Source organism: Paramacrobiotus metropolitanus, unplaced genomic scaffold (assembly GCF_019649055.1).
Source record: "Paramacrobiotus metropolitanus isolate TYO unplaced genomic scaffold, Prichtersi_v1.0 Parri_scaffold0000107, whole genome shotgun sequence".
Taxonomy (NCBI): domain Eukaryota; kingdom Metazoa; phylum Tardigrada; class Eutardigrada; order Parachela; family Macrobiotidae; genus Paramacrobiotus; species Paramacrobiotus metropolitanus.
In genome coordinates, this window is record NW_026570327.1 from 158172 (window position 1) to 413164 (window position 254993).

At 41.9% G+C, this 254993-nt stretch overlaps 56 protein-coding genes, 1 long non-coding RNA gene and 1 other non-coding gene across 84 annotated transcripts in view; 28 read left to right on the forward strand and 30 right to left on the reverse strand.

Annotated features, from left to right (window-relative positions):
• The first annotated feature begins 1691 nt into the window (after positions 1-1691).
• On the forward strand, positions 1692-6625 carry LOC129597620 (uncharacterized). 3 transcript variants are annotated; one of them, XM_055495246.1, is made up of 10 exons: positions 1692-2395; positions 2454-2750; positions 2833-3081; positions 3298-3540; positions 3779-4125; positions 4283-4928; positions 5006-5314; positions 5394-5522; positions 5587-5841; positions 5934-6625. In XM_055495246.1, exons 1-10 carry the CDS (start codon positions 2272-2274, stop codon positions 6491-6493), a joined length of 3159 nt encoding a protein of 1052 aa, XP_055351221.1. In that variant the 5' UTR covers positions 1692-2271; the 3' UTR covers positions 6494-6625. The 3 variants fall into 3 exon arrangements, with proteins under 3 accessions (XP_055351221.1, XP_055351222.1, XP_055351223.1); XM_055495247.1 differs by having other exon boundaries at positions 1692-2750; XM_055495248.1 differs by lacking the exons at positions 1692-2395; positions 2454-2750; positions 2833-3081; positions 3298-3540 and having other exon boundaries at positions 3887-4012.
• A 222-nt stretch (positions 6626-6847) lies between these two features.
• LOC129597653 (uncharacterized) lies at positions 6848-13517 on the forward strand. 3 transcript variants are annotated; one of them, XM_055495291.1, is made up of 12 exons: positions 6848-7024; positions 8483-8539; positions 8853-8899; positions 9000-9275; positions 9361-9609; positions 9836-10078; positions 10162-10505; positions 10710-11355; positions 11418-11729; positions 11887-12015; positions 12111-12365; positions 12543-13517. In XM_055495291.1, exons 2-12 carry the CDS (start codon positions 8517-8519, stop codon positions 13100-13102), a joined length of 3084 nt encoding a protein of 1027 aa, XP_055351266.1. In that variant the 5' UTR covers positions 6848-7024; positions 8483-8516; the 3' UTR covers positions 13103-13517. The 3 variants fall into 3 exon arrangements, with proteins under 3 accessions (XP_055351266.1, XP_055351267.1, XP_055351265.1); XM_055495292.1 differs by lacking the exon at positions 6848-7024 and adding an exon at positions 8075-8278 and having other exon boundaries at positions 8459-8539; XM_055495290.1 differs by lacking the exon at positions 6848-7024 and adding an exon at positions 8075-8278.
• Positions 13518-13815: 298 nt separating this feature from the next.
• LOC129597655 (uncharacterized) lies at positions 13816-19880 on the forward strand. Its single transcript, XM_055495293.1, has 13 exons — positions 13816-13870; positions 14048-14262; positions 14494-14592; positions 14953-14999; positions 15066-15341; positions 15407-15655; positions 15882-16123; positions 16246-16589; positions 16767-17412; positions 17927-18241; positions 18399-18527; positions 18632-18886; positions 19073-19880. The coding sequence occupies exons 9-13, from the start codon at positions 16932-16934 to the stop codon at positions 19630-19632; spliced, it is 1740 nt and encodes a 579-aa protein (XP_055351268.1). The 5' UTR covers positions 13816-13870; positions 14048-14262; positions 14494-14592; positions 14953-14999; positions 15066-15341; positions 15407-15655; positions 15882-16123; positions 16246-16589; positions 16767-16931; the 3' UTR covers positions 19633-19880.
• LOC129597652 (nucleosome-remodeling factor subunit BPTF-like) lies at positions 19814-28801 on the reverse strand. 3 transcript variants are annotated; one of them, XM_055495288.1, is made up of 17 exons: positions 28383-28801; positions 27149-28254; positions 26678-26799; positions 26405-26616; positions 26187-26339; positions 25544-26113; positions 25264-25397; positions 24528-25202; positions 24259-24457; positions 24049-24195; positions 23474-23833; positions 23235-23405; positions 22885-23174; positions 21824-22800; positions 20897-21760; positions 20430-20713; positions 19814-20341 (listed from the first exon to the last, which is right to left on the reverse strand). In XM_055495288.1, exons 2-17 carry the CDS (start codon positions 28250-28252, stop codon positions 20133-20135), a joined length of 6471 nt encoding a protein of 2156 aa, XP_055351263.1. In that variant the 5' UTR covers positions 28253-28254; positions 28383-28801; the 3' UTR covers positions 19814-20132. The 3 variants fall into 3 exon arrangements, with proteins under 3 accessions (XP_055351263.1, XP_055351264.1, XP_055351262.1); XM_055495289.1 differs by having other exon boundaries at positions 24268-24457; positions 27149-28275; XM_055495287.1 differs by having other exon boundaries at positions 27149-28275.
• Positions 28802-29677: 876 nt separating this feature from the next.
• LOC129597627 (DNA-directed RNA polymerases I, II, and III subunit RPABC1-like) lies at positions 29678-31600 on the forward strand. The gene is made up of 6 exons (XM_055495259.1): positions 29678-30005; positions 30110-30260; positions 30328-30467; positions 30791-30871; positions 30960-31097; positions 31216-31600. The coding sequence occupies exons 1-6, from the start codon at positions 29943-29945 to the stop codon at positions 31279-31281; spliced, it is 639 nt and encodes a 212-aa protein (XP_055351234.1). The 5' UTR covers positions 29678-29942; the 3' UTR covers positions 31282-31600.
• Positions 31601-32047: 447 nt separating this feature from the next.
• Positions 32048-33713, reverse strand: LOC129597625 (chromobox protein homolog 5-like). Its single transcript, XM_055495255.1, has 2 exons — positions 33432-33713; positions 32048-33283 (listed from the first exon to the last, which is right to left on the reverse strand). Exon 2 carries the CDS (start codon positions 33273-33275, stop codon positions 32499-32501), a length of 777 nt encoding a protein of 258 aa, XP_055351230.1. The 5' UTR covers positions 33276-33283; positions 33432-33713; the 3' UTR covers positions 32048-32498.
• Positions 33714-33905: 192 nt separating this feature from the next.
• Positions 33906-38214, forward strand: LOC129597571 (lon protease homolog, mitochondrial-like). Its single transcript, XM_055495179.1, has 10 exons — positions 33906-34473; positions 34540-34643; positions 34905-35703; positions 35764-35936; positions 36028-36213; positions 36303-36561; positions 36698-36955; positions 37015-37183; positions 37471-37844; positions 37960-38214. Exons 1-10 carry the CDS (start codon positions 34021-34023, stop codon positions 38122-38124), a joined length of 2940 nt encoding a protein of 979 aa, XP_055351154.1. The 5' UTR covers positions 33906-34020; the 3' UTR covers positions 38125-38214.
• A 2509-nt stretch (positions 38215-40723) lies between these two features.
• Positions 40724-42138, forward strand: LOC129597659 (keratin, type II cytoskeletal 1-like). The gene is made up of 3 exons (XM_055495298.1): positions 40724-40905; positions 41170-41405; positions 41557-42138. Exons 1-3 carry the CDS (start codon positions 40848-40850, stop codon positions 41863-41865), a joined length of 603 nt encoding a protein of 200 aa, XP_055351273.1. The 5' UTR covers positions 40724-40847; the 3' UTR covers positions 41866-42138.
• Positions 42139-42651: 513 nt separating this feature from the next.
• Positions 42652-44466, forward strand: LOC129597657 (heterogeneous nuclear ribonucleoproteins A1 homolog). Its single transcript, XM_055495296.1, has 4 exons — positions 42652-42818; positions 42969-43330; positions 43622-43842; positions 44089-44466. Exons 2-4 carry the CDS (start codon positions 43270-43272, stop codon positions 44218-44220), a joined length of 414 nt encoding a protein of 137 aa, XP_055351271.1. The 5' UTR covers positions 42652-42818; positions 42969-43269; the 3' UTR covers positions 44221-44466.
• Positions 44467-45031: 565 nt separating this feature from the next.
• LOC129597679 (bifunctional 3'-phosphoadenosine 5'-phosphosulfate synthase-like) lies at positions 45032-49939 on the forward strand. Of its 2 annotated transcripts, XM_055495325.1 has the most exons (10): positions 45032-45222; positions 45290-45370; positions 46659-46761; positions 47077-47312; positions 47373-47511; positions 47585-48135; positions 48465-48596; positions 48674-48803; positions 48965-49233; positions 49425-49939. In XM_055495325.1, the coding sequence occupies exons 1-10, from the start codon at positions 45148-45150 to the stop codon at positions 49665-49667; spliced, it is 1959 nt and encodes a 652-aa protein (XP_055351300.1). In that variant the 5' UTR covers positions 45032-45147; the 3' UTR covers positions 49668-49939. The 2 variants fall into 2 exon arrangements, with proteins under 2 accessions (XP_055351300.1, XP_055351301.1); XM_055495326.1 differs by lacking the exons at positions 45032-45222; positions 45290-45370 and adding an exon at positions 46388-46547.
• Positions 49940-50229: 290 nt separating this feature from the next.
• LOC129597604 (uncharacterized) lies at positions 50230-54396 on the forward strand. 2 transcript variants are annotated; one of them, XM_055495229.1, is made up of 9 exons: positions 50230-50340; positions 50644-50734; positions 50875-51573; positions 51973-52660; positions 52754-52949; positions 53087-53225; positions 53321-53480; positions 53772-53919; positions 54073-54396. In XM_055495229.1, the coding sequence occupies exons 2-9, from the start codon at positions 50701-50703 to the stop codon at positions 54115-54117; spliced, it is 2109 nt and encodes a 702-aa protein (XP_055351204.1). In that variant the 5' UTR covers positions 50230-50340; positions 50644-50700; the 3' UTR covers positions 54118-54396. The 2 variants fall into 2 exon arrangements, with proteins under 2 accessions (XP_055351204.1, XP_055351202.1); XM_055495227.1 differs by having other exon boundaries at positions 50247-50734.
• A 3013-nt stretch (positions 54397-57409) lies between these two features.
• On the reverse strand, positions 57410-60599 carry LOC129597681 (ruvB-like 2). Its single transcript, XM_055495328.1, is given in 12 exon segments — positions 57410-57786; positions 57989-58118; positions 58204-58323; positions 58429-58547; positions 58658-58752; positions 58889-59118; positions 59409-59582; positions 59678-59807; positions 59878-59950; positions 60032-60156; positions 60223-60277; positions 60381-60599. Coding segments are annotated over 12 exon segments (1440 nt in total). The 5' UTR covers positions 60390-60599; the 3' UTR covers positions 57410-57606.
• Positions 60600-61176: 577 nt separating this feature from the next.
• Positions 61177-61249, forward strand: Trnaf-gaa (transfer RNA phenylalanine (anticodon GAA)). The gene has a single exon. It is a non-coding gene; the product is annotated as a tRNA-Phe (tRNA).
• A 333-nt stretch (positions 61250-61582) lies between these two features.
• LOC129597680 (BTB/POZ domain-containing protein 6-like) lies at positions 61583-64639 on the reverse strand. Its single transcript, XM_055495327.1, has 6 exons — positions 64312-64639; positions 64062-64181; positions 63643-63811; positions 62913-63091; positions 62518-62638; positions 61583-62421 (listed from the first exon to the last, which is right to left on the reverse strand). The coding sequence occupies exons 1-6, from the start codon at positions 64479-64481 to the stop codon at positions 61867-61869; spliced, it is 1314 nt and encodes a 437-aa protein (XP_055351302.1). The 5' UTR covers positions 64482-64639; the 3' UTR covers positions 61583-61866.
• A 232-nt stretch (positions 64640-64871) lies between these two features.
• On the forward strand, positions 64872-67522 carry LOC129597623 (ribosome biogenesis protein wdr12-like). The gene is given in 9 exon segments (XM_055495250.1): positions 64872-65049; positions 65161-65246; positions 65324-65427; positions 65621-65732; positions 65735-65991; positions 66080-66208; positions 66416-66662; positions 66855-66987; positions 67061-67522. Coding segments are annotated over 9 exon segments (1305 nt in total). The 5' UTR covers positions 64872-64942; the 3' UTR covers positions 67191-67522.
• LOC129597624 (uncharacterized) lies at positions 67414-71552 on the reverse strand. 3 transcript variants are annotated; one of them, XM_055495254.1, is made up of 6 exons: positions 71387-71552; positions 70688-71107; positions 70391-70617; positions 68673-69184; positions 68141-68209; positions 67414-67993 (listed from the first exon to the last, which is right to left on the reverse strand). In XM_055495254.1, the coding sequence occupies exons 2-6, from the start codon at positions 70797-70799 to the stop codon at positions 67885-67887; spliced, it is 1029 nt and encodes a 342-aa protein (XP_055351229.1). In that variant the 5' UTR covers positions 70800-71107; positions 71387-71552; the 3' UTR covers positions 67414-67884. The 3 variants fall into 3 exon arrangements, with proteins under 3 accessions (XP_055351229.1, XP_055351228.1, XP_055351227.1); XM_055495253.1 differs by having other exon boundaries at positions 71323-71464; XM_055495252.1 differs by lacking the exon at positions 71387-71552 and having other exon boundaries at positions 70688-71373.
• An 877-nt stretch (positions 71553-72429) lies between these two features.
• On the forward strand, positions 72430-76427 carry LOC129597596 (ubiquitin-conjugating enzyme E2 A-like). Its single transcript, XM_055495219.1, has 5 exons — positions 72430-73021; positions 73329-73386; positions 73465-73566; positions 73636-73738; positions 75880-76427. Exons 1-5 carry the CDS (start codon positions 72955-72957, stop codon positions 76042-76044), a joined length of 495 nt encoding a protein of 164 aa, XP_055351194.1. The 5' UTR covers positions 72430-72954; the 3' UTR covers positions 76045-76427.
• A 71-nt stretch (positions 76428-76498) lies between these two features.
• On the reverse strand, positions 76499-87504 carry LOC129597595 (atrial natriuretic peptide receptor 1-like). The gene is given in 28 exon segments (XM_055495218.1): positions 76499-76988; positions 77339-77388; positions 77464-77512; positions 77934-78039; positions 78041-78109; positions 78290-78335; positions 78414-78454; positions 78456-78503; positions 78611-78668; positions 78831-79480; positions 80112-80288; positions 80358-80480; positions 80556-80670; positions 80742-80826; positions 80902-81040; positions 81360-81587; positions 81919-82074; positions 82235-82312; positions 82421-82459; positions 82552-82595; positions 82959-83192; positions 83293-83376; positions 83546-83578; positions 84448-84690; positions 84786-84915; positions 86629-86749; positions 86838-86988; positions 87103-87504. Coding segments are annotated over 26 exon segments (3300 nt in total). The 5' UTR covers positions 86734-86749; positions 86838-86988; positions 87103-87504; the 3' UTR covers positions 76499-76818.
• A 136-nt stretch (positions 87505-87640) lies between these two features.
• Positions 87641-93379, reverse strand: LOC129597579 (uncharacterized). Of its 2 annotated transcripts, XM_055495193.1 has the most exons (17): positions 93345-93379; positions 92562-92916; positions 92351-92491; positions 92178-92289; positions 91836-91999; positions 91499-91762; positions 91294-91416; positions 91068-91214; positions 90197-90971; positions 89951-90123; positions 89814-89885; positions 89299-89532; positions 89032-89214; positions 88748-88864; positions 88478-88687; positions 88325-88400; positions 87641-88150 (listed from the first exon to the last, which is right to left on the reverse strand). In XM_055495193.1, exons 2-17 carry the CDS (start codon positions 92766-92768, stop codon positions 87987-87989), a joined length of 3162 nt encoding a protein of 1053 aa, XP_055351168.1. In that variant the 5' UTR covers positions 92769-92916; positions 93345-93379; the 3' UTR covers positions 87641-87986. The 2 variants fall into 2 exon arrangements, with proteins under 2 accessions (XP_055351168.1, XP_055351167.1); XM_055495192.1 differs by lacking the exon at positions 93345-93379 and having other exon boundaries at positions 92562-93014.
• LOC129597581 (tRNA-specific adenosine deaminase 2-like) lies at positions 93253-95162 on the forward strand. The gene is made up of 5 exons (XM_055495195.1): positions 93253-93596; positions 93900-94004; positions 94246-94393; positions 94648-94830; positions 94891-95162. Exons 1-5 carry the CDS (start codon positions 93513-93515, stop codon positions 94923-94925), a joined length of 555 nt encoding a protein of 184 aa, XP_055351170.1. The 5' UTR covers positions 93253-93512; the 3' UTR covers positions 94926-95162.
• On the reverse strand, positions 95075-97681 carry LOC129597580 (uncharacterized). Its single transcript, XM_055495194.1, has 5 exons — positions 97571-97681; positions 97133-97391; positions 96220-96771; positions 95498-95977; positions 95075-95402 (listed from the first exon to the last, which is right to left on the reverse strand). The coding sequence occupies exons 2-4, from the start codon at positions 97359-97361 to the stop codon at positions 95553-95555; spliced, it is 1206 nt and encodes a 401-aa protein (XP_055351169.1). The 5' UTR covers positions 97362-97391; positions 97571-97681; the 3' UTR covers positions 95075-95402; positions 95498-95552.
• Positions 97682-98993: 1312 nt separating this feature from the next.
• On the reverse strand, positions 98994-101645 carry LOC129597615 (uncharacterized). The gene is made up of 5 exons (XM_055495241.1): positions 101517-101645; positions 100802-101156; positions 100330-100458; positions 99981-100235; positions 98994-99870 (listed from the first exon to the last, which is right to left on the reverse strand). The coding sequence occupies exons 1-5, from the start codon at positions 101643-101645 to the stop codon at positions 99620-99622; spliced, it is 1119 nt and encodes a 372-aa protein (XP_055351216.1). The 3' UTR covers positions 98994-99619.
• Positions 101646-102506: 861 nt separating this feature from the next.
• On the reverse strand, positions 102507-104546 carry LOC129597642 (uncharacterized). Its single transcript, XR_008691595.1, has 3 exons — positions 104317-104546; positions 103510-103999; positions 102507-103395 (listed from the first exon to the last, which is right to left on the reverse strand). It is a non-coding gene; the product is annotated as an uncharacterized LOC129597642 (long non-coding RNA).
• Positions 104547-106428: 1882 nt separating this feature from the next.
• LOC129597616 (uncharacterized) lies at positions 106429-107644 on the reverse strand. Its single transcript, XM_055495242.1, has 5 exons — positions 107619-107644; positions 107223-107269; positions 106858-107133; positions 106646-106788; positions 106429-106434 (listed from the first exon to the last, which is right to left on the reverse strand). The coding sequence occupies exons 1-5, from the start codon at positions 107639-107641 to the stop codon at positions 106429-106431; spliced, it is 495 nt and encodes a 164-aa protein (XP_055351217.1). The 5' UTR covers positions 107642-107644.
• Positions 107645-108843: 1199 nt separating this feature from the next.
• Positions 108844-121430, reverse strand: LOC129597631 (uncharacterized). Its single transcript, XM_055495263.1, has 31 exons — positions 121230-121430; positions 120891-121075; positions 120684-120817; positions 120133-120299; positions 119947-120073; positions 119647-119877; positions 119410-119570; positions 119066-119305; positions 118787-118927; positions 118554-118664; positions 118218-118376; positions 118016-118113; positions 117760-117916; positions 117435-117632; positions 117141-117299; positions 116871-117041; positions 115705-116681; positions 115047-115494; positions 114413-114916; positions 113698-113990; positions 113412-113514; positions 112878-113330; positions 112340-112684; positions 112120-112263; positions 111489-111980; positions 111094-111383; positions 110879-110981; positions 110340-110789; positions 109719-110054; positions 109400-109615; positions 108844-109331 (listed from the first exon to the last, which is right to left on the reverse strand). The coding sequence occupies exons 1-31, from the start codon at positions 121282-121284 to the stop codon at positions 109006-109008; spliced, it is 7974 nt and encodes a 2657-aa protein (XP_055351238.1). The 5' UTR covers positions 121285-121430; the 3' UTR covers positions 108844-109005.
• A 1033-nt stretch (positions 121431-122463) lies between these two features.
• On the reverse strand, positions 122464-133688 carry LOC129597632 (macrophage mannose receptor 1-like). Its single transcript, XM_055495265.1, has 26 exons — positions 132628-133688; positions 132260-132441; positions 132044-132195; positions 131623-131795; positions 131439-131547; positions 131130-131345; positions 130939-131069; positions 130745-130880; positions 130577-130665; positions 130371-130499; positions 130175-130273; positions 129927-130100; positions 129756-129844; positions 129490-129664; positions 129091-129288; positions 128864-129025; positions 128610-128804; positions 127303-128279; positions 126466-126913; positions 125729-126220; positions 125195-125481; positions 125009-125111; positions 124431-124886; positions 123841-124188; positions 123537-123785; positions 122464-122984 (listed from the first exon to the last, which is right to left on the reverse strand). Exons 1-26 carry the CDS (start codon positions 132656-132658, stop codon positions 122659-122661), a joined length of 6126 nt encoding a protein of 2041 aa, XP_055351240.1. The 5' UTR covers positions 132659-133688; the 3' UTR covers positions 122464-122658.
• A 251-nt stretch (positions 133689-133939) lies between these two features.
• Positions 133940-136535, reverse strand: LOC129597622 (protein cereblon-like). Its single transcript, XM_055495249.1, has 4 exons — positions 136086-136535; positions 135772-135985; positions 135056-135511; positions 133940-134749 (listed from the first exon to the last, which is right to left on the reverse strand). The coding sequence occupies exons 1-4, from the start codon at positions 136344-136346 to the stop codon at positions 134352-134354; spliced, it is 1329 nt and encodes a 442-aa protein (XP_055351224.1). The 5' UTR covers positions 136347-136535; the 3' UTR covers positions 133940-134351.
• Positions 136536-136851: 316 nt separating this feature from the next.
• Positions 136852-138413, reverse strand: LOC129597645 (39S ribosomal protein L12, mitochondrial-like). The gene is made up of 5 exons (XM_055495279.1): positions 138275-138413; positions 137894-138206; positions 137725-137802; positions 137331-137462; positions 136852-137207 (listed from the first exon to the last, which is right to left on the reverse strand). Exons 1-5 carry the CDS (start codon positions 138328-138330, stop codon positions 137091-137093), a joined length of 696 nt encoding a protein of 231 aa, XP_055351254.1. The 5' UTR covers positions 138331-138413; the 3' UTR covers positions 136852-137090.
• A 651-nt stretch (positions 138414-139064) lies between these two features.
• LOC129597651 (uncharacterized) lies at positions 139065-141124 on the forward strand. The gene is made up of 3 exons (XM_055495285.1): positions 139065-139708; positions 140237-140398; positions 140534-141124. The coding sequence occupies exons 1-3, from the start codon at positions 139315-139317 to the stop codon at positions 140659-140661; spliced, it is 684 nt and encodes a 227-aa protein (XP_055351260.1). The 5' UTR covers positions 139065-139314; the 3' UTR covers positions 140662-141124.
• Positions 141125-141705: 581 nt separating this feature from the next.
• On the reverse strand, positions 141706-144330 carry LOC129597634 (solute carrier family 25 member 46-A-like). The gene is made up of 7 exons (XM_055495267.1): positions 144092-144330; positions 143864-143925; positions 143568-143703; positions 143250-143350; positions 142757-143135; positions 142454-142596; positions 141706-142283 (listed from the first exon to the last, which is right to left on the reverse strand). Exons 1-7 carry the CDS (start codon positions 144122-144124, stop codon positions 142025-142027), a joined length of 1113 nt encoding a protein of 370 aa, XP_055351242.1. The 5' UTR covers positions 144125-144330; the 3' UTR covers positions 141706-142024.
• A 454-nt stretch (positions 144331-144784) lies between these two features.
• Positions 144785-148724, forward strand: LOC129597594 (fragile X messenger ribonucleoprotein 1-like). Of its 4 annotated transcripts, none has more exons than XM_055495214.1 (9): positions 144785-145070; positions 145171-145235; positions 145343-145457; positions 145894-146205; positions 146276-146845; positions 147033-147311; positions 147600-147897; positions 147963-148015; positions 148276-148724. In XM_055495214.1, the coding sequence occupies exons 1-8, from the start codon at positions 145002-145004 to the stop codon at positions 148013-148015; spliced, it is 1761 nt and encodes a 586-aa protein (XP_055351189.1). In that variant the 5' UTR covers positions 144785-145001; the 3' UTR covers positions 148276-148724. The 4 variants fall into 4 exon arrangements, with proteins under 4 accessions (XP_055351189.1, XP_055351188.1, XP_055351192.1 ...); XM_055495213.1 differs by having other exon boundaries at positions 147963-148011; XM_055495217.1 differs by having other exon boundaries at positions 147966-148015.
• A 460-nt stretch (positions 148725-149184) lies between these two features.
• Positions 149185-153342, forward strand: LOC129597630 (R3H domain-containing protein 4-like). 2 transcript variants are annotated; one of them, XM_055495261.1, is made up of 7 exons: positions 149185-149443; positions 150774-151011; positions 151428-151630; positions 152151-152372; positions 152435-152520; positions 152747-152888; positions 153048-153342. In XM_055495261.1, exons 2-7 carry the CDS (start codon positions 150941-150943, stop codon positions 153155-153157), a joined length of 834 nt encoding a protein of 277 aa, XP_055351236.1. In that variant the 5' UTR covers positions 149185-149443; positions 150774-150940; the 3' UTR covers positions 153158-153342. The 2 variants fall into 2 exon arrangements, with proteins under 2 accessions (XP_055351236.1, XP_055351237.1); XM_055495262.1 differs by lacking the exon at positions 149185-149443 and adding an exon at positions 150532-150704.
• Positions 153343-153389: 47 nt separating this feature from the next.
• On the reverse strand, positions 153390-156364 carry LOC129597629 (general transcription factor IIH subunit 4-like). Its single transcript, XM_055495260.1, has 5 exons — positions 155689-156364; positions 155339-155470; positions 154712-154892; positions 154363-154628; positions 153390-154151 (listed from the first exon to the last, which is right to left on the reverse strand). The coding sequence occupies exons 1-5, from the start codon at positions 156102-156104 to the stop codon at positions 153776-153778; spliced, it is 1371 nt and encodes a 456-aa protein (XP_055351235.1). The 5' UTR covers positions 156105-156364; the 3' UTR covers positions 153390-153775.
• A 186-nt stretch (positions 156365-156550) lies between these two features.
• On the forward strand, positions 156551-159561 carry LOC129597574 (exonuclease mut-7 homolog). 3 transcript variants are annotated; one of them, XM_055495183.1, is made up of 6 exons: positions 156551-157521; positions 157897-158204; positions 158336-158512; positions 158586-158705; positions 158776-159092; positions 159251-159561. In XM_055495183.1, the coding sequence occupies exons 1-6, from the start codon at positions 156804-156806 to the stop codon at positions 159327-159329; spliced, it is 1719 nt and encodes a 572-aa protein (XP_055351158.1). In that variant the 5' UTR covers positions 156551-156803; the 3' UTR covers positions 159330-159561. The 3 variants fall into 3 exon arrangements, with proteins under 3 accessions (XP_055351158.1, XP_055351159.1, XP_055351160.1); XM_055495184.1 differs by having other exon boundaries at positions 158342-158512; XM_055495185.1 differs by having other exon boundaries at positions 157358-157492.
• LOC129597575 (uncharacterized) lies at positions 159562-161782 on the reverse strand. The gene is made up of 2 exons (XM_055495186.1): positions 161052-161782; positions 159562-160730 (listed from the first exon to the last, which is right to left on the reverse strand). Exons 1-2 carry the CDS (start codon positions 161431-161433, stop codon positions 160060-160062), a joined length of 1053 nt encoding a protein of 350 aa, XP_055351161.1. The 5' UTR covers positions 161434-161782; the 3' UTR covers positions 159562-160059.
• A 195-nt stretch (positions 161783-161977) lies between these two features.
• Positions 161978-164914, forward strand: LOC129597588 (phosphoribosyl pyrophosphate synthase-associated protein 2-like). The gene is made up of 10 exons (XM_055495205.1): positions 161978-162253; positions 162387-162439; positions 162534-162600; positions 163100-163272; positions 163338-163453; positions 163521-163608; positions 163666-163794; positions 164147-164217; positions 164280-164426; positions 164540-164914. Exons 1-10 carry the CDS (start codon positions 162183-162185, stop codon positions 164693-164695), a joined length of 1071 nt encoding a protein of 356 aa, XP_055351180.1. The 5' UTR covers positions 161978-162182; the 3' UTR covers positions 164696-164914.
• Positions 164915-165192: 278 nt separating this feature from the next.
• LOC129597597 (uncharacterized) lies at positions 165193-170674 on the reverse strand. The gene is made up of 13 exons (XM_055495220.1): positions 170214-170674; positions 169510-170074; positions 168920-169272; positions 167823-168476; positions 167546-167739; positions 167077-167479; positions 166792-166872; positions 166593-166708; positions 166439-166522; positions 166199-166274; positions 166049-166101; positions 165670-165846; positions 165193-165606 (listed from the first exon to the last, which is right to left on the reverse strand). Exons 1-13 carry the CDS (start codon positions 170346-170348, stop codon positions 165435-165437), a joined length of 3063 nt encoding a protein of 1020 aa, XP_055351195.1. The 5' UTR covers positions 170349-170674; the 3' UTR covers positions 165193-165434.
• A 2288-nt stretch (positions 170675-172962) lies between these two features.
• On the reverse strand, positions 172963-176886 carry LOC129597646 (uncharacterized). Its single transcript, XM_055495280.1, has 13 exons — positions 176716-176886; positions 176354-176522; positions 176006-176154; positions 175496-175747; positions 175264-175420; positions 175064-175179; positions 174835-174991; positions 174592-174735; positions 174295-174388; positions 174023-174206; positions 173796-173930; positions 173612-173734; positions 172963-173330 (listed from the first exon to the last, which is right to left on the reverse strand). The coding sequence occupies exons 1-13, from the start codon at positions 176869-176871 to the stop codon at positions 173199-173201; spliced, it is 1968 nt and encodes a 655-aa protein (XP_055351255.1). The 5' UTR covers positions 176872-176886; the 3' UTR covers positions 172963-173198.
• Positions 176887-177050: 164 nt separating this feature from the next.
• LOC129597586 (valine--tRNA ligase-like) lies at positions 177051-180729 on the forward strand. The gene is made up of 4 exons (XM_055495202.1): positions 177051-177295; positions 177357-178149; positions 178381-179032; positions 179232-180729. Exons 1-4 carry the CDS (start codon positions 177259-177261, stop codon positions 180579-180581), a joined length of 2832 nt encoding a protein of 943 aa, XP_055351177.1. The 5' UTR covers positions 177051-177258; the 3' UTR covers positions 180582-180729.
• A 45-nt stretch (positions 180730-180774) lies between these two features.
• On the reverse strand, positions 180775-182533 carry LOC129597587 (uncharacterized). The gene is made up of 3 exons (XM_055495204.1): positions 181882-182533; positions 181419-181532; positions 180775-181340 (listed from the first exon to the last, which is right to left on the reverse strand). The coding sequence occupies exons 1-3, from the start codon at positions 182308-182310 to the stop codon at positions 180987-180989; spliced, it is 897 nt and encodes a 298-aa protein (XP_055351179.1). The 5' UTR covers positions 182311-182533; the 3' UTR covers positions 180775-180986.
• Positions 182534-183484: 951 nt separating this feature from the next.
• Positions 183485-185635, reverse strand: LOC129597617 (uncharacterized). Its single transcript, XM_055495243.1, has 4 exons — positions 184595-185635; positions 184160-184234; positions 183821-183925; positions 183485-183667 (listed from the first exon to the last, which is right to left on the reverse strand). The coding sequence occupies exons 1-4, from the start codon at positions 185501-185503 to the stop codon at positions 183485-183487; spliced, it is 1272 nt and encodes a 423-aa protein (XP_055351218.1). The 5' UTR covers positions 185504-185635.
• Positions 185636-187075: 1440 nt separating this feature from the next.
• Positions 187076-191584, forward strand: LOC129597656 (double-strand-break repair protein rad21 homolog). The gene is made up of 15 exons (XM_055495294.1): positions 187076-187354; positions 187470-187541; positions 187752-187855; positions 188016-188100; positions 188195-188312; positions 188469-188522; positions 188611-188631; positions 188706-188891; positions 189240-189461; positions 189619-189685; positions 189799-189996; positions 190094-190276; positions 190477-190588; positions 190905-191008; positions 191129-191584. The coding sequence occupies exons 1-15, from the start codon at positions 187302-187304 to the stop codon at positions 191239-191241; spliced, it is 1692 nt and encodes a 563-aa protein (XP_055351269.1). The 5' UTR covers positions 187076-187301; the 3' UTR covers positions 191242-191584.
• Positions 191585-192042: 458 nt separating this feature from the next.
• On the forward strand, positions 192043-193986 carry LOC129597573 (charged multivesicular body protein 1b-like). Of its 2 annotated transcripts, none has more exons than XM_055495182.1 (3): positions 192043-192400; positions 192472-192790; positions 193348-193986. In XM_055495182.1, exons 2-3 carry the CDS (start codon positions 192505-192507, stop codon positions 193677-193679), a joined length of 618 nt encoding a protein of 205 aa, XP_055351157.1. In that variant the 5' UTR covers positions 192043-192400; positions 192472-192504; the 3' UTR covers positions 193680-193986. The 2 variants fall into 2 exon arrangements, with proteins under 2 accessions (XP_055351157.1, XP_055351156.1); XM_055495181.1 differs by having other exon boundaries at positions 192044-192407.
• Positions 193904-195852, reverse strand: LOC129597572 (proline-rich protein 12-like). The gene is made up of 2 exons (XM_055495180.1): positions 194946-195852; positions 193904-194646 (listed from the first exon to the last, which is right to left on the reverse strand). Exons 1-2 carry the CDS (start codon positions 195658-195660, stop codon positions 194015-194017), a joined length of 1347 nt encoding a protein of 448 aa, XP_055351155.1. The 5' UTR covers positions 195661-195852; the 3' UTR covers positions 193904-194014.
• A 1037-nt stretch (positions 195853-196889) lies between these two features.
• On the reverse strand, positions 196890-199491 carry LOC129597660 (uncharacterized). Its single transcript, XM_055495299.1, has 2 exons — positions 198103-199491; positions 196890-197629 (listed from the first exon to the last, which is right to left on the reverse strand). The coding sequence occupies exons 1-2, from the start codon at positions 198605-198607 to the stop codon at positions 196977-196979; spliced, it is 1158 nt and encodes a 385-aa protein (XP_055351274.1). The 5' UTR covers positions 198608-199491; the 3' UTR covers positions 196890-196976.
• A 792-nt stretch (positions 199492-200283) lies between these two features.
• On the forward strand, positions 200284-200850 carry LOC129597618 (uncharacterized). The gene has a single exon (XM_055495244.1). It carries the CDS (start codon positions 200284-200286, stop codon positions 200848-200850), a length of 567 nt encoding a protein of 188 aa, XP_055351219.1.
• Positions 200851-207747: 6897 nt separating this feature from the next.
• Positions 207748-211330, forward strand: LOC129597676 (monocarboxylate transporter 12-like). Its single transcript, XM_055495321.1, has 4 exons — positions 207748-208252; positions 208877-208933; positions 209018-210379; positions 210642-211330. The coding sequence occupies exons 1-4, from the start codon at positions 207910-207912 to the stop codon at positions 211052-211054; spliced, it is 2175 nt and encodes a 724-aa protein (XP_055351296.1). The 5' UTR covers positions 207748-207909; the 3' UTR covers positions 211055-211330.
• Positions 211331-211361: 31 nt separating this feature from the next.
• Positions 211362-214749, reverse strand: LOC129597677 (trimeric intracellular cation channel type 1B.1-like). Of its 2 annotated transcripts, XM_055495323.1 has the most exons (7): positions 214611-214749; positions 214165-214426; positions 213610-213766; positions 212812-212996; positions 212647-212734; positions 212402-212585; positions 211362-211850 (listed from the first exon to the last, which is right to left on the reverse strand). In XM_055495323.1, exons 2-7 carry the CDS (start codon positions 214283-214285, stop codon positions 211743-211745), a joined length of 843 nt encoding a protein of 280 aa, XP_055351298.1. In that variant the 5' UTR covers positions 214286-214426; positions 214611-214749; the 3' UTR covers positions 211362-211742. The 2 variants fall into 2 exon arrangements, with proteins under 2 accessions (XP_055351298.1, XP_055351297.1); XM_055495322.1 differs by lacking the exon at positions 214611-214749 and having other exon boundaries at positions 214165-214541.
• Positions 214750-214946: 197 nt separating this feature from the next.
• Positions 214947-216720, forward strand: LOC129597678 (40S ribosomal protein S4-like). Its single transcript, XM_055495324.1, has 6 exons — positions 214947-215106; positions 215242-215319; positions 215402-215582; positions 215646-215743; positions 216121-216422; positions 216532-216720. The coding sequence occupies exons 1-6, from the start codon at positions 215104-215106 to the stop codon at positions 216662-216664; spliced, it is 795 nt and encodes a 264-aa protein (XP_055351299.1). The 5' UTR covers positions 214947-215103; the 3' UTR covers positions 216665-216720.
• Positions 216721-217232: 512 nt separating this feature from the next.
• LOC129597608 (tubulin-specific chaperone C-like) lies at positions 217233-219369 on the reverse strand. The gene is made up of 2 exons (XM_055495233.1): positions 218503-219369; positions 217233-218008 (listed from the first exon to the last, which is right to left on the reverse strand). Exons 1-2 carry the CDS (start codon positions 219065-219067, stop codon positions 217449-217451), a joined length of 1125 nt encoding a protein of 374 aa, XP_055351208.1. The 5' UTR covers positions 219068-219369; the 3' UTR covers positions 217233-217448.
• Positions 219370-220397: 1028 nt separating this feature from the next.
• On the forward strand, positions 220398-224436 carry LOC129597611 (gamma-interferon-inducible lysosomal thiol reductase-like). The gene is made up of 8 exons (XM_055495236.1): positions 220398-220921; positions 221053-221190; positions 221261-221329; positions 222914-222988; positions 223115-223216; positions 223287-223433; positions 223578-223646; positions 223972-224436. Exons 1-8 carry the CDS (start codon positions 220694-220696, stop codon positions 224008-224010), a joined length of 867 nt encoding a protein of 288 aa, XP_055351211.1. The 5' UTR covers positions 220398-220693; the 3' UTR covers positions 224011-224436.
• A 259-nt stretch (positions 224437-224695) lies between these two features.
• LOC129597605 (fanconi-associated nuclease 1-like) lies at positions 224696-227626 on the forward strand. Its single transcript, XM_055495230.1, has 4 exons — positions 224696-224790; positions 224854-225563; positions 225886-226748; positions 226893-227626. Exons 2-4 carry the CDS (start codon positions 225004-225006, stop codon positions 227498-227500), a joined length of 2031 nt encoding a protein of 676 aa, XP_055351205.1. The 5' UTR covers positions 224696-224790; positions 224854-225003; the 3' UTR covers positions 227501-227626.
• Positions 227627-227800: 174 nt separating this feature from the next.
• Positions 227801-231244, reverse strand: LOC129597584 (uncharacterized). 4 transcript variants are annotated; one of them, XM_055495198.1, is made up of 8 exons: positions 230360-231244; positions 230039-230090; positions 229612-229804; positions 229113-229245; positions 228985-229025; positions 228692-228813; positions 228406-228559; positions 227801-228285 (listed from the first exon to the last, which is right to left on the reverse strand). In XM_055495198.1, exons 1-8 carry the CDS (start codon positions 230399-230401, stop codon positions 228030-228032), a joined length of 993 nt encoding a protein of 330 aa, XP_055351173.1. In that variant the 5' UTR covers positions 230402-231244; the 3' UTR covers positions 227801-228029. The 4 variants fall into 4 exon arrangements, with proteins under 4 accessions (XP_055351173.1, XP_055351175.1, XP_055351176.1 ...); XM_055495200.1 differs by having other exon boundaries at positions 230350-231237; XM_055495201.1 differs by lacking the exon at positions 230360-231244 and adding an exon at positions 230232-230301.
• On the forward strand, positions 230470-235614 carry LOC129597582 (beta-alanine transporter-like). Its single transcript, XM_055495196.1, has 3 exons — positions 230470-231082; positions 233528-234914; positions 235111-235614. The coding sequence occupies exons 1-3, from the start codon at positions 230849-230851 to the stop codon at positions 235197-235199; spliced, it is 1710 nt and encodes a 569-aa protein (XP_055351171.1). The 5' UTR covers positions 230470-230848; the 3' UTR covers positions 235200-235614.
• Positions 235615-235718: 104 nt separating this feature from the next.
• On the reverse strand, positions 235719-238753 carry LOC129597583 (uncharacterized). Its single transcript, XM_055495197.1, has 5 exons — positions 238329-238753; positions 237355-237684; positions 236890-237129; positions 236223-236316; positions 235719-236169 (listed from the first exon to the last, which is right to left on the reverse strand). The coding sequence occupies exons 1-5, from the start codon at positions 238621-238623 to the stop codon at positions 235929-235931; spliced, it is 1200 nt and encodes a 399-aa protein (XP_055351172.1). The 5' UTR covers positions 238624-238753; the 3' UTR covers positions 235719-235928.
• Positions 238754-239643: 890 nt separating this feature from the next.
• On the reverse strand, positions 239644-247283 carry LOC129597662 (uncharacterized). Of its 3 annotated transcripts, none has more exons than XM_055495301.1 (15): positions 247264-247283; positions 246943-247098; positions 246602-246805; positions 246116-246326; positions 245686-246035; positions 245309-245491; positions 244601-245047; positions 242506-242563; positions 242229-242289; positions 241980-242022; positions 241762-241920; positions 241500-241618; positions 241316-241421; positions 240684-241071; positions 239644-240372 (listed from the first exon to the last, which is right to left on the reverse strand). In XM_055495301.1, exons 2-15 carry the CDS (start codon positions 247045-247047, stop codon positions 239861-239863), a joined length of 2946 nt encoding a protein of 981 aa, XP_055351276.1. In that variant the 5' UTR covers positions 247048-247098; positions 247264-247283; the 3' UTR covers positions 239644-239860. The 3 variants fall into 3 exon arrangements, with proteins under 3 accessions (XP_055351276.1, XP_055351277.1, XP_055351278.1); XM_055495302.1 differs by lacking the exon at positions 247264-247283 and adding an exon at positions 247186-247202; XM_055495303.1 differs by lacking the exons at positions 246943-247098; positions 247264-247283 and having other exon boundaries at positions 246109-246326; positions 246602-246934.
• A 131-nt stretch (positions 247284-247414) lies between these two features.
• On the reverse strand, positions 247415-251191 carry LOC129597664 (probable glutamine--tRNA ligase). 2 transcript variants are annotated; one of them, XM_055495304.1, is made up of 12 exons: positions 250920-251191; positions 250687-250840; positions 250516-250628; positions 250264-250461; positions 249958-250152; positions 249708-249894; positions 249215-249402; positions 248731-249092; positions 248532-248619; positions 248218-248466; positions 247745-248152; positions 247415-247666 (listed from the first exon to the last, which is right to left on the reverse strand). In XM_055495304.1, the coding sequence occupies exons 1-12, from the start codon at positions 251034-251036 to the stop codon at positions 247601-247603; spliced, it is 2325 nt and encodes a 774-aa protein (XP_055351279.1). In that variant the 5' UTR covers positions 251037-251191; the 3' UTR covers positions 247415-247600. The 2 variants fall into 2 exon arrangements, with proteins under 2 accessions (XP_055351279.1, XP_055351280.1); XM_055495305.1 differs by having other exon boundaries at positions 247415-247677.
• Positions 251192-251437: 246 nt separating this feature from the next.
• The window catches only part of LOC129597665 (uncharacterized), a 4884-nt gene continuing 1328 nt past the window's right edge, over positions 251438-254993 (forward strand). Inside the window, exons 1-5 of one of the 2 annotated variants that reach the window (XM_055495308.1) lie at positions 251781-251903; positions 251987-252072; positions 252406-252564; positions 252650-252739; positions 254845-254993. The exon at positions 254845-254993 is cut by the window's right edge and continues 271 nt beyond it. In XM_055495308.1, coding sequence (XP_055351283.1) covers positions 251893-251903; positions 251987-252072; positions 252406-252564; positions 252650-252739; positions 254845-254993 — 495 coding nt within the window. In that variant the 5' untranslated portion in view covers positions 251781-251892. Of the gene's footprint in view, positions 252073-252405; positions 252565-252649; positions 252740-254844 lie in introns of both variants that reach the window. The other variant, XM_055495306.1, reaches the window with a different exon arrangement.

The window sequence follows — 254993 nt, forward strand, 5'->3', positions numbered from 1 at the left end:
CAGCGGGCGGGGGCCCACTGTCTAGCAAAGTGTAACCACAGCTTTCATGCAATTATTTTTCAATACGTAGTATATCGAGAATAAATTGTTAAAAAGTGCGGACTGCGTACACGTATGAACCGCTGAATCATACCACGTAATAACGCAATAAATAATTTTGAAGGAGTTTTGTTATTTTAAAGTATAAAAGTATAATTTCCAGGGTGTTTGCACAGTTTAAATTTCCATCGTACGTAACTGCAAGTGCAGACTTACCAGTACAGGTGATCTTTCTTAAATTTTTCACCCGGTGAAAAGTATATATCTATATTCTTTGTGTCAGCGGCTGAACTCCAATTTCATAAACACACATATAAAACATAATATTATGGCGTGTATTATAATTATATTAATGACATTATGCACTGAATGCAAATTTGGTTATGCAACAAAGAGCAAACGCACGATAGTGACGATATCATTTTAAAATGTGATAATAACGTTAAGTAGACTGTACACGTAAAAGTATGGCAGATGTCTGAAATGATAATTAAAAGCCAGATCAATCGCATCCTGGATCAAAACTCTGTTTAGGTCATTGCATAAGCATGGTGAAAGCATTTCAATAAGAAATGCTATGTATATCCGCGACAAATAGAACCTCGAGTGGTTCCTATTTGTCTTAACCATTGTGTTTACGGAACAAACGGAAAGGTACCTTTTGACAGGAAAGCACTGTTCACGCCGCACATTGCTATCTATCAATTATGAGCTAGGTAATTAACGTTAGCATAGGTGTACTGCGTGAACGCAATTTTGGGACCTAATGCAATTAGGTGGTTGTCCCCGGTTGAACTCAAATCTTGCTAAGCAATTAAGATAGATAGGTGTATGCCAGAACGGGGCCTAGCTATACTAATGTAGAGCGGCACTGATACAGTAGCTAGCGGCACTATAGCTATACTAATGTAGAGCGGCACTGGTACAGTATATCTACAGTATATAAACGCTGCGGGTTTCTCCTTCTACTCGAGTTGTTCCCAGAACGCTATTGGCAGCTCAAACGTTAACGCTGTGGAAGCTGTTCAAACGTGCAGCAGGTGGTCAATTTTAACTGAAATAAACAAACGGAAAAAGGGATCGATTTTGTAATCTTGTATTAAGTGTCTCTTTCGAAGTTGGTGCTAATATGAGATGCTCCTGAATGTAACGAAGCGGTACTTAATGGTTTCTCGCTTTCGTGCTCACGTTTCGTTTCGTCATTTTGTCCTGGTTACATGTACAGTTATGGGCTTGCCGATATCAGCAATCAAAATTTACAAGAATGTTAATACTTCTTACTTGGAATTTCTGGCTTGGCTCTATTTTCACTACTTACAGTTAATTCGAGGCCAGCATAATGTAATAGGTGAGACTAATATCGTATTCCGCAGTATCCATCTCGATCTGTGTGTTCACTATATGTAACAAATTGCAAATAATTTTGTGTTTGTTTGTCGAAACTCATATTGTAATAAATCTGCCATGGCATAATTTACAAAATGCGCAGTTCATGATTGAGTGATACTTTTATCACATCAGATTATCAAATTGCCGGCTTAACCCAGTTAACGTTTAGCCAGTGCCGCTCTACATTAGTATAGCTACGCCAGTATAGCTACATTACATATAGTGAACACACAGATCGAGATGGATACTGCGGAATACGATATTAGTCTCACCTATTACATTATGCTGGCCTCGAATTAACTGTAAGTAGTGAAAATAGAGCCAAGCCAGAAATTCCAAGTAAGAAGTATTAACATTCTAGTATAGCTACATTAGTATAGCTACGCCAGTAGCCTATACTGCTGTAGAGCGGCACTGGTTTAGCCCAAAGGGAAGTGTACCTTCACTGCCGCACCACCACAGTGCATCATACAGCGTTTGAAATTTTATTGATAAGCTTACGGGGGCACTTAATGCATATGAAACTGTTTTCGCAGGAATAGTTGAGCTCGAGCCGACTGGCCAGCAGCCACAAAAAAAGTAGAACAAGTGGCAGAAACGTTTTGCGAATTATGAAATTAAAAGTAGTACCTTCAACTTTAGTCGAATGACTAATAATTTTAGATATCTGTCACCTACCTATTTTACTTGTACAATATTAAACTCCAAAATCAGATGATCGTTTTGCTCATATTGTAAATAGTATCGACATGGATAGCGAGTACGTACTTTTCCTGAAATGGGGAAGCAATCTATCGTATCAAGGGTTGTATTAAACAAGTCAGCATAAACCTGTTGTGCATAATGACATTTTGTAGTATATTTTTCTTTGAATTCGAAATCTTTCGCTTTTCATACGATAAGCGGTTTATGATCCTGCTACTGATCTTGTTTGCATCTCCACACACTGGCTGCACATCGCACACAGGTAAATAAAGACGTTTCATATTTTGTGGGAAGCCTTCTTCGCCTGACGCTTTTTGCAGTGGCAGATGTTTCTTGCTTCGAAAGCCTTGTTTCCCCTATGCCTACACCAGCAAAAATCTGGCTCAAGCAATATTCATTGGAGGACTGCAAGATTTCGTGTCGTTTCGCCTTGGAAGTATACGATTTCCACTGCTGGTACACTGCCCACTATGCTGCCTCGCTGGACTGTGTTTTGCACGGAAATGAAAGCATGACGGTCATGCATGTACGACGATGGACATCTACGGCGTCTACATCTACGGCTACATCTCCCTCGGGATCCGCGGCGCTGTTCAGAAATTCCTGCGATCAGAAACGTAAACGTTTTTGATAACCCATCATCTTTAAATTGTAGAATTATTTTTAACAATGTCGCTCACGGGATTCTGGATTTTGAAGAACGGTATCAGTGTGTTGATCAAGCACAAAAATGTGCTTATCAGACGACCGCGCTGTGCCGAAACAAGGACATTATAACGGAGAAGTCCACAACACTTAGCGGCAAGGCATGCAAGTCTTGGAACACTACCCGGTATCCTAACGTGGGAAGCCATAATTTTTGCGCCAATCCCGATGGATCAGATGGTCCATGGTGCTATACGACGGATTTGAAGGAGAGGTGGGGTTACTGTTTTTCCAGCTGTTCCGGTGAGTGATGTATCTACGTAATATATTGGTAAAATACTACAAATAGACTGCAGTTTGGAGTTAACACTTACCCACTACAGTCCATTGTGGTGCATGAATACTCTTATTTCCCACTGTACAAATGGGTACTTGATGCCTAATTTATGAGACCAAAATCCCAATGCTTCATCCTCAATAAAAATTTGATACTATAACGGATTTTGTGCTGCTGTTCAGATGAGACACCTTGCGTAGATGAGAATAGACAGTGCGCAATGGACGGAAGTCCTGCGTGCCGACAGAACGATTACAAGGGAATTAAAAACATAACGTTCAGTGGATTACCATGTAAGAATTGGTCATTGAGCAACAGACCATTGGAAGGAGACCATAACTACTGTCGAAATCCCGGCGGAGAAGAGCCGGCGCCTTGGTGTTACACCGAAAAAGGCTGGGATTACTGCTTTGCGCGCTGCAATCGTAAGCGAGGTCATGATGAAGAATGTTCATACAGTAAATAATTTTAAACTGGCATGTACTTTTCAAGACTGCTACTTTAATTTACGTTAAAATGTGAGCTACTACTGCATGCAGAGCTGAAAATACACATTTCATATGGGGCCTCGGATTTGCAGCGAACGAAATCTTGCATTGATACATAAACAAGAACGTCCAATGGTAATCGTACTCATCGTTACTGATGACAGGTCGTTTTTAGGAGAAAAATGTCCGGAAGTTCCACCAAATCTAGCTCTCAAGACAATAAAAACAAAACAATGGATCGATGGTCATCTGCATTCCAATACGCATCTTGCGGATGATTACACGAGCCCTTTGAACGTGAATATTACTATACACAAGCAATCGGGGCGAAGCTTTATTCTAACGATAAACAACTGGTCACCGAGAGCATTGTCCGAACTACGATGTAGAATTACCTTTGAAGATGCCGGTAAAACGCCCATCGATGTAACTATCCCTGGCCCAGTTAATGACTGGACCGTATATCAGTATCACACCGAAATTTCCGGATTAAGTGAGGTTTCGGATATCAAGACGATTAAGGTCTAGGACTGCAATATTTGTAAACCCATTTAAAGGTCACTCATTGATAAGCAGAAAATCAAAATAGTTAAGGCCCTTTTAAGTGTCTGTTTGTTTTGGTTTGCGTAAAAAACGGCTGGAAACACGAACACTAAACGAGTTAACGTTAATATTGCAGGTGATCTTGCCCTTTCCATGGTATCCAATTATCTTTGTGGGCTACGGCAGGCTAGCAGCGCATGCCGAGAAATATGTGAACCTTACAGCGATGGATAAGCAGGCATTTTCTCGACTGCTCTCCGATCTCCGCATTATGTTTCATCTGCCTAAATACCGTCTATGGCTTCTTGGCTATCGTATGACCCAAAGCGACCCCATTCGGCATGGGCGAATGTCTGAGTTCGACCGCAAAGCCGACACGTACCTGGTGACACTACCGCTAAAGGTCAGCCAGACAGGCGGCGGTTTTGGTAACCTATTTTACGATGATTTGCGACCGGAGCGAAGATGGACCAGCTCGTATGTGTCAGTGGCCAGTTCCGAAATTAATGACTATCTCGCGGGCTGGGCAAAAGATCCGTTTTGGACGTTGGAACACGAACTGCAGCACAATCATGGCTGGAAAGATCGCGACTTCGAGATGCTGGCGACGCAGTATTTCATGTACGAACTAGCTGATGAACTGCATGATGCATGTGTGTTACGGTGGTTCAAAGCACCATTAGAACGCTACGAAGATACGGTTCTGCTCAGCGCGTTTCAGAATCCAGTTGACGGGCTGGTATATGTGTTATCCGCTTACACATACCGAACCTTAAATCTCCGTAAGCGACGGGAATACCGATACCGCTGAATCGAATCCATGCTAGAACTTTTATTTTGAAACAATGATAATTTTCAGAGGGGTTCATTACCACAGCTGGTCGCTCGTTTGACGTTACCCCAGCGCAGAGCGACAACTGCACAATACCGGAACTAGACTGCTACAGATTAAATCTGCCACGCTGTAGAACCGTGACCTCTTATAATGGGACCAAGAGTACGACTCTTTCCGGGAAAACTTGCCAACAATGGAATGTCAACACGCCGCATAAAAGTTATAATCACCGTATTGGTAGTCACAACTACTGCAGGAATCCCGGCAACAGCGATGGACCATGGTGCTACACGACCGACAAGAACGTCAACTGGGAGTACTGTTTCAACGACTGTGAGTAGAGAATTCCCAGTAAGATGTTACTCAGAAAGTTTACATGTTATCAAGATATCATGGTGATCATGGGTTACAGGTGGTTACCTTGCAAGCGATCCGGACGATCCTGTTTACTGTGTGAACACAAGGAAAAAATGCACATACAAAAATTTGCCTCTGTGCCAGGATCGCATACCTCTTTGGGCAGCACAATTTCCTGATTGTGGTTAGAATTTAGTTCATAAAGAGTGCACTTATCTTACAAAACTGCTGAGCTGGTTGATTTCCAGATGAGCAGAATCCGTGCTTGGATGAAGAAAACGGATGCTACTACGATCAAAAAGCGGAGTGTGCACAGGCGATTATCATGTACGGCGGACCAAGATTTACGACTGCTGAAGGATTGACCTGCGCGCGCAGCCCATCCAGTGATCCCCAAGTTCGTTGTTGGGGTGACCATGGACCGTCGTACTTCAATACGACACCGTACTGCTTCCCAAATCCAGATTCCAAATATGAAAGAGACCTCTGTTTTAAAACCTGCGGTAAGCAGTTGCAGAGTACATGAAATGCTTTATAGCATCAGAAGCCGCCGAAGAGGAGAGGTTAACGATTACGAGCAAGGACTCTTTTTCAGAATCGGAGATATTAAAGACGTTACGAGCCAAACCACGTGCATACATCCAGAGGAAATGGTTCATTCCGGCGCCGGCTAAATTCGCGTTCGTTGTCAATAGCAATCAGTTAGCGTTTGTTCCATACCGATACGGTGCAGATGTTAACGATGAGAAAATCCGCTTGTACGGTTTGAAAACGGGGTCATGGCTGGGAGACAACACAGTGAGCGGCCTTTTCGAAGCGCTGGGCAAAAAATATTATAACCCCCAATTTCTGCAAGGATACGGTGTTTTCGTGGGATCCCAGTACTGCCGACTGGATAACGTCACGATGAAGGCCGTTGACTGCGAAAACGTGTACACCAGCACGAAGTGGGCGGATCTGCGACGCTTCTCCAGCGGACCCGGCGATTTCGACCTGGTCTTCCGGGCGGACAGTTTAGCCTTCTTCTTCAAAGGCGCCGAATATCTGGTGTACGATCTGCAAGCAGGAAAGGCGTTGCCGTTCTATCCGCGCTCAACGAAAGAATTCCTTTACAAGGTCGGCATTCTCGGCACATCGTTTGCTGCACTGGTTTAGCTATTCATGTCTTGAAATTGGCAAGTTAGAAGTTAACAGTTAACCGAGGTATGGAAAGCAGGAAAGATGGGAATGTTTTTCAGATCGATATGTGTTTGCAGTTTTTTTACTTCCTCGCAACACAGATTTCTTTTACGCAGGAACAATAGATTTTCAGCTTGACTGCACTATCCACATTTGCCTGTAATTTATCTAGTCAGGTAAAAGTTCTACAGTACTTGCAGGCTTGCAGCTACTTTGTACCTGGAGGCTGCGCTCCTTCGCGCAAATCCTTCGACAACACCGTTTGCGTAATACGTACAGTACACTTATCTGGTTTTTTCCCTAGAAATTTAGTCCGTACAGCTTGATCTTTACCGTGGAAAATGTTACATTAATTGAAGTGTGCAGCTCGCATGTGTGCATTGTACAGATACACATGCGCCAAAAATTAGAAAAACGACTATTTAAACTCATTAGCTTATGATTAGCCGAATTGCAGCCAAATAATCACACTGCAGTTTCATCAAACATCGGCAAAACGTGAAGAAGGTAAGTACATACTCTGTATTTTGTGTAGAATAGAACAAGTTTGGCTGAATATCACTGCAGTAATATTTGTAAGCGATATGGTATATAACTATATATACATGTATAATGTCAAGGAAGCTGCTGGCTGCCGTAAAAATGTCCAGACCACGGCATTTGAATTGCTGATTAGTCAAAACGTCTACCTGGTACCATGTCTGGGCCACAAAAGCGCTTAGTGTCGATGAAACCTTAAATGCTATCCCGTATCCACTCACTGATAAAATTAACACTGGATTTTACGAGTAATAAATTCAATATGGTATGCAAGAAGTGACTACCGTTTCTGAAAAGCCCTTCTTTATTGCTCACACATGGCAGATTAATATTATGACATAAAACAGATACTGTAACTTGCTTCTGCGAAACAGAATTACCGGCTCCGAGTTAATATTGTATTTCGAAACGTGGTTATCGTAATTATTATTATCTTCCTGGAGTAGACAACCCTTTCAAGGGACTTCGACAATGACATTATAGGTGCTAAAATGAGATTATGCTGTACCTGCTAAAACCAACAATAAAGCAGGAACAAGAAACCTATCCAAATAGCATTTGGAAGTCCAACGCTTTTTAAGCAAACTGTAAAAATCCCAACGAACACTAACTGCACAGCGCTGCTACTGTTTCAACCTGATTTAATTTTGTCCATATGAATAGTATTTTTAACTGCAGTTTGGTGCCCACATACGTTGGATTGGGCGATTTGTACTATAATACAAACTACAAAGTGATAATATTAGAAACGAAAACCCGTTCGAATTCACGCAATTGCTACAAAGGCTCTCGATGGCCATGGGGTTAATACCAAAATTAGGGTTTAGAAGAACAATTACTTTAGTGTGAAAGTGCGGTGTTGTAATTTACATACGTGGCTGCAAATCGCTAAGTTTGTAAAACCACATTTTAGGCATCCGGCTTAACGCGTCAGTCATCAATATCGTGAGTACTTTCTTTTAATGTCCATCAGCGAAACTTATCAATCCAGGCACACAGAAGTAATTTATGAATAAAGTGCAAAAGTAGTGCCCTTAAATCTGCTCGTAACAAAAATCGTGGTATATAAGAGAGGAAAAACCTGCACGAGAAAACCCCAGATCAGTTGTTGGACTACGCGCAACAGCTGACCTTGTCGGCACGACACGTTGGGCCAGCCAACATATTTTTCCCATCCGTTATTTAATGCTATAACCCTAAACCAGTTCACAATTGTTGGAGGTAAGCAGATGTACTGTGTTTAAGTAATTACTGGAAATCGTAGAAAGTGATCCTGAATGCATGTCAGGTAGTGTGGCCCCAGTGTTTAAATTTCCTTGAGCCTGCTCTACCCTAGAGTACCTGAGATACGTTACCATTAGATCATTCTGGTAAATAATTATTGATGTCTGTGTACTGCAGGCCTAACAAAAGGTTGTCATGCAGTTTCAGGCTGCACTGTTGGCAGGCAAAACACCACATGGCTGTTGGAACTATTTGGAGGTAATTTTAATGTGATCTGCAGATTTTAAGCTGTATCAATCAAGTTCAAAATTGTTTATATTTTTCGGTATTATTAAAGACTGATAAATGCTACTAGCGCTCCAGTAACCACAAGCGAAGCCAACAGCCCAAAGCCTCTAAATTTGTCGCTAACACACAGTAATACTCGTACAATAATACTCGTACAGTATTACAATAATACTCGTACAGTATTACAATAATACTCGTACAGTATTACAATAATACTCGTACAATAATACTGTATAATTGTATAATGTATTAATACCTAGGCCTAACGCACTGTATTCTGTAGATTCTCTGCGGCCATACTGACACTTGTCACCGCCTGTATCGCTGCAGGTACAAAGTACCTACCAGAACAAAGGCATCATCGTCATTTCATATTGCTTGATTTATGATTATCAAATTTTTTAGAAATTGATCATTTTTGATATTGCAGCACCGGATGTGTCGTGTTTCGACCGTATGACATCAGTCAGTCCCTCTTCGGCGCAGATATGGCTGAAACAGTACTCGCAGGATGAATGCAAAATCGCTTGTCGCTATGCATTGGAACTGTACGATTTTCGCTGCTCGTCTATTGGACACTACGCCGACACACTGGACTGCGTCCTCTACGGAGACGAAAGTGTCACCGTCACTCATGCCAAACGATGGACCTCAACGACTGTGCCATCGGGAACCGCAACGCTCTTCAAGAATTCATGCGAAAAACGTAAGTGCAGACAGAAGAAGGCGTTCGAAACTGCAAAATGGCAATTATTTTAGCTAACGCACTCCTGGTTTATGTACTTATACAGCAACTTATCAGTGCGTCGATGAAATCAACAAGTGCGCTTACCAGAAAACTGGGCTGTGCCAAGATAAAAACCTTTTGACGAATAAAACAACCACTGTCAGCGGCAATACCTGTCAATCATGGAGCGGCACCAAATATCCCAACGTGGGCACACACAACTTTTGCGTCAATCCCGATAACTCTGATGGTCCATGGTGCTATACGACGAACCCGAAGGAAAGGTGGGGTTACTGTTATCCAGACTGCCCAAGTAGGTGTCAGGTGATACTGTGAGTGTTGCATTATATCAGATGGCTTTTGTATGGTATTGATGACCACTGGCTACTGCTTCATTTCTGCAAAAATGTCCTTCGACTATCATCCATCACGCCTTTAATAATTATTATGCTCACAATTAAAACTTACCACTGTGAAAAGCTTCAACAAAAATTCATCGATCGAGAAATGCGGAGCACAACGTACTTTCTTTTCATCAGCGGACACGTTGACCTGCGTCAATGAGGTTGATCAGTGTGCTGTGGCTGGTAGTCCTATATGTCAGCGGGATAAGTATACTGGCACGAAATCGACTACCTTTAGCGGATTTACTTGCAAAAACTGGCAACTAACCAGATTCGCTGCGGTGGGCAATCATAACTACTGCCGAAATCCCAGCGGAGACGATGCGCCTTGGTGTTATACGGAAACAAGTTGGGACTACTGCTTTGCTCGATGTGACGGTATGCAGCAACATTTAACACGTCGAACATGCTGTACGTATTTGTAACAGTCAGATAAACGCTGTACATGCTTGCATTTTCAGTTCAGCAATGCCCCACTGTGGCTTCGAATCCGGCTTTGACAATAGTTAAGATGAAACAATGGCAGGATGGTCAGTTAGACGTTAATAACTTTTTCCCGGACGATTTCACCAGTCCTCTCAACATCAGTGTCACCGTACAACAATCGGGACAGACCTTTACATTGACCATCAATAATTGGTCACCCCGGGCTTTAACCGAGCTGCGTTGCCGAATTCTCTTCAGGACAAGCGGAAAAGCGCCCATCGATGTTGTCGTGCCTGGCCCCATAAACGACTGGACCGTGTATCAATATCAGACAAATATTCCTGGATTGGTGGACGTTGCAGATATTGATACTGTAAAGGTCGGTCTTACGTTGCTGATGGAGGGCGCGTTCTGTTTTATGTCAGATGTGTAATTTAAAACCCAGTTAGAAATTATTGCTGAAATTTTCGTACTACCCAGCTTGATCCAGACGACCAAAGGTCCGTAGCTAAATGTATTTCGCCTAAAAAATAACTGTAAGCGGAATAAGCACTACCAAAACCATTTCTTTAATTTTTTGCAGGTTATCTTTCCTTTCCCATGGTATTCAATCGTTTTGGTCGGATATGGCAGGCTGGCGACGGACGATGCAAAATTCCTGAGCGCAACAGCAAAAGAAAAGCAAGTTTTCGCTCGACTTGTTTCTGACTTTCGGATTCTGTTTCATCTGCCAAAATATCGTTTATGGATGTTGGGCTATCGGATGATGCAGAGCGACCCTGTTCGACATGGGCGACTGTCCGACTACGACCGAAAAGCAGACACTTACCTTGTAACTCTGCCGCAGAAGCTGGACGCCGGTGGCGGTGGTCTGGCGAAATTGGGTTACGATGACCCGCGGCCGGAGCGGAAATGGACCGGATCCTGGGCTTCGATAGCCGCCGGACGTGTTACGAACTACTTATCCGGCTGGATGAAAGATCCTTACTGGACACTGGAGCATGAACTGCAGCACAATCATGGATGGAGTGATCGGGAATTTGAAATGCAAGCCACGCAATATTTCATGCAGGAACTGGCTAAGGAAGCATATGCCGGTTGCTTACTGCGTTGGTTCAAAGCACCGTTGGAACGCTACGAAGACACAGCATTGCTCAGCGCTTTCCAGAATCCCGAGGACGGACTAGTTTACGTATTTTCGGCTTACACGTACCGGACAATAGATCTAAGTGGGTACATCAAACTGAAGCGTACTTTAAGTTTGTATGTATATTTACCCTTTCGCTTTTAGACGGGTTTATTACGGATGCCGGTCGGCAGAGTACTTTCGGAGGTAATCCATTTGGTGGTGATTGCACTGTTCCTGGTTTGGACTGTTACCGTCTGCAGATTCCCAAGTGCAAGAACGTAACAGCCTATACTGGCACCAAGAGTACAACTCTGTCTGGGAGAACATGTCAACAGTGGAATCTTAACACTCCACAGTACAGCTACAATCACCAGCTGGGCAGCATTAATTACTGCCGCAATCCGGATAACGATGCTGGACCCTGGTGCTACACAACCGATAAAAATGTCCGATGGGAATACTGCTTCAAGGACTGTAAGTGCAATGCAACGGCAGTGGCATCCATTCCATCTACCATGGAGAGGTTTTGTAAAAATTTTGCATCGTTTAAACACTTGAAGCGATTTACTTTAAATAATTATAAAACTGTATGTCTGCCGTGTGAAACTACTGATCGTAACCTTTCTGGTAGGCGGATATGCGTCTACGGACCCAGATGACCCTCTTTACTGTGTGAAAAATGACAAGACCTGCACGTATAAAAATATGCCGTTGTGTAAGGATCGCATACCCGGCTGGGCAATGGATCTTCCAGACTGCGGTGTGTTCATTTCATAGCCGATCGCGATAATCTGAAATATCTGTTTACTCATTACGGAAACAGAAGGACTGGTTGCAACGCTTCGGCTCTTACAGATGATCGCGGTGCATGCATCAATGAAGCTGACGGATGCATTCGGGATCAAAGCCTAAGTTGTAAGCCAGAGATTTACGAGTATAAAGGACCGAGATTTACGAGTGCTGAAGGCATGCCATGTGCTGGAAGCCCATCTAGCGATCCATCGATTCGCTGTTGGGGAGATCACGGACCGACGTATTATAACACCACACCTTTCTGTTACGTCAACCCGGCCACTCAAGAGGAAAGAGACTTATGTTTCAAGATATGCGGTAAGCAAATAAAGTAATAAGCTGATTAAGAAAAACATGAAAAAACAGCGTGATTTTTTCCTCACGCATTAACTGTGATTGCCGTACCCAGCATTATGGATGGGTATACGTATGCCGTATACAGTTCGAGACTTCGAGTTATGACTACTTGATACGAGTAAGTATGGTTTTCTTCAGAGTCAGAGATATTGAAGACGTTACGAGCCAAACCTCGTGCGTACATTCAGAGCAAATGGTCCATCCCTGACCCGGCAAAATTCGTATTTGTTGTCAACAGCAATCAGCTCGCGTTTGTTCCATACCGATACGGCGCAGATATCAACGACGAGAAAATCCGCTTGTACGATTTGAAAACGGGGTCATGGCTGGGAGACAGAACAGTGAGCGGCCTGTTCGAAACGCTGAGCAACAAATACTACAACCCGCAGTTTCTGCAAGGATACGGTGTTTTCGTGGGATCCCAGTACTGCCGACTGGATGACGTCACGGTGAAGGCGGTTGACTGCGAAAACGTGTACACCAGCACGAAGTGGGCGGATCTGCGACGCTTCTCCAGCGGACCCGGCGATTTTGACCTGGTCTTCCGGGCGGACAGTTTAGCCTTTTTCTTCAAAGGCGCCGAATATCTGGTGTACGATTTGCAAGCAGGAAAGGCGTTGCCCTTTTATCCGCGCCCAACCAAGGAATTCCTTTACAAAGTCGGCATTCTCGGCACATCGTTTGCTGCACTGGTTTAGCTACACAAGTCCTCGAATTACCAATTTAAAAGTTGACTGCATAGCTTGCATTAATTCGTAACAATCAACTTTGACAATAAAGAAATTAAAGCGCGGAATTAACTTACTGATGTTTGAGGGGTTTTTTCCTTTAATATTGTATGTATGATGTTTGTGCTTCAAGGTAGGTGCAGTTCTATTTTGTCAGGCAATGTTTGAGGCTTTGAGCTAAAAAGCTTGTGGTCAGAAAACTGTAATAAAATCTGTTTTTTTTATCTAGCTTGAATCAGGTATAAAACGGTACGCACTCTACTTAGAAGTTTTTTCGAGTTTTTTTTTTAACTGGCGCTGTATATTTAAACGATAAGTTTTGTCAGAAAAGTTGTCGGTTGTTGCAATACAATTACCGGAGATTGAATTTGCTGATCAATCAAAAGTGTTCTGGCAAACCACAAAAGCGCTATCCAGTAGAGCATCCAGGCCACTACTTGCAAATTAAACGCTGCATTACAGTATTACTAGGAGTAATAAATTCAATTTAGCACCGGGAATTGGCCACCGACTACTGAAAACCACATCTTTATTGCTCACAGGTAGTAAACCAATATGACGTAGGGTGGGTTTTTTCTGAGAGAACATTAATCGGTCTCGAGATGACTGTTTTACAACGCGCACACTGTGGCACTAAAATTCGTACGCGTACTCCTATAGTAATACTGATGTGTATAATTATACTGTTTCAAACCTGGTCCATAACCCTGTTATTTAGATAAAAGAATCTACTTCGATGTAAGTAAATATTTTTAGTTATAAAATACATAAATATATATACTGTTTGTATACAGTACTCGTATTTCTTATATTTGTATATTGTATGTACTGTACCAGCGACATAACTTTTAGATGTCCTTTTAAAGTGTCATTCATCAATGCTATATGTACTTCTACCGCAATTGCTTTCTCCAGTGTCGATCAGTGAAAACCGGCAATCCAGGCCTGGGCAAAGAATTTATGAACGAAGTGCAAAAGTATAACACACTTATCATCAAATCCACTTCTTACGAGTAAGTCATGAAACATTACGGGATGTAACTGCTGTACGAAAAACCAGGGCCAGGTGAACCACAGATCGGTTGTTGGACCACGGACAACAACTGCCTTTGTAGGGTCGGGACGTTGAGGTCAGTAAATTTCCATCTGTGCTTTGGCACAACATCTTCATTTCACAGTTTGCCATAAAACTACTTAATAACCATACATAATAATATTGTTCGCGGTATGTTAGTGTAATGTATAACCACTGAAGTTACAAATGGGCTTGGATACATGCCAGTTGGTATACCGGTCGCCAATGTAGCTACTGGTAGTTTTCTTGGGTTTATGGCATATAAACGACTGTGCGTGCGCTGTAGGCGGCAATAATAGGCCTATAGTTGTAAGTATAAACTGGAACTGGATGCGCGCCTAACACCAAAACGGCAACACCAAATGGCTGTCGGGATTATCTGCAGGTATTTCTAAGACTATTAAGTTAGTCTACAGTTTTAAGTTTCATCAGGCAAGTACAAAATTAATCAGGTAATTAGGTGGTAGCAGTTTCCGTAAGAACACTGGCAGCATGAAAACTGTCTGTCATCGGTAAGACTATTGGCAGGATGATAAATACAGCGAATTAGGTAAACCTGTGCCTTTGAACACTCGTGTAAACTGAAGTACACTGCAGATGTACAACCCGAATAACCATAATAACTCCGTAACGGAGGCCCACCGTATTTTGGTCACCTTTGGCCTTAAGGCTGAAGGTGATCACTTACCAGTCACGTTTATCACTTACCAGAATAAATTATCTTCTGAACTCTCGTTTTTTTCAGATCTTTCGTTGCCGCACTGACGCTGGCCAGCGCCTATGTCGCTGCAAGTAATCACATATCCACTTCAGAGTTATCGCAATTTTATAAACATTTTATCCCTTCTGACATTGCAGCACCGGACGTATCATGCTTTGACAGTTTGACATCAGTCAGTCCCTCTCCGGCGCAGATATGGTTGAAGCAGTATTCGCAGGATGAATGCAAAGTCGCTTGTCGTTACGCACTGGAGCTGTATGATTTTCGCTGCTCGTTCATTGGATACTACGCCGGCACACTGGACTGTGTCCTCTATGGAAACGAAAGTGTCACCGTCACACATGCCAAACGATGGACGTCAACGGCTTTGCCATCGGGAACCGCAACGCTCTTCAGGAGTTCTTGCGAAAAACGTAAAAACGCCTTTTAAAACTGTGAACCGGCAACTCAGTGAACTGACATACAATTTTATTTACAGCAAACTATCAGTGCTTGGATCAGACCAATAATTGTGCATACCAGAAGACCGGTTTGTGCCAAAGTAAAGGCATTGTAACCAACAAATCGACCACCGTCAGCGGCAAGACTTGCCAATCGTGGAGCAACAGTCGATTTCCCGAAGTGGGTACCCATAATTTCTGCGCTAATCCAGATGGCTCAGATGGTCCGTGGTGTTACACCACAGACACGAGTGAAAGATGGGGCTACTGTTACCCAGATTGTCCAAGTAGGTAACAATGTGGGCATGGAAAAATTGGATGGCTTTTGTGTGGTGGCTTCTACATCCTTTTGGCTCGTTTTTGGTTACAGTAGACGCTCATCGAATATAATAATACTATGACTTTTTTTAATTCAAAACTGATACGATACCGCACTTACAGTACTGCAGCTGCATCAGTACATATCCGTTGATTAGTAAACTGACATTAAAATCTGCAATTTTATTTAATTAGCGGACAAGCTAACCTGTGTGAGTGAGGGCGACCAGTGCGCCAAAGCCGGTAGTCCTATTTGTCAATTGAATAAGTACACCGGTACGAAGACGACAACATTTAGCGGATTGCCCTGCAAGAACTGGTCGCTAACTAAATACTCTGCGGAGGGAATCATAACAACTGCCGAAATCCCAGCGGAGACGATGCGCCATGGTGTTATACCGAAACAAGTTGGGAGTACTGCTTTGCTCGATGTGACGGTACGCCGTTTACCTGTTATCTTTTTCATTTTCCTGTGACGTAGTCATATTATCCTACAATACAACCATACTGTATGAGACGCATTAAAAGTTCATGCACACTATAAATGTTGTATTTGTAGCTCAGCAGTGCCCCACGGCGCCTCCGAATCCGGCCCTGACTATAATTAAAACAAAAAAGTGGCAGGATGGTCAACTGGACGTTAATAACCTTTTCCCTGACGATTACACCAGCCCCCTCAACATTAGCGTTACTGTGCAACAGTCGGGACAGACCTTTACACTGACCATCAATAACTGGTCACCCCGGGCTTTAACCGAGCTGCGTTGCCGAATTCTCTTCAGGACAACCGAAAAAGCGCCCATCGACGTCATTGTTCCGGGTCCGATCAACGACTGGACCGTGTATCAGTATCAGACGGCTATTCCGGGTTTGACGAGCGTTGCGGATATCGATACCGTAAAGGTCAGTTTTTTATTGTCCATTGCGTACTCGTACGCGATGTTTATGAAAATCACTTAAATGCTCGTATTGTCAGGCTTGATTCAGATGAAAAGCCGTAGCGACATTAATTTGGTGCTTGAAAAATAGCTCTACTGTATAAGCAGAAAACATATTATTGAAGCAATTTCGTTTGCGCAGGTTATTTTTCCATTTCCATGGTATTCGATCGTACTGATCGGCTACGGTCGACAGGCTACCGATGACCCGAAATTTCTCAGTGTAACAGCAAAAGAAAAGCAAGTTTTCGCCCGACTCGTTTCGGACTTTCGGATACTGTTCCACCTGCCGAAATACCGTTTGTGGATGTTGGGCTATCGGATGACGCAAAGCGACCCCGTTCGGCATGGACGACTGTCCGATTACGACCGGAAAGCCGACACCTATCTGGTAACCTTTCCACAGAAGCTAAACGCCAGTGGTGGCGGTCTGGCGAAATTGGGTTACGATGACCCGCGGCCGGAGCGGAAATGGACCGGAGCCTGGGCATCGATAGCCGCCGGCCGTGTCAACGACTACTTATCCGGTTGGATGAAGGATCCTTACTGGACACTGGAACATGAATTGCAGCACAATCATGGATGGAGTGATCGGGAGTTCCAAATGCAGGCCACGCAGTATTTCATACAGGAGCTGGCTACGGAAGCGTACGCCTCCTGCTTACTGCGATGGTTCAAAGCGCCGTTGGAACGCTACGAAGACACAGCCCTCCTCAGTGCTTTCCAGAATCCCGTGGACGGACTAGTTTATGTGGTCTCGGCCTACACCTACCGGACGATAGATCTGAGTAAGTATAAAACATTTAAAACGTGCCTTGGATGAAGTACCAGGAGCAACTAGTACATGAGATGTACAGTTGCACTAAGGCAATCGCTGATTAAACCTACTTTACTTGTGGGAATCTCTCTGCTGTGGCCGCTAGTGAGGTGGCATGCTCACTGCGTCCATTAAGCGAATGCCTAAACTCGGGACTTCCGCTGGTACACACTTTATTGCTTTTTCTTCTGAGAAACGAAGATTACCGCCGTGTGGTGAAAATCTCGTGTACGTTTAATCATTATATGTGTATGCACATCTGCAGCTGATTTAAAGGTAACAGTTTGAAGACACAGACTCTTTCAAGACTCTCAATTTAGCGATGAAAACTACAAAAAATTGCAATTAATTTAGGGAAACACAAACCCCGGCATGCAGACACTGCGACGCACTATCTGTACTGTGGGCTTACTTCTACTGCGAATATAAATAATACCTGCTCGCGTAGAGATTGGCAGATGAATTTGACCTTTGATTTCCTTCAGGCGGGTTTATCACGGATGCCGGTCGGCAAAGCTCATTCGATGGTAATCCACTTGGAGGAGACAGCTGTACTGTTCCGGGTGTGGACTGTTATCGTCTGAAGATTCCCAAGTGCAAGAATTTGACAGCCTACAGCGGCACCAAGAGTACAACTCTGTCCGGGAGAACATGTCAACAGTGGGATGTTAACACTCCCCAGTACAGCTACAACCACCAATTGGGCAGTAATAATTACTGCCGCAATCCTGATAAGGATGATGGACCGTGGTGCTACACAATGGATAAAAGTGTCCGATGGGAGTACTGCTTCAAAGACTGTAAGTCCAGTGCACCGGCTATTAAATCCGTTCGGTCTCTGTGCTTCATATACTTACATGTATAGCTTAAAAATTTTTAAAAAAGTTAAATTTGCACGCCCGCATCACGCATGCACATCGCGCGTCTACATGCAGCTCACCGTGACCTTTCTTTTAGGTGGATATGCGACTACGGATCCAGATGATCCTGGTTACTGCGTGAAGAAAGACAAGAGTTGTACATATAAAAACATGCCCTTGTGCAAGGACCGCATACCTGGATGGGCAATTGATCTTCCAGACTGCGGTATGTTCCTTAAGTTGCTGATAATCTGAAAGTACATACATTCCACATGGCACACACATTCCTTATACGGAAACAGCTGAGTCGTTACGTTGCTGTTCTTACAGATGATCACGGTGCATGCTTTAATGAAGTTGATGGATGCCTTCGCGACCAGAGCCAGGGCTGTAAGCTGGAGATCTTCAATTATAAAGGACCGAGATTTACGAGTGCTGAAGGCATGCCATGTGCTGGAAGCCCATCCAGCGATCCATCGATTCGCTGTTGGGGAGATCACGGACCGACGTATTACAACACCACACCTTACTGTTATGTCAACCCGGCCACTCAAGATGAGAGAGACTTATGTTTCAAAATATGTGGTAAGTGAAAACAGATAAATTAACATTGCAGTATTATTACTAGTATACTGCAACTAAAGAAGAACACAAAAAATAGCGTGGCTTCCCCGTTACAAATAGGCTATACAGCGTAGTGCGTACCATGTAAAGCTCGACTTACTCGGTTGTCCTTTTTTAACATTCTGATACGAGTATGGCTTTCTTCAGAGTCAGAGATATTAAAGACGTTGCGAGCCAAGCCGCGTGCGTACATCCAGAGCAAATGGTCCATTCCGGAACCGGTGAAATTCGCGTTCGTTGTCAATAGCAATCAGTTAGCGTTTGTTCCATACCGATACGGTGCAGATGTCTACGATGAGAAAATCCGCTTGTACGATTTGAAAACGGGGTCATGGCTGGGAGACAAAACAGTGAGCGGCCTTTTCGAAGCGCTGGGCAACAAATATTATAACCCCCAATTTCTGCAAGGATACGGTGTTTTCGTGGGATCCCAGTACTGCCGACTGGATGACGTCACGGTGAAGGCGGTTGACTGCGAAAACGTGTACACCAGCACGAAGTGGGCGGATCTGCGACGCTTCTCCAGCGGACCCGGCGATTTCGACCTGGTCTTCCGGGCGGACAGTTTAGCCTTCTTCTTCAAAGGCGCCGAATATCTCGTGTACGATTTGCAAACAGGAAAGGCGCTGCCCTTCTATCCGCGTCCAACCAAGGAATTCCTTTATAAAGTCGGCATTCTCGGCACATCGTTTGCTGCACTAGTGTAGCGTGCTTCTCTCATAAAAGAAACATTTGTTCAGTAATCGAAAAGGTTCGTTTGCTTTCTTTGTGGTTTATTGTTAATTGCATTGCTGCAAAGGTTTATCAGGATTTAAGTACTGTACGTTGACTTCCAGTCTTCCAGACAGAAAACTCAAAATTTACTAGAATTATGAGCAAGACGGGTAGTTCATTCTTTAAGTTTATTGTAATCCCATGATCACGATTCTGAACGTCACAGCAAAAAAAGAGGGAAACCAACTGCCCAAACAATTTCCCGTTAAATCGGTAACAATCAAGCCGCGGATTTCAAACAAAAACATCTAAGGAACAATACCAAACAAAAAAATATCCGTTGAGATTATAAAACAAATATGGTACATGTTATGAATATCATCCCCATCAAAGCACTGTTTATGCAACAAAATACCGCTGACTGGGTTTCGAGAGAAAAGAGTGCACCCTTCCAAGATCCAGCAGCCCTGATAATAGAGATCGACTGACTGCTTCATTTGCCCTTCTGCGGCGCTTTACTCAGCCGAAACGGAGTGGTTTTGCGGATAAATTCATCCTCCATAATGTCAGCATACTGATAATAAATTGTATTCTCTCGATTGAAAGTGCGCGCATTATCAAAAATCAATCCACAGTCATAGAGAAATTCCTGGAGGAAGCGATACTGACGGTTCTGCAGCTTTTCCGAAACCGTTCCCAGATCTACCATACAAAAAACCCCAGTAAAAACATAACATTTTTATTTTCTTACGTTGTAGTACCTACTTATAAAAGTAGGTCAAACACTTACCCATTGGTTCACGAATGACCCGATAGTAATTAGGCGCCTCTTCCTCTTTAACCGGTGACAGAAAGAAACTGGCTTGGGGGAGACTCTTCAGTTGAGCAAGGATTTTTTCTAGTTTCTCAATATCCGCTTCCGTCAGTTCACGAAAGAGTGAATCTTTAAACTCGGTTTTCTTCAAACATCCATCACACACATAGCGCCGTAGAACCTGCTTCGATGTTCGACCAACACAACGCGGATGATACCATTCACGGCAGCGTTCGCACTTAATGAACTTCCGGTATCCCCTGTTAGCACAACAGAAATCATGCTAAACATAGACCAGTTTCGTGCAAAAGGTTAATGTCTAAATATTAATAGAATATGGCCTTGAGAAATGTATTTCTCTTTCCCTTTGTGTTATTAAAAAAATCAGCATCCACTAACTAATTTGCGTGACGGGCTCGTGCAGTTCCGAAAAATTAACTTACTTAGCGGGATCGTACAATTCCTGGCAGAAGCAGTACCGTTGTCCTTGCTCCTTTTTCCCTGGCTCTCGGATCATTTTCTGCCGTCCATTACGAATAGGTTCCTTCTCCTCAGGTGGCGGCGCAGTCATCACAGTATTAACAGGCGCAGGTTCTGGCTCAGCCACCGTTTCCGGCAGATCCAATACCGCGGTTTCAGTGTTCACTGCCACACATCCATCCACTTTATTCTGAATCTTAGGCACGCGTATTTTCTTGACAACACCATGAGATTTCTTTGATAACTTCTCCTTCGGAAGCGCTGTAGGCTCCTTTGGAGGCACTGAAGGCTCTTTTGGAGGCGCCGACGGCTCTTTCGGAATCGCTGGAGGTTCCTTTGCTCCAGCGGACTTCTTAGACACCTTATTTAACCGCAAAATAATCGGAGGCATGGGAAGAGCTGGTGGTAGATTGAAATCAATATTAGCATTCACGGGAGGAGCGGGCAACGGTGCTGGTGTAGGGGCTGACATCGATCGCTCCAAATCTTGGAAATTCACGGGCGATGGACTGCGAGGTAGTTTAACTGTCAGTTTCACGGCAGCCTTCTTGGACTTGGATTTCTTTTGAGTGGATTTAACGGGGGTGGGATTTTCCGCCACAACAACAGGAGTATCAGCCACAGGTTCTGTCTTCTGTTTCTTCTTCTTGGAGCTCTTCCCTTTCCGCTTCGTTTCCGCAGGAGGCTGCTGAGGAGTGGCGGGAGCAGTTTGCGCTCGGCAAGTAGGACAATACCAAGGATTCTCGTCCAGTTTAGGATCGCCCTGTTTTTCGCCGACGCAGTCTCCATGAAACCATTTATCACACCGATCACAGCAGACATAAAACCTGTAACAAAAATAACAGTATAATCTCATCACAACCTTCACGGCTGATTCCTAATCCACTCACTTCTTTTTATCATAGGGAGTCTGACAATAGCAATGCAATTCTTTCGAACTCCTGTTCGCCTTCCGCTTCTTGGGCGGTGGAGATGTGATTTCCGGAGGCGCCACCACCGGTGTCGCCGGAACGGCCGCATCACTGTCTCGCTTACGCTTCTTGCTTTTCTTCTTCTCAACCACAATCGGTTCAACCACCTCTTGGACCGGCTCCTCGGTAATCTCCACTTTCAACACCTCCTCCGTAGCAGGCTCTGTTGCCTCCTCTTCGGTCTTCTGCTTCTTTCGCTTTCGCTTCTTTTCTTTCTTATCCTTTTTGTCCTTCTTTTCTTTTTTATCTTTCTTCTCTTTCTTTTCACTTATAACTTCTTCGGCGTCATCACGTTCTTTATCCTTGCGCTTTTTCGCTTTCTTCTTCTTTTCCTTTTCCCGTTTTCTCTTCTTGTTCTTCTTCTTTTCGCCCTCTTCCACTGGGGTTTCTCCTTCCAAAAGCGAGGTCTCTCGTTTGACGGGAGATGCAGAACGAGATAGCGGAGGTACGGTTGGTTCGACAGCGGCGGTCGCAGCAGCCAGTGCCGCCGCTTCTTCAGCCGCTTTCTGCGCGGCTTCGGCTTGTAATCGCTCCTTCTCGGCTTCTTCCGCAGCCTTCTGCAGCTTCTCCGCTTTGGAAGGACGTCCACGTTTCTTGGGAATTTTGGGAATTACCTCTTTCTCTTCTATCTTTGGACCAGTTGAAATCATTTTCGCTCGGGGTACCTTCGCTTCGTCCGGACTGGAGAAGACCTTTTTGTCTTCTGGTGTCGACTCGTCCGTGATAATTAGACCAGTTTCGTCCGCAACGGGTGGTGTCGGTGTGGTCACCTTGACCTCGTCGCGCTGTTTTTTCTTATATCTTCCCCGACGTTTCTTAGGCGAACCAGTACCAGGTGTAGAAGACATGGCTCTCGGACGCACAGGCAAGTCCGGGAATAGGTGCGGATGCACTCTCTGTCAACATATTTAAATCAAAATAATATTAATGTGTTACTACTACAAAACTTAACATCCAACTTGTTCATGAGAAATCCTTACCACAAGTGCCTGCAGCGCGGTTGCGTGCATATTATTCTGCGATTTCCGGTAGACACTCTTAACGTGCATGATGCGGTTAGTCAACAGTTTCCGCAATTGCAGCGTTCGTTTATTTATCCGATCATTCGCAGCAATTACAACAGCATCCATCACCGTCTGAGCAGCATCCGCAGCCTGAGCGGCTTCCTTCGCTTTACCGCGAGACTTTGGCTGCACACCGTCCTTGTAAGAAATTTGCAGTTTGTTCAGCGCTTCTTGTGTTAGCGTTCCACTTTTAATTTGTTCCATAACTAAAAATCACAAGATGATAAGCAGAGGCAGCCAGAATTCGGAATTCTATATCATCATACTGTTCTGCAGATCCGCGGGTAAAGTTGACGTTTCTGATTTCTCTGATTCGCTTTCGTTACTGGCCGGTTCAACTGGCTCTGCAGGAGTAGAAGCAGATTCAGCCGCGGCTGGAGTAGCCGGAGTGATTTTCGCACCGGATTTAAACTGGTACACAATTTGCTGCATCCGACCTAAACAGAATATAAAGGCAACGCTCCATATAGTCCGCAAATTTTGAAACAGTCTGAATTAAACTAACCAACAAAGTTTGGTTGTATGAGATATGTTCGATTTCCCACAACAACCTGTACAGGTGTTGTTCCGACGTCCGTGGTGGATTTAAGCAAATTATGTTGACTTAGCTTCTGACCACTGGCGACCGGGGTAGCTGGCGGGCTGCGGTTGTTGCTCGAATACTTAATCGGCGCTATTTGTTTGATGACGGGTTTAGGCGGTTCGGGTGGAGGATGTTCGATGCGATCGTAAAAAGATCGAATTTCCCACAAATCCACTGCCTCTTCTCCGACCCATATTTCCTGCGTGAATGGTTCTCTGAACTTCGGTTGTTCCAGTTTACGTTCTCGTAGTCCCTCACGACCAGGCGTCGACTTCAACAAATCTATGAAAAAACAGTACAATTATCTTTTGAGCTCTTCCTAATCGGTCATTTTACCTAATGCTTATAACATTTCTTAAATTTTTTTCTTTTGCAGTAACACCATGCCAGGCAGGTGACTTACTTGCAACCACTGCAGCATATATATATTTCGCATAATAATAGTTGATTCGCTTGGTCATCAACACATGCTAACTTGAATACTTCCTACTACGTACTTTTCTGATTTCCCTCTCGAAAAGGCACAACTTCCCGCCTAACCAAATATTCACATCGCGGAAAATCCGAGAATCGAGCACTGGAGCGTTTTTGGATAATTTCGGACGTGCAGGTGCCAGAGTCATCTTTTAAGATCTTTTTCCCGCCTAAAACAATACAATTAAAGAATCCAAACTGTGATTAACTACAATCATTGATCATTAACCAACCGCTCATACCAGCCAGCCCCTTATTGTGCAAATCTTCCCAGCGCAAGGCGGCATGCAACATCTTCATCTGCAATGCCACACCTCCCCAGTTTTTGATGGCATATGTTCGAAATCGCCAGATGGTACGGGTGTTGGGGCGCGGGAAATGAGGATATTCCCAATACTGGGCCGTTTTGTAATCGTACTTGAAACCGGGTAGCTGCAATACATAAGGCAGTTTTAACATAAAAAGCGGCTCAAGCGGTCTGATCAACTACTTTACGTCATACCTCGCTCAGTCCGGCATTGAGAGCCAACACCATGAAGTCGGTATGCGAAACACGGAAGAAGTCAAGCAGGTTTTCTTCCTTCACCATACGCAACAGTGCCGGCAACATTGCTTTGTATGTGACGTTCTTCGGATTGTTCAGGTTGACAATTCCAGCCGTGTTTAACGCAACCGGCGCCACAGCTGCTTTTCCAGGAGTGTTGTCCTTCTTCTCCTCAGCGGCAACTGCGGCGGGACCGCCTTCCTTCATAATTCGCTTTTCTTCTTCGGTTGCTTGCCCATTAAGCAGAACCACATCTTTCTGTCCATTTGACTTCGAAGGCTCAACGTTTTCAAGAGCTTCCGTTTTCACGGGCCCATCGGTCGTGATGGTTAGACAACTCTCCTTTTTTTCATTCGCAGTCGATGGGGCAACGTATGGCTCCATATTTCTCAGACGATCCGTAGTCTGTAGAGTCTTCTTTAACTGATCTTTGAGAACATCGTCAACCGGATAAAATTTGGAGTCCGATGCAAAAGCCGCTGATATATCCAGTACATCCTCCTCCACGTTGTCGTCAGGTACGGCTTTGTTCGGGACACAGGGCGCTTCCGGTTCTTCCGTATACCGACTACTCCACCAGAAAACCCCACCCCGACCGGAAAGACGAAATTCTTCACCTTTATGTTTCCATATCTAAACAATTCAACGATGCAAATTATCTATGCTAAAGAAAAAAAATTTTAATATGTCGCACCTGATGTTGTACACCCTGAACGAAATTCACGTAGGCTTTTTTCGCAGACCGACTTATGATCTCTTCATCATCACGACGACGGGCTCTGGGTTCTTCTTTGTCAATATTGGCAAATTTTCCCCACTTAAGGCATCCTACAACGACAAATAACGGACTGCCAAATAATTTCAGTTTGTTTTCAATACAGTTTCCCTAATTTCCACAATACAGTTTCCCTAATTTCAGTACGTGGTCATGAATTCGGGTTCAGTCATGACTAATTTCAAACCAGATGCCTCACCTAGAGTTTCGTGCCAGGCCGGTACGAATACCACTGGTTTACAAGAGGTTTCGAACCTGGAGAGAGCCACGGCTAACTCCTCTGGTTTCTCTACCTTTTCCAGCGCTTTGACCCATTCCGCACGGTACGTTGCCCAATGAGGATGATAAAAGGATGGATGAATATTCTTCTCCATTTCCAACAATGTAGCGCGCAATGTCGGCACCATAGTTTTGCAGAGTCCCGTGGTCAGGCCATTCCACCGGAAATCCCACGGAGTCTGTTTTTCTCCCGGCAAGGAAAACTTCATAGCGAACAGCTTTTCCCGTGAGCGCTTATCTTCTGGCTTCTTGCCCTGGGCCGGCAGGCCGAGTGGACTGTTATGGTAATTTTTATAAATCCGGAATGTTCCTTCCACGCCCAGTTTGTATAAAACACCAACAACTTTTGACAGATCAAAGGTCAACTTGGGATCACTACTGCATGGCGGAGGAATTACGCTCGGTTCTTTTATTTTGTGATTGAGTGGTGTATCGGCGTAGGATCTCGGAACAATAGCACCTGTTCGAGTTCGAGTGGCAACACGAGGACCTGATGATATAAATAGTCTAAGATCAGCATTACAATCTCAACCAACACCTGAGGCAACAGAGGCGTTATATACCTTCTTCCTCTTTCACGCCTTCTGGTATGGGACCATTCGTCAGGGTTTCCTCCTCTTTTGGTTTCTCATCCACTTCGGCCATCTCGATATCCTTACTTTCCTCTTCCTTCCGGAGCTGCTCCTCTTTTTCTTCTTGTTTCTTTCGAATATCAGCTAGAATTTTGATATTCAAAAATTACTGAAGAAGATTCCCTACAGAAAATGAAAATCTTTTTTACCATCAGCTTTATCCAAATAAGTTGGACGACCTTTGGCAAAGGTTTTCGTTAGTTTAGATGTTATATCCATATGTTGACGTATTTCGCCATCCAGTTCTGCGAGGGATTCGCACAGTTCCTTTTCCAAATCAACAGGATCCAGTAGTGCCTTAACCTCATCGAACTGCTCAGCAGTCGTATAATACGAAACGAAGGATTCGTCTTCGGCATATCTAATATAGAAACACTTTCATCAGTGAAAGAAAATCATAACCTGAAAATTTCACAGCTCACATGAGTAAACGTCGGGCGATAAAGGCAAAGCGCCGCCCGTGCCGATCCAGTCCCAGGGGCTCGTAGCGCAGGCAAAAATTCTGCTTTTCCGTCTCGGTGACACATTCCAGCACTCCCGTAACCTAGAATGCATATTCAAATTTACATAAATTTTTTACGCAGCCCCTTAAAAATATTATTCCTAGCTTTACTGACAGGTTAAATGTTGTAGGCATGAAATGCAATATACAATCCGCAGAAAAGATGTGCAATATTTTGCGTCAGCAATATAATTTAAGAAATACAAAAACCAGTATGCTGGCGATTTCGCAAAAAAATAGGCAGTTCAAATTTTTTTAGGATCAGACAAAGCGGTTGCTATGATTGAGCATAATACTGGGAAATAACACTGGGATAAAGTGTGCAATATGGATGCAACAGGACACTGCTGACCATACCACAAAATGTTAAGGAAATTTTCTGTTGTCGTACCTGCTGGTTGTGTCTGCAAAGAGTACAAAACCAATCCCATTCCGGAGCCTCCTTTAAAGGCGGCGACAGGCAGAATAAATGATAAACTGCGGGGCATGCACTGCAGCAGACCATCGTGCCCGTCGTCCGGCAGCTGCGGCAGACATCTTCATGCTGCGAATCATCCAGGATCATGGCATCGGGATTGAGGGCGTTCCGTACTACGCCGGGCAGCCGCAACAGCACACTACACAACACCTCCAACACCACCAGTTTCTCCTTGGCGGGCACACAGGGAAACTGGCTCTGCTCGACCACTTTCAGGGCCGGGGCGTATTCGGGGGAGGTCTGTAAAAATGACCGTAGCAGCTCCGGCCAGGTCAGATTATCCATGCAGACAATGGCCAACTGCACGGAATCCTTCTCGTCATGCGGCGCCAACCACGAGCCGACATGCTCATTCTCGCGCACCAGTAAGCGAATCACAGAGGCAAAGATTTCACATAATAACTGCGAGCTTTCTTCCGCTAGCAGGGCACAGCAGAAATCCTCAATCCGGAAGACGGTCAGCTGCACGCAATTCGTCAGGCGTCGCAGGATTTCATACACCCCGAACGCCTGCAGGACGACATCGTTAGGGATCACCAGGTCTTCCGATGACGGAGGGAGGGTCAAGGGGTCAAAATCCCGCTCCTGAATGTACACGGGATCACGATCGCGCGGGATATATGTCCGTTTCTTCAGATTTTCTTCGCCCACCGACTCCGTTTCCTCGTAGTCATCGTCCTCATCCGCGTCGGCGGCCACGGTAAACTCCACGTCTTCCTCTTCGGAACTGGAGTTATCATCGCTGGAATCGTTCCCGTAGTCGGAGGCATGATCATCATCGTCCGAACTCTCCGAGGCATGGCGTTTACGCCGTTTCCGATGACTGGTGACGACAGGCACAGGTTTCGGGTTGGATTTCTTACTGCGACGGCTTTTCCGTTTGGATGTCACGGGGACAGGATTACTGTCCTCATCTGACTGATAATCCTGCTCATCCTCCACAACATCCTCTTTTGGCTTGGCGCGCTTGTCTTTACGAGAAGAACGGCTGTTCTTCCCCGAGCGCCGCGGAGGCATGGCTGAAAAAGTTTGATAATACCCTGTAGGAACATGACAAAAGTCGTCATTTTGAAGGAAAAACCTAAATTCACACTGTAAATCGTCAATCTAAAGTGAAAATCACTACTACCACTCCAGATAAACATACCGACTGATTTCACATCAGATCACGACAACAATAATCCAGAATTTTATGGTAAATTACATTAAAATAAAGTTACAATGACAGATGGATGAATAGGGCAAAAATAAATATTCGCTGTACCGAATGGGCTGTCAAAATTTCAAGATACACAAAAAGAACGGCATACGCCTTGAAAAGCAGCCGTATTTCGGAAATGACCAGCGACCAATCTGTTGGTGACCGGTGTGATCAAGTCAAAGCTTACTTTGCCTTCAAAATTAATTGCATAAAACCTTCCCAGATCGCATCGTTTTCTGCGGAGATCCACACAACTAGCTTATAACGCTTTCGCCTGAAAAGTCCTCACGTTAAACGCTATGGCTTTGGAGCTATCGCAGGCCGATAGGTGGCGCCAGCTCTGCAGTAATGTCCCTGACTTTAATGTTACTACGCGTTAGTCGCGCCATCTAGCGGCCCTAAATCGAGATGAACCATCTGAATCTTCAACATGCTGCCTTTGCACTGAATGGCGGCGAACGGAAACACGACGATTATCTATCTCATCGCCTCAAACATGCACTGCGCATTCCGAATTTCCGAGGTCTTTAAACCAGCAGTTTAAAATCGCTTACTAAAAGCAGAATCGAACAGATCAATATTGCACCAAAATATTCGAATCCCTGATTTTAAAATTATCAGAGCTTCGCTAAGCTACAATTTCAAATCAATGGAAGGTTTAACAATCAAATAACCATGACATTTTTAAACATACTGTAAGTTAAATTCGTTGACGTTATCCTTAATTTCTGTAAATGCGAAGACAACACGTGGTTCTGTACATGGAAACGGCCTCTAGAGCATCGTTTGTTTTAACTTTCAAGGCGTAACAAAAATTAAATGGAAATGTACAGTGCGAGTGCGAGTACAGTGTTTATGATGTCATTTTGCCAACACAGCTTTTACGACTGCCCAAGTTTCCGGTTATACGCGTACACAGATAGAAGAAAAGTTGATTTATGCATAGTAACTGGACGTTCTCTCTTGATAATTATAATTATTGAAATAAGAATCCATAAAGGAAGCAAAGTGAAATACCGCAGGCAGGCGCAGGGTCAGAGAAAAATTAAGGGAAAAGTAAGAAGGACTCCGAAACAAAAGTCGAAGGTTTTGAGCACTGTACGTAGTACTACGTACTCTAATTATTCTTGTATGTCTCGTACAATACCACTCAGGAATTCGGCTGTGGAATGCTTTTGCAATTCCATTGGAATTTGTATGAATTTCCACAGGAATCCGATTGACCGAATACTCGTACTTCAAAATTTCTGTAGTTGTGTAGTACTTCTAGGTATTTCAGTTTTTCTGGTCTTGACTTTTAGTTTTTAATTTGGTTTATCAATAATAATTGTTAGCACTCGCGATCAGCATTTTCCCCTTTGTGTTGACCTGCTATAGTTTTTAAAATTAATACAAGGTATTGCGCTTTACACAGTAGTGGTTTCTGAATCGTATTGTTCGGATCCCCCGCTGTAGTTGCGGATAGATGCACCCTTGTCGGCACAATCCTACACTGCACATCATAACATGGCCGCGGATGATGAGCAGGAGACTTACAGGCTATGGCGTGCTCGGAAAACTATCTTGCAGGTCCGTAGTTACTGCTAACACGGATACATCTTGTGTTTGTTTTTTTATGTGCCTATACAGGCTATACTGTAGGATGACTGTTTGCTTAAATTTCAATGTAACAGATGTGTCACGATCGCGGCTACTTAGTGGCGCAGCACGAACTTGATCAGACCATCGATGACTTCTCCGAGCACTTCGGCAACAAACCCAGCGAACGGAAACCCGCCAGAAACGATTTGCTCATTCTGGTTCAACATGCCAATGATCCGACAGGTAAATCATTTTATTTGAAATTTCTAGTACCGCTGTGCTCGATTTGATCGTTCTCCCTGTTGTGCAGAACAGCTTTTGGTGTTCTGGCCAGAGGAGCCCAAAGTGGGTATCAAACCGATCAAAACGTACTTCCAGCAGATGCAAGAGCAAAGCGTCTCCCGAGCCATAATCGTCATCAAGCAAGGGATGACACCAATCGCGAAATCGGTATGGACTTTTTGTGTGTTTCAGTATACCGTGTAGTTTTGTACATACAAGGTAACAAGCGCAGTTATCGCACGTAATCATTTTCTGCATAACTGATTTTTGGAAGAAAAATCTGATTTTTATGAATCTGTTTTGCAGAACTATTCCCAGAGTTTGATATTAAAATATTTGGTATATTCGATGTATATTTTCAGTTGTTTAAAATAATTTTCAATGACCTGGAACTGTATTTTCTTAAAAATAATTTGTGCTTGCTTACCTTTGGCTTTAATAATAAGATGCGTACGGTCCTGTATATCGTATTCTGTGATTTAAAATTTCAGGCATTGAACGATATGGCTCCAAAATACATCATGGAACATTTTACCGAAGCCGAGTTGATGTTCAATGTGACAGAGCATGAAGTACGTTCCGCGTCCAGAAAAGTTATTCCGATATGGTTCTTGTAAATTTGTATGACTTCCCTGAGGAACCTATTCCTCCATATTGTAGTTGGTTCCCAAACATGTGTTATTGAGCCCGGAAGAAAAGCAGGAACTTCTGACCAGATATAAACTCAAAGAGAATCAACTTCCCCGAATGCAGCTGGGAGATCCCGTCGCGAGGTATTTCGGGATGAAACGCGGCCAGGTAAGCCATTTATTCGAAATTCCTTTGCTTATTTGTAAATTACGGTGAACACATTTGCTGTGAACACTGGATGGTGGATACGAGTTTGTATAGACTTGACAGGTTTTCGAATCCGTAGGTTGTGAAGATCATTAGAGCCTCGGAAACGGCTGGACGTTACGTCACTTATCGGCTGGTGATCTGAAATTGTGAATCGTCTGACCGTCGCCATGGAAAGATTGAAATTGTTCCTTGGAAGATTTTGGTTTGCGGCACACGGTTTACGGTTTTCTAGTTGATCTACGCGGCTTCGATTTGGATTTTGTTTTCGATGCCGACTTTTTATGTACACTACCTAAGGGATACAATTGTTTGGACAGTACAGAATATGATTATGTGGTAAATTAAAACTGCGCATATTTCCTTTTGTCTTTCACATACGTATCTGCGTCGGTTGTTTTACAGCCGATATTTTCTTATGATTACGTATGCAGTTCCATTTATCCGATAAATCTCCATGGTTTTCCTCATCGGTTTTCTCTTTTTTATGATTAGCTCATCGACCGCTTCGACTTCAGCAACTTCTGCGATTGAGACTTGGAATAGGTTTTTGGAATTCTTACAGTAATTAATTTGTTAGACATCTGCAGTAAGTGGTAGGTCTTAGTGGCTGTTGCTTTCTAGAAGCTGTTCAAAGGGTACTCGTAACTTTTAAAATATAAACCGAGATAAGCTTTGTTCCAGAAAACAAAAGAACCTAAATTTTACTACTATGTACACAGTACACTGTAGTCTTTACTCTTTACTGTATGGCAGTATGCCCTTATTAAAATGAATGAAATATGGATATTTGTTTTACAGCGTTCTTATAATAATTATTATAGTGTTGTAAATGCATAACACTACTACGATTATCAGCAACTGACTCGAGCATAAGCCATAGAGTATACTGATGCGCAAATGACGATTACTTTAAAACAAAATCTCGATTTATTCCAAACTCTGAAAACTTTATGGACTTTAAAGTGCATCAAATTCCCAACTGACAAGAATTTCAACCGCAGACTGGACAAATGTCACAAACGTAAAAAGTGCAAAAGGGTGAAAAACCAGTTGACAACACTCAACAACGATTAACCCAAATAAGCAACTTCACCGCCATACTATTCACGAAATGAGCCCAGATATGTATCCGCAACGATCACGATAAATATGTGTGTGCTCCGCAAAACTTAACGCCAAGTGTACAAACAAAAAAAAACTATCCTGGAAAAAATTTTTACACGATCTGAAACTGTCTGATACTGTAACCTCTTCGCTGGGGGACGCACAGAAAAGAGAACTGAATCAAATGGACACAATAAGAACAACGGTAAACACCGAACGACCATGGCTCCATGAGAACGTCTATACTCTAACCCTTTACAACTCAGCCACCTCCACGGTATCCACAATTATCGCCACCCCATCCGCGCTCACCGTAGTACTGCGCTGATGCGTGATCATGTCCTGCGTCCCATCAGGTAAATCCACGAGATCCGAGCGCACCGTGGTGGTCTCCATCGGCGTTTCATCAACACCACGCACCACCGAAATCTCCGCGGCATCCTGACTTTTTGGCATCGGCTGGTCGTCTGGCTGGGGAGATGCCACTTCCGGCACCTTCTCCGGTGAAGACGCAACTTCCTCCGGCACCGAATGTTTACGCTCCTCCTTCTCATCGTCCTCATCGCCTTTAGCTGCGAATTTAATCACCGAATCTTTCCCGGAATCCTCCGACACCGACGATCCCGAGGGGCCATCTTTGGTATCGTCTGTGTCGCCTTCGACCTCCATCTTGTCCTCGGTGCCGTTTTTCACGTCCTCTGAGATTCCGCTGGCGTGGTTGGAATTGTCATCCTCCTCCGCTGAATGCTGTGCAGTGTCTTCCGATTCGTCGCCAGTGGAGCGCTTCTTGCGCCGTCCTCTGGAGGAGCGACGGTCTTTCTTCCGTTTCTCTTTGGCTTCGAACAGCTCAATGAGCAGCGGATCGAGAATATTCTCCTCCGGTTCCCAGGTATTCTGACTGCGCGGATAGCCCCGCCATTTGACGAAATATTCCACATGGCCTTTACGCACACGTTTTTTCATCAGTGCTTCGCATCGATACACATCCGTGGGCACTTCTTTGTCAGCCAGAGTTTTTTCAGGCTTCGGCATGGCGAAATCTAAAACAATTGTTTCGTATAAAAAATCGCTGGAATAATTAAACTGAAACCATTAGCTGATTAGCAAAATCTATGTCAAATGTCAATAGCTGGAAAACCACCATGTACTGTATGTGATCGCAATGTTGTCATAACTTAGTAAACTTACAGAGTAGTTCAGCTGAATAAGCCCCTGGATTCAAGAACCCAGGCCTAAGATCAGGAATTCCGCGTATTGCAGCAAAAGCCAAAGACAGCACGCAAATCAAGACAAGTTAAAATTGAAAAATCCAGTAATGTTTGCTGAAGTGAAAGTATTTTTTAAAATATTAAATATTAGTTAAAAATAACGGTTAAAATTAGGCCAACGGCTTCACAGCTATCAAAAACACAAAAATTCATGGTTAACCGTAAACAACCACAGGTTAGGTAATTTTTAATTGGGTCAATTTAACGCACGGAACGGAAATATGGTTGCCTTTCAGGTGCAAGGCTGCACCGCTCTTGTGCTGACACGCTCTTAGGTGCTGACACACTTCACGGTCGTAGATCGTCTCCCCACTGTGCTCCCTGAACCCGCTACGCCGCCAAAGCTAGTCAGCGGTTTTTCAAAAAAAGTGAAAGCTCATAAGTATAACTTAAAAATCGGAAATTCTATGTATTTTGTAAAAATTTCCATAAATAGCAAACGATGTGATTTCTTTTTTAGTTCCATTTTACAGTTTTATTTACTAAATTTGAATAAGTAACTTTTTAAAATGCAATGTATTACCCGCTTGATGCGGCATCGAATATCTCTTAACGGAGTGCAAACGGTGTTTCGCGCGAAACCGTCAGTGCCCGTATCGCAGCAGCGATGGTTGTCTTCGCACAGACCTCTCAACGGAATTTTGTTAAAATCATCTGGTGAATCTCCGGTGCTATTAGGTGTTTATTCTACGCGTCCTGGATCGCTGTATGTTTCGCGGCGAACTATCGCCGTCTCCGCTGTGTGGCTGAAGGACGCTGAAGATGGGAAACGGGACGACGGACCCGAAGACGAATCCCCAGAGCATGACGATGTCAATGTTGCTGGTCCCGTTATCCAAATCCAGCTTCCACCGGGAGCTGCCGCCTTGACTGCGCTAACCGTCCCCGAAAACTTCCCCGTTGTACCGATGATTCCCATAACGCGGTATCCTGTCTTTCCTAAATTTATAAAAATTGTTGAGGTTGGTGCTTTTTGAATTTTTAAACTTTTTACGGTTCCAAAGGCTGTATTTACTTTCGCGTTATAGGTGTCCAACCCCGCTTTAATGGAGATTCTTCGAAGAAAAGTGCGACTGAACGTGCCGTATGCAGGGTGTTTTGTGAGGAAAGAAGACACGTCGGATATTACAAAGTAAGACGGTTGACTCCGCAGTTGCATGATTAATCAGATATGAAATAAGTGAAATTGTATGATTTTTCATCTGAATTTTCATTTCATTAATTTGAGAATATTTCTTTTCGCTAGTTTATTTCTCCGTGAAATGAAAAATGACTGCGTAGAAATATAAGCATAAGTTGGGTTATACAGTCCCGCTGTTTTGTCTGAATATAAAAACATCGAGATTCAGATTAATTGTTTTTTATTACATAATTCATCAGCGACGTTTTGAAGGGTTGAAAAGTCTGACTTCGAAGTGGTCAAAAGTTTGGACGAGGTGTACTCGGTGGGAACGTTTGTTCAGATCCACGAAATGCAGGACATGGGCGATCGACTGCGGATGATCGTTTTAGCACACCGGCGCATCCGCGCCACCGGTGTCGTTCAGGATACCGAGCAAGAACCGGACAACGTTGTTGTGCGACGCGGACGATTAGTTAAGAAATCCAAGCGGAAATCCGTCGAGGAGTCACCTCCCGTCGACCTGTCGCAGGAAAAACTTCCAAATGAGAATAATACCAACGGCCCGACGACTCCCACCCCCGAAGAACTTAAAAACCAAGTTTTAATGGTGGATGTGGAAAATGTTCCCGCTCCGGTATTTCAGATGACCGATCAGATTAAGGCTTTGACGGCGGAAGTGGTCAAAACCATTCGCGACATTATCAGCATGAATCCCTTGTACCGCGAAAGCTTGATGCAGATGATCCAAGCAGGGCAGCGGGTGACGGACAATCCCGTTTATCTGGCGGATCTCGGAGCGGCTTTAACGGCCGGAGAAGCTGCGGAGTTGCAGGCTGTTCTAGAGGAGCCGGATATTGCTCGCAGACTGGAATTGGTGCTGGGACTGTTGAAAAAAGAGTACGAGCTGAGTAAATTGCAGCACAAGATTGGAAAAGATGTGGAGGAAAAGGTGAAACAGCAGCACCGAAAATATATGCTGCAAGAACAGATGAAAGTGATCAAGAAAGAGTTGGGATTGGAGAAGGACGATAAGGATGCTATTGCTGATAAATTCCGCGCGAGATTAAAAGTAATTTTCAGTATAACCAATCAAACCCGAATCCATACATCAAACAATTATTTTCACTAGGATTTAACATTATCCAAGGAAGTAGAAGATGTTATCAATGAAGAGCTGAACAAACTGGGAATGCTGGATAATCATTCGTCGGAATTTGCTGTGACTAGAAATTATTTGGACTGGTTGACGAGTATGCCATGGGGGAAATCGAGCGAAGAAAATCTGGAGTTAGACCGTGCCAAGTAAGTCTGTGTAGCTTAGTTAGCGACCGGTGAATTGATGAATGATGCAAAAGAAATTCATTTAAGAAACGTAGTTGTGTGTTTTTTGTAGAAAAATCCTGGAAGAGGATCATTACGGAATGAATGACGTTAAGCAGCGCATTTTGGAGTTTATTGCTGTCAGTCAACTGAAAAAAACCATTCAAGGAAAGATTTTGTGTTTCTATGGACCACCCGGTGTGGGCAAGACAAGTATAGCTCGATCCATTGCGAAGGCTCTTAATCGCGAATATTACAGGTACCGTTGTACGTTTGGGTTTACATTTGTACATCCTGTGGTTTTCGTATAAGTAATTCTTTCTAAAACCGCAATAATTTTGTCTTTAGATTTTCGGTTGGCGGTATGACTGATGTGGCAGAAATTAAGGGTCACCGCCGCACTTATGTTGGTGCCATGCCTGGGAAGATCATACAATGCTTGAAAAAGACCAAAACAGAGAATCCGTTGGTATTGATTGATGAAGTAGATAAGATTGGTAAAGGATACCAAGGCGATCCAGCCGCCGCTTTGCTGGAATTACTGGATCCTGAGCAGAATAAAAACTTTATGGACCATTATTTGGATGTGTCAGTGGATTTGTCCAAGGTAATTTAAAACAGTCTTGCACTATGGAGTACGGATACTGTTCTGTTTAACTCCTATTCGAAATTTTACACAGTTTACAAATGTTATTGTTAAATTTTTGCGAATCCACCGCACCGAATTCACTTACCTTTTTTAGGTTTTGTTTATATGCACGGCCAACGTTATCGACACGATACCCGATGCGTTGCGGGATCGTATGGAAATGATCGAAGTGGCCGGTTACGTACAAGAGGAGAAACTGGCAATCGCCCAGAAGTATCTCATCCCGCAAGCACAAGAAAAGAGTGGTATTAAGCCTGAACAGCTCCATACATCTGATGAGGCGATCTCGCGACTGATACGGCAGTATTGTCGGGAAAGTGGTGTCCGAGCGTTGCAGAAATACGTCGAAAAGGTGATTGCAGAAATACGTTTGTATAGCCGGACTGGTGATTGACATGAGTATGCTTGTAGATCCACCGGAAAGTGGCATATAAAATTGTAGAAGAAAAGAAGGAACAGGTTGAAGTTACTTTGGAAAATTTGGAAGAATTTGTGGGTAAACCCAAGTTTTTATCTGAGCGTCTATACGAAGCGGAGACACCGGCTGGTGTGGTTATGGGTCTAGCTTGGACCGCTATGGGTAAGCGCATAATTTATCTTTACTTTGGTTAAACTTATCAGTACCATTTTGTAGCTCTCTTCTGTTTTGCATGATTGTATCTGTAATCGATAAGAGCGTGTAGCTTTTTTTATAACTGAACTGGATTGGGTTGAGTCTGTAGAATGTTCCGTACTCAACGTCCAGTCATTAATTTTGGGGAGTTGAAATATTCGGTTTCGCCTTTTACTCTGTGCTGTTTTTTTCTGGTAGATACCGCTTTGAGTTTTCTTGTCTTATCATATTGTTTACTGTAAACATGTTTTCAGGTGGAGCATCTTTGTTTGTGGAAACGACTTTGCGACGGCCACTAGATCAAGAAAACAAAGAAGGTTCCATCGAAGTTACCGGCCACCTGGGTGATGTTATGAAGGAGTCTTGCAGGATATCGCACACAGTAGCCAAAAATTTGCTCATGCAGCATGAGCTGTCAAATCGTCTCCTGGAGAAAGGCCATTTGCACATCCATGTGCCGGAAGGCGCCACGCCAAAGGATGGACCAAGTGCTGGTGTGACCATCGTCACCGCGTTGTTGTCGTTGGCTTTGAATAAGCCCATACCCGCCAATGTGGCCATGACGGGAGAAATTTCGCTGACCGGGAAAGTTTTGCCTGTTGGTGGTATTAAAGAAAAAACAATCGCGGTAGGTTTTGTAAAAGCTAATGCATGGTTAGCTATTGTAAAAAGGTTTGATTTCTGTTACTACCAGCTTGCTGCATCAGTTTTTGCTAATAATTCATTACATTTTCCGTTTGTAGGCGAAGCGGTCAGGAGTTACAACTTTGATATTACCGGAGCAAAATCGGAAAGATTTTGCCGATCTACCCGATTTCATACGGAATGATATCAATGTACATTTTGTTGACCATTATTCAAAGTTGTTTCCTCTTGTTTTTCCTGATGCTGCCAAACACTCTTTGTAATTTTATGGGTTTAATGGGTTTCTGGGTTTGGGTATATTTGGTGAAGTTTTTTTTATTGGTTATAAGTCTTGAGTAAAGTTGTTAACTTGGGCTTGTGAATAGTGCAGGGATTAAATAACATCAACCTAAATGTTAATGCTACATGGTAAATTAATAATGAGTTGCGAACGTAGCAAAAAAAAAGACGAAGCCACACCAGTCAATTGCATATGTAAAGTATTTTTAATACTATGAAGGTGTTATGAAAACTTGGCAGCAAGTTGAGTAGGAAAGAAACAGAATTAGAAATGAAAAAAAAGGAGTGTGGATTGTCCAGTGCACAGTTAACAAATAAATGAATATCAATCCCGCAGTAGCGAAAGCAGTAGATAGTCCACAAATGGATAAGTATCCGATTTAAGACTGGGCATTGTCTTCTCAGAGAATCCTGAAAAGATTTGTAAGCAAAGATCAGATTTTTTTGGGATTTTCATTTTACTCGTAATCGCTGTACGTAGAAAATTTGGCTTAAAATACGTTTTTCGAGCTTTGAGCCGTTCACGGAACATTGCTCTTGACGCTCCATATGGTAAGTGTTAATTGTAAAACCAAAGCACTCAAGTGTGACGATGCAGCTACATATGAGTAGCATCCAGTAGTGGAACTTATATTTGCCGAAATCAGATACTGCACCATTGAACAGCGTTCGACTGTTAACTAATCTAAAACACTATACCGAGTTGCCTCGAATCTTTAAGTCTCAAGGAGATACAAAATCGTTGGTTTTAATGCATTATACCACATCACAGCGAGCGCACAGGTTGTTAGCTCTTGTTATCTTGGCTGTATTTATTTATTGTGGATTCCTTTTGAAAATCTCGAAATCCGAATTCAACCACACCCATAAATGTGATCAAGCGTTAGCAAATCTCAGATCTTGCGGCGCCATTTTCAGACTTGGACACAACCCACTTTTACTCCAGGACTTTCATAAATGCCGACTGCTTAATTACACCAGAAGGTGAGAGATTTGTATCCCATGTATCTGTACACAGTACACTTTATACGGTAAATTACTGTATTATATTTTAGTCGTATTTTACCACATGTTACTTTAAGTGCATCAACCATTAATCCGGTGCGCAATTTATTTTAAAGTCTATCATACAAATTTTTAAGCGCAGAGAAGCATCCTATTGCGCCCGAAACAACACTATCCGCATCATCCTGATTGGTGATTCTCGAATGCGCCAGATTTACACGGAAACGGTCAGAATATTTAATGCAGCGTATGCAGCGGAGATTACGGCAGGAAAGCATGAAGATTTACATTATGAGACGGAAGATCGCAAGCTGGGCATTCATTTCCGCTGGGCGGCGTATCTCGACAAACAGTTTACGGATATTGTCCATAAAGAGTACGAGTATAGAAGCTGTGGTCAGGAGAATGTAATTTTCTTAATGGGATCTGCTGTTTGGACGATACGATATCGAAATGGTGACCGGAAACAAGCGTATCATGAATATCACAGGTGCACAATAATTTATTTACGTTTATATGCTATGTACAATTATGCAAATATAAATGCAAAAATTATTACTACTCGTATTGCATGGGCGTGTTTTGAGAGAGTCAAATATTCACCAACGACGGGTAAAATTTACAGATTGCAGACGATGCGTTACGATCCCATTAAAAGTGCATACACAAATGTACGAGACATTGTAAGATACACCACAGCTGGGTAATTAAGTGACACTTAATTATATCGTTAGTAGGACAGAACAACCATGCGTATACGGCATACATAAAGAATCGGAATTAGAATGCATAAAAGAACAAAACTCTTTCTGCTTCAGGAATCTCACCGCCCTCATCCCGTTACTTAGCCGGATTGCCAAATACCATCCGGTCATCTGGATGCTGCAGGACCCTGTCATCGAGGAAAAGCTGGCAGAACGAAGGCGAATGATTACCAACGCAGCAATCAATACGTACAACAATCTGGCAAAAGAACTATTTCGCGCTACTGATGTCAGACTGTGGGAATCAGGAAGAGAAATCGCTTTGCAAATGCAATCGTCCGAAGATGGCCTACATGTTGATTCCCACGTTGGGCACGCCCAAGCGCAACTTCTGGTCAATTTTATTTGTAATAAGAATCTGCAGAATAATGTTAATGACAGATTGTGCTGCACTTCGGACGGGTAAACGTAATTTTGTACAGCATGTTGGGCACTTTTCAAGGATGTCTAAAAGTGTGGCAGAGAAGTGATTAAGAAATGCGCACAACATGCAGTTGCACATACACGATAGTCTACAGATCTACACAGCATACGTGTTTTTTACAATACATCTACTTAATTTTGGATTCTTTCTGGTGGTTGAACTTGAGTTATTGTTGGGCGATTAAACGCAAGTGATGAGTCTATTTATGCTCTTAATGTGAGGAGTTTGCAATTAAATTATTCAGCTGTGTGAATTGGTTCATCGGAGATTCACCGAACGGCTCATCTTCGAATAACCTTTAACCAAAATCCGGAACAAAGAACATATTTACCGTGTATCGCATCTATATAGCGGTCGCACTGCGCAAAATCACTTCGCTTAGATTGACAAGATACTTTTTAAATACATAATTTAACGTTTAAAATTTTTATGTTTACTGTTAATGTAATTTAACCTTTTTATGGTGTCAGATTGCAGCGAAACTTTATTTTCTGGTACTTTGGTTTTATAAATCATGGATGCATTAAATTATCTTTGTGGTATTACGTTAACGGCTTTAGCCGTCGTTACCGGTAAGCAAAACAATATACAGCATATAATTTTGCATATTTATGCCATACGCGAGCATACGAATTTATTGGAACCAGTTTTTGTAGATAAAATCGGGTCGGTGGAGTAAGTAGACGTTTTTCTAGATGTTCCATTACGTGACTATCTCATGTTGTTTGCGCCTGGCGCATGTTCGCGATCAGCTTCGGGATGTACAATAGTAGCAAAGAAACAAGTGCAAGCCTAAAAATAACATGAAGCAGCGCATTGTTACGAAAACTTTGCAGTGGCCGTCGCTCAGGGATACGGAGGATATGGAGGCGGAGGTGGAGGCTATGGAGGGTACGGGGGCGGCAGCAGTTATGGAGGCGGAAGTTACGGAGGGGGAAGTTACGGATCCATGCAGGGAGGTTACGGTGGATCGTATGGATCGAATACAACGATGAATCAGACCGGTGTATTGTACAATATTCCACCTGTGCCTTTGGCGTTCACGTTTCCAGGCCCGCTCCCTATTGTTGGGGTACGTAGTTAATCTTATCTATGTAATAAAAACCCTCAAAAGCAGTTGTATTATTTGCATCGAAGAATAGCTGTCAAAATGAGCGCAAATAGAATCGAATTAAATATAAATAACACGAATATTTCATCGTCTTATGTTTTCGTATTTATAGGTCAGCTGGCCGCCGTTGGGAGGCACGCCCTATATTGCGGAAGGACGCTTTCCGTATAACGGTTATGTGGGAGTGCGTTCTCCACAGATCGCCTATATCAACCGCATGCAGGCCGCACAGATAGCGTACGATGCCATGAGAGCTAACTACTCTTCAGGAGGTTATGGTTACGGAGGATCGGGGTACGGGAGTGGAGGATACGGAAGCAGTTATGGTGGTAGCGGTGGTTATGGCGGTGGCGGATACGGTGGCGGTGGTTACGGCGGTGGCGGTTATGGCGGAGGAGGTTACAGTGGATATGGGCGTTAATCAAGCGGCGGCATTGTAGAGCAGTGCAGCCGGATCTGATTGTGTCCGCTAACTGAAGGATCTCAAAAGGTCAAAACAGTTGTTTTGATTGTGCTTTTTGATTTGAATGCTTAACCAATTTAATGTTGATGGGAAGCTTTAAGAATTAGTGTGCAGCATTTACTGCGTAGACGTATACTTGAACAACACTGCGAATTACTTAACATCATTCTGTACTGGAATATTATGAATTTTTACCGATAAGAAGCATTCAAGCAGGGTCGTTGTGCTGGCAATAACGACCATTATAAAATAATATTATGTGTTGACTGTATACATTGATAATTCCATGTGCATGAAATGGCGGAATTTTCTTGTGCATTATTAACAGAATACGGCGCTACAAAGATCACCAAGCTTTATATATAAGTTTATTCAAGTAAATGGTAAACAATCAACTAACCGTAGCAGTTACACGGGAATTACAGATATAAGCAGTGGAAAGCGCAGCTATTTCCTGAAGATAACAAAAGAAATATGACCTTGAGCATGGAGCAATTAGTTATAACCAGCACATTTACCTGGTTTACGCAGATAACGATTTATTAATCGACATATAAGACGATTTACGATATCTATATTACACTACGCAGCACATGCGCACCAGCACTCAGACCATCATATCGCTTAAGGTACAAAGTTTTTAATAAATCACAGATATGTTAATGGCAATGTTACAAAATTATGCAAAAGATCACAAAAAATTTCAAAATTATTTCAGAATTACTTCATCTGTCAACATTATAGAATTGTTCAAAATATTTTCAGTTAGCAGTCTAAAGTGCATATTGTGTAACATTATTAACTGTATCAGTATGGTTGGTGTGCCCAGTCGGCGGATAATTTTAAAGGTCGTTGTGTATACTGCACCGCTTGCTTGCATGGTTTTCTATGCGCGGTTACAGTATTTGCAGGTACGGAGGCGCATTAATCGAGCAGATACTGCAAATTAAACCAATTAATTATGACAAAGTAATGGCAAGGATGGTCATTGCTTCCAGCTTTTATACTCATTGACATAATTTCCACCTGCCTTTACGCAGCACAATCGGTCAATTTTACAGTGCAAAGTGTTTTTGATAAATCATCTTCGGACACCAAAGAATCTCCGATGACCCTTGCGAGATGCGCGATGTGCCCAAATGAAAGCAATAACATAATATAGTCCGCTGATATTGCTCACAGACTTTCTCTTTCTTTTGGGGTTGCCTGATGAAAAGATCGCGTTTCAGTAGAGATTTCACTGATTTACCTTGTAGTTATCATTTATTCAAATACACTTCTTATAGTTAGTGAATCTCTTCGTTTTTACATAGTTTCGAACTTTCGCCCAATCTGCAGTTTATTGTACACCAACCGAAAACCATGATGTTCCGTTTATCCTCGCATTGGAATGCCTTTCTGCTTTATTTATTTGCCTTTTTAGGTAACTGTCCTTGACACAAATGTCAAATTTGACTGCATATGTTTAACTTTTATTGAAAGAAAAAGCTACATCTGCGGTTTTTTTAGGCATTGCAGCCATAGCATTTATATATATGTATATATATTTAGATTATTGAATTTTGTTTAACTCAACCAAAATGTTATAAGTAGTGCAAGCTTGTTAGTCTGCACTACGTAATCAACGAATTCATCCACCTTTAGGAATTAGTCAGTTTTAACTTTTAAGTAATTAATCGTTATTCCTATTTTGGTAAACCGTTTTTTTTTGTAGGAACGATACTAGCTTATGGAGAGGGGCCAATGGGGATGAACAGTTACGGTGGGGGTGGCAGTATGGGAGGTTACGGGGGCGGCGGCGCCATGGGAAGTTACAGTGGTGGCGGCAATGGTTATGGCGGTCCCTATAGCAATTACGGTGACGATGGCGGATGGATGGATGTGGGAAAATTGGACTGGGGCCCAGTATCACCAGTGCCGTATTGGCCGCTACCGGTGCGTATCTGCGTAGTTTGGGATTAAATGGTTTTTACTTTTTACCAGTACAAAATGAGGATGTAATGGTTTGCAGACAACACACAACGTATACAGTATTGTACTACTTAATTGCAATTGAATATGCAAGCGGGCAAGCCGATCATCGCCTGTCTGTTATCGCAGTTTCTATTGTCTCCAAGGTGCACCTAAGCATGTTTATTTAATTTTGGCTAATGTTTTTTATTCCTTTATTTCCTTTTCCAGTTTTTGCCACCTGCATGGCCGTTGTTCCCTAATCGCGATTTCGCCTATGGTTACTATCCATTTCCCTTCACATGGGGCTTTCCTGGGTACTCTCGTGGTTTCTATGGCGGTTTTGGAAGGAGCGGCTATTAACAAATTTAATTGAGCTTAATTAATAAGATCTCCACAGTATGCTTCAATGATGTTTGCACTGACAGTTATTTTCGTTGTTACCGTGATCTGAAACATAAATATATGCCTACCGGCTTTGCCTAAACGTCTAGTTGGTGCGTATGTAAAACCTTCTGTAGCGTGTTTAACGATGAGTTTTATGTAAATACCACAATACTTTTGCTGATTGCGGATTTGCGGTGATACTTTGCGTGAAATAAATTTCGCGGGCCGAAGTACATATGCTACACTGTACAAAACTATAGAGCACACCACCACCAGTATCTACAAAAAAGCCATCTACGTGCCGATTTATTATTGCAGTTCAAGTTATGTAAATAGTATTTATTAATTGACAATCTGCGTTTCCGGAATCCGGATTTTGTTATTGCAGGTTTGATTTTTCCCGTTTCTATGTACTTTCATTTGTTTATCAAAAATATGCGTTCAGCGTGCACTGGTATGAGACATTGCTCACATTTCCGGTTCGCTACCGGATTTTCACCCAAATCACGAACCTGACCTTTGGATTCACCGTAGCCTACGTAGGTAAACAATTTCTCATCACATCGAAGCATACGAATATCCTTTCGCTTGGCACAAACCGCAATGCAGCGTTATCAGTTAGTAACTGACTGTGCTCCAGTTGTAATTTCACAGGGCGGTCGTCAAGGAGGCATTAACTTTAGGTCGTTTCCGCCCCGTCTTGAAGACGCTCGCAACGCCAATCAGTGTTTTTGACGTAACATGTGAAAATTTCAGCAAGAATAAAAACCAGTTTTGATGTTGGTAACGAAACTTCATTTGATCATTCTAGCACGCGTTCTATCGCCAATTATGCATATGTTTGCATTAATTTCAAAAACCTTATTCACCTGGAGAACGTGAAACGGTGGTGGTCCAACGTGAATGCATAAGTTCATGAGTGCAACGGTGCTAGCAAATTTTTACGTACTCGTTCGCAACTTTTTGTTGCGACTGTTGGTGAGTGTTCACTCGTTCTGAGTCTCTGATTATTGTCTGATTGCCGCCGGATCCGGTATTGTTGCAGGCAGCAGTTGTTAATATGAATATGCCGTGGTGGGAGCGCGGAGATAATGGAAACAGTGATTTGGTGCATCCTGCGGGTCGGGTGAGTCCTAATGTTACTCAGGATCCCGTTTTCTGGGTTGGCATTTTTTTACGGATCGACAGGTGGTTTTCCCTTGCGAAGGCCTGCTTGTTTTGTACTACAGTAATCTAATAGCAGATGTGCATTTAAAATTTTATTTTCTGCGCTGTTGGATTGTAAGAATTTTCGAAAATGGCTTCTATATGCTCGCTCGTTAATGTTTGACTGATTGTGATGTGATTGTACTCGTACATGCATTTTTGTTGGATTTGTGGTGTTTGTTTACTTTAAATTTTAGATATCGATTTTGCCTCACATGTCGTGCAAAAAACAGAGAAAACAGTTAGCAAAAGTTTTTATATAGATTATTAAAATGAAATCAGATTGGAAAATGAATGTTAGGTTGTTTTGACGTTGTTAAGACAGTAAAGTCTATTTGCATAAGTAATTTGCAGTTATAACTAATTTTACGTTTTGTGGGTAGGCTTTTCATGTTGTAGGCTTTTGAAAAGCATACAAGCAAAACGGAAAATTAATTTTTTTATTTTCCGCTTTTATTAATTCTTTGCAAATGCGAATCAGGTTTGGCTATCACGTATTCCTGATCACAGTGTCCGTGAGATGTCACACACACTTAAACCACACTAATAACGAATCAAACACAAAATCTGATTAAGAGAGTCCGATCCCTGCTGATTAGGAAATCAGCATATTTTTTCAAAACTGTCTTCCTTCCATTAGACGTGCATTCATGGCGCTGAGCTTGGGCTGGGCATTTAATTAACAACAAGAGTCTACCGCGCGTGAATTGCTTATGGTTAAGAATCCAAGTAGACATTCAGCGGCGCTGAAGTAGCCGCTTATTAATTTCACCACAGAACACCGTTCGTCCGACTGTTCTTTTATATGCGAAATGGAGTTTTGATTTTTCATAGCCTGCAGCAGAAAGTGATAAATGGGTGCTAGCACGCGATACCAGTATGGAGCACGTCGTGTATGAAGCTGATTCATGCTGTTGTTCCTCGAGGGTAGCGAAATTTCGGTTGGGTTAAGTTGAAAAACCACCGACAATATGTGCGGATTAGTTTAGTCCATAATCAGTGCACTAGCTGATTTTTTTTCCTTTGGTTGGCGTGAATTTTTTGTCTCTTGCATCATGGGAACCGAAGCCAATACCGATCCATATGGAATGCGCAATGTATGCATTAAGCGTTGCAGACGTTTTTCCTTTTAATTAAATATTTATTTAGTTGCGTTTTTTGTGATGATTTTTAAAGCTTTTTGCCACATGTGTAGTTTATTTTTGCAGGATCGCAATATCACTCCCATGGAACACCATGTCTCGCGCTCGACCAGAGGAAAAATTATGGGACAACGAGCAGGATTCCGCGGCTGCACCATTTGGTTTACCGGTAAGACTGCGCCATTTGATTATGCATTGTGAATGTGCGCCAGATTATGGCATGTTGCGGTAAATTAGAGTGGCCGAGATAAATCGGTTTATAGTTTGGCTGCGAGTAGATTTGATAAGTTTGATTAACTGGTAAGTACATAATGTTCTGAATGGAGTAGCTACGCTTGATCGGAAAAATCAAAGAAGTCATAGGATTAAAATTATAAAAACGGAACTAATTTCGACGAATTTGCCATGCAAGAGAATTGGTGGTGGAACGAAAAAATGGATAAGATAAGTCAGATAATTAAATTATTATCTGAATATTTTATAGGTTATTCCGGCGCTGGTAAATCCACCCTGGCGTTCGAACTAGAGGAATATCTGTGCCTGAAAGGCATCCCTGCATATGTATTGGACGGTGATAATATCCGGCACGGATTGAACAACAATCTTGGCTTTTCGCCGGCCGACCGCGAAGAGAACATCCGCCGTGTGGCGGAAGTAGCGCGATTGTTTGCTGATAGCGGTGTCGTCTGCATTACGTCATTTATCAGTCCTTATCTCAAGGTGAAAATCTACTCTAATTTACCGAACCGAAATAGCAGCGAGGGTATTCGTTGATTGCAGGACCGTGAAAATGCTCGGGCCATCCATGAAAAAGACGGGTTAGTCTTTATGGAAATCTTCGTCGATGCACCTCTCCAAGTGTGCGAGGGACGAGATGTCAAAGGGTTGTATAAGAAAGCCCGTGCCGGTTTGATTAAAGGTACATCGAATGCAAAGAAAACACTGGATTTGGAAAAATACATACATAAATCTTACGTGTTTTTCCTTTTAAGGTTTCACCGGAATCGATCAAGCGTATGAACCACCGGTCAGCCCCGACCTGGACATTAAAACCGCGGAATTCTCGGTGAAGGATAGTATCCAACAGTTGGTGACATCTCTCCAGGCGCGCGGTATCGTCCCGTCCAACACCGCCGATTACGTGCGCGAACTCTTCGTTCCTCAGGGTTTCCTCCCCGCCGCCCTGGAAGAAGCCGGACGTCTTCGATCACTCGCCATCAATACTCTGGACCTGCAGTGGGTGCAGGTGCTCAGTGAAGGCTGGGCGTCGCCGCTGCATGGTTTCATGCGGGAGATGGAATATCTTCAGTCTCAGCATTTTGACTGCTTGGCCAATGGACGTCAGATTAATCAGTCGATCCCCATTGTCCTTACGGCTACCACCGAAGATTACGAAAAGCTGAAAAACGAAAAGGCCATTGTGCTGCGATATGAAAGCAAACCAGTGGCGATCCTACGCAATCCAGAGTTTTACGAGCATAGGAAAGAGGAACGCTGTGCCAGGACTTTCGGCACTACGAATCCGGAACATCCGTATATCAAGGTTGGTTGTGGTATTAACTATTAACCGTTTCGCGTTGAGTTTCACTTTAATTCACAAGTCACAGCGTGCAGGAAATAGACAATCTGAAAATCTGTGAATTTAATATTTTACCTAGTTTTGTTTATGGGATCTGCAAAATCCAGTCTTTTTCGAATTTTAGTAGATCGACTTATTTTTACAAAATACAAAAATTCGTTTTGTTTTTTTTAGCTATTATGTAACGTTAAATCACTTTTTAGAGCGAAATTTCCGTCTGGTCGATTATGACTAAGCTTAATTAAGCCGGTGGCTAGCTTGATTTTGGCTCAAAACCGATGTAAATACTCTAGATGATTATGGCAAGCGGTGACTGGCTGGTTGGAGGCGATTTGGAAGTGTTCGAGCGTATCCGGTGGAATGATGGGCTAGACGAATATCGACTAACGCCCAACGAACTCCGAAAAAAGTTTGCAGACTTAGGGGTAAGATTACATACCACTTATGCAGAGCATAAATCAGTGGTACTGGAGAGAATAAACCTTGTTTTGTTCGACTGTAGTCTGACGCGATCTTCGCTTTCCAACTGCGTAATCCTATCCACAACGGGCATGCCCTGCTAATGCAGGACACACGGAAAACACTGGAGCAACGCGGACATAAAAATCCCACACTTCTCCTGCATCCCTTAGGTCAAAATTTTGTCACAACAATGTCATGTTCTTTGTTGTACTTAATTGTGCAGTCATTCGTAATGTGGTTTGCTCCAAACCTTGCCTTTTGTTCATGTTATTGTTAGCCTTCGGGGTTTTCCGTACATTTTATAATACTTTTTATTTTTTTTTATTCTTAGGTGGATGGACAAAAGACGATGATGTACCACTTGATGTTCGCATGCGACAGCATCATGCTGTTCTCAAAGAGGGTATATTAGATCCAAAGTCAACAGTGTTGGCTATCTTTCCTTCGCCAATGTTATACGCCGGTCCCACCGAGGTACAGTGGCATGCTAAGGCACGAATGGCAGCTGGAGCTAATTTCTACATTGTTGGCCGTGATCCTGCTGGGATGCCGCATCCGGTGACAAAGAAAGATCTGTATAATCCAACACACGGAGCAAGGGTAAGCCATAATGGCTTAATTAATCAAAGTACGTATTTGCTAATAATTTTAGCTACATACTTTGCATGCTTATTTGTAAATTTCTCTTGTTGGATTTTGTAATTATTCTTTGCACATGCCCGGTTTGTTTTCTCATTTCTGTGTACCATAATTTCGTTGGTGCACATGCGAATCGTTCCATCTTCCTACAGGTCCTAACAATGGCACCGGGTTTGAGCCAGCTTGAAATCATTCCCTTCCGGGAAGCATCGTACAATACCAAACTGCAGCGCATGGATTTCTTTGATCCCCTGCGGAAGGACGACTTCCAGACTATCTCCGGGACAAAGATGCGCGGAATGGCGCGCAGTGGTGAGGAGCCTCCGTCAGGCTTCATGGGGCAGGAGGCGTGGAAAGTATTGTCGGAATACTATCAATCACTTACAAAAAAATAATGCTGAAAATGACACCCGTTTAGTTCAGTTTTATTGTAGTCCATGACAGAGGATAAACTTAATATATATTGCGCTGTTGTAGAATGCTTTCCATGAGGTGTTCGGGTATCTCTTGAAATTTGTTAACGTGCTATTGCATTCCGCTGTTGCTGTTTTATGCGGTACGTTTTATTTTTTTGAATAGTTTGAAAACTTTTATCATTTTGCTTGTTAATGGGACCAAGCGCCGGTGAATTGTCGCTCAACAGCATGAATTAAAGCGGTTTTTGTGTCGTCGTGAAAAACTCGTTATTTTTATTCAGTATTCAAATATTCGCATTATTTAACTATTAGTTCCGGTGTTGCTTAATACTGCGCCGTACAAACAATTATAATTCGTGGTCAACTTTGTACAAGACGTAACTGCGCGCAGCGTAGAATTATCGGGGAACAATCTTCGTTAAGCATGGCTGTGGAGAAAGGTGTGAATTCTGAGCAGTCAGCTTATCGCAGAAATTAAATCTGTGATTAATGAGATTAATTAGTGTGACTTGGACTCCATAGTCCATGCCTCCCGTTTTCCTGAAAAGACCACCACAAATCGCTTAGGTGGTTTTCGTGTGCATAATTATTTCGGAAATCTTTATTAAAACATTAAATAACTGCAACTTACAAACTTTTCTGTGTGCTGAATGTGAGTGCGACCCATGCTTTTGAGATTTAAAATATTTTTAGTGCTCGACACTCGTACAGCAATAACGTAGCAGCATATTGTAGAGAAAAATTTCATGGAGTACAGTACAGATCAATATAGTGTACAACTGGTGTGAGCAGGTGTCGCGCACGCAGAGTAATTTATCTGTAAGATAAATTATAACAGATATACGGTAGATAACTGGAAACAGTAAATTAATTTTACCCTCTGGGCTGTGGTCAACGAGCGGTCCTTTAAATTGTTTATTATCAGCAGTTGTCTCATTTTGACTTCATTCGCTAGTAATTTATAACCGAGGCCACTATATTATTGCTGAAGCGAAATAGTGAATTCTCCAGGATGATGTTGTGTCTTCGACAATTTTTGACTCTCGGTAAGAAACGCTTGTGCCAAAACCGATTATACTACGTTTGGTTTGATGAAGTTATTATTACATTTTAAGCAGCATGCAGCATAGCTTTGTTAAATAAGCCTTATATCCGAGATTAACGTGACTTATTATTTCCATTTCAGTTCTACTTATAATATGCACTCTGCACTTGGATAGTATACAGGCTCGCCGAGCTGCAGCGCATTCCTCAACCTCCGACGCCAGTTCAGACGATGAATATACCTACAGTTCGCGATGGATGACCACAACGCACCGTCCCCGGCAAACTACCCGTTACCACGCATCATCCAGTAGATACGGGTCATCGCGATCAGTCTCAGACACTGGCTATTCTTCCCGTTATGGTTCTGGATCCAGTTACGATTCCGACCACTATCGAACGAGCAGCCGTACCGCATCCACCGGAAATGCCCGGCACAGCTCTGACTCCTATTACTCATCAGGCAGTGGCAGCCGCACTACAACCGCACCGCGATGGAAAACCACCAGCAGTCGTTATAGCAGCAGCTCCGGAGATTATTTCGGATACACAGGACGACCTAGCTCTTATCGACGAACGGAGAGCACTGACGGGTACTACAGCAGTCGCACGGGATCGGGATTAAGTTCATCGCGTTCATATACTGGTGGTGCAAGTGATTATGCCAGCGGGACAAGCCGCTACTTGGACGGTTATCGCACACGCGAAACGTCCCGGTTAAGTCGTATATCCCCTGGTGGAAACGATTACAGTTATAACTCGGCAAGCTGGCGATCCGAAACCTATTCTGCAACAACAAAAAAACCATCAAGCTTGGGAAAGGTCATGAGCTCTATTACAGGTATTTATTTTCAGTCATCCGGTACAAATATCTTGTAAGCGGTCTTGTAAGATATTTGTAATAACCGATTCTGATCGGTTATTAGCTGATCGCTATAGTAAATCAGTGTTCTTTCAGCTTAATATCAAGTATTTTTATGTGATTAAAAAATTAACGAGACGTAACGGAACGATTCGAATTAGTCTGTATCGGGTAATTTAATTACTGGTATACAATACTGCGATATTTCATGAACATTTCGTTGTAAAGTCTGTACGTATGTTATAGCGATTTATAACTGGGGAAAGCAAAGAAAAAAATTATTTTAGTAACTTGCATCAGCAGCATTGGTGAACAGATCAAATGCGTACATTCTTTTAATTAAGTAATACATTACTACCTTATTTATATTATTTGCAGGAATGCTGGGATCCTCGTCATCGCATTCTGGTGGCCATAAGACCGGCTCCTCGTCATCCGGTGCCCTTTCCTCTATCACATCTCTGCTGGGTGGTGGTTCCAGCAAAAGCGGATTGTCGGGCGGCTCGGGCAGTTCATCCTCCGGTATGAGCAAATACCTGATGCCAGCATTAACATTCGGTGGAAAGCACTTGGCCAAGATGGTCGCCAAAAAATTCGGTTCCGGTGGATCCAAGAGTGGCGGCCATTCCACTGGAGCGTTGGCCGCATCCGGTGCCGGTATCGGTAGCGTTGCTGGTCTGTTAGGATTCGGCCGTGGCAGCTCACATTCACGTCAGTCCGGCGGTTATGTGGCGCCGATTGGTCCAATCCCGGATACAAGCGGTTACGCGGATCCGCATGCGCGAGTACAGCCACCAAATCGCGCGGTTCCTATTGGTCAACCGATTACGACGACCGAGTCCGTCCCGATTATGACACCGGCCATGAACGATCGAAAAGTGGTTCCATTCATGTCTTTCACCAGTACAACACATGCACCAGAATCACAGCAGGAAAATCACAACATTGACCCGTGTTTACTGGTGCAGTGGAATTACGAGTTTAAGTTTACCGAATTACCCAATTTGCTCGTGGGATTGATTGCGAATGACAGCGCTTCTGGAGAAAGTGTCCAGGACAAATTTAAGTAAGCGTGCGAACTGCAGTAGTTTTTTAAGGTACAGTACATCATGTACATGTGTATACGCACAGCTAAAAAAAGCTCTTGGTTGTGATGCAGTTTTCTTCAAGTTTTCGTGGCGATGATAGCGGAAATGTCGGAGACTGTGGACATCGACCATTCGGAAGCGGTTTTCCGTATTCCAGAAGGCTATTCGTCGGAAAGGTGCCGGCCGAACGGAGAACGCGTTGCCAGATCGACCGCGGATGGTTCTTTAGCGACACGATGCGACATTGCTCGTCGCATGCGCATGACGGTATTTCTTGACCCCAGTTTGATTACAGCACTAGCGCTCATCTATTGTTAGACTGATCGCAAAAATTTATTTTTGCAAACTTATTTTCGAAAACTGATCTAGCGAGTTGATAAAAAAAATTCATGTGCTCATTTTAGCTTCCGGAATGCCATATCGAGGAGAATCCAACCGAACGTCCACTAGAATGGACGTTTACCACCAGACCTGTGCACACCGCAATAGAAGGCCTGCATTCAGTTTACCTCAACCCCAACCGCAGCACCAACGATTTCAAAGGTATTATTTATGTACTTTCAAAGTTTTTGGAGTAGTTTGAGTTGTTAAGCGGGTGAAACCAATAACCGTAAAATTAATTGTTTTTATGATGCTAGAACTGGTTCGGTCGGTGAAGAATTGTTATGCACATACCGGAAGGCCCAGATACGAGCAGCAACATTCGTGCCTGGACTTTCACATTAATCCGGAAACGATATTATCAAATTTGCCTCCAGACCACCATAATTCCCTATTTGGAAATAAAGACGTGTGTCGGTAAGTTAACTCTGCTAAAAATTGTAGAAGATTAATTGCTTGATGAACCTTAATCTAACAGCATTACTTTATAGTACTAACCGGTGGGTTCAGAACGCGCTTTGTACAATACTTATAGCTGGGTATACGTATTTCTGTTGATAATAAACATTTTGCTGAGGACAAAATCAATCTAAAATTAATAATTCGCAGCACATTGCTTATTATTTTCACAATAATATTAGCCTTCATATTATCATTCGTACTGTTGATGTACAATTCAATTACTTAATAAGTAATAGCGTTTTGCAGTCAATTCCTGAACTTTGATTTGCTTTCTTGTGCAAACCCAAATCCAGTGGAGGGTGATGACGCAGATTGTTCCATTGATGACCTCTTAGTGATCAACGCATTTTCAAGGAATATTTATTTGTGTTCCCATGAAATTGAGCCAGAAATGGTAAGCGACTATTACTGCATTGATACAGGGAGTAATATCAAAGAGTTCGCAGAAATACTCGCACTTGTCACTCGTAGTGTGTAATTTTAGAACTGCAAAGTGCTCCATAGAGCATCCATGGCATCCATGTTGACTGTTTTCGTTTTTTTACAGATCGAAGCCATACAGAGACGATTTCCACCGAGTGACGAACAGTGATCCCAGAAAACCTCAAACTGAAAAAGAGAATTGCGAGTACTTTTCTGAGAAAGAAACGTTTTAAATCTTGATTACATTACAAATAACAATTAGGCTGTATAATGTATATACAGGGCATAAACTATTCGTTAAAGGTACGTAGCCGATCAAGTTGTACGTTCGCACAAATACATAACTGCTTCACATTTGATCGCGTTCACAATACGTACGTACGAGTACTGAATTGAATTTCACACATCCTGACCTGTCCTCAGTGTCCTGCATCACTTATATCTTGTTGTTACGATATGATTAACGTTAAAATGTTAAAATAAAAATTATTATAAAAATAAGATTTATTAATGTTAAAATAAAAAATTAGATGTTAAAATATCAGATAAATAATAAATTAATAATGCAATTAGACGTCGCCATATGATCATATCTATGGAATATACCTCATAGTCAGTAGCAAGAACTATTAGGCATCGGAATTTACTCGTGTAACACGTACAGGAATTTGTTCGCTTGCTAATTTTAAATTACTTTATTCGTACATATGCCGAATGCACAACCGTATGGAGTCGCAACCGGTAAATCTACAAATTTGCATATTTATATTTATACTGAAATATATATAGATATACGTAGTTACATAACTTACACTCAACAAGAAAAATAAACACACCTAAACTGCTTAAATTTTAAAGAACTTTTTCGACAGTTTTCCGTGTATCCTGCAGTTCAACGATCCGACATCTGGCAGCGGTATATATCAAACATTTATTCATAACAAATTAACATTTATTCCGTTCTTTTCATAAATATAGATATACTGTATAGTACACGAGATCACCGAAAAATGATCCACCCCTCATTACAAATCGAAAACATTTTTACCGTTAAATTCGGACACACATCATATTCACAGATATCGGCAGACAACAGTTACGGAACAAGGAGTGCTGAAGGTACAATACAAAGTTAATAAAGGCCATAAATTATTAACATGTGCTGTACACTGTACAGACAGTACAGTTCCCACTATTCAAAGATAGTTACTCCGCCTGGATCATCGTCTTCCGGATTGAAACCCTCGTCGAGAATTTCTATGCCGCCTTTGGAACGAGTAAACAAATGCCATCGATACCGGTTGTTGAGCAAGCAGGCCAGGCCGATGATTATCGACAAGAAAACCGCAACGCCACCGATAACCACGTACAAATATGCTGCAAAACAGTAAAGCATAAGTGACGAAGATACTGTAACTAAGTACAGTAACCCACCGTGTGCATTACGAGCAGGTAACCACAATTTTTGTATCGCTCCTTTCAATATATCAAAAAAATAATGATTATATTTATATAACTTCGCACTGATTTCGACCACTTATCGTTTATGAAACGATCTTTGTAATAATTATACGGCTCCAAGTGACCAAGTCTCGACACTACGCAATACGAGACCGGAAACTGAAAATAATGACAGGAGAACCAAAACAGATAAAATTATGAATTCATGATAGAATATGAAATTATGAATCTACCATAAATATTTGAATCTACCCTAAATATGCAGGTACTGCTCAAAATCAACAGTTAAATTACACAGTTCACACCTGTCATGTTCAAGTCATTTAAGCCAATGCACTATGCTACCATACTGTAGTCTTTGAGAGAAGTACTGTAATCGAGAGTTTTTAGAAATAAACCATACCATTTTGAACTGTCCGCAAAACTTCGATGCGTGGATCTGTGTCATTCATGACTTTTCCACTCCTGTGGAATCTTCAACATAGCTGGCAGCTCGGCGTCACAAATCAGGCTGCCGTCGCGTCGAGCAGAATACTCTATTGGTTGGACCGATACGCAGCTTTGGAATACGCAGCTTTGGTAGGACCGATACGGTAGTAAGGCAAAATTGGCTTTGGCTTGGGCTTGGGTAAGGCTTTGGTTGGTAGCTAGGAATACGCAGCTTTGGTTGGACCGATACGGTAGTAAGGCAAAATTTGGAATGCTGTCAAAGCATGCTGAATGTCCCTTCAAAATAGAAGCTAAGAAGCTGCACAAAGAGTCCACCAGCTTTCCCAATTCCCGCCGGTTCCTGTCAACAACGATCGCAACTCGATAACAGAGCTAGGAAATAGGAACTCCAAAATCGCACACAGCAACCTGCTAAAAAAATAGCATACGCAAAGAAGACAGCAGAAGAGCAAAAGGCGAAAAATCTAAGCAGGAGTCAGTAATACTGCAAAAATAGCATACGCGAAGAAGACAGCAGAAGAGCAAAAAGGCGAAAAATCTAAGCAGGAGTCAGTAATACTGCAAATTTTAAAATTCCGTAATCTGCGCTGCTTCCGATCGGCATGCTTTTGCTGGTATGTCATTCCGTCTCACAGCGGATTCTTCGAGGCGGTTCACTCGGCTACTGGCCTAATACTGAGGCAACCGCCTCGAGTCGTCAATTAACGCTTGTACGCATTTCGAGTGCGTATGGCGTATCAGTAAGTACTTATGGTAAAGTGCCGATTTCCAACAATCGTTCTTTATAGTTTATGGTGTACTTTTGTTATTTGAGGTAAAACTTCGGTAAACCTCAGCGTATTTGTTGTTTAGTGGAATTACTTTTAATCCAGTTTCATCAGACGAACCCAGAATGCAACTAGAACACTTTCATGTTTCATCTTGCTTAGAAATAATTTCCACGGGTTTAGTTTAGACAGAGGCGATGGAAAACGGCCCGACGGTGTGACAGCATTCCCTTGGAAAAATGGAAAGCCGCTAGTGTGGGATGTAACCGTGGCGGACACATTTGCCCAAACGTACATCGCCCAGACGTCCAGGGTTCCGGGAAGTGCAGCGGAAATACGCGAAAACCGGAAGTTAGGAAAGTACAGCGGGCTGGCAGACCGTTATACCGTTCAACCGCTGGCGTTCGAAACTACAGGCACATTCGGACCACTGACCAAGAAATTCTTCAAAGAGCTGTCGAGAAAGATTATTGACAGTACAGGCAATCCCCGCTCAGGAGAGTTTTTACGCCAAAAAATTGGTATTGAAATTCAGCGAGGAAATGCGGTGTCTGTTCTCGGTACATTCGGCGACACGGTGGAGAGGGAAGATGTGTACTTTGCATTTCATTTAGCGGAACGAAAATGATGTTATGGTTTTTGTTAACTGATATTCTTGTATTACATTGTCCAATACGAACCTCATTAAATAGTGGGACGCACTGTAAAAAAAAAAAAGGTACAGAACTTTTGCATACATGCAAATCGACATTTTAGTGATATAAAACTGGCTCTGCTGTTCACCATCTGACGTAACGTTGTTCTTGTTGTCGGAAAAGGATTATAACCATAGAAGGGTACCTTATTAACTGATCAGTGATTAGATATCAGACCTGCATAAAGCAAGGAACTGGCAAAAACAACAATAGTTGTCAGTGTAACAATAAACAACAACAAGGATAAAGCAGACCGCAGTGAAAAGTGCAGTCAACAGACAGAAATTATTCAACCGACATTGGTTCGCCACGGTTCACAGCCGCGTTATCTCCTCCTGCCATACTCTGATCTTGACGGTGAAATAAATACTCCTCGGAATGTTTCTGCAAATAATCCGCCGATCTGATTTCATCAATGAATAAGTGATATGCCTTCATGATGTCGTCCTTGTTGATCTCCATGGCCTACGAGCGAAATACAATCAATTAGTTAATGTTGCTTAGGGTCAGCGCGCATCCACGCCGAACTAAGATAAAAACGAGCCGTAACCCGTACTAAAAGTAAAGAAGTCAAGCTCCACATGAGCGTACAAGCGACGCTTATTCTCATTAGGCGAGAAGTGTTACAGTGCACATCCACACAATCAAATGACCCAAGCGAACTCACCTTTCTTCTCCTGCACAGTACTTTGGCTACCATGATCAGTTGCATGGAATAGCGTAGCGACGCTGTGCTGGCTGTTTCTGCTAGCATCTTCAACGCGTCTTCTTCGATGTTGGCGTCCTCTTCCTCGCAACTACAGGATAAACAAATTGCAATGAATGTCTGTCTATAATATCGTATGCACGTTCGTCTCTCAAAAATCTAACATCGCCACTAACCGAATTTTTAAGATTTCATGTATCTCTTTTTCCGTGTAGGGTTCGGTTGAGATTATCAACGAGCGATCAAGCAGATCCACGGGAATGCCATGGGGACTTTGTTCCTTGGTGCCGCGAATTCTAAACCGCACAAAATACCGCACCGTAAATTGCAGAACTCTCAGAAACGTAAACACTTCGTTCTTCATAATAAATCACTTCAAAAACTGATGCTGCTATACGCACCGAGTAATGCCTCGATTTGTAGCCATTATGACAATGGGTGCGTTATCTGCTTCCAGCGCACGGTTCAAAAACGCGAAACACTCAATGGTCAGCATATGCACTTCGTCAATAAACAGAATCTATGAAACAGATAACACAAAAATATCAATTCTGTGCCTCATTCATGTATCCTCAGTATCCTCAGAAACCAGAACAAACGTAGTCATCCACATCGCAAGCGTTTACTCACCCCAGGAACAATTTCGGCTTTGCCTTCTTCTTTCCATTCTGCTACTTTTTGGTTGATCTGGTCTCGAACTTCCTGTTTAATTTCGCCGGTGTCACCTATAATATCATTGAAAGGTGTGATATGCATAAACAGATTAGCACGTGATTAAATAGAATTACAGACTTACAGTTAACCAAGAAGTATTTCTAACTGCCAGAAAAATCACGTTTGTAAAAACGAATGTAAAGAAACATGATTCTTACCAGAAAAAAAGGGCAAGAAATCCTTGTTGCCGACTGTTAATAACATCAATATCGTGAAGTGTCACCATGTGCGTGACTTCCTTGCGTTTCTGCAATTCACCATCGGGCGTCTGGAGGAATCGTGTTTGTGCACCTTGGGCATCATAGTCCCTTGCTCGGACGAACGAACGTCCCAGTTTGGCAATGCGTCCGGTGGCCTTGTCGATGGTGATGATGTCCCTACATATATTGTTAATAATTATGTAACGACGCATAATTTAACGTAAGAATACCGGCATCCTGCACGTGTTGCGTCTTGACGAAACAGATTCAAGCGTACTACAGGGAAATTTTGATATGACTAATTTTAAAAAAATTTCGTTCTGAAATTCACCGCAAACAGTACGGTACTTTGGCTTCTTTGAATAAAATTCCGATTTATTAATTTGCAGCGAAGCTTGGCATACTAACCCGATACAATGCATTACTCAGTGGTTCCATCTGCAACCACCACAACCAGATACACTTACCCGGCAATGATATTTTCTTTGATGATAGATTCGATCATTTTTCCTCCGAGATCATAAACAGTCTCCATTTCCGTGGTCTTCAGCGTCAGACGGCCAGCTTTCGCTCCCATTCCGGTGGCTGGGCGTTCTGTGACCACTTCTACCACTTCGCCCTCAATAATTTCGGTTTCCTCTCTGTTTGCAGAGAAAGAAAATTTTTTGGGTATTATCGTATGTTGACAATATAAAATGTAAAGAGTCAGTAAAGAATTAATTCCAAAATTATTTACTTTATCCTAATGCCCACAGAACGACGTAATGACTGCGTCAGAGCCTCTGCGATGCTGATTTCAGGGGAGAAAATTTCACTGGCCGACATAAGCGTGACTGGCGTACCTTCGCCCATTTCCTTGGCCATGGCTGCGCAAAAATTGATAAATTTCCAATTTATTAACGATAAAGATAAACTAACAGTTTCACTTCGCATTACCCATGGCAAGAGCAGTCTTTCCCGTTCCTGGCTGGCCCGCAATAAGAACGGCGCGTCCTGTGACTTTTCCATCCTGCAGAATGTTCTCAACTCAAAATACAAGTGAAAAAGTTTCCTTTCGCCATAATGCAAGCATGGCAGTTCAGCGACGTACTTTAACCATGCGCACGATAAAGCCAGCGGCTTTTCTGGCTTTCAGCTGCCCCACAAGACCACCGGAGGTGGGACGAGGTTCCAAGTCATTGGTTAAACCGAGATTGCGGATATGCGAATGCACACCTACACAAATACAGATGATCGAACCACTCAGAGACCCAAGAACCAAAACACAGTATGTTGAAGTACCAGTGCGCTCTGTTCGAATTAACTCGCTTGACTTCGCCAGCTGATCATGCCCGGACTGCAAACACAGAAATGATATATTGATGCAACAGCTTCTAATTACTGCGTTTGCTCAGCGTAACAAACGGATCAGTAGGATCAGCGAAAGATCAAAAACTCACCAAATCCATCGCTCACTGCGTAATCTTCCCGAGTGTAAAATACGTCTGGGTCTATGATCACAGGGAGATGGAATTCACAAGCAGAGCTAAACGAGGATGCTAATTGAGAATGATAAAATTATTTCCCAATTTCCACATCACGTAAGAATCGCCACTAAGAAAAATCAGAACAATTTACGAAGTTAATTTTCACTTATCAAAAAAATATGAAAAAATCGTTCAGGCTCACCGTCACGAGTCAAGCTGCCGGGTACACACACGGATTTGAAGCGGTTCTGAACGTACTGGCAGACCTCAGCGGGTGCCGTTGCGACAGCCATTTAATACGCTCCGGTTACACCGGAAATTCGAACACCATATCTTCATGGCTCCTTGTGGTCATTTTCAGATCAAAATTCTGTTGATTCCAAGCCAAAGCGTGTAAAATAAGCGCTAATGGTAAGTGATAAATAGTAGCCAGTGTACTAGCCACTGGGCCGTTCGCTTTCATTCATCCCTTAAAATGAGCAAGCAGTTTTTATCTAGTTCAAACAAATTTATGTGCAGTTTTGACTGTGAAATTTGGTGCACTTCCAACCATTTCATCAAAATGTGAAAGTGCTCTAATAAAAATTAAAAAGTTATTTCTTACTACAAACCGTTTCGGTGAAACAAAAAGATTTAAAAACTGATTCTTTTAAGTAGATATATAAGTTGTAGAACTGTTTTGGGACAATAAGTCGAAAAAAAGAAAAAATGTCATATTTGTAGAAACAATTTTCCCTTATTGCACAAATTTTTTAACAATGTTGTCAGCGCCGAAATAGCTCAGTTGGGAGAGCGTTAGACTGAAGATCTAAAGGTCCCGTGTTCAATCCACGGTTTCGGCAATTTTTTTTTCCACTAGAAGTATAAATGTAGTGAATTATTTTTTGAGCACATATCCAGATTCTTGTCGGATTTAGTAACAGCTGCTGTCCAGTTTTTAATGGTAATGGTTTTTAACTCGACATTTTATTGTAAATAAAAGAAATTTTTCATGCAGTTGGTGTGCAGGCACAAAACAGTCGCATCTTTAGAATTCCAGTTTTGCATACGACAGCATGCCAAATAAAAGACATAAAAATATCTATAAAGTAGACAACCACCAATACCTCCACAATACGATACCAAAACAACTTCAGAAGGTCAAATATAAGAACTTCTCTATTATGCCAAACATATCCACCGTCACACTTTTAAATACAGACTATAATAAAAAGTTAAAAACTGTGCATTCACTTGTCAGTATCAAAAAACCGGCTAAATGCAATTACGAGAGCATGCGAAACACATCACATTTTCACAATCAGGGTTCACCGTAGAATTCACAAAACTTATAATACTAGCACCGAATAGCACGTATAACTTATAATACTAGCACCGTCAAACGAAAGTTTACACGTCACTTTGAGAGAGTACTGTACCATACGCAATCAGCATTACTGAGATATTTCAATGAGAGTGATTACATTCGAATACTGATGCGCCCAGTTCCTTTGAACGTAGTTGTAAACTGCTGAAAATCTTCGCATGATCCATGGACACGTCCGAACACCGCACTACAGTCGGCCGACGGCTTTTTCCAAGCGACTATCCGTACATTTCGCGTCAGTGTCCCCTCCATAAGATCCCATTCAAACCACACCGCTCCGGTGGCAGAATGCGACAGTACACTGCGTTCCTGCACAAGTTTCTGACTGAGCCCGAAGCGACCCATTCCCATGTGCTTCTTTGAGAATTCATTCTCGAAATCACCGAAGCGGATGTGATAATTTCCTTGGATTAACTCCTTCAACATGGCACAGCACTCGGGTGCCAAATCCGGTCGCATTTCAATGGTGAAGAAACCACATTTCTTTTTCCGTGTAACATCCCGACTACTGTAAAAATAATCAACGTGGCAAAACCAAAACGTCGGTGGTGGCACACGTGGTATTTTGATGAAAGCGGTGTCCGGTTTTTCTGTCGCGCAAAGATAGCGGAAGAGGTCTCTTTCCTCATTTCCAACAAATACTTCCTCCTACAAAGATGGCATAAATTATCGCAATGCAGCTACAAAAACACGTTAGAGGAATTTTGCACCAAACAGATTTATAATACTGTATGTATTATGTACTTTTGCATGAGCATCTGCTAGCTCCTTTATAGTGAACACTGGGAACCGAATTGAATCAAACAATGATCCCATGGATTCCCGCAAAGAAGCACCAGATTTTAAAGTGTTGTGTCTTGCCCAACTGAAAGAAAATCAGAATTCATGAGATATCAAAAATAATGCCAACATTGAGTACGCTAAACAACAATAATAACACTAAACTATGATTATTTCTACGCTTTTTCTACGTTAAATTTTTTTGAACATGAAAAGTTACTGAACACAAAATATCAGGCCCGTTTCAGAATTTTCTGCTCCATTTATTGTACAGCGTTTTATGTGTCATGTAAGTAAAACAAAACGCTATTCAACAACAGCATTCACGACACCACGTGAATCAAGATTCACTGATTTACCGGCAAACTTGTTTGTAAATTGTGGGTTCTGTTGAAGAAAGATGATCATGATCCAAAATCGTCCTCACGCATGATAGGGACAGTGTCAAAAATGCGTCACTTTCCATTACGTCGTCAGTATACTGCGCGATTTCCGCCAAAGCCAATATGGCAAGCTCGTCTTCTTCGATGCGCCTTGCCTATTAAGCACAGAATACAGTAGATCAGCTCGATCCACATGGCTTATAATCTATCACGATACACAGATAAAAATAGCACTTCGCGAAATATTTGAACGATAAATAGCAATGAAATATGCAGGATTAGTTGAGAAAATTCAAAACTATGATATACCGTAGTCATACAACACATAGACTGTGTACAGTCTCGTTTGTGGATGCTCAGCAATGACAAGAACGATCTTGTAAGTAAATTCTCTGCTGCCTTTTTGTCCACGATTTTCGATTAACTACGGTACCTACCAACCGGCAACCAGTAATTTTTTTCAAAACAATGTTGAATATTTTTGCAATTAACACGATCAAGGAATAATGGAGTCAAAGTACAAGACATCACCCTAACGAGAGGGAATCTCAGGTTACTACTATTAAAAAGCGATTTCTTGTGTACCAATACAGTACGTAAGCCACTGTGTCAGTACAGTATGTAAATACAGTAGTTGCCTATCAAATATCAACATAAGAGATGCCATTTAAGTACTGTACTCTACTCGAAGAAATTAATTTATTACCTGTTCAAGAATAAAACAGACGCGCTCAGTAGAACCACCAATTTCCAGCTGAACAAAATCCCGACATCGGCGGGCCAGTTTGTCGATCAAATACTTTTTGGCGCAATAAAGAGTGTCCATAACATTGTCCATCGTCAGATTGTCCGCTACATTATCACCGTAAGCGTAACTGCAAACGACACGCACAACGATTATAACTTTGACAGATGAGAACATTTCCCAAAGCAGAAATCACGTACCTAATTTAAAAAACAGAAAGCCTGACATAACAAGCAAATGTGAAAGTATTAAGTCTGCGACTTAGGTTTTTGCGGCACAATCTTTGCTCGATATTTCAGTTACAAGCGACGCATGCGAGGTATAACATTCTCAAACAAATTCATACATTTTTATATCAGTCAGAAGTAACAAGAACTTACTGCAACATTATTCTAAAAGCCGTTGGAGAAATGTCAGGAATTAAAATAATTTCGTCTGTCTGCGGAAAAGCGCCGTAAAACATTTGCTGGAACATGGAGCTGACCAAACCCAGAATGAATCTGCAAGTCCAAGCATACAGAGTACAGACTAAACGTTAAACTGTAAACAGTTATGTATAAATGGATAAATCATCTATACTGTCCAAAGTTATCGCAAACATTTTTATTCAAAGCACTGGTTCCAACCTACTTGTGGCAATTGAAGGTTTCCTTCGGTTCTCCGATGCCATTACCCACCAGAAACGTAACATCACTGGGAATTTCTGCATCAGGATGGTCGAAAAGGTAGCGTGTACGTTTTCGTATCTGCTTGCTGGAATGCCAATCGTCCTTTTTTCTCTTCCTGGACTCCGTAGACATGATGCGCGCAGCAAACTGAAATGGAGCTCTGCTATAAAAGAAGATGCACTTAAAAAAACAACTACCCTAGTTTAAATGAAGCGTTCAAAAGTGAAGAAACAAAATAGATCAAAAGGGTTTAAACCGACTTCAAAGATGTGGAGGATGCGAAAATGCCATTTCGCAATTGCCAGCTGAATTCTCACGACTCCCAGGCATGCGAAAAGCAGCGAACAACCTCGGTCAGACACGTAACCCGCTCGTGCTGGGGGTAGCTGTAAGTACTGTATACCAAGGAATAATACATACGAGTAAGTAGTTGGTAATTTATTTTTATTCGTCTTTGGATGTGGTTGGTGAATCTTTGTGAGCTTTTTTGTATTTTCTCAGTTCATTTTCTCGAAATAGTTATTTAATATCATAGCTTACCTTGAGTGTGGTTATTGAGGCTGGTGGCGGATTTATCCATTTGCGGTTTGGCTATGGATATGGACGTCGACAATCGGACTTACGCGGCTGGCGATGGCACAGCAACACCAAATTCCGCTGATGCGTTCTTCCAGATCCGTTTGATCACGAAATCCCCAAAGTAAGTTTGCATCCCGCACATACTAAAAGCAATTTATATTTCTACAAGCCGCACGCATTTAGACAGCTGCTGCATGTGCGACGCAGGATTATCGTGAATTTGCTGTTATAGATTCGCCGTTCCTGATGTCGCGTACTCTGTGCCGAGTTCCACGAGGTCGCCAGACTTGAATTCTCTTTTAAATCAGCTATTGTCTGGTAAGCATTCTCGAACTTCTGAGCGTCATGCTTTGTGAACATGCAGCCGGAGAAGTGATTGCCGAATGTTTGTGTAGATAATGCCGCAGAATGGACTGAAGTCCAGTTTGATTTTCTCATTGACGGAGAAGTTCTTTCGGAATCCATCGGAGAATATGCTGCCAAAAAAGCAGTTTCATCGGTAAGACTGGAAAACAGTAGATTTATTATGGGAATATTTTTGTAATTTTTATCTGTCCAAATATTATTCCGTTAGTGCTGTGGAAGCGCTTTCTGTCGGATTAGGTTTTAAATCCGAAATACTTGCGAACAGTTTACTGTGCAATGACAATATGTCTTTAGCTCTGAAAGTTTAATTCGGTATTTTTTTATAGGAAAGTGTTATATCGGTGGAATACATTGAGCATCTCCCCGCGCCAAAGCCCGACCAAAGTATCGAACATTCCGACTGGGTGTCCGCACTGCACATGTTAAACGATGTGATTCTGACGGAAGTTACGATAAAACCGTTTCTCTGTGGTCACGTTCCGGTTCACTTCTTTGCCGCAACGAATCCCATCTCTCACCTATTCGGGCCGTGACTTTTGTGGATGAATCCAATTTCCTGTCGTCCTCACATGATCAGACCGCTGCGTTGTGGTATTTGGAGAAGCAGGGAAAGAAGTTGTCCTGCCGACCGCAGGCGTTCTATCGTGGACATGCTGGTAGTGTGGACGGGCTGTCGGTGAGCCCCGATAAACAACGGGTAAGATTTTATAGGAGGGACTGGAACTATTGGTGATCAGGTATACTGTCCGCATATTTAGTAATTAACGGTCTCTTTCCGCTTACAGTTTTGCTCAGTATCGTGGGATAAAATGCTGAAGATTTGGTCTTTGACGGAGGAAGCAGACGAGGGAGTTGGTTCGGACGGCGAACCAGCCGACAAAAAGCAGAAGATTGATGGGAAAAAACTGACTCGGGTAAGCAAGATGCGCGCAATAATTATTCGCAGTAATTTCGCGCAAACGTAATCTGCGATGTTGTTTTTTCTGCTGTAATCAGTATCCCAAAATGGTAATAAATATACTTGTATCTGTATGAATTACCCAGTATTTCTAGTACTGCTTGCGTTCGCTTCCGGTTTATTTTGTTCTTTTGTAAAAATAATATTATCGTATTCCTCGCAGGTTCCGTTGATGACTTTATCCGGTCATAAGGAAGCTGTCAGTACGTGTGTGTGGACGAACCCTACCGAAATTATCACTGCAAGCTGGGATCATACGATTAAATTGTGGGATGTTGAGCTGGGAGGATTGAGTCGACAGATAGACGGATCGAAAGCCTACCTGTCCATTGCGTATTCACATCTCAATCGCTTACTTGTCACCGGCGCGACTGATAGGCTAATTCGCTTGTTCGATCCTCGATCTACGGGTACAAATTGCATAGTACATACCTATTGTTTCTCACGATGCATACAGTATTTTCTGAGGTCACGGTTGTACAAGAGTACGTATTTTGGAAGTCGGTTCGGAGTACATCTGCATATTGTTGACGTTGGTGGCTCTTAGATGACCATAAAGCGTATTTAAATTTGCTAAATCATAAGTGCGTTTTAATTTTCAGAGGGCTCTATTGTAAAAACTGGATTTTCCTCGCACATGGGTTGGGTGTCCAGTGTATCGTGGAGTCCTTTAAACGAAAACCTGTTCATCAGTGGATCTTACGATATGGTTTTGAAAATGTGGGATATACGCAGGTAATGTTGGTATTTTTTTACTGTATTTTCATTGTCCGACTTATTAGTCGTAACCACGACATTTTCTTTGCAGTCCAAAGAGCCCAGTATATGATATGGCAGGACACGCCGATAAGATCCTCTGCGCCTTTTGGTCGCAGAATAATCTGCTTCTGAGCGGTGGAGCGGATAATGCCGTTAAAGTATTTAATGCAGCTGTTTAGTTTGGTGTGCGCTGATTTTACAGTTTTAAATGTGAACACACCGCAACCTTTACATCTGGGCGCTGAACAAACTTGCTGTTTTTGTTGAACGGGGTTGCAGTAACGCAAATCTCGGTGAATTAAGATAGTGTGATTACTCTCACTGTTGTAATACGGGTTCATGGTTAGTTCTGTGAGCTGAATTCGATCCAAAGATTCCTTTTACCACCAAACTTAAAACATATCAGGCTGTAAAAACGTCTCCTTATTACAATTCAGCTGTAGCATGCCGGCCATGGCCAGCTATCGCTTTTTAGCATGAATACGCAACCGGCAAAGCAGGGTGTGCGGAAAATGAAAGTAAAAAAGACAACAGACGTTAGGATATCAAAGCAAAATTCATGTTATCCTTCGTATAAATGTTTTCTGCTTCCAAAAATTTGCATTTTCTCGAAAAAATCAAGATCCTGCGCAACTCAAGAAATTCACCGGTACATGAAGGTGTTATGAACCATGAAGACATGAACCTTCGAGCACAGTTAAACTGGTCCACTTGGCGCAATATCACATTTCTGTTGTAAGACACAATAGGGCATCAACATCAGGTTCAGGGGTATCTTTCGATGTTGACTAGCCGACAACTCAGCTGGTCCGCTATGGTAAACAACCGGCGAAGCCACCCAGTCGTTGAAAACGGTCAACAATTTTGCAGTTGTCATAAATCCTGATAATTTTTCAGAGTTGGTAGACAACTTGGCTCGGATCCGGCAAAATTGTCAGTCAGGTGTGGCATATGCATTCTTTGTTGCGCCTCGTCGTGAGCCCTGGAGTGCAATCAATTATTTATTTGAACATAAGCATGTTATTGTTAAATAATGGATCATAATAGATCATATGAGGTGTTTTCATTCTAGAATTTGCGGTAACTAGGAAAATTGCTAATCCGGTATACGTAGGAGTAAGGCACTTACGAGCTTTGGAGATAGGTGACGCAAAGCCGGTAGAACGCCGTAACGGCTGTGACAATCAAGAATGCGGCCCTGTAACATCAATCACCGTCAGTTAATGCCGTACAAGATATCGATGTGACACGATAAAAAAATAATAAATAACACTATTAAGCACAATAATCACTATTTACTTCGCACTAAAATTTACAAGGGCTGTTCGTCATGATCCTCACCAGTAAAAATACTCGCCTGTTTTAATCAAACCATAGTGCATAACTGCGAATACAGAAATTTTACAGTCTATAATTTGATACTGCATAGTGCATACTAAATTTTATAACTATAACTACAAATTTGCTCTTACATATATTTTTGCTACAAATATACCATCTATAATATGATATACCATCATCTATGATATACCATCTATAATACACTTACTTATTTGTAAGATCTCCGCATATGCCGTATTAGCAATTTGGCAGTACGACAAAGCTTAGAATTGATTAAGTAATGAAAAAGATTTGCTCAAGTACATTCACATTTCACGTACACTAAGGTCATGACTTGAATGATCCGTTTCCCGATGGCCGTCTCGGTTACCACACACGGCGACTGCGGAGGCGCCAGGTTGTTATACGACACACTAGCGCTGGTGTCGCTCGCCTGACTAACGGACCGCGAGTACGACGACGGCACGAAGCGCGTCGTGGACCGACTGGCCAGGGAATCCACTTCATTGGGATCCACTTCGGCGCAGCTGCACGCACTCTCCGGTACCACCGACAGCATCCGCTGCAGATTGCGGTTGAAACTGCTGGTGCGGGGCCGACTCTCATCCGGACTGGAGGAGCTGGATCCGGAGGAGGAGATACTGTGCAATGTCTCATCGTGGTCACCATGGAACAACGGTCCTTCGTCGGCATGATCGTAGTACTCACAATCGCCTTCGATTGTATAATGCGGATCCTGGACGGAAACGCGCCGGGAATCCGAGGAAATACCGCACAGTGAGCAGATGGTCTTGTAGACGGCGTTGCGCGAGAACAACTGACTGAAGACATACTGCCAAAGAGGAAATCAAGAGGTCATTAAGAGCCGGTGTGAGTGGTCGCTGCGGGTGACGGATGCCTGTAGTGTATGTACTCTATGTCATTCTACAGACTGCAAAGTGGTAATGTGATGAAAATTTGTTTAATGAGTTAATTCGACTCTTTCTGGAAGAGGAGTATTTAGGATGTCGATTAGAGTGCTCAAGTGATGTAATTGTATAGTTGATTTCCAGTTTCAAATGCACATGCCGGATTTTAAAAATAAATCTGTCGTAATCACTCGGACGCACAGTCACTGCGCCGCGGCAGTGCCGCAGTTGTATATAATAATAAAATTGTCCTCCTGAGAGGTGTGTTAATTTTAACACAATTCATTCGCTCGTTAATCTTATTGGATTATCGAACCATTTTATCATCTGGCTTACGCGGCTAAAATCTATTCACAAGGTGCCGCTTGACTGCGAATTGTGTGGTCAGCCTGATCGGGAATTTCCCCTATATATAGGCAATGCGTTTGTGGACAACAAAAATGTGACCGGCAGGATTAAATGTTATATTGTCATGTGTCAACTGTTAGCATCTGTTTGTAGATGCTTAATCTAATAGAACACTTACTAATGAACTGCAGAATAAAATTAAAGTGCGCGATAAGCAAACGCAAACAACGTGTACTGTAATTCACCGCCAAACGTTGGAGAACAACGGTCCGTATAAACCTCCACAGTTCAAGCCGGACTCTGTTCATATAAAGTGAATAACCCTAAATAACGAATGGCCAAAAACACCTTCGACATTTTATACAAAATAACTTTCACAAGAAATTTTAGAACTCCTAGCTATCCGTAACAGGCAAAAAACTGCAGCCTGTCAGCTGTATCATAATTCAAACCCATAAGTCTTAAACACTTAATTATGTCATAAGCATCGACATCTGCAGAGTGCAGACTGGACATCTTGTACAGTTTGTACTGCACCAGTTGCTATTAAATACTATCCCACTCTTTTGAACACTAATAATATTAATTTTTTCACTAAAAATACAATTGTATTTTTTCAATGTGGAATGTTACTAGTACTTACGAATCAGGATCAGTAACTTGTTAGGCTCAAGTTTTATATGCACGGAAAAGGTTAAGTGTAAAAATACGATGTACTACAGTGAACAGTGTACAATATTATTGCACACTCAGTAAAAAAACTGTTAGTTATGCTTATGTACCTTTTTGGATCCAACCGCCTCAATGAGAATACTATCCGGGAAAATGCTGAGTGACCGGATCTTGGCAACGCGCACAACACTCAGTACGTCGATGAGAATTTTTCTCTCACTTTCAGATCGCTTTCTTTTCCTGCGACTGGCACAATAAAATCCGATATGATTATCCGTTAAGTATAATCCACCATGTAGTGATTTCCTAGCGCTCTTCCGCCAGTTGCATGGAATATCTGTAAACAAAATTACCCAGCGCTTGTAAGATTTTCCCAAGAATTACTGCGCCCGCGTATATATACGCACATCTGACCAGATTCTCGTTCTTCACTTCGGGAAATCGGCTGCGGAATTTCAGTATCCGATTACTGCCATCCGTCGGTAGTTGACTGGCTGGGGGATTAACGAACCAAGCCATCGGTGCTGTTGTTGCTGGTTAATCTCTGTAACGAGTCCAATTAGCCTTTTTTAGGACGAGTTGAGGTTTTTATGGCTGTATTGTGGTTGCGTGCGCCACAGCAGCAACTAGACCATCACTGGTCTTCTGAGCGTTTAACGATGGCTCAAAATGGTCGTATATTCTGAGCACGACAGTGATGAAATACGGCATTATTGCACAGCAACGTTTTTCGGTTCCGGTTTAAATTCGTCCATTCGATTTCAGCGCCGGATCGTGCTGCGCGCTGGTGCAACATTTTGGCCGGCAGGTGTAAACGTTCTTGAGACCTGTAGAATTCTGTCAGTTCAGGGACACGCCATCATATTGAATAGTAATTTTTAAATTTGTATAAATATGAATAGAAAAACGCCCGGGGAATTTTCATTCGGTAAAATGGCGGAACAAAATGTCAGCAGCCATATATAAGCAACGTCTATCGTTAAATAAAGGTTTACACAACCAGGCTGTTATTTTTACTCCGGTTAATTCCGGCCGCACATACATGTAAAATCACTGGAAAAGCTAACTGCAAAAGCGTGCTACTAACAGCAAGTTTAGTACTGTACCATATGGCCATGTGAATAGTTAAAAATATTTTGCGGGAGATTGAGATATATTGTGCAAGTCAGAGTGGATCAAGATTACAAGACGCTATTTCCGTCAGCTGCTCGTCCAATGCCGGTCGCACGCGCACAAAGCAGCACATCGGCAAACCGGTTCTGAAGATGTCCTGTTCCTTTTAAATGCAAGTTTAATGTTACCATCGTGGGTGCAACTAATTTTTTTGTCGCATTAGAAAGTCCGCTAACGTAACTAAAGTCTGTCCGTTTGCACACGAGATCATGGGATTTAATAGTGCAACGAATTTGTCAAGAAACTGACGAAGCGCAGCATACTGAAAGATGTAAATCACAGTCATACGAATATAGTCAATATACGTACTCCTGTATGCGAATAGAAGTGTACTTTCTGCGTCAGTTTTTTATCTTCGAACTTGAAAAGGTGCCGAAAAATGATGTCTACACTGGTACAAACTGTAGGTTTGCGACACTCAGCGACAGTAGGTAAAAAAAAATTTATTGTACATAATTTCGAATATTCAAAACTATATATGCTAACAGAAAAACGATAATAACGTTTACAAGCTTGCAAAAAACCAAACGATAAAACGGAAACATAAACAACTCCAGTACAAAACTTTCAAAAATTTAAACAGAACCTGCTAAAAAAGACAGTACAGTACAGGTAGCTCGTAAATTTAAAATACGGTTGTTATTAATTTTGTTAATGTATGTTCCTGTAATTTTAGTTTTATTTTACAAAGACTGCCTGTGCCAATTACTTCATGGTTGGATAATAGATAGTGGCAAAATCTTACTAAACAAAACATTCTGTTTAGTAATATTATGAAAGTGGATACATTATCGGTAAAAACAAAGGTACGTGTATGAGAAGAAAGTATTATTGCTGGTGCCACTGCACTACCGAACTTAATCCCACCCTGTACATGTTTGGACCAATAGCCGTCAGCCGATTGACAGCGATTTCGCTATGTTTCTCTCAGCAGTGCGCAGGCCTTTTTTTAAATCTGTTTCTTTCTCACGTGATTTCCGTCGATTTACAGCGTAGACTTTCCTCTATGAGTGATAAATCGGATTAGTTTTTGATCTACAGTTCTCTGCGAAACTTTGGACTTTGCTTTATGGAGTAGTGTTTGTTCAAACTTCAAGAGTAAAGTAAACGCAAAGTAGATAACTTTCCACGACGCGTACTCTTCGATTCTCGTGATAGTAATTCTCTTCCAAACCAAAACAGTCTGCAGCGCTGTGAACTTGTCTTTTTGTGGTATACTACGCAAAATTACGTCATCGATCCTTGAAGCAGTTTCTGTCAGTTCATTGTGGAGCAGTCAACGAGTACATTTTGCTGCTATCGCGTATTTCACGGGCGTCACTTTATTTTTATTGATCCTTCCGCATCCGCTTTGTCCTTAATGCATCTTTTTTATCGCCACACTATTCCCTGTTGACATATTCGTTGCTCCACTCCATTAGTCGACGGCATTTTCCTGGACAGGACAGTGGGAGTTTATTTCTGGGAATAATTTCTTGCTCTTCTCGTATCTATCAGCAAGATGTCTACCGCTGCACGACGAAGACTTTTAACAGATTTTAAGAAACTCCAGGAAGATTCTCCTCCAGGTATTTTGTATTTTCCCTGCGAGATTTTTTGTAACTATGCCATAATTTTTATATTTTTCGTCTTTTTATTTTTACGAATCTGATACCACTTTTTTTGGAAATACCTGTTCTACTTAGAATTAGAATCACTAGCATTTTTTTTTTAAATTCAAGTTAATTTAACATCCATTATTGCCGCTGCTTGGAGCTGGATTTCTGCAGTTTTCCTCAAACTTGTGCAGTTTTTACCGAACATTGCTGTTCACATACATTGTCAGATCAATCATCAGCTTGTGATGCTATTCCTTATAAATAAAAATTTCTCCAGGGGTGAGTGCTGCACCTACGGAGAACAATATAATGATCTGGAATGCTGTGATATTTGGGTAAGCTTGTCTAATAAAGGGATTTCCACGGTGAATCATAATTATATTAATTAATTAATTAGAAAAATTTTATTACAGGCCTGCTGATACTCCGTTTGAAGATGGAACGTTCAAGTTGGTCCTACAGTTTACGGAAGAATATCCAAATAAACCGCCTTTAGTGCGATTTGTTTCCAAAATGTTCGTTATAATTTAGCTGTTGATGTCCGGTTGTAATTTATTCAGTTTTGTTGTATGACTTGATTTCAGGTTTCATCCAAATGTTTATGCGGATGGAGGAATTTGCCTTGATATTTTACAAAACCGATGGAGTCCTACCTACGATGTGGCTGCAATTTTGACTTCTATACAGGTAATTTCTGCTGCAGAATTACTCATTTTCAGTAGTAATTGGATAGCAACGTACTCCTTTGGATTAATAATGAAAACACGTACTTACATCGCTGAGGTGGTTGGTTTTATGCAATCAGTCTGTAAAAAAAGGGGTTTGGGACTTTTCTTTTTATTATTCATTCCAGTGTTTAAAGTAATTTAAATGGCTGCAGAGTACTTAATTTACTAGTCACAGATGTGAGAATTATTTTTTAGACAGCGTTTGGTATTCCGATTGAACAGTTATTAGTTATGCTGGAGCCGTTCTATGCGTTTTACAACGTTTTATCCCTCTCACGTTTTAATGCGAAAAATTTTGTTTGAAAATATTCCAACCTCTGGATAATTTTGGAAAACCAAATAAAATAATTCGGTTGCTGTAGAAATGGTGATACGTTGTAGCTGCAAGCGTTTAGCAGCCTCTTGTGAAATAGCAGGCTCGATGTAGTGCCACAGATCGACGTGGTACTATGTCAGCTTAATCCTCTGTGTTAGTTCGGAAAAATCGATTCCGTTTGACATTAGTCTCGTTGTTTGAGACTGCGAGCAGAGCTACATACTGGATCATGCGGAAAAAGGAGACCAACGCGCTGGGGTTTTTAATTTGAGCATAGAAGAAGTGATGGAATGGTTTGTCGCATCGATTGCATTTCTTTTCATAATTGGATGCGAGTCGACTGCGGCTCCATAACGACTAACCTTGAACAGGGACATTGCTGTCAGATGTTTCAAGTGGTGTACCTTGTGCTGTCGAACAGTTCTCCATATGTATAAGGTTATATTTTAAGATTTCGGATTCGCTCAATGAGGCGATGACACTTCTTTCCTTTGATATATTTTTATGTTGAATATTACACAGTTACTTAGTTTTTGAGGAAAATTTTCGGATTTTTTAAATTTAACAGTCGGACTTCATTTTCGTTTGCAGTTTCTCAAACCACAGTACTTATCGATGACGTTCTTTTCTGGTTTGTGCAGCGCAGGTTATTCTTTAGGTTTTTGCTTCCGGTAATTTGATCGCTTTTTTGGTCTTACGAATAGCATTTGCAAATGTTATCATAGTCTAAGTGCTTGCCCACGGCGAATCAAGGTTGTGTGGGCAAGCATTTCTTGTAAGCTATGAGTTCATCGGGGATCGTAAAAATATCGGAAACTTGCTGGGCATAGTGCATTTTCTTCGCCGAATCAGCTCTTATGGTTCGTAAATAACTGTCCATTTGATGCAAGTTTGATGCCTATTCCGCATTACTTTGACTTACGTTGACGCAGAAGTACAACTGGGATAAAACACGGCACGTGAAAAAGTTCCGTTGCCAAAAAGTTGGTTTAACTGCTACTGTTTTACTTTTGACTGCGTGCTAAATGCTAACTTCTGTAAACTATATGTGCACTGCTCGGCTCACTATTAAATTTTTGAAATATTTGTATACATGATGACATGGTCCATCAGTCGCACTTTACTATCTGAATTTTTGTTAAATTTTTTTAAGAGACTGAAAACCGGATAAAGAGCAGTGAGTCCAGTGGATCTGGAGTGTTCAAAATATATTAGAAGCGCCACGACAATCAGTACGATTTAATATGAAATTTGTCTGTAACTGGATTATTGAAATTTCGTATTTTGCTTGTCACCATTGTTATTAAAATCCAATTCGTTTAGCAATCTTATCAGGCATGGTTCTATACGGCATGAACACTGACTGCATTTTATGATGCCGTTATGCTACTATACGAAGGTTACGTATTAAACAATAGGTCGTTATCTTCTGTAGTTTCGTCTCTGTGGTGCAGGTATCTTTCCCTACCGAATAGAGGTAGTTGAATTACACAGTTATTCTGGGTTATTGGTGCTTTATGTATGTATGGCGTAATCTTGTGATACTGAATATTTACTTATTGACGAGTCAGCGATGTCGTTCTAAAGTAGTGAATTTTTTAAAAACTTTACAGTGGAACATCCAGCAGCCTTTACTTCGCATGTATTTAAATCAAGTGGATTTGTCTCCTTGTAAAAGTGGTCGTGTAATAAAGCATGTTTTAAAGAATTAATGACGAAAGAATAGTGCTATGCTGCAAAGTGTTTGTTGTTTTCTCGGTGCTAACGTATGTTTGCTTTTGCAGTCCTTGCTGGATGAACCAAATCCGAACAGTCCAGCTAACAGCCTTGCCGCGCAATTATACCAAGAAAACCGTCGGGAGTATGAGAAAAGGGTCATGGCCATCGTAGAACAGTCCTGGGTGGGGTTCGGTGAGGAGGAGGAAGGAAAAGAGCAAACGAAAGCATGAATTCGGCATTTGCATGGGACGGTGCGATGGACTTCTTTTTTCTACGATGTTATGGTAACGGTTTCACATAGTTGTCGGCACAGTTTTTCTCTCTTGAAACTGAATTATCTCTTGGATGCGTTCTGACCTTTTTGATACCGGCTGCGAGTATTGATATTGTGATGCTGATCGGACAACTCTCTGGATGTAGATGATGCTGAACTGTATATAGCCTTTGTGATTGTGGAGTTCTGCTGGCGTATTGTATAACAGTATCTACGAGTTTCCTGTTCACTTTTTGACAACTGGGATGAAAATTCCGCGTATGTTACGTCATAGCGAGTTGTAGAAGAATTCGTCTCAGCTGCATCGGATAATGATATAAAACGTGATTATGTTTAAAAGCGTGACCGTTTATCTGACTGAATATTGCTGTATGCGCTTAGTTTTAATTGTCATCAGAGTTGACTTGATCGAGGTAAGTATTTTATTACAAGCCCTTCATCCGATTAAAAGAGCAAAACCGATGGATCGAACAAGGAGCGCACAACATTGAATTATTGTCTTTCGCGGGAAATGAAAGTTTTTGCTTGTGTCTAAGTAAATCAAAATATAGATATGATACTCGTACAATAAACTGTAGAAAGACGAAAGCTTTTTCTCCCAGTAATTTTAAATCTCAGGTTTCAACAGCACATACTAGCAACATAATCACATCAACATTTACAGCATGAGGCACTTTTATGAAAAATCTGGAAGTAGGAAAATGGCAGGAATGCCTTCGGCCTCAAAATTTTAAGACTCGGTCACTCGTATGGAGACTCGATTCTTTTCTCCGAGCAGCCAGTAAGTGTTGATGGACGGCTTATTGGGCATTTCCAGAGAATGTCGGAATTCTACATCAAAGGTATCCGGAAATTCATCCAAAATCTTTTTCATAGTCTCACTTATTTGAATTTTGGAAGCTGTGCAAAATGACAAACTGACTTCAACATCATGAAAATTAAACATGCTTTCAATTAAGCGAATACCTACGTTTATGCTTTTTTGGGCGCGAAGAATGAAATAGTAATCTCAAAAATTATTTAAGAAAAATAATATGGTACCAGCTTTTAAGTCTTATTATTGTCAGTTTCCTGTTTTGTGATGATAAATGCAAACAACATTCAAAAATTTATTATTGCAGACAGCTATAGTCGGTTCGGTTTAATAATGCAGTAGGTGTATCGTACTCGTAGTCCTGCAAGACTACGTACTTGATATATCAACAATTGTTGATATATCAAGTAGCAGCTGTTGAAAAATCTGAACTTACGCTGGCCAGTGGATTCCATTTTGTTCGCCATTTGAACAGTTTCTCCAAACCTACCATGATTACACATTTGATTGTTTTCTTCACACCGACATACATTATTAAGTAAATTGCCGGTTTCCGCTTACAAGCAGTAGCGCGGCATTTTGACCCCGACCACTCCTGCTGCACAGTATCCTGAAATTTACAACGATTCAGTTTACAAGTAATTTGGGATAAGTATTTATTAAAAATTAGAAGGTGCGGTGAGTCCATAAGTGAGTTGCGGTACATACAGTATACCCATAAAACACATATGCCGCGATATTACATGTTTTGTGATATGCACAACGCAGTACGTAGTACATACTACGTACACACCGGCGTTCGTATACTCGCCACTGGAGCTGTTTAGAACTAAACATAGCTTTCTAAAAAATTACTTATGTCGGCCAGTAGTAAACTTTCGTTTCATAACTAAAGAGCGTTGCAATGGATCACACCAATGTTCAACAAATATTAATTTTGCATCTTGCGTAAAAATTACACGTATTTATTATCTTGAGTTCGAAGTTGTTTCTACAAATCACCGGCTTAATAGTCATTACTGTATATGGACCTGAATGCAGGCCAATACGTAATTTCAGTTCATCATTGGGCAAGTGGCGGATTTTGAATTCCGCTGTGGAGTGACGAAAATTCAGTGCTAGTCTGGCAATTTCCGGGAGCATGACGATTGTCGTTGCGCTTGGGAACGCCGCTGGCAACGACGTATGCGTCACCAATTGTTTCTACCTGTAAATGACAAATACTGTATCGTCGGATTTTGTAATCATAAATTTTGACATCTCTAAAATCCAAATCGACGTCATAACAAACCTTGGGAAAGTTGTTTGACTTCCTCAGTAAAGAATTATATTTTTCCCAATTTTTCTTTGTTGACTACGTATATCTACGATTTCGAATGGTGCGTACCTTGTATGCATCGTAACCGGCAACGATCCCATCAAACACCACATATCTACGAAGAATAACAATATTGTACTGTTGGGTGGCACGTCCTCAAAAACTAAACGTAGGATTCTTAGTTTAAACTTACAGATCATTCAGGAGATCGACAACCTGGAATGCTGTGCTTTTTTGCAGAAATTGTGGTAAATCCTACTATATCGCTGAAGTATATGGTGACCTTTAAGAACCCGGCACCGCTTTAATAAAATTCGTATGCGTAGTTCATATAATATTACCTATATATTACACTTCGATTTAATGCGAACGCCGAACTTAGTTATTTACCATTTCGAAGGCTTCAGGAGGAACCTGTTGGCCAGCCTTTAGTGCATCAGCAACGGCCCTGTAAGATAATGTAAAACCGTTTTTGACCTTCTTTAACAACGGAAAGTTTTTAAAAATCCTTTACTGGAAAATTCACTTACACTTTTTATGAAACAGAAGTTCATTTTCCTTCATTTTAATTTTATTTGTTCTTGTGCAAAACTAATGCAACCTAATTTACCGTGGCAGTATCTCGTATAGCAGCTCTTCCACTTTCTTCTTTTCCTCCATGAGCGCCTTTGTCCGATCGCCCACTGTAGCCTCCAGATTGGCAGCATACTGCTCCATCCGCCGAATGATGTTATCCATCACCGAGCCCTTGGCGACGCCATTATCCTTCAGCAGCGTCTGGGCTTCGTGTACCGGCGGGCGATCTTTGGGATTCTCTTCCCAACAGCGTTTAATAATATCAGCCACAGCCGGCGGACATTCCGTCGGCGCAATTACCGGTCGAAAGGGCGGATCCTGGACGTTGACCACTTGATGGATGATCTCGGATGCCGTGAAGTCCGGGATAAGGGGATCGGCGATGGTGTAGGGTTCCCGGCGGGTAACGATTTCTGAGAGAATAACAGCCGTACTGTACACGTCACCTTTCGGAGTACCGTTGGGATGGGGCATGCCGTCGCGCAGGAGTTCCGGTGAGCGCCATAATAAGGCGCCGTATTCAATATCCTGTCCGGCGGTGGTGACCGGCAAGAGAAAGACATTGCGGAACTGCGGAAAGGCATAATCGGTGATCTTTAACGTGAACCGGCTGTCGATCACGCAATTGCCGCTGTTAAGGTCACCGTGGGAAGACACGAAGGAGTTGTGCAGGAAGTTCAGACCCTATATGATCAAATCAAATCAGATTTGGTAACAATCATATTTCTCGAAATTCTAATTCATTAATCTCTTAAGAAACTAGATTTAATGGCGTTTCTTATACTGCGTTCTTACTGTTGTAAGTGCGGAAGTGCCTAGATGAAAAATTAAGCGACAGACTAACATAGACATGAACAGTTTAATATTTACGTACATCGGAAAACATCAATTTTCATTCTGTTTAAAATTACTTTACGTATACGCCTATCTGTACCGGCCCTGTGCTACCTACCTGTGCTAACTGCATAAATTTGTATCATGCATAACTATGTGTCATGTAATTAGGGAAACGACCCCAATGTTTACAAGATGCCCTCCGCGCGGCGTCATATTGCTCGCTCAGTTTAGATCGGTTGAGTTGTACTTGTACTTCAAAAATCTATGGTGAAAGAATTGCTTAATCACCGGCAACAACACCATCAAGAGCGTGGCGCGTCATTTTAACAAAACTTATCTCCCATATTCCGTGACCTTTAAATATTGACACTCGTGTGTCTCTCAGCTGGTCGATTTATTGGTTGATTGGTCAAATATTTTTATCCGTTAGACTATTTTCCACCCACCGGTCGGAACTTCATCCAGCACATGATCTTACCGATACAAGATCCGTAATTAGCGATGACTGGAATCCCCAGTCCAGGTTCATATCCTCGTTGCCCAATAAGTCATTCAAACTGCCTTTTGAGCAGAACTCTGTCAATATTGCTTCACGATTCGGCTCCACACAGATTCCCACCACTCTGGCCAGGTTTTCATGGGTGAGCGTATGCAGCTATAGGGAAACGACGCGTTGCTAATTAATCAAACAAGGAAGACATAAAAAGTATGTGGTAGACAGTACTTTGCTCAAATAGACGAGAAAGTCCCGGCTGACGTCAATTTTCTGGGACAATTTCAAACTGCGCACCATCACCGGACGATCTTTATACGTCGCCACCGCCATCATGGCTTCTTCGTCGGCATCCTGTTATTAAGTTTCCGCAAGGTCATGGCTGTTGTTTTAACAATACACTCGTATAAATACACAGACAGTACACACTTCGGTATATTTTAACGAACGTCGACTAGATGTGTTGGCTCGAACATGGAATTTCACTTCGTCAAAATTAATCCGCCACCATGTATTTTTCAACGCTTGTTCCATTTTAATTTTTCTAAAAGATAGCGTCAATTTCAGGTTAGTTTATTTCCAAGAATTACTCGCTCACCTTATAGTATCACACACCTGTAAATAAGAAATCCGATAACGGAAACCAGAATCATCACAGCCGCGGCTGCACCAACTGCGGCGCCGATGACCTTTGTGGGATCTGTCCAAATCACACACTTCACACTTTTGTTGGCAAATATTACTGTTGTTGGCAAAAATTTTGTTTAAAAATTACCATTTCTTAATAAGCATATCAGCTTTGTGTTGGTATAACCACATTCCGGTTCGTTTGGCGGTGGACGATCGCGAAGGTACCATTTTATAGGACGTACAAATTCCAAATCGTGACCACTGCCGACGTAATATATGACCGGCTGGAAAAAATACGTTGTATTTACAAACAGCGGTTAGAAATAAATGATAATTACTGCTTCTTCAGGTACAGTTAGTGAATGAATCAGTTTGGGTTCTAGGTAATTTTGGATACTCATAAATTACACAGAAAACAGTAGTACACAATGTCTACCGCTACAAATTATTTAGAGCAATTTGCCCTAAGTAATTTTGTAGCGATACACCCCGCATTCGGTAACATAATTGGTCTGTTATAATCTGCAATTTACCTTGTACGCAGAAGTATTGTAGTGCTAGTTTCTCATGTATAAAGTGGGAACACTTTAAAAATCATCTTACTATAAATAATCCGGTGTTGTAGTCCATTTGGTGGATAAAATAACTGCAATCCCTGTCACCATTTTGATCAATATATATGGTTCCGTTGATGCCTTTTATCTTTCGGTTCCACATCTGCTTAGTGAGCCGTATCCCGTCTTTCGGGTCTTCCCTTTGGTACAGGGTTTCGTTTAATGCAGTTGCCCACAAAATTATTCCATCGTGCATTTCCGCTACTGCCGGTGAAATCTATCAAGAAAGATCGATCAACTATTCTTTCAGTTTAAATTTTACGTGCACGGTTAATGCCTGCAAAGACAATACCTTTATATTAAAGCTATAAAGTGTTCGTGCGAAGAACATGCTCTAAATGTATTTATTAGAGATCAAATCAATGACACGCTCATACAAGCCGCTCGATACTGTCCTTTCTAATTTGCTTTATATTGAAGATCAATAGCTATACGAGATATTAAGCATTACCAATGCGTGAACGAGCAATCGAAGGTCATATTTGTTATATTTGTTTTTCCATCATGAAATTCTCAGTCTGCACCGGGGTAATTACGTGTTACGGTACCTCTTCCTGTTGATCGAAAGAAAATCCATATCGACTCCAGGCAATTTCTTTAGCTTTTTCGTCGAATTCTTGATAAGCTTTATAGTTATCAGTAGGTGTTACTGGTGGAGGGGCTTCCTTGATGACAAACAGTGACTTGTATGCTGTTTTTGCATCCTGCAAAGACAGTGAGATCCTCAAAAGCTACTCTAAAGCATAGAGCATTTGCTTGTACGAGTAATACTTGTACTTCGTAATACTCTGTAGATGATATTACATATTTCGTAATGAGGTATAATTCTAGACTATAATTGTAGCGGTAGATGGACGTACGTACTTCATCGCGGCCATCGTTTCTTTTCCAAGTAAACTTTCCCCAATAATTATCGTAATACCAGTTGCATGTAATGAATACCTAAAACATAATTGCCAAATATGAATAAGCACAGAAAACTGAACGACATTATCTGCCGGATTTTGAATACAGAAACACCACTAATTTGTAGCGCAATGCAGAACTTACGTATTCGCCGTTGGTCATTTGCAAGTCGTAGGCCTGCAGCTGTTAAATTTGTAAACGTGGATTAGTTCACATTTTTTGCCTCGGTTTAAGAATACTAATTGAAATTTGTAAATCTGCCATGCGCCACGTACCATAATCTGCCTTACAGTAGCACCTGTCCCGAAGACAAATATCACTGCAAACACAAAAATATCTGGATCCTTCTCATGTAATCCAACACCTTATATTACTTTGTATAACAGTTTCTGCACAGCATGGAATCAAATGGTACCAATATGTTATTTACGACTGCAGTACTTATTACGGCAGCATGTACGCACAAAACAAAGACATTTAGGTATACTAAAATCTAATACACATTGTTTTTAAATTTGGTGTTTGCTTGATATCCATAATTATCATGATTATTGCATCAATAGAATATTTCGACGAAAAACCAACAAGTACACTGCAATCATTGTGCAGTACTAGTATTACTATTATATATTTTATAAATACGCATGCATATGCAGTAAATGTCATGCATATTTGGATGTACCGCGAGAGCCGTTGGATGCTTGGTAGAGCAAATTGGTAAAATCCGTTACGCCACGAAACGATAAGGTTATGGGATTCATGAGAATTTTTGTACGGAAATAAAATGAGCGGTAGAGATCCGAACCCACCACGGAGGAGTAGCGCATCACATCATCATAAATAAGCGACACACTCGTAAAATTGTACTGGTCCAAAAACAAATGGACAAAACGAGACAGTGTTTTCATCGTAATGCCTGCGAAACGGCAATTCACGAGATTATTAATCAACAAAAAATTATTGTTGAAAACGACACAGGGTATAAATAATTTATCTATAGTTTTGATAACTGATACCTGTTCTTGTTGTTGTTCTGAAGATGTTTTTAGCGTCAAAAATAGAACTGTATGCCTGCGACGAAACATGAGGCAGCTTCATATCTGCGAAAAAACAACAAAAAGCAAATGTACTAAAAGGTACAGCCTAAGAAGTACCGATAACTGTTGCGCATACGAAAACGGTAGCGAATATATAGCGAAATGTGCCTTACGATTTTTTAACAAATCTAACTGGTGTTTTAACATTTATCACTGTGCAAACAACGCTTACCTGCTGTGAGACGACCCAAACTCTCCATTGCTTCTGCAAAAAATTATGGAAGCCTTTCGATTATGTCACTAATAAATTCCCAGTCACAAAAGTTAATTTTCATGCAAACAGTACTAGGTTAATAACCAACTGGAAATGCCATTTATATTTAATTAATTATAATATTAATAGGCAAAAACCGGCTGCTTATTCTTTCCTATACGAAACTTTTCTAGTGTTATAAAATATTTACACGTAGTCGTGACGTAGGTGTTCTATTTTCCAAACTCTCAATACCAGATCCTTGCTAGTAACGTTGATGCCGTGCATTCTCGCAATAATTATATGATTATTGAGATAACGCTCAAATCATTCTGCTTATGGGAGACACTTTTACAGTTAATAAACCAATATCAATCTCTATCGATCTGTTACATAACACCTGCATTATACACTTGTTGTCACTAAAAAACAGCTTTCATTTGAAATACAACTTTTATTCATGCAAAACCGGTCTGAAAGATAATAAAATCATTGAAAATTATATAAATTTATGCATATACTGAAATTGACGTACAAAATAGTTTAGCTTGCTTAACAGAAAGTTTTTAAATGCGACGATGACCTTCACTTTTAGAAACACACAACGGTTAAAAACATCAGTCAACAAACTTTTTCTTTCTATTTAAAAAACAAGTTATGACAGAAAGCGAACTTTTCGATTTAAAGTCTGGAAAAGATCAAAAACTAAATCTTTATTACCTCTAAATTGACCAGGATCAAAGAGTATGGTTTACAGTGTTTTTTTACGACGTTGAACGTTTTTCACTTGCATATTATGTATGCTCTCATCTGTTTCCATCTGTTTCCGTATAAATTAGTACCGGTATCAGCATTATAAACCAAAAAATTACATGACCCACTTGTGCAGCCCGGTCCGACAAATAGTCCAACCGGCGGATATCCCATCAGTTTCGCATCACGCATGGCGAATTTCGTCAGCATATGACCGCCGTGATTCTCTTCTTCATAGCAATCACCAAATCTCGGCCGGGAAGCCATATAATACCTGACATAAACTTCCGGTAAGATGGTCTGCCGCACAGTGCGCACGGCTAATTCAATGGCCCCGCCTGTCTTCCACAAATCGGACGGCAGTTCACCGCCTAAACACACGCAACGCAAATTATCCGACGCCGGTGCGCGTATACTACGCGGCAGTGTAATTATTTTACATCAACTTATTAGCCAATATTATTACCGTAAGTGAGGAGGATGAGGATGGTCACATTGTACACGTAATTGCGGGAGTATGGAGAATATTCCGGCATAAAATCCGAAGCCGGTAAGGTGACATCCGCGTTGACTGACATATTGTGGCCAATTCGCAGCTACGGGATGAAAAATGTCATTCGCTCAGCTGTGACAATTTGAAATTTTAGAAGAGAATGTTGCGTTGAGCGACGAGAAGCCCTAGGAAGTTGCGTGGCTGATGTCATGGTAAAGTTCGACTTTTCTGTGTTTACATCCTCCGAAGGGCAGGTGACACAGTTATCAATAATCTGTTCCCATCAGCCAATCGCTGCGTGAGAAATCCGCAAAAATTTTCTCCTGGATCAGAAGTTAGCGGTACACTGTGCCACCTTTCCCAGTCATTGTTTATGGGCAAACATCCTCGATCAGAGAATAATCCATAGTTAAGTAGACTGTTACCATATGCAGGAGTATACGTATAATTGGTTCGGTTGTGATCTTTATTGCAAAACTTAAGCAAAATATTTATGCGCATGTATGTGTAACCTACAATAGTCCAATTCAGAACGTATGGCGAAGTATAAAAAAAGCCAAACGGAACGAGCAAAAACGTTAATGGGCATGAAGTAACATGTTAAAAGGTATTAGTAAGGTAGTAACTGTAATTGAATGCTTGAAGGGATGGAAGTTAAATAAAAATTGTGCCGTCTCATTCTGCATTTAAAATAACTTAAACTGGAAAATTCCAAAGGTTCCGTCTTTTTGTACGAGTACTCGTGTTCGCAAGTAGCACAAGAGAGAAAAGAATTGACCACTTAAGGGCGCACTTTCACTATGTTTTTTTATGCACTCAGGTTTCAGGCTGCGTATTCCTGTCGGAAGGATGTGTGTATTGTAAACTTGTAAAGTACACATTCCCTACGGTATTACAATGCAGTACCAAGTATAAAATTAAACATCGAAACTGCAATAATTTTTCATGAGATGGGTACGATTGAACAATTACATGCAAAACGCATAAGGGTAAACTACTTACTCATAATGAATCGCCAAACCAAATATACTGAACAATACGAGTATATTTAAATGTCATCCGGCATTTATTAAATTACAAGCATATTGCACAGCTATACAGACGGTTATCGCGCTACGAAATAGTAATAAAGATTTTGCTGGCCTTAAAATTGTTAACAATCTATAGTCCATTTGATATTTACCTTGATATTGACCTGTCTAGCAATTTTGTAATTTTTGTCTGCTACCTACCGTAGTACACGTTAGTGCATACACCATGATACCGAAGTACGTATATACCATACCTGTCTGGCTATTTTCGGTTAACAAAGGACGAACGCAAACCACATTATCTATAATTAATAGGAATACGTTGCTCGTGGAAAAGACCCAAAACATGAACACCAGCACGCTGCAACAACTCATGATCAGACCCTGCATCAGCAGCAAAGTGAAATTAATAACAAGTACAACACATGCTACAACATTACTCATGTAAACCAAATGCAGTTTCCGTTGCCACAAAAATTAGGTAATGTGTATATGAAATAAATGACATATATGGCCGTAACCTTTAAAATACAACCGGCCATATTAATGTTTTACTCCAGACACGTCGCTGTACTTTGCAGCTGTAATTTAATTATCAGTGTTATGTTTCCCAAGCAGGTACTCCAAACGGATAGATACTGCGTAAAAGGCTCCTGTTTGAGTAATGTGATTGCCATTCGTCGTCCTTCATTTTCTCACTCGATTAAGTTTTCATTTTGCTTACGCGAGTCTACCAATACGTAGCGTAAAACAAAAATGGACCGAGATTATTTAAATTAACTTACTGTACTTGCGGCAGACACGGGGACCGTCCCAGCTGCAGTAAACACAATATTGTCCGTTATCTCCCCGCAACGCATGGTTTCCATAATTGATGTAAGCTCCTCCATACATGCCACCGATTAACTTTGTGTAATTAAGAGCAACAATGAGTAGTAATAATTAATCAGATAGTCAATAATTAGTTTGTCTGTTTCCCTTAAATTACACGAACTTGACTTTAGCGGGACAAGACAGGTCCATATTGACATGGCTACTCAGTCCGACGACCTTCGCTTTTACTGTGACATCGTCCCCGCGAAAAGATGAATACACAAAAACCGCTGGCAACCAAATTACCGGCACGCCCTCACAGGACCGAATACCTGCAATTATGCATACAGGAACGATAGCTAGCGTGTGTCAGCTATAGAAATTTACAATTCTCCCCCAAACCGATTTTCCAAAAACGGCAAACCATAAGGTGAAATTAGGCTTACCATGGCGTTGAATACAAAGAACATATAAATAGGTCAACAATTCGTCGTCTCCTAATACACCGATAGAACCATTGGCAAACTACTCCCGAATAAAAGAAATTTTAGGGAGCAGTTATCACGAGTTCATGACCGACGTTGACCGCACAAAAAGCCTTTGACTATTCGCGCTGCTATAACATTTTTTGGTTATTCGATGCTATTTACATTTAACGACATCTCCGGAGACTTCTTTTAATACATCCGGCCTTTACCGGTGGGAAATATTGTTCACCTAGAGTAGTCTCCCGCGTGCAAAACACGCGCCATACAGAAGTGCCGCACGTAAGTGAAACCATTTCGCCGGCATTCTTCGTGGATCAACGAGAAAGTAATGAAATGATCCACATTCGTGCATAGAGACACGCAAATGTTGATTACAAATCATGAATCCATCAACAACAGATCATCCGTTAGACTGTTAACACATTACTATTCACTTGCAAACTTCGTCATTGCGCATCAAAGTGAACCTCGTTTTTCCGACTTAAATGTTCCGGATTTTAATCTGTTTCTAACACAAAAAGAGTATATTCAAACGCGTATATTCTTTTTTCCAACAGATTCTCTTGACAAACAAACTGAAAGTAAGGTATCAATCAAAAAGAAAACCAGATTGAAAACAAACAGGTTTAGTTGACCCCAACAAGAATTATTCCGACCTGAGAAAAGCTTATGATACGAGGAAATAAATAATCATGGGTGGGTGGCACAGGCCAAAACCAACGAAATTAAAGAATCGATCGAACCACACTTGTGGAAGTCATAATTAGAGCTCAAGCCTCAATTGTAAAAGCAAGGAAGATAAACAATGTGATAATATACCCATAAGGAAAAACAAATTTCACCTATTTCTTTCCACGCTTGGGCCTGAGACTGCGCGTCGAAGATTCAGAACTGACAGGGCGGACGGTACGTCTGGGCGGAGCGGCTGAAGTGGGTGTCAAATTACCACCGGCAGTAGACGGAGTCACTAAGGTCACCTGATGGGGAGCGCCGCCGGGAGCATAACCTGCATAGAAACATTTAACAATTCGACGATGTATACAAAAAAACTTTAACTGTGGGTGCTTAATTCCTTAGACGATGTGATTTGTACCCTTTTTTCAAAACAATGAATTGCGCAACAATATTTCTTATCTTTGGTTGTAAGAAATCCATTTCGCATAATTTCTGATCGACTTACCATGCAGTAAAATATGCATCTCCGGATCTTCTGTGCTAATGAGATCACCAAACTGCTTCAGCACTTCCTGTAGAGTCTGGAACAAAGAATTCGTTCATTTAATTAAGCACCACTACGCCCACGCAATATCACAAGTGCACAAGACTCCCTTACAAACATAATACGATCCGCAATCTGGACGGTTTCATGGTGGCCAGGAAACAGCGGTTTGTGAGCGAGAATGTTTTTCCCTTCATTCTTGTAGGCTTCGATGGTGGGAACAAGGTTGGCAGAATTGGGCAATTCCAGTCGTTTGCACACGTGCTCCTTCACCACCATCAGCACTTCCAAGAAATGTTTGCGCAAAAATGTCTGATCTTTTTTCTGCAAACAGTGTAAATGAGGGAGTACGAGAAACAAACAGAGCGTACAAAACACACTCACGTAGCGAACTCCCTGGAGCCACACCAAACTCATTAACTGGATGACATTGTTGTAGAACGAATCGCGAAAGGGATGATGTGCGATACGATTCGTGAACAAGCGCTGAGGAAGGAAGTCCTACAAAAAACAGGGGGCATTTATCAAGTTCTTACAACGTAATAATTAAGGATGTAAAAAAAATGCAACATTTAAACCGGCAAAGCAACTATACATTAACAAATACAGGCACTATATTTCACAATAAACGAATAACCGGGCAAACTTCAGTAAGAATTTCAACTTACTTTGAAAGCTTTCGCAGCGGTATCCACAACCTCGTTAACCTGCGCTTCCAGTTCTTCAAAAGTGCCGGAAATATCCGTATCGGACAGCAGCATACCAAGAAACAGAATGCCCAGATGAGCACGCTGCACATTATTACCGCCGTTTTCCGCATGTTTGTTCGCGCGACCCTTCTTCGTCGGCAACTGTAAAAAGGTTGCTATCATCCAGCAAAGTTGCAAATCCATTGAAACATACTGAAAGTTACAGTATCTCACAGTCTGACTTACAGCTCTCTGCTGCTCGGTTAAAATCCAGTTGTTAATGATTCCCAAGAATTCTTCGCTTAGTCCCCATGTATGAAGGAATGTCATCAAAGTAATGCCATGCTCAATCCATTTTGCGTCATCCTCTTGGCCTTGCTCACCGATACTCTCAAACTCCGCCAAACACCAGTCACAATACTGTAGCTGTTCTTTAGGTACCCGACAGGCGATGCGATATAGATGAGTTGTCTCAACAACCTAAATCAATACATACCGCTTTTTAATACCTACAGCTAACCATAAGTATCAACTTCAATAACTGCTTGTTATACTGAAGTACTGCATATAAATATAAGTAGTGGTATATAAAGAATTCATTCGTTCATAAAGCCATTAAAATTTTTTTAATCTACACGCTGTTCAAATTATCTTACCCAGAATAACATCTGTCTAACTAATACTCTAGGATCCTAACCAAAGTACGTGCAGTCACAGTACCACATAAAACAGAACGGAAATATGATAAAAACAATTCTTACATCGGTAAAAGGGATGGCAACCTTGAGCATGCTGGTGGCTTTCAGTTGGATTTCTTCATTGTACTCCGTATTCTAAAGACAACACCATTTGGAAACTGGGAAGCAAATAAAAACTACAAAATCTCCAAGGCTCTCACTTGGTTCAAAATGAGGACAGAGGCTGCCATAATCGTCCCGCCTAATTCTAATCCAATGTTCAGATGCTCCTTATTATCGCTAAGGAAAATTGCACCCTCTGGATCAGGTAATTTCTTGCTCCGACAATTAAAGGCAATAAAAAGTTGACTAAAAATGGCATCCAGAACGGCACCTATCAATGCTCAGTTTATTAAACTGTCACAAAGCTCACAAAGAACTATTAGCAACAAAACAGAAGTACTCACGGATATCTTTGGGATCCTTTTTCTTGGGCACATTATGGAAGAACTTCACCGCTACGGCAGCATTATTATGGAACAGTTTAATCGCATTCTTCAAAAATTGTCGCATGTTATTGGTATTCCACACCATGTAATCCAGAATCTTCGCGATATCCGCCTCATACGGATGCTTCTTCTCCGTATAATGCACTAGCAGCTTCTCGGCATCGACAATTTGGTTGCCATTCTCCAGTGCCAGCATATCGCTCTGCACCGCCTGCCACAAAATCCGATAGTACTCGGTCCGCACGGCCAAGGCTTCATCCGTGGCTACTTCTTTCATCTGCATCAGCAGTGGGACCAGCGTTACACGGGCCAGCGGATTATCGATGATGCGTCCAACCGCTTTAACCGCGTTAGCACGAACGGCTACGGTGGTGGCATCGAAAAAGTTATCACTTAAACAACGCAGGAGAGTTGTGCGTTCAGCGAGCGGAACGGCATTCCATCCACGGTTAAGAATTTCCCCGGTGGCTTCCGATGCGGCGCTGCGGAAGGCGGGGAAAATGCTCTTCATGTCCGCAATGGCGATGTCCACCTGGTCACGGAGCATAATGTCCCGTGAAACCCTCAATTCATCTGGTGATATTAGTGGAAAGCAGAGTCCAAGAAGGCGTAACGCATTTGTACGTGTTATGCGATTTTCTGATTTACATCCTTCCAAAACCATCAAATCCAAGTTCGAATGGAACATACGTCGAATGGCAGCATCGTTGTCGTTATACATGTATGCCACCATCTAATACGAACAGCAAAAGCGTTTAGAAACAAATACAGGATACAAGATCATTCATATTTTGCAAAGCATATTCATATTCATTTCAGCTTTTTTTACCAATTGGTATTTGGAAAGATAGCCGTTTTTATACTTTGGATCCGTAACGATAGCCCGTTTCATCAAATCAGTGATAACCAGTGCCTCCAAATCGAGCTTCAGTGGATTGTCCTCCTTGTTTAGGATACTCCATGCTTTCAGCACGATCTGAATTGATAAATTTTTAATCAAGTACAGCCATCAATAAATCTCAACTGTCATAAAGATAACTACGGCTTAATCATACATCCATAAGGATCTCCAGCGTCTTCTGATTTCGGTCGTTCATCATAACATCATCAATGCCCAAACGAGCAATATTCATGAAATCCTGATGCAGCGTGACCAGCATAGTTAGAAATTTGCGCCCCTGCGACAAACGCCGTAGTAAGTACATCAAGTTCACATTAGTGTAACAAATAATGAAGAACAATTTCAAAACTGATACTTACGTCAGGTAAACTAGTTGCTTCTTGTCGATTGAACAATTTATACAACGCATCGCACAGGTACTCGACCTTTTCCACGGCTAGTAAGGCTTCAGTAGCAACAGGTTCGGAAACAGCCTCCGAACTCTGGTCACTTTCCTCCCATTCATTCGGCTCTAAATCGGAGAAATGCTTCTTAGCGACCGGCGTAGCAGCCCGCTTTGTCCACGGGCGCCTGAAGCAATCGAAATATCCTCGCCACGAAAGCAACCGCTGGAAAACGCTGCCCTAAAATGAAAAACTTCATGAAAGCAGTCAAAACATGTAATTCGCATAAAACAAGCCTAAAAATCAAAGTTACCGTGTATTTTGGCTTGCAGAGGACATAAACGACACAGTTAGCCATCAGTTTGTATCCATCCGGACGACCGTTCAGAAACCATAATTCCAACACATCCACGATGGTATTGAGGAGAATACCCACTTTAGCTTCGGAACCATACTGGTAAATGCGGAATATATTTCCTGAAAAATTTCAAGTGATTTCGTGAATTGAAAATCCACTTTCACTTTGAGCCGCAAAAGCCAATGTTTTCATACTTCGAGAATCAATGAAATCCCTGGACGTCAACGTTTTTATATAACACCAATATTCCGAAATTATCTAAGCAGCTGAATCAAAATTACCGATAATCAGACTTACGATGGAAGCCTTCCAAGCGGCGATATATCGATGCTGGTGGCTCTTCGAAGATTTGAATAATAGGCTTGTATAACTCCAGAACAGCAGTTATCTTGATCGCAGTTTCTGCTACCTAAACAGAAGTATCAAGTGCCAATTCTTCTAATTTTAAAAAGGGTGTATAAAAGGCATACATTCTCCTTCGACCAGGACGCATCCTTGCTGATAAAAGCAACCAGATATTTGTCCAATCTGCCACACAATTCACCAGCGACGCCAGCCTTTGATTGGCTCCAGAATGCTCCATATTCTTCCAAATGCAGGAATTCCTTACCCTAAGCACACAACTGTTCTATTTCACGGTGAAGCTGGATCCTAAGGACCATCTCAAATTGAAATATTTACGGTGTTTTTGATCCAGCCTTCAAATTCGGCTGGTTGAATCGTGCAATGCAAATCCGCTTCCAGATCATTCAGCAGGGCAACTGGGGCTGGTGGAACGACCAGCAATGAGGGCTTAATTGTTGAATGCGTAGTACTTTTGTTCTTGGCCGACGCCGCTTTTGAACGGGTGGAAATGTTGGACACGGAAGAAGCTTTTGACGATGGCATGTCGAACTTAAAGTGAAATAATCATAAAAATGCGAGGAATCAAAACTGACAGATAAGTATCTCTCAACTCATCCACGCTCGCAGTCAACGACCCAGTACAGCATTTCCCGGGCTGATTCTGATGCTGATATAGATGAAACGATAAATGCTGGAAATATCAAATCTTTTACTTCAGATGTTCTCAGAACGAATTTTTCATTTCAAACTGGCAGAATTAACTTCAAAGTAAATAATTCTCATCACACACTACACGCAGTCTTCTATGAGTAAGTTATTACTGTAAGTATGTTTTGGGTCCAGTGCGCGGGCAGAAAACAACGGCGCGGAAGCGGTTGATGCACAAAGAGCCAATGGCACTCACACTAAATAACAAGCAGGTATACGCAGCAAATAACCTAATACTGCGCAAAATATTTGAACCCAGTAAACAAAATTTTTCATTTTTCTCGGGGATTTTATTTTTAGTAGTAGTGGAGCAGACGGTTATTATAAAATATTAAAATAAATCTTCAGTTTTTATTATTTTAGACTTAGCGATTTTTAAATTCTACAGTTGGCTTGTAAGTTGTAATTTACTTGTTTATGGTTTCCGTTTTCGCTGTTCGTTGGGGAAACTGCAAATACAGAGCACTGGTCCAGTGGCTTGAAAATTGACGAAGCGAAATTGACGAAGCGACAACAACTGGCGCCGCGAATCCCGGAGGTTTTCCCCTTTTGGAAATCCCGAAGTGAATTTACGATTTCATGATCATGGCATCCGTGCCTTGTGATCAGACTACCGCACTGTTAACGGAGGACCGACAGTGGCTGGAAAGTGCGCATGTTTTGGTAAGCTAAGCTGAAACATGCAGGCTAAAACGTTGACGACATAATTTTGAAAAAAAAATATTCTTGACCGAACTGTTGAAACCTACGCTTCGTTTGGGAATCCGAATTGCAGATTAAGACGTATTAATAAATATCCTATGAAATGCAAATGTGGAAACTGTAATCTGAATTAAGTATACGGCGCGACCATAATAATGTTTACTGTATTCTGTTACAGTTACTGTTTGAAGCCTGGGCTTCAATTTCCATGCGTTTTGCACTTAAATTCAGTTAAATTCTTGCAATTTGGTTTCTTGTATGTAGGCAGAAAAGGCGTTAAAAATTGGGGAAGTTCCCGTGGGATGCGTCGTGGTGCACGATGGGAGGATTATCGCTGAAGGAAGCAATGAAACCAACATCTCCTGCAATGTACGCACTGCGATTGCTGTTCTGAAACTGAAAGCGTAAGCCCAAGATGATTATGATTTATTCTTCTTTTCTGTAGAAGTATTGCAGCACTTGCATAACTATTGTTATTATGAATGGGAATTAGTATTCGTGTGGTCGATCTTCAGTTTGCATTTGTTTGATAGCAGGACTGTACCTATTTCACTTTTGGCTTTTATGTCTGTAGATAATTTTGCTTGACTGGAAATTTTGTTTTTTTTAGCCAACACGTCACGCCGAAATGGTTGCTTTTGAAAAGCTTTTCGCTTCGGAAGGAGGATATGATGCAGTGAAGACAGTTTTAGAGAATTCCGCGCTGTATGTCACATGCGAACCGTGCATAATGTGCGCTGGAGCTATCCGAAATCTCGGTAAGATTTTTTTTAAAAAATGTATTGAAGTGATTCTAAACTCGCCGTCAGTTTCACCGGAGTGGTTTTCATGAATTTTTGAGGCTCTCTGTAAGCCGATTGTGCGGGTTTTGACGTCCCACTTTTTTTATTGTATTTTCAGTAGAAGTACTAAAGTTCATGTTGCGCTTGCTGTTTAAAAATTTCTTACTTTAATTGAGTGTGTTAAATTTTCATCTAAAGTCCTGATAACATTTTTGATCTGGCTGTCATAGGTATTCCGAAAGTTGTGTACGGATGTCGGAATGACAGATTCGGTGGATGCGGGTCTGTTTTGTCGCTTCACCAAGACGAGAAGCTCCAAAGCGGAAAACCATTCCGTGTTGTGTCTTGTCCTGTTGCTTCCGAAAGGGCTATTCTGATACTAAAAGATTTTTATAAGCAAGAAAACCCCAACGGTTGGTCTTTTTCGTTTGGTTTTCCTGCTTGGTTTTATTAGTGATAAGTGCTCTTTACAGCCCCACCCGAGAAGAAACGAAAGAAAAAAGACTAATTGACAGTGAAGGCTATTTCCTATTCCGGTTAATCTGTGAAATTCCTGTTAATTAAAAACTTTTTGGGAATGTTACTGTATTTTTATGCTCAGTACATGGACTTGAGTTTTATTGCAATGCTTCAACTGAAACCATATAACCGGTGTTTTGTGATGAATTTAGGAATATACTAGTAACATGCTCATCAGAAATGTAGTACAAAACATTTCCGTCTTCCTTTGCCTGTGATAGTCTAACAGGTCAAAAACAAGTTGAACTTCTGTAACAAATCGTGTTCAATACAAATTGAATTATGACATTCTCAGTATCAGAGAACGATACCGAAATCAAGAAGGCCCACAAGCTGTGCGAGCTCGTATAACATTAAACAAAAGCAGTAACGCTGACCGGTACGATTCTCACTCGCTGTCCTGAAAATTAATGAGGCATTTCATATCCGACTCCTCAATTCCATTCCTCCTTGATTCCATGCCTGCCTTTAAAAAAAATAAAACTTCTAAAAGTTTGGAAAACACAAGGGATACGCTAGCATATCCATTTTTTCTGGATCAGCTCATGGTCAGTTACTTACCTCGGATCCAAAATCCGTAGCCCACTGTTCCGGCTATCGCACAATTTTCGTGCACTCAGTATTCAAACAACGTCCGGTGGACAACTTCCCCATTCACACCGCGCCAGGTGTAATCCTGCGCGATCAACCGCATAGCTGCCTTCAACACCGGCAGCTCATACAGTCGTATGCTATTGCGCCAATAACAAAATTCATCCCAGTCATTCCTTTTCGCCGTCCCCAACACATGCTGGACCAAATAAATCTCGATCTTACGCAGCAGGATCTCACTGATCTGCTGCTCATGGGCGATCTTGTACACTTCCAGAATGTCGAACTCTGCGTCTGCCTCCAAGTCGGCGGATGTCGATGCATACGAAAAGGTCAGCTTTCGAATGTTGTATCCGACATCGAAGTTCTCCTTAAACTTGCACAGGAGTAACAGCTGCAGCACATGCGTCTCATCATGGTCGCGGAAACTCGTGATTTCATTGCTGGTTTCTGGAAACCAAAAAGCAACTTCTGTTGCTTACTCTCGTCGTAAGTGTACCAGTTCCGTTGCAGTTGAATACCAATAAAAGTGAAACACCATAAAATGAGTTAAAAAAACTCAAAAGAATAAGTTTTTCAAAATTTACGAAATTCTTTAAATAAAATTTCAAGCAAAAGAATTTCTATTATTGAGGCTAAATGTCAGCCGCAAAAAAAGATGGAGATTTTTTATTAGGCGGATAATCACTGACCTCCGAAAAAAGAATGATTTGTACCAAGCCCGCACGCCAGTTCCAGCGACTGCAGTTCCTCTCGCTGCAGAGTGAGCGTTCGCTGTTTTCCGCTCGCCGACTTTAGATACACACTAACGGTATCTTCTCCACCTGGCTGATCCAGTGAGTTCAACCAGTCTTCGCAACAAGCGACCATTTCCGGCGACATATGCCAGGAAGCAATGGTCTGCTGCACCATCCGGACCAGGTGGTTAATAACCGGCATCCCGCCCGGTCGGTTCAGCCATTTTGCGGATCCGAAAACGCGCTCGCTACCGAAGGCCTTTTCAAACAGCGAGTATCCCACAAAAGGGCGGGTAGAGTTCCGTTCAAACACGTACTCCGTCTCAAATGTGGCGGCGGTGAAATACGTCCGCATGTCACTGCAGCGGGCGTGATGGGCGTCACTGCAGCCCAGATGAATGGTGTCAAACACCAGGACCGGCTGAGCAGAGCCGGGTGTGTCGCGATCCGCAGCAGGAAGGGATACTTTGATCCCGTTGATCCACCATGGCTCGCTCCAGGCTCTCTCTGAAAATTATGCAGAAATACTGTAGCGGAATTAAAATCAACGCAAAAAAAATTTACATTGCTATTCAGTTTTCGATTACGGGGGAAATACTCATACTTCAGTATGCATACTGCTTATTTACAATTTAAACAAGTAAACGAGCAAAAACTGGCACGATGCTGCTTCAAAGGGCATGAGTGACCTAATGGAAAGACGGATACAAAAACATGCTCTGTCACAAAAAAAGCGCTAACAAATTTTGAATTTCAAATTTGATTTACAGTATTTCACATATTTTCTAAACTGTGAAATTTTATGGCGGTATTTCTGTACAACTGCGCATCCGCGCATGCTTTGTTTTTTTTAGTTTTCACTTATTACCTCGCCAGTGAACTGTCAATCGGAGGTCGTTTCCGCCTAACCACTTGCGCGTTTCCTCATCCTGAACGGTAAATGACTGGGTGTATTTCACATCACCTTCAACTTCCATTCGTTGCCAGCCGTTTTTATCGGCAATCCACTCGATTTTTCGGGATGGAGCGGCTGTCAGGCGATCCCGTAGGAATTCTTCCAGATCTTTCCATTTCTGCGTGACACTATTATCCGCCATACTGTTGCAAGGAGCTCCTTGCTGGTCAATCTTAAAACAGTAAAAAAATCTCCCAGTAGGTAAAAAATGAAACGGTCGCAGATCACAATTCACAGTAAACCATATCTGGTTGTTAGGAAAGCAAAGTTGAAATCACGGTGATGTGATGCTGTAACTTTTTACACCACTGCAGAGTGCAGACACAATATCCTGCTCGTCAGTTATCTTACAAAGAAAGCTGATCATGATAAAAAATCAACTGGCTTTAATTGTAAGTTGTAACTTGTACGCAATCCAGGGATTTTAAGACACCGCTCCCAGTAAAAAAATTTGATCATGAGACACTGACCAGGAAATTAAAGTACTGCAGTTCATACAAGTATGTACTGAACGTGCTGACTGTGCTGAAATCCGGTTCGTTTTTATCCGTTGGCAGCATCTCATAACGATTTTATCTAATTTGCCATAATTACACTATAATCTATAATTACTAGCGGTGGTTGCGAACCACATTATTGCACGAGCGCGAGCGCCAATACCACTGGGAAATGGTATTGGGGTTGTGGAATTGGAAAAGCGTGACGTACGCTCTTCGTGGCGTCAGACAAATTTTATGCTCTTGACGAAGACTTATTGCAGCACCTCGCGCTTCGCGCTCGGTGCAAATAAGTCGTGTTCGGCTTCTGTCAGATGATTCGAGAAGAGTATCGTGTGATCTCAATTCTGAAAATTATAAGCGAAAAGGATCGTTTTTATCAGTTTCTTAATATTTTATTAGAATGCAGCAATACGCAGGTAATGCAAGATCATTTACGAAATGAAATTCCATAATTTTCGTTTCTTCAGTGTGAGAAGTATCAGTTTTTTGTGTGTTTTTGTTGGAAGATTCCCTGGCGTTGAGATGAGTCTGAAATAGGTGCATTTTTCAGCCACGGTTTTCCATAATATCAGTACCGACGGTACGAGAACGATCACGTACGTTCTGCGTTGGAAATCCTTAAAGCACCGGCCAGATTGACCTTGACCACCACCTTGACCACTGGCCAGATTATGAATCAACCTTGATAACGCACATTTTATAGCAGCCAGTAAGTACTTACTAGTAGCAGTGGCACCACTACAAATGTACTAACGAATGTCACACTGTACGCGCTGTAAAACAGTTAACTCGGAACCAGTAATGTTTTTCCTCAGAAAAAACCCCCGCTATGCCATATTGGTTTAACAACTCCGAGGAATAAAGTTGTGCTTTTCAGCAGTCGGTGACCAACTCGCGCTACTAATTGTAAATGAAATTTGTTACTCTAATGCAGTGCTTAATTTACAAATTACAAGTTATCTGTACAACCACTGGCTAATTTCTGGAAAAAACGTTCGCTTAAACATAATCGCACAAACTTCTTGTAAGTAGCGTGTTTTCCGTTTTGCAGGATCTTATCCGTGCCAGATAAACATAGTTATTCTATAGTTTGCTGACCACAGGCTAATTATGCAATGCTTGGCAAATGTTTGCTTCTATCTTTGAAGTTTGAAGCATACAAGAGATTAAACAAAGCATACAAGAGATTAACTTTGTAGTTGGTATAAAAATAATAATTATTCATTTGAAGTAACGAATACTTCCAGACAGACCAAGCTAGGACCTGACGATAACATTTTATTAGGCAATAGCCATCAAAATACCATAAGGTACAAACGCACACCAATCATTACATTTCAATAAAATTTTAAACATTGAAAAAAACCACAATCTCTACCTCTACCCTCTCTTGAGTTAACATGCTTAGAAACTGATTTGCTTGCAGGCGAATCTGAATTTCAGGCGACCGAAAAAGCACTTTAAATTCAAACTGTATGCCCATTTCCGGAGAAAAATAAGTACAAAAGAGGGGAGCGTAAAAGACAACCACATTAACAAGATTTCTGCATCGTGGAGTTGATTGTTAATTCGTAGGGTTCCGTATTTAAACCAGTGCAGCAAACGATGTGCCGAGAATGCCGACTTTATAAAGGAATTCCTTGGTTGGACGCGGATAGAACGGCAGCGCCTTTCCTGTTTGCAAATCGTACACGAGATATTCGGCGCCTTTGAAGAAGAAGGCTAAACTGTCCGCTCGGAAGACCAGGTCGAAATCGCCGGGTCCGCTGGAGAAGCGTCGCAGATCCGCCCACTTCGTGCTGGTGTACACGTTTTCGCAGTCAACCGCCTTCACGTGACGTCATCCAGTCGGCAGTACTGGGATCCCACGAAAACACCGTATCCTTGCAGAAATTGGGGGTTATAATATTTGTTGCCCACTGCCCAGCGCTTCGAACAGGCCGCTTACTGCATTGTCCTTCAGCCATGACCGCGTTTTCAAATCGTACAAACGGATTTTCTCATCGTTGACATCTGCACCGTATCGGTATGGAACAAACGCCAGCTGATTGTTGTTGACAACGAAGACGAATTTCGCCGGCTCGGGAATGGACCATTTGCCCCGGATATACGCCCGTGGTTTCGCGCGCAGCGTCTTGAGTATCTCTGACTCTGAAAACGCCACAGTCGTACTAGCACTTGAAAATTGAGAAGCCAACTTTACTTATCTAATACTGTTCATGTTAATACAGCAAATATCTAATGCACTTAAAACTACTTACCACATATCTTGAAACAGAATTCTCGTTCGTCTTGAGTGACCGGGTTGACATAACAGTAAGGTGTGGTATTGTAGTATGTCGGTCCATGTTCTCCCCAACAACGAATCGATGGATCGTTGGACGGGCTTCCAGCACATGGTATGCCTTCAGCACTCGTAAATCTCGGCCCTTTATAATTGTAGATCTCCGCTTCACAGCTCTTGCTCTGATCGCGAATGCATCCACCAGCTTCGTTGACGCATGCCCCGTGGTCATCTGGAAGTACAGCAACGTTATAACTCCAGCTCTTTTCGACGAGTCAAATGGACAGTCTGTGCTTTATATCAATCCTATTATACAACGAGCGTACCGCAGTCCGGAAGGTTGATTGCCCATCCAGGTATGCGATCCTTACACAATGGCATATTTTTGTATGTGCAGCTCTTATCTTTCTTCACACAATAACCAGGATCATCAGGATCCGTAGTCGCATATCCGCCTAACAGAAAGATTAAAAGGAGCTCTTTTTAAGTGCAGACATACCGTTTAAAAATTTTGGCAAGTAGCTACATAACCTCAAATGTACGAGGACATTTGGGTGCTGTGAACATACCCTGCACGATTAGGCTGCGATGAACAGCTGGTTAGCCGTAGCTCGCAACGCTACTGATATCACAGTCGGAATGCAAACGGCTATAAATTTAGCCGGCTGTTCATCGCAGCCTAATCGTGCAGGGTATGTTCACAGCACCCAAATGTCCTCGTACAGTCTATTCGGTTCAGATTTTTTCAAAACTTTTCATGCAACAACTTCGAGCGAAAGGCGGCGGCACTGTACTCACAGTCTTTAAAGCAGTATTCCCATCGGACACTTTTATCCATTGTGTAGCACCACGGCCCATCATCCCTATCGGGATTGCGGCAGTAATTATGGCTACCCAACTGGTGATTGTAGCTGTACTGGGGAGTGTTAACATCCCACCGTTGACATGTTCTTCCAGACAGAGTGGTATTCTTGGTGCCGGTATACGCTGTCAAGTTCTTGCACCTGGGAATCTGCAGACGGTAACAGTCCACACCCGGTACAGTACACCCACCACCGAATGGATTGCCATCGAATGAGCTTTTGCGACCAGCGTCCGTGATAAAGCCTGACGTGGGAAGGAGGATGTACCCACATCGTACGTCCAGATGCCTCTAAGATGTCCGCCTTTCACCTGTAAATACGAGCCGCCATGTTATTATCTAGTCATCTCTCTACCTGTGATTGGTCGTACGATAAATCCCTAGCGATGTATGCCGTGTACTTCTATTAGTCTATATAAGCTCGAGTGATGCCTAATATCGGGAGCGGTCAGGAATCAGTCTTTCGATTTCTGACATTCTTACTTCTCTGACTACTATGTGTCGAGGAAATACTTGTGAATTAGATTAAAGGGCAGTATGTTCTAAAGGCTACGACTGGCGTTCATAATCGACCTTTCGGATTATAGCGTAGTCAGCCGCAGTATACTCGCGTCACAATTGACTTTCACCTTGATCTGATCCTTGAATTACCCGAGACCAGAAGTGAGAAGTAAGGTATTCGTTTGTCTGTTCGTGTGGTTCGCAGGGCTCCTGATAGGGATTCCTGGTTCCTGTGTTCCGGTTCGTATCTTCATCGTTCCTCCAAGTTGTTTTCGCCATACCAGTTTGAGAGAGAAGAGTGCTCATACCGCTTAGCGTGGCTGGGAAGTGGTTACTCGACGTACCGATCTTGTAATACGACATGGCGCCCACCGATGGTTCGTAATTTTCTCGATGGTACAGCGAAAATTGAGGATGGAATTTTGATGGAGGTTTATGCGTGAAATTGCGCAGAAGTGGTTTGTAAAAAGGCGTTGAACCGAAAGGTGCGCCGAAGGGGGCAGAGCTTCCTCACCCAGGGTTATTATTTTGATTGCGAGCTTCCTCGCTGTAAGTTGGTGAGCTTCCTCACCGGGCAGAGCTTCCTCGCCCATTTTCAGTAAAATTTAATTTGAATTGATCGGACCGTAGAAAAAACAGTCAAAACCTTAAAGGTTGGCTGAGTGTGAATAAAAGTGCCATTTTTTGGGTAATTTCCGGGTTGCCTGCGCAAAGCAGTAACCGCGGTAAATAAAGCGTAATTTGCAGTGTCAGTGTGCCTGGCCTGCAGATTGATCAGATAGCTAGCACCGAGTTATTGTCAGTGGCTTGGTGAGATAACAATCTTTGGTAGCTGAATAAAGGCAAGCCGCAAGCGGTAGCCAAAATCAGCAGCCAGAGATAGTTGTTAGTGGAAAAGGTAAACACCGGCAAACGGTGATTGACCTGTGAGTTAAATTACTGCAGCACGCAAAGTGCAGCAGAGTAATTTTTACGTAACGATCTGCAGCAGCTCGATAAAGGCAAGCCGCAAGCGGTAGCCAAAATCAGCAGCCAGAGATAGTTGTTTGTGGAAAAGGTAAACACCGGCAAACGGTGATTGACCTGTGAGTTAAATTACGGCAGCACGCAAAGTGCAGCAGAGTAATTTTTACGTAACGATCTCCAGCAGCTCGATAAAGGCAAGCCGCAAGCGGTAGCCAAAATCAGTAGCCAGAGATAGTTGACCGGATAAACGTAAACACAGACAGTCGGTGACTGACCTGTGTGGAAAATAGAAAATAAAATCACTGCAGCACGCAAAGTGCAGCGGGGTGATTTTAATAAATTAATTACTACAGTTGAAACCTTAAAGGTCGACAGTAGTAATTAGTTAGTACGGTACTGTGACACTGCATGTGTATAGTCATTCAAACCGCAAAGGTGAATCAGCTGTACATTCTGGCAGTAAAGCTTTGCAGTAACAGGAAGTTGCTGCAGTGATCAAAGAAGCATTCAAACCGCAAAGGTAAAATGCTTGCTTTGTGGAAATGAAGTTGTAATTAGTACTGTTGAAACCTTAAAGGTCGGCAGTAGTAATTAGAGAAATTTATACAGTGCTATGGCATTGTATGTGTATACTGTATAGCCATTCAAGCAAAGGGAATGAGCTGTACAATCTGGCAGTAAAGCCCTGCAGTAACGCAAAGTTGCTGCAGTGCAGTTTAAATTATCTTATCAATCCTTGATCGAAGCCTCAAAGGTTGGTCAATGATTTGGTAAGATGCGTGCTACTGTAGATCGCACAAACGGTTGTGTCTTCGGGATCAGCACCGGTAACCAGTCAAGTTCGTGGGGGAGGCGGTGAAATAATTATAAATAATATGCAGTCAAGTTCGCGGGGGAGAGAACAGGCGTCTTCCCATCCGCCAATTAAAAAGGAAAGAATTCGTCAGCCGTCACCGGCAAGTAGTTCAAGTACCTCGTCTTCGGCATCGGTTAGTCCTGTGCCCAACTCCGGCTCCAGTCAAGTTCGTGGGGGTGGCGTCGGTTTGATGAAGACCGTCTTCACCTGTACCCACAGAAAGTCTCCACTTCTCAGCAAATTATCTCAGTAATGATGATAATTTTAATAAAACGAGATCTGGTTTAATTTTTAAAGTTTAGAGTTTAAACGCAGTCATACGTTGTTCGAAAAAGGAAAATTCAGTGCTTTGATAGCGTGCAGTTTTCGCAACCGGAAATGCAGTGTGTAGTGTGACTGCCGTGCTGTGCGGTTGCACTGCGATTTTCGACTGTGTTGCATAGCACACTGAAATTTCGCATTTGTCTGTTTGTTGTGGTTTTGCGTTTCCTCTCGATTTTCTCCAAGTCTCCTGAATCCTGGATCTCACATCGCCACTTCACCATGGACCTCCGGATGCCAGCGCTTGACGATCACATACATTTACCGGATCAGGCGTATATCTCTTTGGCATCGGACGGACATGCGTGGATTGCGCGATGGAGATGGATGGATCAGGATGGCAGGGTGGTGCACGCATCGCACAATCACGGGATGGTACAGGATGGATGGCTTATATTGGCACGGCCAAGACTCGTTCGTGGGGGTGACGTGGGAAGGAGGATGTACCCACATCGTACGTCCAGATGCCTCTAAGATGTCCGCCTTTCACCTGTAAATACGAGCCGCCATGTTATTATCTAGTCATCTCTCTACCTGTGATTGGTCGTACGATAAATCCCTAGCGATGTATGCCGTGTACTTCTACTAGTCTATATAAGCTCGAGTGATGCCTAATATCGGGAGCGGTCAGGAATCAGTCTTCGATTTCTGACATTCTTACTTCTCTGACTACTATGTGTCGAGGAAATACTTGTGAATTAGATTAAAGGGCAGTATGTTCTAAAGGCTACGACTGGCGTTCATAATCGACCTTTCGGATTATAGCGTAGTCAGCCGCAGTATACTCGCGTCACAATTGACTTTCACCTTGATCTGATCCTTGAATTACCCGAGACCAGAAGTGAGAAGTAAGGTATTCGTTTGTCTGTTCGTGTGGTTCGCAGGGCTCCTGATAGGGATTCCTGGTTCCTGTGTTCCGGTTCGTATCTTCATCGTTCCTCCAAGTTGTTTTCGCCATACCAGTTTGAGAGAGAAGAGTGCTCATACCGCTTAGCGTGGCTAGGAAGTGGTTACTCGACGTACCGATCTTGTAATACGACAAGCCGGCTGAAGCAATTCAACCAAAGGCAACGTCAAATGAGAGTATACAAACTATACACTAATGCAGTATGACCATTCCCACCTCAGCATAGGCTCGAGAGCACAGATTCCCACGTTACCGGCGAAGTAGGTTTGATTACAGATTGCGAGAGTTTCACTAGGCAAACAATGGTCTACCCTGCACCTACTCGTACAGATAGTGTGACTTACGTATATACGCAATGCCAGTACCGTATAAAACAATTAATTCATATTACAGGAAGGCACGCTTCCACTTTTCACCTACTCAGATTTAACGTCCGGTACGTGTAGGCCGAGACCACATAAACTAGTCCGTCCACGGGATTCTGGAAAGCGCTGAGTAGGGCTGTGTCTTCGTAGCGTTCCAAGGGCGCTTTAAACCAACGCAGTAAGCAAGATGCGTAGGCTTCCGGAGCCAGCTCCCGCATGAAATACTGTGTGGCTTGCATTTGAAAGTCCCAATCACTATATCCATGATTGTGCTGCAGTTCATGCTCCAGTGTCCAGTAAGGATATTTTATCCAACCAGATAAGTAATCACTGAAGCGTGGGGTGGCAATCGACGCCCAGGCTCCGGTCCATTTTCGCTCCGGCCGTGGATCATCGTAACCCAACTGTGCCAGACCACCGCCACTGGCGTCGAGCTTTTTCGGAAAGGTTACCAGATAGGTATCAGCTTTGCGGTCGTAATCGGCGTGTCGTCCATGTCGAACCGGGTCGCTCTGCATTATCCGATACCCCAACAACCACAAGCGGTATTTCGGCAGGTGGAACAGTATCCGAAAGTCAGAAACAAGTCGAGCTAAAACCTGCTTCTCTTTTGCTGTTACGGTCAGATATTTCGGATCATCCGTAGCATGTCTGCCATAACCGATCAATACGATCGAATACCATGGAAATGGGAAGATAACCTGCACGAACGAAACTGCGTGATAATATGTTTCCATTATAAAACAATATTTTCAACCAACCAAATTGCGTTACGCGCCTTCATTTGGATCAGACTTGGTATATAGATAGTATGAGCATTAAGTAATTTTTACCAACAACGCATAAGCCATGCACAACACAAAACTGACCTTTACGGTATCAATATCCGCAGTGCTCGTTAAACCAGGAATAGCCGTTTGATACTGATACACGGTCCAGTCGTTGATGGGGCCGGGGACGATAACGTCGATGGGCGCTTTTCCGCTTGTCTTGAAGAGAATTCGGCAACGCAGCTCGGTTAAAGCCCGGGGTGACCAGTTATTGATGGTCAGTGTAAAGGTCTGTCCCGACTGCTGTACGGTGACACTGATGTTGAGAGGACTGGTGAAATCATCGGGAAAAAGGGTGTTAACGTCCAACTGACCATCCTGCCACTTTTTAGCTTTAATTATTGTCAGAGCCGGATTCGGAGCCACCGTGGGGCATTGCTGAACTATAAATGCAACATAGCATGCATAGTCTACATCCACTGTTACTGCGTACATTTGTATGATTACATTGCACACGAAAATGAAAAATACGGTAAACGGCTTACCGTCACACCGAGCAAAGCAGTACTCCCAACTTGTTTCCGTATAACACCAAGGCGCATCGTCTCCGCTGGGATTTCGACAGTAGTTATGATTGCCCTCCGTGACGAATTTGGTTAGTGACCAGTTCTTGCAGGGCAATCCACTAAAGGTTGTTGATTTCGTAACGGTGTACTTATTCAGCTGGCAAATAGGACTACCCGCTTCAGCGCACTCGTCGCCCTCACTGACGCAGGTCAACGTGTTCGCTACCGAAAGGAAATGGTAAATTTTGCGATCGACAAATCTTACTGAATTGTTTTGTCTGCAATAATTTTGACTTTTAATTAATAGAGGCCTAATACTACGATATTCAATAAGCGTTTACTCAACGCAAAATTAATACTGTATTGAACTACAATCACCAAGCAAAAGCCTAGACTAGTGCCTCGCATACAGTGTCACCTACTTGGACAATCTGGATAACAGTAGTTCCATCGTTCATTAGGATCCGTTGTGTAACACCATGGACCATCTGAGCCATCTGGATTGGCGCAAAAATTATGGGTACCCACTTCGGGAAATCGACTGTTGCTCCATGATTGGCAAGTCTTGCCGCTGACGGTGGTCGATTTGTTGGTTACAATGCCTTTACTTTGACACAAACCGGTCTTCTGGTAGGCGCACTTGTTGGTCTGATCCACGCACTGATACTTTGCTATAAATAAGGATATGCATGTTCATTAAGTTGCCGGTTTGCAGTTTTCGGACGCATTTTTTTACTTACGTTTTTCGCATGAATTCTTGAACAATGTAGCGGTTCCCGATGGCAAAGCCGTTGACGTCCATCGTTTGGCATGCGTGACGGTGGCACTCTCGTTTCCGTAGAGGACACAGTCCAGTGTTTTGGCGTAGTGTCCAATAGACGAGCAGCGAAAATCGTATACTTCGAGTGCATAACGACAAGCGACTTTACATTCATCCAGCGAATACTGCTTCAGCCATATCAGCGCCGGAAAGGGACCGACAGATGTCAGACTGTCGAAGCATGATACGTCCGGTGCTGCACAATCAGAACTGGTTAGTTTTTTTCTAAATTGTAACAATTATCAATAGGTAACTGTAGTAACGATGCTGCTTCTGCGTATGTACCTGCAGCGACATAGGCGCTGGCCAGCGTCAGTGCGACCGCGAATAATCTGGAAGAAAACAATAATACAGAAACCGACCTTACTGTGGTAATGGAAAGGTTAAAGGTCACCACGTAATTAGGGATGGCTTCCCTTTTGATTATCCAAGTAGGCTAATAAATTAACTGTACACTGTTTAATTTATGCAGGTATTCAAAGTCGCAGCCTTGGTCATAGGTTTAGTTTGCAGTATTTATCATCTTTTCAATACCGTTTTCGACCATTTTCATGCTTTAATACAGCTTATGGAAAACTTGCTAATACCACGGCAATAACTTACCTCAATAATTTTGTACTTGACTATTCAAACTTAAAACGGTAAGTTACAGTCATTAAAATTTTAAGAATTTAGAAGTACCTGCAGATAATCCCGACAGCCATTTGGCGTTGGTATGAGGCTTCAGCTTGCAATTGCATCCAGTTGCAGTCTGTACAGTACTTTACAACTCCAGGTCTGTAGTGCGCAGACGTTCGTTTAAATTCCAGAACGATCAAACGTCAGGTACCTCATGGTCAGGAGCCGTAGACCCAAGAAAACAACATTATTCCAAATAGTTATCAAGTAATTTTATGGACAATCCAGAAAGGTGAACTGCAACACGAAGACGTCGTGCCCAAACATGGACGAAAATTTATTGTGTCTGAAGTCTTGAGCCAATAACCCAAGTTATTGTACGTGGTCCAACAACTGGCCTGTGGTTCACCAGAGCAGTTGCATTATACGAACTTAAACGACGGGTTTAAAATTTTTACGGTACGTAATATTGCACTTCATTCATACTCGTACTTAAACTCTTTGTCCGTGCCTGGATTGCCAGATCTCGATGATCGGCATTTTGAAAAGAACACTTTACTTCCGACAGAAATATAGATATAAGTACTGATGAATCAGTGGTGGAACAACTGCGAGTAGGCACCAAGCAAACTTTTTGACTTTTCGAAAAAATGTCATTTTTTTGTACCTTTTTTCAAGTATTTTGAATACAATTTTTTTTCATGACAGGGTGCAACAAAAGGTTCATCTGGAACTTGTAGCTATAATCTTTGCCCTTTCACAAACGGGTTTGAATCAAGCCTACTTCCAAAGCGATGGTATGCAAATTGTGTTAAAAAAATCTGCTACCGGATTTTACTAGAATTAAATGTGCAAAGTGTCCATTCTTTGGCTTCTTACAATTAGCCAGACACGACCATTGGAATGTGTCACCGTAAAACAACTACTCTAGAAAGAATCCCTCTACCCGAAATATCAATTTGATGTACAATACATGTACAAGTACAACAGTTTACTTATGTTACGAGTTGGTTTAATATCTGCAATTACAGTTTTGAAACTGGGGAAATTGGAATCGTGGTTTCCAGAACATCATTCAACTCCTCCATTTTTTAAAAATAACTCAGAAGAAAACTGTTCTATGACGTTGTTGGACTTCACTTTTGTATATTAAAGCCATTGTTGTTTCAAATAAAATTAACACGATGTCACATTTGTCTCTCAAGACCAACTCAAACTTTCTGTTAGAAATTGTTATTATAAAAATGTTAATGTTTTGCATTACATTATATTTTGAATATTTTAGATCATTGCTCTACACAACAGGGGTTCTTTTATCAAGCTTTCTGAATCAAGCTTTTGTTTACAGAACATGGTAAAAATGTAGCAATTCAATAAATCAAGAATATGCACAACATCCAAATTAAGAAATCCACGGTAGTTTACAATCTTAAATGGCACGCGTCAAAGGTCACGTATAGCTTTCATGTTCTTCGTGCTGAATCACCGACTGGTGTTCCGAATCGGCGAGTCTTTTTGCGCCGCCAAACATTGGTTGTCCGGTTGTTTTCCTCCTCCATGCAAGATAACCAAGTACGGTTATAAGGGGTACAATTAAGGCGATAGCGACACCAATTCCCACCAGACCACCCGCAGATATGCCCTGGGACGGCGTGGCCGGAGTGGTTTCCACTCCGCCAATCGGGTCTTTTGATGGTGTGCTACCCGGCAATGTTATTGGTGGTGTTCGTCCGGTGGTCATTGTGGAAGATCGCATCGACGTCACCGTGGACGAACCTATAAACAGAAATTAAATATTCCGTATGAAAACTTGCTATCATTAGATCCAGTTTCTTACTACTCACCAGTGGGGCCTGGAGGCAGAGTTTGTGCCGAAGAGCGTGATGTTGTCGATGCGACGGTCGTTGTAGGGTCACTTGTGCCCGTTGTGGGGATTTTCCTCGTTTCGCAGATGTAGCCTCTGGGATGTTGGGCATTTACCTCACAAGCCATGTTCACCCATTTCCCGTCGTTACGCATTTCCGCGCAGGTCTCACGAGGCCAACTGGCACCAGGTTTGCCTGGAAAAATTTGCAATATTTTAGCACTACGCCACCGAAAAAATTTTCCGTGCAATGGACTGAGTGAAGTAAACATTTTTGAAAGCATCCCTTTTTTACTGACCTTCTGCCCAGTTAGCCACGCTACCAAACGGCACATCCGAATCCATCCACTTCCATTCATACCGGGATCCCCACATGTCCATTTGTTCTTCCACCAAACCGATCCAAGCTCCCGTTGAATGCTCCACATACTGCTGCAGACAGGCATTATCCTCCATGCTCCTTATCGATGCCAAACTACCATTTATAGCCGTACATGCATCTCTTGCTTCGGACCATGTATAATTTTTCGATTCGGTAGGCAATTCCACTTTGTAGCAGAAGGTACCACGGCAGTCAACTGAAAATCCCTCCGGACAAACACCGTTTACTGGTTCCGGATGCTTCGAACATTCCGCTAAAATTAGTCAGTAGTGATATTAACTTCGATGTATTTTTACTACAGACTGTACATAGTCTTAAGCTGTTAAGCACATATAAAAAATCTAACGTTTGCTTGCTTCTCGAATATTGCAGCACTTTTCACTTTTCTAAATTTAATTTGTTTTACAGTAACATACTACTCATCTGTGAATTTTCCTTATTTTTTGGCAATGCAAATTGGAAAATAACAAAATAATTGCAAGCTTGTTAACTACGATAGAAATCTTGCTGCTGGGTGTTTGTAATCTTTTTCGCTCACGATTTCTGATTTCGCAGACCGCGTAATTTTTCGCTGCCGCCGAGCAATGACCCGTTTGCCACACTCCATCATACGTCATGAAAACGCACGATGGCACACCGGTATCGGGTAGGGAATAAAACCCGGGGATGTTGTTGTATGTAGGCAGACATTCGCTGACCGTCCACCCGAGACTTCGTGATGTCACTTTCGATCCTATCCACGCCTCCGCGGAGGAAGTGTTAGCAAACTTGACCTTTTCAGCCAAAAGAACGTGGATTTGTGCGTTCTCGTAAACATTAGTAACCGAAGCAATACGGGATCCAGAATTTCCATCTCCACACAGGGCTACTCCATCATCCCAGGTACGCCTGCCAGCCGGCAGTTCGATCACTTTGAGGCAACCGCTGGGGAAATCGGTAAATCCAGCGGGGCAGTTCTGGGTTGGCGCAACCGCAGGAAACTGAGGATCTAAGCGACGATAAAAAATAATTCAACTATACTTTGCAGATATTTATTTTCAGCATTTCTCCCGACTCCAGAGTTACAAAAATACGAACCTTTTTTTACTTTGCAGATGTACGGGAGCCTTGTACGACAAAAATGATCATTCCATCGTCCCGCTCTTCCAGCTTCGCCAAGGATGTATACGCAAAGTGGTTCCTAAAAGTTAGTTTGTGATTAGCATTGTGTTACAGCCATTTAGCAACGGACGCCGTAAATTCAGAGTTACATCCAGAAATCTACTTCGTTATAATTATGGCAAAGGTCACACCTGTGGATAGGGAATAGGTTCATTAAAATCCCAGTTAGTATAGTCCAGAGGAGTGTCGTCGGTGTAGAAAAACGACTGCTTTTGTGAGTCTTCGAATAATCCCATCCACCTATCGACTCTATCTTTTCCCATTTGTGCCACTACAAATGACTCCTCCAGTATGTCGTGGATGGACAGCAGATGCGACTGCTTGGAGAAATCATCGTTTGGATAAATGAATTTGCAGTTGGTGTGGGCTGTGTTCCAACCTGCTTGAGTAAGGGCCGCAGAAAAATAATAACAGCTTTCTCCTGTTATAAAAAATTAAAGAGTTAATTAAAATTAAAATCTTAAAATCTTGGAAGTACTGTTTAGTAGTGTTTACCATCAGGTACGCGAAAAACTGTATTGCTTACTGAATGGTACACAGTTCGGACATGGACAGCCCCAGGTTTCATAACTCGCCGGTGGTGTCGGGGTCACAGTCGGCACAATAGGTGTTCGGCGCTTTTTACAAACATACGGAAAATCCACTCCGCACACTTCATCCTTCCATTTGCCAGTGCGACTGTCCATAGTCACACAAGCCTCCACACCAAAAGGATGGGGCTCACCGGGCGCCCATGCGCGGAAGTACGAAGTGGACCCGTCGACCCATGCATGCTGATTCGTGGCGACGTCACGCAGCCGCAATCCAATCCAAAATTGAGTAGCGTTGCCTGCTTGCTTGCCTAGCACGGTCGTAAGAAAGTCCTGCTGGTCTGCTTCGACGGTTGCTAAATGTGCTTGAGCACTATTGCACAGTGTTTCCGCATTGCCCCAGTTTACGTCGAAACGGGAAACAAGGAAACACGAATCAGACTGGGGGTGATAAAACCAATCGCCATGTGAACTTTCTCCGCAAGTTTCTAAAAGGGTGATACAAATTTCACCAACAATGGACAACAGATCCGCATAAGTAACTTTTTTTTGTAAATGCGTGCCACTTTAAATAGTCTGTGAAAAATTATTTTTAAAAAAGTGGCTTAAAATTTTCAGTAAACTTACCGTTTTTTTCTATTGTTTTCTCCGTTTCACAAATGTATCCCCTGGGATGCTGATGCCTTCCATCGCAACCGTAATTGTACCACTTTCCATCGCTTCCCATCTCCGCGCATGGCTCGCGAGCAAATCCACTCCCGCTTGGTTTACCTGATTAACAAAACAAGCGCATGTTGCTGTGTCAGGGATGTGACCATTTCGCTAAACACTTTTCTCGACGGTGTACCCGGTCCCCAGTTGTTGAAGCTTCCAAACTGCGCGGCCGGATCCATCCACGACCATTCGTACCTGCCGGGCCAGCTGCTGTCCACCTGCTTCTCAACCAGGCCTATCCATGCACCGGTCGAGTGCTCCACCCATCGCTGTAAACAAATATTCTCTTCTTCGCTGCGTATTGACGCCAGGCTTCCGTTCAGAGCAACGCAGGCTGCTTTGGCTTCGTTCCACGTGTACGAGACATTTTTGGTTGGTGTAGGAACTTCCACTCGGTAACAGAACTGACCACCGCAGTCAATGCTGGCTCCATCGGGACATGTTCCGTTGACTGGCTCCGGAGCTTTTGGACATTCGGCTAAAAAACTCAGTATTTGGTTCAGGTACTTAATTAAATCTTGCGTAATTATATGTTACATAGGCACAGTTGGTTTAAAATATGGTTCCAATCAAATATGAACTGTACTAATGCGTATATATAATCGTGTAAGATATATTTGTATATGAATATAGCTATACAGCATAAAATTAAACTTTGATCTGGGACTTACGTTCACGAACTTCACAAACAGCATAATAAATTAGATCGGCGGTACAAGGAGCCGTATGCCAAACTCCATCGTATGTAAAGACTCCGCAGGTTGTCATATCGACTGTCGGTACGGAGTAGAATTCACGAATGTTGTTGTATGTCGGCAGACATCCGCTCGTCGGCCACGACAGCTTCCTCTGTCGTTCTTGCAATCCAATCCATGCTTTAGCATAGGAATCGTTTTTGAACCCAAGCCTTTCCGCCAGCAGTACGTGAATCTGGGCGTTCTCGTAAACATTCGTTATACTGGCAATACGCGATCCAGTGGTTTGACTACGGCACGTGGCTACTGCGCTGTCCCAATCATGCAGTCCAGATAATTCTATAACTTTGAAACAAGCGTCTCCTACACCGCTGAATCCAGTAGGACACTTTGTAGTTGGTGGCGCAGTTGGTGGGCTGAATTTAGCGTCTGGATATGAAAAATTATTATTGTTTTTTTCAATATAAATTTTCTTTTTGGATACAATATTAATCATGAAGCACATCTGACCTTTTTTCATTTTGCAGATGTACGGATATCTGTCGCGACAAAAGTGGTCATTCCATGTTCCGGCTCGTCCCGCTTCTCCCAGAATGTATACGCAGAGAGACTCCTAAGATTTGAACGAGATATATATGAACGGCTAACGAGCAAACATCATGGAAAATAAATAAACAGCTACATATATGAATGCGAACCGTGGTAAGTAAGCAACTGCCATAAGAGTATTGCCACAGCCCAATAATACTACTAATATTAATGTTACTGGGCTGTGGTATTGCTCACTAGTGCTAACCTGTGGATACGGTACGGGCTCACTGAAATCCCAGTTTGTATAATCAAACGGTGTGTCATCACTGTAAAACCATCCTTTCTTTTGTCTGTCCTCGAAAAGACCCATCCATCTATTCACCCGGTCTCTTCCCATCTGAGCTACTACGAATGACTGCTCCAAAGCGTCATGAATAGATAAAAGTTGCGAACTTTTAGTATGGTCCTCTTCGTTCATGTACAGATATCCGCAACTAGCGTGCGCATTATTCCAGTCCGCTTGAGAAAGTGGTGAAGAGAAGAAATAACAACTATCCCCTGATAAAAATTAAAAATGATTACATATACCAATGCCTAACAATTGTTGTTAATTGAAATAAAAATGTTATCGTTTACTCGTGAAAACTGAGCGTGACCAGTCATGTTATACCGATCACATTGCGATTATTATTCTTATTATTATTATTATTAATGTTTATTGTCCTATGCACGGAGCAGTTGCTCCCTCTAGGCTACAGACAGCAGAAGTAAGAAAGAAAAAGAAAATACGATAAGAAAGAAAATACGATAAGAAATTACGATAAGAAAGGCGACCCTTACTGAATGGTCAACATCCTGTTAAAAAATACTTGTTTATACTTATGTAGGCTTGACAATATTTCTCGTTAAAATAAAATGACGTCGTTGTGATAATGAATATGACCATATTATCGATGCAATTTAGGAAAGGTCACCCTTACTGAATGATAAACATCCTGGGCATTGTGTAGGACAGCCCCAGGTATTCCAAGCCGATGACGGTGGGGGTGTCGCCGTCGCTATCGATATTGGGTTCGGACTCCTCCGGCAGATAAACTCGAAAGCCACACCGCATACTTCGTCTCTCCATTTTCCAATGCGATTGTCCATTGAGACGCAGGCTTCCACTCCGAAAGGATGTGGCTCATCAGCGGCCCAGGCGCGGAAATGCGAATTGGACCCATCCACCCACGCGTGCTGATTGGTGGCAACATCGCGTAAACGTAAGCCAATCCAAAACTGTGTGTTAGTTGTCGTTTGCTTCGATATGACCATGGCCAGGAAATCGTGTTGTCCAGCATCGATGCTGGCGAGGTTTGATTCAATGCCGTTACAGAAGCTCTGAGCGCTCATCCACGATTCTTGGAAACGGGAGACAAAAAAGCAAGTATCAGATTGTGCATGGTAGAACCAATCTCCTCTGGCCGAATATGGTCCACACGTTTCTGAAATAATATTTAAAATTGCATGAATAATAAATAACTTGAAAGTAGTAATAAAGCGTCCGTTTTTGATAAAAAGACACTTGACAAATTACAAATTCTACATAAATACACAGCGACTACAGTTTCTCACGATTGGTTTCGATAGTTGGCGGCAAGGTTGGTAATTCTTCTCCTTCTGTGTAAAATCCCTTCGGGACTTCACAAACCCATCCCCATGATAGTTGGCAGTTCTGCTTAATCCATGATCCAGTGTACGCTTCCATTGCCACACAATCGACAACATCTGTTGTGCTGTGATCCAACATGGAATTGAAGAAAGTGTTCGTGCCGTAGACGCTTCCGTCGGACCACGCCCAGGACTGATCTTTCTCTTTCAACCCAATCCAAAAGTTTTCCCTTTGCTGGTTCGCCTGCCAAGAGGTATATGGCAGCATAAAGCTGATAACATTCTGTTCGTTGAGAGAGTCAATGGATGCCAGATGACCTCGATAACCGATGCAGAAATCTTCCGCTTCCTGCCATGTGAGCTTCCTTAAAGCTGGACCGCTAGCAGTTGCCGCGGCCGAAGGATCAAACAACTATCAATTGAAACAATATAATAACTATGAGGAAAGCAAATGGCGATGTATAAAAATTTATGTATACGGTATAAGTAGCATGAATATATACTGCGGTAGTAGTAATCGTAATCTGTTGTAGTCTTACGTCATAGTAAATGCATGTTACCGGTACGATTTTATTTTTTGATTATTACTGCACACAAAATGAGACATGATTTCGATACTCACTTTGTAGCAACTCCTTGATACTGTATCGGGTGTCCTCCAATCTTTTGGGCATCCACTGACGAATGCCGTCGGAGCCGGAGTGGGCGGTGTCCAGCCTTCGCGTCTCCCTTCACAAAGTGCAAACTTGTACGACGAACAGGGGTTCACATACCACTCCCCGGGATTGTGCAGATCCCCTCTGGCCGCCACCAGCGCCACACATCCTCGGTTTCCTTGAGAGACATGCGGCTCACTGTGCGCCCAGTTGGTGTACGCCACATTCTCCCCGGTCACCCATTTCTTGAAGGCATCCCACGGCATCTCTTCTTCTTTCAGTCCAATCCAGTAATCCGAACTCCACTGTCCAATTAAGTGTGCAATAAATTCCTGCTTATCTGCATTGTTAATGATCACCAGATCGGCATCAAAATGTTTGCGGCACATAGCCCGCGCGTCCTCAAAGGTCAACGGCTCCCGCTGTCCGCTGGGATTGCTGGCGTCGTTGCCCATGTACAGACAGGATTCTTTGTACCCGTAACCCCAGCGGCGACAACCGGTATCGTGGGGTGGAGTGATACATTCCGGTGGGAGGAGCTCCGTTTTCACTTCCGGTAGCATACAGACAAATGGACGTTGTGTACCGCAGGAGTAGGAGTCAATCGTTGTTCCTGTTACAGCCACGCAGTCGACATCCGTCGGATTGGGTTTACCCGGTCTGGCGATCTGGTCATTCCAGGGAGTGTACAGCACCGGACTACCGTCGTCGTTGCGGTAGATACGAGGGTCAACTGGCTGCGCTCTGCTGTTCAGACCAATCCATGCATCTCGCAGCATTTCTTTCATTTGCTGCAGCTGTGTTTGGGATGCGATGGCGGCGAGATGGGCTTGCTCTTTCCGACAAGTCTCACTTGCAACCGTCCAGGACACCGCCGTCACATTGCGTCGAAAACAGCTCGTACCTTGATGATGCCAACCTTTTGGACAGCCGTACGTAAAATCTGCAAAAAAGTTCATTTCATTTTTACTAATAATATTTACGATTATTAGGATCTATAAAATTAACCTGACTGATATGATTAAAAGCGTGTACCCATGACAAATTTACATAAACTCGTGCAGACTGAGTGAACATCACTAAATCTTCACAGATTATTTAATAGAGGTTACACGAATACAGAATGAAGTACCAAATGGCAGTGCTGTGGTAGTCGAAGTAATTGTCTGCGTAATGTTGGCTGGTTTTTTGCATACGGAAAATCGTAGTTGATTATTGCAAGATTCTGGCAACCAACCCCCTCCGCTTGCTTTCAAGGTGACACAGGCCGGATTTCTCGTTGAGGCAGAGTCAAATTTTGCGTCTGCAGCACAATATGCGTGTTTTTAACTAATTGTAACTGTTTAGGAATATTTGCATCTTTTTCAGAGAAAACTGATCCACGTTGCGCAGCAAGCCTTACTTGACGCGAAATTGGTGTAAGCAACCGGTAGTTCCCAAATTTGTCCACTACGACCTTTCCAGTACCACTGGTCGGGCTTTTCAATCTGCAAGGCAGTCCAGTACGAAGCATCGGTTGTCATCAGTGATGATGTCAAATTTCGCCGCCCATTCAGCATTTCTGCTCAAAATTATGCTTGTTAAGCATTGGAAGCTTTATAATATAAGCGAGGCAGACGATTTGATCTTAAGAAAATATTAGACACAATTTTACTAGAATTGCTTTTGGAACACGTGCGTGTTTACGTTTACGAACCAACGACATCCCGTTCTTCTTCCGGCGAAGTGAGGTATAGTAGTTGACTATCTGGACCTTCACTGTGGCACACTTGTAAAGCCAAACCAAAATTCAGCGTTTCCAAGTTAAGTTTATAGCAGTTACTGCCGATTAAAACCCAATTCTCTCCACACTCAGGGTAAAAGAAGGTTGGTTCGGGTTTTGGAGGAGCTGGTTCTAGAATATTCATGTAATTATAAGATATCAGAGCGTAATTTATTCCTTGTAATGCGTTCAAGCAGCATTTAATTTTTTCGTTATGAAGCCTGTAATTGCTAAAACCTAATTAAAATTCAGCATTTACCTCCCCGATGAGTGCATATGAATGGTTTCTTATCACTGCACGGACGAGAAAACCATTTTCCTCGATAATAATCGTACGTCGATATATCCATTATAAAGCAGTAGGCATTATCGTCTATTGTTACTTGTCCAAGATTCTTGTAGTCCGCCTCGCTCACCTGCAACACCGGCGACCAGTAACATCAGCAAGCTGGGATTACCACATGTGATAAGCAGACTTTTTAAGTAATTAAGATACATTTAATTACGGCACTTGCATTTCTTCCGTCGGCATACTGTAGGAAGCTGTCTAAATCAGAGTTCATATTTGGTCTAATCACGCGAAATCCAATCCAGGTATCCGTAGAGAGCTGATCTACATCAAACAGTCATGCAGTGCACCCCAAATTTTATTTGCACACAATTACAGGCATATGAATGACAATAAGAACATAGATTTTGATACGTAATGTGTCTGACCTTTAATGTAGTTGTTCTCCGCCATACTGTCAATTTGAACCAGGAGAGAATTTATTTGGTAGCATGCTGCACGCGCTGCATCCCAGGTGACGAGATCAGATGAAAACCAGTAGCATCGATCGTGATACAGAACAAATGGAGGATCACACTTTAAAGGCTCTGAAAATGTACATTATTGATGGCGTACAATTTTTATTACGTATATCTATTACGAAGTTCTTCAACATTTTCTTACTAGCGTTTAACTTCTGTTCTCACAAAGCCACAATGCCAGCTGAACATGTGGTGCGAAAATGAGTAACGTTTTTTTATGGTGTTTTGGAAATTCAAACTCACCATGTACAGCATCAGCTTGCACTGCATCCTGTGGACCAGCTTGACAAATGAAGTTGGACGGACTACCACAGTGAGTCGTCTCCCATGGTAAGGGTATGACACTTGTCGCACCTAAAATCGTCGGCATTTGTGTTTACAAATACTTGCGTTAACAGTACAGTACTTACGACAAAAAATGGCTTTACAAAAAGCTTTTAGGGCGTTTCACTTTTATTCTTTTATTATACAGCTACCTGAAGCTACCGCGCCCATTCGAGCACAGAACTGTTTCCCTTGCACCGCTGGCAGAGGTTGTGCAAATCCCCAGTTGAAATATCCTCCACTGCTTAAATCGTCGGGAGTGGTCAACCAAGAATACGATCCCGATCCAAAACCTAAAAAAGGGCTGTTCCGTATAATACAAAAATAATTACGCTTTAAAAAGGTCATCAACTACATCGGATGACACAAATTATGATTTGAATTGATTTTGTCAGTTAGTAGCTAGCCGAGAGTCTCCATACAGTACTTACTGCTGAGACCAATCCAGAATTGTTTGCTCCAAACTCCCGGTGCAGTTTCCCATTCCAGTCCCAGAGCCGATATTCGTGCTTCCAAGAACTGCTGAACGGAGGGGTTTTGTACGACAACTAAATGGCCGCCTTGATTTTGACACTCCGTCGATGCGTCGTTCCACGTCTTCTTATCGCTATCAGATCCGTGGATTTGGTAACAGTGATTGCCGTAATGATTCCAACCGTATGGGCAAATCTCTGGAGATCGGATGACAACAAAACTTACAAAAACATTTTTTACCTTGTGTGTCGACATAAAAAAATCACGCTCCGGTGAAACAATTCGAGTACCCAGAACTTACCCATATCGGTTTCACACGCAAAGGCTTTTTGCGCTCTGTCGCATTCGTCCACTTCCGTGCCGATGCGCCATTTCGGCACAATTTGGTAACTACCGGCAATAAACTCTTCTGTTTTTATATCCTGTGTTGCACAGTGTTGTCTTCCTGCAGGCAAATTATTCCTATAACAAGGCCATGTGAAATGTTAATAAAACCATTTAAAAGCGGCATATAATACGGGTGCACAATTGTACGTACAATATAACGGTAATATTGGAACTTCCGATAGCAATCCACGGATCAGTATCTCCCGGCCTTATAACCGAAGTGTCGTCTTCCCACGCAACCAGCTGAGCATTAAACCCGGTTTGTGGTTTGGTGACCGTTAAACCAATCCACATCTCTTTGACATTGAATTTCACCAAAAGATTCGTTAGGTAATCTGTTTCGCTGGGATCACTCGGCACGGCAATATGAGATCCTTCAGCACTATTTTATTACAATCAAAATCACATAAGAGCAAAAAAGAAAATGGCGGGATAGCAAAACCACACGTACAGGCATATTCTTGCCGCTTCGTTCCACGTGGTCAACATGGCTGATGTATCGGACGTTGTATACATTTTCAAGCAGCGGCCATTGAAGTACGCCCATCCATCTTCTGTTTTGCACAGTGGTCGACTAGCTATTCAAAGACATATTTTCATTAGATAAGTCAAGCTGCAAAATAATTCCAATGTTTACAATATTTGGCTTTGCAGATGTAATTCATATCACTTTGAGCATCCGGAAAGGTCATAGCCACTTTGGGAACCCATTTAGCTTGAGACGAGTCGGCTTCCATGTACACCCGTGCTTTAAGTTTGCTAGATTCCATAGAAGTTTGGAACGAGAAATCCAGTGCCGGATTACTGAAACAGAGCGACTAAAGCTTTTGCCAAAAAAATTTAAATGATACATACATCAGAGATGTTGCGTAAAAATTCACTAACTAGCGGCACATTAGAAATTATTGCTGTGTACTCGTATGATACGTACGTAAGTATTCAGATATCTCTAATTGCAGAAGTACAGATCTATGTACATAATAATTACGAGTATTATATGCATAGAAATATAAATATTCCTCACCGGGGATTTTTGCTGTAATTGCCATTAATGTATTCCATTTGTTACAAACTTAAATTAATTTCACATTATACCGTAGGTACAGCGTCGATTGTTTTTTTGTGGAAGACGGGTATATTCAATTAAACAGAGTAATTAATTAGCGGTATGCTACTAAGATAACCTACAAATCTCCAAGATCTCCCAGTGAGAACACGCGGTCTACACCGGTCCATTTCCACACACCGGTCTCGAACGATAGACCAATCCAGTAACGGTGATCATAAAAGTCTCGGGACCGCATATTCAATTCCAGAAATTCCTGTAAATATTTTCGAACGATACTGTCTGTAAAATCCATTGTACGTCTGTAATTATGTTCTTGACCGACGTACCCGCTCGGGAGCATTTTGGACATCGACCAGCTGTCCACCTTGGACCATGCAGTCTGACTGTGCTTCGCTAAAAGTTCGCCTTTCCCGGCCGTTTTCGCTTCGATGCACAAATAAGTAACAGAAAGTGCTGTTTCGGCGGGGTGTCCATTCTGGTCCGGGACAACGGTATCCGTATGCATTTGTCACTGCAAATTACCAGAAGATTACTTATTAAATTTTTCCTCTATGCTGAATACAGAGTATCAAGCTTAATTTTAATCGACATTCGCGTCTGTCATCGATGCAAGACTAACAATTATAAACACATTTTGGGTTTGGTTTCTCTACAACCTCACTTACCTAGTACAGCACTTATAACAATTAATCCAAGTGTCAGTATTTCGGGCCTCAACATTTTTTAGGATAGAAAATATACAGCAAATCTAAATTGTAAACCTCTATACGAGAAATTTGTAAGGAAACTGTCAAGCGGAAGCCATGATGTTCGGCAGTTTTGTCACACATATGCATGAGTTCTGCTGCAGTACTACAGCGCTCAAGTAAGCTGGGTATACGCTATACGTTTTACTCGCTGCAGTTGAATTTTCGTTTTCCATTTTTATGATAAAGTTGAATTTACAAGATTACAATTAACCCCAGCCCCGAATCGCTATTCAACTGTTTGTTGTCTGAACCGATAGTTTCATTTACCACTAAAGAAAAGAAACAATAATAATATTGTTACTCAGCGTAAGACCTTATCGACAGCGGGTTATCGCCGTTTGCTACTACAGTGTATGTGTACGACAAAATTGCGTTGTGCATATAGATAGATTGAGCAATTTAGTTATGCATAATGCATAATTAATCATATGCAGTTCTTATTGCCCACTTTTGGAGACTTACCTAAAAGTAACGAAACATCTAGAGTAATACAATACAAACCACAAAGGTGCTGAATTAATAATGAATTCCCAAAGTCCGTTACTTGCCGACTACAGTTCCTTCATATGCCTAGAATAAGACAGTATTTAACCTAATCCTAATTTCACGTTCTCTGTAGCTAAGTACTGTAATTAGTTGTGTATCTGTATGTGGTATAGCAAATAAACTGAACAAAACTTAAAAAACAAATAAATCTAATAACAGCGGTTTTACGTATGAACAGTTTTACGCTTACTGTTTTCTATCCCACTCGTGCGGCATGCTCTTCTGGGCATGAAATATTCTGGATATAGTTCCCTCTACGTCGATATATACTTAAAATTTAAATTAAATTGGAAATGGAAGTTGTTCTAATTTAGAGCTTGTGTCACATGACAGCAAGTACCGATAAAATAGTGAAGTGGTACCGAATGATGATTGGAACGTCGGCATTATATAGGTCACATGCAATACCGCGTCCATGTCGACCTGTCGCCGACAGCTTCGTGAAGGTCACGATAAATCCTTTTGTTCCGTATGGAGTACATATTTTGATGGGCACTGAAACACGCATGTGTTGCTGGTAGCAATCTGGTACTATCGCCGCAGTGGTACCGTTGTATGCCATCGTATGCATACTTGTATGCCATTCGTATTACGTGAAAGGAAATTCATAGATCGATGTTTATTAGCAAGCTTGCAAACAATAATATTGTGTAATTATTATATAAACATATCCAACACGCTACGCAATAATTGCCGTCAAACGGTACAAAATAACCGAACCACGCCATCACCCATCAGATCACATCTTAACAACAAATTCCTCAAACACTCATGTACAGTTCCAGCCAGTAATTTCTCTCTACGTATAGCTATCATACGCTTGCTCCGGATCAATTACCGGCTCCTCGTCCACGGCCATTCCTCGCTTAAAGGACGACTGAGACTTATCGACGTGGCCCACATTTCTCCGTTTCCAGAAGATGTATCCCGCAACGGTCAGCGCCGGTACGAGAATGGCAATGGTCACACCGATACCCGCTAAACCTCCTGCACCGATGCCGCCGGTGTATGTCTCAGGCAAAATCGTGGGAGGCGGGGTACCTTCTTCCCGTCGGGTGGACCCTGTGGACGAGCCACCTGCAGGAGTCTGGTGGGTAGGACCTGTCGGCGCCGAGGTCGACGATCCTGTGAAAAAGATTCAACAATGCACTGGCGACCTTTGTTTAACTTTGTTCAGACTGCTGGTGAATAATATTTGTTAACTTAAACTATAGATCAGATATATATATAGAATAGAATAGTGATATAGAATAGACTATTTATATAGTAGTTTTTTTGCACGTGTTGGTTCTTATGCTCATGAGTCTGATAAAATGTTTACTCCTGAAAACTGGCCTCCTAATATTGGGATGCGAGAGTGGTTGTTCGCCCCCAAGGATGCTCAGTGATCCCTAATCCCTAATTACGCATTTTTCCCTCAGTAATTTTAGTTCAGTTTGACCAATAAAAATACGGTCCGTAACCAACTACATACAAATACATTTCTTGTCCCAGCATAGTAAAACTATCTCTGTCCGCACAAGCCGTTTTATCGTAATTAATAATTAGCAACTGCTTTGGATTAACGCCGTTATTGCAACTACAGTATATTGTCTGAAATTCAAGAATATATGCTACAACGCAGGCATTTTTTTGCTACACACATTTATGGTTTTTTTCGCTTTATCGTTGCTTTACCTGGTTGTGGAGGCGGTGTTTGTCTAGTCGTCGGGGTTGGGATTGTTTGAACCGAAGGTGCTGTTGGCACAGTCGGCTGCGTCCGCGTCGTTTGCGGAGGTTGAGTGCTCACACCATCGCCGATCTTTCGTGCCTCACATACGTATCCACGTCGCGTGTTGTACCAGTCGTTACAAGGAACATTGTTCCACAATCCATTCGGCAAAATCTCCACACAATCTTCTCGTGGATTAAAATACGTTGGTTCGCCTGTAAGAAAAAATTACTGACGCGTGTCAATCACTCCCCTAGACGTTTTACTTACCGGTGTTCCAGTTAGCAAAGTTTCCAAGTGCAACGGTATCGTCAATCCACTTCCAGGTGTACGAATTGGTTGCAACATCGTACTGCTCGTACAGACCAATCCAGAGGCTTTCAAAAGCGTCTTTCATATAGCGCATCAGGCATTCCTGATCCTGTTGGCTGCGAATAGATACCAAACTTCCGCCTCGGCTCTGGCAGTCCACTCGGGCTTCCTGGAAACTCTTCTTGGCGATTGAATTGGGAGCTTGGACGGTGTTATACTGCAGTGCTAAACAGTAGTCATTGCATTCATTCGGGAAACCGGTTGGACAGTGTCCAGTGAACTGCGGTGGGACGGTTTGACAAGGAGCTGTAAAAAGGTAATAAATTTTAATCACCCTATATCACCGTTTCTGTAAAGCAGCCTTTCTTTGTATAACTACTGCTATATAAAACAGCGGATGTATAGCTGCTATGTAAAAGTAGTACAATCATTGTTAATCACCTTTATCACCGTTTCCATTTAATTACTGTACTTCAGTAAAGCACAACTATTGCTATTATAAAACAGCGGATCCATATTGCTGCAGGTTATTTAGCAAGCTTGCTTACTTAATCGTCTTTCGCAAATCGTGTATTTCAGCGTGGCATTGACACCGGTACAATCCTCCAGTTTCCACTTTCCATTCCACTCCATATACACACATTTCTTATCTCGGCCCGAATACGAATAGAAGTCCTGGATGTTGTTAAAGGACGTGTAACAGCTAGATTCTCTGTACTGCAGCTTCCCGTTTTCATAGGTCAAACCGAGCCAGGCCTTAGCGGGACCGGTGGCGCTGGGGTAGTTCTCCTTTTCACCTAGCAGCAAATGTGCTTGCATGCTTTCCATGGCATCCAACACTGACGCAATACGGCTGGACGGGTCGCTCTGCGTGCAGACGCTCTGCGCCCGGTCGCGGTCTCCGTTGACTTCTCGTACGACAAAACAGGCGTCACCGACTTGGACATAACCAATCGGGCAACTGCCCTGTAAAGATGCCGGGCTGGGTTTCCATGCTCCAGACTCTGCAGTAAATAATCGTCAACGGGCGCTCTTCATGTCAGATTTAGCACCCTTTTTTGATCTTTTCAAGACCCCCTTAATTAAATTTTAAAAAGGTACGAGTATAATTGTGAGAAGGGCTCACCTCGTCGTCCTTTACAAATGTAGCCTTTTTCAACCGTACACAAGTCATCGTTCCATTTGCCGGCCTGCGCTTTCGGGCCTTTGATTTCACCGCAGACAGCCCCCTACGCATATCAGTGAAAGCGTCAAGAATCAGGGCGCAAATGCAGAAAATTTCTGGCACATTAGTCACGATTAGTGTACGTACCTCAGGATGGTAATTTGGCTCGCCCGGAACCCAGTTGGTATAGTCAATGGGCGTCTGATCTGACCAATAGAACTGGAACGCACGGCTTGGATCTTGATACAATCCACCCCATCGGTCAATTTCATCCTTCATGAGATACGTGGATAAGAAATCCTGTTCGAACTGGTTGTGGACCGATGTCAGTCGGTATCCTCTCTCATCGGCGAAGTATTTATCGTGGCATGCCTGTTCGGCAGCTTTCCAGCTTTTTCGTTCAGCAGTCGGTGAAATAAAGTAGCAATGGTCGCCTGCATATGAGCGAAAGTTCGTATGGTGTTGCAAAAAGTAACGTTTCTTTCCATTCTTATAGGGAGGTCAAACTAAATCGCTATTGTACTTCTACTTATAGTGTTAGTTTTACAAAGCGTCTGTAGTATGCACGTTAAATAATCAGAGGACGATACTGAAATGTTCATGAAATCAATTTTTTCAGTTTTCCATTTATAATTCACATGAACGGTTCTTGCTGAGAAGAGCAAACCGGTTCCAACTTACGGAAAATGATACAGTCGGGACAGTTAGGGCAACCCCATTCTTCCTGTACCGGGGGAAGTGTCGGCGGATTAACGACACTGAATCCCTGCATGCAGATATAGTGCAACTGTCGCTGGCAATTGGCATCGCGCCATTTTCCATTGACATTACTGATAGCGCCACACCCTTCGATGCCCTCGAGGTGGGGCTCGTCCTTGCCCCAGTTGCGGTACACGTCCTGGTTGTTGTCCACCCAACTGTACTGTCTCTTGGTAGGGTGGGTCAGTCGCAAGCCCAGCCAGAAGAGATTATCATGCGCGGCATACCGGGTCAGTATCGTCATGAGGAAGGGCTGTTGCGTCGAGGAAACACTAGCGAGATTGGTGCCTTTCAGGTTGCAAGCCATATGGGCGTTCTCCCATGAATCTTTTACACGGGACACAAAGAAGCACTTGTCTGACTGCGCGTGATAGAACCAGTCTCCGTCATCGGTGGACCCGGAAGGACATCGAGCTGGAAAGTAATAACTATTTCTCAACACAGATCTTTAAGAAAATTTCACTTTAAAAATATTTTGTTTCTCTAATACTAGAAAAAGCATAATACAAACTGAACGAAACGATTCTGTATGTGAAAGTACAAAAATTACTGGACCAGTGAAATTTCTACTGTTGTATAATTAAACTGAATTTTTAAAGCCCAAGGCAGAACGATGATTCTATATATGCTAAAACTGATTCGCATACAAAATAATTTACCGTTGGTAATTGTTGGAGCCGGCACGGTGACCTGCATGATGTCATCGGTCTCGTTGTACCATCCTCGAGGAATCTCGCACACCCATCCCCATGCCAAATTACAGCTCTGAACAAACCATTTCCCTTCGTTGCCATCCATGGCCACACAGTCCGCGCTTATGATCTCGTTATTCTGATTGTAGTTGGGATGCCAGAAGGCAAAGGTACCATACGGTGTCCCGTCTGACCATTCGAAATCTCCGTAAATGTTCTCTTGCAATCCAATCCAGTAGCTGTAACTGCTGTTGCGATTAGGTAGCACATTATCCAGAATGTGCCGGTATTCGAATTCTGTTGCGATTGATGCCAGATGTCCACCAAAAGCATTGCAGGATGTTTCCGCTTCCTGCCATGTTAACTTGGTTGGATCAACAGGTTGATTGGGCAGCTGATCCGGGGGAGCAAACGCCTAAACAACAAACTGTAAGCAATCTCATGGAAAAAATCTACAGTTAATAATGACAGGTAACACGTAACCGAAACTTTTGAAAGAAGTACACACGTTTATAATAACCAAGATAAGCCGTTTTATAAACTGATGAATTTCCAATAGTTGAGCGACGGCGTCACAACATTTACGTTAAAAATAAATAAACAAATAAATAAATAGGTAGTACAAACTGAAACATGAATACTTAAGTAGAAGCATCTATAAATAAATTTTCGTATAAATAAACAAAAACAAATAATATAAATAATTACGAAAATAAGTATAAATTAAATTAGTAAACAAAAAATACAAATGTTACGATCAAACGTATAAATACGAGTACTCGTATCATTAGCAAATAGACTTACATAGTAACAATGCAGTGCCGATGGATCACTCGGCGCTTTCCATCCTCTCGGGCAACCACCAACAAAATGCGCCGTCGGTCGCGGGGTTGGTGGTGACCATCCATTGCGCGGTGCCTCACACAGAGCGAACTTGGCCACATCGCACTGCCCAACATACCAGTCACCCGTCTCGGCCGTATCCGTGCGTTGTGAGTGCATCGCCACACACCCGGTGGTCTGCTGATGGAAATGCGGTTCATTGTGCGCCCAGTTGGTATACGCGACATCCTCGCCGTTAATCCACTTCTTAAAGGAATTCCACGGGTTAGCATCCTCTCGCAGGCCAATCCAGTAATCCGAACCCCAGCTGCCGATTAAAAAGGTCATAAACTGCTGCACCTCATCGGAGTTGACCACCGCCAAATCACCACCAAAATTCTGTTGGCAGAACGCTCGCGCCTGTTGAAAGTTGACTAATTCCCGTGTCCCAAAGTGACTGGCATCGTTGCCCATGTAATAACACTTGTGCCCGCGACCGTAACCCCAGCGCCGACAGCCATGATCCTGTACCGGCTTCAGGCATTCATTGGGGTCCAGTTCCACCGGGGTCACTTCCGTCATACACGTATAGGATTTGATTTCCCCGCAGTTATACGCCACCAGGCCTTTACCCGACATGGCGACACAGTTTTCACCATATGCTGGACGTGATAACTGCGATTCCCACGGTGTATAATTGGGGACCTGTCGGTTGTGGAGATAGATGAACTGGCGTGGTGACTGAGGTTTTTCCACACTGTCCATCCCGATCCAGCCACCGTTAAGGAACGCTCCGACTTCGTCAAAGTTTGCCTGGTTATGCAGTTCAGCGAGACGGAATTTATTTCCAAAGGTGCGGCAATGCTGGAAAGCGGTAAACCAGTCGGTCTGGTTGCGGTAATGATGGTAGCAGTGATCACCACTTCGCTGCCAGCCCGGCTTGCAACCCATTGTAAAGTCTAAAACAAGTTTAACTCTATTAGAGCATTTACGGCGGTATTCCAAGAGCCAATATTAATTTCATAATATAAAATACAAAATATACTTGAAGCAGAACAAAAGTTTATAACGGACAGAATGTATTACAAGTTTGCGATGGTAAACTTGAAATACTATACAATATAGTAATTACTGAAACAGAGGTATACTGCAATATTGTAGTATGCACTAACTCGAAATTCCTGCGTTTTAATATTAATGGCTGCACAAGTCAAGTATTTTTTATCCTAGTATGGAGCAGCACTCACGGTCCTAGTTTTTACATAACCAAATTTTCTTAACTGACTTACTCATGCCCAGTGGAGGGGAAGCGGTGGTCGTTCCCGTTTGTTCTGTAGCGTTTTGCGGACGGACAGCATGCTTCTTACAAATGAACGGCCTGTAAAGGTCACATTCACTCGCTTCCCATTCAGCGGAAGCATCGCGTCGAAGGAAACCGCATTTTGGCGTGACCGTTGAGTACGAAAGGGAAGGATTCGGCTGATCTAAGAGCACCAAAATGATTTGAGGGATGCGAGTGTCACTTCCAACATAACGTCCTTACTAGGTGCCCAGTTGGTGAAGGCCATCGGTTTGCTCCACATATGTTCATTACGGTAGGCCCAGTGCCACTGGTTCTTATTGGTTATCCGCAGGCCTGTCCAAAACGTCTCCGCATTCGACAAACCCGGTATGGAGATGTTGTTAAACTTTTCGTTGATGAGATCTGGTATATAAAAAATGGTTGCAGCAAGACACCCGTAAGTTAATGGACCATGTTAAAGCCGGTACCTTTCAGAACGTTATTCTCATTGTCATCACGAATGTACACTAGATTGGATGTTGGATCCAAGCCACGGCACATTTGGGAGGCGTAATCATAGGGTGCTCTCTCCAGGTTAATCTTGTAACAATGACCTCCAACGTATGCCCAATCGGCACCGCATTCTGGTGTGTAAAGGTCAGTAGCAGGGCGTGTCGGTAAAAATGCTGAAAAACGAATATGCTACAGTACGTACGACGTGCTTCTGCAGGAAAGTTAGATAACCCTTAAGTTAAATAATATAAATGGTACAGAGATACATCTAACTGAAGAAGATATCGATAATGCGCGTAACAAATCGTATAGAAATCCTATCCTACCGGTAATAGTTAATACAACAATAATTCGTACTGTACAAAGGCACTTACTCATTGGTCCACGATGAGTACACACAAAAAAATTTTCGTCATCACACGATTCTATATCCCATTTGCCCCATGCGGGAATAAGAGCCAGGGGACCATCGGGCGGTAACATAGCGTAGCAGTATTTGTTTTCGAATACAAAAGTTGAGCGGTAATTAGTGAAGGCCGTTCCGGGAACCTAAGGGTAACAATTTCGATTGTGCAAAATGCATATGCACTATGTATAACAAACTCAGATTAATCAGGACAAAGATGTCTAAAAGGCGTACAATGCGGTCATCGGAGTATCGAATAATATCGCTGCCGGATTCACTAGGCTGTCTCTTATACCCGATCCAAGCACGGGCACTGAGATATTCTGCAAGAATTATAATTAATTACGATAATTTGTTACCAAGCACTCTCTTTAATTAATTATCATCTCCGTCTGTCCGACTTACCTCGAATGAAATTATTTTCACCAGCACTGGTAATCTCCGCCAATGTCGAATTTAGCGACCGACAATGCATGACAGCATCCTGCCAGTTCTTCTTTATGGGATTATCGGGTTTGCCAGAATAGTAGAAACATGTGCCATGATACTTCTCAAACGGTGGGTCACACTTGGCTTCCGCTATTTAAACCATATATCAGCGCAGTATCGCAATTGTTTCCTCTTGCACGGCGCATATTTCACCATTAACTTACGTTTCACATATTCGGTAATGTTTGCATTGCCCACCCTGGCTTGACACACATAACCCAACGGATCCAGACAGTTCGTGGTGGCTGCCCACTGGCCGTTTGCTGAGCACAAGTCAAAATTTAATATGAAAACGGCTTTGACAGTTCATGAGCATGCGTATTCGGGGAAGCTGTCAAAGTTGATTTTAAAAGCGCTTACTTTCCGTCATCTGCATATACGCACACCGGCGTGTGTTGGTAACGGGCGGCTGACCGGTTGCCCAGTTCAGATAACTGCTGCTCAGAGCGTCGTTGTTGTTCACCCACGTGAATCCAGCGTTGGGGTTCGCTAAAAACCGGAAACATACATTTCTTAAACAGCTGTAAAAAAAATCCGACATCAATAATTATTCTGCAGCAATGTACCACTAAGTCCCAGGTAGAAGTATTGGATCGACGAAGCTGACCAACCCATACGCCGGATATGTTGCACCAAAAACGATTGCACATTGGAGCTAAATATGACAATGAGGTGAATACCAGATCAAGGGATGCACAATGATCTGTAAATTTTGAATTTAATAATTTATGTACTCTGTTATAATCGCCAGGTGACCACCCATTCCGATACAGCGCAACGATGCCTCGCCCCAATTAGCCAAGTTATCATCGCCGCCTTCGATGCTGTAGCACTGTCCGCTGTAGTGTTCCCATCCATACGGACATTTTTCTGAAAACAGTTATCATTAATCAGTTGCATCCTCAAAACTGGCATGCATCTGTTGTACCAGTATCAGTTTCGCATGCGTAGGCTCGAGTTGTATCACAACTGGCGGACAGTTCCCATTTGGATTGCTGCGATGAGGTGAGCGATCTCTTGTGGACACCGCAGTACCGTGTACCATCGGATAACTGATTTCTACATTAATTACAATAAGAGTTTATTCGACATTACAATATTTTTCCAAGAACTTCTTACAGATAACCACTGATATCTGTTGTAGGCCATTGATTATAGGCGTGCGCCAGCATGGACGTTCCATCCAACCATATGACATTTGAGGGAAAGGTGTTCACATCTTTCGTGACCTTTAGCCCCAACCACGCATCACTGACACTGATGGAGCGTTCCCAGACTGTAATGCGGGTGTTCTCTTCGTCGCTGTTCGGTACACCTATATAACCACCTTCAGCGCTGCAATCAAGAGAAAAGCGGTAGATTTCGGCGTTTCCTGAACATCATTCGCAGGTGCACAATAACCAATGTGCAAATAATGCTAGGACATACAAACAGATTTTCTGAGCGGCATCCCAAGTAGCCATCTGACGATGGAACATCCAACAGCGTCCATTGATATAACTCCATCCTTGCTCAGTTTTACATAGTGGACGAGAAGCTGTAACATAATGGAAAATTACATGAATTAAAAACGTTATTAACGCTTAGTTATTTATAGATAAAATAAACGTACAGTGTGCGGCTTTGCAGATAAAATTGCCTTTACGAGGTGTTGTTCCAAAAAGTCCACCTGGCTGTGGAATGGCAACGTCAACGTAGCCGTCTTCTCGATGTCTGATGGTTACACGCATTTTGGCACGTTCGCTCGCTGTCGAAGAAGTGAAGTAGGAATCTCGGTTGGGATTGCTAGGTAAAGATACACAGATTTCGTTACTACTGAACACTCACTGATCATCGACTAAGAACGATATTACAAACAACATAATTTTACCGCTGTCGGTTCTGTAAATTTCGTCAGAATTGGAAAACTATTAGCTTATTTTAATAACTCTTTTGGCGTTCAGTTTTAATGCCATATGATTGACAGCAATAAGTCCATGACATGGAAGTATACATTCATATTGTTCTAAATCCACAAAATTCTGGTCTCTTACTATGACCCTAAGTCGCCTTCAGTGAACACGCGGCCACTTGTCTGCCATTTCCATTCTCCAGAGGCATAGGATAAATCGATCCAGTAATAATTATAAGCATAATCAAGCAGGCCTATTCCAGGAGCATTGTGCAACCTTGTCTTCAGATAATCCTAGAAGTGCATTAAATTAATTGCAAGAACTGAAATAATCTGAATGCCTTTATTAACCGTATACCAGATCAGCTTGGCTGTAGGAATCCGCTAAGTTTCCACCCCGAATCTGGCACTCCTGACTAGCTTCCTCCCATGATTTTCCTGTCGAATCGAAATCAGGACGATCCACATAATAACAATCGTCGGTGTTTTCCCGCGCATGCCAGTCTGGACCCGGACACCGGTATGCACTTATACCGGCCACTGCAATTATTTAATATTGCAAGGATTAATAATGATCAAATTAGCACTGCAAGATTTAACTGTCTTAAGTAATTTATGCAATGCGTATATTAATTCTTGCAATGAAATATTACCCTTCATAACACCCGAAACACTGTGATACTGTTTGATGACTTGGAAATTGTAAAATTAAATTGCCCCGCTTACCAAATAGGCAAAACAGCCATAAACGCATCATGATTAATGGTGATGAGCGAGATCCATGCAGAAGTTTGCAGAGAATGTACAAATGAGATCCAAGCAAAAATATACAGCAACAACAGCGCAGAATAGCGATTAATTACAACAAATTTTCAGTGTAAAATATGTGCATGAAGCTAAGGCAAACGAGCCTATGGGATTACTAGATTACGGTAAATATCCGACACCGATATCTACCTTAGGAAAACTACGCTATGGCCAAAAGGTCATAAGTGTTGCCATAAAGAATGATATTGGGAACATGGCGTGATTACCGCATCGACTTTCTTTCATTTGTCATGATCGGTCCGTTTATCAGTTTAGGTCTTCTTAAATTGGTGAAGAAGCCCACAGATAAACTGTATTGTCTTAATGAGAATCTGCCATATTTGATAACGCAAACGTTATCCTTGCGATATCCTGTCACAATTCTGATGGCCTTGAAAGCTGATAGTGCTTTAATTGACGGAAAAATGACAGATAAATAACAATAATTTTTACAAAAATCCAGACCATACCAGTCATTTGACATGGCACCAGGCTACCAGCCACTCGCAAAAAGCGCCACGACAATTACGATAACAGGATGCCGACACATATTGCTACACGATATTGTATAGGTAGATTTTGCGTCTGAGTTGTAAAATCAACTTTACAAGTTAATTTTTGCGTTTGAAAATTACTATCGCCGGTGTGTTCAATAAACAAACATACATTATATCGAAATAAAAAATCAGTAGGTCTACAAACATGTGAGTAGGTAAATGGGTGCTTTGCAATTTGCATATTGTGTTATAAAATCATAAGAGTAATTTAACAATGCATATTAATTATGCATATCACGTTAATAACTTCAAACTGAAATGTATAATACAACCTGAAGAGTCTGCCTCCAACCAGCACAAAAAACACAAAACTGATTTTGGAGCACATAAAGAGTAATACAAAATCTCCACTGTGCCGATTTTAAAACTTGCTGCAGATGGGCAGCAAAGTTTTAGAGGCACTGCCCCCAGTGCATTTAAAAGAGCTAATGTCTACGATCTGAAAATACAGCATTTTTAAAATTTCTGCTGCCAATCATTGTTGACGATAAACAAAGCATTAAAATATAATTCGTGCCATTGCGCTCATTGTAGTGCAATAAAACTATCGTGTGGTCCACTAATCGTAAGCTGATAACCTTTCCAGTTTATATGAAGCGTAAAAATCGAGATATCAAAACTGCGAGCATCAATAAATTTCGTAATTAGATTTATACAGATCTGTGGTGCAAAAATCTGCCTCCTGCAGCTTTATTAAACTAACAAACGTTTGACACAACGTAGTCAAGACGTATTGCAAACGGAACAACGGTATCACATCCACAGTTCTTTCAAGTTTCCAACCAAGTTTTCACTCCGTCATTAAAAATACATATGGATCGATAACAAAGAAAACCATATTAATACATATTTATTTACAGAAGAAACCTTTCAACATATTCACATAATTAAATTGTATGTACAGGTGTGTCATGCTGGATCTTAAAATGAACAACTCTAAAGTCACGATGCAAGGTTCTCGCAACTTCTGTTTCCATACAATACTTTCTGGTAGTTTATACTTTTTGCTAGTTACAAGAACTTAAGCACTTACATGTAATAGAAACGAAAGAACTATTGTCACCAGATCGCCGCTACTCTAATCCTTCAGAGCTCGCGATATGTGATTGGCATCATTTCCATCATTTGCTCTTCGATATAGCGCAGCCGTTCTTCCGGGTTCATCTGCGTTGTCGGATTGATACTAGGTAAGACTTCTTCACGCTGCAGACCAAAGAACTGCTGTGGATGCATATCTTTACGCACTGCGTCATACCGCCATCCCAGGTGGCTATGGCATGTTCCACATGCAGCATGCCTCCATGTGTATCCGGGAAACCAGGTAAACTCCAACGTGGGCTTGCCATGAAAATAAATATTCGGAGAGACTTTCTTTACTGTAAAGATTTCCTGAGTCAGACCGCCCGGATTCATGTAAGCCGTGGTCAGACCTTCGCGGGTCATGCAGATGCCGTCCTCTTTCGCAGCCACCATGGTGTGACAATCTGGAAAGACGCACTCATATCCGTTAGTACTAATTCGTAGCAATAGCCAATAAGTATGAGAAGGGTTCGAAGATCGAAAGAGCCAGCAATGCTATCATAATAATTATTCGCTTTCGGTGGAAACAAAAATATTACGAACGTACGAGTATGTACTGTACCTGTATTTCTTAACACATATCGACAAAAATTGCAGTGCGCCAGGAAATTAGAAAATTAATATTATATCGCTTCAAATTGCAATCAAGAATACTCACATTTCCACTGGATACTATCAATACCGATCTATGGTAAAAACAGAAAGCTTACCAAAACAGTCCAGCTGGTTGTAGGCTCGAAGCATTTTCAGACACGCTCGCAAACGGTGAGCAGTGCTCACGGCGCCCAATAACTGCAACCGGGTCTGGGCCGATACCGGCAAATTAGACGCCACAAAGTACGAGAAATCAAGGGGATCTTGAGGATAACCATCGGTCATCTGCCACGTTTTGATCTCTGCAGTTATGGCTTCGACCAAAGAGTTGACTTCCAGTGTGGAGAATACGGGAGGCATCAAGGAAGTACAGTAGGCTCCGAAACTGCGACAGTTAACGGATGCAAGCGCTGTTTTCCACTCGTTCGGCGTTGCCTGCGCCAGAGGGTTCGGCATGGTACATACTGGTAAGATGCGGAACCATCCGTAGTGTTTCTGGTAGATCGCGCCACCTTCAACGACTGATTTCTTCAAATAACACCGCTGACATCCCTTGACAATCATGCGGATTCCTGTAACACACGAAAACGCTAAAACGGTAAGCAAAAGCGCTTGTTCAAAACGTTCAAGAAAAGTAGAATATAAAACTCCATTAATTTTAGTACTTCTACAAAACTAAAGGCTTTCAAAATGCCTGTAATTATACCGCTCCGATGCAGCAATGCGCCAATGTTTGCCTGCATTATGACATTAAGCCGATTTTGACTGACCAAAATAGGCAAATTAAATTTTACCTTTATAATCAAGTTCAAGCGGAGAATAATCACATTACCTTCGTCTTCGCCGTGCTGAACATCAGAGTTCTCGATGCGAACAACCGAGGCGATGGTTCCAAAATAGTAATATGGATGCATGGACAAAAAATGCTCATCGTGTCCCGTTTGTGCAGCCATGCACACGAATCCTTTACGCTGATGTTCCACATCCAGCAGATCGTTGAGAATGGGATTGAGATCCAGTTCGTAAGGCTCCACATTGATCGGAATCTACGTAGCATACAAAATCTAGTATTCTGCAACAGCAGCGCCTATTTACTGCACGGTAATAGCATGGCATGATGTATGTTATACATTATCCTAACGGTACCTGCTGATGTGGCATCAGAACTACATCGGGAATATGGACTACAGGGAGCAGAACTAAATCGCCTTCGGGATAATACGGGGTGCTCGACACTTCGCGCAAATCCCCAAGATAGGTATGTCGACTGGGGAGCGTCAGATCGAAGTTGCGTGAGCTGGATGCAGAGGTATCTTCGCGATGTTGACTATCCCCCGAGCCATTGTTATGGGATTCGCCATTCTCAGCCATGGATAGTCTCCGAACGATTCGGCGCAGTCTGTTCATCTGCTGACCGGGATTCTCCAGATAAAAGTTTTAATCGTCGTTCAGCATAGCATTTTAATCAACGAAGATGGCAAAACAAACAAAATATCGCAACTAATACACTATTACTTATGGTAACCTATCCTGTGAAAAGTAAGGTAAAGTACTTACTCGTCCTCATCGAGAACCAAAAACACTACTTGAGTCTACTTCTTTCAGTGTTGAAGCAGGACCATAATAATGGCAGGACGTATCATCATGTGTCTACAACCTGTCCGCCAACGATAGGCGGTTATATAAGAAATTTATTTATGACATTAATTTACTCATAATTATTATTTAAAGTTAGGCACGGTACTTATTATAAGGAACCTGCTGTTTAATTACAGTACGTTTTCTTAGCCGTAATATAATAACATCAATGCAGCCGCGGGACATTCATCCTTGCCGGTGGGACACTAATAACGGCTCGCCGTTCAGTTACTCTTACGTCATAAATTACATGTAAGCTCTTCTTCAAAGTCTCTACCATGAAAGGATTCTTATTCAAGCTAACGAAAACGGATCGAGCAATGTGGTTGGAACTTTCTGATATGCAGCAGCTTCGTCGTAACACTAAAAGTCAACCACGTTATCAAACATTTCAAAGCTAACAGAACCATGGGAAAGTAAGATACTCTGGTACAACCACACCACAGTGTACAGATTAATTACAAAAAAACAACATTCTGGTTTAACAATCCAACACCACAATACAACTCAGTCTCAATCCATTTCCACGACTCCACCGACGGCTTCGAGGGCAGCTTTAAGCTTTTCGGCTTCATCTTTTGCAATATCTTGCCGGACAGTTTGAGGAAGCGACTCTACATATTTCTTAGCCTGGAATGTGACAGAATTGTGTGAGCGAATTTTATCCGAACGTTTAAGAAATACTTCGGACGATAGCATTATATTGTCCATAATTTATGAAAGGGCGCGACCAACCAGGATCACATAACGTACCTGTACAAGATTCATGCCTTCGATCAAACCCTTGATCTCTTTGATCAACTGAACCTTTTTGCCTTCGTCGAATTTAAGCAATCTTATAGTGAACGACGATTTTTCTTTCTTCTTTACAGCTTCTTCTTCTTCCTGTAATAGCAGAACATAGTTACATGCATGTGCCACATAAAGTTCAAAACCAGTCAACATTCATTACGTCAAGAAATTTAATTTTTAGCAAGATAAATTGAACTGGTCGTGCAGTATAATTAATAATTATAATCATTATTACGATCGTACAACTGGGTTTGATTATTAACTATGATGGTGAAACGGACAAGAGTAAATCGACTGAAAAGCGAAAAAATGAAAGTATTACAAACTGTGTTAAAATTTATAATGCGCCACTTACGGCGGCTGGTGCTGCAGCCTGAGCAGGAGCAAATCCGCCAGCAGACATGAAGGCTTGATCGGGAATTTTCAAGGTTTTCTAGAAAAAATATTTCGCTCAGAATAGTTCCAGATTCGCTGGTTGACGGTATGAGGCACTCCAGCATGCATCCGGCACACTGGGAACAAACCTTCAACAATTCATTGAGATCGGCGACTTCCAGAATGGATAATGCCGCAATATCATCCACGATCTTCCTGATTTTCGGTGCATAGTCCCTTTCTGTGCCTGGCGCTTGTGGAGCAGCCAATGGTTCTTCCGCAGCGATCTTAGCGACTGGAGCGGGTTTGGGTTTCTCTTCTTGCTTCAATTTGGCATCGGGATCAACAGGCTTAAGCTGTGCCTGACTCTGGTGCCTTACAATGGTGAAGGCGCATGGAACACCGTTTGACCGCAAAGGACTGAATGAACTGCATCGTGGAACTCCAGCATTGCTGTTGCAGCTGTGAAATGACAAAATGCTACAACAACGCTAAAGCTCTAAAAACATCAGTCCAGGCACGCAACATACCTTGACATAAGCCGAAACAACTGACATCTGAGCTGGAAAACTGCTCTTGCAGACATTTTGCAAAAGTAGTAATCTGGAGGTAAGAAAACTATGAGATTAGACAAATTTATAAAAGATTAAAAAAATCTGTTTGGCTTTTTGCGCGACCCCGGGATTTGACAAATCAAACTTGTGCCTGCCGTAGCCGGGCGGTACCGCAGGTAAAAAGTTTGTAGTGCGGCACAGTATGGTACTGTAACTAATTTAATTCATTGTTAACAAAATCACAGCAAAGCTGCCAAGAGAAACAACATCGGGCACTGATTATTCCCGACCAGCCAATCTAAATGCTAAAAAAACATCCTCGTTGTCTCTCATTTCATTAAAAGTTCCGAGGACAGACACTGCACTTCCTCGTTGAATCTCAATACTGAATCTCTGGCGTAAAAACTCCCCCGACCGTGGGTTACCGCTACATTACCGCTACTGTAACTATGGTTTGATTACCGGCTTTTGAAGAGCAATTAAAAGTTTCTGTCACTTCTTTAAAATACAATAAAAATAACTAAATACTTATATATATATATAATTATGATATGTGCTGTTCGAAAATTCGTTTTTGTTCCAAACATTCGCCTGTTTCTGTTTGACAAGTACAAACGGAGCTTTAACAATCAGCAGTCAGCGTGGGAACTGTGACGCTCCAGGACGTACTTACTACGCATATCGTACCGTACCGCGCACGCTTTCCACGATTTTAAGCGGGTTTATGATAATCGTTCTCGGTCTGTCCTATTTTAGAAAGACAAAGTCACAAAGATTACGCTTTTTCACGTGGACGTGGAGGATTTTTTACTCTTGCAGTCTTGCTGCCTTGAAATTTTAGTTTTCAGTGCCGCACTGACGACTTGTTGGCTTGCAGTAACCAGCAACTTTTGAGCGATTTGAGTTTTCAGAATCCAGATCATCATAATAATTATTTTGTACGTACGCCTCTAGAGGAAAGTTTCAACAGCAGTTTCCGTAGACGACGCTCGTGCTAAAGTTTTGCTGCCTTCAAAATGTCTGAAAAAAGCGCACCAAGCAGTTCGGATGGCCAGAAGCGTACATTGTCGGAAGCCAATCTTGCATCCACTTCACTACCGATACCGGGGAAATCGGCGACGAAAACCCCACCGGCTAAGAAAGCCAAGGTCAAGACGCCCAAGGGCTCGAAGCGCAATCCCTTGAACGTCGACCAGCTCATGGAAAAACTGAAGAATGCTGGTGTTGACAATCTGGAGAAGGTTAGTGGATGCGTGAAAGCAGGGATTGCCAAAGGTTTGATTAAGCTGGATAGCCCCGCCGATTTGGACAAAGTGATTGCAACTGCAGTGTGTTCGGAAATCCTGCCATCGGACTGCAATCACTTGATCAAGGCTACCTTGAAAATGGCCATGCATCAAAAAGATTGGGGTGAGCCGTAACTGTAAGCGTTACTTTTAGCCATGATTGATCATGGATGTACCTTGCAAGCAGCAAGCCTGTATTAATAATATTAAGGTATACACTGTGTACCGGTGTTACCCAGAACACTGATAACACTAACAGTAAATTTTGTAAGTACATTGTATTGTAAATAACAAAATTATGTTTGTTTCCTGAATTTTTGTGGGTTTTGAACTGCTAAAAGCTTCGTTCAGTATGAGAATTTACAGAGAACACTGTTACGACGTTTACGTACTGTCACTACTGTGTTACATGGTTTATTTTGTGTTGGTCCATTTTAAACTTCAAAGGGACATTTTTTGAACAATCTACTATTTGATTTCAAATTTTTGTGGTTTAAAATTAAATTACGCTTCACCGTTTCAGACTCTTGTGTTACCGGTGCAATCGAAATTTCATTTTCTTTATATGAGAACATCGTCATTAAATTGTTTTTCCTGTTTTCTGGCTTGATTGGACAGTTTTCATAAATTATTAACTTTCCTACAATTTTAGGTGGCGACGAATACAATTTCGTATCATACGAACATCCTGTGACTTGCGGCGGATGTGGAGAGGGATATTTCGTTTCGTGGGTGTGCAGTGGAAAACCGGACATCTGCTATTCGAAATACATGAGCCATTGCAACAAATGTCCCAATTTCGGAGTTTGCATCGGTCAGTCGTTAGTTTAACAGTAACTGGATTATGAAAATGGCATTTATTTGTTACGATAGTTCTTATCAATTGGTCGTTATGTTTACATGTTGGTATTGGTTAATCATGGTCTTCTTCTTATGTTCTTAATTGCAGGAGAATGCCGGGAGATCCATTGCGATAATTGTGGACAGCATTATTATGCTGGTTCACAGAAACAGATGCCGTGTTCGTGTGATCCACGCTTGGACGAGATGATGTTCGGTCGCGGTCCTCGCCGATAAACTGGATCACCGGCACATACGAGCGTGTATAACCGTCGCACTACACTGATCGCGGATAATTGCACCATCGTCGTCACAATTTAGCTGGAATACAATCCGGCTCTGCGAACAATAATCAAATTCTTCTCATTTTCAAGTTTACTGCTGAATCTTTATTACTTAGCCACACTGATTATGAACTATGAAGTATGCATTCTTGAGAGATGGTTTTGTTTAGTTATTAATACAATCGTTGGTTGGGTTGTACAGTACCTATACGTAAGTACGTGTGTGCTCACCATTAGGTTGCTAACCATAAGCATCCCTGAAACGGTCAGGTTGCAGACATCTTTGTTATCATCACTTTATACTGTTATTATGATCTACTATATACGAGAAGTTACTGGCAGGCTTTCGATTTGTTGGTGGTCTGTATCCGATTTTATTGTTGTTGCCAGTTGGATAAGCGAAAATTTTCGAATTATGCAGGATCTGTTTTTTAGTAAGCATTTCGTTTGTTACTTTAATAAAATTTACTGATCTACCTACAGTACGTATGGAGCGAGTCAATGACGTCTTCTTCAACAAAATATTTATCATATACATGATATACTTCAAAAGCGATGCCGAAATACGCGTAATAATTACAAAAAATCTGTTCACCAATCAGTAAATTTGTGACTACTTGTACGAGCAAAATATAAACGCCATCATGCATAATAAGTGATGGCTCCAAATAATATTGGAAATGAACGGTGGACATGAAAATGAACGGTGGACAAAATGAATAGACACGGGCAAAATGATATTGCCAATATACCCGTGTAGATTGGCTGCTGCCTGTTGGCATAAGGAAAATAGATAATTGTATATCGGGTAACTGTCGGTTAAGAAGAACAAGGTTTTCTAATTTTTTTATCTCACTGGTTGCGCCTTATGCGCAGATATTGGTGACATGCAGTACGAGTACGCAGCAGAAGTTCATAACCTCTGTTAAATAATACTGCGCCAGACAGTAGAGTCTGAGTAGACACTACAAACCAGATAATTCAAAACACACTGTCCCCAAAACAACACTCGTCTTCTCAATTTGTTTTGAATCAAACAACAGGATCAAACAGGAAATTTATCAACGGCAACATAACTATTTAAAGCATTGTCCGAATGCAACTGGTAATAAATAAAATGAACTTTGAAACCACATCATCACAACTCTGCCGACTTGTCGGTGAAACATCAAGTTTTCCGAAAGTTATATCAACAGCACGTTTCCATTGGCGAACTGTATCATCACATCCTGGACACCGAAGCAGTAAGTCGTGATAATTTATAATTATTATCAAACAGACCTCGTTTCACTTGTCTGCTCAGTAATTCGGTTATTCTACTCCTCCTTTTCCGCAATTTTTTTGTTTTCGGCATCGAAGTACGTAATCAGGAAATTAGCTCCTCCAAACAGTACCGCGTACAAGGTGGCCTGCAAGAAGAGTACCCCGATTCCTTTGTAAAATCCAGTCATTCCCGATGTTCGTAGGATGTTGGTAGCACACTGTAGGGGACTGCGATACGAAAAGACAGTGGGGATGGCATCAATACCGGTATCGAGATTGTCAACCGCCACTTTCGTGCCCTGTATGCACAACCTGCAGTACAATAAACATAAATTTTGATTGCGCCACAATAGCTAAGATAAAATTAAATCGGAACCGCATCAGACATACACCCAAAAATAAAGCGTCCCACAGTCTTTCTCGAAATACAGAGTTTCAAACTACACGTTTTTCGCACCCAAACAATCACGCAATGTACCCACCTATTTAGCACGGTTTCCACTGGGTAAAGAAGAACATCCGCAAATATTAAAGCTACCGCTCGAGCTTCATAACGCTGCAGCAGATTTCCAAGGGTTCCTTTAGTGGAGGGATTCTTCGATTTGCTAGGCAGATACATGCTAATCTACAAGATACAGTTGCATTAAACGTTAATTTGTCTAATTAAAACTATTCACTGACGGTGCGCTTCAAGCTACGAGTCTGTCTTTACCAAGTACCGAAACACCGGAAAACATTCATAAACAAACGCACTTATCTAAGCAGCAATGAGCAATCCTTAATACCTCATTTCGCTGGTGATCGGCAATATCAGGCAGATGCCGCCGGGGATCTTTGCGATGCTTCAGCCAGATAAACAATCTCCATTGACATGTTGAGGCAATTAGCAATTTGGCCATGAAATAACAGCCATACAGCGGACCAACAATCCAAACGGGCATCACTCTGCGCAAAGGATGTCCACTTCCGGGAATATGCCAAACTGAATAACGCATTCCCACCAGCTTGAGAAAATCCAGTGCATTGCGATGAGCCGTATTTTGTGTCGCCTGAACCGTTGCTTGCACCACGGCCGCGTAAGCCGGCCCCACAAGGCAAGCCCCCAGAAATTTCGCTGCATAATACTGTATCTTGATGTTCCACTCTTGATGGTGAAATGCAAAACTGCAAAAGAACTTTTCAGTTTTTCGCATTGTCTTTAATTCGACACTCAGGAGAGCCAGCAGATTCAGAACATCAACAAAATAAATTAAATAAATAATGGAAAATTTACGATACCTGGGAAGGCCGGAATAAACCGAGATTAACCCATCACAAACGAAAACACCCAGATCGAAGATCAGCACTCCATGGATACCTTTGATCAGAGCTTCGATTTTCTGCAATGCAGTAATCGTAAAGTAAAGTATTAATTTAATAGTGCAGCGACCACCGAACTAGCAAACCAACCACAGACATTTATCGATGACAAACAGACATCAATGAAGAAAGAAATAACAAAAATTTAAAACTGTGTTTAAACGTCTGATTCATCGTGGTGTATAATTTGTAAACGACAGCGAGAGCTCAACCTCACAAATTCTCGTAGAGACTTACATGCTTGTCTACAAGACGGTAAACAACAGGAACCAGGGACAGCGGCAAAATGTGTGTCTTCCTACTCCACGCGTTTACTTGACACTGGCGGCGCAGTATGACGAAAGGATGCGCAACAATGCGATGTAGAGTGAAACTGCAAAGATCAATTTATCGTTAATTTCTAGTACATTATAATATGAAAAATTAATATCGTACTTATTCTTATACCTATTTAGTATCAACGGACAAGATAATTCAAAATTAATAATATATAATGCAACAATACAAAGCATCAACTCATTCAACTGGCTTACTCAATAAGGCCACTTGATGTCGTTATTTCCGAAGTTTCCTCGTCGAACAAATCGGGATCATCCTACGGAAGGAAGGACAAATATGGTATAAGATTATCATCAACCTTGAATTCTTCTGATTATGAAACACGTAGCCGGATTATATCTAATAAGTTCAGGAACAAAATATACTAGTAAATGTCACGCTCGGTAACAATTTACTATCAGCTGATCCCGTGAATTTCCTACCTCGCAAAGTTTTATGCTGCGATAATTCCCCATATTAGCAAAGCAGCAAATTTCTGCACAGCAACTCCGCGGATTTCAAGGACTCTTTAACCAGGAAAAGTTGAAAAATGTTATGATACATAAATCAACACGGACTGCAAGCTTCCAGTTCCATCACACGAAAACACTTCCTACTTTCTAAACCCCTAAAACAAAATCTGTGTGCATCTCAGCATCTGACAACAAAACAGATTTCTGCCTGCAACGGGAGCTCGGTGACTCAGCCCACTGAGCCCAGTCTGGCATGAACAAAATCACTGATCGATCATACTATTGTAGTCACCTAGGGATGGCAGTTACTCACGTAAGTGCTTCACGGTTTACGAATGCGATACGCTGAGGTGTGCAGTTGCGGGTTGCCGGTTCAGGTCGTCGCCGGCTAAATTAACTGCGGGAAAACCCACTCGAAAATTTTGTAAAAGGTTACGCTTTCGGTTTATTGAAACACAGTAAAAACCAATTCATTGTTTGTTGTGGCACTAGGAAAAAAGGTTACAGTTTTGTCCTTTTTGGAAGAAAGCAACAAGAGAGCTTTGAGATGTTGAGCGCAACAGTTACGTAAACACACCCCTGCGTAAACGCTTCGTGCTGTGCCGTACCAATTAACATAACCATACTCGCACCAGTTTTGCGGCTGCGTCGTTTCCGTCAAATGAGATGTTTCAACTTGCATGTCAGTCCGCTCCCGGTTCGTTGCCTCTTGGAAGTCAGCTTCCTCCATTTTTATGGTTTTGTAACAGTACGTCGACCCACATCTCATTTCTAGTGATTATCCCTGGTTTTTTATCCTTTATTTATTCTCTCCTGTTCATGATTATTAAAGTGTTCGTGTTTGTATAGTTTTTCCTTAAAACACACTTACAGCTGAAAAATGCTCAACGCACTGAATTGTGAAGCAGTCCGCTCGGAGGACACTGGAATGCTGCCAGGATTGTATCCTGTAAGATTTTGCCTGGATTCGCGCTGAGCCCCCATTAATTGCGTTGAATGTATGATGTATCGGTGTGATAATCTTTATCCTTGTGCTTGTGTTTTATTAGGTCAGTATTCTGGATATCAACCTGACGAACGATCCACCACGCGTCTACCTGAAATCCGAAGAGGGGTGAGTAGTCCACGCGCGCACCATTCTACTAACGGGCACTAATAAGTTATTACCACAAAAATTTGAAATGAAGATGATGGAGAGTTTTAAGCGGTCTATTTCTACAGCTGGCTTACTGAAGGCTGGTATCCTCTCGAGGGAAGCCAGTTGTTTGAGCCCCCACCGCAGCGAAATCTCGAAGAACTCAAAGAGCGCCTGAAGACTCCTGGCTGCCTTGTGGAGGTAGTTCCCAGTTTAATGTGGCCTCTACGTTTTTGTTCAGCATGTAGTAATATGGCCTTTCATCGCTATAAATTTTCAGTGCAATTCGGAGTTTTATGTAGCTATGATTTTTATTCACAGTAATGTTAAAGTTCATCGTAATATTCAAGACTTTCCTTTGCGTGCGGTACTCAACAGTTTTCTGGCTATTCCGTACTGCAACAGTTGAAATTTATGGTTGATTTATTGATAGAATTAGAGTTTTTACAACTTTGTTTTGGAAGTTTTAAGTCAAAACTCAAAAGTAATTTGATATAAACTTATCGTAAAAACTGGCCTCTCGCTGGTTAAATGAACTTCCGATAAGTAGCTTTTTTGTAGGGCCATCCACAAAATTACCTGGTGTTTTATAATACTAGTACTCACTGTTATTAGTATTCACTATAATGTGTTACAGGCGCTGTATAAAGTGAGACACGGCGTGCCCGCTGCCTGGTACCGCGGGGTGCTGGTTTCGGAGGCCAAGGGTCTCTACACCATTGATCTGCAAATAAATCCTCCTCGCCGCATCAATCAGTCCATTGAGCAGCTTCGCGTTATTCACGATCCGGTCCCTTTAACCCGCGATTCCATTGAACGCCTGGTGCTCGAAGTACCGCAGGGTGCTGTGGAAGAAGCGACCAACGATCGCCAGCTGCAGACCTTCGCCCAGCATGGACAACTGGATTACGTTCGCTACGAACCGGAAAACAGAGCCATCATTGTTCTGGTATATTCATTCATTCAAATTCTGAAACCATGCTGAAATCATTTTCATGTATGGTTTGTATACTTCTTAGGTCTACGGTAAATCGGCTGCCCATCGAGCTTTCATCCTTTACCAGTTTCATACCATGCACGCACTACAGCGTCAGAAACTGAAGGATGAGATAGCCGATATGCGTAAAGAGCTCTGTACGTTGAGAACATCGGAAAACGGCTTATTCCGCTGTGAATTTACGGTCCCACAAGATCGCTTGGCTGAAACAGTCGGTGGTTTTGATGATTTTCCTAATTTGAAGCGCGCTCGTCAACTGGATGGGATTGTAAAAATTATGGCTAACAACAACCATTTCGTCATCACTGCGAAGAGCGAGAGCGCAATGAATGAAGCTCGGGATATGTTAGACGTGGTCACGGAAATCATGTATGTTGACCAGCCGTTTGTTGGCCAGATCATCGGCAAGCAGGGCATTAATGTGCAGACCATGATTAAGACCACGAATATTTTCGGACTGTTTATTCATGATACGGCTGAGTCGGCGCGAAATGCTGGAGTTGATGTGGAGTGGAAAGATGGGCATGTTGTTTTCGTAATAACTGGTTCTCGCGCTGCCACGGAAGCGGCTAAAATGTTGATCGAATATCAGGTACTGGGCATGCGGAATTAGTAGGGAATAAAATAGGATTCATGCTCTGTACTAATACGAGAAGTAATTGCATACATGGAAGTATTCATAACTGGTTTTTTTCCGTTAACATATCAGGTTTTGGGAATTGATTAGTCAGCTTATGCGTTTTACGAAAACGCTTATGAATTGGCTTTCCATGTTGTAGCTGGACCATAATCGTCAACTGGAGCAAGCACTTGGTCCACGACGAGTGCGACGTGGGGATCTGAGCCGCCAAGCTACGGAAGACCGTATGAGCAGCAGCCGAGCATCAATTGATGAGGGTAAGCCGAGCCAGAATCAGCAGGAACAACGCGCTGGAGAACGAAAGCCCAGCCAAGTTGATCATCGTCAAGGAAACAACGCTGGTAACCCACGCGTTCCTCCGCCTCAACCCGAGCCTTCGGGGCAGGGCCGACCTGCTGCGGAGAATCAAAATTATCAGGTACACAATGGCAGCATATCTTGTGAACTGGTAATGCGAATACGCATTACTTTACTCTAGTTGTTTACCGAGATTTCAAGAAATGGTTTGAATGTTTAAATTGGCATTCAAAGTCTGCTTTTGGGTATTAACGTTCTTCCGGTGTAAGAGTCGAAGACAGCCTTGTATAGAAACTGTTCGGAAAGGTAGTAGTAGTTCATTGTTGCTTCTTTTAGGTTAGCGACAGAGTTGTGTTTAGCGTACTTGCTAATAAATACTTTATTATTACGAACCTGCTCTTCTACATAGGAGAACGATAATCGCCGTCGAAGTATCCCCAACGGCCGACCTGAGGAGCCTTCACTGCCGCCTCGCGGAGGTGGGGGCGGTGGATATCGGGGTCGCGGACGTGGTCGAGGCGGCAAGGCTCCCTTCGGTTCCCGGGATGATCGTCAGGATTCAAAAGAATCGAATAACACCGAGCCGCTCCACGCTAACGCAGCCCCACAAGTTAATGGCCATTCTGATGTTGACTCCGAAGGATTTCGGCCTGCCAACCGGCGAAACCGCAGTGGACGTGGTAATCGTCGTGGCGGTGCTCCATCTGGTATGCGTGGCATATTTTTTGAAGTAAAATTACGTTTACATATTTACAAGGGGCAATCTGTTTAGCAGCCCAACCGGTTTCCGGAGGACCATCTGGTGCAAACCCCCAGAGCGCGTAGGTACGTATAGGATTTCTCAACCTTCCTTTTGCTCTCAAGCGGCTGTTGCTTTTCTAACTTAGAAATTCTAGATATTTTTGGTTTACTGTTAATGACATTTTTTTGTATGCTATGATAAACTTCGAATTTGGATACAGAGAAAAGCAGCCTGTGATTTTATTGTTTTGGCTTTTGTATCCTGCATGAATTGGGAGAGAACATAATTGTACTTGCTGTAATAACGAGTTCGATCGCTTTATTAATGGATGGTTATTTTTCAGCGAATGAGCGGTGTGTTTTGGCTTCGTTTTTTATGGATTATTGTAACCACAGCTCTACTTCCCTTAATCCAGTTTTGTTGGCAAAGGAACTTGCGGACCGGATATTTTCCTCTTGTGGTTTGTTATTTCTTTGACGGACATTAGGAGTGTTCATTCTAACTCTTTGGATGGCGTTAATTCTTTTATTCTGTATTAGTTGATGCTTTAATTCTGTACCATGCAGCCTGTTCCAGTACTTACATGGAGAGAGGATTCTGCTGAACAGTGTAGTCACTTTGAAAGTGCCTTTCTTCGCAATACTTTCATCTGTTTAGCTACTAAGTCAGAATTGCTGCCGCACTGATTAATACCAAACAGTCTATGTGATAAGCTTAGACCGGGGAAAGCGATGATTATTTTTCCTTTTGTACGTACAGTTTACGAGAAGTGAATAAAGGTTTTGTTTTGAAGTTCTCTTTATGGTTTGCGAGTAAGGTCTGCATTCGTCGGCCTGGAATTTAACTAAAATCTGTATGCAGCGGTAATGGACCTGGACTTGAAATCCTACAAATGCCGTAATCAATCAACGAAGATTCTACTTCAGTAAACAAGGGATATGGGCCATATGGCGTAGACACTAGAAAGGTCATAACATTATTTTTATATGATAATAAAATTATAACTATATTTTTGGTTTCAGATGATATGTCCTGGGCTCAATGCCTACTCAGATTACGTTTGGTTACTTATACTTGGCAGTAGTTTTCGTTAATTATCAAAAGAAAGTCCTGACTTAAATTAAATTAATAGGTCTCAACACTAAATAGGCGAGGCTAGCCATAGAACAGGTCTGTAAGAGTATGGGCCGTTTCCGATACACTACTGTGAAAGTGGAAAAAGCCTGCTGTACTTTCAAGTGTCAGATTTCCATTATAGTTTTGACGCTTTGGATATCTCGTACTACTCAAACATATGACATATCCAAATAATCCAATATCAAGAAGTTCCTCGAACTCTTAACTCGTTCTGCTGTGTTTTAATTTCTGGATCCAGTAATAAGGCATAACTGCAGTGAGTTTGTCCCGTTATTGATAAGCGAGTGCGTTTGGGAACACTGCCAGTCGTGTGTTTTAGCAACTACCAACCAGTGGCAACCACAGTGTGCATCACTGCATCTCACAAGTTACAAGTAAGCTGTAAAAATTAAAATGCAGGGCTGTAAGGGAAAGGGGTGAAAGATTTTTGGACTCTGTTGTATTCTTCATAACAATTATGTGGAAAAACGAAAGCTAAAACCAATTGATAATAATTATAAACGGGAAATTTATACAAATGCTCAAAATGGTCTGGTTTTTGGTACGTGAAATCGTATTCACGGTGCATCCACACTATGATTCCACAGCCTGCTGAAACTTTTGCTTACTTCATACGCACTCGGATCACTAATCGTGGCTTTTTTGAGTTTTTCCCCATTGTTTTATTGCATTATGCAGCCAGATGATTTAAAAATACAGATACAATAATATGGACAAAAACTGATGCGACGACAGTCTTGTGAAAACAGTTTGGGCGCGCAGTATCCAGTTGCTGTCAGTATCCAGTTGCAGCAACTGGATATGGTACGAGTACAGTCGTACTAATTTTTACATTTTTACGTCTTATTTTCATATATAGATATGTAATAATATGTTATTTTAAATGCGTCAAACGCGGCTTATTAGTAGGGTAAAGTGTAAACTGTGAAGTAGTAAAACGGTGAAAGTGCCAAAATTCTAATTCAAATTTATCGGAGAAAACCTCTTTTAATTTGCGGTTTTATTATACTTACCGTCCTTACGTTTAGCAGTTTTCGCTGCTTGAGACTTTTCGCTGCTGCTGCTTGAAACTAGTTGGTAGTTGCCACTGTCAGCAACATATACGGTATTTTATTTGTGATCGAAAATAACTCTTACAATTAGTTCTCGCGGTTTGGTTATTGCTGACTGGTCAGGAATCAGGATAATTACGATAAACTCTAGTGACGATATTTTATCAGAAATTTCCATTTACTTTGCGCTACCGCAGTGCACGCGTGTAATTCCAAAGAGACGGAAATCAAAATGTATGTCTGTGGAGCGAACGTTTTCTAGACGTGCTACATACGTTGGTTTGGCATTCGTTGGTTGATACCGCAGTTTGAACGCATCAAATTTGTCGTTTCTTGCTTGCACTGTAATCGTCACGTGCTATTGTTCGCGTGGCCGATCGCACTGATTATCATTATTAATATCACCCAACAATTCTGCAGTAATATTAATGCCAGCGAGCAACGACTGCGTGTGTAACAGAATATCGTAGAACTGTGATCTAGTACATAATTCGTAGTGTGTTTTTACTTGTTAAAGTTTGGTACTTTTTACTGTAATGTTTATATAACTTGTGAATATCTGTATTTCCGTTTCATTAAAGTGGTATGTGTCTCGATTTAATTAGCTGGTTTGCTTGTCGATTTACGTTTGATATTTTCATTTTGTTTGTAGTTTCTGACTCAGCGACAGTTCGGAAGTCCGATTTACGGAAGCAACTGCAAGTGCTCTTCGGAACCATAAATATATTCCCGATAAACGTGCTTTTCCGGATTATCAGTTTCCGCTCACACAGATTTCAAAATTATTATTCGGGAAAGTCGCAAGTTATTTGGACAATCATGGTCGTGATTGGCAAGCCCCGCATTGATTCCGTGGAGGATTTTTTGCAGCAGAATGCACTGGAGCCAAAGTGAGCCTTATAATAACTCTCATTTTGCGTTTCTAGTTTCTACATGGAATTATTCTGCACTTGCAGCCTTTTTGCTTAAATAGCAAATGTTGACAGCTGTTTTACCAGCTGACGTAATGAGTCTGACAGGTGTATTTTTATCTTCTGGAGATCGGAAATACTTTTGTGCGTTTTGCTGCAGTGTAATACCGAATGGTTTTAATGTAAGCTTTCGTTATAACTTATTATTGTAGTTATTATTCGTTTATTCTTTTAATTACCTAAATAAATATTTAGGAATGTTTTTCCGTTTAGCAATTGTTCGGGTGCAGTTGTTTCAATTCTTTGCTTCCGCTGTTATTACATTTGCGGCATATTGTTCAGTATTACTTCTCGTAATTACGTAAATAAGTATTTACTAATGTTTTTCCATTTAGCAATGTTATTGACCTCGGAGACACGACAGACACGGCGTCTATCGCCAGCACTCTGCAGACGCAGAGTTCCGTGCCAGGAGTGGTGATCACCATTCGCGGAGGGCAGCGTCGCCAGGAACGCCCGCCCCGCTATCCCCGTCCGAGCGATAGTCCCTCTTCGCGGAAGAGCATGGGCGTCCGGAAATGGCGACGCTACCAGAATAGTGAGTGTGGCTGATGGGGGCAAATCCCCGTGGCTGACCTGGAGATACGTGGTGTGATCACTTGTGATGTACCCCTGAATCATGCATGAGGCAACATCGGTCGTCAAGAACCACGGTGAATACCGCCGCTGTTCCCGTGCGCTGGCGATACGGATGTCGGCTGTTTAAGCCGGTTCAAATGCCTGTGAATGCGGTTTCTGTAGTGTGTTAAAGTAGCACATTTGCAGCGAAAATTAACCCATTTCCGGTATGTTATCGTATTTCAGGATAAGTGAAACTTTTGTTGTTTGTATGTAGTTTTAGTAAAAGAACGCTGTAACTTTTTCACGACGTTTACACAATACAAAACTATTGTGGTTGAAAGTGAAACTTTTAAAAAGTTTGCGTTTCCTTTTTTATTGTCAGAATTTTGCGAATTCTAAATGCTTGCTTGTAAAAATTTGGAACATTCCAGTTCGTGCTGGTCCGAAAAAGGGTAAGCGGTGTGTTGCGTCTTTATTTGAATTTCGTATGACTTCAGATTTGGGACTGCTTTCGGGAATCGAGGAGGAAGACAGTGTTGAGACAAGTTTTGCAGAAGACATTGCCGAGGAAACGTCGGGTGGATTCAGTGATCTTTTTGAAGATCCGGAAAAGATGCAAGCATGGGATAATTTTACAAAGATGTCCGAAGGCGCTCAGCGAAAGTTTTTGATGAAGATGGCTGAAGATTTCGAGCATCAGCATGAAAATTCGTTAAGCGGTAAGGTGCATTGCCGAAAGTATCAGTTCCGTCAGCTGTATGATTGCCTTTTTTTTTATTAGACGAACTGCCGCGGACGGCAGAAGAATGCTTTCGACGCATTGATCGTAATCTGCGCCGATTGGTTGCCCGCCGATCCCCACCAGTTGTAAGTTATAGTTTCGTTCAGTTTTATGACTGATAACTGCAATTTGTTTTTGAAATGCTAAAATTGGTAGGCGTGCTGCCGATTTAGGCCAAAGAATCGTTTCCTGCAGTATGTAAAAAATACAGGAAACGAATAACAAGAGACTCAGTCGCTTGTTTTCTTTTCATGTGATTTGGTTTGATTGATTTCAAACGGACAATTGTACTAATAATCTGTACGTTTGTAGGATTTGATTGAACCGATGGAAGAGGAATTGTTAGAGTTTTTTGGCGAACGACCTCAGGATATTTTGGATGTTATCAAGCCCGATGTGTACCATCGCATGGTCTTCCATGCGATCTGTCAGTACTTTGGCCTTAATTCGAAAAGTATGTTGCACTTGCTGTGATGTACCATAGCTATTTTGTTGAAGCTCACGCGTGTCATGAATACTGGAAACTTGCTTAATTCTATGATATATTGATTCCCCTTCCCATATGAGTGCATTTAGTCGTAAGTATATCTTTATCTGCATTTCTTGATTTTAGGTGTGAAAACTCGTGAAACCTGCCACACAAGAGTTCGGAATCGCTCACGGAATTTTTTACGTCCACCTCAACGCCTCTCAGTGTATTTAACGGAAAGATATTGTGGATGAGGCACCATTACTAAAACATTGATTGCTTAACCTCACCATTTTGTAGGGGAAGAATGCCGGGTTTCTCGGTGTTGAAAATGAAAACTTATAACGGGCTTTGTTAATTAACTTAATTTTAACTCCTGTTGTTAACTTGGATGTTCATAACTCTTTACTAAAGTAAGGTGCATGAACAAACCAGCAGATCTTGTGTGCATGTGTACATTGACTTTGAATTTTACGAGCTTGCATAAATATAAATATGCGTGTAAACTGTAAAGTAATGGTATGCAAGTTGTGTTACTTCCATCGCATTAACTTCTGTAGAAAGCGAGGAATCGTTGCGGTTACAAAGGCGTGTTGTGACCGCAACGGTTAATTTATGCAGGTTGACACTGGGATCTCGTACGGGATCGGGAAATCAGAACTGCCTGGTGCATTGAACCAAGGCAGCAACAACACCTGGTAGCGAAGCAATACTCTTTTTGCCAAATTCTGCAAAAACTTTCCCGTCCAAAATCGAATTATTTTTAAAAAATAGCTTATTGAAGATGGTCGAAGTGATTGTAAAAAACCAAACAAGTGTATCACAGCATCAAAATAGAGATAAGCTCAGATAACATCACCCGAACACACTCATTAGGCATTTTTTTGCCGCTTCCAGAAAGCTTTCACCTGTTCGTGCCCTTCAGGCGACACAATAATCACGCGTTTTTCATTATTGGTGAACATCACTACGCCTAGGTCTTTAGCGTAATCCCGCAGGCGCTCGAAATCGTTTAGACTGTTGAACTGGCTGTACATTGTTCCTTCCGAGAACTCCACGCGTTCACGTTCCATTTCCCACAGTTTGATCTGGTCTGTGAGCGTGGCCGGCAGGATGGGATTATTCTCACGCATCTGCGGGTGGGCGTGCATGCGAAGAAACTTTATAATTTCATCCGCGGAAATTCCTTTCGCCAGGGCCGCTCGAATACTTTCTCGAGTTATCATTCCCATTGAAAGATTCGGGAATCTGAAAGAAAATACTGTCAATGGCGTCAACTAGCGTTACACAACCTGCGATAGCAGAAGCGGCAAATGCATTGTCACTCAAGAAAAACTCAGTATCATGCAACATGTTGGGCCAACGTTGCCTTGTCAAATATTGTAATCAATAATTCAATATTACAGCTAAATTATCAAACAATTATTGAGGAAATGCTTCTGGCAGGGCTTCTAATTACCTGTACATCATTTCTGAAAAATAGCTCACAACCGCGATCTTTAGAGGTGAATCCGTATAAGCATAAACCCGATAATTTGTTTCCACAACCAAATAGCCTTCACTAAAAGCACCGGTGCTGCGCGCTGCTCCCACGCTCAGATTCACAACTAGATTTGTAGGATAAAATCTCGCAGATTTTTTACTGCGCATATAAACCAATCCATACTCTCGGAAATGTTGCAATGTACGCAACTGGTTTTGCGAAAGACCATTAGAGGAATAATGCTAAAAAGAAAAACCAAGTGCACTTAGACAGCGCATCCACGTTCCGATTATGTGCTAAATTAGTAATAATTCAGATAGCCCACCTTCCCAATTTGTGAGAAACTCAGCTGGAAGATAAATGCAATACACTCCACTAGATTCATGTTCCATTTCTGAACCGACTGAAGGTAAGCCAGGATAAAATTCCAAATCTGTGTTGGAGTGTCCATTAATAAGAAACGGAAGCCGTCGTGCGTAATGTCTCCTTCCCGTGACGAGTCCGGCCTGTCAACAAAAATACGAGCTTTGTAAGCGCACTTAAAAATTAAGATATCAGATTTTTACGTAACCGTCATTTCTTCAGCATTTAGCCATATCCAATCTACGCTTTAAAAATTAGTACGTATGCGGCATTGTATGCCCTAATGATTTTCAAAATATTCTGCTTTATCAGTCTTTAGCGTAATCCCGCAGGCGGAAGAAACTTCAAGAAAGCAAAAAGTCGTTTTGCAACGATTAATGATGGGTTGGTGATCTTTAAAACCTTTATTCTTTAAAATCGTTCACCAAAAACAGTGCCAAAAATTAACAACTTTTGAAAAATTAAAATTTCTAAACAACTATCATAATTGATATTTCACCTCCACATACGAAAAATAGGCATTACTGCAGTAAAAGCAGAAATCACGGCAGGCGATTAAGTATTAGCCGTACGAGTCGGTACGACTTACTTCTTTAACAATCCCGCATTTGTGAGCACTTCGCAAGTGTCAAGGGAAACTTTGCTGGATCCCAGTCCAGCAAGGAAATGTAGAACGGTCTCCCATCTCTCCTGTGCGTATGCTTCCAAAAACTTGGCATCCCTACATGCATTTAAGAAAACCAAATCAAAATGCATTTTTCATTAAATACATTTTTCGTATTTTTTTGTATTTATAAGTTACTTTTAACAATTTTTTCCATTTATTTATGTTTAAGTAGATGACGCGCTTTACCGCTCGCTGACTGCTCTTAAATCATTTGTGCGGAAAAACAACACAGACAATCCAAAGTATGCAATTTCTCGAAAACGCTGGTTTACCGTGGCACGGCTTCTTCTTCCGTGGGTTTATCGTCTCCGCTCCACGACGTTCGTCCACCAACGACAACAGCCTGAATACCTTCGCGAAAATCATCGCTCAGCTTCCATCCCATAGAGCCCGATGGTAAAGGGGCTTCTGTCCAGATTTTCAATTCCGTCAAGACTTTCAGTGCATCATCGTGGTCCTTCTTTCCTTCGGGAGTCACCCAGGACAACACGGTGGATTTCGGCAGAACATGTTCGATAAAGAGCTGCCGCAGCACAAACTTCTGCGCCATCGGCGGCAAATCCCGAAATACCGCCATGCACGGACAGGGATGCTTGTACAAGCTATCCAATAAGCTGCCCGGGAGGGATTTGAGATAGGCATACAAGTTCTTACACTTATCGCTGGCAGTCTCAGCTGGGCTAGCCATTTTTCTGCGGTAATGCAGTCTGTAAAAACACGCTAACAATTTCTACCGCAAGACAGCCAGCCCAGGAATACGGAGAGCCAGAACGCTTGACTCTCCTCTCTGTCAAGTCTTCAACAGCTGCCAAAACTGCAATTGTAAACTAAAATAATACCAATTCAAGCTACAACATCGGGATTTAGGAAGGGTGGTCCAGAGTCCAGAATATAAAAGAGATTAGAGTTATTTTAAACTTCAAAATGTATTCGCATGGACAAAACAGAATGACAGATGCAACAGACGGCTTGTGCAGGAATGCAGGGCCTTTCCGGATTTATAATTGGCAAATTTACGTGACGTTCTCCTCCGGGTGGATGGCACCGATCAAAGGGACCGGAAGTGTTCTCAGCGGCCCAACATCAGCGGCTTTCCTTTTTAAGCTAGTTTGATGATGTCATGTAGACATAGTCACACAGCGAAAATGCAAGTGACGAAATTTTTTACCAAATTGAATATTTTCAAAATTGAATATATTCGGACTTCCAGCTTAAAATTTTATGATGATATTAATTGCTAGCTGCGGCCTCTGCATACTTGCATATTGCAGTCGGATCTTATTTTGATCGTTAAAATTGGAACGACTTTTGTGATCTTATCAAGAGCAGTAATTCGTTTGCCATACATTCGTTTGCTGTATGGTTTGTTTCAGTCTTCCCCGAAGATATGTTGCAGAGTGTCGATTCCAATGTTCGGTTGGAAAATGCTGTACGGTCGTTCAACAGGAAGCGTTTCGTAACCAACGAGATCAGCCATGAAGCGTGGATCGAGGCGGTTATCGACGATTTAGCCTGTCGAAATCCCGCGCATCTTCGAGTATTTATTTACCAAGACCTGTCTGCTCGTTATGACGTTGAATCCGAGTTCTTGTTGAATATTTCCAAATGGAAAGACTACTCGAATACGTACGACTTGGCTTATTCCGCCAGCAGTGCCAAGACTCAGAATGCGGATGCATTCTTTCCACTAAACCTTAGTGAAGACAAAATTTCCATCATCAGTACTAAAGATGCCTTCGCGGACATGTTGAAAACCGTCGCATCCGTCGAAATATTTAGTTTCGATGGAGAATGGAAACCTGATCTAACCGGCACCGATTTCCTCGAGAGGAAAAACATGATAGCGACGCTGCAGATTGCGACAGCAGATCAATGTTTTGTTTTGGATGTTTTGGCTTTGCGACCGATACTGTCTGATGGTGATTGGTGCGCGCTGGCGGAATGTTTTCGTTCCGCAGCGATTTGGAAATTGGGATTCGCTGTGCATGGCGATCTGGAAAAACTGGAAGAATTTAGTGGATTTGAGAAGCGTGGAGATTTTCCGAACTTGTTGGATTTAAAAGTTGTTTGTGGCAGGTTGGCTACCGCGCGTCCTGAGGTTTTTGGTAAATTAAAATTTATTACAAAACATTGAACTAAAAAGAACTGATTAACTATTATTAAAGTACAATTTAACAGCAGGATTACAGCCAGTGCTCTTAGTGATAACCATGAAAAATCTGAAAAATCTGCTTCAAGATTCCACGCGAATAAATGTTAAAAGGTGCAATTTCATTTTAACCTTGAACTGGAACTTGGTAAACGTAGGATTGATTTGTATCGAGATACCGTACTAATTTGTTATTCGTATTATACATAATACAGGTATAAAATTTTGGTAAATGCGTAGTGTATATCTATATTAGTACATTAAAAATGAAATTATTGCATCGCACGTGTGGTGCAAATACAGTACGATAATACCGGCATCTCGTCTTCAGGAAAACGAGTTATCAACGACATCCCACAAAATCTGTCAGGTTTGATTGATGTTTTGTTTGGGATGCCTTTGGACAAACGTGAGCAAATGTCCAACTGGGAAAAGCGTCCACTCCGGCCCTCTCAAATTCGCTACGCTGCACTGGACGCTATTTGTCTGATTGAGCTGTATCAAACGCTAAAGCAGCGCTGTGAAGCCTTAAACATAACTTTTCCACCGGAAGCCTTACCGATTGACGAAGAACGTGTCGAAATGGAGTTGGCTTCTTTCCCGTTGGTCAACCGCGATGAAGCTGTTTCTGCACGAAAGGTGAGTATATTTGTACAACACGATAATGGACATACAAGCCTATGCGAGTTCACCGCTCTGGGAGAATTCAATTTTCGCCATATATTTTCGCTCGGAAAAGGTCAGATGTGCTTCCCCTTTTTTGCTTGTAGGTGAAGCTTGCATGCGACAATCATTTGAAAGGTTTGGGCCGGCGCCTTCGCAACGTCGGAATTGATACGATGATTGTGGAAGATGGCCAGTCACAGCAGAGTTGCTACCGTGCTGTTGTTTCGGATGAACGGTTTTTTCTCACTAGTCCTTCGAAGCATAAACAAGCTAAGCGGCATGTATGTTTGCTTTCCTGTTTACGGGATTAACAGTTTATCCAGAACCGAGCAGCAAGTAACGTGCTTCTTGCAGCTTCCACAAGGCCGATGTTTCGCCATATCTAACAGCGTTACATCTGTGCGGCAGTTGGAATATGCCATAAAAATGTTCAATATTTGCGTGGGCGCCGCCGACGTTTTCAGTCGATGTTCGGTAATACCGAATTTTTGTTTTTTATATTGTTCGTACTTCCGAAAGCGTTTGAGTTTGTCTGTCTTTACAGGCATGCAACGCCGATCGTTTTATCCATACCGATGTGAAAGAAATCCGAAAACTGATGATGAGTGGTTTAGGTGGTGAAAAGCAGTATAATTCTGTGCCGGATGGGAATGAGCTCCGAGAAGAAACATCAGAATCAGAAATGCTATTCAAGGAATCGGAGCGGTTTACAGAACTGGTTGACATCAATTCCGCGGTGGATTTTCGAACTGGTATCATTAAGGAAACCCAAAAGCAGGTTGATTTGGGATCGCTTGCTGATCACAAACTGGATCGCGCAAAAGATTACTATATTTGTATCAACTGCGGGAAAATATATTGGTAAGACGACGGCGTTTGAATTCCATTGCAAAGTGCCCTGTAAAGTGGGTTTGCAGTTTGCACTTGTTTTACATCGTTGTGATACATTTTGATGAAATTGTAAGTAGGTGAATTCGCAGATCATGTGATAGGTAGCTATTTATGTGTTTTGGTTTTAGGCATGGAATTCACTTCAAACGAACACTGGCATCGTTGGAAGCCAATAATATTATCCGGAGCACATTAACCGTCAGTTGAAGGTATTGCATGAATTGTTCCTTTGCTGTTTGCAGATTTGTGGGTCGTTAGCCATAACTCACTAACAGTTTTTAATTTTTTATGTTTGAAAAACTTGTTGTTGTGATGAAACGTTCCGCTCAAATTGATGTGATTTTTAAATATCTTTTTTGAGTTTTATTTCTGTGACTAGTTTGTTACAAAGTATAAGGAAAGCAGCAAGACTGCGATAAACAGCTCAGACGCCTTGGAACACAGACAGGTCTTTATTTCGATATTCTGCAAAAATGGCTCATGTGTCACTGTGCGAAACTAAAATCAAGCAAATTAAGGAACTAAAAATACTGAAACCCGGCTAAAAGAACTTAAAATAAAGTCTAATGCCACAACGAATGGGATGAGCATAGTTCAAGCGTACACCGTGAAGCCAGAATTACTTATTATCGGGTACCGCAACACAAAACTCAAAGCAAATCATTGCTACTAGGGTACGTTAAAGACTCAAAGTTAACTCTCTGAAAATGCAGCTCCAGAACAGGTCAGAGCAGATATAATAAACTGAGTAAAAGATCCAAATTAGCACAAAAACTAATTATTAATGTTATATAGACTATACAATAAAAGCGTTAAAACCTTATATCAGCAGTCCGACAAACGCCTCACTTTGTCAGCGGAAAACAGTGGCATCCATATGATCTACTCCCGCGCATCTGCGCTATCCAGGAAATTGTTCCACCCACCACCGGCAAAATTACCGATCAGGAGCCGTGCGTATAATACTCCGACACCGCTTGGCAAGTTCATCCATACAGAACCGATCAGCCCACGGCTCCAAATTCCATGCACTTTCCAGGTTTAATTTATGCTGAGGCAGATCATACGCCGCCATCACAATGGACCGCATCACCTCGGCCGTGGCCGACGGCATGTCGATCTCACTCACCGGCCCGCCTTCATCCTGCAGACAGTCCTCAATCTTCCGATAGCCCAACAGCTGGCGGAAAACTTGATTCTTCACCACAATGAACTTATGCACCCAGATAACGGTGGGGTTAGTTGTGTCAGAGGGCTGTTTGGGCTGCACCAGGATCTTAGCATCGCAGCCGCCGGCTTGGCCGCGCAGCGTGCGCTTGAACAGTCCGAAGGCGATGCGGTGCCAATAATGAGGTTTTCGCTCGCGCAGCACCAGGATCCGCTTTTTTAGCATGCGCATAGAAGCGATATGCTGCGGGGTGCCCTGGTTGAGGTTTCCGTGGAATAATGCCGCCAGGTCTTCCGGCAAGAAACCCATGTGTAAATGGGGAACGGCGGCTAAGGCATCGATATCCAGATCGATGTTCAGATTATTCAACAGCGCTGCACCCAGGCCCGGTGCATGGTGATGGCCGAATGCAGCCGGGATTAATAACTGATTCGCCAGATCTAAGAAACGCCCGCATTAGTTTGTAACCACTTACTTGCTGCTTAGTGTAAAATGCTCGATAAAAACAGTTTAAAAAAATATCATCAACCGAAAACAATTTTTAAAACACCACTCAGTCACAAGTCATAAATAAGCTGACTACAGCACTGGGAAATCGAGAATCTCAACTTTTAAAGCTTCACTAATACAAATAAACAAGGATAAAACAAGTTTAAAATACAAAGTTAACTATTTTTATGGAAAGCTACTTATCGAAAATACGCGACATTCCGTCTTTTTTTTTGCAAACGTATTTTACTATCGACCACCATGCCCCTCACCTCCAAACCCTCCTAGAAGAAAATTCTGCACAGCGCCAACAGGGGCTTCCAGCACGATCTGCTGCAGTGGCGCTGGATCCATCGCAGCTGCCTGTGGCTGCGGCGGCGCATTGGCAGCTGCTTCTGGTTCGGGTGGCAATAAATCGGGAAGCTCCACGTCTTCGTTGCCTTCGTCGATAACCACAGCAAACCCAGGGAGGCCCACGACCGCATTAGCTGGCCCCTCGGCGTTCGGTGCATTATTGTTGTCCGCTGCTGCTAGCATTTCTGCCAGCGCAAGAGGCGGATCATTAGCCAACTGATCCTGATTAAAGAAGAACTCCGCCAGGATGTTATGTGGCCCGATGGCGGCCCCAGTGGAGCCTCCCGCGAATACAGGCATAATAAATTACTATCGTAAAAGGTCCGTGCAGCAAACAAACGGAATGGGAAGAAAGTGTCAAAATGAACGCTAAAACATTTAATAAAAATATTTGCCTTAAAATACAAATTTTAAAAACTGAATAAATTAAAAACTTAAGAGCTGCCACGAGTCACTTGACTAGCGTCGCGAGGAATGCTTAATACAGTGTTCAGATAAATATTTTCATCTAATTTCGCTGCTAAGAAAGTAAGAAAGCATAAACTCCAAATAAAAGTAGGCTAACAAACTAAAAACTTCCAGTTTTGCAAAATTCAAAAACTGCGAAAACCAGAAAATCTAAAAGCCCTACGACTGTACAGTACGCGAAACACTGAGGGCATTTTTGTGCGTGTAAATGATTACTTACGATTAAATCCATTCAGTGCTCGAAGGGCTGTCTTTTCTATTGCCACAAATCTCTGATTGGCCAGCTTGTAACTCGAGCGTTATCTATTTGCCAACACACCTTGTGGGGGCGGTTCAGAGCCTCCTGTTTAAATTGTAGGCTCGTAAACGAAAACCATTAACGAGGGAGACTCATTTCCAGGCTCCTTTGTGGATTGACTTGATTTCATCTGTGAGGTGCAGAAGGACCATGTGACAATTGTTTGACAAATTCTCATTCTCCCAGTTTTTAAAATTTTTACGTTTATGAACGGCAAAGTCATCGATATTAAACGGAGATTTCGTGTTATTGTGCGTAATGATTTGATGCGGTTGCAAATACAATGCAGGCTCCAAGGGATATAATTCTGTTTTCGGGCACTTCTCATCCAGAACTTGCCCAGTTGCTGTCACGGTATGTACAGCAATAATAACAATCGAGTTATGTCAAAAGATTAATCTTTTGTGGACAAAACTGGTTTACTGTTACATATTATGTAATTGATGTGACCTGTGCATATTACTTTCTCACGTTTTTCTTATTTCAGACGCCTCGGTACGAGCTTGGCACCATGCACGGTGTACACAAAGTCAAATCGAGGTAAACCGTATAAGTTTGAATAATCGGTCGTACGGATTTTGCTCTTTACTGCTTAAGCATTCGCATTCTGCATGGCAGTTTTTTCTCTTTGTAGAAACGGTGGCTGACATCGGTGCATCTGTTCGAATGCGAGATGTTTATATCTTGCAGACTGGATCAAAGTGAGTGCTTTGTAGTTTTCTTTTCAGTTAAAAAATATTAAATTAAATTTGTTTTTTTGATTCATTTTTTAAAATTTGTTTGAAATTAGTGAATTATTTTTTTTACCTTTTGTGATATGCATTCACAGTAATGTGGCACTGGCAGATGAATGAATGTTTACGCTTTATACAGAATTATTATGCTCAAAATACCTACAGTACTAAATTACAAATAACTGCACAGCCAAATTTTTCTTATTTGAAGGAATGAATGAATGTTGACGATATGACATCGTGAGTTAAAGTAGTTTCATTTTACTGTGTGCTACCTTCGCTCTGGTGTTGCTTGCGATAAACTATGTAAGTAAAACAGTGATTAGCAACTTTTGGGATGGATTTTGTAATTTTATGTCTTTCCGAGCTTGAGTGTTTTCCCCGATTGATACCATAAGTTCTGAACTTATTTTCTTTGAAAGCAGTGTGTTATGTGTGGTGTTATTTTTGTCTGGCGCATTTTCAGGGATGTTAACAACACTATAATGGAATTACTGATCATTGCTTATGCATGCAAGACATCATCCGCCCGCAACATTGTCGGCGTAATCCCGTACTTGCCATACAGCAAACACAGCAAGATGCGAAAACGTGGCTGCATTGTGGCTAAACTACTGGCTAAAATGATGTGTAAAGCAGGTGTGTATAGGTACTATTGTTTGAATTGCACTGGTGATTTTGTTACTGTTTTCTGTTTTTCTTAGGCTTGACACATGTGCTGACAATTGACTTGCATTCCAAGGAAATCCAGGGTTTTTTCGATGTGCCTGTTGACAACCTGCGAGCGTCGCCGTTCTTGCTGGAATACATTCGTAAACAGGCAAGAAAACGCCGGATGCGTAATCGAATTACTCGATTGAGGTTATACGCGTTCTTTTTCTCGCCAGATTCCTGATTATCGCAATGCGGTTATCGTCGCCAAAGATCCCGGTTCGGCTAAAAAAGCCACATCCTTTGCGGAACGATTGCACCTTGGTATTGATTTTGCTTGGAAATGGGTTGTTTTTGCGAATTATCTCGAATGTTGTGTAGGAATTGCTGTGATTCACGGAACTCCTCGCGATGATGATACTCAACATGATGGTGAGAGTTCACCGCCGCCGCCCAGTTCTCCTACACAAGTGTCTCCAGTAGTCGCGCCCGGACTGGATTTTCTTCCTAGTAAGTTACCGTCAAGAAAATTGCAAGAGGACACATAATGTTTGATATATAATTATAAACAATCCCTTAAATTCTAGGTTAAATTATTACTTTTTTATTTCAATGGTTCAGTTGTTACATTTAAGCGTGCGGGTAATGTTTAAATGCAGATGGGGATCTGGTAGAATTTTTTTTGCTGTGCGGTTTGACGAGAGCGTCCAGCGCGCAGACATTTGTGTAAGTCGTGGCGCATTATCAACCCATGTGTTCAATACAGTCGTTGCGTTTTGATTACTGCATTTCGTTCTTTTTTTGGTATTTAAATACTGCATGTGTATACGTTTTATTTATTGCTATCTTCTACTTCTTGCAGTTTTGACGGCGAAAGAAAAGCCACCGATGAGTGTTGTGGGTGATGTCGGTGGACGCATCGCCATTATTGTGGTAATATTAAAACTTTCGGTGATATTATTTTGCCAACGTTAATCCAGTTTTGCTGTGATCAGGATGATATTGTTGACGATGTGAAATCCTTCATTGCGGCCGCTGATTTATTGAAGGCACGGGGTGCTTACAAGGTGTATGTGATGGTTACCCATGGGATCTTATCGCAGGATGCTCCTCTGCAGTTGGAAGAATCAGAAATCGATGAGGTAACTTGGCTATGTTCTGCTTATTTTTTTGGGATATGATGGGCATGAAATTTTGTTTCTAATTAAGTAACAGTAAATAAATTTCATGCCGCTTCATTTGACATTGTTTTTAGGTTATTGTGACGAACACCGTCCCGCATGATGTGCAGAAGATGCAGTGCCATAAGATTAAAACAGTGGACATTAGTGTTCTGCTCTGCGAGGCAATCCGTCGAATCCATTTTAACGAATCGATGAGTTTTCTGTTTAGAGATGCTCCAGCGGAATAGCTTGCATAATGTGCTGCATTTCGGAAAATTACTCGCTTTCAGACAGAAATGTTAGATTTATTGTTTGTGCATTGCTGATCCCTCTGTTTTGCATGTGCAGAAAGTAATCCTAATTTTTATTGTTTTATTAAGCGTGTTCCCTGTGCTACATTTATTATTGGATTCATTGCCGGTACGTTGTGGCTAGATCACACAATTTTGGAGTAAAATAAAAAATGTTAGCAACTTCATATTTTTTTGCAGCTTAGTCAGTGACTCACTGCAATCTTGTGACCTTTTCGAAAACAGTGAATTAGTTACCAAACTGGTCACTTTCATCGTCGAATCATAAATAATTTTAAGCGCATTAGGTACGGAGTCTGCAGAAAAAAATGCACTGTTGAAACTAAACTCAGAATTAATGGAACACTAACCTGGGCAGGTAAAAACTAGTAAACTGTGTAAGCTATTTGTTTCACTTCGCGAAGGAAGAATGGGAAGATGTGTCTCAAGGTGACTGCGTCTCGAACGTCTTCGCGTAACAAATTCTTATCATTTAAACATCTCGTAAATTAATAGATATCTGTACAAAAAAATGGGCGGCGGTCAAAAATCAATCAATCTAAATTCAGCAAACGTACAATACGCAGTTCAATATGAAATACAAGACGTAACCCCAATTTAGAATTTCAGCACTGCACAAATCACACGCGGTCAAAGACAAAAGCAGACCGCCAAATCTGTCCAAAAACCAGCAGGGCTACTCCGAGTCCAAATCAATATCTTCACGATTTTCCTCATTTGCCTCTTCTGTTTCTGACCATCCAAATAGGTCGTGCATTACGCTGACTGGCTTCGTCTGTTCAAGCACAGCCCGTGCACGGTCACTTAGCGGCGGCTCATAATCCACATTGCGGAAGTCACAATCATAGCTGAAAAGTTGACAAATCTAAACATTTATTTTCGTTGATTACGGCGCAATACCACACACTCACATTAATTCCTCTCCGGCAGCAATATCTCGCAATGCAAAGAAGGCGACTGCAGGAAATGATAACGAAGGTGGCAGGCCAGTATGCAGCATCGTAAGACACTCCATAACCATCATCGGCACAATGTTTGGCTGCGCGTCTGGATTCAGTCGCCGTACTTGTTGCAACTGACGGAAACACCTACAGTAGAAAGAATATAAGAAACATTACATATGGACATTTAAACCAGGGCCTTGTTACAAAGTTGTTGCAACTGCTGACTGGGCAAACACTTATAAAAGTCAGATAAATAATTAATTTTTATAAGAAAAGAATCCTCAAACTGTTTATCAGAGAAGTATTCTCAAACTCTATTCTGATGATCCAGATCCCGTTCACTCACATGGAATCCACATCCAATCCCACACGATAGTCGACTTTCTTACGCTTCGGCCACTGGAAACATAGACAAGCGAATGCAATCGAAGCACATTTTTTTATGATTTTTATAAACCGAATGCAGTTCCCCTAACAATCTGGGTGCAGCCCTTACTATGCCGAATTTAGGATAAATGAAGACCCCTTTACGAGGAAGTGGTGGACTGAATTCCTGAAGAGTCCCTGAAAGCCTGCAAAGCACAGAAATTACACCAGCACATTCAAGTATAAAGTACGCGTATCAAAAGAGTTATGGGATAGCTAATGCCAGAGAATGATAGTGAATGCAAGCAGGACCACTGATTACCAAACAAATTTTATAAAGTGTCATATGAAGTGTCAATTATTACTGAACCTGCACAGAAATGTTCCTTCACGAATAGGATGCGGTGTAATCACATAGCGGCCCTTCTCACCCGACCGTTGAATGAGTTCCACTCTAAAAAAAGGAATCCGTCACCAGATGTCCAAGATGTGCATTTGTTTTTGCTGAAGTAAATTATTTTTACTTGGGTGGCTGCTGTGTGCGGCGATTAAAACAGTAACGCACGTCACATCGACAAGTTTCACCACATTCCTTGATCCACAAATGAGGATTACTGCGATTAAGAATCAATCTTCCGTCCTGCAAATACAACAGTGGACGATCTATCTCTAAAAATAAGAAGGACTGTTAATTAAGGCTTGAAGAATAAATATTGAACCGACCTCCGTGAAATAGCAATCACTATTCATCCAGTTTTCACACCGACAGGTCCCGCTTACGCAAACCGGTCTACACAGACATTCCTAAACGATCGTCATGGAAGTGAGTGAAGTATGGTGAAAGAATGTTTCAGGACATTGGCAAAGGACGCGGAAAACAATGCATACTCCTTTTAGTACAAAGTACTACAGGCAGTGCTTATGCTGTCGCTGAATATTGAAAGACTCAGCAGATTTTACAAACACCTTTCTCAAACCGCATTACCAATTTCTGCGAACAAATTTTACCTCATTCTGCTCTGATATAGCCAACAGGGCTGAGTGGTATTTTTCGTGCAGAGTACAATTATACTTTTGGTGTAGCTCAAATTTTTGGGTCACTCTTTTAAAACTCCCTCTTGTCAGCGCTTCAGTAAAACCGTTTTTGCGGCAAAAAAACCTGAACAATGGATATGACTTGAAACGTCTCTGATATACGATACGATGTCCTCTGCGTCGCTGCCATCCGCGTCCTTTTTCAATCACTTCCACCGTCTCCTGCATGTCCTTCTTCGGGTAAATGCGTGGTGATTCACGGGGCTGCCATACTAGTTCAGCGGCGTCCATATCAAGCAAATTAGAGGTCAATTCAAAGCGCTCCTGCGCTATCAACGTCGCAGCATCGTTGGTTGAAAACTGACCGCCGATAATTCTATACAATTTTACCGGTAATTATTTACAACAAATCGTACCTTCTGTAATCGCAATACAAACATACTTCAAATTCGTCCAATTCACATCACCCGCAACTGTATCTAGCGTCGTAAATTCGGTATTGCCGCAATGAGGACAGATTTTGTCGTCGAAGCATGTTTCGTGGAATACATGAAACGACCCACTGTTATCTCTGCCGCAGCAAATAATAACTGAATGTTCATAGGCTTCCTCCGCCGTATCAGAGTGCGAATATTCCTAAAGAACCAGAAGCGATTTAGAAAAAGGGCTAAGGCAGAAACATTTTCAAGGAACGTCGGATCCAGAGCAACCAGGCATACCTCGGTACTGTAACAACCAGGACAAAGCTTACACCCAACAAAGTCCGCAAGATGAGCCTGACAAAAACGGATAGGTTCATCACAATTGTCCATCCAAATTCTGCGCATAACCGACGGTATCCGCATAACCGACGCCATCATCATGTCACTACACGAATAGGAATCCTTTCTGGTACCCTCTGCCCAGCATCGCATAATGTCTTTATGCTTTTTTACGAGTGCGCTGATCGGGGTCGCGGTATCGGTATCGATTCTGCCCAATCCATGCAATACACGATTCGTTGTTCGTGGCGGACAAACCAAGAAGCGTGCATCATCGCTCATGGGAAATAAGACAAATGTTAGTTCGTTCTGTCGCAGCACTTCCGTGTAATACTTATTAATCGGGTGCCGTTCACTGGCGATTCCCTGACGTAAACAAGCTACTCGGAGAAACAACGTCCGCAAATCCTCACAATCATACAACAGCTCTTTGCAGTGAGTAAACTGTTCCACAGAAGCGGGAAGCGCGTTCTCAGACTGAAGGAACTGTCCGAATCGTCCCAGACTGACGATCAATGTGCCGTATCGCGCTATGGTTTCCGCAACGCTTGGGAACGACTTCAAAAGAGTGGAAAGAAATCGGCGATTCAACGCCAAAGGTAGCAGTGTCGCCTAAAATTGCAAAGAACAAGCGTTATAGTGACCCAGGACAATAAAGTCAAAGACGGATTTCCTGTAGATGAAGTAGACAACAGTTATTATCAACGAATCAAAATAACGAAAAACAAAACAGGTTAATCATAAAAAAATCCACTAGGTATTCCTCAACTCTTCGAAATTCAACGTCGGGTGTAAATGTGTGACTGATGAATGTCGTACATCGTGAAAAGTATCAATGTAAGAAACCTTTAAATTTCTGATTGACCGTCACCTCAGTCCGCTAACATTTTGTATTTCAACTGGTATTTAAAGGTTTCAAAATCACACGAGAAAACTTAAACGACCATTAATTCCACATACACGGAAAATAATGCGAGCGCATTAATCTCAGATGCGCGAAAAATAAGACGCACATTTCTACATTCGCAAAACAAACAATGCTTGGTAAGTCTTACTTTAGATAAATCTGTCAAGGATTCATATTCTTCCACTGCTCGTTGTTTAGTTGTCGGTACATCCACTGCCGGTACTGGCAACTCCTCAACAGCCGGCACCACCGGCGCTGCTACCGAGGCAGGCGTGAGAGTGGGTGCGACTGGTGGAGGAACGGACACTGCGATGGTCTCTTTCCGCCGGCGTTGCAGCATGTGTTCAACGAGCGGCTTCTTCTCAGCCTGCCGCTTAATAATCTCGTTTCGAGTCGGGACTTCTTCAACTGTGTTCCGCGTTGCCAAAATGCTAGGACAAGGCTGACGGAAAGGTTTCGGCGCCGGAGCCGGTTTGGACGAGGTTGGCACGTTTTCTGTATCTGAAATAAATTGGCGTGAACTATAAGAGGAGCTTTTTTTCACAACAAAACCACATTAAATAACCGAAAAAGAAAAAACATACTACCAATTCAGCCAATACTTTAAAAAGGCACGAATGTTATTACGCTATAAACATGACTGCAGTTGCACTATAAACATGACGGAATATTTGGATAATAATAATAACAATAATAAGTATATAAAAATAATTTTTCTACAGAAAATCACGCAAATACCGGGCACTCCCAAACCCCACGCTTCTTCCACAAAATCGACTGGTTCCGGCGGCATACGGGCGGCTACATCAGGACCTCTGCCTGTGTTTTGCGGGGGATTGACGGGGTTCATCGGCAGTGCTTCCGGGAATGGCTGACTCCAGTCGAAATTGGACTGGCGCGATCGCGCAATCTCCGACAGACGAATCTCTTCCGCCGAACGCACACTGGAATCGAAGGCACTGCGACGGTAGGAGCGCGGATCCCCGAGGATGGCCGCTCTGGAGGGCATGTGGCTGTCGCCCCATCCCGACGCCTGTTCCTGCGACCACCCTCTGGACTGACCGTGTCCCCAGCCCGCTGCCGCCCGGGGGGCGGGGTCAATGTTCAACAGCTGCTCCGTGAATGCCCTTTGCTCTTCATGGCGACGGCGGTCCGCGTATTGGCCCAGACCGTCGTCCGGCGGCCGATGGTAACGCGGGTTCTCCGTAGGCCGATTGGAGCGCTCATGGTACGGATGGTAACGCTGGTTGGAGCCGCGGTGCTGGCCACCGCGGGGAAAGTGCCCACGCGAACGCTGATTGTGCTACGAACGAGTGATACCGTCAGCAACACCACAACACAACCAGTTCGCTTCAGAACATGACTCCTGATGTGGTAGCAAGATTCCTAGAGCCTGAGCGAACTACTACTGGCTAAAAACGCACTGCTTCGCTATTTCATACCTGTGGTGCATTGTGTCGATGCTGGTGAGTAGAGTTCGATGCAGATTGGTTCCATGAATGTCGTGGTTCACGGCGATCATCTGAGCGTGATGGATGAGTATTCTGCGATCTCTGAGGCGCTCTGCTGAAGTACATTTCTTTCCCGACCAAATAATACACTCGGCAATATAGGAACGAATCGCCGCAGATTAATTTCTGATGAACCCGAATACACCAGTACCACAATTCACTGCTGTACCCGAGAGGCCCATGTGGAACGCGCCATACTGTCTACAGTCCCAAAAGTTCAAAACAGCTTAACAATGTATAAATTATACCGATACGATTTCGGATATTCATAATAATAATTACTGTACTACCACTGACAAAAACCCTTTCGCAGAAACACACAAATTAGAAAGACATAAGAAATCCATCAAATCATGTCACAATAGTGACAAAACTGACAAAAACATACTTCGATTTTTCTCATACGCTGTATTTTGCTCACCGCCGTCACCGGCACCAACTCACATGTGGCGCCCTGTATGAGCAGCTTGTGAATAATAGCCTTTGCTTTTGATTTGCTTTTCACTGCTCCCTAATTATCAGAACAAGTTGAAATTAAAAATTATTTGCTAAAAACTGGTAGAGTTAAAATTTGTATACGCGGGAGAGAAGTTCTTCTGCAGTGCACCCTGTCCACCGTCCAGTTCCTTTCGTTTTTTCATGAAAGTGATAGCCGTTTACTCCTCAAGGCTGATAAGTGAAATTTGTATAAAATTTATTTTGTAATATGAAAAGTGCGAGTTTTGTATCGTTTATGAAAAGTTGGAAGCTTATTTCGTTAGAAAAGTTCAATGCCTGGTGAGCCAAATACGAAAACCAATACCTACTGTACGTGATAAAGAATATGTCGAAGTGAGCTTTCGTTTTTTTTGCGGATCGTTTCAAACAATTTCCATTACCATTAGTGCCAAACGAAATATATATCGATATTTTATTGACGTCTTCGGTTGCGGTACAGAAACAAAACAGAAATATGTAAATGCATTTAAACACGTGAAAATCTTGCAACCAAAACTGGCCTACAAATAACAGCCTCCACTAGTTAGAGGCATCATGCATGGATGCTTCAGTCTCGGACAATTCGTTTCGCAGTAGCTCCTTTCACGCCGCGTTCCATATCCTGCCATCGCTTCTTATCCTGGCGGAACTTGGCCTTGCGACGTTGTCGAGCTTCCAAGAGACGTTGCCGATCCGACTCTCGATCCCGCCTGATGAATTCGTTACACAGTTCCAAGACCCTCACTGCCTCAGCCACCGATTTGGCACGTTCTTCTGCTAATTTACGGATTTCGGACTTGAACTACGAAAAAGATACCGATCACAACCAACGATGCAGATGATGCACTCAGATCCAGTGCGGGCTACTATTGTGAAGTGCAAAAACAAACCTCTTACAGTCTTACTGTCAGAGTCTTACATAAACAGTTCAACACAAACCTTTTCCCGTGCCTGCTGCCTCATCAATCTTCGAGCCTGAACGTCCGCATCTATAGAAGTCATTTTCATGTCCACCATCCACCAATAACTAATACCACAACTCAAATCAGGCTAGGGACACTTGCGGGAAAATGGAAAACAGATAAAATACAAGATCAAATCCTCCAATGGTTGGTTGAACTGATCAACGTTCAAAATTCAATTGCTCGACGTCTGACGGAATAACAAAGACGAAGCGCGTAAAAAAGGTTACAACTTGCAAGTGTCCACATGTCACCTAGACACCTACTACTTGGATTTTTCATTCAAATAATTTTATCATTCAGCAGAAAGTTAGTTTACCGATACATTCATTATTCATACTTAAGTACATACAGTTTAACTACTTACTCAAACTATTGTTTCCATATCTGTGTTGATCTGAAATCCACTGTTAATTGTAATCAAATAATAATAGGAGCTTGTATTATTTGTTCAGTATAAACTAGTGTTCTGTGTGATTAGGCCGCCTATTTCCGTAGTCGGCTGAGGCTGTGCATTCAGTACAAATCTTTCACTTTTATAGGAAACTTGTGACTGTATCGTTTACCAATAATACTAGTGTTTACTGTTGAGTGTTTTCAGCTCTTTCATTACAGTAGTTTCTGCTGCATAAGTCCCCGGAAAAGGGAAACGGTGCCATTTAAATATTAAATATAGCTATACCTGAGAATACCACATTCAGCATGACCCATACCATACCTCTACTGATAGTGATACACAGAGTACAATACATTGCATTTCAACTATACTATCCATAAATTGTAAACTGTACTGATAGTGATAACAACAAAAAATGTCACTTCTTTTCACATCATACTTGTACTGCGTGAACCAGTTTCAACAAGCCAGTATTCCACAAAAACTTTTGTTCTCGCGTTTATGGAGATATCATCACACATTTTCCATGTTTGTAACTGGAGACAGAGTGAGCTGGAAGAGTAGATCTGACAGCAGTCACAAGGAATCCGAAGATTTCCCGGACACAAAACTCTGTCAAAGCCAGCCTTCCAACTCACGCTGAACCCCATCATTCATCTTCTGCTTTCAAAACGGTGTCCAACATCCTCTTCCTGGCTGAGTGCACACGGTCCAGTTGATGCAGACAGCAGCTGTCAAAACTGAATACCGGAGGACAGCGGGCTCGCTAACCCGAAAAACATGACCCCGAAACTTTAAAAAAGTCAGTTACCACTCCAAGAATACTGACCAGTATCTGGCTGGCGAATTTAATCAGCAGGAAGCGAGAATCAAACTTTACCAAAAACGACAACGCCTGACAAAGCAGCTATAAACAAAACTAAAGTGAACAAAAAACGCTGATGCGAATCATTACATGTTACAACTACTGATTAGGTAGCTATATGCCGTAACAGAACAGCTATAAAATCTTTAAACTCAGCATAACGCGCAAAGTTATATTTCAAACATTAAAGATTTATCGCTCAGTTTCAAAAATATTTAAAACACCTGCGAAATGCCTTCACGCTCCGTAAAGTTCATTCGAAGATTCAACATGGTCAGTCCGGAACCTTTGGCGGTGATTCCCGTCCCGATAAGAGCTAGGAGTAAGTTCGCCAAACTGTTAAGATCCTAAGAAAAAGACACAACTCATCAAACTCTGGAGGCCCTTTTGGAAATTGCCGGTTTGTTCGAAACTACTGTTAAATTTCTTATTTTTATACCACACTACACTTGGAACATTCTTATGCTATTATTCCAAATTATTACAGATACATCGCAGTGATCGCACCGAACTATTAACTCACATTTTCCCAACTTATTTTAAACTTCACAGAAAACCAATAAGTGCTCAACAAGAAGTAATTATATTACCGCCATATATATCATTATATGTATTATTATTGTATTACCGCCATTTCAGCATGCACAATCGCCAGATTGATTTCCTCATCTGCCGGCTTCGCAAATTGGACATCCAATTCCACACAGACATTAAGACAGGATTTCGCAATGGAGATAACACATTTGTAAAACTGAAAGCAATATATTCACGAACATTCACGAACTGGATGCAAACGTGATGAATGAAATTACCTGATCATTTTCAATGAATGACGAAGCAAAGATGTTGTTCAAAAAAGCTTCATGCGCTTCCACAAGCTTGATAAAATCACTTAAGTCGCGCATTCTTCGTTGGAAATCCGTCCATGCGATATGGATTACATCGTCCTGCATCATAACAGAAAAATATCGGTAATTCTGGAAACAATGAGAAATTCAGATTCGTATGAATTATTAAAATACTGCTACTAACAACAGACCTGGATATAACCCTGAACTGCGCAAATCACACCGGAAAATCGACGGTGCCACTGGAATATTTCCATATAATCCCCATACTCAATTCGTCCTGACGAATGAGCCAAACGGAGATTTTCCAGTGTGCGTTTGAATGCTATATTCAAACGTTTCAAACGGAAAAGGAACCGGAATATACGCTTGTATCTGGAAAGTTTGTTTCCACTAGTAGAGCTCGTCAGTGCCGCGTCAAACATATCCTCATTTTACGTGTCAAATATATCCTCGTATTTACCTATCGATAGCTTTGCGATGAAAAAACCAATCCAAAGGCGGTTGCACCAGAAATTCCATGGTGATGCAGTCCCATGCCACGGAAGAAACACCCTCTGCAACAGAAACTGTGCAGGCTTTTCCGTTTTGTACTGCATAAGTCATCAAGCTAGAAGTAGTAAATTCACTAGTAATCAACTGCTTAAGTAGCAAATACGAGGTGCTTTCCAATATTGTTGGTTCTTCAATCAATATTAATAACCACCATCGAAAGCTACAATTGTTAGAGCTAAAGCCGTTTAAGCTGAGTATCACTTACGAGTGAACGACAAACAAAAACAGTCAAATCCTTTATCGGCCGTTTTCTCAACGGGAAAGGCATTTCGCTGATCAAACAACGACGGATTGTACGCCCTTTTAAATTTCGTGCCCTCGAAGCAGCGGTCAAATACGGCGTTAAGATCTGCAAACGAAAACAAAGCGCTTTGCCTTTTCAAGTAAATAGGTGAGTAAATACTCTATAAAAACGTCATAAAATTAGCAATACTGTAGTCCGTCATACCGTGCTTATTCTGTAGTGAACATTGTTTCTGTAGATAAGGATCGGCTTGAACAATGAAATCATCGAAAACGTCGATCAATGCCATTAAATAGACGAGATGAAACTGCTTCAGAATCCGATGAACTTGGCATTCTTCGAATATCTTAACGTAAAGCGCCTGCCAAAAAAACCGCATATAACGGATTGTTTCGGAAATCACAATCATGACTACCGGCGCATTCAATCGCACCCTAGAATATAAATTTCCAAAGTTAGCGACGATAGTTTCAAGTGATGAGGGAGTATATTCCACTGGAGACATCTTTTTCAAAGCATCAGCTTCCGCAATAATAAGAGAATGAAAATCTGTAAATTAATATGACAGTATTATTACATAAGCATGGAACTCTTTAAAATTACAAAAGAAAAAAGTAAGAATTGTGTGCTGACCAGAATCTTCAAAGTTTTCGGACTTGTAGCCGAGAAACTTTCTGATATAACCATACTGAGCGATCTTTTCCACCAGATCAGCAGAGAAGTCCCGAGGAGCTTTCACCGGTTCACAAATTACCGGGAATATTTCGCGAAAATACGTAATGCAGTCAACCTAGAATCAAATAGACGTGTCAAACCCCTATCAAATTAAATTTTGGTATCCAGTGCACAAGTACGTAACACATACCGGCTCTTTCACAAAAAATGTGTTGACTCGAAGGTCAAGCAGTCCAAATGCCAACCATCCGATCAAAATTCGCTTAAATGCAGTAAACATCCTGATAAAAATGGTATCGAGAGCAGTCCTGGCTTGACCGTGCGAACACTGCCTGCGATTCGTGCATTCATCCAGCAGCTGGCCCACTGAGAAACCATGCAACGATTCATCTTCATCGATCCATTTCAGGAATGACAAACAGGCAGACAGCGACGGCTTAAACTACAAAAATAACCACAAAATTAGTACTTTTATTTTGCGCAGCTATATCAGCAGTAGACAAAACTTTCATGAGCACGAAAAATCATTCCATCCAGCTCTACCAGTAATCTTAATTAAATACTGCACCTGATTAAAAACGTCTTCAAATTAATTAAGTCTTAATTAAATACGTCTTTAAATTAAATACGTCTTCATTCACTTATAGCGAATACTACGTTATCCTACAAAAAGACGGTGTAGTTCTGAAGTTGCACAAACCTGAATCAGTGCCGCATAGATGGACTGCAAGGAGCTTGTTCCAGAGCTCTGCATGGCATCATTCTGCTGAATTATCTTCCCATCAAAAGCAGCAGAGATGTCCCGGACTGCCAGCGTCGCTGCTGCCACCAGATAGTGCCCGGCGCGGCCTGGAAAAAACTGGATTTACCCACCGCAATGCACAACCCGCCTCCATAGAAAAGTATTATGCAACCTGCTTTTAATGAATCCACATGAAGACTACGTAATCATGCTACAATACACTGCAACGCAGCAATAGGACAAATTGGTGTATTTCAAAACTCCGAAATATATTTCGTCGGTTACTGTTGTGATCGTATGGATTACCTATAGCTTCACAATTCGCCTGGTATTTCTTCAGCTCTTTCCGCACTTGGCCGAGATTAAGCAGCTCTTGGATGATGGCTTGTTCGGCTGGGGCGCCAAATTTCACCCATGCAGGTTCGCCGTCGGATCCATACCCCGAAATACACAGCATAAGGTCCAACACTGGAAACTACAAAGTAGGCTAGCTTAAAAATTTGGACTAGTGTCGTTTAGCGTTCAGTAGTTTAACCCTTTACTGTTTCCTGACGATATAGGAGGCCCAACAATGGCTAAAAATATCGGATTATCCAGCCACATCGGTTTACCGTATAGCTCTTTATCACTTTATGGTAGAACTTTAGCGGTCAATCCTTGCTACTTACCGATTTGATATTCATATTCATGCCTTTTAAAACGCAGATTAATCTGCCAAATAAAAATTCGAAGAAACGAAAGGCAGGGCACGGCGCACAATAACAACAATACGAGTATGCAGCGTGAATTTCGAAGTTCCTGGAAAGATTTGCAGTCTGCTTCATTTGAAACTTTTTTAATCTGGGACAGATTTCGAAAGCAGAGCTGAGGCCAAAGCTCGAAAGCGGATGGCTCGAGACAAGGCATGAGCCGGGTTCATGCAGATAACGGCATCGCCGGCTCTGGCGGATGTCGTGCGACTTTGTTTTGCACTAAAAATTTCGAAATCTTTTGGTGGCTTTACTTTAGCCTCTTTAGGCACTTTGCAACAATTTTTGTTTGTTGTGGACTTCTTCCTGTCCCAGATTCTTTCAATCAGTAATCAGAAATTTTGGTTGTCAGTTTCAGCAGCGTTATTCAGCCTTCATTTTTAGAAAAGATGATCCGTTTGTCGTGATCGTTGTTGTTCTGTAGTGGAAGGCTGATTCGTAAAGCCCATACAAACTTCGGAGATGTTCCTACGGTTTCTGGCGTCGCGAAACTACTCGAGTGAGTCAAGGAACTGGTTCGGATGTGGTCGTTGTATTGCTTACAATTACGTCCTTCACAGGTAAACCTGCGCTTACCGCGTTACCGAAGAAGTACGATGCCAAATTTGTGGAATCGCGTTGGTACGATTGGTGGCTGGCCAATGGTTACTTTACTCCCGAATCCACCACGAACGTTACAACTTCCACAGAGAAGCCTTTTAGTATTATAATCCCTCCGCCCAATGTCACTGGCTCCCTGCATCTGGGCCACGCGCTAACGATCGCCATCGAGGATGCCTTGGTGCGCTGGCATCGCATGCGCGGACAGCGCGTTCTGTGGGTGCCTGGTTTGGATCACTCTGGCATCGCCACCCAGGTGCAGGTGGAAAAGAAACTGTGGAATGATAGGAAAATGACCCGACAACAGGTCGGACGGGAAGAGTTTCTCAAACTGGCGGATGCGTGGAAGGAGGAGAAATCGGCCGCCATCAAGAAGCAGATTCGTCGGATGGGCGCCGTGGTGGATTGGCGGCGTTTAGTGTTTACGCTGGATGAATCTGTGCAGTATGGAGTGCGGGAAGCATTTATCCGTTTGTTCGAGAAAGGAAAGATCTACCGACAGGAGAAAATGATTAATTGGTGCAGCTATTTAAATTCAACTATCTCGGATATTGAGATAAACCATTTGGATGTCCCGCAGCCGACCAGTATTGCCGTTCCCGGTGAGAGACAGCGTGTGGATGTTGGATGGTTGAATTGTTTTGCTTATCCCTTGGCGGATTCTGCGACCGGTGAGGAAATTGTTGTCGGAACAACGCGACTGGAGACGATGCTGGGAGACGTGGCAGTGGCCGTGCATCCAGCTGATATGCGGTAAGTTGAATTTAATTTCTACTTGCGTTTTTCCTTTTTTCTGTTTTATTCTCGGATTTAAGTAAATACTAAACACCTGTGTGTTACTTGAAGATAGCAAATTCTGAATGTAAGTAATTTTGCAGGCTGCAGAATTTGTGTTGCCCTAAATTCTGCACGAGTACGTTTTTTGTTGATTTGCTGTGGTGTTCGAACGGTCAAAGCAACTGTTGCTTCGGTATTCGGTTTCAGCTACCTTCGATACCGCGGGTGTGAAGTAATTCATCCTCTAACAGGAGAGCGCCTTCCGATAATACGCGATGAAGCGGTCGATCCTACGATAGGAACGGGAGCATTAAAAGTCACCCCCGCTCATGATCCCAAAGACTTTGAATTCACCAAGAGACATTTCTTGATGTTTTTGCGAGTGATTGATGATCAGGGGAGAATAATCAGTCCTATGCCGGAATTGAATGGATTGAGTCGTTTCGAAGCTCGAAGAAAAATTGAGCAGATGTTAATAGAGCGCAGCCTGTGGCGTGGCCAACATCCCTTTCCGACCACATTACCTTTATGCAGTAGATCTGGCGACATTATCGAACCGCAGTTGAAGAAGCAGTGGTTTCTGAATTGTAAAGAATATGCTACGAAAGCCGCGGAGGCAGTTAACATAAAAAGTCTCAAGCTGATTCCCGATCGATTTGATAAAATCTGGCATCAGTGGTTAGCTGGAGAGCAGGATTGGTGCCTGTCGAGACAGTTGTGGTGGGGTCAGCAGATTCCGGCATATAAAGTGGTCATAAAGGGACAGGAACATTGGACAGCCGCACACACGCCGAGCGAAGCTGCAAAAAAACTTGCGCTGAAATTAAAGGTTTCTGTGGACACCATAAAACCTGAACAGGTAAACAGTAATCAGCTTTGTTTAATTATTTTGTAAGATAGCTTTTATCGTTGAAAAATTTAGCGTTGCATACAATTATAGCATAATAACACTGTAGAGGTTTTGTACCTGCGCATAACCTGCGGTGAGGTATAGAATTCACAGTTTCCGTAAATATCAGAAACATGAATCATGTTTTTTACTTTTGCTGTAATTCCAGGATCCAGATGTGTTGGACACCTGGTTCACTTCTTCCGCGTTGCCCTTTTTAACATTTGGCTGGCCCAGTAAAACTTCCGATTTGGAGAAGTTTTATCCTCTTTCCATGATGGAAACCGGACATGACATTCTGTTCTTCTGGGTGGCTCGGATGGTCTTCATGGGCATTGCTTTAACCGAACAAATTCCTTTCGACACCGTTCTTCTTCATGGACTGGTCTGTGATAAACATGGGAAGAAAATGAGCAAATCCACAGGGAATGTTATTGATCCCATGACAATCGTCTGTGATTTCGATACACCTGATGCCAAAGATCGAATTAATATTGGATCGGATGCGCTGAAATTTGCGCTTTGTAGGGAGGAAACGCAGCAGCATGTGCTCAACGTCGATGTGGAACGAATAGAAGAGTGCAACAAATACTGCAACAAAATTTGGCAGGCATTCCGCTTTTGCAGCGAAGTATGGGAAAAATATCCCGTTGTAGACGCAGCCCGTCATTCACCTGATTCCGATCTGAATCAGTGGATTCTAAATTCTCTTCATGAACTTATTGCCGTTTGTGGAAAGGCTATGGAAAATTACACTTTGGATGTTGCCGCAAACAGTTTATACAGTTTTTGGTTTGATAAATTTTGTGATGTGTATTTAGAGTGTGTGAAATCCGTCGTGAAAAGCGAGGATGATCCTGTCGCTGCTCAACGTGTATCCAGAATATTGTTCACGGTGTTCGATGTTTACCTCAGACTGATCAGTTTATTCATGCCAAATCTGGCGGAAGAATTATACCAACGCCTTCCTGTTCAGCAGTTCGAAAGTGTTTGTGTAGCTGCTTTTCCGAGTCCTGAAGAAATCTCTGTTTCTAATATGGAAATCCAAGATGCAATGGGTTTAGTGAATGATATTGCTCGCACTGTGAGAAACGTCCGGCATTTGTATAATTTGCGGAAGGAAAGGGTTCCTATTATCGTGCTTTGCGATGACAGTATTCAGTCACAATTAGAGCCGTTTCAATCCACATTGGCCACTATATCACAGTCCTCGGATGTGAGCTTTGTTCGTTCAGAAGTCGAAGCACCAAAAGGTTGTGCGGTGCAAATTCTGGAAAATGGTGTTAAAGTTTTTGTGCATCTGGATCAGTTTATTGATATTGAAAAAGAGATACAGCGATATGAGAATCAGAAAAGAAAACTGGAAGGAAGTCTCGCAGAGGAAGAAGAAGTGAAGGAGAAGAGGTACAATCGATTACCGGAGAAGAAAAGGACTGAACTGGATGGACGAATTAATAATTTAAAAACTAAAATAGATGAGATTGTTCAAATACAGGAAAAGGTGCGTGCTTTGAAATGATGTCTGCCGACAAAGTCTGTTTTGTAAATTTGTAAATCTTAAGCACAACAGCAAATTTTGCTCACAGTGTTTTTGACCCGGTACAACGCATTTATGTGATTGCTTTGTTTGCCAATCGGCACAGCAAAATTAGTGGTTAATAAATTAGTTCAGAAAAGAAGAAACTACGTTGTACTCAGAATTACGAACTTGATTAGTAAAACAAAATTGATCTTTAATAGGCAGTAGCCATCGAATAACAAAAAGTGCAAGCGCGGACACGCTGCTTCAGATAAAATTTTTAATATAAAAGAAGAATTAAAATCTCTATTCTCCCGTGCGTTACTTAGCACAGCCGTAAGACAACAAATGGATAAAAAATCTTTAATCTTCAGTGCTATGATGTAATTGTAATTTTAAAATTAATCAAAGATCATTATTCGGTATAATTCGCTTTCCCGTGCCCGGACCTGATTTGGACGCATACGCCGCAGGTGGCACATAAAATGGCGGTGGATCCATAGTACTTAATTTAGCGTAGCCTCCATTTTGACTGGAATAACGTTGGGCGAAACGGACAAGGAAACGCCATAAAACAGGTAGCAGCACCGTTAACAGTGCCCCGATGATCATCCCGGAAATCCCCACGAAACAGCAGTTTAGAAAAATGACAGTCCAAGCGATGGAACCGGAAGCCGTCTGGTTTTCGGAACTTTCGGTTGGGTTTTGCCTTATGAGGATCGGCTTCTGTGTCGATGGAATACGGGTCGATTCTTCAGTCTACAAATTTAAAAAAAAAACAGATGTATATCGTGTTTGGATTGAATCGGGAAGTCAAAACTTTCTATAATTAAGTACCTGAACAGCAGCGGTATTCGGCGATTTTGTAGGCACTTCAGGCTTCCGAATCTGCTGAAGAGGTGCTGATGGAACGAACGGAGTGATGTTGACTACTTCCGATTGCAGATCATCCTGTGATGATAAAAACATTAAATATATATAAATTAATTGTATATTGTATTCTTAATATATTGTCCACTCTTCAACAGACAACAATACAATATCCCAGAACATAATGTCTTCGTTAATCGTGGTAAGATAAAGTGACCAAATAGTAGATATATATTCCAGATTTTGATTAGTACAGATGTATACGAGTATTATAATGTTAATGAGTATTACACTGTATTACAATTGTTAACATATTACAATACGGTTGTTTGCAACAACTGCATGAAATTTTAAAAAATACTAACTGTAGTTGTAGTTCGTTGTAGCTGTGATACTTAAATTGCACCCAGAATTTTTTGCGCAGTCTTACCGGACAACGATCACTCTGTACAGTGATAAACTTCTTCCGGTAAAGATCCACTTGGTCACAATCGAATTCATTATTAGCACTGAGAGAAATTTCCACCAAATTTGGCAGAAATATTAGCAAGTCTTCCGGCACCGGAAGGTCATGTAATATGTTGCTATCCAGATTAAGAAAATTGACAGAAGACAGGCAATTTTTTGCCGGTTCGCTCCCGAGAACATTTGAAATTATGACATTATCGACACTGGATAATTCAGCACCAGAACAATCTAATACCGTGCCGGTAAAATCGCAGCCGCACACAATTAGCGGACAAAAACCAGATTGTAGTGTCTCCACCGGCGAAGTTACGCCCGAATCAAAATGCATTTGGAAATGCAATAAATACAAACATAAGCCGGACATTAATAGCTCTAAAACATTCTTCCCCATAATAAGTCAGGTGGATTTCACGTTACAACTGCGTAAGTCGATGCGCCTATTACGTTATACGCTAAGCAGAAAAAACCTGTTTGGCGTAAAATTTGCTACTACAGTATTTGTTGTTGCTCAAAATCTTTTAAAAGTTAAATCCGAAATAGAACTGTTCACCTCTGCGCAGACGTCACACATACAGTGTATGTTGTCTGCAACTTCTCGATAGCAGGCAAAGATAAAATAAATCTGTTTCTTTATATACGACGTTGGGTTTACGGTCTACATCGGGCTGACGTTAAAAGTAAATTTTTCTATGTTTCACGATTAGTTTTGCCCCGTCAATCGAACGTGATGTTTGTAAGGATGAGAGTTTCTTTGCGCACTGATGACAATTTTCCAGACTGGTATGTACAGATATTTCCGGTGTTCACGTGCAAGATACTCGTGTCTTCACATCAGTGCGTGTTCCGTTAATAAATTTCCTGCAGAGCATTGGCGTCGTGTGATCGATTTAGATGAGCAGTTTACAACTTTACAGCAGATCGTGACAAATATTAAAAATCAGAGAATTCTCCAGATCTACTGTTTAAAACGACATATCCCAAACGATAACGATCCCCTACACTATTCAAGAACAATTCTTGTCGTAATTACATGATACAAAACTACAAAGTACAAAACTCAACCTTTCGAAACTTTTTTTTGCCATACCGGTGTTTCAGCTGCAACGCGACATCGACCTGCTAAAAAACATTAAGTTAATTCTGGCTTGAGTTATGATCAACAAGCTTATACCGATACATAGTACATACAGATATTATGTAGAAGCACATGCGATTGCCTTCGAGTCGATTGGTAAAGGTCGTGTTTACTAACTATGTTTTTTTAAAACTATTGTTTCAGTCATTCGTATTGCATTATCAACAAACTTACAAAACGATATCATTATGTATAGTAGCTGGTGTAGCGAACTATCTGTAGCTGTACCACAAAATATGTGCAGCTTCGTCAATAACAAATCTTTCGTTTCTGTAAACAGTTTATGCGTGCCATGGCACAACCTTTAAGATGAAGGTTTATTAGACCTTGTGATGAACAACTTCAAATCAGAGAGAAGTACATAACTTCCAAAACTTAACTTCGAACCAAATATGGACTCACAAATTCTTTTGTGTTCAACTGTTTTTCTCTATACAAATTTTAGATTGCTGTGTGCCTTCTGTAGAAATGAAAAGTTTATTCCCAAGTGCATGGCCAGCATGTCACGTATGGCAGGACGCAGGGCATCTTCGGACAAGACTTCCCGTTCTTCTCCGACCTTGGACAGAAATTCTACCAGTATAATTGTGAACGACACCAAAAGCGTCAGCGTCTGCAACAGAATGTTCACATATGTAATTTTTTCTAATCGATTGCGATCAGATTTCATAGGATTGTTTCATGAATTCAACATTTTTTAGTCATACGTGATGAGATGAACAAAATATAAATTACAGAACGTGCAAATGACATGCAGATTGGCTACCGTCACAATGAATTTGCGCTCCACAAAGAAAAACCCGCACGCATGGAAGTGAATAGGATACAGCGACACCATCACACTGAAATCTTTAACACTGTTCCATAATGTCTACGACAAAAAAGAAGTTATTAGAAGGTCAGCTTATGTATATATAAAAATGGCAGGTTTGTTTTCTGAATTACTCGTACACCTTAATTAAACATTAACAAAATAACGTATAGAATTTCCGTGAATGAAATTATATTTTCTTTCTAAACGTAAAATTTCTGAGGGAACAAATGGATATTAGAGCCACTTGCACTGGTGGTTCTTTTCATATTCGAGGTGCTCGAGTGTACTTACTTGCATGTTGAATTTGTCATGAAGTTCGTACGCCGTGCCAATCGCTTCATACAGAATAATTTTTGCGTGGGCAGCCTAGAATTTGTTGGTTCTTTATTTTCCCCCTAATATCATGCCACAGTCTACAGTATCTCTAGTACTATGTTATTGCTTATCGGTATAGCATTATACTTTACCAGATAGAAAACACGTATGAGAAAATCTGCAACTCGATGGAATGCGCAACTAACCATAAAAATTATATGCTTTCAATCGAGCTGTAGGTTTGCACATTGTACTTACGTTTACCATCCCGTATTGCATTTTATTTTCGTTGATGCGATTTGAGAAAAAGAGAGATTTACCATTAGGATGAATACCGTATTAAAAGATTGATTCTATACGAGTTGATTAAAGTTGATATACTGATTAAAGTACTGATTAAAGTTGATATACCATTTCAGCTGCTGTTGCCAAAGGTAAATAAGTCATCGTAGCAAACAAGACAAACCCCAGTGCTCCCGATAATTTGGCAGGAAACTCAACACTTGAAGTTTCGCTTCCGGTTACCAATACTGTCAACATTCCTGCAGCCGCACCCACGTCCGCAATATACGACAGGAAGACAAAAAATCCAAAATGCTCGTTCCATTGGTCCGAGAAGTGGAACAGCCTCTCGCGGAGGTGTGCGTGGCGCTTAATCTCCGCGAACAATTTGTCAAAATTTTGTAGAGTGCTCCCGGCTTGGTCATGATGTTCATTATCGGGTAGTTTGTTTAATTTGCTGACCGTTGAATTTAAGGTTTTCGCGAACTGCCGAAGGTCATCATTAAGAGCGGTGCTGCAATCGCCTAATATGTATCCCATACTAACCGCGGCAATCAACATTAGTTGTGTAAAATAGTAGGGAATATATATAAAGGTCACTTGCAGGACAATGTATGACCACACTGGCATGGTTAAAGTGTCCATAAGCAAAGAATAAGTGCCATACATTGACCGATTTTCGTACTCAAATCCATGCAGCCAGCTTAATGAAAATACAATGATAAAGGTCACGAGACAAAAACCGGCCAAAACGATATTGAACGTTAACCACGTTCTGCAATTTTTTGCCAAAACTGCACGTTGTGAAAAAGTTGTTTGTGCTATATTTTCGGCAGCGGAAATAAGCGTAACAAGGTTATCTCTCTTCCAGAACATTATCAACATTCCCAGAAATCCTCGGAGACTAATGAGGAAGTTCGGTATTCCAGCTAAGGCAATAACAATTGGACTAATATGCGGTCCGCTTCTTGGCATAACGATGGCATACACTGCATTAAAACCCATCAGTGCTGCACTTAACAAAGAGCCCAGGAGCATTACGGTAAGAGTAGCGTATCGTACCACCGAATATCTTTGTGCATAAAATTTCTTGTATTTCCATAAATACAAAGGAGATAAAATAAACGATTGCAGACAAAATACGCCATAGATTTCCTTGCTGACAGAGAACCCCATGGTTTTTTAAGCAGCCATGTAGGGTCAGTACGGGTACGTCACGAGCCGGAAATGTGTGTACGTATGCAGTTGGCGTACTATGTAGGCACTAGAGTAGACTTTTTAGGTGATTTTGAATGCAGCCGCTAAAGGGAAAAAACACAAATATTTTTATAGACTACTGGAGGATGGTTCGATACTTTGCATAACCACAAATTGCTTCCCAAAAGGTTAGGACCTTTTAATGTGAACTTGTTTGATCGGATATTTGCAGCCACGTAGCCTGTATAAATAGGAGCTACCATCTGTTTGTAGATCTGTGCTTGTTGATGTGTTCACACACCTGGACCGGCTTATCGACGTAAATGGCAATAGTTACAACGAAAACTGTTGTCCTTTAAACCACGATACGTACGAAGGGTACTTGTACTGTGATGCAGAAGCTTTTTGAAAAAAATATCATATTTTCACATGTGGATGCGCGCTACGGAAAATCAACATAATCAACCAACAGAACAAGGGAGGAAACTATTCGTTATTCACTTTTGACTTGTGTATCTACAAAACTAGTACCGTGCAGAAAATCTCAATGCTTTATAAACGATTAAAATTTATTATGAGTAGCATCCGTGTAAGTATAAGTGCGTATAATCGAGGTACGGTACGGTAAAATTATGTGCTGCCGCAACAATGTTGCGTTACTATTGGATGAACCTTTTGCTGACATTACAGTATAAGTGCTTTTTTCAGTTAAATATATCTTAGCTTTTTAATGATTTTATTAAATTAATTAAGTATTGTTTGAATATTATTATTGGAGTTGTTTGTAACACAATAGGTATAAATCTATGATTAGCTCCGCAAATTTCAGAGCATTGTCCGTAAAAGTTACCTCTTTTTCTAATATAAAGAAATAAATTGTTAAAACGTCCTGGGGAGGAGTCTACTTTAATTCCTAATCTAGGAATAGTTCATGAACACTCAATTTTTTGTTTCTTCTACACATGTTCTCCACTCGAGTGGAGAACATCTGTAGAAGAAATAAAAAATTTAGTGTAAACTTTTTCTGGAAGAGAAAATTTATCTGTGTATGTACTGTAGTCTGTAGTATCTGTGTATCTGTGTATCTGTAGTACAAACTAGGTTTGTACTACAGATACACGCCTGCGTTAATACAAACAAGGTAACGCTAACAAAACCAAAAGTGAACAAAGAAGGAAAAAATTCAAAGAAGGTGACAGATACCAGGCGGTTATCGGTCACATCTGCAAACGAGAGATGCAACTGCGATATGCCGGTGTGTAATACTACGCTACTATCCACTGTCCAGCGATTTACAAGAGCACCAGTTGTACTACAGCCGTGGTGGACATCTGTCGTACGCCTCTGTCTGAACTTCTTTAACAGAGAGGAAATTTTAAACTGGATTTTTAAGTTCAGTTTTATAGACGCAACACTTACAACAATCGATTACAACAATCGATTCGATAGTCGACGGGGTCAACGCCATTTTGACTTCTTTCATTATTCTCGACCTTTTTGCGCTTGCTGCTCCAGTGTTGTCCTACTCAAGCTAAACCACTAGCGCTCTTTCCTATATTGCAAACTTTTCGATTATTTCGTAATCTTTTGTTTTTATTATTCTGTTCTGTGTTCTTGTTGTACATAATATCCTACAACAATGTTTTACTCAAATTATTTGTTGGCGAGAAAAGGGCCGCTCAGTCTGATTTGGTACGCGTCGACTTAACAAAAAACGCCGCAGAAATGTTTCACAACGCAACGGCTCTGGAAATCCTGAATTAGAATGATCGCCATTTGCAATTGATATTATATATAATCTTTACAGGATTGCGGGGCATATGAAATCAAGCCGCATATCGAAGAAACGAATTTTAAAAGCGGATATGACTCAAATCTGGTAAGTTAATTGCTAAAATTAAGAATAAATGGATCTTTCAAATTGTTGTAGTCTTCAGCCTGGGATTCTAGCGTGTAGAGATCTGTACAATAATGCGTTAATTCGAAAACGCGGCGTCTGTTTCAGTCGACTTAAAAGAGATCACGTGCGCAGAATGTAGCATTTCGTGATCTTTAAAGAAGCGTTTTAAGTGATCACCGCTTCTTGTAGCGATGACCTTTCGCAGCACATCACGAAATTCGCCTTGTCAGTGCAGATATCGCTGGTGTTGGGAGCGTCCATTGTACTGCAGCGTAAAGCGACGTATTTGCTCAGTAAGGAATATTTTCTTGCTTGTACATTGTTTATTTATTGATTGTACTGTACTCTGTATACGCGTACATCTTTAACCAAAAATATATGCGTAAATGGCGCTTTCGTAATTTTTTCTGCGTGTCAAGTTTGCCGCTCTGAGCTTTACCATCGCGTTTGCAGAGGATGTGGAAGAATTACGACAACTGATTCGAAATGTGGACAAGAAAGGCAGACCCCGCGGCATCGATATGCGTACGGAGGATCGGTGAGAAGCGCCGCATTTCGCCCACACTGGAGGACATTGCTGCAACCGTTGACCAATACAGCATGGAATGAATGGAATTTCGTTTTGTTTTCAGACCGGGTAAAAAGCGGCTGAACCTCCGGCTGACGGAGCCCCTCATTCAGCTGGATTTTGCGCGGGCGGAGGAGTGGCTGCTGGAGGCGGTGGACGAATACCAGGAACCGCAGACATTGGTAAATGCCGCCTGTAACATTAAATTGATAACAAATTGCGCCTAACAGGTAGCTATTTTAAATTTAAATAAATTTGATAGATATATATCTAAATTATTTGAATATGTTTTAATTTGATAAATATTCTTCATTCCATTTCGGTTGTGGTTTAATCAGGTCGGGATTGCGCGTCCGGAAGATATCACTCTTCGCAACGAAGGTCCTATCATTGTAAGTTACCGCCGTAAACAAAAATCCGGCAAGAATGAGAAATCCCTTTTTATGATAATTCTATTATTTACCGTTGGGTGTCTTTCAGAAGTACAATCCGAACCAAACAGTAAGTAGATGGACTTGAGTATTTACGAATCTGCAAGAGGCCGGCCCTGGCAGCGTTGTGCTATGTTTTCGTAGTATGACGATAAACTGCAGGACGATTTTCCTGAAACGGTTGTACCTGTTGCACCGGCAGCGCCGCAGATGGAAGCAGCGCGGACCAGTATGGTTGAAGCAGAGATGACGAATGTGTCAGATCTTCCCCGTCCTTCATCGCTCCCACAAGACCTGCCAGCTAAGGCAGCCGAACTAACTGCGGCCGAGGTCAGGGTCTGTTGTATTTTACAAGGTTTACTGCCAGTTGCTGGTAATAATCCGTAAGTAGCGCATAAAATTAGTCGTAGCTCATTGGAAAAATTAGTACCAAGTATAAAAGTTCAAAAAATCGTTTACTTGGTTTAATCTTTAATTATAGTTGGCGATTACCACTTTTGGTAAAATTTTGATTTCGGAGAATAAAATACAAAGGCCAATTCAGAAAATAGTGTAATAAAGTTTTGTGCAACCAACAATAAGAATAACTGATTAAATGTCTTCTGTAACTGGTTAAAAAATTTCAATTAAATTTGCTTGTGTTCGACGCTGACCAGTGAGTGTTTCGGTTGAGTACAGGCTGTTCCGGATATCCAACCTGTTCAGCCAGCTGTGGGAAATTTGGAATTACCTCTTGAGCCGGAAGCGATGGGGCCACCACCGGCAGCAGAACCGAAAGCAGGCGCGAAGGGCAAAGGAAAGCGCAAGAAGCGGCTCATCGTGGATGATCCCGCGATCATTCCGCATGCGGTGATGAAGAGAAACGTGGAGAACATACGAATGGCTACCATTCCCGACACGGTATGTAGTACTATGTACACAGTGCCAACTGCCAACATATTTCTAAAAGTCGAATGCGCTGGTTTTTGTGTTACATTATAATTTCTTGGTAACTCTAAAAGAATTTTTTTCAAAGCTCTAGATTTTAGTCTGGTTTGTTACAGCTCGGTTTTTTTAGAAGGAACACTGTCCGGACTTTCACTTGTTAAAGTTAAAACAGACGGAGAAGCAATTTCGGAAATCAGGTAAGAATATTTCGGAATAAGGGCTTGTTTATTTGTAAGCTGGGATAAGTAACCTGATGTTCGAGTAAACTGGAAAACAGGATTTATATCGTGTAAAAATGTTGATGCTTTAGGGGAGTATTTTGAAAACGGTATTGTGGCCGGATACATGCGGAACTGCGTGGAGTACGCCTCCGCCAACGGCGCAAAAGTGCGCCAGGAACGGCAAGAAGACGATCCGTTCGGGTGGTGCCCGCCCCAACCTGGAAATGTTCCCATCGAGAACGAATTTCTGGAGCCGGCACAGGCACAAGCCGCACCTCCACAAATTGGTCAGTAAAGGCGTGCTATTTTAATCACCCTTATTTGAAAATTGGTGGAAAGCTTTTCTGATCTTCTAAGTTGATTTAATATCGTATTTCGTTTCAGAGCCGGTCCAACAAGAACCCATCATGGAAGTGATTCCGGAGCCAGCACCGGTTGTGCTTCCTGAACCGGTGCCAGCAATTGCCGTGGAACGGGCATCTTCCGTTGTTCCGACACGGCAGCCGTTCGATGAGTCGGGCGCAGCCATTAGCGTTGCGGAAAAAAGTCGGCGATCGGAAGTTACTGGTGAGTTATACATAAGTGTATAATAGGGTTTTCGGACGCATTGGGTTATTCACTGCATGTTGGTAATATCTGATAAAATTATTTCTAGTGGTAATTTTGCAATGATATTATTATAGCGTGTTGTTGCGTTTCAATAGGTAACTGTAAAAAAGCTCGATTTATGGTCTTATTTATCGTCATGTTTGCTTGCATGTACTTAGACGAAGAAGGTTTTATGCAACCTGCACCGAAGAAAACCCGCCGGGAAAACCGAGAGTTCACAGTGCGAGAACGCGCGGAGCAGTACGCTCATGCTGGACAGTTTCTTGAATTGTAAGTGATACTTCACCGGTTAATAATATCATTAATTGATTTTCCGTAACGTTACAGCCGCATCAATTCTGCGGAATAACAATGTGTACTCTGTAGTAAATTTAACATATTATGAGTCCTTGTACAGTACATAATTATTATAATATAATTATGTGGCTGCTCTGTATGGCTGCACTCGTGTTAATTAGAAGACTTTCCCGAATTAAGAATAGCTTAAGTAACACTTTTGCATCTCAGCACGACACGAGTAGCAGTATCTTTGGTGATTCTAATACATATTTAATAAACGATTGCAATGAAAACTTAAATTTTGCAGACGCTACCGAAAAATTGAAGCATCTAATGATCGAGTCACTTTTCACCAGCTGATCAATGGAAATTCACGCAAAAAGATCGCACGGTGTTTTGCTTACTTGCTCAGTAAGTTATGAAAGTATTCCTCGATGCACATAATTCGCGTTTATACACAAGTGGTAATGGTTGTGTACAATGTGGAAAAGATCTGCAGATTTGCACAAATATAATACCTTTTTCTTGCAGAGAAAGCTGCGGATGGAAAAGTGGTTTTGGAGCAGCCTGAACCGTATGGAGATATTTTCATAGAGAAAACTCATGGTGCTTCTCTGGCATTCATCGACGGACAGGAAAATTAAAGATTCTGCAGAAAGAATCTGGATCTGAACTGGCCGATATAGCACCCGTCAACCGTTGCAGAAATCTCTGTTACTTGTTTTTTTTTATACAGCAAATTGTTGTTGGTGTCAAACAGGCCGGTATTTTTTTGTTTATATTTAATTTATTTTGAAATTCATTTTATTTGTTTAAGTTATTTTGTAACTTGGATTTTCTTGTTTTCGTAAATTTTGACGTTTCATTTAATGAGGAAACAGGGATTGTCAGATGTCGAAGTGTCAGTGGAAAACCTAGGTTTTGAACTCGACATTACTGTACTTGTACTTGTACATCTTTTTGGTTTTAAAGGTCTTTGTTTGTTTGTGCAGGTTTTCGGTTGTTTTTGTTGTTCAGCGAATTAAAAAACTTGCGCTTCTGCTTCCGCTTTTTTTCCGGTTTTATATTGTATGTGCCCTTTACTACAATTTTTTCGCTGTGGAGTTCTGAATAAATCGTGCCTCGGAAATCCGATCGCTTCCATTCCACAGTGAATGCAAGAATGTAGCAATAATACAATATTACAAAGTAATTAAAAACATAACTAATGGAACTGCTTGCATTTTGTTTTGACCATTGGCTCTCAGGAGCTAAATTTAGTTAACAACATACTGTACAGTACAGTAGTTTCACAAATACAAGCACAAGTAGCCGGAAGTAAAGCAAAATCAAGTTCACAAGCCTACGTCATTCTCCTTGTGAGTCACCAGTCGATGTGTCATACCGCTGAGCGCTGACTACTGAAAGAACAGGCAGAATCATATGGCAGAATGCACTGCATTCAGTGCACTTCTCTTATGATAAAATGAAATCATCATCATCGACATCGTGCTGCAAAACTTATTAATTTTTATAATTCAAAGTGGAGTCTAAGGTTTGTTGATCTGAGACTCACCGTCACAGTATTAGATTGATCAGATATTCCTGGTTGTAAGGAGTAAGCACGGTAGCTATCAGTAGCTTTTCCGAATCGTATACTGTCGGTATACATTCACTGTATCGTATTGTTTGGTCGGTTTTTGTTTCCCTTTTGCTTTGCTGGCAAATCCCGAGTTCCACAGTAAACCCACCTGCGTTTACAGCTAGATCAGTATTTTTTTGCTTTGGGACGTTCCTTCAGATTCTGATAACCCGATCCTACTTGTGAGTTGTAAGTTGTTGATGGATTATCATTAATATAGGTATTTATTTGAGTGGGGAAATGTACGTTTTAGGTGGTTTATTACAAACACACACACATATCAAAAATGTCGACGGCAGCCATGGAGAAGCATCTGTTCAACTTGAAGTTCGCAGCCAAAGAAATGGACCGTTCTGCGAAGAAGTGTGATAAGGAAGAGCGTGTCGAGAAGGAGAAACTGAAGAAAGCCATTCAGAAGAACAACTTGGAAGTAGCGCGTATCCATGCAGAAAACGCCATTCGTCAGAAGAATCAGTCTTTGAATTTCCTGAGAATGAGTGCGCGAATAGACGCTGTTTCCTCGCGTGTCCAGTCAGCTGTGGCTACGAAAAAAGTCACTCAGAGCATGGCAGGTATGACCGTGCTCCCGGTAGTGATTTTGGAAGGATGTTTTCAGAATTTCTTGAAATTTTGCTAGGTTATTAACAAGTTAATGGGAAAAAAATGCGACGATAGATTTGCTGAGTTAAAATGAAATTTGTGAAGTTGAAGCGATTCTTTTCCCGTAACCAGTATAACCATAATATTTTTTTGTAGAATTAATCGTATTGAAGTTAAAGAATTTTAATTTGCGGATATTCATGCTAATGGTGTGGTCGTGTGGCAGTGTTCTTTTATTAAAAAATACACTAGATCTGATCTGGAGAATACGATAATTACTGAAGAAACTGAAGAACTTACAAAAGATTTACAATTTGTTATAAAAATATTTTAAGTAACTAGGGAATAGTTGTTTTGGCCGTGGGGTTCTTATGGTTATCTGAAAAATAATACGCTTATAAACTGTACATAAAAATCGCTTGCATTTCTCTAGTTTACTGTATTTTGATGCGTGTGGTCAGCAATAACGTTGTCCTGAGTTGCCATATTTGTTGTTGTTGATTATGATTACCGGAGGTATTTGTTGTAGGTGTCGTTAAAGCCATGGACGCGGCTATGCGCTCGATGAACCTGGAGCAGATATCGGCGCTGATGGATAAATTCGAGCAGCAGTTCGAGGATCTAGATGTGCAGTCGCAGGTGATGGAGGGCACGATGAGCAACGCCAGCACTCTCACGGTGCCCACCGGCGATGTCGACCAGCTGATGCTGAAGGTGGCAGACGAGGCCGGGCTGGAGCTGAACATGGAGCTGCCCCAGGCGGGCTCCGTGGGTGTCGGGACGGCGGTGGGCGCCTCCACCCAGGCGTCCAAGGAGCAGGACGAATTAACTGAACGTCTGGCCAGACTGCGTGAACAGTAATCGCGCACACTTGTGGTGGTTAGTCAGATGTTGTTCTTTTCCATTTTACTAGCATGAATTAGCGCGTCGTTTCCGCGGGGTGTAGTGCAAGGCATGGCTGGAGGGAGCCACCGACATTGAGCTTAAGCGTGCAACCTAGAATTCCATTTTTTGGCCGTAATTGATTTGAGTGGCTGGTGTGCATGATTTTATGGAGATTTGTTTATCGTTTTTCATCGTTGATGCTGCTTTTTCTTTAATTTTTTGTTAAAATAATTGTACATTTTTGCGGCTATTTAAATTAATAAAGTTTTATCAAACAAAAAAACGTATTGTACAACGAAAAACACAGGGCTCTATGAATCAACGAAACAACACCATGTCTGTTGCGCAGACGATTTACAGTCAATGGATTCACCGATGATCATATTGGGACACACGATCTGCAGTAATCCGTCATCCACACAGATTCCTTTGGCGCTCGGCGAAGATTTCGGTGTGCAAGCTGTCGGCGGGTCCACCGCAACATCCACGGAGAAATCTCCACTACCGCTAGTCTTCAGATTGCCGGCATCGAAATTCGCTCCGGATATAAGGACTTTCTTGTCGTTCATACCCAGGAAAATGGGTGGGAGATCTTTGTTAGCGTTTTTAGACGCACCACTGCCGTACGCTGAACCATAGGGCTGGCTGTTGGAGCCATAACCTGATCCATAAGGCTGATTGTTGGAATAACTGCCGTAGCCGTACGTGGTGGTTGGAGGAGGCGGCATTGGTGTAGTTGTGGTGGGAGGCGGAGGTGCTGGAGTAGTTGGTGGTGGCGGGGGCGCCGGAGTGTAATAATTATAATTATTATTGTATCCTTGTTGCATCGGGGTCGTTACTGGTGGCGCGGGTGCTGGTGTTGCAGGTCGTGCCGTGGTTGGCGCCGGCGTGGTCGCGCGGGTTGTCGTTGGGGTTGTGATTTCGACAGGTGGCCGAGGAATAACTACGAGCAATCTATGTGGTACAATAAGCAACAATTTTAATGGATTCTAGTGCTGCCATAACCTCATATGCCTGCAGCTTATTTATAAAGTACCGATTTACTGTAGTACTTAAATTACATAATTGTAAAATATTTACAATAATTTTAATTTACTTGCATGTTGCAGATATCTAATATTGCTTACAATAATTTTACAAACTGTTTTAGGCGATTCAGGTTCATATATATATATATGGTTTCGTGTCACGAAAGAAATGATTTTAATCTCGAAAGGGAATGATTTACACTTCGTCACTTACATAAACCCCATCCCTGAAGCGCTAATGGCACAGGCTTAACACCTGGCTCCCAGAATCCGCTAAAACCACCTCGTCCCGGATATCCGCCATACCCGGCACTGGGACCAGAACTACCATATCCCCCGCCGCCGCCTCCGCCTCCATAACCTCCCATGCTAGAGCCGCCACTGTACGGTGAATCCGGCATAGATGATGATGGTCCACCCATACCCGGTACACTACCCTGCGACAGCATCCCCCCACCACCCTGTCGTCCGCCAAACGGAATTCCGCTGGCCCCGCCGAAGCCGCCGGGCCCACCGAAGCCAGCCCCACCGAAGCCGGCCCCACCGAAGCCGTTCCCGCCGAATCCCGGGGCTGCTCCGCCGCCGAAACTCAGCCCACCGACACCGTTGACCCCAGTATCGGCGACGGTGTTAATCCGGTTGAGTGTATCGAAGGCCACGCCCTGGTTGGGTCCGGCCAGTGCGCCCACGCGGGCGCCGGTCAGGCCACTGCCTACCACGGGGGAGCCCACCGGGCCCGCGATGCCATCAGCGGGGTTGTTGAAGCCGGGTGCGATGGCCGCGTTGCTGATATCAAACGGGCCACCGCCGCGCGTCGGGCTTAATCCGGTTGTTCCCGCATTCAGGGCAGCCCCGATGGTGGACATGCTGAGCTGGGCGGAGCATGATGAGAACGTTAGAAGTCCACAAATCACAATATATAATAACATTTTTTCAAGCAAAGCTTTGTATATTCTGAGTGACTTTCCGACTTCCTCGCCGTTTGATCACAGATATAAGGAAGAGTATCAAGCGGATATTGATCTCTAGTGAGGCATGCTGATGAAGAATTCAGTGAGGTGGCACACATATATGAGAAAAAACTATGCTGCGATATGGCGTGTAATTACAGGGTCAGAATGCAGAGATTGAGGTAGCCATAACAAGACTCTTAACGAGCCATTTATGCGCTGCAGGCGGGATGCTGCACCATCTGCTGCACATTATAACGGAGATTCTATACCGGTAATTCGGCATGAATTTACCGGCACGTACAACTATAAAGACAAAATATTAATGTGGATATATTAATTTCACGTCATAAAGCAAAGGTGTGGATTTATTCTCGATTGACTGCACCTGCACAACACGGGTTCATTAAAGCGAGCCGATATCAGATTTCTTTGCTGCGTAATGATTGTTAATAATTCGTTATCATTCGTTAGACACGAGATACTAGTGGTATAGGTCAATTGCATTTGGGTAACCGATGCGCGTCGGGTAACGGAGAAACGGGTAAAAATCTGTCCATGACTCAGCGAAAAAAATATCATCCAATCGTAAGGCGAGTACGCTTCCGTGCCAAGAAAGAAATTGAACAACGGAAAAACTGAAGTGGAACTGAAAAATCTGTTTTGATGCTTTAATGCGGTAAAACGTCAAAAGTTGATTCTGAGTTTAGAAGTGTCAATCTGGGTCGCTGGATGCACTTTTGGTTCAAAAACAAAAATTTTGTTGATCTGGGCAGGAGAGTTACGAGTTACTCGTAGTTTAGTAACGGTTGCGCTTCGACGTCGAAGCGCAACGGTTGCGCGGACGGGTAAGCTGAAAACCCATCCCAGAATTCTGGTTTACCAATCAAATCGTTTACCTGCTTACGCGCCGTGACGTCATGTTTTTTTACCCGACTGCCGCTTGCGCGTCGCGTAATGCTTACACAGAGCAATTGACCTATGCCACTATGTAGGTGCAGATCGGCTGTATAGCGTAATCATCATACATTCTACTGACTCGTTTAGCTGGTTTCGTTTTCCGTTTCGCTTTCATCGGGTTCATTTCGTTTTTCATTGGTCAAGCAATATTTTAGTTACAGTTCAAAATTCTGCGCAAAAAGCACGTCGAGTTTAGTATTAGCCAGGTAAATTACTTTATCTGTACTTACTATTAAACACAGTTTTGCTTGTCTTCAAAACACATTTGTTTTGCTAAGAACGCCGTGCTGAATGAAGCTTCGAACAACACCCTAAATGAAAAGGTCACCATCAGTTCACCGATTTTCTATGTAGCAGCACCAACTATCCTTTTTACAATCCTTGGAAGCCGCTACTATCATATTCGAACAGGCGATCTGTAACAGCGAATTGGGAACACATTGTCCGGTTGTGCTGGACGTCGTAACCGGCACGCACGTGGTCGGCTGCTCAAATGCTTCCGGATTGCTCACGGTCAATTCCGGTAAATGCGAACTCTTTAGGTCATCCGATACCTTAAAGCCTTTCATCGCGCTATTGCTGTCCAGCATCGCTTGGAACTCTTTATCATCATCCATGGGAGTCACAATGACCTTTTGTCCGTTAAAGACCAGCACTTCCGGTAGCGTCGCCAGCTTGGCCTCCATGGGAAGGCGCATACGGTTGCCGTTGTACGACGGATTATTGATAGAGTATGGTAGCATGGTGGTGGACGTGCCGATCGGTGAGGGCGTGGTGGTAGGGGGACGGGTTGTCGGAACAGTAGATGGTGAAGCAGTGGTCGGGGGCAAAGTGGTCGTGGTGGTGGAGAGCGGGCGGGTGGTGGTAGTCGTTGTACTTGTGGCCGTCGTTGTTGACGGGATTGTCGTAGTGGGAGCGGCTGTCGTTGGTGGTCGCGTGGTAGCGGTGGTGGTGGGTGTTGTGATTTCAACCGGTGGTCGCGGAATAGCTATCAAGAGCAAAATTTAGCTGATTAAAATACACTTTTAGAACTGCCTGCCTTACTGTGACCGGTTTTGATGACTTTAAACTTCCAAAAAAAACTAATTATTTTATACATAAGTCTGAGATTGTATGGCTGTACGAGCATCGATTCAGCATCTCTAAGGGGCAATGTAACAGAAGTTTCCTTGTTAATATGTCAAGAATGCAGCTTTCAGCAGCTTTAATTCCCATACTCCTTTAGCGCTAGGATTCATTAATTCCGCCTCCAAAAAGCTGCGCATAATAGTTTCCACTATGTTAATATCAATAATATGAACAAGTAGTATTAGTACTACGAGTATTGTAACATTACGTGCACGTTATTAATTAATTGCAAATGTACATATTAAAAATTGACCTATGTAAAAATGAATTTTATCTGCGCAGGTTACTATTATATACCTTAGAATTAATGACAATCACATTGACTTTACATACAAAGACTCCATCCTTGCATGGCTAAAGGAATCGGCCGCACTCCAGGTTCCCAATATCCACTATAACCGCCGCGACCCGGATATCCGCCGTATCCCGCATTGGGAATGTCTCTTCCGTAATCGTAACCGCTTAAGCCGCCGTAGCCGGGGCGGCTGCCCATATCTCCTCCTCCACTTGTGAATGCCGTAAAGCCATCGCTGTTGGTCATCCCTGCCGGGCCGGCAGCCGGTCCGGAGGCGGAATTAATGAATCCTGGCGCTAAAGGAGTTTGAGAATTGATGCTGCTGAAAGCTGTATTGTTGCGATCACCCGCCAAGAAGTTTGCAATGTTGGCATCGGCCATGGCGGGCGGTGGCGTGACCACTTTCAGGTTATCCGCCGACTGGCTGCCTTGACCGGTGCCACTGGCGGTAGCTTGACCGATGGCCGCCGCAACCTGGAGAAACTGGCAAAGGGCACTCGGGATATTTAATAACACCGATATGAGCAACGTATGAATAAGCATGGTTATAATGCACGAAGAATTAGGGAAGAAGTTTACAGCAAACCAAAAACTTATCAGAATAAACCCGAAGTTACTTAATACATATTTAATTGTATGCTAAATTAAGCCAGCAAAATTTAACAATATTGATGTAACGGAAATCGCCGTAATTAACATATTAATGTCAATGTGGGCGATTTGGCGCACCGATCCTTCTAATTACAGGATTGTTTAGAGAGCACGTACGATAACACCAAAAATAAACCCTACCACAACTTAAGAACGATGCCAGAATTAAGGATGTAAGTATTTATTTCTCTTATGTACGCATACGTGCGGCGAAAATGCAAGAAAATGTTCAGTATCACGCCTTAAAAGAAACGAACGATGTCAAGTATTAATTCATAATGTTTTACAGTTTTATCGTACGGAAATGATAATAGGTAACACGGTAACCCTGTTGGGAAATTACTACGGTTTGAACAAGAATTTCTTAAAAGGAATGTCAAGTCTTGGATAAAACAACGTGTTTTAATATGGTAGTAGCTTCTGGCGCGATGTACTTATTTATTTCGATTTCGTTCAAACGGCAAGAATGCCCCTTTTGTTACGGAGCAGAAGTTACTGTACAACGAGGCCAATAGTACGCATATTGTGCATATCACGCTAAACTTGTAACTTTTGAACTTGTGTTTTCAGTACTAGTATTCTGCAATTTCTTCTTTACAGTTTGCTAAACTTTGCTTAACGCATTATCGGCGATTCCGCAACCGGTGTTGTTACTATTAATTTTAGCCTACTGACTGCATTTGCTTTACGTAAAACGTTTTGCGAATTTAAAAATTAGGACGAAATGCAGCACAGATTCTTGTGGATCGATACGTAGGCTACGTGAACAATACACTAAATTTGCGAATATCTCTTCTTTGTGAAATCTCCTTAATTTTCATCGTTTTCAGTCGCCAGCACTAGTTACATCATATACTGTAAATAAAATAAAGATTGCTGATGTACGGAAGGTCTTGAGTGTGGGTTACTTAACGTACAAGGTACTGTACAACCGAAAACGAAGATTATGGTATTTTAAATTTTAACTAAAGCCACGGTCAACTGACCGGATCGTCCTAATACGTAAAGCTTCTGGTTAGTAAACTCATCCTGGGAAAGGATATCAAACTTCCTCGATCGTCACGTTCTAACCAGCTTTACATTAATTTTTTACAAGAAAATTGAAATGAAAATGAAAATTAATGATTCCATCGCAACATGAAATAATTCCACCGAAAAGATTTTCTACTCTGTAATTGTGCCTCTTTTCTATGGCTTACGCATCCTACACACAAATTTCAGCAAACAGGAAAAGACAAACTTTGAAATTAATATAAATATTTGAATATTAACATTACTGCTGACGATGCAGCGTGTACTTATCATCGCTGGCCGTACATGCTTATGTCATGACGAGGCAGTATCGCTAAACAAGCGTAGACTATGCACTTTGTGATCCACGGTATTGCTCCAGCTGCTGCAGAGTTGCCTTTAAATAATCGGTTAGTGCAGGATTGTGAGTGAGGCGACATGTTAATGTTGAGAAGAATAGTCGTCGTTTATCCCTGTAATCGATTTTTAGATGTTGTAAGAGCGTCGACACAATCGTCTAAATTCATTTTAATTACAACAGTATTCACACGAAAGCCATGGAATCCAGTAACAAGGTGTGCAGCTGGCAGGAAATCCTCGATTTTTGGTACAGTGATTCCGCCAAGAAACACTGGTGGTCCAAGAGCGACGACTTTGACGAAGAGATCCGACGCAAATTCTACCCGACCTTCGTTGCCGCTACCAAAGGCGAACTGTTTCCCTGGCGTGAGCATCCCCATGGGCGAGTGGCGGAAATCATCGTTCTGGATCAGTTCTCGCGCAATCTGCACCGTGGAAAACGTGAGGCTTTCGAAAACGATCTGGCGGCGATTATTTTGACCCAGGAGGCGGTACGACTGAATATCCACAAGGAACTGCAGGGGACACCGTATCTGGGACATCTGTTAATGCCGTTGATGCACAGCGAATCCGTGCCTGTCCACGAGGAAGCTATGAAGCTGTTCGCACCCATTCCTGAGGGGGAAGGAATGCTAAAGTATGAGAAGCTGCATTACGACATTATCAAGCAGTTTGGTCGGTATCCGCATCGCAACAAGGTGTTAGGCCGAGAGAACACGAAGGAGGAAGTGGAATACTTGGAGAAGAACCCTAAAGGATTCTAGTCGCTGAGTCTTTACAGCCCTGTGCAGTTTATATTTGTCGAATTTAACGTGACTGTTTGCATTTTGTTTGAAATTTTAAATCTCCTTGGTTGCTTCTTTCCGTTAATATTAAATATGCGTGCGCGGTAGTGGTGCTTAATGATAATTAGGGTTTACATTCTACCCTCTGCGATGCGATGCGATAAGACTTATCATTAATCAGTTATGAAGAACTTGTGCACGAAGGATAGTAAGTACAATGCGAGTATAATGATGTTCTTTCCCAAATTCAAAATAATGATTGTTTTCGCTTTTCTGATTTGCTAAGTACGGTGCTGTATTGCTTTCGCAATTTCGTTTAATGAACTTAATAAAATTTAGTGCTCATATCTGTATTCTCCGCGCTCTAGTAAGTCCGTAGTTTAAAATTTCCAAGTCTAGCAGGAAGTATGTACGAATATTTGGGATAAAAAATTCATATTATTTCCGGTTCGCAGTAAACAGGGTGAACTGTGTATAACCTATCCACCACAAAACTATTCAAGTAGAAAATATTTTTACACTTTAATGCCTAGTTTATAACTTTATAGAGAAGAGTTGCTCTTAACAAACTCTTAACAAACATCCTGAAACGTTTAATTTCTACAAAATAAAATTTAATTTTACGATCTTCCTATAAACCAGTAAGTTTAAACGTGTATCGGCAGCATTATTAATTTTCTATGATCGCATATCGTCGGATCTCTGTATAAAATGTCAACAAAAAACGTCATCGGACAGCGATATTCACTTCGGCTATGAGAGTATGAATCATACGTGCTTTATTCGACCTAAACATCACGGCTGATCTAATCCTCCTGGAGGGATTGGATGGGTGCTATTCACGCACTTCGGTTCATTTTATGGACTTAAGCGTCGTGCTCAGTGGCAGCGTTTACACATCCAATCTGCCACAAAATCCATTGGACGTTGTTGCTTTTCAGTGCCTAAGCGCAAGTCCAAGCACGAAAATAATTAATATTATTTCAAATTAGAAATTTTAGTTTCTATCAAAAGGAGGGCTTAAAAAGCAAAGCGCAAAACGTATCGACCCTGATAACAGATACCTGATTTTCTGTTATTATGGTTCCATTCTGACTAGCGTGTGGAATTTTTTGTGAATTGTAAAAGCTACCGCATATCGACATATGCCACGTATAAGAAGAAGAATAGAATGAGAATTTCTCTCGTTCGTGCTAAGTTTTATTTTGGCCAAATCACAAATGAATCTTTTCTCGGATAACGTTCCATATGTTACACTTTCAGACCAGCAACGAAGCATTACAAACCTGTTTTTTTGTTTAAAATGAAAAGTCAGGACCGTTTTTGTCCTACCAAAACATGCTTACAAAGAATTCTAAAATATCTATAAATTATCACTTCCACTCACGGAAAGCCTTTCGACAGCACTAACATGAGCACTCAGGTTAAGACTATGGTTAAAACTAAGGTCAGCATTCGGTTTTTACTTTGGTTAGAACTAATGTTAGCACTCGGGTTAAGGCTCTGGTTAAATTAAGTGCAAAACGAAACGGGCTTACCATTGTTAGGCTGAAGCATTACTTAGTTAGATAGTTAATTCGATAGAACAACGATTCAAAAAGTTTATTTTTATGATTGAATTTAAAAAAGGAAATGGCTATTCTCACCACCCTAGCACCTCCTTTGGCTGTTCTCACGACCTTTCACCACCTTTTGGCTATTCGCACCCACTTTTTAAAAAATATTTTTGCCACCACCTTTGGCTATTGTGACCACCTTTTTACACCTCCTTTCGACTATTCCCATTTCCTTACATATTTTAATAATAATATTATGTTTATAAATGCCTACGGAGATCTTTCTTTTATAAAAATGATTGTAAAATCATATTTGTATAACGCTATGCGTTTAGGCGCACGACCTTTAAAAGCCGGGCAAGTAAACCCGATAATACTTGCCGGTATCAACAAATACTGTACTAGCAGGTACAAAATCATGAGATACAAGTCAGTTAAATATGACTGGATCCGCCACAAAGTGCATGACGATCAAAGAACTGGAAGAAAACCATTCCAGCATACCCGGCGTGCCGAATGCAATGCCGCTCTAACCGTAGCGGCACGGCTGAAAGAACACCGCCCCATCATTACTAAGCAAAATATGCGGCATAACCATCCTCTTACCAAGGATGGTTGGCAAAACGTGCTGGAAAATCGACGGTTGGATCCGAAAGAAGCTGTAGAAGTCCGTGAATTGATAGAATCGCGAGTGAATTTAAAAAAGTGCGAGTGCGAGTGATAAAAAAACTACTAAGTTTCCAATAAGGCCAATCGATCGACATTCTGTTTCCTCGGGTATAGCAGCAAAAAATGGATACGACTGTAGCGTTTTCACCATTGCTTTTGCAGTTGAAATCGTTTACCAGGGTTTACCGGAAGAAGCCGAACTCTGCAATAAGAAGATGCGAGAACGTTTGGCAAACAGCTGCAGCACGGACAAGATGCGCCTAGATACTTTTCCGGCCGGCGGCGGCCCCAACCGTAAAAAAAGTGCCCCCAACGGCAAAGCTTTGTTTTTTGTCACGAAGTTTTTTATAAAATTTACTGTGTAAAAAATGCAATAAAGAGGTGAGAATAGCTAAAAGAGGTGTGCAGAGGCGGTGGCAATAGTCAAAAGGTGGTGTTAGAATTCAATTCTTGGAAGGTGGTGGGAATAGCCAATAGGTGGTGAAAGGTCGTGAGAATAGCCAAAGGAGGTGCCAGGGTGGTGAGAATAACCATTTCCTTTTAAAAATCAATCAGAAAAAATAAACTCTTTTGAATCGTTGTTCTTTCGAATTAACTATCTAACTAAGTAATGCTTCAGCCTAACAATGGTAAGCCCGTTTCGTTTTGCACTTAATTTAATTAGAGCCCTAACCCGAGTGCTAACATTAGTTCTAACCAAAGTAAAAACCCGAATGCTGACCTTAGTTTTAACCATAGTCTTAACCCGAGTGCTCATGTTAGTGTTGTCGAAAGGCTTTCCGTGAGTGGAAGTGATAATTTATAGATATTTTAGAATTCTTTGCAAGCATGTTTTGGTAGGACAAAAACGGTCCTTGACTTTTCATTTTAAACAAAAAACAGTCTTGTAATGCTTCCATTGTCTGAAAGTGTAACATACGGAAAGTTATCCGAAAAAAGATTCATTTGTGATTTGGCCAAAATAAAACCTAGCACGAACGAGAGAAATTCTTCTATTCTTTTTCATATACGAGGCATATGTCGATATGCGGTAGCTTTTACAATTCACAAAAAGTTCCACACGCTAGTCAGAATGGAACCATTATAACAGAAAATCAGGTATCTGTTATCAGGGTCGATACGTTTTGCGCTTTGCTTTTTAAGCCCTTCTTTTGATAGAAACTAAAATTTCTAATTTGAAATAATATTAATTATTTTCGTGCTTGGACTTGCGCTTAGGCACTGAAAAGCAACAACGTCCAATGGATTTTGTGGCAGATTGGATGTGTAAACGCTGCCACTGAGCACGACGCTTAAGTCCATAAAATGAACCGAAGTGCGTGAATAGCACCCATCCAATCCCTCCAGGAGGATTAGATCAGCCGTGATGTTTAGGTCTTTATTCGAAATACAAACGTAGGCGGCTCCGCACCCGATTCAGCCATTCATTCGCGTTTCATTGACGTTTCCAAGTACGAGGTTATTTTGTGGATTACGGTCGATGATTATTGCTCACAAGTGACAGTCAGCATTGAGGACAGAGAAGGGTTTATTTTTCACGAGTTATTTTCGAAGAATCAAAAATTCTTTATGCTTTTGAAATATTAATAGGTTTCCTTTTAGATCTGTTTTGGCGCTATCTTTAGTTGCACGACTTTATACGCTACTATTTGGCGGAATCCTCATCAGCATTGATCCGTTGTCTTGGTTATCAGGCATTATCGCTCGCCATTGTTCTAGAAAACAGATTTTCCCTTTGGCTTCCCTGCTCTGCGACCTTCTTGATTTTACCGAAAAGCTTCCTGGCCGATTTTTTTTCCAGTAGTATTATGCGAACAGGCGAAATTGAATGAGAATGAGGTAAGATTTGAGGCTTGGATACAAATGAAACTTGATTTAGAAACTCGGGAGTAAAGAATTATTTGATATGTTTAACCGTGTACCACGATAATTAACCCTTCCGATAAGGTGTTCAGTGTTCACTGTTAATTTTATCGTTATGTAACAACGTGCGCAGTGGATAAACGCTTCGATTAACCTTTGATTTCTCATAAATTGTGATAAGGCGTTTTGGGAAAATTTGGGAAACCTCGAGTATCAGTGAAATGTATTGTGGCATTGTCGGATAGGCGATTTCTGTTGATTGCAAATGCAATGCCCAGTGGCTGTAAAGTGTAAAGCATTACGGAATACGGGTTATGATGGAAATTCTTTTTAATATCGGAGAATTTATTTCTGCCTGAATCTGTTCATTTGTTTATTTTTGAAAATGTCGTGTGATTGTACTTGAATGTCTTTCCGCTCTCGGCACGAGATGAGCATTGATCAGAAATATTCCGGAGGTCACCTTGGAAAAATGAAATTAACTGGATCTGAGTTAGCTAAGTTTATCTTGTATTTGGATATGAGAGCTTCCTCGGGATGCCTGCTCAAGGCTGGATCAGCAGATTTTGCATTCGTATTTGCACGCTCCTCCATTACCGTATTTTAGACAGTAACCGAACACTGTCACATGCGTCAAGGGGAAGACATTTTTATTGGGTACACTGGAAATTCTACGGAGTTTCGTGTGGTTCTCGGTTTATTTTGACGGGTGTAAATAGAAAGTGATATTTTTATTCGCCTTTATGCAAATACATTGAGACACATGTTGGCAGATGCCTTTTGCATTATTGATAAGAGAATCATTATTCTGACGTTTTTGTAATTACTACCAGCTCGCACAAGTCAGTTATACTTGTTTCAGCGTGGTCAACCTCGCGACATGATTTATAATATCTTTTTATATTACTTTGATTATTTTAATAGCATAGAATTTCTAATAAAATCAGGAACCCGCTGGCATTCCACCGGTTTAGTTAAAAATTTGTTTACTCCCATTTTATTGAGTTTCTGAGTCGCTGACTCGCTAGCACTAATTTCCTGGAAACACCTCTGGGAATTGAAATTGTGGAATCTGAGTTCAGTTTTTCTGTTTCCTTAAATTTTACATTCTGATTGTTTATCATTATTGTGAAATCAGCGTTCGCTGTTGATGCCTAATTGATAATGTGCGTATATAAACAATTTCACTTGATTTAGTTATTATTATTATTTGATTATTATGTTTAGTATTTGATTATTATGATTATTATTATTATTATGATTAGTTATTATTATTTATTTATTATTATTATTATTATTATTATTATTTAGTTATTATTATTATTTTCGATCTGGCAAAATTACTCTGCAATTCACCCGTCAGCTTGTTACGCGTAAGCCGTAAATTTGTGATCAGTGATCACCATCAGATGTGAACTCAGAGCATGTGTTATGTCAGCTGTGTTTTGGTCAGTTTTACGGTATACAGATATTGCATCTGGAAACTGTACTACTATAGTACTTTACTGGGTTATTCTGTACACTACGGTTCATCTAGATAAAAATGTGGTGTACGGAATAATCCAGCTTTTACCCGGTTTGTTGTCTCAACTTGTCTGACAGAATAATGTCTGTTGGTATGATTTCTGCCAAGTAGATTAGGAAGAAGTCCTGATTTATTAGTATTATTACCTACTACGGCGACTTGAGTGTTGTCTGTAAACCACGCTTACCCGTTAGATCGAGTCTCTAATTGTTTCCGATGTTTTTGCATTTTTATGTACGATTATGTATTCAGGCGTGTTTCGATTTTCTAAATTTTTCTCACGACAGAATTAGCGACACTGTAATTTGTTGGCAGAATACGTAGTCATTGCGATAGTGCGACAACGATCTAACCAGCTTGAGTTATATAATCGTTTTTTGTCAGCATTAGGTTTTTCTGTTATTATTAAAAAACTTGTGAATTTATTATATGTTGGAAAAGCCTTTCTGAATTTTTAAAGTGGGAAATGCGAATGAATTTATCTAGTTTGCGGTTTAATAACTATTGTTCTGTAGAATCTGTTGTTTTCGAATTGGGATTACTTTATTCTGCTCGTTTTAGAAGAAACTTAGCGTTAATGATAGCGCTGGGAGAATACTCACTGTTAATTGCCATTTTGAGAACTTTTGATAAGCGATGAATCGACGCGAAAAGTCGTAGACCCGGGACCAGGGTGTAATGAAAACCGCAATTCCACATCAGCTGTTTTTACACGAGCTGAATTACAGATTATTTTTTCATATACCGCACTTTATGTTTGCGTTTCTAAATCAGCTTGAGGGGAAGCCCGTTTCCTGGGATATAGACCTAATGCATTTCACACTGAGAATCGATTGTCTTCGCCCCTGGTCTTTGTCCTGGAAGGAAAAAGAACTGCTCGACATGTTTCGACCTTGAAGTGTTCTCAAACATTTACATTATCAGCCACATGAATAAACTATCGATCTGTGCGGTTGCATTTATTGCTAATAAGATGAATATTTGCATTTTTTTCTACAGAAAAAGTTCCCATTTGTGGATGAGGTACGGCAAGAGAGCCCCTGATCACTACGCTACGGACCTGAAATATTTACGTAAAAAGCAGAAGAACAATTGTCAAGTGCTGTGTCGTCGAAAGCTAGCCCGGAGTTCCCTTCTGTGGGAATTCGGCATCGACGTCTGGGAAATCTTCTCTTGCGATCCGTCAAAAAAGCCCTTGTTATTCAAGAACAAAGCGACATTTGAATACTCACATGTAAATACTGCCTGAATTCGTTTCACACATTTTGTGATAAGCGATAACATTATTGAAAGAGTATCATCTTTCCTCTGCGGTCTCAGTTTTTCTTTTTCCTGTGATCATCGTCACTACCGACCTTTCGTTTTCCTACTTTTGTTTGTTTGCAAATTTTAAATTATTCCTCCATTTTACGATCCCTGCAAAACATGGATTCACACGAATTACACATTCCCTTCCGCGATGACTCAGTTCTGCGTCGCGGATCACCGATTCCACCGAATTTCCTGCGCAGTCCCTCAACGAAGCCGCGTTCCCGTGCGAATAGTACGTTTTCCCAGGAATCAGATGATCAGAGTGTGTCGACATTGAAGCCGGATGGTGGGTGGGGCTGGATGGTGGTGTTTGCATCCTTTGTCATACAGATCATTGCCGACGGGGTGGCCAATGCCCATGGTATTATTTTCGTGGAGTTGTTGGAAGTGTATGGTGAGAGTAAAGGGAAGACGGCCTGGGTGGGCTCGGTGTTCAGTGGAATACCGTTGATTTCGGGTGAGTGGTGGAACTGAAACGTATTGATTTTCTTGTAGAATAATTTTCTTCCTCATTTGCCGTTGATTAATGCGGGACGGGGATGATTCGGCTTGCCAATGTAATGCGCTTATTTGACTACTTGACATGCTCGTGCATTAGAGCCGGAAGCAATGGCTGTGTTGCCATTCAGGCGAATTTTTTTTCCAGTTTTAATGAGTTCCATTTGCTTGTTATGCCATAAGGCACAAAACCAATAACAGCAATAACAGATGCTGTGTGTTGTCTAATCTGATTAGAATAAGCCGATGCTTTACTTTAAGCTTATGCAACAAAGGCCTTGTAATTTAGAGATCATATATCAAATTTCCTTGGTTTCCTAAGTTTCCTTCGTTTTTTTTTATATTTGTATTCTGGTTTATTTAGTGTTAGAACATACACAATTATTTTTATTTACTGCTTCAGCTTGATAAAAACCGTTAGGCAAGCATAATTGAACTATTATGCTCAACGTTTAAAGCGTGTTAAATTAATCGATATATCTACGTATAATATTGTTTAGAGCGTAGACATGAATGATTGATGTTTTTGCATTGATATCGGTATTTCTCTTGTGTACCTAACAACAACATTTTTTGCCTGCAGGTCCCATCGCGTCTGCTTTGGCAGAACAATACGGTTGTCGTCCAATCACCATTCTAGGTAAAGCAAATCCGGAAAAACAGTTTTTCAAATATCTTGTCAGCAATTTCGGTCCTGTTTTTACCTGGGTTTTAATCCTAACAGGTGGTTTGTTAGCGGCGCTTGGTTTTGGTTTAAGCGTGTTCGCTACATCGGTCAACACGCTATGCATCACCTTGGGGCTAGTGTCTGGATTTGGTTTATCACTGGTTTATGTTACGTCCATGTTTATCTTGGTGCGATGGTTCGACAACAAACTGTCCTTTACAATGGGCATCGCATCCGCGGGAAGTGGTATCGGCATGTTCATCTTCGCTCCGTTCGTCACCTTTTTGCTGGAAAAATACGAACTGAGTGGGACGTTGCTGTTACTGTCCGGTGTTTTTCTAAATATCATCGTTTTCGGAGCGGTGATGCGCGAACCGGAAGACATGGGACTGGTCACACGCTCCTGCAACGTATCGGATTCCGATGCAACGGAATCTGAAGGAGAAAGTTCGACCTTGTCCGCGGATGACCTGCATAATATGCGGCGATGCGTCTCGTTAATTGAAATTCCGACGTTCTATCGACAGGAACATCCGGAGAATCCGTATTTAGCCGTGGCTGGTAGCATCGATAATGTTTATACCCCAGTCAAGCCTCCGGTGCCCGTTGCTACGGTTCCGTCGGCTCTGAAAAACACAGCAAGCCCCAGCTTTCATCCCTTGCTCCCCGTGGAGAAGAAGAAAAAGGTGCGATTTGAAAAACCTCCGCCCATACAGCGCCGAATCATCGATCGACGCAGGAGTTATCTGTTTGGTCAACATCACGTGGTGAATTGGAAACGGTATGGATTTCACGTTCCGCTGAAGTTGGCCGCCATGGAATCGCTGTCCTGTCCCGATTTAACTTCGGAAGTCGATCTGTCACAGGAGGAGGAAGACGAAGTCGATGCCAGTCGCCTACACCGCATCATCAAACCTTTACGAAGAGAACTGCGACAAATTCGTCGTCTCTTATTCAACGTGAAGCCTCTGCATAGTCCGAAGTTTGTTCTGTTTTGCCTGGCGAATCTCATTCTGTATCTCGTTGTCGATATTCCCTGTGATTATGCCACGGATAACGCGGTGACGCATGGGATTGATTTCCAGAAGGCCTCCTTCTTATTGTCCATTATCGGGATCGTAACGACGATTGGGCAGCCGATTTATGGGTATTTAGGCGATCGGACGTGGTGTGATGCGCTGGTTCTGTTTGCTGTATCGATATTTTTATGTGGGGTGGCTACGATCTTTGTGCCGTTCTTCCTGACGTACGAAGCACTGGCGGGTTATAGTGGAATGTTTGGATTGTTTATCAGCGGCAGTAATCCACTGTTTGCCGTCATTCTCGTGGATATTATCGATGAAAAGTATTTCAGTAGTGCGTTTGGACTGCTGTACTTTGCGCAAGGCATTGCCACGCTGTTTGGACCTCCTCTTGCAGGTGGGTCTTGTTTATTATCTGTAAACGGTTGTGAATCATCATGATGCTGTATGTAAAAATAGTACATGGGCGCAGTGTGTGATGAAGTTTTAATTAACGCATTTTACGCGCGAAGAACTAATTTGTCTTTAGTTTGTTAGAAAGTCGTTAATCATTCTAATGACTGCAGACTGTTATGAGTAATTTCGTACTTACTGTGATCTGTGATAGCGATAAAATTAGCATGAATTGGAAAATCTAACCGGTACCAAATGTATTTTAGGCTTCCTGTACGATCTAACGGGCGATTACGACCTAACCTTCTACGCGGCCGGTGCCGGTATGATCTTGGCATCCATCATGCTGCTCCTGTTTCCAATCGTCAAAAAGATCACGCGCCGTCGTCGCACTGGCCTGGTGATTGGACAGAATCGCGCACCGGATGTAGAGGCCGTGGGAAATGGTCACGTTGCGCAGAAAGAAGAGAGCGACACCGAAGAGGATAACATCTCCAATGGACATGTTGCGGATGGTCATCCGCGCATCTACACCGGGCCCATTGCACCGCATCACTTGCAGCAACATAAACGCGTCAAAGTGGGGAAACATTTGCTCCCGGAAGGGGAAACGGCACCGGTACATGTCGGCACGCACCTGCTGCCTCCGTTGGAAGAAGATGAAGTGGAGATGGATTGAACTATGGGCAGTTAATATTTTGTCTGATCGTTTTTAGCTCTTTCTCATTGATGCTTTCTTATGTCCGGCCGCACTAAGAGTCAGATTTAGTCTTATGTTTTAGCGGGAACGGTGAAATCGCGGTGGGTAGTCTTTTTTGCGCAGTCGGTGTGTTGAATTTGTTGTTACAGGGGGAATATATGTGATTTACTGGTTCCTTTTGTTTTAATTTTGATAGTATGTGACCGTTTAGTTGCGAGAATTCCGTTGAAGTCCATAAACAAAATTTCTGACGTGCACGATTTTCCAGAATTGCACATGCTGTATGCAAATGCTTAAAGGCACTTTTAATGAGAATTGCCAAAAAGTGGCTGAGTACAAGGCACACCTATCAAATATTTCTAAGACTAGACACTGAAAAGGCATCGTTGAGATTACCAAGTCATAAGTCAGATTACCTGTCATAACGATCAGCGCTAGATTGACAATACTTAATTGTAATTTAAACCCAACTGTTTCGCATTAAAATTTGGAGGACTAGACACAAGGCACGGGAGGTCCAAAGACAGAGGAAAGCCATTGAAAGTAGAGGTAACCGGCACATATGTTGAGAATAATGACAATGGAAGCCAAAGGTCAAGGATTCAAAACATATGAATACACTGACTTGCACAGGTAAGTTGAGGCTACCCATTTGTGGTGTACACGTTTATTTGTTCTTTTTATCCACTTCGCCGTTGGCGGCCTTCTCGGCGGCTTTTTCCCGACTAACCTGGACAGCGCGACTGAGGGCATCCCATACTCCGCCCATGAAAACCTAGACCGAAAAGAAAATTACCGGAAAGCTCGTTTCCGTCAACTCGCCAATTATAATTTACATAATCGCTATCTTAATAATTTCACGTTATTTCCAACGGCTCGGAATATCGCAGGCGCATTATCGATCCTGTTCAGTTATACAGACAGCAGGAATAATGAATACCGCCACATTCGTCGTTGAAAAACATTCATGGATCTGTCAATTTCGCTCTGTCTGTTATCAGTGTTATGTGATTATAACCGAGGAAACTGGATATTAACGACTAACGAGAATGTGCCCACACAATATGCGACGTTCAAAGCAACTGTAAATGAATCCGGATAAAAGAAACACTCGAAAACTTGATTTATAATGCACTGAAATATTTCGACCGAGTACACAAACACCTGGGAAAAAATTGTAAAAGTTCTGAAATTTTGAGTTCTTGCGAACTGCATATCGCAAGTAGTGTGCTTACAAATGCTTGCTTATTCAGCACAATTAGTACACAGAAAAACCCAGATAATCGTAAAGACAGTGAATTTCGCGAAATTAATTATCAAGCTTACCGCACAAAATAAATTTTCGATGGGCTGGAACGGATCATTCATATGGAGCACCAAGCCGGACAACTTGAAGTAGACGAAAAATATAACAACACCCAAGTAGACCATCGAATGCGGTGCCGTTATCCATTCGGTTTCCGCTTCCACAACAAACAACACGGACGCCGCCAAACAGGCCTTGGTCGGGCTAAAAATGTCGGTCGGTTATTATCATTTTATTCCCTGAAATGGCTACAAGTATCACTTACAAAGTAGGCTGCAGAAATTCATGCCCGGTGGGAGTCCATGTGCCCCGGATGAAACGCTCAAAAATCTTGGTGAATCCGGCACCAGCGCCTACGACAAACAGACCGCGGTATCTACAATTACATGGCTCGCGGAATCTGTGTAAACATCCCCGCGTTCGTTCGAACCTTTGACAGTTCCGATAATAACTTGCACCAAGTATGCATGTGGATAGAGAAGGGCTGCGTGCTCCACGCCGTGATAGACCTTGTGCACCCTCTGGATCTCCTTCATTACCGACAACGTGGCCTTCACCGGCAACATCTTGCACATCTTGTACACCACATCGAACGGGGAATAAAAAATCAGATACCTGTAAAAACAACATCCAACCTAGATATCAAGAAAAAATAATGAAGATGTTCCAAACATTACGCAACCCGAAAGACAACTGCATCTGTATAATTAGATAGGAAACCGATATTTTGTAAGTATACTACAAATTCGTATTACCATCATCAATACAGCCACCATCGGAAGTACAAAATAATGCAAATATCCATTCAGTAGATGTTCTAGATAAATTTTTTTAGATGTCTGTATGCAACCGAGGGCGCATGCTAACGAAAACTTCAAATCTGATTAACGCAGATAAAGCGCACGCCTCTAAAATATACGACAAAAAATCGGTATGTACTGTATAGTAAAGCAAATAATAATGAATCGACCCAAGGTACTATCCCGATAAAAACCTCGCGTAATTTTTCGGTTACAGTTTAACTGCAAAGTTTCCCCAGCTATCCGACTTTGGTAACAGGTAAAATCAGCCAGCTTAGTCCGTCATCACCAGTACTGACTACTATTTTCAGCCCAAACTACTTATGCAAAGAACGAAATGTAAGGAGCAACGCAACGAGTAGTATGATACAACATTCAATGCGTCAATAATTTCAGATGTTATCTACTCAAATGGGAAAATATTTTACCATACTAAGGTGGCCAGACCGACGTTGTCGAGATTTTTGAACGGTGCAAGAACCATTTCACCCAAGAGGAAATTGGCGATAATATAGCCGGCGAAACAGGATACCATGGATGAAATCCAACAAGCCAGCGGATGTTTCCGCGATATCAACTGAACGCCTGCAAAACATCGCAGTTATTTTATCACTTTCAAACTGCCAGTTTCTCGCCATCAATAAAATGTTATGGACATTTGGCAATTTCCGTTGCCCGATCAAAATGCACAATTTCTGAGCTGCGATACATGAAAATCTAATAAAATCTCAGAATGGATTATGTCAAATCAAAATGCTTTATGATGCAACAATCAACATCACACAATATTATACCAGGTGCGACTTAATAACAGATAAAACAAATTTCAAAATATGCAATTTTTATTATCACAACAATTCGCGGAATACTTAAATTACAAACCGCACAGGTAGTTTTCTTTTCAAATCTTTAGGGATCATAACAAAATCAATTTTACATAAACGGTGAAAGCTTGATCGTCGGCACTCGTGAGCAGAACTTACTGCTTGTCATATCATCGCGCACGTGAATACAAGATAAGGCATAATGTGCGATATCGAAATAGGGAAACATATGAATCCCTTTGACAGTATTGGCAAAATCCAGAAACAGTTCGGGATCCATGGTGGACAATGGCTCGGATCCCACGCAGAGTCGAAACTTCTCACAAGGTTCTCAAGTGTGATTTACAACGAGCATCCTTGCCATCAGTCTAATGCGCCACCCGAAAAGGCATCGCAGAACATGGTCCACCGTGCTGCTCCACTGCAAAAAAACACTCAAAGCAAATTCACTATCGATAGTTGCTATAAATAGCTTCCAGCTCTTAAACTGCACTGGAAGCGAATGTTAATAATTTTTAATTTCTCGTCTGCTTATCGCGTACTTCGCGAGTTCGCGTTTGTTTTGAGTCTGCTTTGATGTATGGGACTATCATGGGACTACGTACAGCCTAAAAGCGTTTTGACAGGCGTCGTTGTGACAGGCGTCGTTTTAGTGCAGCAGCCTCCAGCTTTCACCGTACTGACTTTTTAGAACATATTATTTTTTAAATTTAATTTTTCTTGAATAATACAAATGAAAGTTTGCGATGAATGCTAATAATAAATAACTGTGTGACTGTGTCTACATAGGTTTCAAAATCCAAGCCGTCTAAAAGAGACTGGGGAGCGACCCCTCGCTACAACGCTACTAGTGTTGCGAGGGCTCTTGTGAAATTTCCAAAATGGTGATTGGCTGTTCCTTTATGGCATCGTAATGGCACAGTTTGCGCATAAGCTGCCGAAATCGTCCACTATCCGGCCTATCGTGCTTGTGGCATTCCAACATCTGCCGCTTCTCCAGTTTTCGGGTTTTCGGCGATTGGCGTAATTCCGCTTCGTTTTGGGACAATCTGAGATCAAGTCCGTTTTGTAAATCTTTATCCAGAAATTTAAACCAAAATGGTAAGTGGATTGACTGAATAATCTGTTGACGGCGACAGGACAGACGTGTAGCAGAGACCCTGGAGTTCGCGTTCAGAAAGCCAGACAATCTAGTTCTCGATCTGTGGAGTAAGTACTTTCTTTCGGATTTTGTAGGCTCGCGGCCCGAAAAAGCATCTGAAGCGCTTAGCGGCACCGAAACACTGGATGTTGGACAAGTTGGGTGGAGTTTTCGTAAGTTACCAATCCTTGCGCAGTCGCAGTTTGCGATCAGGTTCTCTGGGTTCTTGAGCAATCAACTGCATTTTCTTCGAAGGCTCCTCGTCCTAGCTGTGGTCCCCATAAGCTCCGCGAATCCTTACCACTAATTATCTTTCTCCGGAATCGTTTGAAGTATGCGCTGACTGGTGATGAAGTTAAGAAAATCGTTATGCAGCGATTGATCAAAGTTGACGGAAAAGTCCGCACTGATCCCACTTTCCCCGCTGGTTTCATGGGTACGTTTGCTGTTTCTGCTTATTTTCCATTAATTGGGGTAATTCCATGTCCGGTCTTCGCAGATGTGATCAATATTGAGCGGACAAACGAGAACTTCCGTCTGATCTACGATACCAAGGGCCGATTCGCAGTTCATCGCATCACGCCAGAAGAAGCCAAGGTAAGCGTGTTTATTTGTGATCGAATTATTTCCTTAAATTGTTCTTGGCTTTCGGTATTGGTTTGATATTGTAATTTGGGCATTTAAATTTTTTCATTTTGGGTATTCTGTATAATGAATGTATTCAACGAAATTTTTTGCGGTAGCGATTGTGACTGCGACAGATGGCAGTTTTTGGTAAACGGTAACGCATTTTAGAATTTTTACGTTGTATTTATTCGAGCAAGTGATACTTTCTTCATCCTAGCTGGGGTGATAATTATTTGCTTTAGTAAGTCCAATCACTCCATTATCGTAGGCTGTAGCTCCGAGAGGAATTTTTTGAGTGATGAATATTTCGTATGCGATTAGATGTGTACAGTTGTGGTTTTTTTCAGTACAAACTGTGCCGCGTGAAGAAGTTGGGTGTCGGTCCCAAAGGTGTCCCGTTCTTGGTGACTGGTGACGGCCGCACCATCCGCTATCCAGATCCATTGGTTAAGACCCACGATACCATCCAGTTAGATATCGCCAGCAGTAAGATTCTCGACTTCATTAAGTTCGAAGTTGGCAACTTGTGCATGGTTACTGGTGGTCACAACTTGGGTCGTGTCGGCACCATCACTAGCCGCGAACGACATCCGGGAAGCTTCGACATTGTGCATATTAAGGACTCCTTGGGACACGTTTTTGCCACTCGGTAAGAACGTAAAGACGCATGTTTTGTTATGCGGTAGATAAAATGAGGCCGAAGATACTGAGTTTACTTTGGGGGCTGTTCGATTATAACGCTCTGATTCGCATTGCAGATTGAATTACGTGTTCGTTATTGGAAAGGGTACGAAGCCATATGTCAGTCTCCCCCGCGGAAACGGTATCAGGCTGAGCATTGCGGAAGAGCGAGATCAGAGAATTGCTGCGAAGAGAGAAACTACTGCATAATTATTGTTGTATTGCGATTCATCGATGATTTTATGTCAATAAAGCGAAAAACACGTCTCTTTAATCCGTATAAATTACAGCTGTAGTAGGAAAAGGCTTGCCGAATGGTTACAATACTAGTAATTACGTAGTTTTTGAATAATTATTATCTTCAAACATTGTCCAACATACAGATCTAGATTAATTTTATGTACTATGTATAGCTGCAAAGTGTGAAGTTTGACTTTGAACGTTAATGTGGAATTCGTAGAAGACAGCATTACTGTAATTAGGAACAAATTAACTAATGGTAAAACGAAATAACTCTGAAATACAAATTGGTCTGGAATACCGGAACTACGGAGTGACCAATGACCATCCGGTCAACTGTAGAAAACTTAATAATAACCGGTATGCATGAAGATTACAGACTTTACCACTCTGGCTCCTTTAATCATTAGACGGTAGAGTGACGCAGTGCAATGAGTGCATGCAATTTCCTTTCGCACGATCATTCTGCTCAGCACAGCTCTACCTTTTTTGCATTTGTGCAGCTAAATTTTCTTGCACTGTCTAGCTTTAAATTGATACATTTAATAATTTTAATTTACGTCAATGACAACTCGACAAGTACCATACACAGTGAGGTAGTGAAGCGCTGTGTAGAAAATTCAGCATAACATTAAAAAACTTTTATGGAAACAAGCAAAACAATCACACGGAACTCAGTGCCAATTTGCCAAATACCAGTACCAAAAAGTAACTAATTTGGCATAAAATTACAAAACAGATCAAACAAATCATATCAAATCTTGAAAACCGCTCGTTCGCTCTCGGGAATGATTCTAACATTGGGAGAACGCTTTTTAGACACAACGTAGTCAAAATCTTGCACATTCTGCCAGTTGTTATTCTCCTCCTGTGCAAGGTTTGCTGCTTCGAAATCTTTTTCCAAACCGTCATACCGCAATGTGTAGGGTCCAAATTGTGCATTCGTTGTGTTTTCAATTATGCCAGCACTGGCCAGGTGGACGTAGCATTGCAAATCCGAAGAATTGTGCACACGCAGTTGTTGACATGCCGCAACAATGGTGCAGCGGCAACAGCCGGCTATAAATACCGATGTACGGACCGGACCGCAGATTATAGTGCAATCGCGAAGATTATTCATGTACACAGTAGAGGCTCCGGATTCCAGCAGGATTTCGCAGCTGTTCATATTTGTCAGATTTACATCCTTATTAGTCAGCGATTTCCTCGGCAGTCGCAACTTGGAGTTAGCAACATTACTAAAGCCACACGAGAAAGCGCTGTCCACTTCTGATGTCGCAGCAGGCAGGTGACTACTTCCATTTTTCACAGAATCTGTAATACACTGCACTTTAATATCACTTGGAAAATTATTCGAAAACCTTGTTAAGAAAGTATTAACAAAAACTATTAGTCCATCAGCGAAACTGCGGTCAAAACGTTACAACTTGCGACCAATTTAAATATTTAATCCAAAAAAGTATTGCAAATCTTGATTAAAATTACATTTTCTCAATTTTTCTGATTAAATTCATGTACAACAAACGGTTAGTTGCAAACCAAAAATTAATTACACATCAACAACTCTGCGTCAAAGTTAAGGCTGTTCAGTGTAGAGTCTGTGGACTGTACGCTGTTAATTTTTCTTATTAAAATACGCATACAAACACACTGTTCTGTCTGTTCGCAAAATTAACACGGTAAAGGGTAAAAAAAAAATAAAAAGTGCAGTAGTAGAAGATGCTAGCAGCTTACAACAAGATTAATGGCACTAAATACCGCAATTTCATTTACAAATGATAAAATCATAAATCTAAAAATTTCGTTACCTGATACGCTCGGAACATGGCATTCACCGGAGCTTTTTGTTAATAGCTTAGCTCCATTTTCAACAGGACTGACAAGATTCTGATCCACCACGATTTCACTCACAGGTTTCACTTCACTACCGGATGCAGGAGCCGTAGCACCTTTCCGAAAAGAAAAGCCACCACCGCTCTTCTTCGCCTGAAGTTTCTCGGATAGTAGTTTATTGGTATTTTGCAGATGGCTCTGGAAGAAGCGCTGATCGTATGCTGGAATATAACTCGCTGCATCGACAAACACACCGTTCAGACGCTCAAGCTCTGTCTTAGCTTTCTGGTATGCGACTTCCAAATCGCCCTTCGACAGAGCAGAAGGATTTAAACCTTGCAGAGATTTCTCTAAGGATGTTAGATCTCTTTTCAAATTGTCGGAAATGTTCTCCACTGGTGCAGCACAAGACTCCGTACGCGCAGTCAACGAACACTTTCCACTGGAACCAGACTTACAAGGAGAACCAAAACCAGCAGCTTCCCAGTGGGAAGGAAGGATATCTTTGACACTATCACAGTCGCTATCAGGAACCACCATTTTCAAATTCTACTGTAATTATACCAAATTCCCAACGAATAGTCTTCCAGAATATTTAGAAGTCAAGAAGTTGCAGCGACTACCCCCTGGCAGATCTATGCCAATGAAGGATGCGCGTAAGTAATTATATGGATCAGAGTATCATCAGATTATCCCAGTCCCAGAATCCATCATATGCAAATACGTTTTGGACATCTTAATCATCTTATCATACCTCGAAATTAAAATTTTAAAAAGCTAAGAAAACTAACAATAAGATAAGATAAGTAAATTGTGTCGCGAAGTTCACCACCAGGTTTTCAACAGCAACTGACTGGTGAGCAACTCGTATCAAACGTGATTCATACGAAAATGGGAATCAGTACAGCAGAGGCTGAGCAGACAGCAGCACAGCAGCGTGACTCATTAATTTTTTTACCCATTTGTTTAGCGGCTTTAGCCATTATTTTTGATTTTAAAAAACTTAAAATAATTATTAACAGAAGCAAAGACTAAGGTGACTTCCTAATCTATTTATTCACATTAATCAATATTGTGTCATAAAATTACATTCATATATCATAATTACCGTATTTTTCGAATTTAAAGCCTCCTCCAAAATTGAAGCCTCCTCTATCGTATAAGCCTCCCCCCACCTTAGTTCGAAAATTTAGTAACCTCCTCCGCATTAGAAGCCTCTCTCTATATACGGTGTATAGCAATTACGCTAGTTTAAAGGCTTTGAAAATTTAAAAGCCTCCTCCACAATATAAGCCTCCTCTGCTGTATAAGCCTCTCCCCAGGCACCTTTAAAAATTTAGAAGCCCAGGGCTTCTAATTCGAAAAATACGGTAATTTTCGCATTGATTTCAAAAGTGACCATTGCTAATTTGCTATTGCTAGAGAATAAAAGTTATTTCTCTATGGCCAGTCTCGCAAATTTTTATGCAAAGCATTGCTACGCACGTCTGGCACTTCGCGTTAATCCTCTTGTCCTATATTCTCTTTATGAATTCAGTTTTTTTCTGGTCTGGTTAATTTTCTTGTAAGTAATCCGCAAAGTTATTAATTTTTAAACTTCGCGGATTACATGGGTGGGTAGCCGGCACTAGCCGCCAAATTATTCTATGAGATCACTTTAACTGTATTTTGTAGTTCATAACTTAATATGAACAAATAACAGTATCCAACGGTGCAGTGATTTATAATGCAAAACATCAAACCCATGAATACGAGCAGTAGTTACATAAATATTTTGCTTTCTAATCTATTTTATTTTAGAAAATATTAATGATGTTTAAACTTTCAAGGTCAACCAATGGTTGTCAGGACACTAGCCAAGGCTGCGCCAACTCCGCCTTCTGCCAGTCAGTCATTCCTGGCTGACTCACATGATTGCAAGCAGACAACCACGGACACGCAAAGAAGCACCACCGGAATGGTGTGTGGAAATCAGCATCTGCGTTTCCCTTTGAGTTTGAGCAACACAGTATCCTGTTTGCTTTGTTGTTTTATTAATATTTCCAGCTTATTGTGTCGCATACCCTGACAAAACGGGCTGGAGCTTATTTTTTTCATGCAAGCACCTGTGCACTCCCGTCTTCCCGCCAGTAGCAGCTAATAAGCGAACAGTTTGGCGGCGATAAAATGGTGACCAGCTTGCGAAATCGTAACAATGCGGGCTCCATAAAGAAATTCTGGAAATGGCACGGTCGTCCGCGTTACGTTTTTGAAGCTGCCTTTCTGCTGATTTCCATTGCCTTGGTGTTTCTGGCGTACCGTTACTATTTTGGTGAATCTTTCGATGAAACCGTGTGTGGAAAACCTCTGCGCGAATTGTGCCTGTTAGATGATCGCATCATTCACGCTTGCAAGGTCGGTAACAACATTAAAATAATAATGTACTAAATCGATTGCCGTGGCGGTGGCGAATTATGTGTGAATTGCAATTATGCCACTCAAATCGGTCAGATGGTGGATGGTGTGCACTAGGCGCTTATTTACAGATTGCTGCCAGTTGTCCGGACATCAAGCAGCAAAAAGAAGACGAAAATGCCGCAAAGATGGCTGCCGTGCCGCTTGTGTTAGTGGAAGTGTTTTACGAGGTTTTATGTCCGGACAGTAAAGATTTTGTTATCGATCAGGTTCGTGTGTGTTGATGTTGAGTGCATTAGCACGTTAGATTACATAATGGGATTGCATATTGATCGGTAGATTTATCCGACGGTGCAAAAGATTGGTGGAATTGTCAATATCTCAATGGTCCCCTTCGGAAAAGCAGAAGTAAGACATGGTCAACATTCTTAGAGCACTTTACCGTTACAGCCTGGTGTATTTGCTTTTATGTACAAGATGAAGAATAATAGTCGCTTAAAAGGTAGCAGCATCTATTCACGGTCCTTGAACCAGATTTAATTGAAAACCAGCGAAGCGTCTGCAAGTATTTATCTGCTCCTGCGTGATAAATTCATATTTCGGCTATGATTTTTTACTTCACTGGATTATAACCGCGTTTGATCGATAAGCCGTAAATTTAGGGCTGAAACTATGAAGGAGGTTTTTAATAAGTTTTGCATAACACTGATATCAGTTCGCATGGAGTTTTTAGCTTTTTTGCGTATATGCGAGTATGCACATGCAGATAGATATTCAGTTTTAAAGAAAAAAAGCATTTGATTACAGTAATTACTAGCACAGTTTATTAATTTGCAATAGAATTTGTTTTGCATGAATTCACCTGTTAGTCGTCCGACTCATTCCGCATTCGCTCAGTAACACGTTGGCTTAAATTTATTTTTCCGTTATTAAGTTTGCTCTGTTTAAAGTCTAATCTCATCCGAAGATTTTAGACAACGTTATTTGAATGTCATTAAATATATAATTTTCTTTAATTTTTTGTAGATGTTTTTTGCTAGCTTTTCCGATTCCCTTAACAATAAGTTTAAACTTTAACGAACAATATTCCGGGAATACAGTATAGTACGTACTGTACTTCGGATCCTGTTATTAGTGATTTACGATTGTTAGCAGTTGCCGTTGCGGTTTTATTTATATTTGTCCAGTACTGACCGCGGCTGCGAATAACATGTTTTATCATCAGTAATGACTCTATGACGATGACCAACGCGCGGGGTTGTTACGAGTTTGTGATTACACCGTGGGGTTAGCGATGATCCATAAAGTAGTTTCAGGGATGTTGTGGAATCTATTTCCGTCCAGCTGGGCTCATGGCAGCCTGTCAGTTCCCTTGTAGTTTCCCTTATCTGAGCCCCCATTTGACGGACGTGTCCAAATGACAAATCTAATTTATATGCATGCCCTTGTCACCGATTTGAGTAAGCAGCTCTTGTTTATCTCCCGAGCAGCTGCAGTGTCTGTACCGGACACACACACTGGTCATGATTTGTGGGGTCAAGCCTGTCGAGTGCAGACGAGTATTCCCGTGAGATAGCCATGCTTTTGTCGAAAGCATTACAATTGTGGTGGCTTCCATCACAAAGTGAGCCAAGTGGGAAATTGGGAGCATGACGACGGATTCATTCCGGTCAGCTCAGAGCTTAATTAGATGTGGCTTATGCTTTACTCTGTGGCCAAGTGAACCATCAGGAAATCACACTTTATACACCCTTGTTGAACTGCATAGCCCTGACGAGAATTGTAATCGATTGGCGATTTGGCACTAAGATTGTCCGAAGTTATTACGAAGTCGTGCTGTGATAACGGTTTCATGTTCTACTACAAAGTTTATCAAAACAGTTAATCCTGTTTGCGAATATAGAGCTACAAGTGCTGCATTGCGTATTAATTCACACGGTATCGGTTTCACATTTATGTTGCTGCTTATTAGCTAAACATTTTTGCCTGTAGGAAAGGAAGGATGGTGAAGAATACATTTTCTCGTGTCAACATGGCGAAAAAGAATGCAAAGGAAATTTGGTGCAGGTATTGATAATTTGATAATTAAAGGTTTTGATAATTAAATTATTGCGTCAGCTGTCGTGCCGATTTTATTTACGAGTAATGGATAACATGCTTACGAACAAATCGGAAAAACGTTCTGTGTTTCAGACGTGCGCGATTGGTGTTTTGGGCGATAAAGACCGGAATCTGGCCATCAGTTTTATTAACTGCATGGAGATTTCGCATGATCCAGCTACATCAGGGCCGGCGGTGAGTCAGTTAAATTTGTTGATGTGAAACTGTTCACCAACGTAAGTGCTTTTATTTCGATATTTTACAGTGTGCTAAGGATATTGGAATTGACTATAAACCGATTGAAGCCTGTGTAGCCGGAAAATTAGGCAACCAGTTGCAGCATATTATGGCTCAACGAACATTAACACTGAATCCCAAACTTTATTGGGTGCCATGGGTGGTGCTGAACGGGGTCAGTATTAGCTGAGCCTGTATCAATAATTCCATGGTCTATATCATACCGGTTTTAGCTGTGCTTGCAGTTTATTGTTGTTTACTTGTGATCATTACCGCTTTACATATCCGAATGTTAATTTGCTTTGCAATTTGTCTGCAGGTTCATACAGAAGACATTCAGCGCAAATGTCTTGCCGATCTCCGCGGTGTTATTTGTGATGCTTATAAGGTAAGCTATGAGTTATGCATAATGCCATTCTGATTCTGCTGATACGAACTTGCAATAAATGAAAGCCAATGATTTTTTGTACCATCTTTCCTTAAACCGTAAATGTACATTGTACATGTACATGTTTAGTAGGAGAAATTGTAAGAAATTGTAGACATGCGTAATTTGATTTCATGAGTTCAGCATTGTTTGTCGTCTGCAGTCCTGCAGCATTTGTCGTTTATTTACTTCAGTACGACCAGCCTAGTTTAATATTGCTATTCTTGAATGGTCCAAGAAATAAATAATAAGTGACAAGTGAGCTGTAAGATGGTTTTTATTAAAGGGACCAAAGCCTCCAGGCTGTGAGGATACTAAAAGCTGACAACGAGAGGCCGAAACTACTTGAGAATGGGTGGATATTTTCGGTGTACTCTCTTCCTGTGATATTCCAATTCCGGATTTTATTAAAGACTCATCAGATAGCAAGTGATGGATTGTAGTGTGCTGTGGACTGAGTTTCGGTGCCGATCGTTGGATGGCTTTTAAGGATTTTCTTTTGTATGTTACTTGTTTGAAGCATTCGCTCTATCTGTAACTACGGAATTGTTTTAACGAGTTGAACAAGTTATCAGATGTTTATTCTGCTGAGTAAGTATCTTTCCCGGTCACAAATGCAGTATTTATGTATTGGTTTTTATGTTGGATCTGGTTGTTGTTTTTTTATCATTTCTGTTTGAAATTACGTACTATAGATGTTTGCCCTTGGACTCTACTGTATCGATGCTAGCGCTCGCGAATAAAATACTTCAAGATATTCCTACATTGTTTGCTGAATCGTTTTTGGATTATATTATCGTAGGTTCGACAAATTGTATCCTTCGTACATGTACATTGTGCTGTGCTTCTATTCTGCATGCGAAACAACGAAAGCTGAAAAATGTTCAACTTGGCCAGCAAATCTTCAAAAAATTCAAAACAGACGTTGAATCAGTAATCAGACGAGACTGTCACCCGGGCAAACTACAACGGGCACTGGTGCGCTGCCACTTCCAGATGCCGTTTGAGGCTTTGAACTGCAAATAGAGCGGGAAGTGTTCTCAGTTTTTACATTTCTGACAACAGTGACAAGATTTTGCTACTAGTCGCAGCTGCACAAACTAGGGTAAGTACTAAGTATCCTGCAGGAGTAGGTGCAACTGCATAAGTACATTTTACGCTGCTACAGGCATTGGTGGAGGCTGAGGCTGATGGAGCTGATTTAATGGAGATTCATGTTTTATCCTGAGGAACGATGAATTTAACGGATATTAAGTAGCTACACAGTAGCTGCTACTGTGTAAACATTACGGCTTTCTAGTTTACTGCCTATTTTATTATGGAGACCGAGAACGAAGTCACTTCAACTCAGGAAGACTGCGCTATGTTGGACATCCAGCTGCCGTACTACCTGCAGAATTTCAACTGGATTGTCAAGACGGTATGCAGTGATGCGGAGTTCCAGCATCTATTTTCCGCGGAGCAATCATCCCGTCTGAGCACCATTGCTTGCTTCGATGCCTTGCCACTGAATGCGCAAAAACTCTACGTACGTTTATATCTGCGGAAGTATGCGTTTCTCCCGCGGAACAGGATTAAATACGACGAGGAATTTGGCGGGCAAGATGCTGTAAGCGATCTCTTGAACGCACTCGCGGAAGCTGGTTTTCTGGATGATGAACTGTGTGGTACACTGCTGGATGCAACACTGGTAATGCTGAGTCTGCCGCAGCTGAGGGAGCTCTGTAAGATCTTCCGGGTGGGCAATGGAACGAACTCTAAGAAGGAATTGCTGACTTCTATCCTGGCAAAGTGTCGTCAGCAGAGAACTCCTTTTGGACAGCCGTTAGCTGAAATTATCCGTCAAAAAGCTGTGTCCATTCTTGGTAAAGTGTACAGGTAACTTTATTCGCTGTGCTTGGTTTTTTTTCAAAAATTTTGCTAGATTTTATGAAACATGACAGGAATTGGTAGCGGCGTATAACATTAGCAATATTTATTAATTTTTACTATTTTTTTGCTTAGCGCGACGTACGCGTGTTTTAGTACGAGTATAAGTGCAGTAAGCAATGCTGCGTGCTTTAATAAATAAATTATAAATGCGTGCAGTGTGAAATATCGGGGTTACATTTTGTTGTTGTCGTTTATTCTGATTTTGAGTCATGTGCGTGAGTGATAAGAAGTTGAGTGATTTAATAATTGAATTTATTTTCTGTTGCAGAGTTGAAGAAACGCGGAGATCGTTATTTAACCGCATTTTCTTATTCTTCCGATTGACCGCTGGTTACACGAATATTATGGCGGACAATCCCATCTTTGGTTTGCTCCAGTTAAAACTTACAAACACGAAATATCCGGATTTTGTTATCCAGACGGATGCTCCACTCTTCCGCTCATTTGAACAGTTTACAATGCTGGATGTCGCTCAACAGTGTCTCGAGGAAATAGAACTCGCATGGATGGAGAGGAATTTTATGGGTGGTCAGTTAATCTACGAGAAAACACTTCCGCTATGGGAAAGTATTGTAAAGGAGAAAGAAATCAGTGACGAAGTGATCGGTTTGCCGCGGTACCTACGGAAATTTCGACCGGGATATTATTACACGAAAGTTATGGAAAAAGGATTGGAATGTCTGGAAAGAATGGGTAAAATACGCGACGCCATCCACGGTTATCAACAGTTGTTGGAGCAAAGGATTTATGTTCCGCACCATCGTGGCAGTTGGTATAATCGATTGAGTATTCTTATGCCGAGAGCGGACAAAAATTTCGCTCCCGCGGCGGGATTGTTGCTGAAAGGAATCGAAGATGTCGATGTTAGGCCTTATCAGAAACTGGAGTTGTTTGGGCGTTTGAAGCGAACTTCCAAAAACGCCGAGGACGTTGTGAATAAAGACCAGATTACGGAAATGGCAGAGCGATTTTTATACAAACATGCTCCCGCCAGTATTGTCTGTGGAAAAAGGTGTGCCACGGAGAATAAAATGGGCAAATCAGTTTTCATCGGAGCAGAGGATGGGGTTGTTGTTGGGTCGGTGGAGGAATTAGCGTTATCTCATTATCGAAAAAACGGTTATCCTGAAGGTCAGTTTAGCAAATAATGGGCGATGTAGGGATTCGGTGGTTAATTTCGTATTTACATAAATTAGTGACATCGCAACAACAAGTTCTTGGGATTTTGTAAATAATTGATAGTTCATTTCTGATCTTATTCGCATTTTAAAACAGGTGTTCATGTGGAAGGATCAATTATTGCTAGCCTATACGGCCTCCTCTTTTGGGATGTTATTTACGCTGAGGGAATCCCGAACGTTTTTCGCTCCAAATTCCAAGTATCGCCTCTGGATTTAGGATGTCCTAGCTTTTTTACATCTCGACAAGCAAACATTCAAAGGCGGCACGAATCGATTAGCAGTAGTTCTCTGGAGAATGTGATAACTTCGATCTCTGAAATTTGGCATAAGCACCATGAAATACAGTCCGTTGTTCAGTGGGACATCTTGGCTTCCTTGGATTGCTTGATCTCTTTTGTGCAGTGCTTTCGCCCGAATCAACTGGCAGAAATCTGCCAGAGATTTGCCAGTGATTATGGTGCTGTCCGAGCTGGCTTTCCCGATTTGACTATATGGAATCCGGAGGACAAGCTTGTGAAATTTGTCGAAGTCAAAGGACCAAACGATCGGCTGTCTTTTAAGCAGATTCTTTGGATAGACTTTTTGTTAAGTATAGATGTTCCCGTTGAGGTATGCCATGTGAGAGCAACAGGTGCTAAAAGAAAATCTGCGCTGATTGCTACACTTAGCGAGGATGAGGACGATTGTATTGTAATCGAGTGATTTTGGTGTTTTCCTTTAGAAAACGTTGCATGCAATGTGGAATGTTGGTGTTTTTATTTAAGATCGATGCTGGCGCCCTGTGTAGTGTAAATTTATTTGTGTTACAGCAGTAAGAAGTATTATTAATGACAGTAAATTGGAATTGTGGCAAAAATCCATTTCCGCACTGCAGAACTGCCAGAACAACACTGTCCCGATATTACGAGCGAGCAGAAGAGTCAAACAATCTTGTGGTTTATACAAGTTTTAACAATAACTGTTTATATACCTCCATTAAAAATTAATACAGGAATTGGCTGCTGCAGTTGGATAAAATCATATAATATAATATTAATAATACTGCAAAAAAACCAAATGTAGCACGCTTTCACTGCTGCAACAAGTTCCTTATACCCGTTACACGATAATACAACAAAAACAAAACATCGGCAAGCATTGGATAAGTAATAAACGAGATAAAGCGACAAAAGTTCATAAAAAATCGAACACAGCGATTTGTTTGGAGAAGTGACGATTTCGGAATTGCAGATTACGCGATAGTATAATTCCACAATACAGGAGGCACATCCGGTCCTTTAATCCACTTTGGCATTCTCAAATCGAGCATCTCAGAGTCAAACCGAATACCATCCGATCCGTTAAATCCTCCAGCAACAAAAACACATCCATCTCGAGAAGTGGCCGCGAAATTCCTGCGACCTGTGGATAACGGCGGCAGAAATGTCCAAATATCGCGATGCAGATCGTACATTTCGCAAGAAGAGTACGAATGCCGGCCACCGAATCTGAAATATGTATTACAAAACACCCAAATATTACAAATATCAATACTGCAAGTCAGCTTGTAATATCTGAAATATAACAAACTGAAATTTTACACGATGGGATGATATGACAATGCTAACCTGAAGGTCCCACCAACAGCAACAACTTTGCCGTTGGAAGGGGAAACAAAACGATGATGACCTCGCGGCACAGCCATTGCACGAGCCGGTTGTAAAGTTAGACGTTCATCTATAACGGACCCGACATGGACGCTGGGTAATGCCGTTCCGTTTGCTGCAAGAAGATTACCCGAGTAAAAAAACATTTAATCTGCTTTTCATATCACAAAATTCTGATTTGTATTATGACCATAACAGCCAGAATATATGCACTTAACAGCCAGTATCATATATTACAGTACAATACCATCAACACCCCCGCCTAACACGAGTGAGCCTTCGGAACTGCACATCCCAACTTCAGATATGCCCGATAGCCGACTTATCGTGTTGAACACTCCACTGTCCCAGTCCAAGATAGCAAAATGGCTAAAAAACCGAGATAACTTAAAATACATATGCGGTTGTTCAATATGCAACTATTACCCTGTAGAACGTAAGTGCTACGCGTTATCTTCTCGACAAAGTAAGTTCTACATAATGCGGTTGATGCGGTAGACAAAATACTCTTTTCATCGTTTAATTTGATCATGAGCTTACCTCTGGTAAGGAGTGCCGCCTGCATATAACTCACTGATATTCTACAATAAATTTGCCGAGTAAATATTTTATTCAAAGACTTCGGCGCAGTGATGATGCTTTTAGTAATACTTAATTAAAGGGCTCACCTGTTTCGCATCGTAAACGAGCATTATCCGCTCCCGCGTGCTGTCGCGATCCAGAATTATGCATTCATCCACGAAAACTGGTGCGTCGATTATTCCACTACAGGTTTGCCAAGTTCCTTTTGCAACATCAAGCCTAGAAAGAAATTATAATACACACTTACGTACATTTTCCATCAGTCCCATGGTTTCACATTTCGAAAAATTTGCGAGTTAAGACCGCAATACATTTTACGGACCGGTCATTTCACACAGTCCACGCGTTGCTGTAGGTTGATTATTCACTATGTCATTTCACACTCTATCAAAAGTTCAAAACACAATCGAAAAATATAATTTTGTGTGGGTGACGTATCTCCGCTATCCATACGAGTGTTCCTAGTTTCAAATACTTATATAAATACTCGTATAAATATACGATAGGAAAAACGATAATAAGGTCTATCATACAGGTTTGATCATACACTTTTCTATAAAGGTTCTGTTTAATATTTACCCGCACCTGTGGGCATGTCCTTCGAATTCCCCATTTACGCCGTGACCGGAAACGATGTGCAATGCGTTGTTCGTACATACACTAGCCGCGTTAATCGTGTACTGACACGGCAGTGTTGCAAAACAGCACCATCCATTGTTTCTAAGGTCAGTTTCATAAACATTTCGGGATGCTGTGTCGTCCGCTAACTGGTATCCTCCTGCAGTTCAAACCGCTGATTTACTGAAAAACCAAAACGTCTGGATGCAGAGAAAAAATCCGTTTTGTGCCGGCAGCAAGGTGTCAGTGATTAGATACTCTTACCTAACCCTCTATTTCTTTGAGTCACTTAAACAAAATTTTAAAAAAATATGCATCGGCGTTGCTGATTTTTTCAAGTCTCCAGCTAAAACAATACAATTTTTTTCCATTTGCACAGGTCTGTATACTGTACCGGCAAGAAAAACTCGTTTATCCATGATATCTTTAGATATTTGTGAAGCTATCTGAAAATAATAGATTTACTCATTTACACGATTAAAAACGAATTATAGTATGAGTAGGTCTGCTTTAAGATGCGTTATACTGCGATATTTAGCAGAGCACAGAGACTTAGAATTTGAAATCAGGCATGATCATGCACATACTGTAAACAGGTAGTACGTTTCAAAATGCCATCTTTTAGACTATTGGAAGCAAAATTTACGCCAAATTGATATTGCGGATTGCGGATTAAAAAAACTAAAATCGGGAATTTGTACTTACATACTCGTACCGTGAATGTTTTTAATACCAGCCACCAGTGTGCCTGAGTCATCCGAAAACAAGTCTGCAAGCATGGCTGGCTGCCACTGCATATAACTTGGGTAGCTCACAGCTGACTGTCCCGTTCGTACTGTAGTACAATACAGCGGCGGCACGTCTTCGCATCAACTATAATAATTCATAACCAGTTCTTCGGAAACCAGCGGAATTTTATATAAGTACCTCACTATTTCTGTCGGCTTTTCTGAATGGCCCAACATATCCGTCTCAGTATTCTGATTGTGAGTGCACTCAGTCAGCAACCTACTCCAACCAGAGAATCGAAACGTATTCCGAGCAAAGTCCAAATTTGCTCGCGTGCTATCGTGTTGTTGATTGCAGTTGGTTATCCAATAATTACTGATTTCATTTGCATGTTCTTTGATTGCACTTCGTCGCCATTCCTGACTGGCATGTGGTATTCTTGGACGAATTTCGCGTCATTCCCAGTTGCAGCAGCATGTCCAGCGATGCAGATTGTGAAAAGAGTGGGTCTGCCGGGAAGAAAGAACTTCTGCCATGTTACGTGAACGATGGAACGGAAACGCTGTCAGAGGAGAAAAGCAGCGACTTTGGAGCGCAGTTTGATGAGCTACTTGTGGCTGTCGGAAAATTTGGAAGATATCAACAGTTTGTTATTCTCGTTGTTCTGCTTCCTTCCATATTCGCTTACGCGTTTTCCAATGGATTCTGGGTGAGCGTGCGTGATTGAATCTGAATTCTGGAAAATGCACTAAACTGCAATAAAATTGTATAAAACCAAATATCGCGTGCAAAACAGTAAATTCCTTATGGTTCAATGACTTGAATCGACATGAACATGTAGCTACCAAAAAAGCAGCCGAAAAAATATAAAATCCTTAGTGAATCAAAATTATTTGGATCATTATTATAATAAATGATTTGTCAATCTTTTTATTCCGTCAAGGGAGTTTTGAAAAATTTCCAACTTTAGGAATTTCTTATGTAATTAATTACGTAACCACTCGCAGTCACTCCCAGTCAGCGTAATTGCTGAAACCGATAAAATAAACATATATATTACAATAATTATGGAAAAAATCACTAATAAATTTTAGTATTTATTATTGAATTTCAAAAGCTGTTTAATAGTAAGCTTTGCGTTATTACTATGTGTATTTGTTATTTAGCGTTTTCGGTATCGTTGAAAGTTTTCTGTTTACGGGAAAAGGACATAACGTCATTATGTTATATTTGCATGCTAAAATTCATGCGAAAGGTAATCGAATGTGCAAAAATGCAATGTTGCATTCAGTACGGGACCTGGAGCAGATTTGCACGATGAAAATCAATCTTTGCATAAGTGAATTTTTTTCATCGACCGTGACATTTTTTCCAACTCATCGGATGTTTTAATAATAATGACGATTAATGCGTGGAAAGTATGAGATTTGCTGACTTTGCTTAGCGGCACACGTTTTGACTTGTCAAGCGTGTGTGATTTGTACGTGTGCAACACTCGAAGGTCACTTTAAATTGTAAACCAAACCTAAAACGGGACACAATAAGATAAGATTATTATCCTCCTTGTGTCGTCTTTATGAAGAAATCAGGTATTTTTTGTGTGTAGTACACAGGTATCGGTCGTTCCCCATAATAGTCTTACTTACAAATACTGTCTTTTACGTTTCATGTGTGCTTGCATGTATCTGTATTTCCAACAGTCAGGTTAATTTGGTTTATACTTTATATGTTGGAAATACTGTAAACATCGGACAAACGCAGATTCAACAAAAAAATACCAAATCATATGCCCAGGCAAAAATAAGCTGGCCGGGATTACTGTACTTACACCTTGACTGTCAACTTCAATATTGTTAAATTTTCATTACCTGGTAGTAGCCTTGGAAGTTTAGTAAATTATTACACGGCTGTTGGCTCTTTAAAAGCAGGAATTCGTTATCATTATTTTTCACTTTTCAGAGCGTTTTACGTACAGCGTAAGCCGGCTGGAATATTATTTTGAGATAAACATCCGACGGTAGTTACCCGAAGCGATTAGGTCGGAAGTTTCGAGTTTTTCTGCAGATGTTTCTGTCGGTCATGCCAGTACACGTGGTGTGGAGTGCCGTTTAAATTTTAATGGTTGTCTAGCCACGCAACCCATGCCGACAGTTATGATTATGTAATGTCGTTTTTAAATAAACGCACTGGTGGTCGAAGAATTAATGGGCTAAAAAACTTGTATCATTTCCTGATCTTGAGTACTCAAAGCCATCTGGCAGTTCACTTTCCTTGTGGAAATTGCATGCTGTCCTTGACATTTACTGGTTACTTTCAGTGACATTTACGTATCTGCAAAAGTTGAAAGAATACATTGGGAATGAGATTTGACAGCGGATGCTCCTGAAGATGTGTGTTGCAAATTTTAGTGTGGTCATCAGAGCCCAGAGAGCCTAAAATTAACAACTCGATTGCAATGAAACAGTCAAGTTGAAATGCGGAAAGCAATAAGAATGCGTATTAAATTTGTTCGCGTTCAAGAATTCGATTGTTTTTTCGGAATATGAAGTGTAATTGAAAACGCAAATTTACAGTACGCAATTTTACATTACTTACTCACAGTATTCACATATACAATATTCACATATACAATATTCACAATATTCACATATACATTTACCTCTGCGTCGTTGGTGAAATATCCTAATATCCTAGTATACCTAATAAAAGATCAAATCATTTCGATGGTTTAACAGTGTACGGTGTACGTAGAGGTAAAATGGTGTATTGTAAATTTAGAAGAAAACTGGACAGAATTTATATATTAATTATTTTTAAGTTATCACTTCTGCGTCTGCGTAAGCAGTTCTGCGTCTTTTCTCGTGCATGGTAAAATTAATGAAATCAGTTATATAGATATTTTAATTCGTTTATCAATTTGCACTTCTTTTTTTGCATGGACAAAGTACATACACAGTAGTTTACAGGTAGAAAGAACGTGCGTAGGTTTACTAATTCTTATATGTAATTGTAACTTGTAAGCACTTAACATCGTTATGCGAAATGTGCTATGGATATGCACAAAGAATAATTAAGTAATTATCGTTTTGTTGCACCATGAACTCATGCAGTTTGAATCCTTTCATTACTTAATTAATATCTTTTTAATTTACAGCTTTTTATCATCGCGTCACCAGACAAATTCTGGTGTCGTTCTGGAGATAACGTATCGGACTTCAATTTAACCGCGAATGGGGACCAGCAGTGCACCGTCCACTCCATAGCTATGGCGAATGCGTCAGATTCTGTTGACCGGACCAGTGTGCCGATAGCGCCTTGTGCAAGTGGTTGGGACTATGATAAGACCTACTACTACAGCACCATCGTAACCGAATGGGATTTGGTGTGTTCCCATGATTTCCTGGCCACATTGATGTACATCATCACATCCGTCGTGGGAACACTAGCCGCACCACTGGGCGGCTGGTGTAGTGACCATTATGGCCGGAAGTCCACATATTTCGGCTTTCTGGCCGTAGAAATTGTCAGTGGCATAGCGGTGTCTTTGTCCCCTTCGTACTGGATATTTGTTGTGTTGGCTTCGGTGCACAGCATTGCCGTGTACCCAACTTACCAGACGTTGTACACACTGGGTTTGGAGATTCTCAGTCCTGATTATCGCACCAAATTTGCGGTGATGTTAAGTTTTGCATATGCATTGGGCGCTTGCGCGTGCTGCGGATTATCCTTCTTCCTGAGGGATTGGCGAATGATTATTCTGAGCTGTAGTTTGCCCGTGGCGAGCTTGTTTGGGTTTTGGTGGGTGATGCCGGAATCTCCGCGGTTTTTGTTGAGCCAGAGACGTTTTCGGAAAGTGGAGCTGTACTTCCGACGCGCAGCAAAGTGGAACCGCGTGAATTTCGAGGTAGAATGCCGGGAGAAGTTGTGCCATCTATTTGAAAGTCTGTCCACGCGCGACGTGAAAGCCAAGGAGAAGTCGTACTCGTTCAAGCATCTGTTGATCTGCCCGAAATTGCGACGTCGCTTATTTGTCTTAATGTATTTGAGCGGAGTCGTCGCGGTATGTTATGGTGGTCTTGGATTTTATGCACCACAATTGGGAACCAATCCGTACTTGAATGTCTTCCTGACGAGTTTAGTGGATTTGCCCGCCGCGTTGTTGACACAGTTAGTGGCCGATAAGTTGGGAAGACGATTGACTTTGTTGTTGGATTTCGTTTTGGGAGGCTTGGCTTGTTTGGCAACGTTATTGTTCCCCCAAACGGAAGATTATTATTTCGCAACCCTGGTGTTGTTTTTGATGGCGCGGATGTTCGCTGTGAGTTCATACACGGTGGAGGAACTTGTGTCGTGCGAGAATTTTCCCACGGTTGTGCGGGGTGAGGGAATTAGCTTGACGAATGGCGTTTCGGGGATTGTGTCGAATTTGGGGCCGACCATCGTTTACTTGTTTGTCGGGAATGCGTTGGCCACACCCATGGCTTGGTTTGGAGGAATTACGATTTTGGCCAGTTTTATTGTGTTTTTCATTCCAGAGACAGGTACATCGATGCATTCTGTTTGTGTTGTATTTCTTGTTCGTTTTCAGTTTCGTTCATAACGGTCAAAGGATGTAGTGCAGTATGCAACAGACATTAATGCTAAATAAACTTGAATTGCGCAGCTGACAATGAGTCAAATGAGGCGCATGAAAACGAAAACTGATTGAATAAAATTTGTTTGTTTGTGTTTTGACAGTTGATAAACCGCTTCCGGAAACGTTGGATGATTTTGAAGATTTCACTGTGGTTCAATCTGTGAGGGAACTTTTTGTGCACCTGAAATGAAGCAAAGTGCATTAATAAGGATTGTGATGATGCGGTCTGCCTGTGTCTGATTAGAATGAGTTTCGTTAGTGTTACTCGTTATTTGTATTATACTCCTGGTTTCGATATCTTTATTCTACAGATATTCTGTGGTTGTTGGTTTCTCAGTTTTTCTTTTAGAGTTTTAGTTTTCGATCACCTTCATCACATAGTTATAAGGATTGTGCTGTCAGTGTAAAGTGGCTGGACTTATTGTTAGCAAGATTTGTATCCCTGCACGAAAATTTTTCATTCATTGGCACAAAGTTTACTTTCTGGAATTTTGTGGCTAACAGCAGCTTTGTTAGAGGTGAAGCATCGGATAAAAAATAACAGGGTGATATGAACTTGCTTTTTATTACTGTACTTGTAATCAAAACTTTGTGTGCGATGCTCGCAGACTTTTAGTGCCAGTTACCTATGAAATTTGGAGTTGCACTGGTTAAACTTACCCATTATTGTCATTGTATTGTTATCGTTTCGCATTTGTGCTGCCCAAAGCTTCCGCCATCGGATATTTACTTATGCCCAACGAATACAGTATCATTTCAACATGCTTAATAAATTATAGAGCAGCTCTGTCGATGTAATTTACACTCAAAACATGAAACGATGAAAACAGAAATCAAAAGCTTAAATCGGGTAGAGAATACGGAGTAACGGCAGCTACAACACAAGTGAACACTGTAAACGCCTTCGGGTATGGAACAGTTAAGCTTCCACAGTCTCTCCCTCCGCCTGCATTTCCTGATCCACCTCTTCCACGGCATCGCCCTCTGCACCTTCTAGTACTGCTTCGCCCTCCCCTTCACCCAGCACCTCCCCTTCCCCCAGCATGGCGTCATCGCCGTCGGCTTCGACAATTTCATCTTCCTGAACCACGTCTTGTGATGCATCCTGCATAATACCCTGGGTGCTCATCTTCCGTTTGTGACGCGCCGTATTGTGGAACCTAAATGCAGTCTGACGTGAGGGAATGCGATGACAGATATGACTTTCACTCACCAATAAATAACCTGAGCCGGAGTGAGCCCCAGTATCCGCGCCAGGCGTTTGGCTCGTTTATCACCACACGTTGTACTTTTCTGGAAGGCTTTATCTAAAACAAATACAATGAACTACTCAAATCCGTTATATAAAACCAACACCAGTTTTGCGCATTGCACAACTGAACGAAAAAACGAAAAAACGCTGTGAATCTCTAGGGTACCAAGGGTAGTGAGCACCTGCGCGGTAATCACGTTAGCAATGATCGAACAACAAGGCATTTTTATATTTGGTCCCATCCAAAATTCTCGTCCAATAATTTTAAATCGAATGTTCGGATACTTAAAACACCAAATAAGTTCGGTAATAAATAAAGACTGAGTTAAAAAAAGTAATGCCGGCTCGTATTTCGAAAAAACATCCGACGAAAACCCAATTGTCCTGCGAAAAGGCAAATATAGAAATTTCTCATTAACAGACTTTTCTAACGCGCCTGTGTTCTACAAGACAATCCTTTCGGATTCGAATGTTCAATGGGCGGACGCTGCCCGTTTTCGGGGCACAGAAAAAATAAGAATACCGTTGAGTAGCGGTAATCGCTCATTCATCGCATACGTTATAACTGCTTCTGACCAGTATGTGTACACTGCAGCAAGCCGGCTTAGCCATTTTTTAATGCACATACCAAGGATTTCAAGCTGAAAGGGGGTCTTCTTCATCGGCGTTTTCCTATTGACAGGCGCTTTCTTTGGCTTGGGAAGGATTGGAAGCGTGACTGTAATAGTGGTCACTTCCGGCGTCGTTTCCTGGGTGGAAGAGGTAGCCACGGGTTCACTGGATGTCTCACCAAAAATATTGTTCAAGGCCGCAGCTACCACATCGGCAGAAACTTGTGCCGGCGAAGGGATCATCTGCTCAGTAATTCCTATCCATAAAACAAGCATGTTTACAAGAAAGTAAAAAAATATCAGCATGCGATGCAAATCATCCAGATTGCAAAAGCAACGGTTTACTTCAAGTTAGCGACGTCGAATAATTTGTACTACACGAAGTCCATACAAATAATGCAAAAGTTATTGTAAGTGTGAAAAAAGATACTATCTGTATGCATTCAGTAATTATTATTCTAGACCGTCATAAAAACGCCCACCTGGAACTCGCAATCGAATGAGAAGCTCATTGGCCTCTTCCTTGGTTAGTCCGCCCCGGACAAACGCCTTCCGGGTCTCTTTGATGGCGCGCTCTTGCGTATTTAATTTCGGCTTCTGCTTCCAAACGCTGGGCTCCTTAATGTACGTTCCATCTTCCAACAATGTCATGCGTGTGCCCCCGCCAGTGTCCAGGATGTCCAGATCCGAGTCAACGTCGTCTTCGCGTTGCACTTTCGGACTGAGAAGCTTGATGATGTGCGAAGGGAGACGATGACGGTGGCGTCGCACAAAGCCATCGCGCCAGGAATACGTAAATGTACAGCGCATACCTGCAAATTCAGAACGACAGCTTTAGCATTTATTCGTTTTTAACCATCCACTTTTAAATTTTAAAAAAATTCCGGAAATCTAGTTTAATCTAATAACGAGGCCAAATCAAAATAGTCATATTTATATTTTAAGAACATTCACCTCCCAATTCACAAATATGTACAGTAATATACTAATATAAATATTCACAGATTTACTGTCTACTGAACAGTCATTATACATGTGTGCATTTTACTGTTTAAGTACATGTAAACTCTGAATATGATCAGTCCGTAAGGAGGCTAATGTTGCAACGGTCTGTGTTAAAATTTGTTTGGAATCAAGTTCATCCTACCTCCATAACGGAATGTTGCCTGCACATCCCGTTAACACCAACATGCGTAAACAAAACACGCTTAAAGGATAGCCGTCGTTAGCCGATAATTAAAAAAAACTTATCCCTAATCGTAGAGGGTGTAATAACAACTGGCTAGACAGGTTTACCATACTTGTAACTTCCCTCATAATTTACCGTTAACAAAATGGACATTTCTTAAAATTGCGTTATGTTATGCCTCAGCTTTTATGATTTTCATTTGAAACCGTTTTTTCCACATTAACGGAATATTAACAACCCGAAACATAAGCATTTACGATGATTTACCATTTTCATTAGCAAATTCTTCCATCAGTGTCCTGAGCGTGCGATATTTCCCTCGGAAGGGGCCCAGTGATAACAAAAACTTGACCAGTCCATCTTCCTGCTGTGGAGACAACAAAGTCGCTAATTTCCGCTCACGTTTCGGAATACCGTGTATACTGATAATGCGCCGAATATTGGTTTCAGAGATTCCCAGTTCCTTTGCAATGGTGCGATGGGCGATGCCATCCCGATATAATTCTTTTACTCGCTCAATCCGATCATCCGTCATCTTAGAACGCGGACCGCGTTTACCCATTTTTAAAATAATATTTTTGTTAGGTTTTCTAATAAAAACAACTTTGAAAGCAAAACTTCTCAACAATTGTTGGATTTGAATGGGTTCTTCGGCATAACTTTCCTGTAGAGCACTACAGGAGCAGTTAGCAGAAGCTCCACGATTTCGAGATGTCGCAGACACGGTGTGCACCACAACAGCATGCATTTACACGTGCCAATTGAAATTCCGTTTTTACCACACGAATGCTTTCTATTGGCTGTGATAGTGCTGCTAACAAATCAGAGATGGCGTCTTTGAAACTCCACCTTTGCGAACAGGGTAGCGACGTGTGCAGTATTTTGGCTTGAGTAGTAAGTCTGACGCCTGAAGCTCTGAAATCTACCTTTAGCGTCAGCAGTAATGACTTGGCGGGTTTACCATTATTCTAGACCTGTGGGCCTCTTCGATGTTCTGAATCTTCTGATCTTGCTGAACACTACGTGTTAACGGCGGAAGTAAATATCAGTATCTTACAGTACTTAAATATCGCCAATCCAATAAATAGAATGAAAACCATATGGAGGGAATCCTCCCTTTCCCTTGTACTTGTACGATACGCCTCTATTTTTCCTCTAGTACGATTGCAATATTTCTGTTTCCGCCCTTGTTTTTGGGACTTAGTACGTAATACCTATACGTACAGCGCTGATTTACATTAAAGCTCGGTTTTGGCCCATCAGTCAGGAGTATTGAAGCTATCTGCCAAGTAGCATAATAAAATTATTTTCTCTTGCCGTTCCTAGCCATATTAAATTTTATGTACGTAGTTTACGTACGTACACACATTGACCATTTCTGTGTAATTATTACCGATTGGTATATCTATATACCGAATCTGAATGATATCATAATCTGAATATGATCAAATGAAGAATTGATCATATTTGTTGAGCGAAGCTCGCCTTGTACATATTGAGAAATAAAGTGCTCATAATCTGAATGATATTAACCGAATCTTCTGATCATTTTAAATTTTTTGACACACTTTATTATCTGTTTTCACCATAGACTGCACTCCGCACTTGCAGACGCAATTATTAAGGTCTTCACGGTCATACGTTTTGATAGCAAGACACCTCTTCGCAAAACCGCGGCGTCTGTTGCTTTAAAACTCCTACATTATGAGTACTCGTACGAGTGTTACAACAGAATTGCATGACTTCGTACTGCAGTCATGAAAATTAATACGAAACAATAATTCAGGTCGAGATTCAAGTTAGTCTAAAATACACACAGTAGAGTTGCCCTTTAATTTTGAACCCACGGGACAGGTGAACTCTTCGATGCCATCGTATCCCAGTCCCGTATCGTAACAAATATAATACTTTTGCGGTGCACTATCCGCATGGGCTGCTGTATCGCCGGTTTGGCATTTGATCTGCGCATAGGTGGCCGGTAAACTGGAACCGGTCTGGATGTAGAAAGGCTGATCTTTCTTCAACGTGGTGGACGTCGGCACCACACAGTCGATGGCGGCTGTAACAAAGGTGCAGTTCTTCTTTTCCGGACATTCCAGTTCACCCGGCGCAAAGGATGAGGGAAATATTTTCGGACAGCGTAGTGTGGTTTCACAGCCACCCGGCAGGGGCTGCTGCGAGAGACATCGGGATTCTACCCGCGAGTTGAGATCGGAAAGAACGGCTTGCTCGTCGGTCGGGGATAATGGAGCCAGGATGGAACGGGCAGCGCGTGTAAGTGGATAAGGTACACCACAATACCCGTGTGGATCTGCGAAATGAATTAATATTTAATCGAACCACAAATATGCGCAGTAATTTTTGTGTAATAACCAGTATACTTTTATCTAGTTCTTTTAGAAGAACGCAACGTTGCGTTCTTCTAAAAGAACTAGATAAAAGTATTTTATCCAAAAACACTGAAAACTTCAAAATAAAATTTCTTAAGAATTCCCTAATCCAAATTTAAGTTTTCTGAATTACAGATATAATGTTTGCGTATACATCGATCGCTACCTGACCTCGTGAGTAATTCTTCTAGGACATTTAAATTAAATTTCGATTTTTGTACAGTTGTCGCACCATCTTGATCGCTGGAAAAGACCATTATCCCTCCAAGATTATTTTGGCGCGTATAATTGGCTTTCTCCTTCACACTGGCATCGTTATCATAGGAAAGCCACTGGTCGCCGTCGTACGAGTACGAATGCGACACCTTGGTAACAGGATCACGGATCATGGTATAGACACCCGTAGCCAGCATCCGGCACACTTCCAGATACGCCAGCGTCCCGGGGGAAATAGTCAACGGGCCGGCTTTGCCATCGCTCAGAATCTTTACCCCGATTTTCTTAGGATTATCCCCGGAATCATCAATGGGGATGGTGTAAGTGCGTGCGGTACCGGTAACTGCGATGGAAAGTTTTTGCCGGCCAACCGCTGTTTTCAACCAACCTTGCACAGCCGAATCCTGTTAAATTAAGCGAAATATGTATTAAGTATACGCAAGATCCTTATAATAACTGTAAGTATAAAACCATGAGCGTGCATAATTACTTAAAAGAGAAGGTTAGTTACGTCTGAGATGGTTAAAACCTCTTGACTGGGTTAGTAGGAATCATGTTTTTTCCTTAATTAACAAACAAATACAGAGTGTGCGAAACAGATATATATTGCGCTACCATTTTTGCCAATAAGTAATTTTAGTCTTTTACCAGGCTATAGTTTCCCGGAGAGTTGTACAAAGGCGCATGATGGTATGTGACTTTGCTCCAAGGACCATAGAAATCGTACGTTAAAAGATAGAAGATGTCCACAACCCTGAAATGCGCATCAGGGTATATGATGTCAGGATATTCTAGTAACGTACTGTACGTATTTGAATGTATTAAATCTTACTGATTAAGAGCGTCGACATCATAATAATCGATGTTGGCAATATCTGCTGATAAAGTTATAGAAATTATCAAATCTTCCGCACGTCCTGTAGCCTCCTTTTTGAATGCCGCTTTCATTTCCTGTGGGACATTTCGCCATGCTTTATGTACGAGTTACGACAGAGTGAGATGGAGAACCATGTGCAGAGATGGATAGCCATATACTCGTACAGATACAAATACGGTTATGATAAAAGAAGTTGATATCAATGGTAAGTCCCAACCTTGAGAAGCGTGGGAAAGTTTTTGTAATCTTCCGGATCGCCACCGCGGTTGCCCACTCCCGGTACCAGCCAGTCGATCAGCAATCCATCGAAATCGTACAATTTGCAAAATGCTACGACGCTATCAATAAAAGTTTTACGGCTGGAAGGTTGCATTGCCTAAAACGAAATATGTTCGACAATAGAAACGGTGCAGTATTGGAATAATGCGGGTTCACCATTTGACTAAACATAAAGCCACCGGCATTCCATCCTCCAATTCTAAAACGAAGTATTTTTAAAACAGCTTATCAGTCATTCTGGATAGAAAGCTGCGACGTCAGTGAAATGCTTGCTATGCAGCTACGTATACACGTGTTAAAGCATAATTTTGTGTGGTAACGAAATGAAACGCCTGCAGTACACGCAAAGAAAGTACTCCTGAAATGCAGCGTGGCTGCAGCACGGAAAGCCACTTTACGACATACCCAATGACGGCCTTCATTTTCGGGTTTTTTGCTTTCAGAGATACAAATTTGGCGATGTTCCCTGAATACGAAAAACAGATTTAAGATCTATACCATTTCGTTAATATAGTACAGACTTTACTGACGAAAAATTGCAATTGCAACATAAAGGAACTGCTGAAAATGATTATATTACTGAATATTGTCTGTTTAGTAAAAACAATAAAAGTGCTTCAAACAAGAGCTAAACAACGCGAAATATTAATTGAGAGCATGAGCTTAGAATCGTTATCCCCACCTCGCCGTCCGTTTCCTTGCAGATCATTGTAAGCATCGAATGCTACCATCGTGTTATTCTGCAAAAAATTGTGCGTTTAGTGCACGTCAAATTACTCCTGCTGTTACTTTAACTTCGTAAAATTACTTCTGCTGTTAATATTATGATTTTTAGTTACGGTATTTCTCCACACATCATGCATTTAACATTCATAATTTCGGAATTTATGGTTCCTTTCACCACTATTTAATTTAGTCTGCGTTAAATTTTCGACAACATTCCATTTTCATATACTGTACAATTTGTACATCCATATTTCATGATATTTGTACTACTACAATATTATGCGCTTTCGTATACAGTACTACTTACCTAAATAGTGCAAATTCTGTACATATTGGTTAATTTTAGCCACTCTGTAATTTAATTTTTTGTATACGTTTGTAAGCAAAAGTTTCGCATAAAGTTTTTTGGGGATCTGAGTAATACACTGTATATTGCGTGGATCGTATAAAACGTATAAAAATCGACTGTCAAAAATAATTAGCCCCAGCGCCAAGCATTAACACAAATTAGAGACACCCGCACATTACATACAACTTAATACAATTGCATAAACTACAAAGCGATGCATAAGTCAAAAGAATGTATCACAATATTATCACATGTATCTTACCGCCATGGCTGCGTATAAGTAAATCGCGTGCGTGCACAGTTGTGCCGGCAAATCGTTTCCCATAACGCGCCCTAATTGTAAAAAGCCAGTTATTCCAGCTTCCAGGGCACCGTCATTATACAATTTAAGGACAACACTGATTGTAAGGTAAATCCCAAATAAAATTTTAACCGCCGTGAGCCCATAGATGGATCTATGCACGACGTCAGTTTATAGAATTGGTCCATATTCAAAACAACATTCACCTTGAAGCTTCCTGTAGCTCGCCCATGATGCATAAACACACGTAAGCATCGGTGTCTGTTGTAAGTCAACATTGTCACACAGAATCAGAATCGTCAAAAAACATACAAAATATCCTCGTGTTATGGCGAAATCCATCCTTTTTACGTGTGGTTCTGTGCTATCTCTTGCTGCAAAACTTTTCAAAATGCAGTGCGCTTGAATTGCCGGAAGTTTGCCATGTGCTAACGTGCAGTAGGTATAATGTCCTACTGACACAGTAGTGGATTGTTTAATTCTGTGTAGTATCGTCTGCGGTAGTTTCGTTATTCCGAAACAAGTTCAGATTCACGGCCATCGCATAAACGATGTGTCATTTCGAAACGTAACCATTCTCAGTTCTTAACATGCCGGAATCATGGTGTAATACCGATATAAATTATTCTTGCATATTTAATCGATTGCCGCGGGTGACCATCTCGTTTCTATGAAGCTGATTTGTTGTTTTTGCGCAGTTTAAGCAGGGGCTCAAAGCGTGATCTGGCAATTTGATGCTTGAACGCAACCATTTTCGTTAAAGCTTCGCTGTACACCTGCAAGCATATAAATATTAATTACTGACTTACTTTATACGATGTATTCAAAGTTAACTATGTACTTCGTGAATTTACACTAAACTATCTGTACAACAGCACATACCTGGCATTTATATTTACATTGCATGATACACACTAACCCATACAATCACATATTTTAACCTGCACGAAAACAATTCGAAATAAAAAAAACGTAAAATTTGATAATAAACAAACTGATTACCTACAAGTAAGTATAAATCTGTAAGTACAAATCTAGCTGTGCAGTCAAGTAGTTTCAGAATATCGAATCAGGTTCAGTAATGTATATAGATATGTATTGCAGATGCGTGCACGCGTGCTCGGTTCATATGTCCAGTCACCATGCAGTGCCTCCGCTTTTGTGATGTACTCGTAAATTAGCTACGTACGGTAGTGAACGTGAGTAGTGAATCAAATTAATTTTATAAATTTATAATTTTTTTTAAAACAAAAATTTATAAATAACCTAAAAGCACAGGTAATCTTTGAAAAATACATAAGAAAAACGGTTACCATTAGCTGTACAGAGTATACCCGGCATACCGAAAAACCCAGGCATACCGCAATATGCAAGTCTACATTTGCTACTGCGACGACCCACCTGTTGATTCGGCATCTGAACATGCACAACGGCTTCTTCGCGCGTCAGCAGAACACAGTTCCACGGCGTCCACAACTCTTTCATATTCCATCGAACAAACGTCAAGTCGTAGATATCGCGTCGACCCGACACCAAACTTGCCTTCCGCCAGATCGTGTCAAATAACGCTTTGAAATCATGCTCTGTTAGTACGGTGAGAATTGGGTGTGTGTCCTTTGTTAGTGTCTTCTCGGTGGCCATTAAAGCTTTCAGCGCACGTCGGTGGAATCCCAGATCCTCCCGCTTTTGACCAATGTTTTTCATACGCTCGCAATCGCGACAGATCAAAGCGCCGTTCTCGGCCCGCGAACGCCGTTGGAATCCATCCGCCGGTTTATGGGCGTGGCAGCTGGAACAGTGCTGCATGTTGGTCAACAGACGTGATTCACCGCTAGCGGAAGCTTGTGCCTACAAATAAGTAATTTCATAATGCAGCTTTGTGTAACAGCTTATTGCGAAATTTTCCCTTAAATTGGTATTGCTAATTTTATAATTAAGTGTCGAAAGTACGAATATCACCAAAGTATGAACGAGCTATCTATTTCAATATTAACAGGAAATTAAAAACACTCGCTGTCATAGTATTTAGTGGCAAAATTAAAAAAGTATTAACCATAGTTTATTAATTTACCAGATTATTCTGGTTTACCAAATTTATGAAGCATTTACCGGCAAGAAACGCGCTATCTGAGGGTTGAAAAGGGGATTTTTGATGAACTCCAAAAACAAACTGGAAATCCGAGTTCGTATTCCGTCCAGAACATGATCCGTCGTTCGCACACCGGAGGTCAGCATTGTCACTTCGCGATCCACCAGCGTCGAAATTTCCGACGTGAGATCGCATACAAATTCCTATATAAGTACAAATTTTAAATATAAATTCCTATTGAACATTCTGTTTTTAACCATTACACCTTTCGTGTAAGAAATGCCGATTCCTTTAATTTAATAAAAATTTAATAATTTCCTTCACTAGTATACCAGATAGTTCACATTCGAAAAATTTTCATATACAGAAATCTTGTTTCGAAAAATTTTTGACGTACGGATACGGTAATCGTCACCGACAAGAGCAAGTCTAATCGTTCGGCTTTGCTGACGGTGTTATCTGTCAGTGCACGATACAGCGCCACCAGTTCCTTTGCGCGTGTTATCCACGGCGTCTCCATCGTGGTCAGTTCTCCAGTAGATGCGGCTTTGAAGGCAATTGGCTTGGACACATTCTGCAACAGTCGGTCTTTCTTCAGAATTTCATTTTCCTTGCGGGCTCGGGAACGGTGACCTTCTACCGCTAACAATAGCGCTACTTCATCCTTCAGAACTTTACACAGCATAGCCTTCCTTTCCGGTCCATCCAGTGCAATGTTGATTTTATACAATTCCTGTTGACGCCAGTCTGAAAAAAATATCAAACATTACGACTGATCCAGGAAAAAGGCATCTGACGTAGAATTTTCAATTTTGCTCACTCTGTACTTTCGATGGTTTTGTACACCAGATCGAAATCGGCTTTGCTACGCGGTCGTGTGCGGCGACGGAATTCTTCGGATAGCAGACGCTCTTTTTCGCGGATAAGGGATTCCTGAAGTTCCTTCTCTCTGCGTTCACGGTCAGCTTTCTCTTGACGTAATCTTCCAACACGACGTTGGGCCAGCCAGCGCCGCCAGTATGACTGGAGAGTAATGATCTGCCGAAAGGTCATCGCAGTGAATTATCGCTGTTGCAGATTTTACTCATAATATGCTTTACATACTACAAAATAATAAGTAATACACAGTACCGTACTGTACTTTACAATCAAACTTGTCGATGGCAATGTAAAATAATTTCGTATAATTTGTAATATTTTGACACAAAACTGCGTCCAATTAATAAACACTGCTGGTTGCATAATAAATTACATTGCAATGTGATTAAATTTGCACATAAAGTATATCTATCTTCTAGATTGAGTTTCCTGACCTTTGCGATCTTTGCGTCCAGCCACTGATCAACGGTGGGAACATCGCGCGCCCCAAGAGTCACATCAGTGCTGTCCGTGATATAGACGCCGATTTTTGTCATCTGAGTGCAGGCCTCGCGCAGGCATTGTGTACGACTGTTTTTTAACTGAAGAGTTTGGGTTTCCCGACACTGGTTCTCGGGGTTCGGGGGCCGAACTGTCGGCTGGAATAATGGAATTAACATTAACACTACTCGTACGTAATCTTAAAATCTTGACTTCTTAAAACCTGTAACTGGTGAAATTTAATGGGTAATACTCCGAAATGTTTAAACTGCATTTTCAAAAAATCGCACTGTACCAAAGTCTGAGCAGTTGCATGATGGAACTCCACATTGTTAATCCGATCACGGTATCCACCTAGGAAAGGTTTCGCAGCCCGCGGCTGAGGACCTTGCTCCGCCATCGTATTAAAATAATTGCACGAAGCTACATTGTTCACCGAGCAGGTTTTGCGCTGTGAATGGCAAATACTGAACAGAGTTGCAACGCAATGTTACAGGCGCTATCCCAAAAGTGTATATTTGAAGTATTTCTAACCTACGTATATTATCCTGGCTCTGTAAGTGCTTATCCGTAATTACTCAACAAGTCCTACATTTTAGAACTAGTCAGTACTTACCTTAAAAATATTCCAAGTACTGTGCACAGTGCAATTAACAAATGCAGCACTCGTTTATTTTTTAAAGTACAATACTGGAGTTGTTTCTATGGAGAACGTTTAGCCATGCAATGATTACTTGCGTCGTACATCAGGGAAGCGAAAAATAAAGCAATGTTCCCTGAATCTTTATTATATAAAAACGGACATAATTCTCGACTATGCGTTAGTTTCAATTTATCAGAACGCAGTCAAATATTACCGGTGAATCGGTGACTATCAAACATTCTGAAAGCAACTGCGAGGCGGTTGTAGAAAACGAAGTAGATATTGCATAACTGAATAAAAACCAGAAGCGTTACAAAAATCCTCGGAAGTATCCTCTCATTTCTTGGCCACATCTTCTTTTAGCGAGACCGTACGACTGAAAACCAGCTAAAAATTGAAATGATAATAACAATTTTGCACAATCTCAAATCATTCGAATTTAATGCTACCATACCTGCTCTCCCGTGCTGTCAGGGTCAACACTGAAAAATCCCACTCGTTCAAACTGGAATCTGTTATACACTTTCGCTCCCTTAATATGCTTATCCGCCAGTGCATTGGGAATAATCCGCATGGAATCAGGCACCATATCAGCCAGAAATCCTCCCGGAGCGCTACTGGGATCCACGTGCTTGAACAGGCGTTCATACAAACGCACTTCCACCGGCATCGGATCCGACACCCAGTGTATCCATCCTTTAGGTTTCTCCGAATCATTCGTCACCGCATGACACTCCACCAACAATTCCACAGGATTACCATCTTTATCGTCCACCACTTGATTCACGGTTAAAGTCACCCCACTGTATCGCAGTCCAACAGACTGGTTGGGTGTTAATCGTTTGTAGTTCTTATCGGCATCCTGCACAAAACCAACAAGCTGTTGCTCGACTGACACGCACAAATCACAAAACTTCAATGCCAAACCTTTCGGAAATCGGACTGTTCAATATATATCACGGGGCCAAACGCAATGGTGTGCTTGCCCCGTTCCGGCTTTTCCGGAAAATCTAGGGCTTCAACCTGAATGGCTTCTTTGTGCGGAAAATTGGTAATGGTTACTTTAAGTGATTCCAACACCACCATGGTGCGAGGTGCGTGGATGTTCAGATAATCCCGCACACACGATTCTACAACTTGTGGATCCACCGCTGTTTCAGCCATTGTCACACCCAGCTGCACATAAACAAGCAAACGTTTCTAAACTATCACACAATTTAAATTCTGGATTGAGAATGTACCAAAGCGCAGAAATTATTGATCGCTTCCGGTGGAAATCCACGACGACGCAGAGCGGTCAACGTGAACAATCGCGGATCATCCCAATCCCTAAAATATAAGATAAATTATGTCAAGTCCACCTCTGAGCTGTTTCATCTTTCAAATGATGATGTCGCTGTGCTGATAAAATTAATTTCAAATACAACCATTAATTCGCACCTGACGCTCTGCGTCTCAATAAGCTTGGCAATCTTCCGTTTGGACGTGACGGTATAATTCACGTTTAAACGTCCATACTCCCACTGCACTGGGCAATACAGATCCAGAGCGTTACACAGCCAGTAGTAAGAAGATCGTCGCTGCTGGAATTCTTTGGTGCACAATGAATGAGAGATATCTTCCAGGGAATCACACAAACAATGCGTATAATCGTAAGTCGGATAGATGCACCATTTGTCTCCAGTCCGGTGATGGGGGACATATTTAATTCGATACGCCACAGGATCCACTTTTCCTTCTTCCAGAACTGTGCGCATGCGTAAGGTGGCGGCACCCTCGTCGAACAAACCATTTTTCATATCCTAAACAATCAAACACCCGTAAATTTTTATGCGGAAGCATAAAAGCGGCTAAACAGAAAACAAGAAAATTCTTAACACATGAAAAGGCCAAAACGTATACCTAAGTACCATAAAAATCGTACCTCGAACAGCTTCAAAGATTCTTCGATAGGACGATCTTTCCAAGGAGACGGTGGCGGGTTAAATCCCTTTATTTCTTCTGGTTTCTGATGACAGACGTAAGCCTGTCCACGTTTAATCAACTCCACAGCGAAGTCATATAGCTCTTGGAAATAATCCGAAGAATGAGTTATTTTGTAAGGCTTGTATCCTGAAATACGGTTAACCATTAAACATACTTTAAACAACACGATATGAAAATAGTTAATCTAATTGATAAAAACATTTCGCTAAAATAAAAAGTAAGTGTGGTACACTTTATAGGGTAATTTCGCTTAATAAGCAACAATCACTACAATTACACGCAAGCGAGAAAGCCCACAATAGCGAGCAAAATGCCCGCAACTTGCTGCGAGTTCAAGTGCACAAAAACGCATGCTAAGCGCATATCAGTTCCGGTTTATCATGAATCAGCGAACTTGCACGTGTGGTTTCCGGTGGTCGTCAATGCCTTACCTAGCCACTCCACCATATCTTTGATGGCGGTGAAAAACTTTTCCTCCTCTTTTTCCGGGTTAGTATCGTCGTAACGCAGATAGCACACTCCGCCGTTGGCCTCGGCATAACCGAAGTCGATATTAATAGCTTTGGCGTGGCCAATGTGCAGAATACCATTGGGCTCGGGCGGGAACCGTGTAACAATCTAAGTAAGCATAAAAATCACTAATAAACAGAACTAAGAAGAGAATAAAAAAAACTGTCTCACTTTGCCACCGGTTCGCTTCAGATGCTCTTTCATCAATTCCATAGTTTTCGGTGTAATCACATATCCATCCGTTTTGTAATTCTCGCCTGGTTTGTGGAAGTGCACTCGTGTTCTCATCAGCTCCGTAACAGTGGGGGCGCCCGATGTTTCAGGCTTTGCAGCTTCCTTGCCAGCTTCGGCTGGAGCTTTTTCTTTCTGTGAAATGTAACAAATATGAATACTTTCAAAATTCAAAACATTAAAAAATATAAATATTTTTCAAAAATGTATTAAGACGCTGGTGAAACATCTAAAAAGCCTCCCAACCTTTTTCACGGGCTTCTCGTTATCTTCCGCTGTCTTCGGGCCTAGTAGCGCCAGGATCTGCGCATCCAGCTCATCTTTTAATCGCTTTCCATCCACCCAGGGAATGGCTTTACGTGCGTCCACCAGCAAAGGACCAACGACAAACCGATAACGATTTTCAACCAAACCCTTCTGATTCGCTGCGATCGTACTGGCAACCTACAACGCGGATTTGCTAAAACAAAAATTCCCTGATAAATAATCTTCATTTACCGCTTTCTTCACGTCGTCATCGGTGTACGTAACACCAACACCGCACGCTTTCTCGAAATCGGAGTTACTGAAATCTCCAGCAGCGGCATGATGCAATGTGAAATCCAGCGCGGCTGCAAAAAAATAAATTCCGACAAAACGGAGATGATCGGGCAAAAATCAAAACAATACCGTTCAGCTGCAATTCCGAAGTGATCTTCTCGTCGACGACGTACTGCGTCAGAAGGGGAATGTGCGGAGCTGCCTGGCTCTTGACTTTCGATGCCAGCGCGTACAACAAATTCCCCACTGGTTTCGAGATGTTGTCGCCTTTAGTCTTTCGCGCCTGTATTAACACCCACTGAATTTACAAAAAAACGCATCGGGAAATCATAGCTAGCCGTGACCGTACAACCAAACCGTACCTGATCGATAATGGCTTTCAGGTTTTTGGCAACATTGTCATTTTTTGCCGTTTCTTTCGCTTTCTCCGCTGATAAACCGATGGAGACAAACGAATTGATTAAGTCTTCCGTCACCATTCTGCAAAGTTATTCCTTTCCACGTGAAGGATATAATCGAAGAACAGGTTTAAAAGTGCCCTTAAACTTTTCGGAACGCCGCGACCAACAAATCAGCCAGAATGGAAAATGGAAATCAGAATTGCATCAGACCGATCACCTATGAATAGAATTTCTTGTTGACGTTTTCGTCATTATTCACTCGTTGCACTGCAGCACTGGTCAAAGTCAAACTACTTGCATTGTACGTACGAAAACTCAGCGTCCTGGGAGGAGGAGGCGTATTTTTAGCGTACGACGCTTGTGGCCGCCCGCCGGTGGCACTTGACCGTAGTTTTGGTCAAAACGCAATCACGCAGAAACTTTTAAACAAAAGCCGAAAGCGACACTTAATACGCCCGATACGGTACAGTACCTAATCTAAGGCCTAACTTCCTAAGGGAAAGATTCGTTGTCTGGCTGCCTGAAAAGGAGCTCATCTTTGCACCGGGCACAATCGCACCTACCTACACAATTTGGGACTGCATTCTTTCTAATTTTATTTTTGCTACAAATACTGCTGCAGTTTGAGGGTTACGCCTATTAGATTTTGTCAGCGGAAAAATAAACTTACGTGACATAAAAGACCAAAAAATGTCGCTGAACCGAAACGACACTGGCACGTTTTCTAGGAAACCTGGCGACAACGACGCGGCCATGCCGATCGCGTCAGGTTCAGGTCTTGGTGCCACATCGAAGAATGGCGTTGCTGAAAAGAAAGCTAAAGCAGCGTCGTCGTCAGCAGCGAAAACGGACAGCAATTCTGGAGCGACGAAGGAGCCTGGAACGCTGTCAGATGCTGAAGTCCTGAGCAAATTGACGAAGGCCGGCGTGGAGAATGTGGAGAAGGTAGGGCGATGTGTGAAAGCTGGGATAGCTCGGGGTTTCATCCAGCTCGAACGTACTGCAGACTTGGATACTGTTCTTGTTAGTGCTGTGTGTGATGAAGTTTTTGGATTTGAATGCAAGAACAAAATCGACGCCACACTGCGAATGGTTCTGCACCAGAAAGACGAAGGTGAGTCTGACTGCTTGTGAACGAAAAAATGGAAAATCTACGCGCTTCCCTGCTACCGGGGAAGGTTTTCGTAGTTTTTGACTGCGTATGTTAATAACGGTTCAGGTTGGTGTCTTGTTTACTGCGATACGACATCCATAATATCTACAGATATAAATCACATAATTATTACAAATTAATCTGATCATTTTACACAGTATTTTCTGCTCCGGTATTGTGACGTCACTTACAGGCAAAAAGCCAAAATCTTATGTGAACGTTTTGTTTAACTTCTGGGCGAGCGAAGCGAGCCCGCGTTTCTAATTCAAGACATGTTATTTTAATAATTATTAGGTATTGATGAATACTTGGGATTAGACGACTATGCCGTTCGTTGCGACGGATGCGAACAGGGATATTACGTTACCGACTTGTGCACTGCCGATCCAATGTTCTCCGATCCGAAGTATATGCATCACTGCGCTGATTGTCCAGGCCTCGGCAAATGCATTGGTAAGACCTGTGTGCGTCCAATTTCCAATCTGGATGTGTCCAGAAGTAATATCATAACAATAATAGTGTATTTGCTCTTTCCTAGGAGATATACGCGTGCGTCATTGTAAAAAATGTGATGACCACTACTTTGCTGGATCAAATGCGAATTTGAAATGTCCATGCAGATCTGAGGGTAAGTAGAAGACGTACTTGTCAAGCAATCTATAGTTAGCGTCACATCTTTAGATGGTTCCCTTTTACATAAAGACTACGAGTGTGTGTTTGAAAACCTGCTCAAAAGAAATGTGATGGGCGCAAAGCGTGTCATACTCGTAAGTTATAAAAGTAACAAATGTTTTCAACACTTTTCGAGCGATTTGGGTTTACATGTATCCAAAAGAAAGTACATCTGGACGTTATGATATAAATTTTACATTAGCTATGACTTTAGGGTATGTTTTCTTTTTTTTTAATAATAAGTGTTTGTCATTGCTATGGCTCAGTACTTGACTATGTAACATGATCGCAAGCGCCGGTACACTAATTGAAAGTTAAACTTTAAACATTAAAATATGTTTTAGTTACGGTATCCTCTGTTACTTTAAATGTTTTAACCCGCTGACGACCATTGGTGTTAGGGCGCAACATGCTCTTCAGAATGTTTCTCTCAATTACCCATAGCAATTAATCGATATGTCATAGCGTGATCAGCATTACAGGACTTCACCGTAGCAATAAAAAAACAAGCCATACTTGTATCTTAAGTTACTCAAGAACCACGAGCTCGCGAAAGTCGCGAATTTCGAACTTTCTGACCTCCCGAAGGTCCTGCTAATTAACTAATTAGTACAGTACCTGAGACAATTATTCTGAAGTAATTCAGTAGAGTACAATCAGTGATGCTTTACTAAGAAATGTTAAGCATGGGTCCTGAAAGTTAAACAATAGATAGCCATAGTCCATCAAAAACTCGTGTTGCGCGCACACACCATTGGGCATGTATGGTCCTAAAGTACAGGCGGGCGCATATTCGACACATGGTTTTAACATGTTAATCGAATAAGGGCCTGTCGGTTCGAACTTATAACTTTCACCATGTGGTTCTGCTTACCGGAACTTTTCCAAAAAAGATTTAGTTGAGCGGCACCCTGGGCGGTCGGCTATCGCCCTCAAACAAACGAATGGAATTCGTTTCCGGGCAACGAAACTTGTGCGTGGAAGTTAAGTTACTTGTGCGTGGAAGCCATTTTTCGTAATCTACTCTGTAGTATAGCTATGTCGTATCACAGCGCATCAGTGTAACAACCCTGCCGTTGGCCTTTACACCAACTGGAACAGCGCACGGTGGAGGGGTACAAAGAAAACAGCACATCGGCATCCTGCAGCCGTGAATATAATCGCTATTACAATAAGCGTATAGCCGGTGGTGACCTTAGCGGAAGGTGTATAACTGACTTCCGCTAATGTTGCGTTCATGGTTTCGGACGCTGCATTCCAGAACTTTTAGTGCGAGCGTAGTCGCATCACTACTGCACCTGCAGCCATGCAAAGGCAGTGGCGACATTCATGAACTGTGCAAGCGTTGATCATGCAAACAGTGTAACGGCAACTCGGCAGAATACTTATAGGAAGGCTGTCGCGTAAAGTCTTGCGAAGCGTAAAGAATAATAATTTTAAAAAAGGTTGTTGAAATTCGCTATTTTTGTTGTGTCCGGTTATCTATCAATCACTGAATCATGCAAAAACCGTTTCTTTCACTTTCGGTTTTTGCTGACCAGTGGTCACTTTACTGACCATTGGAATACCCTGGTTTTGAAGTAATTTTTATGTACTATACGATGAACGTTTTTATTTCTGTCAGTTCTTGCTTGCTGAATTATTATAGAATTATGCGTTTTATGATTAGGACCGTCTACGCCCAATGGTGTTGCTAAACACCCATGTCACCGCCGGTGACCTATGGTCAGCACAAGCACACAAAAAATTCCCTTTCTTAATTGAATTTTTTTATTGGGAAATCCTGGTTTTCAAGAAGAAACTCCCACCCCTTCGGGTAGTGGGCGTTGGGGGGTTAAACCTCTTCTTGGTGTGCTTTGTTTTTCGAATTCCGCTTTTTTCAGTTATTAGCGTGCGTTAGAAATCAACCGGTAGGCGCTTGCCGCTAGTTGTTGATTTGAAATTGTATGGATCTCGGTTTTGCCATCCTTCGCTGGGTTTGCAACTTTACAGTAGTGTAATTTTCAGCATGTAAATGTTAGAATTGAGTCTCATGATTCATTTCCGAGTTTCCATTTCTAGGAAAATCGGTATCGAAGGCCTCGAACGATGAATCTGATGACGAATGCGAAACTGATGAAGACAGTGAATCTGATTCTGAGGAAGATTCCGATATGGATGAGGAGGCTCCATCTCTTGCTGACTGCATCCTTGGTTTGATGAAGGATTTC

What these genes read in the sequence shown, in the direction of transcription:
- LOC129597620 (XM_055495246.1), top strand. Translation starts at nt 2,272, where the DNA reads ATGACATTTTGTAGTATATTTTTCTTTGAATTCGAAATCTTTCGCTTT. An exon ending in GGAGTACTGTTTCAACGACT is followed by an intron (nt 5,315 to 5,393) that starts GTGAGTAGAGAA and finishes CATGGGTTACAG; the next exon opens with GTGGTTACCTTGCAAGCGAT. An exon ending in CCTCTGTTTTAAAACCTGCG is followed by an intron (nt 5,842 to 5,933) that starts GTAAGCAGTTGC and finishes ACTCTTTTTCAG; the next exon opens with AATCGGAGATATTAAAGACG.
- LOC129597653 (XM_055495291.1), top strand. Translation starts at nt 8,517, where the DNA reads ATGGCTGTTGGAACTATTTGGAG. An exon ending in GCTGTTGGAACTATTTGGAG is followed by an intron (nt 8,540 to 8,852) that starts GTAATTTTAATG and finishes TGTATTCTGTAG; the next exon opens with ATTCTCTGCGGCCATACTGA. An exon ending in GGAATACTGCTTCAAGGACT is followed by an intron (nt 11,730 to 11,886) that starts GTAAGTGCAATG and finishes CCTTTCTGGTAG; the next exon opens with GCGGATATGCGTCTACGGAC.
- LOC129597655 (XM_055495293.1), top strand. Translation starts at nt 16,932, where the DNA reads ATGTTGGGCTATCGGATGACGCAAAGCGACCCCGTTCGGCATGGACGA. An exon ending in CTACCGGACGATAGATCTGA is followed by an intron (nt 17,413 to 17,926) that starts GTAAGTATAAAA and finishes GATTTCCTTCAG; the next exon opens with GCGGGTTTATCACGGATGCC. An exon ending in GGAGTACTGCTTCAAAGACT is followed by an intron (nt 18,242 to 18,398) that starts GTAAGTCCAGTG and finishes CCTTTCTTTTAG; the next exon opens with GTGGATATGCGACTACGGAT.
- LOC129597652 (XM_055495288.1), bottom strand. Translation starts at nt 28,252, where the DNA reads ATGCCTCCGCGGCGCTCGGGGAAGAACAGCCGTTCTTCTCGTAAAGAC. An exon ending in ATCGCCCGACGTTTACTCAT is followed by an intron (nt 26,617 to 26,677) that starts GTGAGCTGTGAA and finishes TTTCTATATTAG; the next exon opens with ATATGCCGAAGACGAATCCT. An exon ending in GGTCATTCGTGAACCAATGG is followed by an intron (nt 20,342 to 20,429) that starts GTAAGTGTTTGA and finishes TTTGTATGGTAG; the next exon opens with ATCTGGGAACGGTTTCGGAA.
- LOC129597627 (XM_055495259.1), top strand. Translation starts at nt 29,943, where the DNA reads ATGGCCGCGGATGATGAGCAGGAGACTTACAGGCTATGGCGTGCTCGG. An exon ending in TGACACCAATCGCGAAATCG is followed by an intron (nt 30,468 to 30,790) that starts GTATGGACTTTT and finishes TTAAAATTTCAG; the next exon opens with GCATTGAACGATATGGCTCC. An exon ending in TCAATGTGACAGAGCATGAA is followed by an intron (nt 30,872 to 30,959) that starts GTACGTTCCGCG and finishes TCCATATTGTAG; the next exon opens with TTGGTTCCCAAACATGTGTT.
- LOC129597625 (XM_055495255.1), bottom strand. Translation starts at nt 33,275, where the DNA reads ATGCCGAAGCCTGAAAAAACTCTGGCTGACAAAGAAGTGCCCACGGAT.
- LOC129597571 (XM_055495179.1), top strand. Translation starts at nt 34,021, where the DNA reads ATGCAATGTATTACCCGCTTGATGCGGCATCGAATATCTCTTAACGGA. An exon ending in TCTAGCTTGGACCGCTATGG is followed by an intron (nt 37,184 to 37,470) that starts GTAAGCGCATAA and finishes ACATGTTTTCAG; the next exon opens with GTGGAGCATCTTTGTTTGTG. An exon ending in TTAAAGAAAAAACAATCGCG is followed by an intron (nt 37,845 to 37,959) that starts GTAGGTTTTGTA and finishes TTCCGTTTGTAG; the next exon opens with GCGAAGCGGTCAGGAGTTAC.
- LOC129597659 (XM_055495298.1), top strand. Translation starts at nt 40,848, where the DNA reads ATGGATGCATTAAATTATCTTTGTGGTATTACGTTAACGGCTTTAGCC. An exon ending in GGCTTTAGCCGTCGTTACCG is followed by an intron (nt 40,906 to 41,169) that starts GTAAGCAAAACA and finishes AAAACTTTGCAG; the next exon opens with TGGCCGTCGCTCAGGGATAC. An exon ending in GCCCGCTCCCTATTGTTGGG is followed by an intron (nt 41,406 to 41,556) that starts GTACGTAGTTAA and finishes TCGTATTTATAG; the next exon opens with GTCAGCTGGCCGCCGTTGGG.
- LOC129597657 (XM_055495296.1), top strand. Translation starts at nt 43,270, where the DNA reads ATGATGTTCCGTTTATCCTCGCATTGGAATGCCTTTCTGCTTTATTTA. An exon ending in TTATTTATTTGCCTTTTTAG is followed by an intron (nt 43,331 to 43,621) that starts GTAACTGTCCTT and finishes TTTTTTTTGTAG; the next exon opens with GAACGATACTAGCTTATGGA. An exon ending in TGCCGTATTGGCCGCTACCG is followed by an intron (nt 43,843 to 44,088) that starts GTGCGTATCTGC and finishes TTCCTTTTCCAG; the next exon opens with TTTTTGCCACCTGCATGGCC.
- LOC129597679 (XM_055495325.1), top strand. Translation starts at nt 45,148, where the DNA reads ATGCATAAGTTCATGAGTGCAACGGTGCTAGCAAATTTTTACGTACTC. An exon ending in CCGTGCCGGTTTGATTAAAG is followed by an intron (nt 47,512 to 47,584) that starts GTACATCGAATG and finishes TTTCCTTTTAAG; the next exon opens with GTTTCACCGGAATCGATCAA. An exon ending in ACTTCTCCTGCATCCCTTAG is followed by an intron (nt 48,804 to 48,964) that starts GTCAAAATTTTG and finishes TTTTATTCTTAG; the next exon opens with GTGGATGGACAAAAGACGAT.
- LOC129597604 (XM_055495229.1), top strand. Translation starts at nt 50,701, where the DNA reads ATGATGTTGTGTCTTCGACAATTTTTGACTCTCG. An exon ending in AGTGTCCAGGACAAATTTAA is followed by an intron (nt 52,661 to 52,753) that starts GTAAGCGTGCGA and finishes GTTGTGATGCAG; the next exon opens with TTTTCTTCAAGTTTTCGTGG. An exon ending in GGAAATAAAGACGTGTGTCG is followed by an intron (nt 53,481 to 53,771) that starts GTAAGTTAACTC and finishes AGCGTTTTGCAG; the next exon opens with TCAATTCCTGAACTTTGATT.
- LOC129597680 (XM_055495327.1), bottom strand. Translation starts at nt 64,481, where the DNA reads ATGTCTACGGAGTCCAGGAAGAGAAAAAAGGACGATTGGCATTCCAGC. An exon ending in TCTGTTTTATTCTTGAACAG is followed by an intron (nt 63,092 to 63,642) that starts GTAATAAATTAA and finishes TGTGCTTAATAG; the next exon opens with GCAAGGCGCATCGAAGAAGA. An exon ending in TAGCAGATGCTCATGCAAAA is followed by an intron (nt 62,422 to 62,517) that starts GTACATAATACA and finishes CCATCTTTGTAG; the next exon opens with GAGGAAGTATTTGTTGGAAA.
- LOC129597624 (XM_055495254.1), bottom strand. Translation starts at nt 70,799, where the DNA reads ATGGCTTGGTTCGTTAATCCCCCAGCCAGTCAACTACCGACGGATGGC. An exon ending in ATTCAAGTCATGACCTTAGT is followed by an intron (nt 68,210 to 68,672) that starts GTACGTGAAATG and finishes TTGATGTTACAG; the next exon opens with GGCCGCATTCTTGATTGTCA. An exon ending in GTCACCTATCTCCAAAGCTC is followed by an intron (nt 67,994 to 68,140) that starts GTAAGTGCCTTA and finishes ATTGCACTCCAG; the next exon opens with GGCTCACGACGAGGCGCAAC.
- LOC129597596 (XM_055495219.1), top strand. Translation starts at nt 72,955, where the DNA reads ATGTCTACCGCTGCACGACGAAGACTTTTAACAGATTTTAAGAAACTC. An exon ending in TGGAATGCTGTGATATTTGG is followed by an intron (nt 73,387 to 73,464) that starts GTAAGCTTGTCT and finishes ATTTTATTACAG; the next exon opens with GCCTGCTGATACTCCGTTTG. An exon ending in CAATTTTGACTTCTATACAG is followed by an intron (nt 73,739 to 75,879) that starts GTAATTTCTGCT and finishes TTGCTTTTGCAG; the next exon opens with TCCTTGCTGGATGAACCAAA.
- LOC129597579 (XM_055495193.1), bottom strand. Translation starts at nt 92,768, where the DNA reads ATGCCATCGTCAAAAGCTTCTTCCGTGTCCAACATTTCCACCCGTTCA. An exon ending in AAGGCTGGATCAAAAACACC is followed by an intron (nt 92,492 to 92,561) that starts GTAAATATTTCA and finishes TTGTGTGCTTAG; the next exon opens with GGTAAGGAATTCCTGCATTT. An exon ending in TTGCCATCCCTTTTACCGAT is followed by an intron (nt 89,533 to 89,813) that starts GTAAGAATTGTT and finishes GTATTGATTTAG; the next exon opens with GTTGTTGAGACAACTCATCT.
- LOC129597581 (XM_055495195.1), top strand. Translation starts at nt 93,513, where the DNA reads ATGATCATGGCATCCGTGCCTTGTGATCAGACTACCGCACTGTTAACG. An exon ending in TGGAGCTATCCGAAATCTCG is followed by an intron (nt 94,394 to 94,647) that starts GTAAGATTTTTT and finishes TGGCTGTCATAG; the next exon opens with GTATTCCGAAAGTTGTGTAC. An exon ending in TAAGCAAGAAAACCCCAACG is followed by an intron (nt 94,831 to 94,890) that starts GTTGGTCTTTTT and finishes TGCTCTTTACAG; the next exon opens with CCCCACCCGAGAAGAAACGA.
- LOC129597580 (XM_055495194.1), bottom strand. Translation starts at nt 97,361, where the DNA reads ATGGCGGATAATAGTGTCACGCAGAAATGGAAAGATCTGGAAGAATTC. An exon ending in ATTGACAGTTCACTGGCGAG is followed by an intron (nt 96,772 to 97,132) that starts GTAATAAGTGAA and finishes CATAATTTTCAG; the next exon opens with AGAGAGCCTGGAGCGAGCCA. An exon ending in AAATCATTCTTTTTTCGGAG is followed by an intron (nt 95,978 to 96,219) that starts GTCAGTGATTAT and finishes TTTGGTTTCCAG; the next exon opens with AAACCAGCAATGAAATCACG.
- LOC129597615 (XM_055495241.1), bottom strand. Translation starts at nt 101,645, where the DNA reads ATGGCGAAAACAACTTGGAGGAACGATGAAGATACGAACCGGAACACA. An exon ending in GGAATACTGCTTTAAAGACT is followed by an intron (nt 100,459 to 100,801) that starts GTGAGTACAGTG and finishes TCTTTCTGTTAG; the next exon opens with GCGGATATGCGACTACGGAT. An exon ending in AATCAACCTTCCGGACTGCG is followed by an intron (nt 100,236 to 100,329) that starts GTACGCTCGTTG and finishes CTGTACTTCCAG; the next exon opens with ATGACCACGGGGCATGCGTC.
- LOC129597616 (XM_055495242.1), bottom strand. Translation starts at nt 107,641, where the DNA reads ATGGCTGTCGGGATTATCTGCAG. An exon ending in GCTGTCGGGATTATCTGCAG is followed by an intron (nt 107,270 to 107,618) that starts GTACTTCTAAAT and finishes GTTTTCTTCCAG; the next exon opens with ATTATTCGCGGTCGCACTGA. An exon ending in CAAGAATTCATGCGAAAAAC is followed by an intron (nt 106,789 to 106,857) that starts GTAAGTAAAAAA and finishes CCTTATTTATAG; the next exon opens with CAAAGTATCAGTGCGTGGAT.
- LOC129597631 (XM_055495263.1), bottom strand. Translation starts at nt 121,284, where the DNA reads ATGTTGAGGCCCGAAATACTGACACTTGGATTAATTGTTATAAGTGCT. An exon ending in GCAAGCTGATGCTGTACATG is followed by an intron (nt 118,377 to 118,553) that starts GTGAGTTTGAAT and finishes GTACATTTTCAG; the next exon opens with AGCCTTTAAAGTGTGATCCT. An exon ending in TCTGCCTCCAGGCCCCACTG is followed by an intron (nt 109,332 to 109,399) that starts GTGAGTAGTAAG and finishes TTCTGTTTATAG; the next exon opens with GTTCGTCCACGGTGACGTCG.
- LOC129597632 (XM_055495265.1), bottom strand. Translation starts at nt 132,658, where the DNA reads ATGATGCGTTTATGGCTGTTTTGCCTATTTG. An exon ending in CACCTGGCGATTATAACAGA is followed by an intron (nt 130,666 to 130,744) that starts GTACATAAATTA and finishes TGTCATATTTAG; the next exon opens with CTCCAATGTGCAATCGTTTT. An exon ending in TGAAAATAATTTCATTCGAG is followed by an intron (nt 129,845 to 129,926) that starts GTAAGTCGGACA and finishes TAATTCTTGCAG; the next exon opens with AATATCTCAGTGCCCGTGCT.
- LOC129597622 (XM_055495249.1), bottom strand. Translation starts at nt 136,346, where the DNA reads ATGAACAGACTGCGCCGAATCGTTCGGAGACTATCCATGGCTGAGAAT. An exon ending in TCAGCACGGCGAAGACGAAG is followed by an intron (nt 135,512 to 135,771) that starts GTAATGTGATTA and finishes CGTGTGTTACAG; the next exon opens with GAATCCGCATGATTGTCAAG. An exon ending in CAACCAGCTGGACTGTTTTG is followed by an intron (nt 134,750 to 135,055) that starts GTAAGCTTTCTG and finishes GCGTCTTTCCAG; the next exon opens with ATTGTCACACCATGGTGGCT.
- LOC129597645 (XM_055495279.1), bottom strand. Translation starts at nt 138,330, where the DNA reads ATGTCTGCAAGAGCAGTTTTCCAGCTCAGATGTCAGTTGTTTCGGCTT. An exon ending in ATCTCAATGAATTGTTGAAG is followed by an intron (nt 137,803 to 137,893) that starts GTTTGTTCCCAG and finishes TATTTTTTCTAG; the next exon opens with AAAACCTTGAAAATTCCCGA. An exon ending in AGGCTGCAGCACCAGCCGCC is followed by an intron (nt 137,463 to 137,724) that starts GTAAGTGGCGCA and finishes CTGCTATTACAG; the next exon opens with GAAGAAGAAGAAGCTGTAAA.
- LOC129597651 (XM_055495285.1), top strand. Translation starts at nt 139,315, where the DNA reads ATGTCTGAAAAAAGCGCACCAAGCAGTTCGGATGGCCAGAAGCGTACA. An exon ending in CATGCATCAAAAAGATTGGG is followed by an intron (nt 139,709 to 140,236) that starts GTGAGCCGTAAC and finishes CTACAATTTTAG; the next exon opens with GTGGCGACGAATACAATTTC. An exon ending in CAATTTCGGAGTTTGCATCG is followed by an intron (nt 140,399 to 140,533) that starts GTCAGTCGTTAG and finishes TCTTAATTGCAG; the next exon opens with GAGAATGCCGGGAGATCCAT.
- LOC129597634 (XM_055495267.1), bottom strand. Translation starts at nt 144,124, where the DNA reads ATGGGGAATTATCGCAGCATAAAACTTTGCGAG. An exon ending in ACATCAAGTGGCCTTATTGA is followed by an intron (nt 143,704 to 143,863) that starts GTAAGCCAGTTG and finishes TGATCTTTGCAG; the next exon opens with TTTCACTCTACATCGCATTG. An exon ending in CCGATCACCAGCGAAATGAG is followed by an intron (nt 142,597 to 142,756) that starts GTATTAAGGATT and finishes TGTATCTTGTAG; the next exon opens with ATTAGCATGTATCTGCCTAG.
- LOC129597594 (XM_055495213.1), top strand. Translation starts at nt 145,002, where the DNA reads ATGCTCAACGCACTGAATTGTGAAGCAGTCCGCTCGGAGGACACTGGA. An exon ending in TACCTGAAATCCGAAGAGGG is followed by an intron (nt 145,236 to 145,342) that starts GTGAGTAGTCCA and finishes CTATTTCTACAG; the next exon opens with CTGGCTTACTGAAGGCTGGT. An exon ending in TCGTGGCGGTGCTCCATCTG is followed by an intron (nt 147,898 to 147,962) that starts GTATGCGTGGCA and finishes CAATCTGTTTAG; the next exon opens with CAGCCCAACCGGTTTCCGGA.
- LOC129597630 (XM_055495261.1), top strand. Translation starts at nt 150,941, where the DNA reads ATGGTCGTGATTGGCAAGCCCCGCATTGATTCCGTGGAGGATTTTTTG. An exon ending in CAGAATGCACTGGAGCCAAA is followed by an intron (nt 151,012 to 151,427) that starts GTGAGCCTTATA and finishes TTTTCCATTTAG; the next exon opens with CAATGTTATTGACCTCGGAG. An exon ending in ATGGCGACGCTACCAGAATA is followed by an intron (nt 151,631 to 152,150) that starts GTGAGTGTGGCT and finishes GTATGACTTCAG; the next exon opens with ATTTGGGACTGCTTTCGGGA.
- LOC129597629 (XM_055495260.1), bottom strand. Translation starts at nt 156,104, where the DNA reads ATGGCTAGCCCAGCTGAGACTGCCAGCGATAAGTGTAAGAACTTGTAT. An exon ending in AATGCGGGATTGTTAAAGAA is followed by an intron (nt 154,893 to 155,338) that starts GTAAGTCGTACC and finishes TTTTGTTGACAG; the next exon opens with GCCGGACTCGTCACGGGAAG. An exon ending in GTTTCTCACAAATTGGGAAG is followed by an intron (nt 154,629 to 154,711) that starts GTGGGCTATCTG and finishes TTTTCTTTTTAG; the next exon opens with CATTATTCCTCTAATGGTCT.
- LOC129597574 (XM_055495183.1), top strand. Translation starts at nt 156,804, where the DNA reads ATGTTGCAGAGTGTCGATTCCAATGTTCGGTTGGAAAATGCTGTACGG. An exon ending in CGCGCGTCCTGAGGTTTTTG is followed by an intron (nt 157,522 to 157,896) that starts GTAAATTAAAAT and finishes TCTCGTCTTCAG; the next exon opens with GAAAACGAGTTATCAACGAC. An exon ending in AACTGCGGGAAAATATATTG is followed by an intron (nt 159,093 to 159,250) that starts GTAAGACGACGG and finishes TTTTGGTTTTAG; the next exon opens with GCATGGAATTCACTTCAAAC.
- LOC129597575 (XM_055495186.1), bottom strand. Translation starts at nt 161,433, where the DNA reads ATGCCTGTATTCGCGGGAGGCTCCACTGGGGCCGCCATCGGGCCACAT. An exon ending in TCTTCTAGGAGGGTTTGGAG is followed by an intron (nt 160,731 to 161,051) that starts GTGAGGGGCATG and finishes GGCGTTTCTTAG; the next exon opens with ATCTGGCGAATCAGTTATTA.
- LOC129597588 (XM_055495205.1), top strand. Translation starts at nt 162,183, where the DNA reads ATGCAGGCTCCAAGGGATATAATTCTGTTTTCGGGCACTTCTCATCCA. An exon ending in GTACACAAAGTCAAATCGAG is followed by an intron (nt 162,440 to 162,533) that starts GTAAACCGTATA and finishes TTCTCTTTGTAG; the next exon opens with AAACGGTGGCTGACATCGGT. An exon ending in AAGAATCAGAAATCGATGAG is followed by an intron (nt 164,427 to 164,539) that starts GTAACTTGGCTA and finishes CATTGTTTTTAG; the next exon opens with GTTATTGTGACGAACACCGT.
- LOC129597597 (XM_055495220.1), bottom strand. Translation starts at nt 170,348, where the DNA reads ATGTACTTCAGCAGAGCGCCTCAGAGATCGCAGAATACTCATCCATCA. An exon ending in ATCGACACAATGCACCACAG is followed by an intron (nt 170,075 to 170,213) that starts GTATGAAATAGC and finishes ACTCGTTCGTAG; the next exon opens with CACAATCAGCGTTCGCGTGG. An exon ending in CCTTGACAGATTTATCTAAA is followed by an intron (nt 168,477 to 168,919) that starts GTAAGACTTACC and finishes TTGCAATTTTAG; the next exon opens with GCGACACTGCTACCTTTGGC.
- LOC129597646 (XM_055495280.1), bottom strand. Translation starts at nt 176,871, where the DNA reads ATGAAGCAGACTGCAAATCTTTCCAGGAACTTCGAAATTCACGCTGCA. An exon ending in CATTCATTGAAAATGATCAG is followed by an intron (nt 173,735 to 173,795) that starts GTAATTTCATTC and finishes TATTGCTTTCAG; the next exon opens with TTTTACAAATGTGTTATCTC. An exon ending in TTGTGCATGCTGAAATGGCG is followed by an intron (nt 173,331 to 173,611) that starts GTAATACAATAA and finishes TCTTTTTCTTAG; the next exon opens with GATCTTAACAGTTTGGCGAA.
- LOC129597586 (XM_055495202.1), top strand. Translation starts at nt 177,259, where the DNA reads ATGTTCCTACGGTTTCTGGCGTCGCGAAACTACTCGA. An exon ending in GGCGTCGCGAAACTACTCGA is followed by an intron (nt 177,296 to 177,356) that starts GTGAGTCAAGGA and finishes CGTCCTTCACAG; the next exon opens with GTAAACCTGCGCTTACCGCG. An exon ending in ACACCATAAAACCTGAACAG is followed by an intron (nt 179,033 to 179,231) that starts GTAAACAGTAAT and finishes CTGTAATTCCAG; the next exon opens with GATCCAGATGTGTTGGACAC.
- LOC129597587 (XM_055495204.1), bottom strand. Translation starts at nt 182,310, where the DNA reads ATGGGGAAGAATGTTTTAGAGCTATTAATGTCCGGCTTATGTTTGTAT. An exon ending in TACAGAGTGATCGTTGTCCG is followed by an intron (nt 181,533 to 181,881) that starts GTAAGACTGCGC and finishes TTATCATCACAG; the next exon opens with GATGATCTGCAATCGGAAGT. An exon ending in CGAATACCGCTGCTGTTCAG is followed by an intron (nt 181,341 to 181,418) that starts GTACTTAATTAT and finishes TTAAATTTGTAG; the next exon opens with ACTGAAGAATCGACCCGTAT.
- LOC129597617 (XM_055495243.1), bottom strand. Translation starts at nt 185,503, where the DNA reads ATGCTCCTGGGCTCTTTGTTAAGTGCAGCACTGATGGGTTTTAATGCA. An exon ending in TGGCAACAGCAGCTGAAATG is followed by an intron (nt 184,235 to 184,594) that starts GTATATCAACTT and finishes AACAAATTCTAG; the next exon opens with GCTGCCCACGCAAAAATTAT. An exon ending in ATGACAAATTCAACATGCAA is followed by an intron (nt 183,926 to 184,159) that starts GTAAGTACACTC and finishes TTTTTGTCGTAG; the next exon opens with ACATTATGGAACAGTGTTAA.
- LOC129597656 (XM_055495294.1), top strand. Translation starts at nt 187,302, where the DNA reads ATGTTTTACTCAAATTATTTGTTGGCGAGAAAAGGGCCGCTCAGTCTG. An exon ending in GGGCCGCTCAGTCTGATTTG is followed by an intron (nt 187,355 to 187,469) that starts GTACGCGTCGAC and finishes TAATCTTTACAG; the next exon opens with GATTGCGGGGCATATGAAAT. An exon ending in TGGCTACCATTCCCGACACG is followed by an intron (nt 189,462 to 189,618) that starts GTATGTAGTACT and finishes CGGTTTTTTTAG; the next exon opens with AAGGAACACTGTCCGGACTT.
- LOC129597573 (XM_055495182.1), top strand. Translation starts at nt 192,505, where the DNA reads ATGTCGACGGCAGCCATGGAGAAGCATCTGTTCAACTTGAAGTTCGCA. An exon ending in AGTCACTCAGAGCATGGCAG is followed by an intron (nt 192,791 to 193,347) that starts GTATGACCGTGC and finishes TATTTGTTGTAG; the next exon opens with GTGTCGTTAAAGCCATGGAC.
- LOC129597572 (XM_055495180.1), bottom strand. Translation starts at nt 195,660, where the DNA reads ATGTTATTATATATTGTGATTTGTGGACTTCTAACGTTCTCATCATGC. An exon ending in GCTTCAGGGATGGGGTTTAT is followed by an intron (nt 194,647 to 194,945) that starts GTAAGTGACGAA and finishes GATTGCTCGTAG; the next exon opens with TTATTCCTCGGCCACCTGTC.
- LOC129597660 (XM_055495299.1), bottom strand. Translation starts at nt 198,607, where the DNA reads ATGCTTATTCATACGTTGCTCATATCGGTGTTATTAAATATCCCGAGT. An exon ending in CATGCAAGGATGGAGTCTTT is followed by an intron (nt 197,630 to 198,102) that starts GTATGTAAAGTC and finishes TGCTCTTGATAG; the next exon opens with CTATTCCGCGACCACCGGTT.
- LOC129597618 (XM_055495244.1), top strand. Translation starts at nt 200,284, where the DNA reads ATGGAATCCAGTAACAAGGTGTGCAGCTGGCAGGAAATCCTCGATTTT.
- LOC129597676 (XM_055495321.1), top strand. Translation starts at nt 207,910, where the DNA reads ATGGATTCACACGAATTACACATTCCCTTCCGCGATGACTCAGTTCTG. An exon ending in TCGTCCAATCACCATTCTAG is followed by an intron (nt 208,934 to 209,017) that starts GTAAAGCAAATC and finishes TAATCCTAACAG; the next exon opens with GTGGTTTGTTAGCGGCGCTT. An exon ending in GTTTGGACCTCCTCTTGCAG is followed by an intron (nt 210,380 to 210,641) that starts GTGGGTCTTGTT and finishes AATGTATTTTAG; the next exon opens with GCTTCCTGTACGATCTAACG.
- LOC129597677 (XM_055495323.1), bottom strand. Translation starts at nt 214,285, where the DNA reads ATGGATCCCGAACTGTTTCTGGATTTTGCCAATACTGTCAAAGGGATT. An exon ending in TATTATCGGAACTGTCAAAG is followed by an intron (nt 212,735 to 212,811) that starts GTTCGAACGAAC and finishes TGTTTGTCGTAG; the next exon opens with GCGCTGGTGCCGGATTCACC. An exon ending in TCGAAAATTTATTTTGTGCG is followed by an intron (nt 211,851 to 212,401) that starts GTAAGCTTGATA and finishes TTTTCGGTCTAG; the next exon opens with GTTTTCATGGGCGGAGTATG.
- LOC129597678 (XM_055495324.1), top strand. An exon ending in TTTCCCCGCTGGTTTCATGG is followed by an intron (nt 215,583 to 215,645) that starts GTACGTTTGCTG and finishes CGGTCTTCGCAG; the next exon opens with ATGTGATCAATATTGAGCGG. An exon ending in TCACGCCAGAAGAAGCCAAG is followed by an intron (nt 215,744 to 216,120) that starts GTAAGCGTGTTT and finishes GGTTTTTTTCAG; the next exon opens with TACAAACTGTGCCGCGTGAA.
- LOC129597608 (XM_055495233.1), bottom strand. Translation starts at nt 219,067, where the DNA reads ATGGTGGTTCCTGATAGCGACTGTGATAGTGTCAAAGATATCCTTCCT. An exon ending in CCATGTTCCGAGCGTATCAG is followed by an intron (nt 218,009 to 218,502) that starts GTAACGAAATTT and finishes AGTGTATTACAG; the next exon opens with ATTCTGTGAAAAATGGAAGT.
- LOC129597611 (XM_055495236.1), top strand. Translation starts at nt 220,694, where the DNA reads ATGGTGACCAGCTTGCGAAATCGTAACAATGCGGGCTCCATAAAGAAA. An exon ending in GCATCATTCACGCTTGCAAG is followed by an intron (nt 220,922 to 221,052) that starts GTCGGTAACAAC and finishes GCTTATTTACAG; the next exon opens with ATTGCTGCCAGTTGTCCGGA. An exon ending in CATGGGTGGTGCTGAACGGG is followed by an intron (nt 223,434 to 223,577) that starts GTCAGTATTAGC and finishes ATTTGTCTGCAG; the next exon opens with GTTCATACAGAAGACATTCA.
- LOC129597605 (XM_055495230.1), top strand. Translation starts at nt 225,004, where the DNA reads ATGGAGACCGAGAACGAAGTCACTTCAACTCAGGAAGACTGCGCTATG. An exon ending in ATTCTTGGTAAAGTGTACAG is followed by an intron (nt 225,564 to 225,885) that starts GTAACTTTATTC and finishes TTTCTGTTGCAG; the next exon opens with AGTTGAAGAAACGCGGAGAT. An exon ending in AAAAAACGGTTATCCTGAAG is followed by an intron (nt 226,749 to 226,892) that starts GTCAGTTTAGCA and finishes ATTTTAAAACAG; the next exon opens with GTGTTCATGTGGAAGGATCA.
- LOC129597584 (XM_055495198.1), bottom strand. Translation starts at nt 230,401, where the DNA reads ATGACTCAGGCACACTGGTGGCTGGTATTAAAAACATTCACG. An exon ending in TGGTATTAAAAACATTCACG is followed by an intron (nt 230,091 to 230,359) that starts GTACGAGTATGT and finishes TATTATTTTCAG; the next exon opens with ATAGCTTCACAAATATCTAA. An exon ending in TTCGAAGGACATGCCCACAG is followed by an intron (nt 229,246 to 229,611) that starts GTGCGGGTAAAT and finishes ATTTCTTTCTAG; the next exon opens with GCTTGATGTTGCAAAAGGAA.
- LOC129597582 (XM_055495196.1), top strand. Translation starts at nt 230,849, where the DNA reads ATGTCCAGCGATGCAGATTGTGAAAAGAGTGGGTCTGCCGGGAAGAAA. An exon ending in CGTTTTCCAATGGATTCTGG is followed by an intron (nt 231,083 to 233,527) that starts GTGAGCGTGCGT and finishes TTTAATTTACAG; the next exon opens with CTTTTTATCATCGCGTCACC. An exon ending in GTTTTTCATTCCAGAGACAG is followed by an intron (nt 234,915 to 235,110) that starts GTACATCGATGC and finishes GTGTTTTGACAG; the next exon opens with TTGATAAACCGCTTCCGGAA.
- LOC129597583 (XM_055495197.1), bottom strand. Translation starts at nt 238,623, where the DNA reads ATGGGTAAACGCGGTCCGCGTTCTAAGATGACGGATGATCGGATTGAG. An exon ending in AGAATTTGCTAATGAAAATG is followed by an intron (nt 237,685 to 238,328) that starts GTAAATCATCGT and finishes CTGAATTTGCAG; the next exon opens with GTATGCGCTGTACATTTACG. An exon ending in CTTTCAGCTTGAAATCCTTG is followed by an intron (nt 236,317 to 236,889) that starts GTATGTGCATTA and finishes TATTTGTTTTAG; the next exon opens with ATAAAGCCTTCCAGAAAAGT.
- LOC129597662 (XM_055495301.1), bottom strand. Translation starts at nt 247,047, where the DNA reads ATGGCGGAGCAAGGTCCTCAGCCGCGGGCTGCGAAACCTTTCCTAGGT. An exon ending in TGGACGCAAAGATCGCAAAG is followed by an intron (nt 246,327 to 246,601) that starts GTCAGGAAACTC and finishes ACCTTTCGGCAG; the next exon opens with ATCATTACTCTCCAGTCATA. An exon ending in CGGTGACGATTACCGTATCC is followed by an intron (nt 245,492 to 245,685) that starts GTACGTCAAAAA and finishes GTACTTATATAG; the next exon opens with GAATTTGTATGCGATCTCAC.
- LOC129597664 (XM_055495304.1), bottom strand. Translation starts at nt 251,036, where the DNA reads ATGGTGACGGAAGACTTAATCAATTCGTTTGTCTCCATCGGTTTATCA. An exon ending in AATCTTTGAAGCTGTTCGAG is followed by an intron (nt 249,093 to 249,214) that starts GTACGATTTTTA and finishes TTGATTGTTTAG; the next exon opens with GATATGAAAAATGGTTTGTT. An exon ending in AACAGTCCGATTTCCGAAAG is followed by an intron (nt 248,153 to 248,217) that starts GTTTGGCATTGA and finishes GGTTTTGTGCAG; the next exon opens with GATGCCGATAAGAACTACAA.